This window comes from Pleurodeles waltl, chromosome 2_1, assembly GCF_031143425.1.
Source record: "Pleurodeles waltl isolate 20211129_DDA chromosome 2_1, aPleWal1.hap1.20221129, whole genome shotgun sequence".
Lineage (NCBI taxonomy): Eukaryota > Metazoa > Chordata > Amphibia > Caudata > Salamandridae > Pleurodeles > Pleurodeles waltl.
Window position 1 is genome coordinate 88,195,337 of NC_090438.1, and position 288,358 is coordinate 88,483,694.

A 288,358-nucleotide genomic window follows, 5' to 3' on the forward strand; every position below is an offset into this window, starting at 1 on the left:
CCAGGATGTCTGAAGTCACAAAAGGCTAGTGTGAAATTCTTTGTCTGTGTCCTGAGGCAGGTCCTTTCAAGTGCAAGTGTGGAAGGTGATATCTCCACCCTCTTATCTGGTCATGGTGGCCCATCCTGTTAAAACTCAGTCCCTCTTTTTGATACTATATAGAAGAAATACATAAATGCCAACTGCCAACTAGGCCTCGTTATGTGACCCAGAATACAGGCTGCAGGCACGAAATAGTTAGGACAAGAAAATGCCAACTTTCTAGAAGTGTCATTTCCAGAATTGTGACTTAAAATATGACTTTATCATTAAATATGGTTTTAAATTACAATTCTTTTGAGATCAAACATGACATTTTAACGTGTTCCCAAACAAACGTTATCACGTATTAAATGTAATACACTAACACAAAGTTATCCTGTGGGAGAGGTAGTCCTTTAAAAAAAAAAAAAAAAATCTTATTATTTACAGAACAACAACAATAGTTGCAGTACTCGAGGGAGGAGGAACTAGGGGAGAAAAGGAGATGGGGAGAGGGTAGGAGCATCTTAGGAGCAGCTTGGGGTAATGAGCAGTGATCTCAACACATTTGCATACTACAGGTAGACATTATTGAACCAATTACACTAGTAATATACGCACAATCAAGAATGGAGGGTGTTAGAAATGCGGTCTCTAGTTGGCAGTCAGTTTACACCCTGTCCAAGTAGGGACCCTCGCTCTAGTCAGGGTAATGGGGATACCCATGATCCCCCTTTTGGTAGCTTGGCACGAGCAGTCAGACTTATCTTAGAAACAATGTGTAAAGCATGTGCACATAACACACATTAATACAGTGAAAACACTACAAAAGGACACCACACCAGTGTTAGAAAAATAGCCAATATTTGTCTGTGTAAAACAAGACCAAAATGAGAAAAATCCAACATACAGTAATGAAGATATGAATTTTACAAGAATTAACTTAAAAATACAATTCCTTGAAGTCGATAGCTCCGTCTGGGGCTATCACGGCATCGTGAACAACAAATCCAACAGTAAAGGCCGATAGCAGGGTCGTTGGCCAGCTACGGTTTCTGGAAGACCTGCAAACAGTACCTTGGAAATGTAGGGCATTGTGGTCCTCGCAATGAGATCCGGAGTACAGCGCTGCATTGCGTAGTTGGTGGGTGTCGGTTCTGGAGGTCAGAGCAGAGGTCGTCGGGCCCTTGAAGTCACACGCATTGCAGATCGAATTCCGGGCTGATGACGAAGTCAGGTGTGCTGGCGTTGATGGCGTTGGGGCTGTGGTGTGAAGCAGGACGGTGCGATGTGCGGTGCCCACAGGTCATGGTGCAGGCAGCGGCTCAAGAATGGCGTCTGGCGGCGGCGGTGAGATCAGGGCTGCGGGATGAAGCAGGGAGGTGCGACATGTGGTGTCTCCAGGTCATGGGGCAGGCAGTGGTATCATTGTTGCTGTAGCGCAGTCGTCAGGAGGCCCAAGGTGGTGGTACAACACACAGAGGGCTCTGTGCAGCTCCCACGGGTTGTGGTGCAGGCACAGGCGTCTGTTGACGAGGCTGGAGTCGATGGCGCTGGCATTGGTGGACCGGGGCAGTGGTGCTGGACGGGATGGGACGATGCTCTGTGTAACTCACGAGCGGTGTCCTCAGGCCATGGTGCAGGCAGCAGCACCGGTGGCAGCATAGAGCATCATTGTCAGGGATTCCAAGGCTGCAGTGTGAGCAAGGCGATGCGGAGTGCGGGGCCCACAGGTCACGGTGTAACCAGAGCCTTGGTGATGGCATAAGGGGCGGTGTCAATGAGACCAGGGTTGCAATACAAAGTGGGGCACAGCTCTGTGCAGCGGCGTCAGGTCACGGTGCAGGCAGGAGCTTCGTTGATAGCGTTGTGGTGGTTTTCCTTCTGCTGCAGCACAAAACACACAGTACCCAGCGCTGTAGGCAGATGAAGCTGAAGTCTTTGATATCCCTGAGACTTCCAACAGGAGGCAAGCTCTACTTCAAGCCCTTGGAGAAACTTCACAAGCAGGATACAAAGTCCAGTCGTTTTCCTCTCTAAGGCAGAAGCAGCAGCTACAAGTCAACCCAGCAAAGCACACACAGCAAAGATGCAGTACTGCTCCTCCAGCTCTTCAGCTCTTCTCCTTGGAAGAGGTTCCTCTTGATCCAGAAGTGTTTCAAAAGTCTGGGGTTTTGGGTCCACTACTTATTATAATTTCTGCCTTTGAAGTAGGCAAACCTCTAAGGTAAGTCTCTGATCCTGCCTTGTCCAGGCCTGGCCCCAGACACACTCAAGGGGGTTGGACTCTGCATTGAATGAGGACAGACACAGCCCTTTCAGGTGCAAGGGTTAGCTCCTCCCTCCTCATTCTAGCCCAGGAATACTCATCAGGATATGCAGGACTCACCTCAGCTCCCTTTGTGTCATTGTCTAGAGGGAATTCAGAAACAGTCCAACTATCAGTCTTACCCAGACATAGATTCCATAGGCAGGCAGAGGCACAGAATGGTTAAGCAAGAAAATGCCCACTTTCTAAAAGTGGTATTTTGAAAGAGACAATCTAAAAGCCAACTCTACCAAAAGATGTATTTTTAAATTGTGAGTTCAGAGACGCCAAACTCCACTTCTCTCTCCGCTCCCAATGAGAAATTGCACTTAAAATATAGTTAAAGATAGTCTCCTGGTTAACCTATGGGAGAGACAGGCCTTGCGATAGTTAAAATTGAATTTGACAGTATTTCACTGTCAGGACATGCACAACACACCAGTACATGTCCTACCTTTTAAATACACTGCACCCCTTCCCCTGGGGCTATCTATGGCCTACTTTAGAGGTGAGTTCCATGTAGTAAAAGGGTAGGTTTTGGGCAACATAGCAGTTCAAAACTACTCACACAGACACTGCAGTGGCAGGGTTTCCAAAACATGTTTAAAAGCTACTCGTGTGGGTGGCACAATCAGTGCTGCAGGCCCACTAGTAGCTTTTGATTTACAGGCCCTGGGCACACATGGTGCACTTTACTAGGGACTTACTAGTAAATCAAATATACCAATCATGGTTAAACTACAATCACAATACAGTTTACACAGGGAGCACTTCCACTTTAGAACTTATCAGCAGTGGTAAGGTGTGCATAAATAATAAACCAGCAAAAACAAATCTGAAAAAAATAGGAGGAAGAAGGCAACAAGTTTGGGGATAACCTGCAAAAAGGGCCATTTCCAACAGTGGGGGTGAGAAGGATAAAGTGGTAAGTATCCTATATAGTGTATCGGAGTGGAGGGGTGGGAGCCACATACAAATTATGTGTAATGGAAGGAGGAAGGGAGGGCATAGTGCGCAGTGGCATCTTGTTGCAGTGTGTGGGAAAATACAACCTTGGGGAAGTCATGCTGAATGTGCACTGATGTAGTGTGTGCAGTAATAGCCATGGATTCCTGGGGCTGCACGCTATGTGAGAGTATGGTATGAGTACTTTGGAAATGCACCGTTCCTCTCATGGCGGGCTGGGTGTTGTTTTTGGCTTCTATATTAATGACAAATGCATCCCATGTCTCACAGCCGCCACGGGCCAGGTCTTTGTTTCTCTTTGTACGTAGCTCGCTTGCTTCAGCTTGAGCCAACTGTAGCAGGGCTTGTAGCCATTTATTAATGTCCGGGGTAGTGGGTGCCTTCTACTGCATCACTATAAGGCATTTGAACAGTATAAATGTCAGGTCAATAAGATGTGGAGTTGTCTGTCTCCTTTGGCTTTAGAATGAAATCCTAGGAGGCAAGATTCAGGGGTGGCAGATAGTCTATGACATGGCAGGTCCACTGTTATCATAGTTATCTGTTGCCAGGTGCGCAGCAAGGGAGAGCAGTCCCACAGCATGTGATGAAAACTCGCCTGCGATAACTTACAGTGCGAGCATCCTGGAGCTGTTGTTGGAAACGTGTGTTTGACGTGATGGGGGAATAAGTAGGTTTGATGTAGGTAGTTAAACTGGGTGAAGTAGTACTTGGGGTTGCGAAATACTTCCTTGACGTGTTGGACAGCCCTTGACCATGACTCTGTCAGGGGGCTGAGGAGGATTATAGTCCAGTGGATGAGTGCATCTTCAATACCAGCGCTAACGCTGGCATTCAGGGCTTCGTATAGCATGGAGATAGCTTTTTTGGGGCCTATTCCCGATAATAGCATTAAGAGCTGTCGTAAAACGCAATATGTTAAGAACTGTCCTGGACCTATGTCATAAGTTCCTGTTGTTTCGTCAAAAGATAATACGGATCCATTCTCTGTTATTAAGTTCTCTGCTGTCCATGGAGTATAATCGTGCTGTATGACCAGGGCACAGGCACTCAGCATGTGGGCTATAGGGATTAGTGGTAAGTAGGGTGGGATAGGGGATTTTCTATGTATGAATCTGCGCAAACAGGCATGGGCCGTGTCCATCAAGTTAGATCCCTGCAATGGGGGTCATGTTGAGTCTGTCAGACAGAGGTATGTAGGAGTCCGGCCTAATATTTCATATATAGATGTTTTATCTGCATGTGGAGAATCCTTCAGCCAGCATAGGGGTCATTGTAACTGTGCGGCTGCATAATATAATTCGAAGTTAGGCATGCCTAATCTGCCCTTTTCCTGTTGATGTTGCTTCGTGGATAAGACAACTCAGCGTCGGTCTTTCCCTCATAGTAGTTCCAGCATCAGGCTATGTAATGTGTTGAAAAAGGATCTAGGAAGTACTACAGGCAGTGCCACAAAAAAATAGTAGCCTCGGGTGTATGGGCATCTTAGCTATTGGCACACGACCCAGGGGTGAAAGCTGCAGTGAGCACCAAAAGGGAAGTAAGCCTCGGATAGAGCGAACAGCCCTATCTAGGTTGTCCTCCTTGAGATCACTTGTGGAGTGATATATTTATATTCCAAGGTATTTGTAGGTAATATGGCACTGTTGCTAGCAATAAGTTAGAAGGATAGTTCTTGCTTGCACTGGGATTTGGGTTAAGAGGAATAAGGAGGATTTCGACCAGTTTACTCAGAGTCCAGAAATCTCCCCGAAGATGTACACTAAGGTCAATTACCTCCGGAATAGAGACTGCGCGGTTGCACCAGTATATTAATGCATCATTGGCATATAGAGATATGATGTGATACATGTTTATGTCTGAGATCCCCCACTGTAGAGGCGTAAATGAGAAGCCAAGGGTTCAATTGCGAATAATAGAGGTGATAGTGACCACCCCTGTCTGGTGCCTCTGTAGTTGGGAAAGCTATCAGAGATTATGTGCCCCGTTTTCTCTCAGGCTACTGGACTGGAATACAGGGTAAGTATCCAACTTAAGAATCCCGGGCAAAGCCCACGCAATGCAGGGTCTCTGTGAGAAACCCCCAACTGAGGGTGTTGAAGGCTTTTTCTATATCAAGAGAAGCTGCTATCCTTTCCTGGTCTTTGTGTGGATTGTGAGGGAGCAGTCGTAGGAGGCGTCTGATGTTTAGGAATGTGCTACAACCGGTGATACATTTGTTACATTTGTGGATTGATCTTCGTGGATCAGTTGGCCTATCAAGAGGAGGAGTCTATTTGCTAATATTTTACCCAACACTTTGTAAACTAAATTCAGTAAGAATAATGGCGTATAAGAGCGCACATCAAGTGGGTCGCAACCAGGTTGGGGCAAGTCTGCTATGATCGCCTTGCACTGGGAATCTGGGAATTGGCTGCATGTCCTTGGTTCGTCAAACACCTCTAGCAATGGCTGGGTAAGGTGTGTAGAGTAGGTGTGTAGAGTAGATAGAGTATTATTCCGCCGGAAGGCCGTCAATGCTTGGGGTCTTGTAATGGGCCAACTGTCCAATTGCTGTACGAACCTCTATGAGCTAAATTGGCTCACCCAGTTTACTTCTCTGTAATAAGGTAAGTTGAGTCATGGGGAGGGCTTCCATGACAGCAGATAGTTGCTCAGGACCTGCTGTATACAGTGTTTGGTGGTGGTCTTTGTAGGCAGTGTTGATGGCTACTTGTGTGTTAACCACTTTGCCGCTGTCTAGCCTGATGGCCCTGATTGGGGTATGGCATGGGCCGTGGTGAACCAACCACACCAGTAGCCTACCCAACAGTCACCCTTGGCACATTGTCGGGTCACGTAGTGCCTATAGTTATGTCTGCACAGACATATGTCAGTGTCTCTGTATTTTTTCTGACATTCACTAAGGCTATCAGCATTGGCCATCCGTGCCGCACCTCCTTTTCTAAGGTGCGTAGCTCAGTCTCTAATGTAGTCAGCTTGCAAAAGAGTGTGTGCCTAACTCCCCATGTTGCTGACAGGCAGTGACCTCTTACTACTGCCTTATGAGCAACCCAATCTATGGCACAAAGGGGAGGGTGAGGGGGGGGGGTTTCTTTATAGTGTTCAAAGTATTGAGTTACACTCTCAGCCAGTTCCTGTCGCAAAGGGAGGGTCCTAGAGTGCTTCAGTTTGTAGGCTCCATGTTGGTACACTTGTGTGCGGTCTGCCCCACTGCAGTACTAGCTGTAATGGGAAGTGGTCAGACAGGGTGCGGGCTAGATATTCCGACCTCACCACTCCCTGTGCTAGCCATGCCGGTCCTAAGAACAAATCTATTCTAGTGTGTAAGTCATGTACTGGGGAGTAAAAGGAGTATTCATGCTCAGATGGGTGACCAATGCGACAAAGGTCATGGAGTCCTCTCTTTTCCCTCCAGGAGTCAAACCCTGGGATTTTTTTTTCTGCTTAATGCTCCTGGTATTGCTGGGTGGGATATATCCAGATCTATGTCTGGTGTGCAGTTGAAGTCGCCCCCCCATTGACTTTCAGCAGTTAGGTCATAGAAGAGACCAGGTGTGAACGTATTTAAGAAGTCCCCATGTTCTGTGTGAGGTGCATCTATACCTACTAGCATTAATGATGCCCCATCTAACTGACCCTCCAGAATCACATATCACCCTCTGTCATCTGCTCGAGATCGCTACATTGTGTATGAAAAACTCCTGGAGCCACCCAGATTAGTACCCCTTGGGCATACGCCGATACTGCTGTGCTGTATATTTGACCCCTCATCTAGCTCTGAGTTTCTGAAGTTCTGTGCCTGTGAGATGGGTTTCTTGTAGCATAGCTATGTGTGTGTAGTGGTGTTTAAGATAAGCATGTACCTGATGACATTTGGTGTATGTCGCCATGCCCCTCACATTCCATGTTAGGACATTATAATGTGTAGTGAATGTGGTAAGCTGGGCACACATGATGTCTTGTGTTTCGGTAGTATGTGGATAAAAGAAATCACGCCCCCCTTGAGCTCTCCTTCAGCTCCCTCATATGCATAGTAGGCTTGGAGATATTGCGTCTTCTTTCTCGCTCTGCCCCCTCCCACAAACCAACCCAAGTCAGCAACAAAAACATGTAACATAACAGAAAACAATTCTGAGTGGCAATATTCCAGGATGATGGCTAACCGGCCTACCACCAGTCACCCCAAAGTATTAGGTTTTTTAACTATAACCATGAGCCGGGTTGAACTTGTCCATTCAGAAGTCTATTGGTGGGGCAGAGGTGTTCCAACATGTGACGTGGTTTTGGCCCATAGGATATATGATCTTACAATATCCAGCTCCCTCCAGGTTATTAGCTCCCTCTTGTTGGTGGGAAATCTGACCTTGGTTGCAGATGCAGGTGATTTTGGTTTCTGTCCATAAGCTCTGCAGTAGCCCGTGTTGATGCGTGGGCAGTAGGACAACTGCTCCCCTAGTTGCCCACACTCTTGTGTGCTCAACTTGTAGCGTTTAGTGGCTGCATCCCCAATGATCATCAGTGGTTCACCTGGGTTCCGATACTCATTATGCCGGGCTATGTAAGGGAGTCCGGTGGAAGCAGGCACATGTTCAGGTTCCTAGAGATCATCAGCTGCATGGGGTGTGACCACCGGACCCTTGGTGGAATCAATAGTTGAGTCATGGATTTCTCCACATCAGATCCAGTTACCGACGTGTGTTCCACTTGGAGCACTGTGAAAGAGTTTGACGTGTATTGAGTGGTTTTGAGCAAGGCTTTGATCTGCCCCTCTGCAGACTGGGCCCTGGTAGGTTTTGCTCTGGACCCTTTGCGGCACCTGTGCCTGGGACAGGGGAGGGGGGGAGTTAGCCACTCCTTTGCTGCGACCTCCTTGTGCGATGGTTGAGCCAAGCCTTTGGTGTGGCGCCACGTCCAGCCATCTCCTAGTGTTGCGAAAATGTGGGTTTTCGCACCATCTTCCACCTGGAGTTTTGCTGGGAAAAGTAGAGGGTACTTGATGTTGTGGTCACAAAGGCATTGTTTTAACTTAGTGTACGATTTCTGCATCATCTGTACTGCTGTGGTGAAATCAGGATTGGCCGTGATGGAAGCATCCTCAAATTTCCATGGCCCTTTGGTTCTGAAATGTTGGAGCACCAGGTCACGATCTCGATAATTGAGAAGATGGGCTATAAGTGGTCTGGGTGGGCGCCGGGTGGAGTTGGCCTGCCCGGGACTCTATGTGCAGTTCTGTCCCCAAGTACAATGTCGGTAAGCCATTACTCTAGAAAGAATTCTGCACTCAGGCCTTCTGCTCTTTTGGGGAATCCCATGAAACTGCCATTGTTGTGCCTTGAGCATCCCTACACGTCCTCTGCTCTATGATGCAGTGAGGCCACTTCAGGACTCAGACTTTTCATCTGCGTTTGCAGTTCATGGACTGTAGGGTGCATGGCTACAATAGAGGATTTAGGGGGTCATTCTGACCCTGGCGGTAGACTACCGCCAGGGCCAACGACCGCGGATGCACCGCCAACAGGCTGGCGGTGCATCCATGGGCATTCTGACCGCGGCGGTACAGCCGCGGTCAGAAACGGAAAACCGGCGGTGTCCCGCCGGTTTCCCGCTGCCCTGGGGAATCCTCCGCCATGGGGGTTCCGACCCCCTTACCGCCAGCCTGGTTCTGGCGGTTTTGACCGCCAGAACCTGGCTGGCGGTAACGGGTGTCGTGGGGCCCCCTAACAGGGCCCCACTAAGATTTTCAGTGTCTGCTATGCAGACACTGAAAATCGCGACGGGTGTCACTGCACCTGTCGCACGCCTTCAACTCCACCGGCTCCATTCGGAGCCGGCTTCCTCGTTGAAGGCGCTTTCTGGCGGTCGCCCGCCAGCCCAGCGGGAAAGCCAGAATGGCCGCCGTGGTCATTTGACCGCGGTGCGGTCATTCGGCGGCTCCCGCCGGCCCTGCGGTTACCGCGGCCGGCGGGAGTCAGAATGACCCCCTTAGTTTCTTCTATGCTCTCAGACAGCTTTCGGTGATCCACACATAGTAAATTGACGTCTTGAGCCATTGCGTCAATTTTCAGTTCCTGGGAGGATTTAGGCCCTCATTTTAACCCTGGCAGTCTTTTGACCGCCGGGGTTAATGTGGCGGTATCACAGCCAACAAGCTGGTGGTGTATACCGCCAAAATATGAGATTGGCGGGTTGGCTGTTGCCAACCCGCCACTTCTCCACTCATACCACCATGGCGGTCTAAGCCGCCGGGCCGGAGATATCTATCTCTGCCCGGCGGCCGACATAGTACTGCCCATGGCATTATGAGCCGGCCTACCACCATGGTTTCCGTGGCTTTAGCAATGCCACAAAAACCATGGTTGTAAGCCCTACCAGTGACAGGGAATTCCTTCCATGTCACCGGTAGGAGGCTCCCCCACACCCCCAACACTCACCGGACACCCCCTACCCCCCTCCATCCAGACTCAACCCCTATCCCCTCCGATCCACTCACTCACCCCCCCATGCACGCACACACCTGACCCCACCCCCCATTGCCACACATGCACACATCACACTCCACCCCCACTACAGTCACAGCACCCCTCACACCCCCTCCCTGCATACACACACAGACACCAACATGCACCACGCATACACCCATTCACTTACACTGGCATACACGCATTCATTCACATACTGACATACACACATTCATTCACGCATACTTCCAGACATCTCACACACATTCTTAGACACAATCACACTGACATGCAGACACGCACACACTTCACCATTCTTACACGCATTGACTCACACGCATACACCCACGCAAACAACACAACACACAAAGACACATTCACACACAGACATTCATTCACACACTCAGACACACACACACAACACACTCTGCCCTCCCACACCCAACCCTGTCAGAAGCCCGACTTATCTTGATCGAGGATGTCTTCCGGCAGGGAATGGTAAGGGGCACTGCCAACGCCAGCAGCGCCCCACCAGCAGAACACCGCCAGGCCGTATCACTGGACATAATACAGTTGGCTGCGTTCAACTGGTGTGGCGGTGCTGCTGGCAGCAGCACCAGCTTACCACTGTCCACCACCATGAGCACTGCTGGATTTCCGCCACAATAAGTTGTGGCAGACGTCAGGCAGTGCTCATAATATGGTGGACGGATGGTAGCCACGGTGGCGGTATGTTGGTGGCCGTCACCGCGGCTGTAGGCGGTAAGTACAGCCAATGTTAAAATGAGGGCCTTAGAGTCTAATATTGCCTGTAAGACCCTTTCAGAGTGGAGTGTGTATGAAGTGTGGCATCCAATTCTTGGAGGGCAGCTGTGCCAGGTGTCATTGTGGAGTATGAAGTGGGATAGTGAGGTCTCAGTTATAGCCATGGAGGGTTTTGTGGTTTTTGGCTTCACCATTTTGTCCTTCGATTTTAGATTGCTCTGAGCTGTAATGCACCCTCAGTGCTAGTAATGGGCATATCAGTGGCGCGAGTTGGACTTAACCGGAGTTTCCAGTGTAGGTTAGTGTAGTTTAGGTAGCCTTGAGAACTATTTGTTGGTAATGTCACACCACTGGTGGGTGTGTGACGACCTGGGTGGCAGGACTGCAGAGAGGAAAGTGTTGACAGTTCAGTTCCTCCTTTCGGACCCCTATGCGTGCGTGGGAGCCAGGGGAGTACCCCACAGGGGTTATGCGCTGCAGTTCCGGAGGGATCCCCATGCCATCTGTCTCGAGCATGGGGAGTCTTCACCTCCACTCGCAGGAAAACCCCAAGTGTTTATATTGGGGGCCACACTCAGATCAGTGGTTCAATCACTCCCCAAGACTGACCGCCTATGTTTACTGCTGTGCCCCATGTAAGGGCGGGCCTCTGGTCGTGGGCCAGTGCTCTGAGTGCAGTCTCAACAGTCCTGTTGATGTGCTGGTGTGGGGGTCATCAGTTAGGGTCTCCGGGCGACACAATTCCTGGAGAGTGTAACTGGCGCAGTCTGCATGCTGTGATAGTGACATCCACACGCCGTGGCTCGCTGGCAAAATTGACAATGATGGATGAGGTGGTCCAGGGACCCAAACAGGGCACAGGCCCATGTTGTAGGTCACAGGTTGGCATGCTCTGGCTAGTGGCAGTCGATAAATACTATGTTTTGCTGCTGGAACCCTCCTGGTCTCAGCCGTCTAGCAGTGTCAGCAGGTAGCTCGTGTATGCTGGGCCAGGTAATAAGGCAGCATGGCCCAGTTTCCACGGATCTTGCAGGAACCTAGTGCCCTCGCCGGGCGTGCAGTGGCTACCGGCCTGCCGCGATGCTGGACTGGCTAGGGGCAAGTACTTCCTTGCCTTTCCCACTGGTGGTGTTGAGTCTCAGCAGTGCCATGCGCCCAGGTCCCCATGATGCATGGTGCGCCACGGTCTCCATGAGCCCCTCAATCTGGCTCTGCTCACCTCATGGGCCCAGGCAATGCTGCTGGATCAGGCCACACCGCACTGGCCACTGCCCCGTTGCACCAAGCGCAGTGGTTTTCAAACTAGTTAATGCTGCGCCCCCCAGTGGGGAAAAAAAATCATCGAGATCCCCTCAGAATTTTTCATAACTATTCTATTAATTTGGCAATGTTTAAAAATGTCTAGACTTACTTAAACATTGCAGTTATTTTCTGTTACCTTTTTAAAAACTCAATGAATATTTTTGTGCTTAAAACAAAGCACTATTATCTGGATAATCCTTCTTTTGGCCAGAGCCTGGCACCCCCCCCTGGGTTCACTTGATGCCCCCCTAGTGAGGCTTGCCCCCAGTTTGAAGACCCTTACACTAAGGGCTCCTTATGTGGTGTGGGAGGCGGGGAGCACAGCCCTCTTCCGCGGAGGCCTCCTGGCCACATTGCAGTGGGATGGTGTGCCACTGCATGGCGCTCCTCATTCCCCGTCTAGGCACGGGGACACTGTCCGGTATTGGCACACTGCGGGTTCGGCATGGACATTGTCTGACTTCGCAGGAGAGCTGGATGGGTCGGATTCAGCAAAATAAACGCTGCGCTGAAAGCAGAGCTCCAAGTTAGGCGTCTGCTCTGGCCGCCATTTTGGCCACGCCCTGGAGAGGTAGTCCTTACCATAGTGAAAAACTAAGAGTTTTTCACTACCCAGACATGTAAACCATAAAAGTCAAACTTTTTTAAATACACTGTTCCCTGTCCTCTGAGCTGTTTAGGGCCTGGACTAAGGATATCTCATATGTATTAAAAAGGAAGTTTTCGAACTAGCAAAAGTTTTTTATTTTGCCAGGTCAAAACAGCAGTTTAAAACCACAGACAGGCTGAAACGGCAGACCTGAGGCATGTTTAAAAAGGCTACTTCAGTGCGTGGCACAGTAAGTGCTGCTGCAGGCCTACAAGTAGCATTTAAGTTAAAAGTCCAGGTACATGTAGCACCACTTTTCTAGGGACTTACAAGTAAATTGAATGAGCCAATTTGGTGTAGGAGAATTTTATTGTGTTTAAAGGAAAGAGCACAAGAACTTTGGCACTTATTAGCGTCGGTAAAGTGCACAAATTCTTATATTCCATCAAAAACATTTTCATAAAACAGGAGGTGTGAAGTTAAAACCTTTTGGGGGTGACCCTGTAGAGAGGGCCAAGTCCAACACTGGGGATCTCTTTATTTCTCCTGTTTTACATTAAAGGATACCCCTTTGCCTTTAATTCTTGGAGCATGAGGTTGGAGCATATGTGGCAGGCAGAAGCCACATGCAAGTCATTTGTCAGGTGTACCCTAAATAAGGCCTAGATTGGTGAAATATTATACCTGGAGGAGTGGCAGAGTTAATCTGTTCAATCCTTGGGTAAAGGAAATTGTACACTGACAAAAGGCAACATTGTTGACTTGTAACCTAAGAAGTATGTCTTCTGCTTATACCTGGGGTGTTGGCATAAATACTTCTTGTCCCTTCGCTTCATAATCCACGTCATAATGTCTGCAAGCATGCTGGATGGCTTCCACACAAGGCAACGATGGAGCTGTGGAAAAGAAATGGTGTGCCACCAAAATCTGGACACCCCAAAATTTACCTCAGTCAGATTTCCCACGTTTCACTAGATCGGACATGGTGTTAAAGCTTAATTTCATGAGACAATGTGTCCCGCATTAAGGCACTTCCCATACAACAACATTTAGAAAATACAATTTATTAGTACATGGTGTGAATTGAATGCACCAAGTAAACACCCATGTTCTAGATCAATGATAATTGAAAGTGTTTTATTACAGTATCCGAAAATATAGGGATAGAGCATCAATACATTTAAGGCTTTAAATGTAGTGCTATACAGAGTGTGAAAAATCCGAAATTATTTGACGTCCCAAATGGGCTGCAAAATCAAAAAAGTAACAGACAGCATCCATATAGGTATCCATGTTATCAGGAAAATCTTCTGGCTCAGCCCAAATTCAAGGTTTTTTTATGCATTATTCTTCCATATGAATTTACAGAAATCACACTAAGGCTGTAGTGTGGGCAAGTATCATTCATCACCAGATCAGACCACATGGAAAATAAACATCACATTGTAAAAACACTTAAGCACTAACCAATGACATGAATAATAATTTAACAGCCTCGATTCTAATGTCATATGGAGATGCTATAACCGAGTAAGATATGTTAACAGTAACATGTTTTGTGAATGAATAGAGCACAGTGATTCAGTGGAAGAAACCCTGGGATGTTATAAGTCATAGTGGAGCAGAGAAAAGTTCACCGAGAGCAGAATAATAACAGTGGAAATAAACAATTACACGTCTGCTTCACTGTGTGCTGCAGAGTTGGAAAGGAGAGAAAGTGACAGAGATGGCTGACATTTAAAGCAAAATGGAGTCTGCACTAAAATGTGGCCTATTTAACATTCTTTAGAAAAACACACATCTCCACATCATAGAAACATTGTTTCAAGGGCAATAGCACTGAATCAATGTATACATATATAAGAACGAGAGTCAAAATGCATTCTACTCATTGCTAAAAATGCACAAAACTATCAAAAATCTCCTAGAGTGTTCCCACTTTGTGTCCCATGGGTTGGACACTGATCTGCCTGACAAGTTTTAGCAATGTTTTCTGTAGTTAATATGGTCTCACTCCAGTCAATGTAACTACCTCATAACTTTAGATGTACCTAATTCACCTCTGTGATTTTAATTATATCAACCTCTTCATTGGTGGAAGGCTGAGGTGGCACCAGTGCTTAATTTGTAAATTACAACATGCCGGTGACCAAAGTTTTCTTCCGAAACACGTGGCTGCTGTAATGAAATGTGCGAGCACAGAATACGGAGGCTGCGTAATCCTAAAACCATGTTGGGCCTCTTTAATCCATTTACAGCCACTTCCTACCTCGTCAGCTCACTCTTGCAGCTTTCTACTTTCACCCTTTGTGGTGCTTTTCCAACTTTCTCTTCCTCCGTCTTTCCCATATGCGTCTTTTGCTCGCAGTAAATGCCTGATCCAGGAAAAAAAAGTGACAGCCCCCAAAAATAACTGCTGGTGTCCCCCTCTGGCAGCCACTGGCTCAAATTAAGCAGTGGGTAGTGCATCTATGATTCAAATGAGTCTACAAGCTACACAAGTCTCTGCAGTAGCAGACCTTTAGCTCAAATAGCTAAATGATCACTTCACCATTCTGTTCAATATTTTATATATTTAAGAGATTTAAATATCCCACCAAATTGTTATATATATTTTTCAATAATGTTGGCCACTTGTTTGCTGGATGCAGAAATGTTTTTCCTGGATTCTTTTGCCACTTTTTCTTAGGTCAGTGTCAGGTGTGGGTTAAGTCTGAAGGAGATGAGCCCACAAAGCATGAACAGCAAGTGCTGGCTGTCCATGTACGTGAGAACTCAGGCGACACTGATGGCTGCAGAAACACCTTCCTATCAGGCCCCTCAAACAGACGCAGAAATTTATTTATTTTATTTTTTATTTATTTAATGCGTTTTTATATAGCGCGGACTTTACCCGAAGGTGTCAGAGCGCTTCACAATAGGCAAAGTAAAGATACAAGAGGAGAAGAATTACAAGTGAGCCTGTTACAAAAACAAGCGTTACATTACAAGAGGCAATCGTGATAATTGTGCACGTATCAAGAGCAAAAAATAAACGAGGTAGCAAACGATACGTTATGAGAGGAAAAAGTGACGTGTGCAGGTTACAAGAGCAAATAAAGTTCGAATAGAGGTAAAAAAAGTTGCAATCAATGGTAGACACTCAAAACACTAAAACAATAGTTACGTTACATGAGGCAGTGGTGGCCGTTGTGCATGTATCAAAAGCAAACAAGATATAAGAGGTAGCAAATGATACGTTGAAAAGGAAAGGTGCCGTGTGCATGTTACAAACGAGTACAAGATACAGGTAGATGTAAAATACTGCACTAAATGGCAGACACTCAAAACACAAAAACACCCTGGGAAGGCACTTCTATAGGCATGGAGAACAGAATATCCTATAATGGAAGGACTTCCTTCTGAAAACAGAGGGCTTGAATTAACTTTGGAAGTGTCTTTGAAGGAGGAGAGCTTTGAGGTCAGTTTTGAAGGCCTGGGAAGAGGTGGTGGTCCGAAGCTGAGGCGGAAGTGAGTTCCAGATTCTCACCGCGTTGCCTGAAAAGGATTGGGCCATCAATCTTTCCTTCTTGAAAATGGGAGGTTCAAGCAATAACTTTTCTGCATTACGTGATGGTCTGGAGCCCCCAGAGAGTTTCAGTTTATTCACCAGGTAGCGAAGGGAGGAGGAGTGCAAGGCTTTGTGGGTGATACATGCAGTTTTGTAGATAGATCTTGCCTCTATGGGAAGCCAACGGAGGGTGGATAAAATGGGTGTGATGTGGTCGCTTCTTTTGGCCCCATATATGAAACGAGCTGCTGAATGGAGAATAGACTTCAGGGGGGAAAGGTGGGATTTGGGAAGGCCAGTAAGAAGAGAGTTGCAGTAGTCCAATCTGGAGAGAACCAGCACTTGGAACAGGGTTTTAAGGCCGTGCTCCGGGAAGAAGCGACGAATCCCCCAAAGAAGGCGCAGTTGGTGTCGAGCAGACTTTGCAGTGGAGTTAATGTGGGAGAGTAGATGAAGTTTTTTGTCGAGAATGACACCAAGGGATTTTGCGCTCTCGACAATGATGGGCTTATTGTTCATTAGATTTATCTGATCCATCCATGTTTGCACTGGGGGATGAGAAAGGGAGGAGGAAAGGAGGAGGAATTCTGTTTTGGAGGGATTCAGGATCAGTTGATGAGTTACCATCCAGTTTTGAATGGAGTCGAGAGTAGAGCTAAGGAAGGAGAGATCGTGATTGGAGGCCACCTTAAGGTAAATCTGAGTGTCATCCGCATATAGATGATAGTGGATCCCGGATTTACTCAGCAGATTTCCCAACGGTTCTAAATAGAGATTGAACAGTGTGGGTGCAAGTATGGAGCCTTGAGGAACACCTTGACTGACTGCTACAGGAGCTGAAAGACTGTTCGCTATTTTGATCATTTGGGATCTATCAGAGAGGAAGGAGGCAAACCATTTGAGCACAGTGCCCTCCATGCCCATTCTCTGTTGAAGAGTGTTAAGGAGAGTGTTGTGATTGACAGTGTCAAAGGCTGCAGAAAGGTCAAGAAGAATTAGAAGACAAGACTCCCCTGAATCGAGTATCCGCAGCGCGTCATCAATCACTAGCAGCAGGGCTGTTTCAGTGCTGCAGTTTTGAATGAAGCCAGACTGGAAATTGTCAAGAAGATCATTTTCCTTGATATGGCGAGAGAGTTGTTTCGCTACACATTTTTCTGTGATTTTCGCAAGAAAGGGTAGGTTAGTGATGGGACGGTAGTTGTTGAGGTCGTTCGCATCAGCAGTGGGTTTTTTTAGCAGAGGGGTGACCTGCCCAGTTTTGAAGGACACAGGAAGGGAGCCTTGACTGAGGGAGAGGTTGACCAGAGTGGTCCAGTAGGAAAGAGAATTAGTATAGAAGTCAATGGCAATGGCACTAGGGATGGGGTCAAGAGAATGGTTAGAGGGCTTTGTATCGAGTATGCATTTAAGGAGAGCATCGTCAGAGATGGGGTCAAAGTTTTGCCAAATGGTTAAGGATTTGCACTCCTCTGTGGGGGTAGGATGAATGACCTGATCTACAAGTGATTTTACCTTTTCGTCAAAGAATATAGCGAATTCCGCTGCTTTCTTTGTGGAATCTTCCAATTTGGAGGTTGGGGGAGAGCTGTTAGGGTTCTTGATGAGGTCGAATAGTTTTTTGGGTCTATTTTTGGCTGAGTCAAGGAGGGATTTGTAGTGCGACGCTTTTCCAAGGAAGATGAGATTGTGGTACTTGGATCTTGCTGAACGAAGCGTGGCCAAATTTTCAGTGGAGGGTGCTTGTCTCCATTGTTTCTCAAGGGCTCTTATGAACTTCCTTTCTTCATAGAGGGATTTGTTGAACCAAGGTGCTGAGGGAGTGGGCCTTTTCTTTTTGCTTTGGAGAGGAGCGACATTATTGATTTCGACTGCAAGGACTGTGAGGCATTGGGAGGTGAGTTTGTTGACATCTAGGTCCGGGTCTAGCCTTGGAAGTGATAGCAAGGCAGAATTACAGAGGGTACTGAGGTCAATATTTTTAGTGTCACGGAACCAGGAAGTAGCCCTCTTAGGCTGGCCCAGAGTTATAGAGTGTGATAGGTGAAGAGAGAATGGGATGAGGAGGTGGTCCGACCAGTCTACATGAATAGGGGTAGCGATAGTCAGCAAGCCTGCTTTAGAAATGACAAGGTCTAGGATTGAGCCTTTAGAGTGTGTTGTTTCTGTGCAGTGTTGGATAAGATCGTTTGCAGAGAGGAAGGTGGCCAGCAAATTCGCATTTGTGTCTTGAGGCGAGCCCCAGTGGACATTGAAGTCACCCACGAAGATGTGATTGTCACTTTGCGTGAATTGGTCGCTGATGCAGTCCGTGAGTTCCTCCATAAACGAAGGGCTGCGACCAGGCGGGTGGTAAATAGCATGGAATCTGAGAGGTGAGCGGTGGTGCAATTGAAGCTCAAGTGATAGGCATTCAAAAGTGTGGAAGGAGCTGTTAGGAAGAGCCTTAAGTTGAAGGGAGTTTCTAAAGATGACCGCAACACCTCCCCCCACTTTGTCAATTCTGTCATTTCTAAGTATAGAATAGCCTGTGGGTACAAGGAGATCAAACATAGAGTGAGAGGTATCGTTGAACCAGGTCTCTGTGAGGAAGAGCATGTCAATATTGTGCAGGTTGATGGTATCGGAGATTTCAAGTTTGTGTTTTATTGCAGATCTGCAGTTGTGGAGCAGACAGCGCAGCTCTGACGCAACTGTTTTGGTGACGGGGGCACTTGGGCTATGAGGGGTGATAGGGATATTGTGCTTATATGAGGGCGCTCGGGAGGATTTAGGTGGGCGAGTGGTTCTGACAGAGGAGATGGTCGGAATAGTGTAGATTACAGGGTTACTGGGAAGTGGAAGTGAAGGAAGGGTGGCGTTCGAGTGCTTGTGTGGATTTGCAGACGACTGGCTATGTTTAGCTATAGTGGGGTGTGGTGGTGAGGTGCATCTCGTGGAAGGGTGAGTGTTAGCCAAAGGAATTGAGGTGTGTGGAAAAGTCGAGATCTTGGAGCTTAAAACTAAAATGGTAGCTTCAAGTTGGGAGATGGCGGTGATTAGAGAGCCTAGCTTTTTTTCCAGAGAGAGTAAGGAAGAGCACGGCGTAATGGGTGGCTCGATGGAAACAGGAGGGGGTGCACTAGGCAGTGTACGGCAGGAAGAGGTGGGGGAACGGGAGGGGAGTAGGGGTATAGGGTTCAGAGGTGGGGAAAGGTTTAGGATGAGAGCAGGAGTTGGTGCACCAGGGGTGAGAGGAGAGTTGTCGTTGTTGGCGTTGCAAGAAGGATAGGAATTAAGGGCAGAACTAGGGGGCGATAGTAGAGGAGTGGGGCGGTGGGGCGATAGGAGAGGGGAGGAGGGTGAGGAGTCATAGGGATTAGGGAGGTATGAAAGGAAGGGGGGGGAGGGGGTTGGATAGGTCCTGGCAGCTAAGTGAGGTAGCTGTGATGGAGCGGGTATCGGGCAGAATGGGGGGGATTGGGAGAAAGGGAAGTTGAAGAAAGGAAGTGATTCTGCTCGGTCCGAGGGAGGGAAGGGGTTACCAGGGGAGGAAAGGGGGTAGCACAGCAGTGCTGGAGGAGAGTGGGGAGGGAGAGAGATGGAATGTATTTGCGGGGAAATCGGGGTACATAGTGAGGGGAGGAGTGGGCGGAAAAGCAGAGCGGAGGAGGGAACAAGGGGAGCGTAGGGAACATAGACAGGGGGAGAGGGCTGGAGGAGAGGTGGTCTAAGGAGGGGGGTGGCCGGAAGGGATAGGGGGGAGGAGATGAGAATGGAATGGACGAGGAGCGTGTTAGCTAGAGGTAAGGCTGAAGTGAAGAGGGGAGGGGCAAACTGTGAGGGGGGAAGAATGCGAGGGGAGGTCCGAGGGGAGAGAAGAGGGTCGACCTGTGCCTCCCCAGGGTGCAACCTGTTGGAAAGTGGGGGGGTCAGGGGAGGAGAAAGGGAGTAATTGGTGGAGCTAGATGGAGAGTCAAGGGATAGCCCGGTAGCAGGGGAGGGGAGTAGGGAAGGGAAGAGGCGGTCAAAGAGAGAGAGACAGGTGTCTTTGGCTTGGATCATAACAGTACCGTTGTTATAGAGTGAGATAGTGAGGGAGCCGTTAAAACACGCAGAGGGGGACATTTTTAGCTGTTTCCCATGAGGGATAGAGGAGGAGGAGGTGACGTTAAAGGAATTGTAAAAGCTGGTAGACCAAGAGGGTATGTCGTGCGTGAAAAAAATTAGATCGTTTTTGAGCCCCCCATATCGACCATTGTAAAACTGATCGACAAAAAGGGAATCGGGGAAATATTCAATGGTGTTATGCTTGAAACGTTTTGTTGCAGCTTTAGACAGGTTAGAAGGGTAGATGATTTTGTAGCAATTAATTCCAGACTTAATTCGAGCGGTGGCCATGTTGGGAAATTGTGGAGGAGGAGGGTGGTGGGGAAAAGGGAAGGGTGTTACTAGGACGGTGGTGGTGAGGAGAAGTATGAGGGCAAGAAGGGGGCACGTAATCCAGACATCGGGTGAAGGAACCTGAGTTATTGTGGAGACAGGAAAGTGAGGCGATTAGGGATAGGTTGTTACTTCAGAACAGGGCTGATTCAACAAGGTAGGACTGAAGATGGAGTGGTGTAAGAGGAGAATCACTGTACTTATCATCCTGAGATATAAACCACATAAAGCACAGCATCACAATAGGTATCAAACGCATTGTACGCCCAGAATCTCAACAGTCTAATATTAGACACTTACCTCCTAAGTATCGCCAACATTATGGGCAAAAAGCACAGGGTGGAACATAATTTCACTAGCATAACCCAAAGTATGCCAGAACCTCAAAATCACAAAACACAATTTAGAGGTAGCCAGAACAGGGTCTGAAAATCAAACTACCAGAAATACATTTCCTAGCACCACAAATACACAATGGGGCCTGGCGCCCTACAAACCACCAGGAACCCCTAGTCAGCTGGCCAACCCAAAGGGGCTCAAATGCCCTGTGTCCAGAATGTTGGGGCTGCTGCCCATACAGCGAAAGACCAGCATGCGTACTTGCGCAAACCTAAACGTTGCAACTGGCACTAAGTGCTGCACAGCTGTGAAGAAATGGTGCAAGGAGTGCATCTCACTCCTACCTCAGACAGAACTACCTCCAAATGCCCTAAGAGTCTAGAGGACTGTACTGCACGGCGTTGGCCCGTTTTACCCATTTTGCGGTGATGTGCCTGTGCCAAATGTAGGTGGTTTCCCTACAGATCGTTGTAGTTTGCTCGAGTGATGGGGCAAGGTGTGGAGTTACTCTCAGAGCCCACAATCCATAGTTGGGGTCAGAAAGAAACTGGGTGGATCGCTTTTACTCTTGCTTTGGTCTTGATACCCCCCTCTTAGTGCAGAGTCTTGGAAATAGTCCCTGCTGGGATCTGGTTCAATTCAACTCCCCAGGTGATTCCCAGGACCAGGGGTGTTTCCATTATATTCCCAGAGGCTCTCACCTTAATGCTGCGTTTGTACAATCTTGTCTTCAGGTGCCCCCAGTGGTGCTCTGTCGGACCTCCGAGTAGGGGTCTCTAGAGTTAGTTTTCCAGGGGCCCCAAGTCAAGGGGCCTCGCCAGTTTTGTTCCTTGACCCCGATCAGGTCACCGGTGTTCCGCTTTCCTTCTCTCCGCAGGGTGTCAGAGGCAAGCACGGCTCAGCTCAGCGGAGTGGGGCCAGCCGCTTCGGGTCCTCCCTGGGGACTCGTCTATTTTACGGGCTCCGTAGTCCCCGGGTGACGGCTCCAGCGCAGGAGGCTGGAGATGTGCCGGGGATCCAGCACCGAGCGCGGTGCAGGCAGCCCTTTCACTTCGCTCTATGCTTGCAACAAGTTTGCATGCAAAATGGCGGCCGCCATCTTGCGCCCTTCCATAGAACCGCTTTTCACTGATTCGGGGCCCGCAAAAGAAATGAGTAATTGTGAGTGTGTGTGGTCTTTGTTAGCAGATAGACATGTGCAGGACATCCTCTCCTGATTATACATCCGTATTAGAAGGTTTCGGAGACTATAGTGACAATGTTGGGAATGAGGGGAATGAACACACTACCAGTGACTGCAAAAGCGTTTTTAGCACCATGAACTTGGCAATATCACCATTACGAAACTGCCTTGGTATCGCATACCATTCTCACTAATGTTTACAGGTCTCATGGGCCCTCCTCTTCCATTTTAGAATCTATTGCTATAGGTTAACTCATCTCCATGTGGACGGTACTCAGTAAACAACCCTACTATCCATCACAACAAAGATACCAGATGCGTGGTACTTTTTAGGTGATTTTGTTACTCATATGTTAGGGATTCATTGATGTAAAAGGTCTCACTAATTACTTGTTTGTTATGGTTAAACATCTTGTGGCAATATATCAAGGCCCATAATGCCTGAATTAATATATGTGCAGAATATTTAGCTATAACTGTGTCGTTCATAGACAAAATGGTTTGCCATGCTTGGAATATCAAATGCAGTGTCCTGTTTGCATGTTTAGATAATGGTCAAAGTGGGCTTCAATTGTCGGTGTATACACTGATGGTATGCTAGGTAGGTGAATACATTTTATAGTTTTGACATTCATAATGATAGTTTATAGCATTTTTATGCAGTGCACGAACTGTGCTTTGTTCTTGGTGCCACGTTTAGTACGCCAAGCTAACTTAGTGGCTTATCTACTGTAGGTAGTCACCAAACATCATCCACTTTTGAGCTTTTAATTCATTCAGACAGGGAATTCAAGTCACAGATTTAAATACCGATCAGCTTTTATTTGTGAAATACTGTTAGCACATGTGGGTGGTCTTAAGATCTGATGTCAGTTCCTGTGAGGTCATGGGCATGATGCCACTTTCTGTGATGACATATGTGGTCAAGCATCAGTGATGTCATTTGCATGCTGACTTTTTGTTCAGGACCTGTGCCCTGCCCATAACTAACACTAAAATCCAGTTTACATCAGCCATGAATATGAATATTTGAATATGTAAAAGGAAGAGGTTAGTTTGACAGGTTTAATTTGAAGTTTACAACTGCACCAGCCAGGCTACAGAGGGGAGGCCTGCAGTCATGTTTACACTGCCACTGTAGTGGATGGCACAATAGGTGCTGCAGTTCACGAATTGTTATTTAACTTATAGGCCCCGGGTACACTTTGTAGCATATAATAGTGACTGATAGGCACATTAGATATGCCAGTTATGAGCATCTTAATTTTACCATGCTGAAAGGAGGAGCACAAGTACTTTATCAATGGTTAGCAGGGTAAAGTGAGAAGAGTTCTATAGCCAGCAAAAATATAGGGTCCAACAAAAGGTGAAAAATCTGAGATAACCCTGCAGAAATGGTAAATTTCCAATGGGCAGGGGTATTTAAATACACGTCCTGCAATTCCAAGGGCACTGTCCAGTCTCTCGGCTCCAGAGAAGACCGGATCTGGGCCAACATGAGCATTATGAATCTGTCCTCCAGTCAGAAGAGATTCAGATGTCGAAAGTCTAGAACAGGCCTAAGCCCTCCCCCCGTCCTCGGGGGATAGCAGGAATCGGGCATCGGGGGAGGCGGTCCTCAGGGCCATATATGGCTCCAAGAAGGTGGCCGTGCAGCCATCATTCTTCGATGTTCACAGGCTGGCCAGAGGGAAGTGGTGGTTTCCGGGTCGTATATGGCCCAGGAGGAGGGCAACCTGGCCCCACTCTGTCTCTTTTTAAAAGTTAATTGGCCCCGGGGAATTGGTGGTCCCCTGGAGGGGAGTGTTGTAGGGGCCCCCTGATCATTTTCCATTACTACTGTGGAGAGGTTGTGGTCCCCGGGGCCTGGGGGGCCACGCCTCCCCCTGCATAGTTTTATTAGTGTAGCCCCAGGGAGCTGGTGTTCCCTGGGGCTGGAGGAGGGTCCGAGAGGCACCCCACATCACTTTGTGTTTATTGCCCCGGGGAGGTGGCAGTCCCTGGGGCTCAGGGGCCTGCGCAGCCCCCCTGCATCTATCCTCACTGAATCATTATTGGAATCCCGGTACCCCCCTCCCCATTACCAGAAGCCTAAGCATCTTCAATGATTTTAACTGCTTAACAATACAAAGAAAATTACAGAAAGAAGCATTCATCAAAAACACAAATATTTAAATATTTTATTTAATCTACAAACAAATAAAAAACAATAATGGAAAGGTAAAGTTTATCTATAAAACATTGAGGCAACTTATCATCCATACTATATTCTGTTTGATGCACTTGCTCTGCCCCCCACATTTACAGACCGATTGCAAATCTTCAATTTTAACACTTTCCTAATTTGTTATTATTTTTCTTAAATAGATGCCAGGCACCCCCTGAGTAGGGTTTGCGTACCCCCAGGTGTCCCCAGCCTACAGGTTAGGAAAAACATACTGTCGAAGTAGAACTTCACGGACAGATCTGAAATTAGCCACTAGATGGCAGGACAATGCAAAACATGAAAATCTGTGAAAAAAATAATTCTGCACACTATTCAGTGACTTTAGAAGGAATATATGTTAGAAAATTGAGAAACAACAAAGAGACAAAAGTATATCTGAACTTCATGTTGGAAATTATTTGCAAACGGCTAAAGAATGATGATATAAAGACTTCATTGTACATTTGCCCATCAATTACCATTGGCCTGCTATCTCAGCATAAATATTGCCCCTTTCTCCTCTTAATAGAGGGTTAACTGAAATCAAATGCCAGTGATCACACAGTGACCACCACACCCCCCTCACGCAATCTCATACAGGACAAAAGAGCCTGTTGTTAACCAGCCGGCCGCTGACGCAATGAGGGGGTCTCACATCCCATATCCTGCGGCCGGGGGCGGACCATCACAGGGGTCTCCAACCTTTTTTGCAGTAAAAGCTACTTATGTTGGTGAAAAACATCCAGAACTACTTATTTCATTAGAACTTTAATACTGACCACATCAGACAAGTTTACATGCTTGTTTTAAATATAAACTTTTCAGTTTTTTTTAGGTTGGGCCACAAACTGGAAAGCTACTTTTGGGTAGCTCGAGAACTACTAATAGCTCACAAGCTACTCGTTGGAGACCCCTGAAATAGAAGATGGGACTGCTCGTGGGCTATTCCAGATACTACTGTATTCGTCTCAATGTGTAGTGCTGCTTCTATATTTCACATGGTGAAGAAGTATACAAACTCTTCGAGATCTTTCCCAACAACAGTGAGGATGATGACTACAATGCCAATGTCACAGCCCTCAATGCTCACTTTGACCCACAGATGAATCCAGACTATAAATGATTTAAATTGCAAAACCACAGATACAAGGAACGTCCACCTAAGAGATATGCATGGAAAAAATCCAGCCAAAGAAATACATGCAGAAAGAATCCAGAGGTGCTGATCCTCACTGATTTGAAAATTGATCTCCAGAGAACTAGGCATGAAGCTAGAAAGGTGCTGACCTGGCCCCATGAGCCCTCCAATAGTTGGGCCAAGCAATTAATGGTAGTCCTGGTAAAGATAAAATAGGATCTCAACACACCACCAAATGTCAACAAGTGGTGAACATCACAAAAAAGAAAATTATAACCCAGCACTGCCGCCACACAAACATCCAGGAGCCAATGTGGAAACTACAGACTTAAGTCATATGCTCCAGCTCGGTGCCAAGCCAAAGGGAACGTATGAACCAAGTTTGCATGGCAATTACTTCACTGGGGTAAACAATTGGAGGACCCAGAGCTTTCATGCCCCTACAAAATCGCACATTGGAAGATGATTGGCTCCTGAGCACCTATCCTACCACTGACCCGAGTAGCATTGATAGTGACACAGAAGGTCTGCTGCTCATTTCATTCAAAGGCAATGGAAAAAACAGCTAAAACATGCAGTAACCTCAAATGATATGTGAAGTGAAGCTACTAGGAACAACCATAAAGGCATTCATAAATGAGTAAGTCAATGTCACAAACCTCTAATAATTCAGGGGGCTACAAACCAGTGCCACATTAAACCCCCCCCACACAAAAATATAACTCTTTGAGGGACAACCTGGCCGGAACCTTCAAAGCCCAAGTATGGGACAAAGTTTGACAAACTAACATGACATCTCAAGTGATTAAGGTAAGGGAGGAGGTGATCTTGGTGTTCTTCGCTAGGCAGGTATGTGCTTGCCACACAGAATATTCAAAGACCTTACACACCTGATTCAAGGTATTAAAAAATCACTAACATCAAACTACACTTTGCAAAGCAATACACCTGATAGACCTTCAGCACCAGTGAGTAACTTCCCACTTATACCCATTAGTGAAAAAAGAAACAGAAACATTGAAGGCAAGGGATGTGATCAAAAATGTGTCCAACCCATCATGTAAGAAACTGGGCTATTGGTTGAGGGGGATGGATTGGCACAAAGAAGTCAGACTTAAGTTAGAGGCAATGTGTAAAGAATTTATGCAGCACACAAACATTAAAAAAGTGAAAACACAACAAACATAAATCACAAATAGAAAAAAAAATAGAGTGTTAGAAATGGGGTCTCTAGTTGTACCCTGTCCAAGTATGGACCGTCACTCTAGTCAGGGTAAGGGAGCCACACAGCTAAGATAATCCCTGCTCACCCCCTTGGTAGCTTGGCACAAGCAGTCGGGCTTATCTCAGAAGCAATGTGTAATGTATTTGTACACACACAGTAAAACAGTGAAAACACAAAAAAAGTATTCCACAACAGTTTAGAAAAATAGCCAATATTTATCTGAGTAAAACGAAGACCAAAACGACACAAATCCATCATATACAAGTAAAGATATCACTTTATAAAGGTTGAAATGAGTCTTAATACATAGGAATCAATGATTGTATCTTTTTAGCACAAAGTAACTGGGATGCATCAAAAACAAAGACGATGCAGGTCATAGGGGAGATAATGCGTGAAAAGTAAATCGATGCGTTGGTTCCTTACTGCGCAAGTGAAGTGATGCATCGATTCTTTCTTCGCAGAAAAGATGATGCGTTGAGTTCCTGACAAGCAGCTTTGATTCCTTACTGCGGTGCGGGGTTGATGAGAAATTTACATCCCGGGGATGATGCATGGAAAATTCAGATACACTGTGGTGATGGAGCCGTGGTGAAAAAGGCGCTGCATCAATTCTCCAGCCACAGGACAGAAGCTGCGTAAATGTTTCTGCTGCGATGCGTCAGGGCATGGATTTTCTCCTTCAGGTCACCAGCTTACACTTCCAAGGGGCCAGGGACTGTAGGTGGCACCACTTGGAAAGTCAGGACTCTCAGGAGAAGAGCCCAGGCCCTGGCAGATGAAATCTTTGTTGTCCCTGGGACTTCTTAACATGAGTCAAGCTCATTTCAAGCCCTTGGAAAACCTTGGAGAGCAGGATGCAGAAAGCAAAGTCCTGTCTTTTCGTTCCCAGGACAGAAGCAGCATGCCAGCACAACAAAGCAACAGGCAGAGTGGCAGTCCCTTCTCTGGTATCCATTTATTCTTCCTGCCAGAATGTCCTCTGTCCAGAATTGTTCCAACTTTGTGGGGTCAGAGGTCCAGTACTTATACCCATTTCTACCTTTGAAGTAGGCAAACTTCAAAGAAAAGTATTTATAGTGCAAAAGACCCTGCCTTTCCTGCCCTGACTCCAGATACAATCCAGGGGGTTGGAGACTACTTTGTGTAAGGGCAGGCACAACCCTATTCAGGTGCAAGTGTCAGCTGCTCCCTCCACTGTAGTCCAGTGAGACCCATCAGGATATGCAGAGCACACCTCAGCTCCCTTTGTGTGACTGTCTAGAATGAATTCACAAATAACTCAACTGTCATCCTGACCCAGACGTGTATTCCATATCCAGGCAGAGACATGCAATGGTAAAGAAAGAAACTGCCTACTTTCTAAAAGTGACATTTTCAAACTTACAATTTAAAAACCCACTTCACCAAAAGATGTATTTTTAAATTGTGAGTTCAGAGACCCCAAACTCCACATCTCTATCTGCTCCCAATGGGAATTTACACTTTAAAGATATTTCAAGGTGATCCCCATGTTACCCTATGTGAGAGATGGTCTTTGCAATAGCAAAAACCATATTCAGCAATATTTCACTATCAGGACATGTAAAACACACCAGTACATGTCCTATCTTTTAAATATGCTGTGCTCTGGCCATGAGGCACTGCAAACAATGCATAGGCAGGTCTGAGACATATTTACAGGGGTACCCCCGGGGGTGGCCCAATCGTGCTTAAGGCCCACTTGTAGCCTTTGATTTACAGGCCCTGGGCACACAAGGTGCACTATACTAGAGACTTACGAGCAAATCTAATATGCCAATCATGGAGAAACCAATCACTAATACCATTTTTGACAGAGAGCACTTGCACTTCAGCACTAGGCAGCAGCGGTAAAGTCCCCAGAGTCCTAAATCCAACAAAAACTAAATTCAGCACAGTATCAAAATAAGAGGTCAGAAGCCAAAAAGGTTGGGGAAACCAGACCAAAAGATGACAGGTCTAACATAAAATTTTAATTAATAAAATGATAACAAAACAACAAAAATCCAATCTATAGAACCGGAGGCGTGCAATTTAAAAGTAAATATAGTGCCTAAAAGCACAAAGCGACACTCCCAGTCATCTGCTCATGCTAGACGGGGGGAGGAGTCACAAGTTCAGGCCTACCGCAATAGAGTGCAGATCGGATACAGGGACCAGGTTAGTCCTGCTGAAAGATATACCTTTTCAAAGTCCAGCGCAAAGAGTTCTGTTCGCATGGAGAAAGCCAAGAGGAGGGGGGAGAGTGTTGCGGATGGTCGTCATTGTAGGACAAAGAGCTGGTTGGGCTTCCCGTTTAGTCATTGCTGGAGCTTCCCATTGCTGTCACTGTGATAGGTTATTGTAGCACGAAGTGCAGATGTTGCGTGCTGGTCGTTACTGCAGATCGCTGTGGTGCAAAGATCAATTATGCACCAAAGATTCGTGTTGCTGGTTTCGCAGGCTCTGTGCAAGGTGGTCTGTTCATAGTTGCAAAGAGCCAAAACTTCAGGATTTTACCTTTTCTTCTCGGGTAAGACTGATGCCAACAAGGGGTTCAGGACCTGGGAGTACCTTTTGGGGATCAGGAACTCACTCCAGCAGAGGCCAGCAGCTTTAAGTTAGGTCCAGCTGCATGAAATCAGCTGGGCAGTAGCAGGTAATCGTCTGAAGCTTGTTAAGTCCCTGTTGCTCAAACAGGTCCACCAACCAACTGACCCTTGTAGTTACTCAGGGATTAAGGTAAGCAGGTCCAGTCTTTATTCTCAGACAGCAAGGCAGTCCTCAGCAGTAATGCAGTTCTCTGGCAGCAGGGACAGTACTTCTTCTGTAATGTCCACAGGTCCAGGAGTGTTCTGAAGAGTGGCTCTGGATGTCCACTCTTAAAACCTGGTGTCAGCCTGTGTGTGTGTGGGATCACCCAATCCTGTCCCCATATCTGGTACTGAAAAGTTTGTCCCTTCACCTATCATGGCTCCAAGATGGCTGGCATGCCAAAAGGCAGGGCAGGCCTGGTCTCACGTACCTTTGTGTGTGCAGGGGCTGCAAAGTGCTTTGAAATGTAAGTGGGGCTGGTTTCAGCCTTCCCAGTCATCCTGCCCGGATGGCCCATCCTGTCCACACCTAAACCTCCTTGCTGTCTAGCAGCAATGTACAAATCTCAACAGCAGATCAATTCACAGTCACGTGACCCAGGACACTGGCAGAAGGCATAAATGTTTAGGAGAAGAAAATGGGAGATTTCTAAAAGTGGCATTTTCAGAATTGAGATTTAAAATCCCACTTTACCATTTAAGAGGATTATAAAATGCAAGCCATTTGTGTGTAAACAGTATATTTCAATCTTCTCCCTATCAACGTTATGACTTATTAAACATAATAAGGTAACCCCATGTTAGTAAATGGGAGAGGTAGGCCTTACAACAGTGAAAAACGGCTTTAGATGTTTCTCTGCCATGTCATGTAAAACATGGGCACACGTATCCTACTTTTTAAATACAATACACCCTGTCCCCCTAAGCATTTGGGGCCTATTTTAGGAATGCCATCTATTAGAAAGGAAGGTTTAGACTGGCAAAAGGCTTATTTAGCCAGGTCGAACAGCAGCTTAAAACCCCACTACAGACTGCAGTGGCATGCTTGAAATATAGTTTTAAAAGGCTCCTTTAGTGGGTGGCACAAATAATTCTGAAGGCCCACTAGTAGCATTTAATTTACAGGAAAAGTGTACATGTAGTACCATTTACTAGGGTCTTACAAGTAAATTAAATGTGCCAATTAGGTGTAGGTCAATTTTACCGTTTGACATAGTGAGCACAAACTCTTTAGCACCGGTTAACAGTGGTGAAAACTACATAGTCCCAAAGCCAACAAAAATGAATTCAGCAAAGAGGAGAGGTGAAGGCTTGTGGGAATACCACACCAACGATGTCCAGTCTAGCAGTCCCGTACAGTGATAATCACAAAACCCCAACACCCAAGGGCTATGCAGTTCTCAATATATTCAGCTCCCCAACCAAGCCATTAACAGGAAAGACACTGTGGAAGATAAACGAAAAACACAACAAGTCCCCAAGACAGGAGAAAAAAAGAATCTATGCAGGTGTGTAGATCTAAAATGTTATTCTATGGCCTCCTGACAAGTGGTCTTCTCAACAATAAGAATATCTGTGCAGGTCACTTTTCAATCTGTGTTGACCCTGGAAGAATGCAAGCTAGCAGTTTCTGCTTTGAGACATTTGCTCACACATTGCCTACCACATATAAAGTGTACAAGGCTGAACTGTTAAGTATTTTGCTTCCAGTCTTGTTTTTGGGAAGCTAGGATGGATTCTAATAGCAAGAAGCCTTCCTTAAATTATGTTGCACACTTCTTAAGCCATAAAACACTATGGGCCTGATTCTAACTTTGGAGGACAGTGTTAAACCGTTCCAAAAGTGGCGGATATACCACCTACCGTATTACGAGTCCATTATATCCTATGGAACTCGTAATACGGTAGGTGGTATATCCGCCACTTTTGGGACGGTTTAACACCGTCCTCCAAAGTTAGAATCAGGCCCTATATTTGTACAGGCCTCATATTACGGGGAACCAGATGATCATGGAGATTTGTATTCATACTGCATGTCTATTCATTCTTGGGAGGAATGGGTCACTGATGCTCTCCATAAGTAAATGCACTACCTCGGCACATCAAAATAAATGTGCATTCTGGTATTACCAGAATAAACTGGTTTTCTTCCATAGAAATTCTACCACATGGCTAACATCACTGCTGACCTCAAGGGGCGCAACAGTTTTCTAAGATGGAGTTTGATGCTGGATACCACCAGCTGCTACTAAATTTCAGAAACAGCTGGAAAGGAAGCTGAACTGCCTCATGAGGAAAGGAACTGCCTAAACCACTGAAGATGACCCATTTGACGGAGGCTCTGCATGGAACATGAGGCACCAAGACTACCCCGGAGTCAGAACATCATAGTTCAGCTGGCGCAGGTGGAGCACCGCCACAGTAAAGAATTACCAGTGATATGGAAATGCAGAGGTGCTTCACTGGGCCTACATTGTGAGCTTCTTCCATCTTCTATTGACAATCTAGCCCTTAGTGTGTTTGTACTGACCAGCTCAAGGCCCTAATTGTCCCAGATGGTTTAAGAATTGACATAAGGTCCTAGCAATCAATCTCATTAGCTGGGGGCAGCTGCCAAGATTCCACAGGTGTTTAAATCATCTTTGTAACCCTTACATCTCCAGACAGGGCATTTTAGTTGTTTAGTGGGAAGAGATGAAGCCCTGGTTTCCAGTAAATGCATCATGTACTGGAAAACTTCAACTGGAACAAGAAGTCTTTGAGACATGGGCCCCTAAATATGGGCTGTATCACTGAGAAAAACAGAAAAGGTTGTGGTGGAATATTTGAACTAATCTCAACCATTGGTATTTACCTCTGGGTTACACCGAGTCCATTTTTTTTTTACTATGCTACTACAAACAGGAACGTACCCATTGCAAATTGGAGTGATAGATTGCAGATTTGAAAATGTTTCACAACTTTGACTAGAGAGGTTGCACCGGTCCTCTGCACTAATTGGCTGGAAATAAAGTGGTACAAGGCTGCTACAGTGAGAGCACCTGTCATTCCCTCATGCAGTGCACAGGGGTGATGCAACCAGAAAAAACATGTTTTGAACATCAGTAGCTGCAGTGAGCAGATGTGCATCAGCTCAAAGGCTACATACATAAGAAATGTCCACACTAAGTTCAAATCCCACTGTAGCATGATGGACGGTTTTGATGGAAACATACAAGTGAGACCTTTGAACAAACGCATTACAAAAAGTGATTTAAATAAAGAGGATGATCAGGTAAACATAAAAAGGGCAGAATGATAACTCTTAAACGTGGCCACTGCAAGGCCCAGATAGAACGAACAAAACATTCAAACGTTTCACCTGCAGAGGACTGGTATGACGAGCGCCACACCAGGTAACTAATTTATCACAGCACCGATGGATACTAGGCTGCAGGATGACATCCGCTACTGCAGCTGGAAGGTCAAATGCAGTTAACTGGCAATGCTCAATTTCCATGCAAGGAGCTGTAGGTTGTGGAGACTTGGATACAAGACCCTCAGTTGTTGCTGAGGCAGGAGGTGCTCCAGAAGTGGTAGCGGGATCAGAGGGCAATGCTTTGTGGAGTAGACTTCCACAAGTAAAGCAAATCCAAATGCTCTACCTTTGAACTTCCCAACTAGTAGTGAGTTGAAATGTATAGATGGCTTTGAGAAGAAAATGTTTTTCTCAGCTAGCTTGTCTTTATACTGTTTCAATGTGTTGTGCCTTCTGGGCAGGTACGCTCATGCCTTATGGGACATGGGCAACAAGCCAGTCATTTCAGAGGACCTAAGGAACTCGCTGGCCCAAATGATCTAAGATGGAAAAGACGCAGCAATGTATGTGTTGTGTGTGGATCTGGACACCACTCTCTGCACAGGGTATGCTATTGGCACCAGTGAAGTGCTTAGAAGGCATGCCTGAATGTGATCAACTGGGTTTTCAGTAGATGTCCAAATTTTCCTTATGGACATGCCCTTCAAAAACAAGAAGTTGGGCTCCCCACTCCAGTGATTCAAATATTGTTGTGCCAAAGCTCAGTCCTTTGGGTGAATGTCCCCAGCAAGACAAATCCACCAGCAGTAGAGAAGGTTTAGTGGTTTAGTGACTATTCCAGAGGCCTAGTTTATGGGCAGCTACAACCTTCCCAGTGGTGCAGCAACCATGAAGCTCCTACTGAGCAGAGGACTCAATGGCACTTAAGTAACCCAACAGAAATCATTTTCCTTCAACTCTTTCTCCACTGCTGCAGTGACTCCCAAGCTGCTTTGATGGGCCCTCCCAGGCCCACAGACAGGCAGTAGGGGGCAGTTTATATTAATGCCTGAAGCTGGAGACCCTTTACATCAGACTGATGGTCTTAATATAGTCCAAAACGGCTACGCCCTACCTTTCATTTCTTCCTCAACGCATTCACATCACACCACAGCGATTATAGCCAGACCACACTGCTATCTTGGCGCAATAAGTCAATCTCCCCCTGGCCAAATGCATTACTAAGTGGATGCCAGACTGCAAGAGAGGAAGGGGTACTATTTCCTCATCCCAAAGAAAGGCAGAAGCTTCAGCCCTGTACTGGACCTTCGGCCATTGAATGCCTTTATGAAGAAGGGTGATAAGAATGCTCCCTTTGGCACGGATTTGGCTGCTCTGGGGATGGGACAGTGGGATGGTACACTCCCTACTGTCCCATGAACATCACCTGCAGTTCATGGTAGGGTTGGAACATTTCAATTCACCATGCAGCCCTTTGACCTTATGTCATCTCCTCCAGTGCTTAAAGTGATAGCTGGGTCACAATTCACTTTCAGAGGTCAGGGGTACATGTATTGCTGTACCTCAATTACTGGCTGCTCAAGGCATGCTCGCCAGTCACAAACCACCGTGGACAACATCTGGGATATTGATGATCTTGTAGTTTTCAATCAAGAAGCCAAACTCCCACCTGAGCCCTACACAGAGGATTTGGTTTGCAGGGGCCATCCATTAGTGTAATGTTTAAGGCCTTTCCAATGCAGCAGCAAGCCTGGGATATTCAGGATATGATCCAGACATTTCTGCCTCAGTCCAAGGTTTTTGTGAAGATGGTTCTGAGGCTTTGTGCATCCTCCTTGGCCTGTATGCTAGATGCCCATATGGACCATGCAATGAAATCTATGGTTTCAATGGTATCAGTGTTTGAGTTGTCTCTCAGACATTGTCCAGCTCTCACAAGAGATAGCTCAGTAGATCATGGAGTAGTTCATCAGGAGAAGGTGAAGATGTCTCCAACACAGACCCAGGTCCATATCAACCCTTTGAAACTTCAGGCAATCAATTTGCACCTGAAAGCCTCCCTACTGACGATCAAGAAAAGGCTCTCTTTAGCACAAAAGGATATTTATTATTTCTGTTGTTCTGTGATTCTGTGAGGTGTCTCCTTACACTTAAAAACAATTTTGGGTGAGAGATCGCTCATCAGGAACTTTTGTTATTATTTCTGGATATGGTTCTTTATTCTCTACCTATTGGTTTAAACTGTGCTTGATTTTCTGTCCCTTTGTATGATCTATGCTGGTCTACATTCACTGTGTACTGCATTTACTGACTGTGATAGTTTTATTTAGCTGTGGTCTGAGCTTAACCTTTTTACTTGGCAACGCTGTACTTTAAGGCGTAAAACACTGTGGCCCGTATTTATACTCCGTTTGCGCCGAATTAGCGTCGTTTTTTTTGACGCAAATTCGGCGCAAAACTAACGCCATATTTATACTTTGGCGTTAGACGCGTCTAGCGCCAAAGTATGGGCAAATAGCGTCATTTTTTTGCGTGAACGCCTTCCTTGCGTTAATGAGATGCAAGGAAGGCGTTCCCGTCTAAAAAAATGACGGCGACGCAAATGCGTCGTATTTATACTCCCGGGCAAAAATCACGCCCGGGAGTGGGCGGGTCAAAAAACCCCGCATTTGCGCCACTATTTAACGCCTGGGTCAGGGTAGGCGTTAAGGGGCCTGTGGGCTCAAAATGAGCCCACAGGTGCCCTCCCATGCCCCCAGGGACCCCCCCGCCACCCTTGCCCACCCCAGGAGGACACCCAAGGATGGAGGGACCCATCCCAGGGACATTCAGGTAAGTTCAGGTAAGTATAATTTTTTATTTTTTTTAATTTTTTTGGGTGGCATAGGGGGGCCTTATTTGTGCCCCCCTACATGCCACTATGCCCAATGACCATGCCCAGGGGACATAAGTCCCCTGGGCATGGCCATTGGGCAAGGGGGCATGACTCCTGTCTTTACTAAGGCAGGAGTCATTTAAATGGCGTCTGGGCGTCGGAAAAAATGGCGCAAATCGGGTTGAGGCGATTTTTTTGCCTCAACCTGACTTGCCCCATTTTAAGACGCCCTAACGCCATTTTCCCCCTACGCCGGCGCTGCCTGGTCTACGTGGTTTTTTTCCACGCACACCAGGCAGCGCCGGTCTGCTAGCGCCGGCTAACGCCATTCCATAAATACGGCGCCCGCATGGCGCTTCAGAATGGCGTTAGACGGCGCAACATTTTTTGACGCTAAACTGCGTTACCGCAGTTTAGCGTCAAAAAGTATAAATATGGGCCTGTGTGCTGTTTGTGTGGTAGGCAGTATACGGTGTGAGTGTTGCACTTTATGCCAATGTTACTTATACTGGGGGTTGTGTTTTTTGCACATATGTTTCTTACTTTTACTTGATCTTACAGTTTCTGGTGATGGGGCTGGGATCCTGCAACCCAACCCGTACTTACATTCATGTTGCTGGTGATGGGCATTTGCATTGTGCCCAAACCATACTTGTTTTTACTTGTACTGGATTATACCAGACATTACTGTTACTGGTGATGTGGCACCTGTGTTGCACCCAAACCACACTAATTGTTACATGTCTTGGAGCGTAGTAAATGGACCCAGATTTTGCTTACTGTTGGTGGCAATGGGGCACGTGCGTTGCGCCCATAACATATTTTCTGTTGCGTGTGTTGGGGCATAGTATATGCATCCAGACATTGCTTTATGATGAGCTTGTTAGTTGCAACCCAAACAAAACTTACATTTCTTACGACTGCTGGTGATAGGGGCATTTTTTTTTTGTGCTCAAACCTTCTCTTTGGGGCCTATGTGTTGCACCCACAGGGGCATATGTCTTTGCACTTTATCGTATTTACCTATGTGGTTGGGTGATGGGGCATGTGAATTGCACCCTTGTGCTATATTATAGTGTCTTTGTGTCTAGTTTTGGGTGGCACTAATTTTGCACCTCAATATTTTATTTTCGGCTGAGGAGGGGGGGATAAGCGTGTGGGTTTGATTTGGTCCCCTGTCCTTAGTATTTCCGTTTAGGACCATTAGTCTATGTGATTGTTATTTCTGATCTTGCACTATAATTTCCTTCGCTGGGCCATTTATTTTATGTATTGTGTGATTGAACTTGCATTTCCATCATCGGTCTTCTTTTTATGAGGTTTTAGTATTCCTCCTTATCTGCATTGCTATTCTATATTGTTTCCGTAAAGAAGGGAAGCGTGTGGTATCCTCATTTCTATACCATGCATTTCTCCCTAGTTATATGTCCCCTGCTGCTCAGCCAGGGTGACTGTGGGGAAACAGAATGCTGCTGTGTGCATGGTGTGAGTGTCAGCTTGAAAGCTTGGGCTGAGCAGCAAGAATGCTGCTCCCTGTGTGGCCTTTCTGCTACCTCCATAACATCGGCTACCTGTAACCCGAGAGTCCTACCTTGTGAATAAATCTTTTCCTGTTTCACCTATACTACTGTTTATCATGCATCATCATTTACTACATCACGTAATGCAGGAAGTCACGACAGGCAGGGCTCAACTCATATTAATAGTCTGGATTGGAGGATTGGAGGATTGGAGTGAGTCTGAGCATTTACTCTCCGATTTGGCTACCACTTTGGGAAACATCCACTCTCAGCACAGGGGAAGGCCTGCACCAGAAACTTCCCAACCCACACCTTCATGCCTGGAGATTGGGTGGCAACAGCTAAATTCTTTTGACTTCCTGTCTGAAGTGGTAATGCCATTTTTGTAGCCAGATGCCCATCCACGAAGGTCCATCTATGCTAGATGGTGGGAAAAGTTTGTGGCCTGGTGTGACGCAAGTCATCCACAACCTCTGTAACCCAAACTCTGATGTGTTGCTGTCTGTTTGGTGGTTGGCCCAGCAGTGTTACAGTAGGCTACTTGTCAGCATTTTCCCTCCAAAACCATTTGTCATGCCTTAGTGTGCTGTTTTAGCCTGTGCACAATTGCCCACTAAAGTTTCTGATGATCAATACTGTCTTTATAACTATCACGTCTGTGTGTCACACGACTGAACTACACTCTGTGCAACCTCCCTACACACCTTTTTCCCCAAATTGGTGCTGCAAACGCAAGCTGCCTTTGTGCCACTGTGATGCTACCCTTCTCAGTCAGTCAATTGAACACCCTGCTTTTTCCCCTCTGTCACATCTCTCAAACGAGAAGGGGGGGGGGCTCTATTGGCTTGACCAGAAGACAGATTAGATTTTCTACATTGACCTTATGAGAGACTATTATGCTAGATAATCAGATCTTTGTGAGGCTCACTGGGACTAAGAAAGGCAATACAGAGCAAACAGGACTCCATGCGGCTAGATAGTCCTCTCTAATACAATCTGCTGTAGGCTAGCACAGAAGCAACTCCAAGAGGGCTTGCAGGAGCATTCCATAGTGCTAAGGCTGCCAGAATGGTATGGGCAAAGAAGGGTGTTGGTTCTGAATATCTGCCAGGCTGCAATATAAATGGACATGATGACAGAACACTGCTGGTGATGGGAGGGTGTCTTTGGCAGCTCGTTCCTGCAAGATTTCTTAATCTGAATCCACTTCTCAGGCTCACTACCTTTAGAAGGTACTGCTGATGTATCTATACTAGAGGTGAACCTGAGGCTTATTCACCAAAAGAATAAGTTATTCACTTTCGGTAACACTCTTTCTTGGTGGATACTTTACCCGTAGATAACTTACTAAACTACAGCAAACCCTGCTGTCTCCACACCCGTACACCCTAGCTCTGTGGAGCAGCTCTTACACATCATTAGAAAGTCCCAAGTTAGATTTTGGCACATGGACACAAGCAATTTGTTCTGAATACTCCACATGTGCGAACAAAGAATGATAAAGATTAAGAAACTGATGTCAACATGTAGGGATTGTGCTTTTATGCAGCTCTGCTTGGTCACCTCCAAGGTGTTATGAAGTAACAGCAAAACCACACAGAGCCACTCACTGCTGGGACCCAGGAAGGACCAGGATGTCGCCCCTTGGAGGAGGAGACGGGGGGTGCTCAGCAACTCAGAGCCCCCACAGGAGCAGGCAGCACCCGCAGAAGTACCGGAACAGGCACTTAGAAGATCTGAGGACAGCGGTCGACTCAGAGTCACAAAGGAGGGCCCCACGACGTCGGAGTCCAACTCAGCGAGTTGGGCAAAGCAGGACGGAGTGCTGGGGACCCAGGCTAGGCTGTGCACAAAGGAATCCCTGGAAAAGTGCACAGAAGCCGGAGCAGCTGCAGATCACGCAGTACACAGGATTACTGTCTGGCGTGGGGAGGCAAGGACTTACCTCCACCAAATTTGGACAGAAGGGCCACTGGACTGTGGGAGACACTTGGACCCAGCTCATGTGTTCCAGGGACCACGCTCGTCAGGATGAGGGGGGACCCAGAGGACCGGTGATGCAGAAGTTTGGTGCCTGCGTTGGCAGGGGGAAGATTCCGTCAACCCAAAGGAGATTTCTTCTTGGCTTCCAGTGCAGGGTGAAGGCAGACAGCCCTCAGAGCATACACCACCAGGAAACAGTCGAGAAAGCCGGCAGGATGAGGCGCTACAATGTTGCTGGTTTTGCAGGCGTCCTGGAGCAATCAGCGGTCGATCCTTGGCAGAAGTCAAAGAGGGAAGTGCAGAGGAACTCTGGTGAGCTCTTGCATTCGTTATCTGTGGAACAGCCCAGACGAGAGACCCTAAATAGCCAGAAAAGGAGGTTTGGCTACTGAGAAACGAGGCTTGGCTACTGAAAGAGGTAAGCACCTATCAGGAGGGGTCTCTGACGTCACCTGCTGGCACTGGCCACTCAGAGCTGTCCATTGTGCCCCAGCACCTCTGAATCCAAGATGGCAGAGGTCTGGGACACACTGGAGGAGATCTGGGCACCTCCCCTGGGAGGTGCTGGTCAGGGGAGTGGTCACTCCCCTTTCCTTTGTCCAGTTTCACGCCAGAGCAGGGTTGGGGGATCCCTGAACCGGTGTAGACTGGCTTATGCAGAGATGGGCACCATCTGTGCCCATCAAAGCATTTCCAGAGGCTGGGGGAGGCTACTCCTCCCCAGCCCTTCACACCTATTTCCAAAGGGAGAGGGTGTAACACCCTCTCTCAGAGGAAATCCTTTGTTCTGCCTTCCTAGGACTGGGCTGCCCAAGCCCCAGGGGGGGAGAAACCTCTCTGAGGGGTTGGCAGCAGCTGCAGTGGAGACCCCGGAAAGGCAGTTTGGCAGTACCCGGGTTCTGTGCTAGAGACCCGGGGATGCATGGAATTGTCACCCCAATACCAGAATGGTATTGGGGTGACAATTCCATGATCCTAGACATGTTGTAGTGTAGCCATTTTTTAATATAGCTTCATGAGTGTTAGCTTAACATATTAGGCCTCTGTGCACTTTGCCCTAGATACATTTTATTTAACCTTGCACTGTCATTTTACAATAACCAGTTTCACGGTCTTGTTTTTATTTCATTCTATCACACTGTTTAGCTTACTTCAGCACTGTGTTCTCAAACAATGCATTCTTGCTCGCTCTGTGCTTCAGTCAAGGCTACAGTCTGGTATATTGCTGGTAAACGTGGTAGAAGTTTAGTCTCTAGGGTTTGTAGAAAATACACATCCTTACGTAGGGACATTTTCTTAGATCTGCGTGTTAGTTATAAAAACACTTTCTAGTCCTAGTACACGTCAGAGGGAGATTCCGACCAGGAACCTACAACTAGATGCTGACTGCCCCGTTGAAGAAGCTGATGCAGATTACAGGCCTTTGCTCAGGTATGAGGGTTGATGTCCTCCCGGGGGAACCTGAATGGCAGGCTTAGAGCTTTACATGCTGTGCTCAGAATATAACTTAGAGAGAACCTAATCTAGTTGCATTATGATAGCCTTATTCTTGTGCTTCACTCTCATCGTTACTATTTTAATCCTACTGTGTTGTGTAGTTCTGGTTATTGCAGCTCACGCTTTGCTATCTAAAATGCAGTCGTTTTATTAAACCAATCTTTAAAACTCAAACTGCCTTTGTCATTTATATATGAGACCGCACTGTGTATGAGAGAACCGGTTGTGACCTGAGTGACCATGACTTCTCTGGGAAGTACTAAGATGTCATGCGCTCGGCTGCCCAATTGTCTCTTCCCATTGGGAGAGATGAGGCACTGCTAGTTAGCCGGATCAAAACCCGGATTTAGAGTGACAAGGGTCCTTCACCGTGGGTCAGACTTAGTCCCCCACACTGTGAACGATCTTGCCTCCCAAAATCCAGTAGTCTCATTAGGATAATGAGAGCCTACGCGACAATGTTACATGGCCATGTTCGGAGTTACCATTGTGACGCTACATATAGGTAGTGACCTATATGTAGTGCATGTGTGTAATGGTGTCCCCGCACTCACAAAGTCCGGGGAATTTGCCCTCAACAATGTGGGGGCACCTTGGCTAGTGCCAGGGTGCCCACACACTAAGTAACTTGGCACCTAACCTTCACCAAGTGAGGGTTAGGCATATAGGTGACTTATAAGTTACTTATGTGCAGGGAAAATGGCTGTGAAATAACGTGGACATTATTTCACTCAGGCTGCAGTGGCAGTCCTGTGTCAGAATTGTCTGAGCTCCCTATGGGTGGCACAAGAAATGCTGCAGCCCATAGGGATCTCCTGGAACCCCAATACCCTGGGTACCTAGGTACCATATACAAGGGAATTATAAGGGTGTTCCAGTGTGCCAATGAGAATTGGTAAAATTAGTCACTAGACTGCAGTGACACATTTAAAGCAAAGAGAGAGCATAAACACTGAGGTTCTGGTTAGCAGAGCCTCCGTGAGACAGTTAGGCACCACACAGGGAACACATACAGGCCACAAACTTATGAGCACTGGGGTCCTGACTAGCAGGGTCCCAGTGACACATATCAAACACACTGACAACATAGGGATTTCACTATGAGCACTGGGCCCTGGCTAGCAGGATCCCAGTGAGACAGTGAAAACACCCTGACATATACTCACAAACAGGCCAAAAGTGGGGGTAACAAGGCTAGAAAGAGGCTACCCTCCTACACCTGTAACTATCAGTTTGCAGTCTGTAGTGCTATAGATTCATAAATGTTGCTGCTACTAAATTTTTGTTACTACCAGTGTTAGGTGTGGATGGTCAAGTTGTTTTCTTTGAGATAAAAGGTTTCAGTTTCTAGGTGAGTATTCCTTGACGGAATGCTCAAATAACCAGGACACAGACTCCCCCATAGAATGCACCCCCCCAAAAGGGCATTAGAGGGAGTAAAGCGAAGCAGGACCGCTTCTATGTACTGGTGCATTGTGAATGTGGTATTAATGTGTATTAGGCTATAAACACATCTGGCGATGAAGGACGGCGTGTGTGGATCTAGAGGGCTAAAAGTTGCAAACTCAGTTACAGGTAAGTAATGTTTTCTGTTTGCAGCATGTGTCGCTGTAGATCACATGCCTTGCATCCTCACTAAAGAGGAGGCTTCAAGCAGGTGAAGTTGTAATTTCGATTATGGTTTCAAGGCTTAGTTGACTTCAGCTTCTTGGTGGCCAATAATGACTACACAGTAAGTCTTTGTGAAGATCTGCGGGGTAGACCAGGTCACAGCTTTACCGATGTCTGCGAAGATGTTCCTAGGAAATTCATAGCGCCTCCTTTATTTGCAAGCTGAATGTGCCTTAGGTACAGTATTTAGTGTACGTTTTGCTTTGGCGCAACATACTTTAATGTAGTTAACTATCCATCGTTCAAGGCCCAACTTAGAGGTAGAATTCTCTAGGTGGCGCTTGGCAAAAGCCACAATACTGCTTTGTGTTCTATATGTATTTTTAAAGATCAATATATACGTAAGAGATCTTTTCACATTTATTGTAACGCTGCTTCTGAAATGGACCGAGGCTGTGGAAAGAAACTTAGCAAAACAATTTTTGTATTAACATGGAAGTAGGAGACAGAAATCAAGGGCTTGTCCTTCGAACAACCCAATCTTTGTGGATCTAAAAAAAAAAAGGTTCTTGCAAACCAGGGCTTGAAATTCACTGACTCTTTGCAATGGCTCAAGGGGGGCAATGAGCCATGTGAGAACGGCATTAACGTGTTACGAAGGGACTTGTGCTGTTCTTCATGGGATAACACTCGTTAGACCCTACATGAGGGCTTTGACTACTGGGATCTTAAAGATAGATTGTTGTTGTTTATTGTGCATGTACGCTGCAACCGCTGCCAAGTTATGCCTAATAAAGTTGTACGCTAGTCCTAATTTCTACAAATGCAGTTAATAACAATTCTATTGTATGGAAACCTGAATAAGTGGTTTGTTCTCGATACGATAGTAGTGCATTTATCTTTTCTATTTGATAGAGTAACAAGCTCTTGTAGAATGAACCACAAAGCTAGAGGTAGCCAAATCCTAAAAACTCAGGTGCCAAAATCACAAGATTGGGTGTCTTGAGATTTTGCTTCCCCTGGAGCTGGGTTATAAGGTCTGCATGTTCACCCAACTTCTAAACTGAGTAAATGGACATGTCCAGTAGCATGGAATGCCATGGCGGTCCTACGCAAGTGGGAGCAACAAGCATGGACCTTAAGATGGTTTTCCCTTTTTCCTCACTGCATATGGAATCAGTGGAAGGGAAAACAAACATCCACAATCAATTCACCCAGACAGCATTGCCCACGGACTGTGGAAGTGGATCCTGGAGGCAAAGCTTGGATGGTTTACGTTTTCTGGACTGGTAAACAGATCGACTGGGAGTGTTGCTCATCTTTGAAAACATGGGTGCAGACTTGGGGATTCATTTCCCATTTGTGTGTTTGTTGAGGAGTCCTGCTTAGCTGGTTCGCGAAGTTGTTGGCCACTCCTGGGAGGTTTCTGGTAGGTGGGAGATGAAATGGCCCAATGCCATGCTGTCCGTGCTAGGATTAGCAGCTGGGGTGTAGTGCCTCCCTGTTTTTGGATGTGGTACATTACAGTCATGTTGTTGATCCAGATGAGCACTGTCGCAAATTACTAGCTAAAACAATCTGTTGCACTGCCATAAACTCCAGCAAACGGTGAGGAGCTACTGCATTTTTTGCGCCCAGGAGCCCTCAATGGCCCTGCAGCAACGCCACAGCATGCTCGGCGTGGGGTTGCTTGCAGCAAGGGTTTCCTGCAAGGCCCAACTTAGAGGTAGAATACCAGCCAACCCTTTGCTGGTAATAAAATTGGTTTTCGTAAAAAAAAGCCTCGAAATTAAGTGAAAAAACCCACAAAGGTTTAAGTGACATTATAGTTAGGTGAAATATTCAAACAACTGAAATTTCAGTAACATTTTAAACTTTAAAAAAACACTGAAATTCACCAGTTATAGTTGTCGCTAGTAAATCTAACTCAAGCCCTTGCCATGCGCAGCTAATTATCCCACATATTACATATCACTCATGACGTTCTAGAATATCATTAATAACATCCTTCAACATTCGAAATGACATAATTGAAGGCAAGACTGCGCATGGCAGGGGCACAATCTACAGTCACTAGACATAATTAAAACTGTGAATTCCAGTGCTTTTAAAGTTTAACACATTACTTCTGAAATTTTCACCTAATTAGAAGATCACTTTCCTGTAAATATACATTATATATATATGTGTATATATGCACGCATACACGTGTGTGTTGAAGTACAGTGACTGTATAAATATCCATGTGTCACACATGAGAGAATGTTGCTAATTTCGATAAGTGTCCATTAAAGATTTGGAAGTTAAATTCCTGAAGAAAGCACAGAATATACTTGTCCACTTACCACAAACCTCACATAGTAATAGTGCACGGGGTATTGAAGGAGGTATCTTTGAAACTGAGGTTTGCCTTATGATCTCCTGTGTAGAGCAGTGGAGTAATCGCTTGCAGAGTTTTCATCTTGAAGGGCTCCGACACTATGTAACGTACTGGCCTTAGGGTGCCATCCTTTTTGGGGATTTGGAAGTATAGAGAAGAAACGTTTTATCCTCTCTGGTTCTCTAGCATTAGTTGTTCTGCCCCCTTTTGGAGCAATGCCTTCACCTCCTGCAGCAGTCTGATGTTCCTGGGTGATTGTGTGACAAGGTATATTAGGTGGTGTATGAAATTTAGAGCGGTATCCACAAGAAAATGATAGATAAGTCCCATTTGTCTGAGGTTATCTTTTCTCAATGGAGAAGAAAGGACCCCATTCTTCCCCTGCCACGTGTTGAGTGATCAGTGGGAATGGAGGATAAGTCATCGTTTTGAAATGGAGAAACCTTTGCTTGGGCTCACTTGCCTTTCGGTAAGGCCTGGAACTTCGCCTCCAGTGAAAAGGCTGCTGATGATGAAAAGCAGCGAGCTATGGTGTAGACGCAGTGTTGGTTGCTCCTTATGCCACTGAAAACCAAGGCAGTCAGTTTAGATTTGGAGGGCCCCATAGTCTTGGTTGGTTGCTCCTTATGCCACTGAAAACCAAGGCATCTAGTGTTGAGCTCAGAGTGTTGCAAGTTATTTTTGTTCTAAGAATCTTTTCGAGTCATGAGATCGAGTGATTCCTCCTCTTGGTGATATTGCGCATGGGCATCGAGTCCTTTGTTAGATTGTTTTGTCGCAGACAGGTGAGGTAAGGAGTATGGAAAATGTCACTTACCCAGTGTACATCTGTTCGTGGCATGAGATGCTGCAGATTCACATGCTGTGCATATCCGGCCATCTAGTGTTGGGCTCGGAGTGTTACAAGTTGTTTTTCTTCGAAGAAGTCTTTTCGAGTCACGAGATCGAGGGACTCCTCCCCTTTCGGCTCCATTGCGCATGGGCGTCGACTCCATCTTAGATTGTTTTCCCCGCAGAGGGTGAGGTAGGAGTTGTGTATATAGTAATAGTGCCCATGCAATGGAGTAAGTATGTATGTACATAATGTGACTAAAAGTGATATATTTACAAATTTACAAATGTATAAGTTTTATTTTTATCAACTTATAACGGCTACAGGCTCCCGGGGAGGCGGGTGGGCGCATGTGAATCTGCAGCGACTAATGCCACAAACAGATGTACACTGGGTAAGTGACATTTTCCGTTCGGTGGCATGTGTGGCTGCAGATACACATGCTGTGCATAGACTAGTAAGCAGTTATCTCCCCAAAAGCGGCGGTTTAGCCTGTAGGAGTTGAAGTTGTTTGAAATAATGTTCTTAATACTGCCTGTCCTACTGTGGCTTGTTGTGTTGTTAACACATCCACACAGTAATGTTTAGTGAATGTATGAGGCGTAGACCATGTGGCTGCTTACAGATTTCTGTCATTGGTATATTTCCTAGAAAGGCCATTGTGACGCCTTTCTTTCTAGTTGAGTGTGCCTTCGGTGTAATAGGCAGGTCTCTCTTTGCTTTTACATAGCAGGTTTGAATACACTTAACTATCCATCTGGCAATGCCTTGTTTGGATATTGGATTCCCTGCATGTGGTTTTTGAAAAGCTACAAACAATTGTTTTGTTTTGAGAATTTGTTTGGTTCTATCAATGTAATACATTAGTGCTCTTTTTATGTCTAATGTATGTAATGCTCTTTCAGCTAGAGAGTCTGGTTCTGGAAAGAACACTGGGAGTTCCACTGTTTGATTTAAGTGGAACGGTGATATGACTTTTGGCAAAAATTTGGGATTTGTGCGTAGAACCACTTTATGTTTGTGTATTTGTACAAAGGGTTCTTGTATGGTAAAGGCTTGTATTTCACTTACTCTTCTGAGAGACGTGACAGCTATTAGGAAGGCTACTTTCCAGGTTAAGTATTGTATCTCACAAGAGTGCATGGGTTCAAATGGTGGGCCCATGAGTTGTGTTTATACAATATTGAGGTTCCACGAAGGAACTGGTGATATTCTTGGTGGAATGATCCTTTTTAGACCCTCCATAAATGCTTTTATGACTGGGATTCTGAATAGTGAAGTTGAATGTGTAATTTGCAGATAGGCCGAAATTGCTGTGAGATGTATTTTAATGGATGAAAAAGCTAACTTAGACTTTTGTAAGTGTAGTAAGTAGCTTACAATGTTTTTCGCGGATCCGTGTAATGGTTCAATTTGATTATTATGACAGTAATAAACAAATCTTTTCCATTTATTTGCGTAGCAATGTCTTGTAGTAGGTTTTCTAGCCTGTTTGATGACCTTCATACATTCGTGTGTAAGCTCTAGATGTCCGAACTCTAAGACTTCAGGAGCCAGATTGCTAGATTGAGCGATGCTGGATTCGGGTGTCTGATCTGTTGTTTGTGTGGAGTTAACAGATCTGGTCTGTTTGGTAGTTTGATATGAGGCACTACTGACAGGTCTAGTAGTGTTGTGTACCAAGGTTGTTGTGCCCAAGTTAGTGTTGTTAGTATTAGTTTGAATTTGTTTTGACTCAATTTGTTTACGACATACTGAAGGAGTGGGAGAGGGGGAAAAGCGTAAGCAAATATCCCTGACCAACTCATCCATAACGCATTGCCCTTGGAGTGAGGCTGTGGGTACCTGGATGCGAAGTTTTGGCATTTTGCATTTTCTTTTGTTGCGAATAGGTCTATTTGCGGTGTTCCCCAGGTTTGGAAGTAGGTTTGTAGTATCTGGGGATGAATTTCCCATTTGTGGATCTGTTGGTGATCCTGACTGAGATTGTCGGCTAACTGGTTTTGAATTCCTGGTATGTATTGCGCTATCAGGCGAATGTGATTGTGAATCGCCCAATGCCAAATCTTTTCTGCTAAGAGACAACTGTGTTGAGTGTGTCCCTCCCTGTTTGTTTAGATAATACATTGTTGTCATGTTGTCTGTTTTGACAAGAATGTGTTTGTGGGCTATTAGTGGTTGAAATGCTTTCAACGCTAGAAACACTGCTAGTAGTTCTAACTGATTTATATGAAGTTGTTTCTGCTGAGTGTCCCATTGTCCCTGGATGCTGTGTTGGTTGAGGTGTGCTCCCCACCCTACCATGGAAGCATCTGTTGTGATCACGTATTGAGGCACTGGGTCTTGGAAAGGCCGCCCTTGGTTTAAATTTATAGGATTCCACCATTGAAGCGAGGTGTATGTTTGGCGGTCTATCAACACTAGAACTTGAAGTTGACCCTGTGCTTGTGACCATTGTGTTGCTAGGCACTGTTGTAAGGGCCGCATGTGTAATCTTGCGTTTGGGACAATGGCTATGCATGAGGACATCATGCCTAATAGTTTCATCACTAATTTTACCTGAAATTTTTGGTTTGGGTGCATACATTTTATTATGTTTTGGAATGCTTGTACCCTTTGTGGACTTGGAGTGGCAATCCCTTTTTTTGTGTTGATTGTTGCTCCTAAGTATTGTTGTATTTGACACGGCTGTAAGTGTGATTTTTGGTAGTTTAGTGAGAACCCGTTTGTGAAGGGTTTCTATGACGTATTTTGTGTGTTGAAGACACTGTTCCTGCGTGTTGGTTTTGATTAACCAATCGTCTAGATACGGGAATACGTGTATGTGCTGCCTTCTGATATGGGCTGCTACTACTGCAAGGCATTTTGTAAATACCCTTGGTGCTGTTGTTATCCCGAATGGTAACACTTTGAATTGGTAATGTACTCCTTGGATTACAAACCTTATGTATTTCCTGTGTGAAGGATGTATGGGTATATGGAAGTACGCATCCTTGAGATCTAATGTTGACATGTAGTCTTGTTGTTTGAGCAAGGGGATTACGTCTTGGGGTGTCACCATGTGAAAATGATCTGATTTGCTGTAAAGATTTAGCGTTCTGAGATCTAAGATGGGTCTCAGAGTTTTGTCCTTTTTGGGTATTAGAAAATACAGGGAATAAACACCTGTTCCTTTCTGATGATTGGGTACCAGTTCTATTGCGTCTTTTTGCAACAACGCTTGGACTTCTAGTTGTAATAGATCCAAGTGCTGTTTGGACAAGTTGTGTGTTCTTGGAGGCACATTTGGTGGTAATTGTAGGCATTCTATGCAATAACCATGTTGGATAATGGCTAGGACCCACGAGTCTGTTATTTCTTCCCAGTTTTGGTAAAAATCTGTGAGTCTCCCCCCCACTGGTGTTATGTGTTGGGGATTTGTGACACTGAAGTCACTGTTTATTTTGAGGGGTCTTTGGAACTTTCCTCTAGTTTTAGGGAACTGTCCGCCTCTGTATTGTCCCCGAAAGGCACCTCTCTGATACTGGCCCTGGTATGTGGGTCTGGATTGTGAGGTTGAGGGTTCTGTTCTTTGGGCCCGAAACCCCCCTCTAAATTGTGTCTTCCTAAATGTGCCTCTGCTCTGTGGGGAGTAGAGCGCGCCCATGGCCTTGGCCGTATCCGTGTCTTTTTTCAGCTTCTCTATAGCTGTGTCCACCTCCGGCCCAAACAACTGCTGTCCATTAAAAGGCATATTAAGCACAGCCTGTTGGATTTCGGGCTTAAATCCGGAGGTGCGTAGCCATGCGTGTCTCCGAATGGTGACTGCTGTATTCACAGTTCTTGCGGCTGTGTCTGCTGCATCCATTGCCGATCGTATCTGGTTGTTCGAGATACTTTGGCCCTCTTCCACCACTTGTTGTGCACGCTTTTGGAACTCTTTGGGCAGATGTTCTATAAAGTGCTGCATTTCATCCCAATGAGCCCTGTCATATCTTGACAAAGCCTGGGAATTGGCAATGCGCCATTGATTGGCCGCTTGTGCTGCAACTCTTTTCCCCGCTGCATCAAACTTTCGACTTTGTCGGGTGGTGGTGCATCTCCAGAGGTGTGTGAATTAGCCCTTTTACGTGCTGCGCCTACTACTACTGAGTCAGGTGTCAGTTGTTGTGTGATGTATACAGGGTCTGTAGTGGAAGGCTTGTACTTTTTCTCCACCCTAGGTGTGATGGCTCTGCCTTTGACAGGTTCTTGTAATACTTGTTTTGCGTGTTTCAACATCCCTGGTAGCATCGGGAGACTTTGGTACTGACTGTGTGTCGACGACAAAGTATTAAATAAAAAGTCAATCTCAATGGGTTCTGCGTGCAGTGCCACATTGTGAAAAGCCGCTGCTCTGGATACCACTTGCATGTAGGAAGTACTGTCTTCAGGTGGTGATGGTCTCGCTGGGTAGCAGTCTGGACTATTATCTGATACTGGCGCATCATATAGATCCCATGCATCTGGGTCATCCTGGCTGATCCCTGTGTGCGTTGGTGATAGCATCATGGGGGGGGGGGGGAGGAGGGGGTGCAATTGGTGACAGTTGCGGAGAGTGGTGTGGTGATGGTTGTGGCGAAGAGTGAGGTGGAGTTACTGCTTTTGCCACTTTTGCTTGTGGTTGTTTTTCTTTGTCTTGGAAAGCAAGTTTCCTTTTCATCCTTATAGGAGGGAGAGTTCTTATTTTCCCTGTTTCCTTTTGAATATGGAGCCTTCTTTGTGTATAATCTAGCTCCCCTGCTTCTAGCTCTTGTCCAAATTTGTGGCCTTGTAGTTGTTCTGAAAGGCCTTGTTCTTCGGAGTAGGAGCTTGTTTTCGGCTCCGAAGATGGGTGTTTCGGTACCGAAACTCTTTCTAGTGTCTTTTTCGGCTCCGAAGCCACTTTTTTTGGTTTCGGTGTGCCGATCTCTCGGTGCCGACTTATCTCAGAGCCGGTCTCTCCATGTCGAGTCTGGTCTGAGCCATGTTCTCGGTGTCGAGTATGCTCTGTGCCGGGATCTCGACCGGAGTCGGATGACTTCGACACATGTGTGCCCTTTTTCGGTGCCGATGGATGGTCACCGATTTTACAGGTTAAGCCATGGCCTGCCTTAATGATTTTTGCGTGAGTTTTGGCCGGGCTGGTTTACTCACGGTTTTCGGCGCCTGCTCTGTTTCGGGCTCGTCTGAATCAGCGATGGACAAAGTCTCCTCTTCCTTGATGTCGTGGTGTCCTGACGGCGCAGACGCCATTTGAAGCCTTCGTGCTCTCCGGTCCTGTAGCGTTTTCTTCGACCGAAACGCCTGACAGGCCTCACAGGTATCCTCTTTGTGTTTGGGGGACAAACACAAATTACAGACCAGATGTTGATCTGTGTAAGGATACTTGTTGTGGCATTTGGGGCAGAAGCGGAATGGGGTCCGTTCCATTAGCCTTGAATGTGCACGCGGTCGGGCCGACCAGGCCCCGCCGGGGAATAGAAGCCCCGAAGGGCTACCGGAGCTCTACTTGATTCGGTGTCGATCTGCGTTAACTAACCTCAATACCGAACGCCAAAAATACCGTAGAATTTTCCGCGATTTAACTAACTTTCCGAACCGAAACACGGAGCGAAGAGGAACACGTCCGAACCCGATGGCGGAAAGAAAACAATCTAAGATGGAGTCGACGCCCATGCGCAATGGAGCCGAAAGGGGAGGAGTCCCTCGATCTCGTGACTCGAAAAGACTTCTTCGAAGAAAAACAACTTGTAACACTCTGAGCCCAACACTAGATGGCGGGATATGCACAGCATGTTTATCTGCAGCTACACATGCCATCGAATGTATACATATAGATACAAATAATGTATAAAAAAGGATGCCCATGAAGTCTATATACAGATGTATAATATTTGTGAAATAATTCTACTACAACAACTACAGGCTTCCGGGGAGGTGGGAGGGCGCATGCGAATCTACAGCACTACATGCCACGAACAGATGTCTACTGGGTAAGTAACGTTTTCTGCTTGATGGCATGTGTGGCTGTAGATACACATGCTTTGCATAGACTGTAAAGCAGTCCTCTCCCAGTTAATAGTGGCTAGTCTGTAGGAGTTGGAGCAGTTTGAAAAAGTGTCCTGTGCACTGCCTGGCCAACATTTGCTTGTTGACGAGCTAAAACATCTGCACAATAATGCCTAGTGAACGTGTGTGGTGTAGACCAAGTAGCAGCTTTACAAACATCTGCTATTAGAATGTTTCCGACAAAAACCATAGAAGCAACTTTTTTCCTGGTGGGATGTGCTCTATGAACTGCAGGCAATGGTCTTTTAGCTTTAAGGTAACAAGTTTGAATAAACTGGACTATCCATCTAGCTATTCCATTTTTGGAGATTGGATTACCTTTATGAGGCATTGAAAAGCTACAAAAGTTGTTTGGTTTTTCTAAAACTGTTAGTCCTATCAATATAATACATAAGAGCTCTTTTAACATCTGGCGTGTGCAGAGCTCTTTCAGCAACTGAGTATGGCTGTGGGAAGAAGACAGATAACTCAACTGATTGGTTAATGTGAAATGGTGAAACTACTTTTGGTAGAAACTTTGGTTTTGTCCTAAGGACTACTCTATCTTTATGTACTTGGAAACAAGGTTGTTGTAAAGTGAAAGGTTGTATTTCACTTACACATCTTAGGGAAGTGATAGCCACTAAAAAGGCAACTTTCCATGAAAAAAATTGCAAACAGCAGGAATGCATGGGTTCAAACGGTAGACCATGAGTCTAGTAACACTGAGGTTCCATACTGGAGCTGGAGGAACCCTGGGTGGAATAACCCTCTTAAGCCCTTCCATAAATGCTTTAATTACAGGAATTCTGAACAAAGAAATGTGTTGTCGGTTTTGGAGGTAGCAGCTTTAGCTGCTAAATGAAGTCTAATAGACGAGTATGCTAAATTTGCTTTCTATACATGTAGCAGATAACAAACAATGTCTTGTACTGATGCCCTGAGTGGATCAATGTGTTTAGGGTGACAGTAGCATACAAAACGTTTCCATTTTGAGCATAACTGTCTAGTTGTAGGTTTACGGGCCACTCTAAGAATGGCCATTCATTCAGAGGGGGGTTGTAAATATTCAAATTCTATGACTTCAGGAGCCATATCGCAAGATTGAGTGTTGTGGGGTCTGGATGTCTGATGTGATCTTGCTTTTGAGTCAGACAGACAGATCCAAAAGTGTTGTGTACCAAGGCGGAAGTGCACATGTTGGAGCTACAAGGATCATGTTGAGCAATGTTTGTCTCAGTTTGAGAACCAGAAATGGAATGAGTGGGAGAGGTGGAAAAGCGTAAGGAAATATCCCTGACCAACTCGCCCATAGAGTATTGCCCTTGGACGGAGGGTGTGGGTATCTGGACATGAAGTTTTGGCATTTTGAGTTTTCTGCGGTGGCGAAGAGATCTATTCCTGGCGTTCCCCACAGGTGAAAGTATTTAAGTACTTGTGGGTGAAGTTCCCATTTGTTGACTTGTTGCTGCATCCTGCTAAGAGGTCTGCAAACTGATTGTCCATCCCTGGGAGATACTCTGGCAGTAAGTGAATGTGATGGTGAATTGCCCATTTCCAAAATGTCTTTGTAATTAAGGACAGCTGAGAAGACTGTGCCCCCCCCCCCCCCCCCCCTTGTTTCTGCAGATAATACATGGCTTTCATGTTGTCTATACGGACTAGAACCACTTTGTGGGAGAGTTGAGGTAGAAACATTTTGAGTGCTAGAAAGATTGCCTGTAACTCCAAATAGTTGAAGTGAAAAGTTTGTTGAACTGGATTCCATAACCCCTGTATTGTGAGGTTGTCGAGATGTGCTCCCCAACCTGTCTGTGATGCATCCATAGTCAGAGTGATCCGAGGTATAGGGTCTTGAAAGGGCCGTCCCTTGGAAAGATTGGTGGGATTCCACCATTGCAGAGAGCGGAGAGTCTGGCAGGTCCAACAACACTAGATCCTGAAGATGACCCTGTGACTGAGGCCACTGACGAGATAGGCACTGCTGTAAGGGGCGCATGTGTAGTCTGGCATGAGAAACGATGGCAATACATGACACCATCATCCCTAATAACTGCATCACTGTTCTTACTGTGCAAGATTGGTTTTGGTCTATCTGTGAAAGGAAAGTCTGAAAAGCTTGAATTTGTGCAGGGTTTGCAAGAGCCAAAACAGACCGAGTACGCTCCTAAATAGGGCTGTATCTGTAAAGGTTGATGGTGGGATTTGAGAAAGTTGATTGTGAACCCTATGGTGTGGAGAAGGTCTTCTGTGGCTTGAGTATGCCTGACACTGCTGGATGGTACTGGCTTTGATAAGTCAATCATCCAAGTAAGGGAATACATGTATGTGTTGCCTTCTGAGAAATGCCGCAACCACTGCAAGGCATTTTGTGAACCCAAATGGTAAGATTTTGAATTGATAAAGTTTCCCCGCAACAAGAGATCTTAGATATTTGCGGTGAGCTGGGTGAATGGGAATGTTAGAGTATGCGTCCTTTAAATCTAGAGCTGTCATGAAGTTGCCCTGTTGTACTAGGGGAACTACATCTTGGGGAGTGACCATGTGTAAATGCTCTGAGAGAATGGGTAGAGTGAGTGGTCTGAGATCTAGAATTACTTTTAGAAGAGCAAGATGGTCTTGTGAGAGCCTGTGAATGCGAGGGGGGGATATGTGGAGGGGTAGACATGAGTTCTAGGCAGTAACCATGATGGTTAATTGAAGAACCCACTGGTCTGTGGTGATATCGGACCAAACTGCATTAATCTTCCCCCTACTGGAGAGGTGTAATTTTGTGGAAGTTGTAGTTAATCACTGGAATGAATTAGAGGAAGATCCTCTGGAGGTGGATGCCTTACCTCTGCCTTTAGTGCTTGCACCTCTATATGAACCTCTAAAGGAACCTCTATGGTAGAAATGGGTGCCTTCTTTAGGTTGTGAGATGGAGGGTTCATTAGATGAGGATTTGAAACGTCCCCAAAATTGCTGGCGACGAAAAATACCCCTTTGTAGCATTGTGAGTAGGGCCCCCATAGCCGTAGCTGTTTATGAATCCTTTTTTAGGTTTTTCAATAGTGGTATCCACCTCCTGACCAAACAGATGTTTTCTGTCAAGAGGCTATTTAGAACTGCCTGTTGGATTTCAGGTTTAAAACCTTAACATCTGAGCCAAGCATGCCTTCTAATGATGATGCTGGTATTAATACCACATGCAGCAGTATCCGCTGTATCAGTGACACACGTAATGGAATTATTTGATAAAGTTTGGCCCACAGAAACTATTTCTTGGCCCCTTTTGCGATGCTTCTCTGGGAAATACTGGAGGAGGTCTTACATTTCATCCCAGCGAACCCTATCATAGCGTGTTAGGAGTGCCTGTGAATTAACAATACACAGTGATTGGCTGCTTGTGCAGCTACTTTTTTTCGTGCAGCATCTCTTAGAGTAATGACCTTAGATATTTGAAAATGTCCGAGCATGCCTGGTAGCATGGGAAGAAACCGGTTCTTTATGGGTGGTAGTCAGTGTGTCAAAAAGAAAATCTTACTCAATTGGGTCAGAATGCATTTGTACATCATGATATGCAGCTGCTCGTGCTATGACCTGCTAATATGACGTTGCGTCTTCGAGAGGTGAAGGGAGTGCAGGATATAAATCTGGGTCTTTTGGAAGTATGGGATCTGGATCATATAAATCTCATGGGTCTATATCCTGTGGACTATCCCCCAACCCATATCCCTGAGGAGATGGTGAATCATGCCATGAGTCATCTACATCATAGGTAGAGGTCAGGCAGGTCTGCGACATGCTCAGTGTCTAAATTATAGTGAGCCACACATGATAGCAAGTAAGAGCGTGTCAGTAGTTGTGATAGTGGACTAGAATCATTAGACCTGTGCTTCTTTAGTATGGGGAATGCCCTAAGAACCACAGATATGGCATGCTTCATTTGCTGTGTGTGTGTGTGTGTGGGGGGGGGTGGGTTCCCTCAGATATCTGCTGCGGGAGAGCACGTGTATGTCTAGATATAGGATGGGCTTCAAGACATGCTTGTGCCCTAGTGCCTGAAAATGCTGCTGGGGTGGGAGGACTGTTGAATGGCACAGATGGCTTACATGCAGTCAGTGTCCAGGGAGTGGGCTTTACTTGGGGCACTAGGAACTGCAGGTCTCTGAATTCAAGTCCTCTGAAGACGCATACCTAGAACTCCAATCACCATGGCTTCCCGGGATATTGATTGGGCCTTCCATCTCTCCGGATGTTCCCTCAATGGCACCAGGCTCGGTTGATGGCTCAGGAGAGCTTCAGCGCTCCATTTTGTAGTGCTCCCACTGACTCCTGAACGGATAGCTCCTTGTTTTTGAAGTCCCAGCATTGGGATTCCTCATGGTCACTGGGTAAACTGATGTTCCAGAACATATGCCAACCACAGGAACTTGCGGTTGTATTTAAGGCCAAACTGGAAGGGTGTGTTCTTCCTAACAAGCAATTCTCATGCAACTCAACCTAAAAAAAAAAACATTTCCCCAACTAATTCCAAATCTGCTGTAGTATGGTTATATCTCGTTGGAGGCTAGTCAGGTAACTGTAGCTCCAAAAAGCATGTCCAAACCCAGTGGCAGTAAAAACAATCTTGGCGTTCTTGTGCTGGTGCAATGTGGGTTTCAAAAAGGGATCGCGAGTCACCTAGAAACCAAAACCTTTCAACTTGAACTAGTTGCAAAGTCCATGCCCACGAGTAGGTGGTAACAGAACGCAAATCTACACATACTGAAAATCACTTAGGACAACAACAGGTCTTTTATAGTGTCAAAGGTATTAACTACATGGAACACCCTGGGAATATCTTTAATTTCATGCTCGGATATCACAGAAAGCATTTCATTCTAAACACACAAAAGACACATGAATGTTTTAATTTCTCAAATATTTATTGGCACTGGAAGAGCAAGACGACCTGCAACTGACCTCACGGACTTCAAACTGGGGTCTTGTGGTCGTGTTCTATGCAATGGCCTGGTCCAGGCGAAACAAAAACTGTGCCCTGTTTATTGTCTTAACTTAACCAGTAAAAAGGTTGATTAAATGTGAGTCAACATAATTTACATCAATGAACAAACCAACTGAGAAGGAAAAACATGTTTGGGATGTTCCTCTTGCAAACTTTGCACATATTCAAATTCTGAAAAATAAGGTTTTAAGGCGCAACAAAAACCTGCAAAACATTGAATTAAAAATTAAATGAAATAGAATTTTAATACTGAAAGCTCTTTTACATTAATTTGTTGCAAAATATCTGTCCTTTTTTATAATACAGTATATATTGTTCCAAGAAGGGTTTATTAAACACCTTCCCTCTTGTACAACTAGTACATTGTGCATAGCTAGAAAAGACGTACAAATCGATATCATATTAGATACCACTGGAATATATATAATACTGGTAGAAAAGGGAAGGGCTGGAACAACCACGCAAGGAGTGCTGGTGGGCCGACACTGCCATCAACCCCAAGAAAAGCAGATTTCTTCTAAACAATGAATGTACAAATTGAAGGAAATAAAATAGGTCAAAATATTAAGGTTGTGTAAGTGGGAAGGAAGATTTCCATCGCTAAAGAAAAATATATTTTGGGGTGTAATAGTGCTTGGAATGACGCCAGAACAACAGTGCTGAAAGGCTAAGTGCTTATTGTGTGGTAAGAAATTATTTGGCACAGCAAAAGTAGCAGGTCTCCATGACACCATACTCATCGACTGGGCCCCCAGCTGCTTAGATGCAAAAACTACTTCCGGATGCCGGAGCAGCGGTTCAGGCCTTCGGCAGCTATTCTTCAATGGCCAGCTGATGCTAGAACTACCAAATACCCCAAGGTGGAAGAACCCAATGGATTGGTCAATTACAACAAATTGACAACAGATCACCACATAAGAAGCCTCAAGCAAGTAAACAGTTTTCCAAGAAATAAGTTCAACGTTTGACACATTGGCCGCTAAAATACTGCAACGGCTTCCTTTTGCAAAGAATTGGCACACTCTACTGAATAAGAAACACATTCAGTTGTATTCTGTGAATTTGTTCCATTTTCTACTCGTGGCTTGCTCGCTGTGTTTCTTCGTGAACAGCCCCCCAAAATCTTCTGAACCCTAATTCAACAAAAAATAGGCGATTGGTACAAATATTGACTTTGGGCTGTGGGAAGCAGACAAACTGTGCAAGTTGGTTTTGGGAGTACAATTAATTTGCTCGTTTGCGTTATTATATGTACTTTTCCACAGATTTAGAGCTATTTAATACATGTTTTATAGAAACTAGCATCAACTAACGTGTGGAAAAAAAACCATAAGGATTGAGTTGTGACACTCAACAAGCCATGAAAAAAAAAAAAAAACGTCCCAGCGGCCACTTCCACAGGTTTCATAAACCAACATCAGGGTAGGAGTGTAGGCGCGCCCATTTGTCAACTTGCAGTCAATGCTACGGTGTACTTGTTACATTTCTCAGGTCAACCTGAGTTTTGTGCCAACAATTGCAACATTATTTCTATTTTCCCCAAACACAACGAACTTAAGGTCACCTAAAACCCAACCAAACATTATCAGCAAAGGGCTCCTGTATATATTGCCCAGTTACTTCCAAGCACCTACTTTCATTAATTTACAGAGGTGATTTGTGTCTTCACAAAGACCCATGAAATGCTACTGTTGGCACACCCTCTGATTCTGTGCAAACTAGGTCTCGGCCTGCCAAGAAAAATCCTGCTTCTAAGGCGCTCCACCGCCGGCAACATCTCCAGACTGGTGAGACACCTGTGAAAGGTGAATGGAAATCTCCTGTGTTTATACAGTGAACTAGTGAAGTGGTACAGTAATTTGAATGAAGTGGTGGGATTCCCAAGTACACAGTTAGAAGGATTTCCAGAGACGTTGCTCTTTGGAACGATGGTTGACGAGCAGTAAGAAGAAAAGTCCTTTGTTGGTTGAGGCGCTGCGTTTGCACAGACTTCATAAATAAGACCATGGTCACTCCTCTGTAGTGGTTCCAGCGCAGCATATCTAGCGCGTAGACGGGATGGGGACGGGAAACAGCCCTTGGGATGGATTGGGTGGGAACGAACGATGGAAGGATTACATGGACTCAAATTCGTCTATGCGTTGTTTGGTGTTGCCTTGACGAATCTGACGGAGGGTTTTGTACTTGTCTCGGCCTGCCTTGACATTCTCTGCATGAAGAAGGTCATTTGTCGTCTTCTTGGTCTCATCGCGGGCATTCTCCAGTTCCTTGCTAAGAGTCTGAGGACAGAGAGCAAGAGAAAATAAGTGAACAAAGAAAGAGGGATGAGCTTTGTGTCAGTGCGATTTGTGGTAGAGCATTGATCTGTGATGTCACACTTTAGTGTCGAAGAGGGAGGCATTACATTTTACGACAATTCTGCTCAGAGTACGCTCAATGCAGCAATGGTATGGGATATAGACTACAAGTCTAAATCATTCCTGCTCCCCATTCTTTGTGCTTTGGTTTCAGCCCCCTTTTTCCATACTCATGGAAAATCCATCACAGAAAGCACTGAAAATTATGGATTTGAACAACAATTGTTTGTACAAACGGCGTCTTTACAGGATAGCCTCTTAAAAGGGTTTATTAACAGGTCCCTTGTTTGCTTTGATGAGATGAAATACAGTGCTGCAGGGGAGCAAACCCCAAAACACCAACCCATCAATGCATCCTTATTTGGCACCCCAACTGCATAATAAGCACTGGGGTACCTGAAGGAAAGGCATGAACATATGACTACGATAACTTATGTTCTGTCTCTTTACACCGAGTACAAGGGCTAGGTAAGGCATCTCAGAGCCTCAGGACCCAAGTGTGCCCGGGCTCTTGTTTTAAGCTCCCTTTATGCAGCAGAGGAAGCAAGTTGAGTACCTTGTTTTTGCACAAAAACCCATGAGTAAAAGGGACTGTCCATAAAACCAAGTCTTCATGAAATACAAAGAGTGTATCTTGCAAACACAACAATACTTTAGCGTCTAAAAGAGTCCGCTGGTATGGATATTGATGGGACGTTCTGCAATGTACTTAAAAGGGTACCCACTTAAATCTGTTGGCCAACATAGTGCCGTAGAACTCCTAAAGTGAACAAAATATCTAAGCAGCAAAGAGTAAGAAAGTAAAATATAAACACTGGGTGTGAATGAAGACACTCCCTCAATTAATTTGAGCCATGATAATGACAGAAGGAAAAACACAGGCTAAACCAGTAGCTAATAGTATTTTCCTTACTCTAGTCATACTCATACCATAGTTTCCTTAATGCTTCTTTCATAATCTAGACAGTCGTGAGCTGCAATTTTGTATATATAATAAATCATGAAGAGACAACTACTCAAAATGAAAAATAGGTCAACTCATTTATCGAAACTGGGATCAAAGATGGAGAATTTACGCGCTTCTTAAAACCGCAGAACTAAATGCATAACTTTAATCGTTTTCAGGGGTCTCTCGCTCACTCCTCTGAATGTTTACTATCCTCCTACTCTGATCCAGATTTTATAGCCCACTAAGGAGACTGGTGTAACACTAGGACCATGCACCTCTCACAGTTCACATGCTTGGGCCCCAGTACCTTTAAGTGCTGCTGGACCCGCAGGTTCTTCTCGGCCTCCGTGGTGCGGTCCTCCTCACTGCGGTCTTTGATGGAAACGTCTGCTGTTAGCTCAGCGCTTGCTTCTGCGTTATTTTCATCCTGCTCGTCGTCGTGCTCGTTCTCCGCGTGTATGGGTTCCTGCACGTGCGGAGCACTCACTGCCAGCTTGAGCTCCTCTTTGGTCTTCTCAAGGTCTTCCTGAACCATGGCAGCCTATAGGGAAAAGTTAGTGCCAGAGGGTTAAGTGCCTCTCATTTACAAACATGCACTCACAACACTAGTTAACGGAATCAACTCGAACAACACAGCATTTGTGAGACCAAGATGAACAAAACCAAGGCGCAAACTCACCTACAGTGTTTGCATGTAATGTGAAGACAAGGTGTTGGCGAGTGAGGTCTGATGACAATTAGGCAGGGGTTTGGGATGCGGGGTCAGTGTGTTTTGGTGAGCTGTGCTTGAGCAGGTAGTACGCAATGACAAGTGATGCGATTCAGACCACCCAACCACAAAATCACATCCAACTAGTAGCCTCCAAATGCAACAAAAATTACTCACGCACTAATCCCTCAAAGCAGGTCTTCTTGAAAAACTACTTCACTGCTTAGGCATACATTCTATCCTCACCCCCTCAGAACAATTACATCAGTGACATCACTGACTATATCACTATGTTAACACTGAGATAGATTCACAGTTCTCAGATACAAACCGCACCAAGAATAAGACTACAAAAAGCACCATTTATGACGTAGGACAACACGTGGTCGGTATATTAACAAAATGATGGATCATGTCCTCTCTGATGCACATTTTCACTACAAATACTTGGGTGGCAAAAACGGAGATATAATCAGAAACTGCAAAATGTTACAGGCTCATCAGCACACGTTTCCATATGCTTTTGATCTTTCCAGGGGAGTGCTTAATTTGTAAATAAAAACGTGCCGGTGCTCAAAGCTCTCCTCTGAAACAGGCGGCTGCTGCAATTAAGTGTGCGAGCACTGAATACTGAGAAAGTGTAATCCTGAAGCAATCTCGGGCCTCTTCAATCTATTTACAGCCACTCCCTGCCATTTAGCTCACTCTTACAGGTTTCTGTTTTCAGTCTTTGTGAAGCTTTTTAGTGTTTCTCTTCTTCCGTCTTTCCCGTATGTGTCTTTTGCTCGCAGTAAATGCCTAATGCAGAAAACTAACTACTGCCCCTCCCCCAAAAAGGGACAGTGCCTCGCTCCAGCAAACATCGCCTCAAAATAAGCACTGGTCCCGGGTGAATTTCAGCTTTTTAAGGACTACTTGTTGAACTCCCCACCTTGGAGCACAGCTTGCAGCTGGGCTGATGGCACAACTGCAACTGTCAAATAGGTTCCCCGGGGCAGCTGACGGCTGCACTTGTGATTCCCTCCCCCCAACTTTTTTTTTTAAAGGAATTTCATTAACTTGCGCTTTTATGTGGCTCATCATATCCTCTTCTACCACTGGTAAGTACTGTAAATAGAGATGTTACTATTACTCGATTGAATAGTACTCAGTTAATTGACTTTGGAAGGATGGAAGGCTGGCTGTCCTGCCAGGGTTTGAACATGTGATATTCAGATAACTACAGATATCAAAAATTAAAAACAAAACATTCACTGGGGTTTTCTCTCCCCCATAGAGTATTCACAACACCAAAAAGATAAAAGCTGTTGATTTATTTTTCAGGATATCATACCAAGGCTGGTGAGCCAGCACTGTCCCACCCTGCCTAAGGATGCAGTGGGGTTGTTTTGCCCTGCAACCTAAATTAATTCCACCCAGTCTTGCTCAAAAGATGGGGCGAGTCCTCTGTGCTCTTTAACCACAAACCATCTTACAAACAGCCCCTGGCTTGCTCAAAAGCTGGGCAGCTGGGAGCATCTCACAGCCCGCCCTGTGTCCTGTTCAGAGCATCATCCAAAAGGAGTGCAGGGCACAACTGTGGCTCACACCTCCCAGGTAGCATCGCCTTTCTTCTGCTGGCTTTCAGGGAACATAGTTTTTAGCATGGTTCAGAACAAGCATTGGCATGTGCAGCATGGGAATGGATATGTGTTGGTGTGGAAGCAAAGAACTGTAGGTTACAATTGGTGTAGATTATAAGGTCTAGTGACAGTTGCAGTCGAGAAAGACCTAAAAAAGTTGGTTAATTACTGCCCCTCTCCCATCTTTGTTGCTGCTTGAGAAAAACAGCATAAAACGACCTGGTCACCTATGACACCTTAATGGCATTACAATGTCAAGTGTGTGCCCTGAAAGTTCAAGCACCTGGAAAAATCTACTAAATTATCACAGCTATGTGGACAGCAAGATTATTTTGTGGAAGCACGCGTCTGCCCAATCCAAAATTACTCGTGCCACCCAACGTGTGGGCGGAGCCAAAGCCCCTCTCCAGTGTTGCTCACATATTTGACTGGCGACGGCGGCGCTCTCAAGCCAGACCAAAAAAACAGGAGGTAGAGAGACCAAGGACAATGCTGAGGCTGGAGTGTGAACAAGAATGTCAGGACTGGCCCGTCAACTTTGTTGTGTTCTGGAGGAGGGAGGGTGGGGAAGCTCTGTAGGTTGAGGAAGGAAAATCTTGTATTTTCTTTTGGGTGGGAGAAGTTGTGGGAGGGTGTTGGGGACAGTCATCCATTGTTTGGAGGAATTGGGGGTGGGGGGGCAGGGGCAAAAGCTGAAAAAAAAAAAGAAGAGGAGTCATGTACTTTCTCTGTGGGAAGGGATGCAAGGAAATGCAAAGGGGGCAGAGCACTGGAGAGAGATAGTACAGAGGCCTCTGAATACCTCATTTATCCCTCATCTTCAAGGCATACACCAGGTTCTCCAACCCAGAGACACAGCAACACAATTTGGGGAGATGGCTGGTCCTTATATAACATGAGCGGTGATCCATCAACCACTCGTTGTCCTAATCGGTGACACCAGTATTGCGACTGCACTGTTCTCATTCACCACTGAGCACGCCGATTCCACCAAAGCAGCTCCTCCCACCCCCAGTGCCATCGGATAGGGATCCCCATTTCTAGATAATCCTTATGCACAGGATTGAACTTGCACCCTTTATTCATTCATTTTGCTTCAAGTATCTACTACAGCACTTTCCAGAGAGGACTAAAGTGGTACCTTGCATCCCTTCTGGGCCCTGAAAAGAATTTACACTCTCCATACTAGGTCATGCACAAGACATTTTCAGCATCCCCTTTGTACCTTCTGCTGCCATTCTTCAGCCTCATTTTCCTTCTTCCGTCTGGCCAGCTCCAGTTCACTGATCGTGGATGTGAGCTCTGCCAGTTCAGCAGCCTTTGGAAGAAGAAAAGAACATCTTAGTGAACGATGCTAGCTTCAAAGCTACTAGGCTCCTAGGGTCCTTTTACCTGCAACAATAACAACCCCTTGAACTAACGGAGACGCAAACAGGGGCACAAGTAACATTCCCAAGCAGCAATCAACCCTGTAAGGAAGTATATGCACGGATGCTTCTTGTTCTCCTAGTAAGTAGACTAGCATGGTCATGTTGAGGTGATTTCAAGTTATCACAGCATTGGATCATACATGGATTGGTGCTGGACTTAAGATAATTAAACTGCAGACTGGGGCATATTTACAAGCAGTGTTTGTAAGGAAATGCCTCCTTGGCATGGTTGCCCCTGACTTTTTGCCTTTGCTGATGCTATGTTTACAATTGAAAGTGTGCTGAGGCCTGCTAACCAGGCCCCAGCACCAGTGTTCTTTCCCTAACCTGTACTTTTGTATCCACAATTGGCAGACCCTGGCATCCAGATAAGTCCCTTGTAACTGGTACTTCTAGTACCAAGGGCCCTGATGCCAAGGAAGGTCTCTAAGGGATGCAGCATGTCTTATGCCACCCTGGAGACCTCTCACTCAGCACAGACACACTGCTTGCCAGCTTGTGTGTGCTAGTGAGGACAAAACGAGTAAGTCGACATGGCACTCCCCTCAGGGTGCCATGCCAGCCTCTCACTGCCTATGCAGTATAGGTAAGACACCCCTCTAGCAGGCCTTACAGCCCTAAGGCAGGGTGCACTATACCATAGGTGAGGGTACCAGTGCATGAGCATGGTACCCCTACAGTGTCTAAACAAAACCTTAGACATTGTAAGTGCAGGGTAGCCATAAGAGTATATGGTCTGGGAGTCTGTCAAACACGAACTCCACAGCACCATAATGGCTACACTGAAAACTGGGAAGTTTGGTATCAAACTTCTCAGCACAATAAATGCACACTGATGCCAGTGTACATTTTATTGTAAAATACACCACAGAGGGCACCTTAGAGGTGCCCCCTGAAACTTAACCGACTGTCTGTGTAGGCTGACTAGTTCCAGCAGCCTGCCACACCAGAGACATGTTGCTGGCCCCATGGGGAGAGTGCCTTTGTCACTCTGAGGCCAGTAAACAAAGCCTGCACTGGGTGGAGATGCTAACACCTCCCCCAGGCAGGAGCTGTGACACCTGGCGGTGAGCCTCAAAGGCTCACCCCTTTGTCACAGCCCAGCAGGGCACTCCAGCTTAGTGGAGTTGCCCGCCCCCTCCGGCCACGGCCCCCACTTTTGGCGGCAAGGCTGGAGGGAACAAAGAAAGCAACAAGGAGGAGTCACTGGCCAGTCAGGACAGCCCCTAAGGTGTCCTGAGCTGAGGTGACTCTGACTTTTAGAAATCCTCCATCTTGCAGATGGAGGATTCCCCCAATAGGGTTAGGATTGTGACCCCCTCCCCTTGGGAGGAGGCACAAAGAGGGTGTACCCACCCTCAGGGCTAGTAGCCATTGGCTACTAACCCCCCAGACCTAAACACGCCCTTAAATTTAGTATTTAAGGGCTACCCTGAACCCTAGAAAATTAGATTCCTGCAACTACAAGAAGAAGGACTGCCTAGCTGAAAAACCCCTGCAGAGGAAGACCAGAAGACGACAACTGCCTTGGCTCCAGAAACTCACCGGCCTGTCTCCTGCCTTCCAAAGATCCTGCTCCAGCGACGCCTTCCGAAGGGACCAGCGACCTCGACATCCTCTGAGGACTGCCCCTGCTTCGAAAAGACAAGAAACTCCCGAGGACAGCGGACCTGCTCCAAGAAAAGCTGCAACTTTGTTTCCAGCAGCTTTAAAGAACCCTGCAAGCTCCCCGCAAGAAGCGTGAGACTTGCAACACTGCACCCGGCGACCCCGACTCGGCTGGTGGCGATCCAACACCTCAGGAGGGACCCCAGGACTACTCTAAGACTGTGAGTACAAAAACCTGTCCCCCCTGAGCCCCCACAGCGCCGCCTGCAGAGGGAATCCCGAGGCTTCCCCTGACCGCGACTCTTTGAATCCTAAGTCCCGACACCTGGGAGAGACCCTGCACCCGCAGCCCCCAGGACCTGAAGGACCGGACTTTCACTGGAGGAGTGACCCCCAGGAGTCCCTCTCCCTTGCCCAAGTGGAGGTTTCCCCGAGGAACCCCCCCCTTGCCTGCCTGCAGCGCTGAAGAGATCCCTAGATCTCCCATTGACTTCCATTACAAACCCGACGCTTGTTTCTACACTGCACCCGGCCGCCCCCGCGCTGCTGAGGGTGAAATTTCTGTGTGGACTTGTGTCCCCCCCGGTGCCCTACAAAACCCCCCTGGTCTGCCCTCCGAAGACGCGGGTACTTACCTGCAAGCAGACCGGAACCGGGGCACCCCCTTCTCTCCATTCTAGCCTATGTGTTTTGGGCACCACTTTGAACTCTGCACCTGACCGGCCCTGAGCTGCTGGTGTGGTGACTTTGGGGTTGCTCTGAACCCCCAACGGTGGGCTACCTTGGACCAAGAACTGAACCCTGTAAGTGTCTTACTTACCTGGTAAAACTAACAAATACTTACCTCCCCTAGGAACTGTGAAAATTGCACTAAGTGTCCACTTTTAAAACAGCTATTTGTGAATAACTTGAAAAGTATACATGCAATTTTGATGATTTGAAGTTCCTAAAGTACTTACCTGCAATACCTTTCGAATGAGCTATTACATGTAGAATTTGAACCTGTGGTTCTTAAAATAAACTAAGAAAATATATTTTTCTATATAAAAACCTATTGGCTGGATTTGTCTCTGAGTGTGTGTACCTCATTTATTGTCTATGTGTATGTACAACAAATGCTTAACACTACTCCTTGGATAAGCCTACTGCTCGACCACACTACCACAAAATAGAGCATTAGTATTATCTCTTTTTACCACTATTTTACCTCTAAGGGGAACCCTTGGACTCTGTGCATGCTATTCCTTACTTTGAAATAGCACATACAGAGCCAACTTCCTACATTGGTGGATCAGCGGTGGGGTACAAGACTTTGCATTTGCTGGACTACTCAGCCAATACCTGATCACACGACAAATTCCAAAATTGTCATTAGAAATTGATTTTTGCAATTTGAAAAGTTTTCTAAATTCTTAAAAGACCTGCTAGGGCCTTGTGTTAGATCCTGTTTAGCATTTCTTTTAGAGTTTAAAAGTTTGTAAAAGTTTGAATTAGATTCTAGAACCAGTTTTAGTTTCTTAAAAAGTATTCCAACTTTTAGAAGCATAATGTCTAGCACAGATGTGAATGTGGTGGAACTCGACACCACACCTTACCTCCATCTACAGATGAGAGAGCTAAGGTCACTCTGTAAACTAAAGAAAATAGCAATGGGCCCCAAACCTACCAAAGTACAGCTCCAGGAGCTTTTGGCAGAGTTTGAAAAAGCCAACCCCTCTGAGGATGGCAACTCAGAGGATGAAGATAGTGACTTGGAGGGAAATTCCCCCCCTCCAGTCCTACTTAGGGAGAGCAGGGCTTCTCAAGCCCTGACTCCACAAATAATAGTCAGAGATGCTGGTTCCCTCACAGGAGGGACCAACAACTCTGAAATCACTGAGGATAACTCCAGTGAAGAGGACATCCAGTTAGCCAGGATGGCCAAAAGATTGGCTTTGGAAAGACAGATCCTAGCCATAGAGAGGGAAAGACAAGAGATGGGCCTAGGACCCATCAATGGTGGCAGCAACATAAATAGGGTCAGAGATTCTCCTGACATGTTGAAAATCCCCAAAGGGATTGTAACTAAATATGAAGATGGTGATGACATCACCAAATGGTTCACAGCTTTTGAGAGGGCTTGTGTAACCAGAAAAGTGAACAGATCTCACTGGGGTGCTCTCCTTTGGGAAATGTTCACAGGAAAGTGTAGGGATAGACTCCTCACACTCTCTGGACAAGATGCAGAATCTTATGACCTCATGAAGGGTACCCTGATTGAGGGCTTTGGATTCTCCACTGAGGAGTACAGGATTAGGTTCAGGGGGGCTCAAAAATCCTCGAGCCAGACCTGGGTTGACTTTGTTGACTACTCAGTGAAAACACTAGATGGTTGGATTCAAGGCAGTGGTGTAAGTAATTATGATGGGCTGTACAATTTATTTGTGAAGGAACACCTGTTAAGTAATTGTTTCAATGATAAACTGCATCAGCATCTGGTAGACCTAGGACCAATTTCTCCCCAAGAATTGGGAAAGAAGGCGGACCATTGGGTCAAGACAAGGGTGTCCAAGACTTCAACAGGGGGTGACCAAAAGAAAGGGGTCACAAAGACTCCCCAGCAGAAGGGTGATGAGACAACCAAAACTAAAAATAGTAAAGAGTCTTCTACAGGCCCCCAAAAACCTGCACAGGAGGGTGGGCCCAGAGCCTCTTCACAAAACAATGGGTACAAGGGTAAAAACTTTGATCCCAAAAAGGCCTGGTGTCATAGCTGTAAACAGCATGGACACCAAACTGGAGACAAGGCCTGTCCCAAGAAAGGTTCCACTCCAAACTCCCATCCAGGTAACACTGGTATGGCTAGTCTCCAAGTGGGATCAACAGTGTGCCCAGAGCAAATCAGGGTCCACACTGAAGCTACTCTAGTTTCTGAGGGTGGGGTGGATTTAGCCACACTAGCTGTCTGGCCACCTAACATGCAAAAATACAGACAGCAACTCTTAATTAATGGGACTAGAATAGAGGGCCTGAGGGATACAGGTGCCAGTGTCACCATGGTGACAGAGAAACTGGTTTCCCCTGGCCAATACCTGACTGGAAAAACTTACACAGTCACCAACGCTGACAATCAGAGAAAAGTACATCCCATGGCAATGGTTACTTTAGAATGGGGAGGGGTCAATGGCCTGAAACAGGTGGTGGTCTCCTCAAATATCCCAGTGGACTGTCTGCTTGGAAATGACCTGGAGTCCTCAGCATGGGCTGAGGTAGAACTAAAAACCCATGCAGCAATGCTGGGTATCCCTGAACTGGTGTGTGTGAAAACCAGAGCGCAGTGCAAGGCACAGGGTGAAAAAGTAGAGCTGGAGTCTGGAAAAATGGCCCAGCCTACCAAGAGAACAGGAAAGTCAGTTGGGAAACCAACTGCAACACAGCAAAAGAAAGGGAACCTCTCTTCTCAGGAAGAAGTTCTGCCCTCTGAGGGAACTGAGCCTTTGGAGCTTGAACCTTATCAGGTTGAGCTCTTAGGCCCAGGGGGACCCTCAAGGGAGGAGCTGTGTAAGGGACAAGAAACCTGTCCCTCTCTTGAAGGCCTTAGGCAGCAAGCTGCTGAAGAGTCCAAAGGCAAGAGAAATGGAACACATAGGGTCTATTGGGAAGATGGGCTCCTGTACACTGAGGCCAGAGACCCCAAACCTGGTGCCACTAGGAGAGTGGTAGTGCCTCAGCTGTTCAGAGAGTTCATCCTAACATTGGCCCATGACATTCCCCTTGCTGGACATTTGGGACAAACCAAGACGTGGGAGAGGTTAGTCAACCACTTCTACTGGCCCAATATGTCCAACATGGTTAAGGAGTTTTGCCTCTCCTGCCCCACCTGTCAAGCCAGTGGTAAGACAGGTGGACATCCAAAGGCCCCCCTCATTCCACTTCCTGTGGTGGGGGTGCCCTTTGAAAGAGTGGGTGTGGACATAGTTGGTCCACTAGAACCTCCCACAGCCTCAGGAAATATGTATATCCTGGTAGTAGTGGATCATGCTACCAGGTATCCTGAAGCTATTCCCCTTAGGTCGACTACTGCCCCTGCAGTAGCCAAGGCCCTCATTGGTATCTTTACCAGAGTGGGTTTCCCTAAGGAGGTGGTGTCTGACAGAGGTACCAACTTCATGTCAGCATACCTAAAGCACATGTGGAATGAGTGTGGAGTGACTTATAAATTCACTACACCATACCATCCACAAACTAATGGCTTGGTTGAGAGATTCAACAAGACATTAAAGGGCATGATCATGGGGCTCCCAGAAAAACTCAAAAGGAGATGGGATGTCCTCCTGCCATGTCTGCTTTTCGCTTACAGGGAGGTACCACAGAAGGGAGTAGGGTTCTCACCCTTTGAACTTCTGTTTGGTCATCCTGTAAGGGGACCACTTGCCCTGGTTAAAGAAGGCTGGGAGAGACCTCTCCATGAGCCTAAACAGGACATAGTGGACTATGTACTTGGCCTTCGCTCTAGAATGGCAGAGTACATGGAAAAGGCAACCAAAAACCTTGAGGCCAGCCAACAACTCCAGAAGTTTTGGTATGACCAAAAGGCTGCACTGGTTGAGTTCCAACCAGGGCAGAAAGTCTGGGTTCTGGAGCCTGTGGCTCCCAGGGCACTCCAGGACAAATGGAGTGGCCCTTACCCAGTGCTAGAGAGGAAGAGTCAGGTCACCTACCTGGTGGACCTGGGCACAAGCAGGAGCCCCAAGAGGGTGATCCATGTGAACCGCCTTAAGCTCTTCCATGACAGGGCTGATGTGAATCTGTTAATGGTAACAGATGAGGATCAGGAGGCAGAGAGTGAACCTCTCCCTGATCTTCTGTCATCAGACCCAAAAGATGGCACAGTAGATGGAGTGATCTACTCAGACACCCTCTCTGGCCAACAGCAGGCTGATTGTAGGAGAGTCCTACAACAGTTTCCTGAGCTTTTCTCCCTAACCCCTGGTCAGACACACCTGTGTACCCATGATGTGGACACAGGAGACAGCATGCCTGTCAAGAACAAAATCTTCAGACAGTCTGACCATGTTAAGGAAAGCATCAAGATGGAAGTCCACAAGATGCTGGAATTGGGAGTGATTGAGCGCTCTGACAGCCCCTGGGCTAGCCCAGTGGTCTTAGTCCCCAAACCTCACACCAAAGATGGAAAGAAAGAGATGAGGTTTTGTGTGGACTACAGAGGGCTCAACTCTGTCACCAAGACAGATGCCCATCCAATTCCAAGAGCTGATGAGCTCATTGATAAGTTAGGTGCTGCCAAATTTCTAAGTACCTTTGACTTGACAGCAGGGTACTGGCAAATAAAAATGGCACCTGGAGCAAAAGAAAAGACAGCATTCTCCACACCTGATGGGCATTATCAGTTTACTGTTATGCCCTTTGGTTTAAAGAATGCCCCTGCCACCTTCCAAAGGTTGGTGAATCAAGTCCTTGCTGGCTTGGAGTCCTTTAGCACAGCTTATCTTGATGATATTGCTGTCTTTAGCTCCACCTGGCAGGATCACCTGGTCCACCTGAAGAAGGTTTTGAAGGCTCTGCAATCTGCAGGCCTCTCTATCAAGGCATCCAAATGCCAGATAGGGCAGGGAACTGTGGTTTACTTGGGCCACCTTGTAGGTGGAGGCCAAGTTCAGCCACTCCAACCCAAGATCCAGACCATTCTGGACTGGGTAGCTCCAAAAACCCAGACTCAAGTCAGGGCATTCCTTGGCTTGACTGGGTACTACAGGAGGTTTGTGAAGGGATATGGATCCATTGTGACAGCCCTCACTGAGCTCACCTCCAAGAAAATGCCCAAGAAAGTGAACTGGACTGTGGACTGCCAACAGGCCTTTGACACCCTGAAACAAGCAATGTGCTCAGCACCAGTTCTCAAAGCTCCAGATTATTCTAAGCAGTTCATTGTGCAGACTGATGCCTCTGAACATGGGATAGGGGCAGTTTTGTCCCAAACAAATGATGATGGCCTTGACCAGCCTGTTGCTTTCATTAGCAGGAGGTTACTCCCCAGGGAGCAGCGTTGGAGTGCCATTGAGAGGGAGGCCTTTGCTGTGGTTTGGTCCCTGAAGAAGCTGAGACCATACCTCTTTGGGACTCACTTCCTAGTTCAAACTGACCACAGACCTCTCAAATGGCTGATGCAAATGAAAGGTGAAAATCCTAAACTGTTGAGGTGGTCCATCTCCCTACAGGGAATGGACTTTATAGTGGAACACAGACCTGGGACTGCCCATGCCAATGCAGATGGCCTTTCCAGGTTCTTCCACTTAGAAAATGAAGACTCTCTTGGGAAAGGTTAGTCTCATCCTCTTTCGTTTGGGGGGGGGTTGTGTAAGGAAATGCCTCCTTGGCATGGTTGCCCCTGACTTTTTGCCTTTGCTGATGCTATGTTTACAATTGAAAGTGTGCTGAGGCCTGCTAACCAGGCCCCAGCACCAGTGTTCTTTCCCTAACCTGTACTTTTGTATCCACAATTGGCAGACCCTGGCATCCAGATAAGTCCCTTGTAACTGGTACTTCTAGTACCAAGGGCCCTGATGCCAAGGAAGGTCTCTAAGGGATGCAGCATGTCTTATGCCACCCTGGAGACCTCTCACTCAGCACAGACACACTGCTTGCCAGCTTGTGTGTGCTAGTGAGGACAAAACGAGTAAGTCGACATGGCACTCCCCTCAGGGTGCCATGCCAGCCTCTCACTGCCTATGCAGTATAGGTAAGACACCCCTCTAGCAGGCCTTACAGCCCTAAGGCAGGGTGCACTATACCATAGGTGAGGGTACCAGTGCATGAGCATGGTACCCCTACAGTGTCTAAACAAAACCTTAGACATTGTAAGTGCAGGGTAGCCATAAGAGTATATGGTCTGGGAGTCTGTCAAACACGAACTCCACAGCACCATAATGGCTACACTGAAAACTGGGAAGTTTGGTATCAAACTTCTCAGCACAATAAATGCACACTGATGCCAGTGTACATTTTATTGTAAAATACACCACAGAGGGCACCTTAGAGGTGCCCCCTGAAACTTAACCGACTGTCTGTGTAGGCTGACTAGTTCCAGCAGCCTGCCACACCAGAGACATGTTGCTGGCCCCATGGGGAGAGTGCCTTTGTCACTCTGAGGCCAGTAAACAAAGCCTGCACTGGGTGGAGATGCTAACACCTCCCCCAGGCAGGAGCTGTGACACCTGGCGGTGAGCCTCAAAGGCTCACCCCTTTGTCACAGCCCAGCAGGGCACTCCAGCTTAGTGGAGTTGCCCGCCCCCTCCGGCCACGGCCCCCACTTTTGGCGGCAAGGCTGGAGGGAACAAAGAAAGCAACAAGGAGGAGTCACTGGCCAGTCAGGACAGCCCCTAAGGTGTCCTGAGCTGAGGTGACTCTGACTTTTAGAAATCCTCCATCTTGCAGATGGAGGATTCCCCCAATAGGGTTAGGATTGTGACCCCCTCCCCTTGGGAGGAGGCACAAAGAGGGTGTACCCACCCTCAGGGCTAGTAGCCATTGGCTACTAACCCCCCAGACCTAAACACGCCCTTAAATTTAGTATTTAAGGGCTACCCTGAACCCTAGAAAATTAGATTCCTGCAACTACAAGAAGAAGGACTGCCTAGCTGAAAAACCCCTGCAGAGGAAGACCAGAAGACGACAACTGCCTTGGCTCCAGAAACTCACCGGCCTGTCTCCTGCCTTCCAAAGATCCTGCTCCAGCGACGCCTTCCGAAGGGACCAGCGACCTCGACATCCTCTGAGGACTGCCCCTGCTTCGAAAAGACAAGAAACTCCCGAGGACAGCGGACCTGCTCCAAGAAAAGCTGCAACTTTGTTTCCAGCAGCTTTAAAGAACCCTGCAAGCTCCCCGCAAGAAGCGTGAGACTTGCAACACTGCACCCGGCGACCCCGACTCGGCTGGTGGCGATCCAACACCTCAGGAGGGACCCCAGGACTACTCTAAGACTGTGAGTACAAAAACCTGTCCCCCCTGAGCCCCCACAGCGCCGCCTGCAGAGGGAATCCCGAGGCTTCCCCTGACCGCGACTCTTTGAATCCTAAGTCCCGACACCTGGGAGAGACCCTGCACCCGCAGCCCCCAGGACCTGAAGGACCGGACTTTCACTGGAGGAGTGACCCCCAGGAGTCCCTCTCCCTTGCCCAAGTGGAGGTTTCCCCGAGGAACCCCCCCCTTGCCTGCCTGCAGCGCTGAAGAGATCCCTAGATCTCCCATTGACTTCCATTACAAACCCGACGCTTGTTTCTACACTGCACCCGGCCGCCCCCGCGCTGCTGAGGGTGAAATTTCTGTGTGGACTTGTGTCCCCCCCGGTGCCCTACAAAACCCCCCTGGTCTGCCCTCCGAAGACGCGGGTACTTACCTGCAAGCAGACCGGAACCGGGGCACCCCCTTCTCTCCATTCTAGCCTATGTGTTTTGGGCACCACTTTGAACTCTGCACCTGACCGGCCCTGAGCTGCTGGTGTGGTGACTTTGGGGTTGCTCTGAACCCCCAACGGTGGGCTACCTTGGACCAAGAACTGAACCCTGTAAGTGTCTTACTTACCTGGTAAAACTAACAAATACTTACCTCCCCTAGGAACTGTGAAAATTGCACTAAGTGTCCACTTTTAAAACAGCTATTTGTGAATAACTTGAAAAGTATACATGCAATTTTGATGATTTGAAGTTCCTAAAGTACTTACCTGCAATACCTTTCGAATGAGCTATTACATGTAGAATTTGAACCTGTGGTTCTTAAAATAAACTAAGAAAAGATATTTTTCTATATAAAAACCTATTGGCTGGATTTGTCTCTGAGTGTGTGTACCTCATTTATTGTCTATGTGTATGTACAACAAATGCTTAACACTACTCCTTGGATAAGCCTACTGCTCGACCACACTACCACAAAATAGAGCATTAGTATTATCTCTTTTTACCACTATTTTACCTCTAAGGGGAACCCTTGGACTCTGTGCATGCTATTCCTTACTTTGAAATAGCACATACAGAGCCAACTTCCTACAGTGTTGCTTCGCTCTTGCACCACACAACATGGTGCAAGAGCAACGCGAGCCCAAAATTCGATTTATGAAGCCATGCAAGGCCATCTTGCACGGCCCTGAGTGGATTCGTAAATCTCTAGTAACGAAACGCAGCGCAAATCACTGCGTTACATTGCTCTGCGTCAGGGAGATGTTTCCATGGGTGTTGCGTGGGTGTTCCCATGCAACATTCGTGGATTTTGATGCATTCTCAGAAGTGGCAGACCAGGGAATGTGGCAAAAACCTACACCTCAGCAGGTGAGACATAATGAAAATGTCACTTACCCAGTGTACATCTGTTCGTGGCATCAGTCGCAGTAGATTCGCATGTTTTGCAATAGCTCGCCATCTGGTGTTGGGCCGGAGTGTTACAAGTTGTTTTTCTTCGAAGAAGTCTTTCGAGTCACGGGACCGAGTGACTCCTCCTTTCGTCTCCATTGCGCATGGGCGTCGACTCCATCTTCGATTGTTTTTCCCCCGCAGAGGGTGAGGTAGGAGTTGAATTGTAGTAATAGTGCCCATGCAATGGAGTGACTAAGTATGCACCTATTTAAGGTTGAGATGATACATATATAAATAATTGAAGGTAACTTCCAAACTGCTACAGGCTCCCGGGGAGGCGGGTGGGCACATGCGAATCTACTGCGACTGATGCCACGAACAGATGTACACTGGGTAAGTGACATTTTCAGTTCGATGGCATCTGTCGCTGTAGATACGCATGTTTTGCATAGACTAGTAAGCAGTTATCTCCCCAAAAGCGGTGGATCAGCCTGTAGGAGTGGAAGTAGTCTGAAATAATGTTCTTAATACGGCTTGACCTACTGTGGCTTGTTGTGCGGATAACACGTCTACACAGTAGTGCTTGGTGAATGTGTGAGGCGTAGACCATGTGGCTGCCTTACATATTTCTTGCATTGGGATGTTTCCTAGAAAGGCCATGGTAGCACCTTTCTTTCTGGTTGAGTGTGCCCTTGGTGTAATGGGCAGCTGTCGTTTAGCTTTAAGGTAGCAGATTTGGATGCATTTAACTATCCATCTGGCTATACCTTGTTTTGATATTGGGTTTCCTGCATGAGGTTTTTGAAATGCAATAAATAGTTGTTTAGTCTTTCTGATGTTTTTTGTTCTGTCAATGTAATACATCAATGCTCTTTTGACATCTAATGTATGTAGTGCCCTTTCAGCTACGGTATCTGGCTGTGGAAAGAACACTGGAAGTTCCACTGTTTGATTTAGATGGAACGGTGAAATAACCTTTGGCAAAAATTTAGGATTGGTCCTTAGGACGACCTTAAAGGTTCCTGTATTGTAAACGCCTGAATCTCGCTTATTCTTCTTAGGGAAGTAATGGCGATGAGAAATGCCACCTTCCAGGTTAGGAACTGTATGTCGCAGGAGTGCATGGGTTCAAAAGGTGGACCCATAAGTCTAGTTAGGACAACATTTAGGTTCCATGAAGGAACAGGTGGTGTTCTTGGTGGTATAATTCTCCTAAGGCCCTCCATGAATGCTTTAATGACTGGTATCTTATATAGGGAAGTTGAATAGGTAGTCTGCAGGTATGCAGATATTGCTGCAAGGTGTATTTTAATGGAAGAGAAAGCCAGGTTAGATTTTTGTAAGTGAAGCAAGTAACCCACTACATGTTCTGGAGTTGTGTGTAATGGTTGTATTTGATTAATATGGCAGTAGCAAACAAACCTCTTCCATTTACTTGCATAGCAGTGCCTGGTGGATGGCCTTCTGGCTTGTTTTATGACTTCCATACATTCTTGGGTAAGTTGTAAGTGCCCGAATTCTAGGATTTCAGGAGCCAGATTGCTAGATTCAGCGATGCTGGATCTGGGTGTCTGATCTTTTGGTTGTGCTGTGTCAACAGATCTGGCCTGTTGGGCAATTTGATGCAGGGTACTACTGATAGGTCTAGCAGCGTTGTGTACCAGGGTTGCCTTGCCCAAGTTGGTGCTATTAATATGAGTTTGAGTTTGTTTTGACTGAGTTTGTTTACCAGGTAAGGAAGGAGAGGGAGAGGAGGAAAAGCGTAAGCAAATATCCCTGACCAGTTCATCCATAGGGCATTGCCTTGGGACTGTTTGTGTGGGTATCTGGATGCGAAGTTTTGGCATTTTGCGTTCTCCCTTGTCGCAAACAAGTCTATCTGAGGTGTTCCCCAGAGTTTGAAATAAGTGTTCAGAATTTGGGGGTGAATTTCCCATTCGTGGACCTGTTGGTGATCTCGAGAGAGATTGTCTGCGAGTTGATTTTGGATCCCTGGTATAAATTGTGCTATTAGGCGAATTTGGTTGTGAATTGCCCAACGCCAAATCTTTTGTGCTAGCAGGCTTAACTGCGTCCCCCCTTGCTTGTTTAGATAATACATTGTTGTCATGTTGTCTGTTTTGACGAGAATGTATTTGTGAACTATTATTGGTTGGAAAGCTTTTAGTGCTTGAAAAACTGCTAGAAGTTCTAGGTGATTTATATGCAGTGTTGTTTGATGTACGTTCCATTGTCCTTGTATGCTGTGTTGATCGAGGTGTGCTCCCCACCCTGTCATGGAAGCATCTGTTATTACGTATTGTGGCACTGGGTCTTGGAAAGGCCGCCCTTTGTTTAAATTTATGTTGTTCCACCACAGAAGCGAGAGGTAAGTTTGGCGGTCTATTAACACCAGATCTAGAAGGTGACCCTGTGCTTGTGACCATTGTGATGCTAGGCACTGTTGTAAGGGCCTCATGTGCAGTCTTGCGTTTGGGACAATGGCTATGCATGAAGACATCATGCCTAGGAGTTGTAGTACCATCTTTGCGTGTATCCTTTGTGTTGGATACATGCGTTGTATGATGGTGTTGAAATTTCGAATTCTTTGTGGACTTGGAGTGGCTACTCCTTTTGATGTGTCTATTATGGCTCCCAGGTATTGTTGTACCTTGCGCGGCAGAATTTTGGATTTTGTGAAATTGACGGTGAACCCTAGTTTGAAGAGGGTTTGTATGATATGATTTGTGTGATTTGAGCACTGTATTAACGAATGGGCCTTGATTAGCCAGTCGTCTAGATATGGGAACACATGTATTTGCTGCCTTCTTATGTGTGCAGCGACTACCGCTAGACATTTGGTAAAGACTCTTGGTGCGGTTGTTAATCCGAAAGGCAGTACCTTGAATTGGTAATGTATTCCCTTGAATACAAACCTTAGGTATTTCCTGTGCGATGGGTGTATTGGTATATGGAAATAAGCATCCTTGAGGTCTAAAGTTGCCATGTAGTCGTGTAGTTTTAGCAATGGCAATACTTCTTGTAGTGTGACCATGTGAAAGTGGTCTGATTTGATGAAAGTGTTCACTACTCTCAGGTCTAGGATTGGTCTCAGCGTTTTGTCCTTCTTTGGTATCAGAAAGTACAGTGAGTAAACTCCTGTGTTTATTTGTGTGTTTGGCACTAATTCGATTGCATTCTTTTGCAATAGTGCCTGCACTTCTATCTCCAGGAGATTGGAATGGTGTGTTGTCAAATTTTGTGCTTTTGGTGGTATGTTTGGAGGGAATTGTAGAAATTCTATGCAATAACCATGTTGGATAATTGCTAGAACCCAAGTGTCTGTAGTGATTTCCTCCCATGCTTTGTAATAATGACTTATTCTTCCCCCCACTGGTGTTGTGTGGAGGGGGTGAGTGACATGTGAGTCACTGTTTAGTAGTAGGGGTTTTGGGGCTCTGAAATCTTCCTCTATTTCTAGGGAACTGCCCTCCTCTATATTGTCCCCGAAAACCTCCTCTATACTGTCCCTGGTAACTGGACGGTGTTGCTTGTGAGGTGCTGGCTTGTGTGCTCTGACCCCGAAACCCCCCTCGAAAGGGTGTTTTACGGAATGTGCTGTAATTCCCTCTGCTCTGCGGGGAGTAGAGTGCGCCCATGGCTTTGGCAGTGTCTGTATCTTTTTCGAGTTTCTCAATCGCTGTGTCCACTTCTGGACCGAACAGTTCTTTTTTATTAAAAGGCATATTGAGAACTGCTTGTTGAATCTCTGGTTTAAATCCAGACGTTCGGAGCCATGCATGCCTTCTGATAGTTACAGATGTATTAATTGTCCGTGCAGCTGTATCTGCAGCGTCCATGGAGGAGCGGATCTGGTTGTTGGAAATGGTCTGTCCCTCCTCAACCACTTGTTTTGCCCTATTTTGTAAGTCCTTGGGCAGATGTTCAATGAGATGTTGCATCTCGTCCCAGTGGGCTCTGTCATAGCGCGCAAGTAGTGCCTGGGAGTTCGCGATGCGCCACTGGTTTGCAGCTTGTGCTGCGACTCTTTTACCAGCTGCATCGAACTTGCGGCTTTCTTTATCTGGGGGTGGTGCATCTCCAGATGTGTGAGTTGGCCCTTTTCCTAGCTGCTCCTACAACGACCGAGTCTGGTGGCAGCTGTGTAGTGATGAAAACCGGGTCTGTAGGAGGCGCCTTATACTTTTTTTCCACCCTTGGTGTGATTGCCCTACTTTTGACCGGCTCCTTAAAAGATTTTTCGCGTGCCGGAGCATACCAGGGAGCATAGGCAGGCTTTGGTATGAGCTGTGGGTGGAGGAGAGTGTGTTGAATAAAAAATCATCCTCGACCTGTTCTGAGTGGAGGCTTACGTTGTGAAATTGTGCTGCTCTAGCCACCACTTGAGAATACGCGGTGCTGTTTTCTGGTGGAGATGGCTTCGTAGGGTATGCCTCCGGACTGTTATCTGACACTGGGGCGTCGTATAGGTCCCATGCGTCTTGATCTTGGTCCCCCTGGCTTATGGTGGTGTGAGCTGGGGAGTGTGATGGAGTTCGTGCTGGTGAGACGTTAAGCACGGGCAGAGGAGAGGGTGGTGGGGTAACTCTTTTCACCACTTTTGGTTGTGGTGTCTGTTCAGTTTGGAACTCCAACCTTCTCTTTCTTCTAATGGGGGGAAGGGTGCTTATTTTTCCTGTCCCCTGCTGTATGAAGATACGCTTTTGCGTATGGTCCACATCAGTTGATTGTAGCTCTTCCTCAAACCTATGCTTTTGCATTTGGGAGGTTAGCGAGTGCTCTTCTGTATAAGAGCCTGAAGCTGGGTCGCTTGCAGTTTGTTTCGGCACCGAAACCCTGTCTGCGTGTTTTTTCGGCTCCGAGGTGACTTTTTTCTTTTTCGGGGCCGAAACCTCTCGGCGTCGATCTTCTTCGGTGCCGCTGTCTCGGCGTCGAGCCGTGTCCACACCGGCATCTCTGTGTCGAGGCTTGTCTCCAGCACTTTCTCGGTCCTGAGAAGGCTGCGTGCCGGTGTCTCGACCGGAGTCGGACGATCTCGGCACTGTTTGGGCCTTTTTCGTTGCCGACGGTCGGTCACCGAATTTATGGGTGGAGCCATGGCCTGATGGCAGTGGCGTCCCCTGGGCCTTGTAAATCTTCCTTTGTGTGGTTTTCGACGTCTTACTCACGGTTTGTGTATCGTCGAATCCTTCGGAGTCCGATTCTTGGATCGAGAAGGTACCTTCCTCTTCCTGCTCCTCGAACTCTCGGTGGGCTGTCGGCGCGGACGCCTTCTGGCTCGACGGTCTCGGAGTGTCTTTCGGGACCGGAACGCACAACAGGCCTCACAGGTGTCTTCACTGTGCTCAGGTGACAGGCACAGGTTACAGACCAAGTGTTGGTCTGTATAGGGGTATTTATTGTGGCATTTGGGGCAGAAACGGAACGGGGTCCGTTCCATCGGCGTTCTTCAGCACGCGGTCGGGCCGACCAGGCCCAGACGGGGGATCGAAAAACTAGCCCGAAGGGCACCGGAGCTCTTCGATCTTCGATGCGGTGTTGAATCTAAGTACGCCGATCCCGAACGCAACAATACCGACGAAAATCTTCAGAAATTAGCTAATTCTCCGTTCCGAAACTCGGAGCGACAGGAACACGTCCGAACCCGATGGCGGAAAAAAAACAATCGAAGATGGAGTCGACGCCCATGCGCAATGGAGACGAAAGGAGGAGTCACTCGGTCCCGTGACTCGAAAGACTTCTTCGAAGAAAAACAACTTGTAACACTCCGGCCCAACACCAGATGGCGAGCTATTGCAAAACATGCGTATCTACAGCGACAGATGCCATCGAACGAAGAAATATATTTTTTTCCCCTCGTTTTTAGGTCGAGAATAACAGCGTGCAAGCGCTGCTTTTCCAGACCTTTTGGCATGTATCTGGGCTTTTAACCACACCCACCGCACGCCCATCACTATCATTCGGTCATAGGCTTTCCCCTTCAAAAATCCTTTATTTTCATTGGTAAATGTTTTAAGGTTGTCCCTCCTTGGGGTGGTTTAGTTACCGCCTTGGACATCGCCCATGTTACATGGCTAATTTCACTTTTGTGGATATGTTTGACTGTAAGCAAACTTTTTTCTTTTTTGTGTGCCGCTTCATACTGATACTGTGGGGCTTTTAATCGGCTCGCTTATGTGAAACTGTATTACTTTTTATTTTCAATTTATGTGGCAGGAAAAGTCAGGTTAGGAGTTTACAACACCAATAACTAACTTGAGTAAATATGAAACCAATTGCATTGCAAATGCTTGTTTTTGTTTTTTTCTTCAACGCTGGTCTAGTTATGCCATAATTTGTGCACAACCACAAGGTTCTCCTCATTACTGCTTTGAGCTTTACTTACTATCAATGAGCAAATGCTGGAACATTACAGGGGGCTAATCTTCACTAGTCAACACTAACCCTCATTGTTTCTTAAACTCAAGCGCGTAGGAGATTGTTGAGGAAACAACCATTGGACAACCTCTGGCTCCATCAACAGGTGATCTGCCGAGCTGTCTGCAAGACATTAAGAGCCGGGCTTACTCCAGCTGGTTTGCTCTGGATAAAGTTTTCCCGCAAACAACCTGCCAAGTATCTGGGTGTGACTTCTTTATCACTGTTTAAGGCGCAACATCAAGGTTCGTGTGACACCACAATGGGTCCTCTGAGCATCAGGTGACAAATTATTGTGAAACCAGCAATGAATATAAAGGCGGTCTTAGCCCCAGAACATCTGAGGGGAGGGTGAAAGACACTAGGACACAGATACTGGACAAGGAGCCATGTACCCTAAGGCAAGCACACATCTACCTGCCCCCAACCGGCCCGTTCGTTGGGTCAGCGCTACTGCTTCTGCCAGCATAGGCCATTTTAGAATCTGGAGCAGTTGACAGTAATTGTGTTTGCTCCCTACTGCTCCTGGACTGTGGCTCACCACAGTAAGTGGTGGACCAGCCAGCAAAATAGAGCATCGCACACCACAAAAAATTGTTTTTAGCAATGCGCTTCCCTGAAACTGTGTTCTTTGATCCCCATATCACGAGTCAATAACCAATGTGAGCAGAAGACACAAAGCACGTGTACTCACCAGCTGCTCTTGCGTCTTCTGCTGGTCCTGAGCCTGCCTGAGGAGGGTCTCTTTGGCCTCTTCTGCAGCTTGGCGTTCCTTCGCCAGCTTCTCGGCTTCTTCCTCGGCCCTTTTCCTCTCTTGCTCCAACTCCAACGCCCTGAGGGTCTGCTCCTCTAGTTCTAAAACGAGAAAAAGTTAAACAAACATGACAAAGGAGTCCCCAACCCACCACATTTCTACAGTCTAATGTCCTGATGTACAAAGCCATTCAGCAGTCGCAAAGCCTATGATCTGCAAAATTACAGGGATTGCGACTGCAAAATGGCTTTTTGTTATGTACTAAATGTATTTTGTGATTTTGTAACAGGTTACCGAATTGCAAAATGGATTTTAAAACTCATAAAGAATCACTATTTGGAATGGAGGTGCAGCTTGCAAAAAAAAAAAAAAAAAAAAAAACTTTATGGATATCTCGAAGGAGGTGCTGACCCACTGGCAAAAAATAATAATAATAATAATAATAATAATTTAAATGCAACTTCATTTCCTTTATTGAAAACTGGATACATAAAAAAAAAAAAGGTTTCCTCTATTTAAAATGTGATCACTGACATGGTGGTCTGCTGACACCAGCTGAACAACATCACTGTGGCAATATCCGATCATAGCAAATCACAGTGTGCAATCTATTGCATGAACAATGGAGAGGCTAGTTGGATAGCAACACCCTACAATTCGGGGTTTTGAGAACTGACCTCTTAATACACAGGTTCACAATATACCTTTCCATTCATAAAAAGTCGGTGCGCAAATTGCAACCAGTTTTGGGAAATGGAAAATATCTTTATTTGTAGGCCAGGTGGAATTTATGTGGGACGTACAAAGCAACCCTAGTTTGCTGTATTTAATTTTTGCATTCCACGAAACAGAGGGGTAAATGCACCAAAGTCGGACTACAAACTTAACATTTTGAGTTGGTGCATTAACTACCACAAAACACCAATGCGTTCATGATACTTTCCCAAAATGCTAAGGCCACTAAATTCTGATGGATTACAGAATTCAAAATATTCTTTCAGAACATGTGGCAGCTGCATTCCGCGTCAGAAATTCCTCTGCAGGCATGTTTTCCATGTTTTGGCAAAATGTTTTGTACACAATTCATCTGCTTTAAAACTTAGATGAATACATATAATTGCAATGGAAGCGGGTTTTTTTGGTCTTTGAATGGGATTTAGGTGAAAACGCCTTGTTTTAGGCAACAGATGTTTATTCAAGACGTCATTGTCTTGGTAACTCCACAAGAAAACCAGAAAGTCCCAGGAAACTAGCCCTTGAATAGATCATAACACAACATTTCAGGCGGTCTTCAGTCCTGGGTTAGGCAGTATTCCAAAAGGTTTTGATGAATAGTTTGCTGCACCACCCTAGATGGAGACACCCGGTACCTGGGAGTTTTATTCTTGAAGGATGCAAACCTCTGGGGACCACAAAAGGTGGAACTGTGCACAGTATAAGAACTCCTACCAGATTAATGATGCAAAGCAGTCTTCCTTTGATAGATATACCACGTCACTGCAGTGTTTTGCAGGCATCTTGAGTAGGATTCAAGAGTAGCAGTAGTCCTTTCAACATCTGATTGCAATTACTGACAGGGTCCCACTATAATTCTGCAGCATGGCCAATACACTGTATGCATTTTGTATGGGCTAAGCTGATAACATGTCAGACTTTGGGCCTTTAATTAGGTGTTGCTCACCAATCCTTGTCATCCTTCCAAGAACAAGATGCAACAAAACCTTTATCTTAAAGATGCCCACACCCATGGACCAGGAGACTAGTTTTCTCACTGTGACTCCCTGCAAAGCTTCCATCTAAGCCCCTTCGGACCTTTTCATTGCGTTGGCATGTCTCTTCTTTGTCCCAAAACTGGTGATGTGTGTTGATATCTGCTACAACTGCAAACATGTTCAACCTCTCAAGTTGCAAATTGCAAGTGCACCTGGCTGGGCGTGCCCTCCTTCCGGCTGGGTGTGCCCACTTTCCGGCTGAGCATGCCCACGGCCTGGCTGAAGATGTGAAGACTAACAGCGAATGGCAATTAGGTAGTGAATGGGTGTAGATGGAGTGGGTGCAGCACATGGGCAAAGATGTTGAGAGGACAGACAGGTATTGAGAGGGGAAATGGGGAGGGCAGAAGTGCAGAGTCAGTGTCATGAATGGTAACCAGCTCAGAGTCAGCTGATCCGCAGCACACTAACACAAGCTGCTTAAATTTGAAGCAGGGCCCTAAAAGTACAGACACACTGAGCTAAGCATCTATAAACATTAGCACCTTATTCTACCACTGTTTACAAATTATGTCATCTGTCACCAAATGAACATTTCTTGAACAGTGCTCCTTAAAGCGTGCAGGCTGCGGAAGCAAACATCTGCCTCATTGTAAGCCTTGAAAGTCTTGGATATCCTCTACAGGTGGCCCTTGGAGTGGTCTGGTGCATGTTGGGACCCCCTAAGGAGTAGAAGACCCTAAATAGTCTATCAAGGGCCCCTGAAAAGCTCATCTAAGATTAATCAGTGAAATAGATTAGAAACAGAGTGGTGGGGTGTCTCTACTGTGGGAGCGACGCCCAAGGAGTGTGATATTTGATATTCATATACATTCCCTTGATTATATAATTCAGAAACAGCATAGTTTTCGGCATGCCTGTGAGCAAAGTGCGATCACGTGGTGGTGTGAAAAAGGGGCCCAAGATAGGCCCTAAGGCATAGGAGTCTCCGGGGGAGCGTCAGTCTCTAAGGCTAGCGGAGGAAAAATCAAGAAGAAAAAGAAGGAAGTGGCAGAGGAAAAGCACCTCAGCCGTCGGGACAGGAGGACACTCAGAGTCACTGGAGACACCGGAGTCAATAGGGACAACTGCGAGGGACCTTCAGGGACCCCACTTGGAGCATCAATTAGAGAGTTTGTGGGGAAATATTTCAAGAAAGCCCACCACACGTCACAGATGCTAGAGGGGGACAATATGTTTGATGCTAACCAGAGCGGAACCGATCATTCTACATGGATTGAGTCCCTGGTTTCAGACTCAGGCTCACGACAGTTGGAAGACTTGCTCCTGGGAGGGGAGGCAGAGGGGGTTACGGGGCCTAAGGGTTTGCCGCAGCCTAGACAATCTCCAACCCCCTGCCCCCCGCCTCAAAAATGGGAGAGTATAAGATATGAGGAAAGAAGCCAGTCGGTCCCAGAAAGGAGGGATTTTGTTGGGGGGCTGGAAGGGAGTGTCGCAGAGGGTGCAGATCCGGACACACTCCTGCCGTCCTCCCTTTTGGGTAGACAATCCGCATTTGCCTTGGATACTACTGCTGTACCTGCCGAGTCACTACTTGATGTAATGTTCCTAATGCAAAAAACTCTGCAGGCAATTTTAGAAGTGCTGACCGCAAATAATAGTTTAGGGAAGGTACATAAAAACCAATTACAAGGGATAACCGAGGAGTTGAAATAAATTAATTGTAGTATGCCAGCGCTAGTACGCCCGGTATTGGAAAAAAAAGGATAAAGAAACAGATACCATCGAACAAAATAGGGGAGGTGGGGAGCCAGCTTTAATAAAGACAACAAGCCAACCCTCAGTATATGTCTCCAAACAACCAATGCTAGTGATAAAGAGGAATCGCAGATAGGGGAGGAGGGGTATGGATTCCATAGACCCCACAACAAACCCCAATGTAGGAAGCGAAGTAAGTTAGGAAACGCTGGGAGCGGATCATCAGTAGTGAGTGGAGAGATTGCACAGGCAGCCCTGGCCAACAACTCAAGGGCGGACCAAGACCATTGGGTGGGAAGTAGTAGCCCTAGGGCGAGGGGCCAAGTCACAAAAAATTCCTAGCATATCATATGGAGAAGAGTCAGCAAGGAGAAAGAAAGAAGGGTAGAAAGAAGGGCAGCCATGGAGTGGTAACGGGAGAAAGGGAAGATAGAAGGGTAAGTAGTGGGCTAGAGGGAGAGGACTACACTAAGAGATCAGTCAGAAGTAGGGGAAGCAGAGAATTAGATAAACCGTTTGCCCAGTGAAGAGTGGGATTCTGTCTTCACCTAATAGCCCAGGGAAAAAGGAGGGAGTGGGATAATCCCAGTGGAAGTAAATGTAGGTGGTTATATTTGGAGCCTGGGAGAAGTGAGATTGGTAGGAAACGGCAAAGGAAGCTAAAACCCTTGAATCCTACACGCCTTTTGGAAGTTATGGCTGTGTGTCCACGTTTATGCGAGATCGAGTCAGAAGATTTAAAGCAAATAGGATTTATACAAAATAAGGAAGGGGAAGGTGACCAAAGTACTCTTCTATTCTGAATGTATCAGACGATTGGTACTGCATGCAGAGACGGAGTTATGAAAGGAGGGAATAAGTTTAGTGCAACAAAGTGAGTTAGAGGGTGAGGAACGAAACAGTAGAGCCCTTAGGTGCCATGCAGGCCTGCGCCCAAATCAAGTACAGTGTAATTTGTTATGTAATGAAAATCAAAGAAGGTGTGGATAAAAAAATAAATAAGGCAGTTTAAGCATAACGGTAGTTACTGAGTGTAATTAACCACAGTGGAGGAATTGTTCTGAGCCCCTCGACAATTACAGTGGGGAGGAACTGAACGATATGGACTAGGAATTAAGCCCTGCGCACAGCCATTTGATTTTTTCATGGAACTGGGGGGCGGGGTTATAAAGAACATTTTAAACATGACCTATTTAAAGGAGAGTTAGAAAAGTTTGATATATTGTGTCTCCAGGAAACTTGGCTGTGTAAGGAACCAGAACCAGTAGACGGTTTTATGAGGCTTTTTAGGGGAGCAGTACAGCAAGGGTTAGGCCACCCGTCCGGGGGCTTAATAACCTTAGCCTCAACTAGAATAGCGAATAAGCTCACAGTAATAAAAACCAAATGCCGCTGGTTATTAGCAGGCCATGTAGATCTTTACAATACAATAGGAGGTTCGAAACAGCTTATGATAATTAATGTGTATATACAGCCGGGGTATATGCATGATTATGAGACCCAGCGGGGCTGTTAGTGGAAGATTTGGAATTACTATGCATTGGTAAAGTAGAATATATGACACTGATGCTGGGTGATTTTAATCACAAACTTGACCCCAAAAGTAGTGATAAGCTGTACAAGGAGCTACTGGTAGCTGCACAAATCCCAAATAGCATCTTTCCTAATGTAAAATGTTCTGCCCGCGATTTGTCCTTAATAAGAATTTTAGGTTCACTAGGTTTGTTCTGTCTAAACGGTCGTATGAATACGGATTGCCCTGCAAAACAGACCTTTCGTATAGGCAATAAGGCATGCCCTATTGGTTATGCTTTCATAAATACCATTTTTTTTTTTTTTAAAGAAGTGTTGGATTTCGGAGTTGAATATATAGAGGGTAGCGACCATTGGCCACTCCGCTTAACAATTCGATCAGCTGATAAAAACCAAAAAGAAAGGGAAAAGGCGCTGATAGTGCAGGTGGAGTATCCTCACAGGATAACAAACCGACTTACAGAAAGTAATTTGAAAGCACTTAATGAAGTGATAGTAAACTATCCAAATTTTAGCATGGAAGAAGATCTAAATGATATATTCAAATGTTACAACAGGTGCATTGCGCGATTCGTGGACTGCTCGAAAACTAAATAAAAAATGTTGCAAGAGAGACAAAGGGAAAAGCACATAAGATTAATAACAGCAATAGTTGGTTTAAACGGGAGAGTAGGTGCAAAAAGCGAAGATGCGAAAATTAAGAAGGGAATATAAGAAAAGACCTACTGTGGCTATAGAAGAAAAGCTTTGTCAGGCAAAACAAAGTTATAAACTAATTATAAGACAGAGGAAACGGGCACTTAAAGAATTGGGATACAATGATTGAGGTGATAAGCACACGGGATATCAGGGGCTTCTGGCAGTTAGTAAGGGAGGGGAAAAGGTTAGGAACTTTGCGGTGTTTGGAGAAGAGGACTGGTATACATATTTGTCTACCGTATATAAAGGTTCAGACGCTGAGGAAGAATATGAAGCTACTAGGAAGATTTGTAAGGATATGAGATTAGCGTTTGTCCCACAAAAATAAAATAAACTATTGTAGCACTTGAATTAACTAAAGCGGCTGGCCCAGACAATCTCCCAGCAATAATAATTTAAAAAAACATTGATTGGTGGGTCAAATGTTTTCACACTACATTTTGAAAAATTCTTGATCACAGGTGTTTCCTAGAGAATTGGAAGGGGGCTATGATAAGACCGATTCATAAAAAGGAGGACCCTACACAACCAATAAATTACCGTCTGATAAGCCTATTAGATGTAGGAGAAAAGGTATTTACAAAAATATTGCTGGGATTGATCAAGGAATGGGCTGAGGAAAATGATTTGATACCAGTAGAACAAGGGGAGTTTAAAGAAGGGCACTCGCCAATTGACCACTGTTTTAGCCTGTGGTCATTAGCAAAAAAAATCAATTGAAATGCGAGGAAGCCTGTTTTGCTGTTTTGTTGATTTTCGTGCCAGATTCGATTTGGTTAATAGGAAACTATTGTGGGATATGCTAAAACAGCTAGGGATTAGTTCAGACTTATTATTTCTCCTGCAGGGTCTGCATTCTCAAAACTGGGCCCAAGTAATTTTAGATATGAGTGGTTCACTCTCAAAAAAGATCCCTATAAAAAATGGACTTCGCCATGGTTGTGTGCTGGCCCCAATACTATTTAAAAAAAAAAAATTCCAGACTTGCCAGAGCTGCTGAAGGAGGTTACACAAATGGATGGAATACATGTTTGTCTATTATACGCTGATGATCTAGTGATAATGGATATGGCGCAGCTAGGGCTACAAAGGAAACTGGATGTGTTTTATTCCTATTGCCAAAGGAAAAAAATTGTAGTAAATATGGATAAAACGAAAATAATGTCAATAGGGAAAGAAAAGAGCCTTTACTTACCTTCTAGGAGAAGGAAAAATAGAGAAGGTAAAAAAATATATAATATTTAGGCATGTGGTTCGACTCTGATTTGAAATGGAAAGATCATATTGAAGCCCTAAAAAAATAAAGCACTATCATTGGTCTGGGCTTTGAGACAATTCAGTAGTAAATATGGGGGACCCTCCCTCCAGCTGGTTATATCTGCTTTTAATGCTATGGTACGTCCCCAGTTTCAATGTGAGGCAGAAGTTTTAACATTCTCTGGGAAATTAAATTGTGAGACAGAAGAAGGAATTTGCATGAAGCAAATGTTATCGCTGCCTCCTTCAAGTATGATACAAGCTATAAGAGCAGAATGTCAAATAATGACATGGACTTATCATGGATTGCAAGCAGCACTGAAGTTGTGGTTACTTTGAGGCGCTTTGTAAGATTGCAAGATTGTGTAAAAAAGAAATAATAACAAGCCAGTTATACTAGGCAAAACAAGTGCGAGGACGGTTAGAAACAATCTGCGCCCTCTTAGGCTTACCTAGTAACCAGTGGTGTGGCGAACAAATTCCGAAACAGAACCTAAGATTAATGGTGAAGGAAAGGGCAAGAGAAATAGATCTGAAGTACTTGGAAGGTAAAATTTCAACTCAGGCTATGGTGGGTGGATGGAGGCACCCACAAAATGTCCCCTGTATAGAGGCTCGTTCGGACCAAAGATTAAGGGACGCAGTGCTACAGTTCAGAATTGGGTTAAACCCAGGTTATAGGGATTCCAAAGTAAAAGTATTTCTCAAGAACGCCCAGGGCCTTCGTACGTGCAGTTTACTTCACAAATGTAGCACGCAACATCTACTTTTGGATTGTTATTGGCTTTTAGAAGTGCGTAAAAAGTTTTTAAGACCAATTTTTAGGGGGTATAATAATATTAATTGGGATCAAGTGCTCGAGCTGCTAGTCGATTTGAAGTTTTTGAATATAACTTGCGCGCTAGGTCGATTTTTTATTGGATTAAGAGGGATTTTAATGGGTCTTACAGGGCACGGTGTAACGTAGGTAATAATGGTGAATGAAGAGATTCAATGGATGTAAATTGATTATTTAAAATTCTATGAGCTGCTGGTAACTTAGAAAACTTGCTAAGTTGTAGCAAGGCAAGAAGTAAATTACAGAGCACTTTATATTGAAAAAGCACTTTATGAAATTGTAAGGATTTAAACCTTATTAGAATCATATGTGGGTCAATTTGATAGGTATGTTGTACCCTGAAGATTTAGTAGGCAAATTAAGTTTAAGGTTGAACAACTTAATGAATTAAGTAAATAGAGTTTGTTGATAAGGACTAGAATGCATTTGGAACCGTGTATATGACTGCATAATGCAATAAGTAACTTTTAATGAATTTTGAACAGCCTGTTTTTATACTTTTAAGGTTGATGCCAAATAAAGAATTTGTGACTGATCTGCCTCACTGGGAGAGAGGTTTACTCAAACAGGCGTTTCTCAATTCCTGGAGGGAGCACATGCAGACCCCAATGGCCTGCACCTACTAGGTCACTCTAAACAAAGCAACAACCCACAAAGCCTCCACAATAGCAATGAAATGGATTTGACAACAAAATGCTCTAAAGGATCTGGTTCCAAAGTGGAAGGCATGTTAAGTGCAATCACAAGGTCCATCAATGTTTACAATAAAGCAAGGGGGTACGGAATGGACAGAATTTGTAAAGTTGGAGTCCACAACAAAGACAGGCAACAGAGGTGAAATAAGCTTTATGTGCTAGACCAGTGGTTCCTAACCTGTGGTCCGTGGCCACCTAGGGGTCCATCATACCCAATCATGGGTCCTCAACTGCTTAGAAAATTAAATATTTGCAGATTAATAAAACACATACATCATGAAGCAACACTGAAAATGTAAAGTTTTAAAACACTCAGTAAAGGAGAATGAATTTGAAATTGGAAGCTAAAATTAAGTTGGTGTTCTTATCCTGATTTGGAAAGGAAATAAAAGTATAGTAAACGGAATATAGAATGCAAGACTGGTATTCTCAATTGAAGTAACACCATTATGTGCCAACAAAGAGATTCGTTATGAACAAAAACAAAAAAGACAAAATAAGCTAGAGTCTAGCAAATCACTTAGTCTTTTAGAAATAGAACTACGTTTCGAAAAGCTCCAACCATTCCATTGAAATTGTAATATCCGCATTTTTTGTTAGTGAGCTAAATAAACAATTTCATTTTTTTGTGTTTGTTTGTTGTAAACCTTTTCTGTATGTTTATGTTTTGTTATGAGGGCTGAAATCATAGAACATGCTTAGCGAGGTTCCCCAGCTTCTAGTAACAAGTCACTGGGGGCCCACAGAAGACAGAAGGATAAGAACTGCTGCACTAGCCCACCCCGCCTGAAGACCCAGCCCAGTGTGGCCTGGTCCAGCCGCAGGAGGAAGCAAATGCCAAAGGGTTCCTGCAACAGATTTCACACCTTGCTGGGCTTTCTTCGTCTGGTCCTCGATCTGTCGAAGCCTCTCCATCAGTTCCTCTTTCTCGCGCTCGATCTTCTCCTTCTCCTTCTCGGCCATTTCCCGCTTCTTCTTCTCATTCTCCAACAGAGCCCTGTGGGTGAAAAAGATCTGTCATATGCAGGCCAAAGCTTATATGCACATATATTTTATATACTATGAGGCAAGAAGGAGATATCAAATGCACATCTAAAACCAACACTGATCTAACAAACAAGGAATAACAATATGTCAGCCTGTAAACAAATTGGAAATCCATAGGTTAATTCACCATCAGAGATCCAGTCCATGCATGTCTGGAGAAAAAAAATGGGCCATGATGTGATAAGTCAAATCTTCCCATGTCCACATTATGGAATCTGGAGCTTAACTTTTTGTTTTAGGTGTTCCTTTACCTCTTTTGTCTTGCTGAGTTCTGTGTTTAAATCCATGTTGGTGTGGTTATTATGACAGCATGCCCTGTATACCACTAGGCAATGGACACACTCCCAACACCTGCAGAGCGAAGTATGGACCCGAAAGATACACAAAATGTAAGAAAGCTTTTCTTTCTGTTTCTCTCTTTTTCATTTAGAACATTCTACCCCCAATGGATGAATGGTTTAATAGTCTTATAGCCCTTCTGACTTGGGAACTGTAACAGATGTTAAAGGCCCTCTCCCTCGGTATAGGCCCTCTCCTTCGTTATAGGCCCTCACTTGCAGCCTGGGTCTATAACTAGTTGGGGGCCTTTTCCATGGGTAGAGCCCTCGGAAGAGGCAATAGTCAGCCAGGCAGCAGCATGTGCCCACCTGCGAGGACTGTGCTAACAGGGACCATGCAGGACTCACCGCTCCATGTGCTTCTGATGCTTCTCCTCTCTGGCCTGGGCCTTCATCTGCTGCACCTCGATGGTGTCAGGCTTGCGTCGGCGCATGTACAGCTCGTGGTTTCCCATGCAGAGGGCTAGGATCCGCTTGTTAATTCGTAACCTTGGTGCATAGAAGACGAAGTCCTAAAGGCGACAAACACAAGAAACAGAAATCAAGAAACGCTCCAGCAAAACAAAGAAATGTCATCCTTCAGGTAGGGGCTGAGCATCGCCCTGGACCAACCCAAGGAAACACTTTCCAACCCAAAGGGCTGGTCGATGTAGGTACCCATGAGAGATGGGCGGAAGCAACATACGAACCAATTTACGCAAGCAATGGCACTGTTATATGAATATTTGCACACCAGTCAAGTGTGAAGCAGTCACACCACTTAGTACTGACATTATGTGCACATTACATTTCTTGCACACACCAGGGCATGTTCGCCTGTCCTATGTCTGCTATAGAATGAACGAAGGGTACTGAAAAATGCCTTTTCCACGCTGCTGCGTTTAATGCTGTGGTGCTTATTTATAAGGGGGAAGACAACTTATATATAAGATATACACAGAATGTGAGAGGTCATGCCAAACCAGTGCCTCGCGTTCTTCTGCTAAAATCTGCTTTTCTTTATATTTACAGACAGGGCTGTGAGGGGCAGAGCCTGCTAGGACCTCGCTCCAGCTGAGATCAGTGGTGTGGGTTTACTCTGCGTAGTTAACATTCTCCATGCTGTACCGATGGGTCTCGCGCAAGGCCTAAGGCACACGCCAACTCAACGATGAGGACCCCTGTCGTGGCTAACAAAGCAAAGAGTGACTGGCCCCTGTACTCAGCAAGGCAGGCAGTCCACTCCTGCGCCTTTTCGTCTGTAAGAAAATAGCGCCACTCGTAAAGCACATGGCTACTTCTAACGGGGTGTCCCAGCGCTAGGAGGCTGATTAAGAAAGAAGAGCTGCACTCAAACTGGAAAAGTTTAATTGGATCCAAAAAGCCCAAAGCTCGTCCATATGCATCCCAGCAATGCGTCCATTCTGGCAACAGCCATCCAGAGATGCCCAGCCAACATCTGCAGGTATCCCACTAACGTGGACATGCACAGCGCTCACCACCCCGACTCACCCCTCGTCAACAGTTCTTCACCAATGGCTTTAATGGGCAAATTGGACATTGGACAAATACTGGCACATTCTAGAAGCAAAGCCAACTGTTCTACCAGTTTGTGAGGGTTTTACAGAACACAGCAGCATGCCACTGGTTGGGCAATTCGCCAGCCCAACTGCACCCCTCTAGTGCTTTGGTACCCAGCACTCCATTAAATAAACTAAAAATCCAAAGGTCTTACTGGTGCTTTCTTGTCGATGGGTTTAATCACGAACTTCTTGTCGTTGAACGAAATGTTTCGGATCTCACTCCAAGGGAATCCAATTTTTGGTGTTAACCTAAAAGAGACAGAAAGGACCACACAGGATAACTAAATTATAAAATATTAAACGAGCATCAACACAGTTATCCTAAAATATCCTTTGCTACTTTCTTGCAACAAGTTTTGCAAAATTATATCTCCAATTTAATAACACATTTTTGATCAAATGTTTACAAACGATAAGAAGAAATACGAGGGAGGGAAGTTATATCTGGGTGAAGAAAGGGCAAAAAGTAAGACGTATAAGGCACGTAATGGACAGGCAATGTATCACCCACGTGCGAAATCACGTAGCATTCGCCATCTTGGAATGCTGCTTGCCAGAGCACGCGACGCCCGCAATCATGGCGGGGTGCTACACAGCCCCGTTGCAGGCTATGGGCAGGGTAGAATCACCCATCAAATATCTAGGTGATTTGACAGGTGTTTATTTAAAGTACTTTCATTAGTGAAATAACAATAAAAGCAACTGCCATGGGCAGGTAGGGCTGCCAGGGCCACTCATCCTTGCGGCTTCTAACTGGATATGCAGAGCCCCTACTTCACCTCTATTTACTTGGCACTTGCGGGTCCAGTGTTGTGCCAACTGCGCCACAATAATAGCAAATTATTCAGGCTGGTGGAGGGTATTTTTTTGTGCTTGCATTAGAATTCATGACATGTCTGTTATGTTACTGATCAGACTCCACTCTCCCACGAGAGGACCGATTTACTGCAGTATGGCAGAACAAGCAATTTATACATGGAGGGGCTGCACCCCTAAACATCGTAAAGTTTGAGGCCCGTAGATTTCGGAATCAGCACTCGATGGATTTCCTTTTTTTTTTTTTTTTCCACTTTCATGGGTACGTGATGTGTTGTAAACCAGTGCTTTAAATGGGCCGGTACTCTCCGGTACTGAGTACCGGCACTTTTTTATTTTGAGAGGGAGAGTACCGTCACACCTCAAGAAAAACCTAATACTTTCAATTGCAGAGTACCGGCACTTCTCAGAAACAAGCAGGTACTCTGGCACAGAGTACCTGCACTTTAGTTTCTCCATTTCAAGCACTGTTGTAAACTATAATCATTCAAAGTCCTATGCTTTTTTGTTGTACCTTAAACAAAAAGTAATCAACAGATATGTACAAAAAAATACCTTGAAATAGGTACTCCGCCCTAGTAACTCAAAAGATAAAACCGAGGTAAGAAAGGGGAGTCAGATGACGATGAAGACTCGGTTTTTCCACTTGCAGCTTGGTACGTCTACAGTGGTAGCATCCACAAGGTGGCGCTCTTCTCACATGGAAGAGCATAGGGGTTGGCAGAAAACTAACTCCACACTATAAATTACTCAGAAACACGAGACTGCTAAGTTTCAAACAGCCTGCACACATTTGCGTGTCCAGGATTAGGTTGGGTGAGTTTTTGTTTTGTCCCCACACTCCGTGAGGTACCCGGCTGGAGCCGTGAACCGTGGGGCCGGTAAGGAGCAAACCTTGGTTGTCGCTGGCACTGCAACCCCCAGCCCTTGGAGGTCAAGCAGACAACTCAGAACTTCTAATACCATGCATACGACATAACAAAGGGCACTGACAACTCGTTTCTGGATAAACTCAGTTACAAGTTTATTTATTACACAGGCTGGGTTAGCTTATGGGCGATCTGTGTCAGCGGCGAGTTCATCGAACAGTTGACACCCATCCTGAGAAAGCTAGAGCTGTCCTGTGGCTGGTATCAACAGCAATGTGTTTAGATTCTTTGGGGTTGCCACCCTACTCTACGGTTTTGTCTCATGCTCCTGACAAGTCAGAGTGAGACCCCGGCCAGCCTCCGCAGTTGCTCAGGATTTCAACTGTCACTTGAGGGATTAAGGCGAGCCATCACGCCAACCCTGGCCCGCCGTAGTGACGCCCTGACCCGAGGAATTCGGTTTTGGCTCCCAGATCCACCATCTGGCGGCTCTTGTGGTTTGAAGCTTTCAGATCGCCCTGTAACTCCGCCAAGCCTCGGGATGGCATCTCACGATGACCAATTACAACCCACCCCACACAGACCAACTTCTTAAACTGTGGCGGTTTTATAGAGCAACACAGCAGACACACGTGATGTAGTGAGCCACACCTACGGTCTTACACTCACATACCAAAGTAGTTCATGTCACACGCACCACAGCGGCGGGCTCAGCCTCAAGGGGAAATAAAGGAAGCAGGGACAGAGTGGGTCTCCGGAGAGCGGCCTCGTGCATGCCTCTCATTCATGAACCTCCAGGCCTTGCTCCCACCCCGGACCTCAACAACAGACTAGATCATTCGATGACCCTGCTGGCGTCGTGAACCGGGTGGTTCGCAGGATGTAGACCACTGGCACTGCAACCTCATCTCCAGGATAGTGTGAGAGGTGAGATCAGGTGCACAGATGGAAGAGAATGTGGCGTAAAGGCTACAGCTGCCGATTCTGGAACTGGGGAAATGAGTGAGTCTCGGCGTAAGCTCAATATCCTGTAATGCTAGGGTGACCAGACGTCCCGGATTTCCCCAGACAGTCCTGTTTTTTTTTTGTTTTTTTTTTAGGACTGTCCCGATGTCCTGACTGTTCTCTTAATTTTAGTTTAGTTTAGTTTATAGATTTGTAGAGCGCATGGCTACCCGGGGGCATCCCAGCGCTAAAGTACACCATGAATGTCGGAAGAGCCAGGGGAAGCAGATTAACTGGGAAAGAGAATGGTTTTCAACTTCCTCCTAAAGAGAAGTTCAGAGGATTCCTGACGGCATTCAAAGGGCAGGGCATTCCAGAGCCGAGCAGCCCTGATGGAGAACGAATTACCTCCCCATGAGCTCTTGACCGAAGGGATGTAAACCTGTCAAGAAGAACGAGATCTAAGAGGTCTAAGGGGCGAGTAAAGAAAGATACGTTTTCTAAGGGAAAGGGGACCCTTATTGTGTAAGGCTCTGTGAACAAGACACAGAGCTTTAAACTGAATGCGCTGCTTAATCAGGAGCCAATGAAGAGCTGCAAGTGCTGGTTTAGCGGAAAGATGCCTTGGGGTATTCATGAGAAGTCTAGCTACCGCGTTCTGCGTAACCTGCAGCCTCTTTATTACATAATCTGGAGAACTAAGATATAGGGAGTTCCCGTAGTCCAGGTGGGAGAGAACTAGGGCTTGTACAAGAATTCTTCAGGCAGCGAATGGCAGAAGTCCAAGAATCTTCTTGACGCTTCTAATTAAGCCGAAGCAGATCGAGGAGATTCTTTTAGCTTGTGGCTCCATAGTTAAGCGTGGGTCAAGCAGAAAGCCGAGGCTTTTTACTTGCGTTATTGGAGGAGGCAGGCTGTTAAAAGCCTCAGAGTACATAGCCAGAGGGGCGGTAGGGGCGCCATTACCTATAATCATTACCTCTGATTTGCTGTCATTAAATTTCAGTTTCGACAGGGTCATCCAGTCCCCAATATCTTTCATGCAGTCGGCCAGGTTGGCAGAGGGGGAGTCCCTACTACTAAAGAGGGAAACCACCAATTGCGTGTCATCAGCATAAGTGACCATAGAGAGGTTATAAGGAGCGACTACTGTGGCCAATTTTAGATAAATGTATTGGTTTTTGGGACAAAATGTCAGGTCATTACATAAATGTCCTGGTCATTCACAAAGCTACGCACAAAAAGGGTGCAAGCCAGATGTAAAAGTGAGAGTAAAGTCTTTAGTCCTTTTATGTCTGACCTGTCCCGGTGTTTGCTCCTCAAAATCTGGTCACCCTATGTAATGCTGGGTAAATCACTTACTCTCCCTGTGCTTAAAAAAATGTGGCATTGTGTAATGGAACTGTTGTTCGTGTAAAGCGCTCCAATACCTTCGCCACAAAGTCACTCTCTACAAAACTTTTTAAAATGTTTTTTTTTTAAAACACCACTAAGATGCCGTCCTTACCCATGAGTCACATGTGATAATGTAAAGTAGACGCGGAAGTACATAGCCGGCATCAGATCTGTGCCCACTGCAGGGCCCGGGGCCCAAAAATCGGTGCCCGTGTGTTGAGCGACTGCTAGGGCACTGGCTGATGCCACATGGACAAGGCAGCTTGGGGCGGAAGAAGACTCTGAAAATATAACTCATTAATAGTTGTCAACATTTGGCTGCCCTTCTGAGCCCTATCCCAAGACTTGGGGCACAGTAAGGATGCTAAGAGGAACCCAAAGGCAATAAATTGCAAGCCATACAACACAAATGGCTGATCAACAGCAGTTCCCGATGGTGGACGCAGCTGACAAAACACTAGACTTGCAGGCACCAGCACCACCATCAATGACCGCCACCGTCCACCCATCCATGACACCTTCGATCAGTGGGCCCAGCCCCTTCTGCTCCCAAGATAACAGGGTAGGAGGCTTAACAACAATTTCATGTCCAGATGAGAAACAGACAGCACTCAAGAGGGTGCTCTTTCTACACTACGCAGGGGAAGACGTTCACAAACTAAATGAGAACCTGCCAAGCACCATGAAGCAGCAGTGACTGCGCTCAATCCTGACCGAGTTTGAGCAACTACAGGTGACGCTACTGGAAAGGGATTCCATAGACTGTTCCAACGCTTGGCTACGCACGGCAGTCAGCACATGCAGGGCTGATGGTCCAGTAAAGGAAGCTTGTGCCCAAATGGTGCAAGCTGTCGCGTTGAGGAGGCGCAACCTGAGGAACCCAGGAACGAAGCTGGAAGCAATACGAGTGCTAGCACGATCGCATTACATTTTCACTACCAGGGCAAAGCTGATGGTAAATGGCCATAAAGTCTGAACCTGGCTGGTCTCCTTGAATCAAGGAGGAAACCATCAACATGCTACGACCGGAGTGCCAGGCCAGACAAGATAAGGTGCGAAAAAGCGTGAGCCACAGTAACCACTGTAGCACGGACCCCTATTGCCCAACAACATGCCTGGCACAAGGGAAAGCATACTAGACGTGTAGCAAGTTCAACCACATTGCCTGCGTATGTAGCAGCAGCGGAAGGGGAGAGGGTCACAGTATGTGGGAAGCTTTTCAAGAAAAGCTGAGAATCGTCATGAACAAATGTCAACATCACAACACGGAGCAATTTTGAGGATGAGGTCTTCCTTCTCGAACACCACTGACGACCTGAGGGCAAGGCAGCCAATGTGCGATATGAGAATACAAGGTCAGATCAAAAAGACCTTAAGTGATTGAAGGGCACCGGGCAATGTGATTAACAGACAATCTGAAACACACGATGGCAATGTCCAAGTCATTCAGGACTACACTCTATGCCTACAAGAAGAACACCCACTTCCCCCTACCTGGCATCTTTCAATCCCAAGCATGGCACCAGAGTCAGTTAGTATGCAGCAACTTATGTCACATAGAAAGTCACAAGAAAATTTATCAGCTGCCACACAGTGGAAGACTTGGCCCCGATACACCTAGCATTACAGGTAAGAGACTGCCAACTTAAAGATATCTTGCAAAACTTTGGCCTTCTCTTTCGGGGATTAGGATATCCTAAAAACACCGTAGTCAACCTACACAGACACGACTATCAAACCCATCACTGAGGCATTGTAGGGTTTCTTTTCACCTCAGACTTTGGGTAGAATTGGTGGACCACCACCAGGGTCTCTTCTATGGTGCTAGCCATCAACCCCAAGCAACCAGAAGCCACAAGAATTTGCACTGACATGCGACTGTCAAATGGTATCATCTAATGATAAATACACATTACTCCAACACTAGATCATCTCTCTATGTATAAATGTATGCATATGTATTCAAATTGGTGACATGCAAAATTAGTTAGGTAGCAACGGAGTACTACACAACAAGAGTGTAAATTAAAAATTGTGGAATTCACAATAGTCTTGTTTATAATCATTGTAAAACTAGTCACCATTTGAGCCAAGACAGATTACAGGATCTGCCAAGAATCTTGGTGACATTTTGAAGCCACAAACGGAGATCTCCTCATTTCAATGATATCCACTTAGTCACTGTAATACATCCTATGCTTTTGGGATACAGAAATATGCATTTCTGCATGTTAACACGGACTACTACAGCTGCATTACCTGTCATTCTGTTCATAGATGTTCAGTCCCAGAGCGTCCACACCCAACCACAGCTCAGAGCCCTTCTTGTTCTTGATGCTGAAGTAGTTCACACCATACATTTCCAGATCCTGTGCTATTTTCAAATATTCCAAAATGGCATCTTCCCTGTAAGAGACAAAAGTGGACATGCTTTGAAATATCAATTATTGAAGAAGCACCGACAGGGGTCAGTGTTGGTTGGTAGAGTGCCAGTGAATCACAAAGTGACCCAAAACGTGCCACGGGGGCTACGGGTACCATAACTACAGTAAACAAGATGGCTGAAGTGTGTCAAATCCTACCAGACAGATGGGGTATTATTTCAGTGCTTCACGCACAGATTTCATAGTCCTCTGGATTTAGAGATGGCTAGTTAAGTGATGGTTGCAGAAAGCCCAGAAATCGACCAGGATAATATTCAAGGCACGATTTTAGGACTTGACCCATAATTAATCTTTAAAAAACTTAAGGTGTCTGGCACCTTTATGAGCTGCTTTCAGGTATTGGACAGAGGATTGTGTGGCGTGAGCAAAGAGCCACAGAATGATTGTAAAGAAAGATCGCAGCACAGATTCCAAATGGCTAATGGCTACATTGGAAACAATCATTTGCAATGCAACAGGTCTTGTATTTGCTTAAGCTTAGAGCTTCTGGCGCTGTAACCACATAAATTGACTTTTCTTCCCACATAAACTGGTCAACCCTGCCGCAAAATTTGGTCCTCTCCCCCACATAATTCCAGTGGCCCTGCATATAACTAAAACATGTCCATTTACCTTCTTCCTCTATCTGCAGCAAAAAATGAAAATATTGCCATTATTTTTTTTTTAATATATTATTATTTTATAGGGACCCAGAGCCAGACAGACCCAGAGCTGACCTTGACAGAAAGAGTAGGTCATGCGGTGAGTTATGGCCAAAAATGTTTTGTAAAAGGAATGCCCAGCAAAGCAATACGGGCAAGTTTCCGAGTGCAGCAAATATTGCAGTCTCTTGACTGTAATGCTTAGAACAGCCCCTAGGTGGGGGACCACTACAAAAATAACATTTGTAAGAAACATGGTCACGTGACAACATAGTCAGCCCCTAAAGAGGATAACAATATGAAAAGAGAATGGCAGAACTTAATGCAGTGTAACAATATATTTAGCCTTACACATTTTCAGGCCTAGCAGACCTACTGCAATACTATTACAAACAAGGCCCTTAAAACACAAACTACTCCCAGCTGTAAAATAAAAGTTCCAGCCATTAGACAGCATAGAAAGACTTTGAATGGTGGGAGAGGTTTTGCACCCCCCCACCCCCTTATATGATCCTTTAAAAAAAAATAAACAATAATACTTAAATAAACAATAACCCTCCGCTCCATCTTGCCTTTGTACGCAGACACCAAAGAAACAGCAGCATGCCCAAAAACAAGGAAGAGGAAGAAACATACAGCCATGCAGCACAAAGCAGTGAGGAAAAGGAAAAAAGTGGTGCACCCACACTAAAGTATATGGCCGATCATGCAATAATATATTTAACAAGATCAATAACAAAGAAGCCTCAAGTGTAATGTAAAGCATTTGCCTTATAAAATTAAGGAAATTTTGAAAGGCAGGCCAAGGAATGAATGAAAGTGATGGGCGTGGTTAAAGCCCACAGAGTAGATTACAGCATGTCAAAGAGCAGCACTTGTGTGTTGCTAAGCTCGACCTAACAAACAAGCATTTGCTAAAGTTAGAGCTATTAGCGTTGTAAATTCCTAACTGGACTTTTCTTGCCACATAAATTGAGACTGAAAAGTAAAACAGTTGACATAAGTGAGCCAATGCAAAGCACCATGGCCGCGATGAGCATGAATGAGAGAGACCGAAAGAAAAAAAAAAGTTTGCTAGTCAAACCTATCGCAATCATGCAATTATCCATGTAACAGGGGCAGTCCACAAGGTGGTAACAAAACCTACCAAAGGAGGGACAAACGTAAAGCATTTACCAATGATAAAGGATTTGTAAAAGGCAAGCCTATGAATGAGTGAAAGTGATGGGCGTGCGGTGGGCGTAGTTAAAAGCCCACAATACTTAAAACAGGTCAAGGTGCTTGCACGCCCTTACCTAAAAAGAAACACTGCAACTTGCAGACATACGTAACAGAAGCTAAGTGAATATTTCAAAGGTGGTGTTCGGACATATGTAAAGTGTAAAATGAATACTGGTGGGTTCCCATCCACAGTGCAGACATGTATTACATATAAAGAGCTCAGTTCATAGAGACCTGTTTGGGCACAGGCATGGTCAACTGCAAAAAAGAGCAAGAAATATTTTTTAAAAACTAAAACGCTACAACACAGTAAGGATAAACAACACAAATGTCATGTGTTTTTTCAGAGTTGGCTCATCTCCATAAGGAAATATGTGTATCTCTTTCCCATCCAGGGCTTTTGTACTTCAGTGCAGGAAACAGTGAAGCCAGGAAGAAGTGTCAGAGAAGGCAAAGAACATTGTAGAAGGGACTATAGGAAAGCTTAGGTTTAAGCCAATAGATGCTTTTCCTTGGGCTTCCGAGTAGCTTGCCACTATCGTCGGAAGGGTCCAAGCTATGAATCTGAAAGTCTGTTTGAGGATGAAGTCTACAAGGGACCAAAGATGAATGGACTTCAGAAAACCAGCAGTGAATAGACGTCCCCAAAACCACTGTCCTTACACAGGACACCAACGTTTCCAATCACCATTAAATATGAATATGTTGGAACCATTTGAATAGCATAAGATCACTATGTGCACTGCACATCTCCTAGAAAAGGAGAACAGAAGTGAGGGTATGACTAGGCAGTGACTGGATAGTATAATCGAACACCTGGAAGGGATAACCCAAAATGTAGATAACAGAGATCATGCGGGTGGTTTTTCCCTTTAGCAGCTCTGGAAGACCAGATTGGAGTATACACGCATATGTAAGAGTAACCATTTAGGTCTATGGACAGGTGGGCCGTACAAAGTGTAGCACAATGGACCAGCCCGGGTGGTTTGAATGACAGCGTAAGGCAATGTAGACAAGCTGCCTTACCGGCACAGGACAGAGCGGGTGGGCTGGGTTGTAGACACAGGTACAAGACAGCATGTGTAGGTTTCCAGGCTCTTGATAAGCCAAGTGGAAAGGCAGGCTTGCAGGCATGTGTAAGGAGAGCCCACAAGCTTACAACTTGCTCTGGCAGGCCCGCCAGCAAGGACAGACCACGCAGAAAAGCTGGTAAACAAGCACCAAGAGCGTGCAGGAGAGGCCAGCAAGCACCGAGAAAGCAGGCAGGTGGACCAGCAGGCACAGAGGAAGCAGGCAGGCGGACCAGCAGGCACAGAGGAAGCAGACAGGCAGACCAGCAGGCACAGAGAAAGCAGGCAGGCAGACCAGCAGGCACAGAGAAAGCAGGCAGGCGGACCAGCAGGCACAGCGAAACCAGGCAGGCGGACCAACAGACAGGGAGAAAGCTTACAGGCAGATCAGCAGGCACCGAGAAAGCAGGCAGGGGAGGCCAGCAACTACAGGAAAAGCAGACAAGCAGGCCAGCAGGCACCGAGAAAGCAGGCATATAGGTGGGTCAGCAGGCAATGAGAAAGCAGGCAGATAGGCCAGCAGGCATCAAGAAAGGAGGCAGGTGGGCCAGCAAGCACTGAGAAAGAAAGCGGGCAGGTGGGCCAGCAAGCACCGAGAAAGAAAGCAGGCAGGTGGGCCAGCAAGCACCGCCAAAGAGAGCGGGCAGGCGGGCCAGCAAGCACCGCCAAAGAGAGCGGGCAGGCGGGCCAGCAAGCACCGCCAAAGAGAGCAGGCAGGCGGGCCAGCAAGCACCGCCAAAGAGAGCGGGCAGGCGGGCCAGCAAGCGCCAAAAAAGCGCATGGATACACCAGCACGCACCAAGAGCAATTGAATCGTGAGCCATTTTTCAACCATTAATGTTCTACAAGAGCCACATTGCTCTCCTAAGCCTACCATGCCATTCATTCGTTTACATGCTGTACTTTCACCAAATGTTCCCCCTTCCTGAGCTCCCTACTCCCATGTATAGTTCACAGACAGCTGTTTACCTGAGCATGCCACGGTGCTCTTCGTGCCACACCTGGATCCTCTCTTCCCACTGCTCCTTGTTCAGCTTGTGCTGCTCCAACACTCTGTAAAAGAAAACAAATAATTAAGATCGCAGCTGGCATCACATGCTAAGCGGACAGACATGAAGCTAGAAGGTGGAGGAGTAAACGCCACTCGAGCAGCCATCTCCAGTGCTTCCCAGGTTAGAAGCCCCAGGTGTAGTTTTCACAGTGCAGATCAGTCCATGGGCACCTAATTATCAACATAGATGGATATGTAAAGCGCACGTTCGCCTGAAGAGGTATATTAGCAAAATAATGATGCCTATTTTTACCCAATTCAATGGTGCTCCTTCTATTGACCTCATGAGGCCGGACTCGCCAGGATTTGAACCTGCGACCATGGGATCAGACAGATTCCTGCAGTAGATGCATTGGTCTGTTGGGCCAGCAGAACGGGCCCGCACTACAGAACAGCCCTGCTCACAGGAGCCCGTTTTAGCTAAATTGAGAACACGGATTCCTTTGTCCAGTCCCGCGCCAGAACGGTTTGTTGCTGCTCCCATGTCAGGGCACACTGAACCAACATTAAACAGCCTCCTGAACAATCAGCCTACCTGGTTCACAGGTATTTCAGGTCACTGTGCCCCAGTGGTCTTCGGCACAGTGCACCTGGAAGCCCCTATGGATGTAACTATACTTTCAATATTACATCATGCTGTTCTCCAACACATCAGGTGCTGGGGCACCGTGGAGCTGAAATACTGTTTTATTCACTGAAAGAATGATCCAGCTTCGTGCCAGGAACTTGAGGCAAGCACAGACCTGGGAGTGACCAGGGGGATGGATATGGAGGAAGCAAGCCGGTATTGGGGGCATTTTCCAGGATCAGCATCTTCTGACCAGGGCTTTTGAAACATCTAATGATACACCATGGTCTTCAGCAAGGGGGACGCGCAGTGCAGGCCTTCGCTACAGTCCCTTCAAATGCATGTATATTATGCTAAGTTACAAGCTGTGGAGCAGGTGAACTTTTAAACTGAGGTTGGATGAATTTAGCAATCTATTGAGAAAAGTGCGGGCTACCAGGAAAACCCAGTTTTGGGTAAAGGAGACATCTTCCACATAAAAAACCACAAATAGCATACATGCAGATGGGTAATATGCTATTACTGATATAGCTGGGTGTGGGGAGGTGTCATGACTCATGAGAGGCGCAGTCCATGCAAGTCATGATCTCCGTCCACTCCCTCAACAATGGTAACACACAGCATATTACACTCCGGCCAGCCGCATATATGACTTATGTCATGCCATTTATTCATGCATGTGTTTTAACGAACATATTTACCCAAAAGCAGTAAGCAAGGGGTTACATATGTGCAGCAAGGTAAAATCACACTCAAGATACACCTGACACTTAGAAGAGTTGCTTTAACCTATAAAGTAATTATTACATGCAACCTGTGGGCCAGCAAAACGGGTTTCTCGTCTCACTTTTGCTGTAATGGTAATACATTTGACAATTGTATTTTTAGTAATAAATGTGTGAGTTTATTAGTACAATTGATCCAAATACTGTGTTATTGAACCACATTTATTTTCATTGCCATGTCATAAAAACTATCTTATGCGCGCACACGCACACACAAAACATGAAGCACGTTTTCCTATAAAAGCTGTTCTATCTCTGGCAAACCTACCTTTAGCAGACTCCTGACAGTTTTTCGTTTGAAGTTCTCGAGCATGAGGAAGGCAAATCTCCCCCACCTTACCACAGACCCCTAATATGTGGCCCAGCTGTTAATTATGGCTTGGATGGACGTTGCTCATTGTATATTGGGTTTACAGGTAAGTAGGCACCTTTGTGACATCTCTCAGACACAAAATCCAGCATGAAGCACTTTCTGCCACTACTATGCTAACTAAGCAGATTCAAAACTCTTTATACAGAATACTGCTGCTCAGCACATTTCCAATGACTGCCTGAGGACCAGTGATAAGTGAAATAAGTGATACATGAATGAAGTAAGAGATGAAGCTATTTACTCAAGAACATTTTGGCTAGGCAGGGAAGCAGGGATGGTAACGTGGGGCCAGATGTACCCAATGGTTTAAAACATTATGCATCTGTAGGCTACTGGGTTGATAAATATGGATCAAAGGGCCATATGTACGTACACATTTTCCCATAGACACAGAATGGGTAAAACCCTTTGCTACATCTGGCCCAAAGTTCTTTAGTTTCCAAACTTAGGAACTTACTGCTAGACCCTGGGCGTTCACCGTAGGTTTGGTATGGCAGGGCTCATGCTAAACTTTCAAGAAAGTTGAAAACTAAGTAAATGAGCTCCATTCCGATTCTTTGCCTATCTCTCGTATTGATGTATTGAAGATCTCACATGGATGGCCAACACTGCATATTATGCGTTTGACAATTTCCTCACCCATACTTACTAATGTCACCCGCCAACTCCATTTTGCCCGGAAGTACATGCGCATTTGTTACCTTTGTGGGAGGAGCTTGTCCCCGGACAGGAAACCAGCCTTCTGCTGGTCCTTGTTGAAGTCTCCGTATTTCGACTGGACGGCGTAAGAGGCCAGCAGCACAGCGGTTTCAGGTGGACAATAGATGTCGTCATTGAGGATCCCCTCCTTGACCTGCAGGAAGAAGAGGCGCTGAGTGATGTCCTGGATGAGCTCCTCTGACACGTCCTCTGGGTAGAATTTGGCGCGGAACTTGAAGAGCAGCGGGCTTTCTTTGCGCACGTCCTGAGCAGTCACCTGAAATGATACAAAAACTGTGACAACGACCAGATAACAAAATTCATTTCCAACCAGGACCTACTTGAACTGGGCCAGGAAGTACTGAAAATGTATAAAACACTGAAAAAGAGAAGAACTTTACTTTACAATAATTTGGATGCTGTATATTTCTGTTTCAAACCTTAATTGTCAAAATGCTTACACTTTTATTAGACCGAACTGTCCTTCTAAAACTGAGTTCTGCAAGGATCTTATTCTTACAAAAAACTACTTTTGCAGGTTTTCTCCTCCCCATGCAACCCTGCACACGTATACAGACCTTTGCAAAACTTCACAAAGATTGTGCAGTTTTGAACAACTCTCTATAAGAAATATTTCCAATCTGGCAAACCCCTATTGGCCCAGTGTTTGCAAAGTGAAATATTGTCTCTTAATAAAATACAGAGTGCATGAAGCTCACCAACCCTACAAGCTGTAGTGATTGGTACCTACACTGTCTTCAAGGGAAGAAGTCGAAAAAGACAACTTTGCATCAGCTCAAAGCGGGATGCCATGAAGAAAGTCAACACAAGATGCAAATGAGACTGATGAACAATGAATGGGAGAAAACGGGTAAAATGCACCACTACAGGCGACTTATGGCTGAACAGAGACCGAGGCAGACAAGGCGCCAGGTAACACTCGAATATAGCTACTGCCAGCGCGTGCTGTGCAATAGGCCGTGTCAAATGCAGGACATCAGACAGATGTTATTTAAAGGGATCCACATCTGCTGACGCGCGCCACTGCACAAATCTGTTCCAATCACCACAAAATGGATTTTGAAGCAGGATTTCTGGCAGCCAAGATGTAGCCTGCAACCTTGTCAAGTGAGCAGAAATACTCCAGCTAAACCCAGCTCAATCTGCATGCAGCAATAGCAGCAGGTGGGTAGGAATGGAACATCCTTCTGAAATCCAGTGTTTACCTTACAAGGAAGCGGCGGTAGAATGCAGAGTGCCAACAGAACCACCTTCCAGAGTCAAGGGCAACCGGAATCAGCTGTGCCCAATCATTCTGCACAGCCCACATGAGTTTAGGCATAAGCGGCATCGGTGGGAGATGTACATCAGGCTCCAAGACGGGCCCAGCCTGAACTGATCTTGCAGGGAACAACTCAGAGGAAAGTGTGACACTAAACTGATGATACTTCCTATACAGGATGTGGCGAAGAGGTCTACAGATGAACACCCCAACCAGGAGAAGATCACCACTGTCATTTTGGAGTCCAGTTTCTACTTGTGGTCTTCCAACGAGAGGCGATTGAGTGGCCACACAAATCCTAAGGGAACCTTCTCGATGGGCCACTATTGGGAACATCCTCCATGGCTGCGCCCTCTACCAGATGTGGACTGAGCCCCACCATTAGGTCCAGGATACCCTGTCCGTTTATCTAATAGACAGTGGTTGTCATGGTGTCAGACATGATCTGGATGGTGCTATATGACATGCAGCAGCTGCAGCACCAACACTTTAATGTGTGGATGTTTCTTGGATGTGGACCAACAACCCTATACCATCAGGCCACCCAGATGGGGACGCCGGCCCAACTAAACAAAGTCTGACTATGGGAGTGTGTGCCTGCAGAGGCCTGAATGGGCGTCCCACCTCCAGATTTGAGCGGTCCATCCAACAGTGCAGACCTGAATGGACAGACAAATATATGCACCTGAGCCAAAATGTTCTCTAGGTGTTGAAGCCGATATATCACAGGCAACACTGGAAGGCCCTCATCCACCACCTGGCATGCAGAATTGCATAGGTTAACCAGAGTCACAAATAAGAATCACTGTACTTTTAAGTTCCTCAACCAGAGCCATGGTCTCCACCTTCACCAGCCAGTCATCCAAGTATTGAAATACATGGACTTCCAGTTTAGTGAAGTTGCCCCAAATGCCAGCACCTTTGTGAAAACATGATACGCTCTTCCGTTATCTTTTGCCACATGGATTATTTCAGCCGACTTTGCTAGCAACACTGATATGAACTTCCAACATGGCACTCTGGTCAGCTTCGGGGAGGCCCTGGGAATGTTGCCCGCTGGACAGGTGATGATACAATTGTCCCTGACCTAATCCTCTGCAGAGACTGGATTCGGGAGGCATCCAAGTCAGAGCCGCCAGTCTCTCCATGCTAGACGGAGCAGGTCCACTCTTGACCCAGTGCCATCCTAAAGACGTCAAACATGGGTAGATGGAGGGATTCTACTTTCGGAGGGTCATCCGACTGACTCTCTCTTCACAAGTGCAGGTGACACATATCCTACATTTTTCATTCAATGTTCCTATTAGGGAGAAAATTAATGCCTAAAACGATATATTACACAGCATGTTTTTATTTGTACTAGTCCTCATTCCATATGAACTAATTATGCTCATTAAACAAACATAATAACAAGAACATTCCTCATATAAATGAACCACTATAACAAATACATTTAGAATAAATGTGCATAACTTTCACGAGAAAATGACAAATTATGTCCTATAACCAGTGGCAAAACATTTAGGAAGACTGTAAAAAGCCAATTAGACCGAAATGGCACTTGATGTTTTAAAAGTAAAAAAATAAAAAATAAAGCCACTCACCTTCTTGTTTAGTTTCAGCCATGTAGAAAAGTTCTTTGTGTCCTGGTATTGCAGGCCAAAAAACCAGATCTCTCGAAGCCCGATTGTCTTCACAACCTGGAAAAAAGGAATAACTGGTCAATTCAAAGTCCACTTGTAAGAGCCTCCATCTTGCCTAGCCTAAACCACGTTTCAGATCAGCTAAGCTGTTGTTGGGTTCCCAAATTGCAGATTTACTAGAGTTGGCTTTCCTGGCTGGTACTCCCAGCATTTCCCCGTCGCTCTCCTACTGAACAGAGGTTGATTCCAACTCCCTGTAACCAGCCATCTTACCCCCTTTAGAACCTGAAAATATCTAGTGTTGAATGATGTATTATTACTGGGAAAGGCGTGGAAACCAGTCAATCCTAATGTGCACAAAAAGATGGCATTCCTATCATTACCCTTCAATAGCCAATGGTTTCACTCTTCCTCTGTCCTGCTCCAACCAAAGTTTTCTCTGGGTTTCATAGTATCAAAGTATCCATCCATAGTATTTATAGTTTTGTATTATCCATCCATATCTAATAGAGTTTGCCGTTTCTCCCAACCACCCCAATTTCTGTCTTTCCTGCAGCCTTGCCAAAGGCACTTCCCAGAACCACATCTAAAACTAAAATGAGGACGCCAGCTTCACACTGGCGGAAATGTGACGGGTAACAAAGCGGCTAGTTTTTTCAGGTTACATTGGGGACCTATAAAGGATAACACCAGAAAATGCAGAAAAGCAAGGCTGCTCCAAAATGTATGGCTGTTTAATGAAACCTATTTAAAAAGCATAAGAGAAGATGTGCATGAGAGTTAGGAAAGGGGTGTGATAGCAAAAGGTTTGGAGTACAGGCACAGAGTCAGTGAGGTGGAACAAAGCTTGATATGAATGTAGAGCTGTAGGCATGACTACACAATCATACTCAAGAAACGAAACTGCAGGCAGGAAGCAAGACAGAGAAGTGAGGTCAAGGAAGATGAGTGATGAGAAGGGGAATTTGATGACAATTTAAGTAGTAAAGGCAGAAATAGCTAACAGAAGCAAAGGGTTTTACTGGCTATGAAGGTAATCAGAGTACAACATTTAAGAATATCAGATGGTGGCTGAATTCGCCTGAGGCTCTATAGTGGGAGACAAACAAACCAGTGGGACTCAGCAACAGGACAATACTCTTAACAGTACTTTGAAAGTGAAGGTGGCGTGGTAGGAAGCAGTCATGGGAGGAGATGCCAGCAATAACGAGGTTTTCTGCTTCAACGAGTGAAAGATGTGTGATGATGCCAGACTTAAGAGGAAAGAGTAGGACGTTGTACTGTGGAAAGCAGGAATAGAAAAAGAAAAATAGATAAAGACTTGAAAGTGGACCGGGTAGGTTAAATGCCACCCAGATTTATTTGTACACTTGCAATTTTATAATATTCATTTGCTCGCATCTGTACTTTTGAACCAGAGCCTGGATGAATGTTCCTTACACCCCCTGCTGTCTTTCGGTCAACGTACTTTGGTATATGTTTGACTCTGTTTGGTGAAGGTGACTCCTACCCCCCGCCCTCCACTCATTGCTTCTTTCCCAGTATTATGCTCTGAACCAGAGGAGATGAGTAGCTTAAGTGCTCCTTTTATTTAGCGTTCTATTTTCTATTTCTATTAAAAACGTGATCCAAGATGCAGCACCTAAAGAAGGCCATGCCACTGCCTCTGCTATTCAGCTATTAACTGGTGCCATAGCATGTCAATACAGTGGACGCGCCCAAGACAGTCGTCCTAAGACAGATGCAAACACTTCATGGATGCTCAACAGAAGTAGTTTGACAGTCTAGATGTGCATTCTCGTGGCCAGACTCAGCCATCAATTTAAATAATACTGGAGGGGGGGGGGGGGGCAAATAACCTCACCTACATTATAGGTTTAGCAACATAAAATCAATGGCAAAGCATTCTGAAGAAATAACTGTCATTTTTACTAACAATAAGGCAGCCTACAATGTTCTTGCATTGCCGGTAGGAACCAACACAATGTGTTGTGCGCATGTACAGTGGTCAAGCGATACCCATCTCACATGCCGCACACGTTCAGCCTGGATTTTTCAGCAAGAGCACTTTCCATCAGGGATCTTTTAGTCTAGACCTTCAATTTAAAAAGAGGAAGTTAATACCCCAACTCAATCTTCCAAAGGTAGGCAGGAAAAAAAATACATCTTAACTGACCCTGGCAGAAGGGAAAACACTAAATACAATGGGTACAATGACAACTTTTTTGGGGGTGGGGGGCATTCAATGAAAAGGGAAAGAAGAAATAGGTAATTAGCCTGGGACATAAGACTAGGAGTGTTTGAAACTGAATGATGAATATCAGAGGAGAGCACCAACCAGGGATTTGGGTGCTTCAACGTGTCAAAATCCGTAGATATGTTGACCGCGTGTACAGCAGAGGGTGCCACATGGCAGAAAGCTTGGGGTGGCGGATATCAGAAGTATATGGTACCAGGGCAAAATACAGACTGTTGGATTCTCCAGTTGCTTTCGACAACCAACTTTCCGCATGTTACCAGGTCCAACCCTACTCTGATGGATTCCAGTCAGCCTCCCATGGCCGGAACCTAATGGCTTTCTTTTGATTCCTGCCTCTATATGTATACCCGATTACAAATCACAAAATATCGACGATTTCAATCAACATCCCTCAAATGACTGTTTTCTAAGCTCCTCCTCCACTCCCACGATTACAAAGTTCATTGAATAACCTCACAGAAGGCTGTTTCACAAAATGTCCCTCACAACGGGGTGAATTGCTAATCTCGCTCTACAGCTTACAGCTGAACAGCGCAATTCCTCTTACCTCGGTGCATTATAACCCCAGTGCCAATGGGAATAAAGTATAGCGCCACTATCTGCCCAAGTCCTCGCTAGGACTGTGCCCTTGGTAATGGTCCAGAGGAGAGGAGGCCATAAAGCAAATCTGCGCTGCTGTAAAGTCTGAGCTAAGCATCTACACCGCGGCACTCAGGGGTCAGTTCCCCAAAGCACCCATGTGGCTGAGGAGAGCATGTCTGTCTGAAAGGGAGTCCACTGTATCATTCCCATGGCCATGCCCTCTGGACACATCCGCCACATGAAAGTAACCAGTAAACGTAGAAGGCGCAGAGCAGGCTGATAAGTCTTACACATACAGACTGCGCGGTTCATGCAGTCCAGAACTTCTTCCCATCGGGCACCCCCCCCAAACGGGCTGGAGTACCCAAGTGTGGACGACTGCAGGAAGCAAGCAAACAAGGCCCCATTATTGAAAGACCAAGGCAGATTGACCCCTTTTTATTTTGAGCATAGCAGCGCAAAAGCGCTGCTTTTCCGACGCGTTGGTATGCATCTGGGCTTTTAACCACACCCACCGCACGCCCATCACTATCACTCGTTCGTGGACTTGCCTTTCAAAAATCCTTTGTTTTCATTGGTAACTGCTTTAGGTTTGTCCCTCCTTAGGATGGTTTTGTTATCGCCTTGGCCATCACCCTGTTACATGGATAATTGCACTTTTGTCGATAACTTTGACTGCGAGCGAACTTTTTTTTCCTTTTGTCTCTCTCTTCACGTTCACAGTGGCGCTTTGAATCGGCTCGCTTATGTCAACTGTTTTTATTTTCAGTTTGTGTGGCAAGAAAAGCCCAGTTAGGAATTTACAACGCTAATAGCGAACTCGATCAAACGCAAGACCCTGGCACTGCAAATGCTTGTTTGGGAGGTCGAGACTGGTTGCTAGGTAAGCAGGCTACATGCGTTTTAGGTCTCCCTAAGGTGAGTTTATGGACCGACCTCGTGTTACGAGCAAAATAATACGCCTAGTTATAATTACTGTGAAATATGAGTACTTTTTAATGTCCTAGTAAGCCATAAGGTTTATACGCTGACTATGTAGTCCACATTTCTAAGACAATAGGCTCTTCTTAGATATTATAAATATCTTGACAAAGCCAGCAGGCATAATTTTGGGTAGCAAAAGTCCATGTTTACTATACGCCTATATTGGGCTATTGCTGTTATTTGTGTTGGGGCTTACTATCACATAGTTCCGGCAGATAATGCTAACGGGCTAGATTCCTGGGGTATGTTGCCCCGTTTGACTTGTCTTCAAGGTACGCAACTTTCACTCTGGTTATTCTTCAGGGCTCCTTAAGAAGAGGGTCATTTTTAATTCCACCTACAATATTTTTAATATTTATGTTTGGTGGGTATTACATTGTGTGTGAATTAGATTACTCATCCTTTTTTTCCTGAACAAGCACTTGTTGAGCTAAAATTGAGTTTTATTTGTATATCGCTGAATTTTAATTTCCTAGCCCAGAGCACCTCCAAAAGTCGGCCCTTAACTTCCTAGAGTCCCTGACAATCCAGAGTTATAGGAGTTACTCGGTCTCTAGTGCGAGGACCTGCAGTACAGACTCCCAAGAACACGAGAGGTGAAAGACCCCCTCTGAGGGTTGTATGACAGAACCACACATGGTAGAACAACGCATGCCTTAACGCAGTCAGAACCACGACGTGTCATTTCCACGCATGCCTTTACCACACATGCCTTTACAACAAATTTTGTTGTAAAAGCATGCCTAGTAAAGGCATATGTTGTAATGGCATGCGTGGTTCTGCCATAAACCCCCCCCCGCCCCCCAGCCCTCAGCCCCTAATAGCTAAACTACCCCGACCCGCCTGAGCCCTAAAAAAAAAAAAAAACTAACCCAACCCCCATAACAAATATCCCGACCACCCGCACTGAACCCAAAAAAAAAAAAAAAAACCCTGACACACCTAACTGCCCTGCCCCATAAAATTAAACTACCCCAACACCAGCCATCCGCCCTGAGCCCTAAATCCACCCCCACCGCTACAAACTACCCAACCAACCCTGCCCCAACCCCACTTACTTCACAGCATCCTCTCCGGGACCTTTCTCTTCTTTCCTCTCGCCCTTCCTTAAACATTCTCCCACCCCTTTAAAAATAAACTACCCAGCACCCCCACCGTAAGCCGTAATTATTATTATTTTTTTTAATAATAATAAACCCCCACACCTAAAAAAAAAAATTGTAAAAAGACACAAAAATTGCTCCCCACCCACTCAGGACCTTAATCCATCCCCCACCCCTTCCCCAGCCACACCTACCTCGCTGCGACCTCTCTCTATCTACTCTGGCATTTTCTGTGCTTTAACCACGCATGTGCATAGTTTGACACGGTTAAGGCACAGAAAAAGCCATGCATTGCTCCGGAAAACGTGGTTACACTTGTGTGCTAAACGTAAGCGTTGTTTAGGCCTCCCCCCCCCCCCCCCCCCCGCCATTTGAGCCCAGTAACTTCTGGTTGTCTCTTGGTTTTCTTAGACCAGATATCTCACACTTGATCATTCCGTTTGACTGCAATATTATGGGCAGGGGACAGCAGTGGTAACAGATAATGCCAGGTAACATCCGACTGCCCTGGGACCCCAAGAAAAGGCTCCTACTACCAAAATACACGGACTGGTAAGGTAGCGTCTCACAAAAACTGCATACAAATGACATCCGCAGGGTAATACCAAGTATGCTCAACCAGACGCCATTGTCTGAAACTGCTCAACATTCTGTACCACACGCAAAGATGTAAATTCTACGCCCTCTGCTCTGGAGACTTCTACTTCAACAAATACGACTGGACGCCTCATTCAACAGGTTAGATTAATTTTTAGCTTTAAGGTCACACAGAAGGAGAAAAAAAATAAACAGTTTATAGATTGCCCAAAAGATTAACCAAACATCTGTAAGGATTTGTTTTCAGTATGACCGGATGTTGGCATTCTATATGAATGGTCTGGTTGTCTGTACAGTACAGGAGTCCTTACGCCGGGCATCTCAGAAGAACAATTAAATGTAAATTCTTGGAATAGTGCATTCCCTGGCCGGATGGGATCTCATTAGAACATCCTAGGTCATCTTTCAAGACAAAATGGTACCCAACTGAGGAATGGGTTTCCCAACCTTATGTGCAACGTACTGCTGAAAACCCACCAGCGGGCCACTCTTTGCCACCTTGGCTACAAGTTTAATGGTTTAACTTGTCTTTAAAGCAAAACTAGAACAAAATCAGACCACTCAACAGCCTTCAGACGTAACAAAGCAACTATCAGTTTATCATCCAAGAGTCCTCCTCCAGAACTCATCAGTGAGTGGACGCAGCACCAACGAAGGCGGAGGGTAGCAGCAGGCATGTAAGAGACTCTTGTGGAACATGCCGGGGACTTGCTGAGCGAAATGTATATTCATAAAGCTCTTTCCTCCAGCTGGCATAATTCCCATGCTAATGCCATGGCGTACACCCCCACTGCTGCGGCATGTGTCTACTTGCCTCAGCCCCTGGTCCGGAGCAGCTTAAATCCCTTTGGTCGCAGGACGCGTCAGAGTGCCAATGGTGGGACTTCACGCGAGCGGTCTCTAACGGAGGACAATGGAACTTCTATATTCCCAAACGCGTCTCCCTAGTAACAGCAAAGAAAACTTCTAAGACGCCTCAAGGGGAGTGGGTTGAGACCAGTCAGGGGAAGCGGGCTGCATACGCCAAACAGCCTGAAACATGTCGCGAGCAGATCCAGACCCTTGGTCAAAAAGAAAATGAGAAAATAATAATAATAATAATAATGATGATGATAATTTAGAAAACAAGAACATTAGCCTAAGTTCTTAAAGGGGGAAGCTAACTACAAATGTTGGAATGGTCTGGGGAAAGGGTCGTGAAAGTCAGACCATTGACAAAAAAGGATTAGCAGGGTCCAAACATGAGAACAAAATTCTGCATCTGTGATGGAACTGCGAAGGCTACAAAAACACTGAGAAAGAAGCCTTGGCCATTCAGCAGAACCACTAGGGCGAGGAAAGGAGGGGGCTTACAACGAGTCTATTCCAAAGCAAAAAATGAATTATTCAGTTATTCAGTAGGGAAAGCCGTGCAACAGGGCACAGGTTTTCATTTTTAAAAAAAGTTAGAAAATGAAAATAAATGCATAAATCTCAACTGCTGCCTACACGGACGCTCGCACTGAGAGTAAGAATTGCTCCAAAGCGAGAAGTGGCTGGACCCTGAGAGCAGAAACACAAGGCGCACTGCAGGGGTGGGGTGCCAGAGAATTTAGGCGGTGTAAGCAGGGTGACCATGGATGAACTCTACAGAAGTACATTTCTGCCAGGTTTAAGCTTCTTTGCATCCTCCAGTGTGCCCTAGTGGACTGAGGCTGCTCCAACTGTAAACTGAGTGTTGACAAAAGGTGTGAACGGGTCTGAAATCAGGACGTCTGTGACCTCACATGGAGCTCCCAGAATGGCGGGAGAAGCAATGCATCCCTCACCCACAGGACCAGGCCGCTGGCAGGGAGATGGTCTGCATGGGCGTGGACCTCCGCCCAGAGGGGCTGAGCTGTATTTTGAAGCGGACTTAGAAAGATGACGTCAGTGGAACAATAGTCTGTAAATCTTCTGGTGGAACCAAAGCAGCCACCTGCTCTGATGGGAGGCGGGAATCCGCATTCCCAGATGTGAAAACTGCGCAGTCAGACCACGCGCAGCCACATGGCTGTCTGCGTCCGGAGGAGTCGGGCTTTTATACCGAACCTTGAATGAATGACTGACTGAATGAATATGGAGCTCAGCGGTGACCAGATCTCGAAAACCAAAAACCTGGACATGCAATGGACACAGCAACAGTCCAACAATTCTGCAGGGGCCGTGAGACACCAACTGGACCATTAACAGTGCCTCCTGGTACCGAGGAGAGCGGACGGCAGGCCGAGGCCTCTAAGGTTCCACACGTTGTATTTTTGTGATGCGAGAAATGTACAATTGTGCACAGTAAATTGCTTCTGTTAACCAACGCTGCTCCTCAGACGAGCGGAACTTGCCTCCCTCTGGCTGCACTAAAACATATTTAAAACCCGTAACATGTAATCTATTTACTGAAGGTCGCAGGGACCGATATTTAGAAACCAGGAATGTCCCGCGGCGACCCCACTCTCTGGGCTACCAAAGCGGGGTGTCCCAGACTGGCCGGAAGGCACCTCGCGGCAGAGCGTGTGTTCGGATAGTTAGGCCGCGGGGACCTGGTAAACCCCGAAACCGAAGGTACCCGGACACTGCCAAGGGGCACCGCAAAGCCTTCTGGGCACTGCGCAAACTCTTGAACTGAACAGTTTGGGCCAAACCATAACCGAACCACAGCACCAAGCACCTACGGATAACTGAGCAGTGCCATAAATGACGTCACGACCACCCCCAGCATGGCATCACCTGAGCGGACCCCCAGGGCAACAGAGCAACAGGACTACAGCAGGGAAGTCGAGCGCACCGACCCCCGCACTACACAAGCTCTGCACAACCTACACTGCGCCCTGGGACACATCACCGACCTCACCTCCACCGGAGCAGAGCAGGGGCCCCAAGCGCGGCAGCCCTGAGAAAACGGGGGGTTCATTTGTCCGATCACAGCCATCGGTATCCAGTCACAGCTGGGATAGAGTTTGAGAATAAATCCATGCTGCAGAATATACTTAAGGTGATAGGTCACCGTGTTTCTTGAACAGCCACACAAACTCTGAAGAAGAATAAATATGGAGTTCATGAACGTGTCCATCCTCGCTCCTGAAGGGAAGGATGCGTGGTAGAGTCGGTGGAGTGACAAGCAAGCAGTTGTACCAAAGGGAGGGCGCGGGATTACTCTGCAGAAACGTATTTGTAATCTGCAGTCCCAGAGTACTCGGGGAGGAGGCAGGCAGCCTGCACCCACCAAAGAGCACCGGGTATCATCAGGTGCGCCTCGAGGCCAGCAGAGAACCATCGCATCCTCCAACGGGCTCTAGTGTTTACAGTCCCAGGGTTCCTTCGGTCCCTGAACCCCAGCTGATGACCCATCTCCCTCCGCCCACACCTTAACCTCTATAGATCCACCTGGTCTGAAGTGGTCGGTAGGCAATATGACTGACCCCATAGAAAACACATATCACTAATTTCCCAAAGATAGGCCTTCTGCCAATCAACAAGGCATGCCAACCGTTCTATGAGGATATGCATAAGCAATCTAGAATAGACTCGCCACCAATGGTCATTAGTAGCCACAGGCAACTCCTTGAGGTGGATACATCCAACCTACATATGAACTAAGCCATTGATACCACGGAAGGTGCATCTTAACAAGACGAATCAGACTGGATAGAAGCCTCCAACCCGCTTGAAAAGCCACCATCGCACTTAAAGCATGGCAGACTGTACTCCATAAAATGCCAACGCCACAACATTTCATCACCACCAAACATAACCATTAGGATTGTTTACAAATAGTAAGGCCATCTTCCAGAACATGGAACAATTAATGGTTTTGAACTGTTAAAGTGACCGCTCAGAAACTGAACATTGCCAAGATCATTGCCTTGGTTTATCCAAGGAAGGCCACCCAAACGCTGCAACGGAGGAATGTTGTAGCCTCAGATGTAGAGCATCAGGTGCACGCTCACATGCATTGCCCAACCCGATTACTGGTTCGAAAAACTGGCAGTGGGTTGACTTCCACGAGCTATGGTTCAGTATCAGACGCCACCATCTTTGTGGCAATGATGCGCATATTCCAAGTCTGCCTGCTTTTGACCCACAGAGCGGCCAATGAGCCGACAGTGGGCACCAGTGGGTTGCCCGCTGTGGGCACACGCCCTCAGCCCAGACTCTTTAATCTTTGGGGCAACATTGACAGCTAAGCAATCAGTCTCCCTTTGAAGAACTCTGAGGATCAACCCTTCACTTCAAAGCCTAACAAAGTGCACTGGATTCCTTTTTTGAAGCTCACAGAGCTCAGATTAGGTGAACAGGGGTCACAACACTGGGAGGGACGGAGAGGTTTCGAGCCGCTATAAGGCCGCATGGCTTCCAACGCCAGCTTCTTCCATCAGAAAGTGTGTTTTTAGGGTTTTGGCAAAGGTAGTTTTAAGGGGTTGTATGGATGTTTTAGGGTTCAGGGATGGGTAGGTATAAGGGATAATACGAGTTATTAAACATTAAAGGGAGGGTTAAAGTTTTTATTTAATTATTTAAGAGTTCAGGCATGGGAAGTCTTAAGGGGTAGTAATGAGTTTTAGGGTTCAGGCGAGGGTAGCATCAAGGGATAGTAAGAGGTTTTTAGGGTTCATGGAAAGGTAGCATTCAGTTGCAATAAAGAGTTTTTACGCTTCAGGGAATGTAGCATTAAGCAGTAGCTAGGGTTTTTAGGGTTCACATAAGAGGAGTCCCAATAGACAGCAGGGTTCAGGGAAAGGTTGCATTAAGGAGCGGCAACACGTTTTTAGGATTCAGGGAAGGGTAAGCAAGTTTTGAAGGTTCAAGAAATAGTACCATCAATGGACTATGATGGGTTTTTAGGTTTAAGGGAAGGGTAATTTAAAATGACAATATTTTAAATAAGTAAATTAATTTAATACATACAAATACTACATTTGAAGCAATTTAAATATATTACTAGTAATGTCTTTTTTAGAAATTAAATAGATTAACTTTAACTAAAATAACTTTCGGGGGAACAGGGAATTTGTAAAGAGTCTCTCCAGACCATAAATCTTAAAACTAGGAACGTGAAGGAAAAAACACTGATCTCTCAAGGAGTGCCATATTTTAAAGTATCTCTGAAGTTGATGATGGAGGGCAAGGGGGATGTGGGTGGGCCTGCATTACAACAATATATACGCCAGTTTGCCCTCCTGCTGCCAGAGAAGAACAAACTCCTTCATTACTAGATTATGCAGGAAACCACTAGCACTGGAGTGGAATGTGTTTGACCTAAACGTCAAGCTGTGTTGTAACACAATAGCTAGACTTGATAAAGAGGTCCGTCTCACACAACCTGATAAACAAATGAATACAGCTCGTGGACGGTAAGCACTGTTTCCGCAGAAGCACACAACTTTTGCCCAAAGCACACATCTTTCTATCAACATGTGGGCAAAGTCAAAGGTCTTTTCTGTAGTACTCCTGGAATCTCTTTTTAGGTTGATCACTTAAAGTCTGGTGACAGCTGTCAAGTCAGGCTTAAAGAGGCAGCCAGAGCAAAGGTCCGTGTGCATGGGGACGTGCATTGCATCTTAAATCGACCAGGGCGTAGATCTTCCTGTACACAATGAACAAAAGTGAGAGAGGCACATGAGAAAAAGAATGCCCCACACCCAGATCAAGGCTTTTATTAAGCCCCTAGCATCATAGATCACTACTTGTAGCTGATCGATATCCTACAGATACAACTACAACCGATCGGCTATATCCTTTACCAACATCATGGCTGGGTGAGCCACATTTGAGATGGGGACTGGAATTCCCAGCATTTAGAGGGCGCTAAGAGTTTGGTTTTGGTTATTTCAGCACTTGGACACCCTTTGGTTTTGGTGCCTTACAAATTGGTACTTAGAAATGGCCTTTGACTTAACAAAGACGGTTCCTCTAGTCTAACACACTGCCCTAATGGTGTATCTAGCCATTATACAAGAAGAACCCCATGCAAGCCGATTGTCTTGCGTTTTAGAGAATATAACATTCTCCGGCCATATTTATTACAAATCCCAAACACAACAAATGTTTTGTTTTTCCATATAAATACAACAATAAGTAAAAGTACCGCATAGTGGCCACATGGCCATATCTAATACATAAATTCTCCTATCAAATATCCCATAACTAATACATGAATACATTAATTTACATCAAATTAAGGAGTCCTGCTTAACCACTCTCAGGCCCCTTGTGGTGTTTGACTGATTGAATTGACTTGGACCCAGGGCAAGACCCTGCCGGTCTCTGCATACGTTGTCTTCTACAAGGCAAACTCACTTCCCCCCTCAAGACATAGGGAGCTTGTGCCAGCATAACAGCTGTACCCCCAAACAACCATGCCAGAGCAACCCACTACAGGGATTCCCCCTGGCACCCATTGGGAGGTGGGCCTTGGCCATCTGGGGCCATATACTAGCGATGAGTACCCCTGCTGGCTATGGACAATCGCGGTAGCGGGTGTAGGAGGCTGGCCTGGCTTGTAGTGGGTACCAGGGGTACTTACACCATGTGCCAGTTCCGGTTTTCCCTTATTAGTGTAGAAGAGGTGTTTCTAGCAGCTTAGGCTGATAGAAGGTAGCTATAGCAGAGCAGCTTAGGCTGAACTAGGAGACATATAAAGCTCCTACTATACCACTGGTGTCACATGCACAATATCATAAGAAAACACAATACACAGATATACTAAAAATAAAGGTACTTTATTTTTATGACAATATGCCAAAAGTATCTCAGTGAGTACCCTCAGTATGAGGATAGCAAATATACACAAGATATATGTACACAATACCAAAAATATGCAGTAATAGCAAAAGGAAGTAATGCAAGCAGTGTAAAGTTACAGTAGATTGCAATAGGAGCACATAGGTATAGGGGCAACACAAACCATATACTCCAAAAGTGGAATGCGAACCACGAATGGACCCCAAACCTATGTGAGCTTGTAGAGGGTCGCTGGGACTGTGAGAAAACAGTGAGGGTTAGAAAAATAGCCCACCCCAAGACCCTGAAAGGTAGGTGTAAAGTGCACCTACTACCCCCAGAGAGCACAGAAGTCGTGATAGGGGGTTTCTGCAGGAGGAACAACACCAGCAATGCAACAACAGTGGATTTCCGGACCTGAGTACCTGTAAGAGAAGGGGACTAAGTCCAATAGTCGCAACAGTGTCGAGAGTGGGCAGGAGCCCAGGAAATGCCAGCTGAGGGTGCAAGGAAGCTGCCACCTGTTGGAAGAAGCTTGGTGTTGTGCAAGAACGAAGAGGACTAGGAACTTCACATTTGGAGGATGGATGTCCCACGTCGCGATGAAGCTTGCAGAGGTGTTCCTACGCAGAAAGACCGCAAACAAGCCTTGCTAGCTGCAAGGGTCGCGGTTAGGGTTTTTGGGTGCTGCTGTGGCCCAGGAGGAACCAGGATGTCACCACTTGGAAGAGGAGACAGAGGGGGCGCCCAGCAACGTAGGGAGCCCTCACAGAAGCAGGCAGCACCCGCAGAAGTACCTGAACAAGCACTTAGAGGAAAAGTGAACCGGAGTCCACCCGAAGTCACAAAAGGGAGTCCCACAACGTCAGAGGTCAACTCAGAGGGTTGTGCACTGCAGGAAGGAGTGTCGGGGACCCAGGCTTGGCTGTGCACGAAGGAAATCCTGGAAGAGTGCACAGGAGCTGCAGCAGCTGGAAATCACGCAGTACCCAGCAATGCAGTCTAGCATGGGGAGGCAAGGACTTACCTCCACCAAACTTGGACTGAAGGATCACTGGACTGTGGGAGTCACTTGGACAGAGTTGCTGAGTTCCAGGGACCATGCTCGTCGTGCTGAGAGGGGACCAAGAGGACCAGTGATGCAGTCTTTTGGTGCCTGCGGTTGCAGGGGGAAGATTCCGTCGACCCACAGGAGATTTCTCCTGGTGCAGAGAGGCGGCAGGCTACCCCCAGAGCATGCACCACCTGGAAACAGTCGAGTAAGCCGGCAGGATGAAGCGATACAAGGTTGCTAGAAGACGTTTTGCTACTTTGTTACGGTTTTGCAGGCGTCCTGAGCAGTCAGAGGTCGATCCTTTGGCAGAAGGTGAAGAGGGAGATGCAGAGGAACTCTGGTGAGCTCTTGCATTCCTTATCTGGTGAGATCCCCAAAGACCCTAAATAGCCAGAAAAGGAGGTTTGGCTACCTAGGAAGGAGGATTGGCTACTAAGAGAGGTAAGAGCCTATCAGAAGGAGTCTCTGACGTCACCTGCTGGCACTGGCCACTCAGAGCAGTCCAGTGTGCCAGCAACACATCTGAATCCAAGATGGCAGAGGTCTGGGGCACACTGGAGGAGCTCTGGGCAACTCTCCTGGGAGGTGCAGGTCAGGGGAGTGGTCACTCCCCTTTCCTTTGTCCAGTTTCGCGCCAGAGCAGGGCTGGGGGATCCCTGAACCGGTGTAGACTGGCTTATGCAGAGATGGGCACCATCTGTGCCCATCAAAGCATTTCCAGAGGCTGGGGGAGGCTACTCCTCCCCAGCCTTTCTCACCTTTTCCAAAGCGAGAGGGTGTAACACCCTTTCTCTGAGGAAGTCCTTTGTTCTGCCTTCCTGGGCCAGGGCGGCCTGGGCCCCAGGGGGGCAGAAACCTGTCTGAGGGGTTGGCAGCAGCAGCAGCTGCAGTGAAACCCCAGAAAGGCAGTTTGGCAGTACCCGGGTTCTGTGCTAGAGACCCGGGGGGGATCATGGAATTGTCTCCCCAATACCAGAATGGTAATGGGGTGACAATTCCGGGATCTTAGTCATGTTACATAGCCATGTTCGGAGTTACCATTGTGACGTTATACATAGGTAGTGACCTATGTATAGTGCACGCGTGTAATGGTGTCCCTGCACTCACAAAGTCTGGGGAATTTGCCCTGAACGATGTGGGGGCACCTTGGCTAGTGCCAGGGTGCCCACACACTAAGTAACTGTGCACCCAACCTTCACCAGGTGATGGTTAGACATATAGGTGACTTACAAGTTACTTAAGTGCAGTGGTAAATGGCTGTGAAATAACGTGGACGTTATTTCACTCAGGCTGCACTGGCAGGCCTGTGTAAGAATTGTCAGAGCTCCCTATGGGTGGCAAAAGAAATGCTGCAGCCCATAAGCATCTCCTGGAACCCCAATACCCTGGGTACCTCAGTACCATATACTAGGGAATTATATGGGTGTACCAGTATGCCAATGTGAATTGGTAAATTAAGTCACTAGCCTGTTAGTGACAAATTTGTAAGTAAAGAGAGAGCATAACAACTGAAGTTCTGGTTAGCAGAGCCTCAGTGAGACAGTTAGGCATCACACAGGGAACACATACAGGGCACATACTTATGAGCACTGGGGCCCTGCCTGGCAAAATGCTAAAAAAAGGAACCAGGCCTCATTCTCCAAATGAGGAGAGAAACCTTGCAAGATGGAAATGTGGAAAGGGGTTCCTGAAAGGAGGAACAGTGGTCTGGGCCAAAGAAACCAGAGGCCTTTCGCTACTTAGCAACCAGTTATTAGCTCGTATGAGATATGGTCAAAGCCCAAAAGCTTTGTCTGTACCTCCGTTTTTGACTTTCACTGTGCACCGAGGTCTGTTATATGTCTCAGTCCTTATGCGCATCTTTTAAAAGCACATACACTATTTCTCCCTCCCAAACACATTAGTAATGCAGGCTGGGATCAGAAACGCCCAGCTAGTCTGGCAATCAGGACGAGGTCATTGCTAAAGTTTGGTAAAGACAACTCGCCTTGCCTTTCGGCCTTGTCAGTTCAGACTTATTACCTTTGTCAATCCTTCAGAAAATAAATCTTATTGTCAATGGTGAACAGCAACAGGTAAAATAAAAGTGAAAAAAATGAGTAAGTGCACATGTATGATGCATGGGGACATAAGTGGCATGAATTAAGTAGACTGCCCCACAATGCTTAATTTGAAAAACAAGGTGTCATTGCCCAAAGTTCCGCTCACATGCCCACAGCCAGGGGTACTGAATGCTGACGCAACTGAATATCAGCAAGCTGAATACTCAGACTGACAGTCTTCATTGCACCTCAGGCCTCTTTATTCCACCACCAGATTGTGCCTCAGCGTTTACCTCATCTTGCAGGTTTCTGCTTTCGCTTCTTATCATGGGTTTTCAGTCTTTGTATCTTCCCTTATGAGCTTCTCCTTCTGTCTCTTGCTCTGGATCAGTCTGATGAGGAAAGATAAGTGTCGGTCCCTAAAACTCAAAGTAAGCACTGCTGCCGCGAAGGACCAACACATGCTTGTCCTACTGCTTCTGCAAATGCTGGGAAAAAGTTGCAAAAATATTGCTTTCTTGTAGAATGCATGTAGGAGAAAAAGAACTGAATATGAGGAAAAATAAGCGCCGTACCCTAAAACTGACTGCTGGTGCGTCCCATCGGAGACCCAGCCTCAAATTAAGCACTGCTGCCGTGCGAGAACTTACTGTGTGCATCACCAAGCATGCATGCACATAAGGAAGTGCATTTTAGGATTTTTTTTTTAATTTTTTTATTTAACGAGAGGATACCCTTGGAGCAGTACATGAAAAACAAATAGAAGGCATGCAAAAGCATTTTTTTACAAAGTGGCCAGACATCAAAAAAAGTACCAGGCCTGTCTAAACAGTAAACAATAAATAAATGGATGGTGGGAAAACAACAGGGATCTGGGTGGAGTAGCGCTGGTGGTGGCATGCAGACTGACATGAAGCAGTGAAGGGGCATGTTGTGTATTAAAAAAAAAAACGCAGGAATAGGAGAGGGAAGGGAAGGGAAGGGAAGCAATGGGCAAGGTGTGGGGAGAGAACAACAGAGCACAGGCGCGAAGGGGTTAGCAAAACAGGAGATGTGAAACAAGCATTTGCAAGGCAACGGGTCTCACATTACGGACTTTTCTTGACACATTAAATGAAATAAAGAGAAAAAATAGTCCAGAAACGGAAAACATGGAGCCTCGTATGTTTCCAGTAGTTTACCGGTGCTCTCCAGGAGGGCTAAACACGGAAAAGGCAGGACGTACGCATGCCTTAAACAAATGAAAGCAAGCGGAGTTTAAAAGGCAAGCCCAGGAACCAATGAAAGTGACTGACGTAGCATGGGCGTGGTTAAAATTCCCCTAAAGAGAGATTAGAAGAGGGACAGAGTGGAGCGCTTTGCGCTCGCCCTTAAAAAGCACGACAACACATACACTCCCATACAATGCTCAAACCAACAGAAAAATGCTCTCCGAATGTAAGCAGTGGAAGGACTGAAGTCACCTAATGAAAACAGGTTAAAGAACAAATGTTGCAGAGGTGAGAAACAATAGAGAGCAAAGACACTGAATAAGAACCAAGGAAACCAGACACGAAACCCGACCAAGCAAGAGAAAAGGGCAGACTCAAACCCCACCAGAGGAATGCATTTTAACGTAATGCAAACAGGTCTTCGGCAGCAGGCAGATGGCACCTAAAATGTGCTCTGTGCAGGCACGTACAATGACCCGGATGAGCACTGAGCTACTTTTACAATTGTCATTTATATGCATATAAGTTGTGTCTTTGTGCTGATGCCTACTAGCCGAGGTGACATGAAAGTCTCCCACCCAAGAAGTTATCTGCATCAAAATCAAACAAGGGCAATATTCTTTAGAAATAGATACTGCAAATGCTTGGCTTAATTTTGAGATTCCTTCACTGGGCGCTCAATCTATTCATCCAAAGGTGCCTTGATGAACCTTAGCTTCTTGCTTACAGGAACATCACTACTTAACCACTGATGTAACTTCCCATAGGAGGTATGTCTGACATAGGTTGAAGAGAGTTTGATTTGTGCCAGAGTTCCATTCACATTCAATGTATGTATGTATGCATATCCTGTGTGCATATCAGATGTGGGCACACATGTCCTAGATCATGCTGAAAGATATATCTTGGAAACTGGGAAAAGGCACAGATTTTGCTTGTAGGGTTGAGCTAAGAGCTCATCATTCCAGAGTCGAACTGGTGACTTCATTACTTTTCTCTCACGATGCTCCCGTTTTATTAGAAACTGTACTTTAGTTCACAGAAAGGAAGCTAGAAACGCAGCAAGGGAAGACGGAAGGTAGCTCACAGCAGATGGATATTCAGATGCACCGAGCCTAAACCCAATTCATTTTCAGTGGCGCAGATAACGAGCCTGGAAAACAATCTCAGGGGAAGGAGTAATCTCATTTTCTGCTCTCAGAAAGAGATTAGTGGCCAGGCTTCCTGCTGGGAAAACCATTTCTCTCTCGCTCACCCACCAGCGAGAAGAGCCAGAATTCTGAAGCCAAGTCCGCTCAGAGGGCAGCATGCAGCCACGGACGCGTTACTGCAACGTGGAGTAGCCTGGTAGGAGGGTCCTTCAAGGTGGCTGCCGAGGGTCTCTTCGGAAGAAAGCTGCAGTTCATGCAAGATCCAACAGAGGCGCTGTTCTGCCAGTCCGTGCTCCATGGCGGTCAATGCCAATCAGTCGTATGCACATGCAAAAGTAGTTCATACATGCTCACTGGCATGTTGGTATTTTTACTCTCCCCGTTAAACTCACAAGCAAGCACTTATCAAGTAGTCAAGAACTGGAATTAGATCAGTAAGTGGTCCACTCCTTGAACATCTGGAGATAGCTGCATCTCCTTTGAGTTTGTGGCAGCACAGAACCAGCACTTGAAATGGAAAAATAGAAGTGCAGGTACTCTCCAATTTAAAGTATTACGTTTTTCTTGAGAAGTGCACGTACTCTGCCTCTAAAAATAAAAAAAAAGTGCCGGTACTCCGTACTCTTGGGATCCCAACTGAGTGTTTGCAAGACACCCCGAGTTGAAGTAAGACAGACCTGCCAATGTGAGACTATTTTTCGTCGCGGGAGTGTACGAAGGGGCGGGCGTGGCTATGGCGAGTGTGGTTCTTGACATCCTGCTGTAAACCAAACAGCTAACCTCCCCCACATCAAACCAGAACTGGCACAGCGAACCAGTCTCGCCTTTGGAACCTAAAAGCTTGGCAATTGTTTTTTTTTTTTGTGGGACCGTACAGCATCGGGACAGAGTGCAGCATTTTTTTAACATAACAAAAAACTTTGAAGGTAATATAAAAAGCATAACCGAAGCACAATAATAAAAAACAATTCACATCCACCTATTGACTGATGATAAATACATGGCAAGAACTAAAGAAAGCAACAAATACCCACGCCAAAAGGACTGCTGATCTTTAAAGTGAGGCAGGCAAATGGTCTTAAAATACACACACTGCTGTGAAATCACAGCGCAGGGATTGGCACGCGGAGAGCAATAACAACAGCATAAACACCATAAACGTCATTGACACCGTCTGTCACCACACCCTAAAATCCCGCCTCCACGCAGCAGGAATCCAGGACCAGGCCCTCGAACGGACCGCAACCTTCCTCGCCGGCAGAACACAAAGAGTCCGCCTCCCCGTACCAATCCAAAGCCTTCAACATCATCTGCGGCGTACCCCAGGGCTCATCCCTCAACCCAACGCTGTTCAACATCTACATGGCCACCCTCGCACAAGTGGCCCGTCAGCACAACCTCAACATCATCTCCAACGCCGACGACACCCAACTCATACTCTCCCTCACCAAGAACCCGCACACCGCCAAAACCAACCTCCACGAGGGACTAAAAGTAATCGCCGACTGGATGAGAGACAGCCGGCTAACACTTAACTCTGACAAAACAGAGGTCCTCATCCTTGGGCGCACCCCCCTCCACCTGGGACAACTCATGGTGGCCGTCCACGCTGGGTCCCCCACCGACACCGCACGAAACCTCTGCTTCACCCTAGACTCCTCACTCTCCATGTCAAAGCAGGTCAATGCCATCTCCTCCTCCTGCTACAACACCCTCTGCATGCTTCGCAGAGTTTACAAATGGATCCCAACAGAAACAAGAAAAACAGTAACCCAGGCCCTCGTCAGCAGCAGACTCGACTACGGCAACGCCCTCTACACCGGTATCCCATCCAAACTCCTCCAACGCTTCCAACGCATCCAAAACGCCTCCGCCCGACTCATCCTCATTATCACTTGCCACTGCCACATCACCCCCCACCTAAGAGACCTTCACTGGCTCCCAGTCAACAAGAGGATCACCTTCAAGCTCCTCACCCACAAGGCACTCCACAACACCGGACCAACATACCTGAATAACAGACTCAGCTTCTACACCCCCACCCGGCATCTCCGCTCACCTCACCCTCGCCTCCATCCCCCGCATCAGATGCAAATCTTCCGGCGGCAGATCATTCTCGTACCTCGCCGCCAAAACCTGGAACACCCTCCCGCTGGATCTACGACAGACCCAGGACCTTCTTTCCTTCAGAAAACTCCTCAAGACTTGGCTCTTCGAGCAGTAGCAGCACCCTCCCCATCTCTCCCTCCCCTCCCTCCGCGCTTTGAAACCCTCACGGGTATGTAGCGCGCTTTACAAATTGATTGGAACAGCATGTGACAAATACTCATCCAAGATGACGGACAAGTCACCATCAGAGACCGTGGGCAAGATTGCATTGCCTTTATTTAGTTGCCATGTTATGAAAGAGGACAAGCTCCTTGTTTATATGTGCCTATGAGCAGAGGGTACGGCTTTGGGCCCGCACAGCCAGCGCTGAGACAACTGCAGTTTTGTGTGCATTAGCGCATGTACAGACAAGGGAGCAAGTGAAAACACGTCCGCTCGTGAAAAGCGCTGTTCAAGAAACAGAAAAGTAGTCCCGAAAATATTTCCTAAATGGGACAAGTGTAAGGCTACAAGTAATGGGGAAGGACTCTATAGGAGGGACCAACCCATGGAAAGGAGGGAAAAATTAGGGCCACTTGGGAGGAAGGCTTTGTAAAGGACACATGAATAAGCAAATTAAAAGCAGTTAACAGGGTGTAAGCCCACAAAGTACATACAAAATGTCTCGAAGAGACCGCACAAGCGCTCCCTACGTTTGACCTAAAATGGAACTCATTTGGTGCCACCTCCAATGTCCTTGGAGTTATTAAATTCACACCAGCTGTGTAGAGCGTGCACACCTGAGCTTGAACCCCCGCCCCCCCATTCTGTGCAAGAGTTTCCACGTCACCGTGCGATTGTGGCCCTTTACCACATAGCTATGTGACGACGATTGAAGCTGTGTCACGTGAAGCACCATGGGAGTTGGCGGACCTGATAGAGGGACAGGTCTGGTAGCTCAGTGGACAAATGCATCGACGCCAGTAATCTGTGTTTGACATAACAGTTATCGGTTCAGATCCCGGCAGGTCCTCAACGTTTCAATCCTCCAAGGTAGAAAAAAAACAAAAAAAAATGAATGTTACTGAGTTGATAAAAAAAAAAAATCTGTTGAGTATCACGATGCCTCAAGGGGTGCATATTGCAAATACACGTTGTGTTATGCCACAGGAAGTACTCTGCCACAACGGCAGATTGGGCACGCTCCCTATGCACGTTTTGGATAAGAAGAGGCAAAGTTACTCAATAACGTAGGAAACATTTATAGCACAGCAAAAAGTATCATCTGGGCAAGAGGGCATTCCATGTGAACACCACCTGCCACTGCACTTTGGCTAGACCAACTAACGCAACACAACATAAATGAGTAACTGGGTTTAGTATCTCGACTTAAAAGAAGGTAACAATTATTTTAACATAAAACCCGGCAATAACAACATTAATAACCACGGTTTTGCATCAGTTCCATCTCCAGGGATGCAGTCCTTTCTTAGTCATTAGGTAGGTTGTGGTCCTTCCCTGTTGGATGGGTTGCACCAGTCTCCCAGTCGGAGAGGTTGAGCGTCCTCCTGGTGCATTTCTCTGAAGTATTTAAACATGCTTGTGCGGTGTGATACTTATGCCAAGTTCTCAGCTCTTTACTTCTGCGCACTCTTGCATGCAGGGTCGTTGAGAAGCCAGGACAGAGGGCAGATGCGTACATGACACTAGGCTGCAACACCCGGTCCGCCCCCTCTGGATCACTGACCGAGGACTGTGAAAGCCACTATAATAGGCCTGAGAAAAGAACGCTTCCATAGAATTTGCTGCATGGGATAATATAGTGCCTAGACACCCATGATACTTCAGCTCTGGCATCTTGCAGGGTAAGCACTAGGAAAAGGTCTGTGCCATTTCTCAGCCCAGAAGGTGTTAGTGTGGTCAGTTTTTTTTTTTTTTTTTTTTTACTTGTCCTTAGTTAATGGTACTGCACTTCTCATGTGGAACTATAAATACCCCTTTTTTTATATGTACAGTTCTGGCTGGATAGGTTTGTGTTATTAAAGTGCCATGCTGTTCTTGTGATAGAAGGAGGACCCTACTGTCATCACTTCAATAGGCCTCGGCTGCCAGACCGTGCTACTCAAGAGTCAAGTGTACACCCAGTATAACTACTGGTGGCAAACAGTACACACCACAGTAACCCCACACTAAACACCAAATGCACTAAAAACACAACAAACCTTAAGCAGGAGAACAACGCTGCTCCTCATTCAGCTAAAGCCAAAAAGTAGGTCTGGGCGGCACTCTAAAAATACTTTTCATTTAGGGGGAGGTGGGGGGAGGTTGTGGAAACTGTCTGACCTTCGGTTCAATGCTGGCTAAGCGTGAACTGATCGGTTCTAGTCTGGCATCCAGAGTGGCATACAAGGAATCCAACATGCTCTCCAACAAAACCTCTTGAGAAGACTCCGCGATTGTCCAGGTTATGTTACCATGGATTTGCTCCTTCTTCAAGGAGACAAAACATGATCATCTGATCACATCACATGATCATTCAACAAATAAAGAGAGATCCTCCCTCCCACCCCAATATGCCCTTCTTGGCACATATGCTAGAGCATCATCAGTACACTTCCAACCGTGTTCTGACAAAACCCAAATCCACATTCGACTGGGCAACTGAGTCAAGCATCATAGAATGCCTAATCAATAGTTCCATTGGATGAAAGAAAAGGTCCTTTGTCTGAACGGATCTAATATAGATGTTGGTGCTCTTTTGAATGGTCCAGGAGCCTGCGTCGCTGATCATCCACATCTCAAAGTAAAAAACCCGGGTATAATCTTCAACTCAGACTTATTGTTCATTCCACGAGATAGCTCTGCTTTAAGTGGTGCTATTCTGCAGTTGTTCTTGCTCAGGAAGCTCCGGCCTCCATCACAAACTAGGCAGAGATGAACTGACAAGTAATAGGACGGCCTGGATCAATATAACATGGACTGCACAGCGCCCTCACAAAAGTACATTGGCCAACTCCAAAAACGGAAGAACTGCCCAGACTCCGCCTCTACCTCTGGAAACAAGACCATGCAAAACCAGCAGAGGGAGCCCTCCACTCACTCATGGGGGAATCCAAGGCTAAATTAAAAAACATTAACCACCATCCACCACACTGAAAAAAGAACCGGCTGCCTCCACACCCTAGAGCCACACTATCCACTCCAGCCAGGAACCTGCAATTGACAAACTGGGACCTTCACCAAAAGGAAACCTGAAATGCCAAAGAACTGAGCAGGAACCTGGTGTTCAGATCCAAAGTTGTGAAATATATTGAGTAGTTTGGAACCTATCCACTCCCTGTTCAGAAAACTGGCCTCTTTCCACAGCCTTCACCTGGTGGTCGGTCTTGACAAGAGCAGCGTAGGAGTATTCCCTACCCCTGCACTATTCCTCAGTCAACAACCACCCTCGCTTTAAGACCTCTTCAGTGACCACAAGAAACCCTGTCCGGAGCGAAGGAACGCTACCATATAAAGACGTAGAACGATTATGAATGAATATTTATTGTAAAGCACAAGCAATGACTTCACGAAGGTGTCCCAGAGCTACAAGTGAAACTAAGAGAAGTCGGGCAAAGGTTTAATCACAAACCCACCTTTCAATGGCTTTGCTAAAAGCAAAATGGTGGACTGGCTCGGAAGGCTGATGGTAGACTGGTCCACGCTTTTGCTGCCAGGTAGGACAAACCTCTTCTCCCAGTGTAGAACTTCTAACGCGTGAAGTATCAACAGATTCCCTGAGAGGAGGGTCAAGAGGTGTCTTAAGAAGCATCATTAGGGAAAGGCAGAGATTGCCCTAGGTTGTATGCACTAGGCCAGGGTTCTGCAAAGCCGGTCCTGGAGAGCCGGGTCCATGCCAGATTTTTAGCATATCCACATTTAGAAAAGAGATGTTTCAGAAATCTACATTTTTCTAAATGTGGATATGCTAAAAATCTGGCATGGACCCGGCTCTCCAGTACCGACTTTGCAGAACCGTGCACTAGGCCAAACGCCTCTAAGTACACGCCTGTGCACTGGAAGCCAATGTACAACGAGTGCTCCCAAGATGAAATGTAATATGCATTGCATGGAAGGCAGCACAGGTCTAAACTTTCTGGAGGTATCAGCAAACAAAGCAAATCCTTCAGAGCGTTTGACTTAGAGTCAACCTAAAAGCTGTTTGAACAGTAGCTTATTATACCAAAGACTTGAATCCCCCTGGATGAAAGAGGCTTAAAAGAAGTGTTACTTGTTTAGACAATGAATGGCCTCGGGCTGTGCAGTCTTGTGTGGGACCACACCCTAGCTGGAATACATTAAAGGAATGAGCCCTGTGCACAAGAACACACCGCGAGGAGAGGGTGACGCCTGGTATCACCGCTGCTTCCAGGAGGCCTACAGAGCGCCGTCTCTGACGACTGATGGATGCTGCCAAAAGCGCTGCGCGGTAGCTGGACCGGCGCCTCTGGGAGCGCAGCTGTGCTCTTGTGCAGCCGGCGGAAGGACCTCAACAGCTGTAAATGATAATGCACTCCGGGGTCTTGGGATCTGGGTACAGGCTTCTGTGAGGTCCGAGGCAGTGGCAGGACATTACCAAACCACCAAGGCATAAAAACTGCAGTAAACTCCAATTTTACCATCAAAGTTGACGTGTGTGGATGAAGGCTGCTGGACTCTGCATGCACCACCACCAGGCATGAGTGGTGCTGTAGATGAGACTCGGTCACTTCCTTGCAATTCTTGGCTTCAGCGCCTAGACAGAGACCCACTGCCGGCCAACTCAGTACATTGGTTCCATATTCCATTATGTATTTTTAAAGGGCGCAGACATTACACAAAGGTGCTAGAGCACATTACAATAGAAAAGGGATATTACATATGGTGCAAGATTACCATTACATAGTCAGAGTTACATTACTACTACCACCATGCCTGTTGCCTACAGTATGAGTTACAGCGGTGATGGCTGTACGCATCAGGATTTCCACGGGTGCCAAGTGCACGGTGGGGTCTATTCAAAGTGACGTAGAGCAACAAGTCTTAATGGTTCAATTACTGATAAACTGGGGAGGAGGGGTTAGTCAAAATGTTCTCTAAAGAGAAGGGCTTTCCATTCAGCTTTAAAGCAGCGATGACAGTGGCGGTGCTTATGTCTGGAGCTAGGGAATTCCATATTCTGGTGACACTGCCACAGATGGACTTTACCAAATGTAGTTCCTTTTTAAATGTCAGGGGCTGTAGCATCAGTCCAGAGAGGGGCATCTGGCACTGACATCTCAGAGTTGTTACCATACAGGTCAGTTGTCTGGAACTGGGTTTTACCTGGTGACCAGTCACTGTAACCTCACTCCACCGCCCTCGCACTGTGGACCCCTTAGAACAGAGGAGTGTCTTCAGGGAAGTGTTTGGGGCGTTACACCCCACTAATATATGTATTTTCTGGTGGATAGTTGGGTACAGGTGCTTTCAGTTGGATATGGTGAGGTGTCAGTCGGATTTCACCAGGAATGTTTACATAAACAGACAAAAACGTAAACACACTCCATTCCCTGCTTTGAACGATTTTTAAAAAATGTTGGTTATTTTACAAAATATTGTGTTTTCTCTCACTTAATGCCCCTTGTGCATTCATCTTCTTTTCCACTGCCACTTTAAAAAACATTTTTTTTAGCATTATATGGCAGAGTGATGGTTGGAAATTCTGAAGATGTCCCACAGCACCACCCCCGTCTTGCTGAAACACCATAAAATACAAGGAACTCCTGCATCATCAGCCAGGATGCCAGCCTCCCGCTGGAGCAAACAGAGGGTCTTGGCCTTAAATTAGACCGAGGCCTTTGGGAAGCTGTGATCGCCGGGCACCTCTGCAACGTGATGGCCCAGTAGACGTTTTCTCTCAAACGGCTGGGAGAGTGAGCATTTCACCATAACCATGGTCTCAGAGCTAGGCCATCTGAACTGCCCAGGATCACACTGTTCTATAATGTTATTTTTTTTATTGGAGCGTGTGCTTATCACCCGGAAGGGTATCCTGGTGGGTGACAATGGTGGCTAGAGGGTGGAAGTGGTGGCCTTTCTGCCAGCCTACTGCAAGAGCCAGGTTTTCAGCTTCTTTCAGAATTCAAGGTCAGAGGTCACAACCCTGATGTGGTAGGCTTGTTCCTTTGAGGCTTTGTGGGTGATTCAGAAGAAAACTCATGGAAAGTCTCATGGAAAAACTAAATTATAAATTAGAAAATAACAGCCAAATCACAAGTAACGTGATGCTGTCACGTCATCAACGTAACCTTTGCGATGTGACATGACCCTGTACTATAATATCTAGGCCATTCGTGCATGCACACACTGCTAAAGCCCTCTGTAACCAGACAATAAAAAGAAAGGAACAAGGGAGTTCTGACACTGACCAAACCTTTTCCTCCACTCCCTCCTCCCCCAAATATAGTTATTCAAGGGAATAAGTTGCAACTGTGCCTGTTCTGAAAGGCCCTACAGTGTGAAATAATCTCCACAAACTATTAGGCACCCACTTCTACACTTGAATTTACAACAGACACATTTACTGGCTGCTATAAGGACCCAGAGTCTATACTCGCTTCAAACTGTATATTAAAAAAGGTACTAAAGCACGTCACAGGCTCACCGGAAAGAATTTAATCGAAGGTACCGACACAAAGCAGAGTGAGGGTCCAGGTATGACACGACCACCTAAGCAGGTCTAAGTTACTGTAGGATGAAACACCTAAGATCTTCAGTCAGCTGATACAAGGGCTCGGCCAACCTAGAGGAGATGCACCCCTCAGCTTACCCAGGGGGCTCCATCCTTCAGTAGCCAACCTGAGCTCACAAGAATGGTGGGCGTAAGGGGTTCCTCTAAATTAAAGTTTCAAGACGGATTTAAAAACACACCGTAGGCACGGGGCTCCAAGAAAAGTCTTGAAAATGTAGCCTTTTAAGCAAAGTATAGAACAATAACCTGCTAATGAGAGCACAGCACTCGACATGTGATGACTGGCCATTACGGATAGGGCTGCAGATGTTTTTAGTGACGGCCTGTCGCCGCTCTGACCTTCCTCACTGAGGTACCACATCAACTCTCCAAGCCCCATCAGAAGACAAACTTCCACAAAGGTCCCACCACCCTTTAACAGAAAGGAATGGAGAGTTCCTTCCTAGTAAGCGGCACAAACATCACCCAAGACAACTCAGGCTCACAGGTTAGATCAGTGAGTTTTGTGCATCTAGAGGAATAATTCAGCACTCCCTATGAAGGCAGCATAGAGTCATGCGGTACTGCAGAAGTTAAAGGACAGAGTAAATGAGGTGACCCCGGTGGTGAACGGTCACACTATGCAGATGTGTAGTGTTCCTTTGCTGTGATGGGTAGGTTTATGGTGGGTGTCACTGGTGCCAGGATGAACTACCCTACTGAAGAGTTCCTCTCATCTAAGCTGTTACGGTACATGGTAGTCTGCTTCGTGTTGGGAGTTACTTGCTCAAAGGCCAGAGTCAGGTTTTCCTTCAAGGTCAGCTTTTATGCCATCCTGTCCATGGCCCATTCCTTCTACTGGTTGACATCACAGAAAGCCTTTGCGTAAAACAGGAATGGAGCCACTCCACTCTCAGCTTTTGTGGTCAGAGAGCAGAAGCAAGTGCTAGTTAGCTTTAGGTCATAAATTAAAATTCCAGAAGGACCACTGCAGCCCTTTATTAGTTTGCAGGTAGATACATGTGACTATCATCGTTACGTTAGATAACATCACATATCAATTACAAACATTAGAAACGATTGCAAAGCAGTAGTAAGAAATGCATAAAAACACACTTAGAATGTGCACCACGCCTGGAGTTGGTGCAATTCACAGAAGAGCGTAGTATATTAACTGCAATTTGGATCACGACACATGCCCATCACAAAATCTTTCAAGCGACTTGAGGAGCACATAAGAAGCCTAGACTCGCTGCAACCTCCAAAGTCCGCTTCAAGTAGCAGATTCTAGCAGTGTTTCTTCCGGTGAGCCGTGCAGGGCTGCAGTGCTGGTTGGAAAGAGATGCACAGATAGCTCCTGTCTGAGCTTCAAGGGGCCACCAGGTGAATGATGTCACAGTACACCTCAAACCCCAAGCTGACCTCAAACAAAGCAACATTCTAGAATACTCATGCGCGACTGAAACAGACTCAGGACTGGGAGAACTGTTTTCCCGCTGCATGGAATGGGCCCTTCAAGCCTGCTCTTTCCCAGGGGCATGAGGCAGCTCATTTGCATGATCTCGTATGAGGAGGCGGCTGATTACGTTTTGAGGCCCAGGCGGCATGGCTAAAAAAAGGAGCTTAGGAAAAGCGATCTCCTGTCCCAGTGTTTAGTTACAAGGGTTCATGGGTTTTGTAAAGACAATTACTGGTTTATCTTTCATAAAGGACATAAAACCATTGCCAGAAGCATCTTCGCCTCATTTATTTTTGGAATGGTTTCAGGAAAATGTAGAATTTCTTGATTTAATAATAAGATGTCCTCCAAGCTCTGCATACAAGATATCACTGGGTGGCTGTAATATTCTGTTCGGCATGCAGGTTCTGGCAACTCCACATTACTCTTGTAACACAGAGTTCCAACCAAACTAAGCCCATCACTACGTGGCGGAAGTTTTTTCTTGCGTGAGGCTCCAGAGCGGTAAGTTGGCGAGCGAGATTTGGAATCCCCTAGTGGGATTTCCAGTCGGTAGGAGGACATCCAGTTTCTAAAGTGAGCAGTCACAAGCGTTCGTGGTCAGAAGGCTGTCGCTCAAGTAGAAATCTACTCATGCAGCAGCAAAGTCAACTAGAGGAGTTGGGCCCTATGAGCCGTCTGCCCCGACTTTTCAACACAGAACGAGCTGCCGGCGCTAAATCACAGAGCAAGATGCCTGTTTCAACCAGTTGGTGGAATCTCGCAAAGTTTTTATGTAACTCTGAGGAATTCCGGAGTGAAGTTCCGCCCACCCTATATATATCACACAGTGTACAACTCACTGTGAGATTTACCCGCGTCAGTCACTTCTGGCTACTGCTGTCCAATCACTGTTGACACTTCAAAATCCAACACAATAGATTCCAAATTACATACTGCACCTAATGTAGCAAATTTTTTTTTTTTTTTTTACTCTGACACAAACATCCATTTGAAGAGCATAATAAACCATTAATGACAAATCTCACAAGGGGCGGAAGAATGCTCATATGTTGAGCAAAGTTCTTCACCTTCTCAGGTGGAATAAAGTGCTCCCCAAACAGGGCTAGGGCGGAGCATTGGAGCGCTCTGCATCTGAGCTACTGAATTGAGGCCATCAAGGCACATCCACTGTACAGCATCTTCCAGAACTCTCTAGAGTTTGGAAGCAGACCTTCGAGGCGTCTAACCCGTACCGGACTATGATCAGCATACGCATCCATGGCCAAGGTCCGGGCTTTAAGGCTCCGATTATCCACCTTCTGTTGAAGTTAAAAACGGGGGAGGTGAAAGACCTGTATTGTTAGCATTTTGAGGGAGGCCACGTTGTGTAGATGTAAATAATGCAACTATCCATTGTAGCACTGGCTCAACAGTACTACTCCTTACAGATAGACTAACAATTTATGGATAAACAAACCAGAAAATGAATCAGACTCATCTGAAAAGCAGAGTAACCAATACATTTTGACAGTAAATACAGGCGAATCGTTTTCGTTCACCAAGTTTTAATGTTAGTGGACGAAGCCTCTCACTTTAGTTGAGAGATGGCCCAACCCTTCTGCTTTCTTTCATCCACTGTTCTCACCCCTTCAACAGATATGTTGATGACTGCCACATTTAGACAACATGAGGGTATCTTTGGACCCACATCAGCATCCCTCCAAATGCTGCGATCACTCCCAAAGTGATAAAAGGACATTGAAAAAATGTACTTATCAAAGAAGCCACCTTAGGTTCTAGGCTCTTCGATGACAAGGCGAGCTTTAGTGCGGAGAAAACCTCCCGCCCACGATCTGCTGTCCTTAGAGCAGTGTTCTGGCTCTGAAGACCCAGCAGGGGTTGCAGGAGGTGACATCTTTTTTGTTCGAAACTTGACTCTGGAAAGCAGGTGGAACCTCTAGTAGGCCTTGCACAGCAAGTTACAACTGAATGAAACCGAGTAGCTGGTTAACCACTCAAGGCTTCCTAGGATGCGGATTTATTGATATCCCTGTCTGGCGGCAAAATTGGTAGGAAGGGGGCAGAAGGTGTGCGTTGCTTACTAAATCAACCTCTTGCAGGGTTGCACAGTTCACTGGAGAAGCAATTAATCAGCATCAAGGGAGGAATCTTGAGTTTCATCACTAGAGTGATGAGCCGTTCACTCACTAATGACTAAATAAGATGAGCTCTCTAAGGACAAGGAGCAAACTTATTGGGGAACACTGTTTCCACCCCGGGGACAGAGGACAGTTTTGAAAAATGTTCAGGGCTCGCCATTGAGGGTCTATCCAGGGTCAGTCTGCGCAGAGAATCAGGACCAGGAAGGAACACGTAACTTGGTGGCCACTCAATAGATGCCAGCGGAGAGGAGCCTTTTGTGAAAAACAAAGCACCTTCTGTAGCTCCTCGATTATTTATTGGTCCTGGAAAGTGCAGTGCAATCAAGCTCTTGATGCCTCCGAAGGCTCCACCTTTACACAGCGGTGGCAATGGACCACACGTTGGAGAACGCGTACAAACACTTCCAGGTGGACAAGGCTTGCGAAGGGGCGAGCGGTGTATAGCTACAGGTACCTGCGAGCAAGCATATCAATATGACCGAGCAGCAGTGGCCTTCGTAGGACAATTGGTGAAGACGACTGTGGGAGTCTGCAGCACCTTTCGGACGACAAGCGAAACATTCATGAGAGTGTAATAGTGTCACTTATACAACAAAGGCTAGCAAAATTAGATCAAGAAGGCCAAAACCATGCTAGATTGTATGGATAACCGCGGTCTAGGACAATATTCTCCTCATTGAGATCCAATGCATGTAAATTTATTGCACAAGAGTCGCGTTAAAAGCTGGCATGGCTACAGCAGTTGTGAAGCAATGATGGGTGCACATGTTCTATGCGAACAAGTCAGTCTCTCAAAATACACCCCAATTCTAATAGCAAGACGTTATCAGCATCGGTAACGCACCCCTATAATTCACTGAACCATCTCAAGTAAAGTTTGTGGAAGCCAAGTTCGAGTTTTGCTCTCAAGGGCCGATCAAAGGCTTTGGACGTCAGGATTTTAGATGATACGCAAGAAAACAAAAACAAAAGATTGTGTCAAGGTTCATGTTGTAGCAAAGACTTGGATTCGAAGACCTGTGCGCTGACCCTGGAGCCTTTGGAGTAAAAGGCCATGGAGCTTTTTAGGACTTGAGAAATTGTTACTTTCTCATTCCGCCATCCCCCAACCAACAGAACGAGTCAGAAAACGGTTGAACATCATGGCACACAGTCCTAAAACAACCTGGTTCAACCATGCAAATGAAAACTACCTGATGACCAGGAAAGCACTGAAAATTGTACTTTTGTGATGAACCTACACCCCCAAAACAGATAAACTGGTCATTTTGCCCCTTTTACTTAATAAGGGCCAGGATCTCAGCAAAGACTAATGGGCCCCAGTCATAGAGAGCACCAGGCCAAGCCTCCTTCAAGTCGTGGGTCTCAACAGCTCAATATTGCAGGATTATCCCTGGTCTTTTCTTTATTACGAGACCGGACCATACTAAATGATCTAGGGGACAGGATAGTCGTAAGGATCCACCACACCAGGCCCGATCACTGTCCATGTCCTCCATATCCCTACCACCACACCAGACCCGATCACTATCCAAACCTTCCATATCCCTACCACCACACCAGACCCAATCACTATCCAAACCTTCCTTATCCCTACCACCACACCAGACCCAATCACTATCCAAACCTTCCTTATCCCTACCACCACACCAGACCTGATCACTATCCATGCATTCCATAACCCTGCCACCACACCAGACCTGGTCACTATCTAGGCATTCCATAACCCTACCGCCACACCAGGCCTGATCACTATCCATGTCCTCCATATCCCTACCGCCACACCAGGCCCGATCACTATCCATGCCTTCCATAATAACCCTACCACCACACCAGGCCCAATCCCTAGCCAAACCTTCCATAAACCTACCACCACACCAGACCCAATCCCTAGCCAAACCTTCCATAAACCTACCACCACACCAGACCCGTTCACTATCCAAACCTTCCATAGCCCTACCACCACACCAGACCTGATCACTATCCATGCATTCCATAACCCTACCACCACACCAGGCCCGATCTCTATCCATGTCCTCCATATCCCTACCGCCACACCAGGCCCGATCACTATCCATGCCTTCCATAATAACCCTACCACCACACCAGGCCCGATCACTATCCAAACCTTCCATATCCCTACCACCACACCAGGCCCGATCACTATCCATGTCCTCCATATCCCTACCACCACACTTCTAGACAGCACTGTCTTCGGTCAAAGGGAAGCTACAGCATAACCTATGGATGAATCTACTGGACACCCAAGTGAATCGCTCGACCAGAGACATTCCAAAGTTGCCGGCAGGCAGTGTGTTAGGCTCTATAAGAAACTCTTAAACATTTGGTAAAGTACCTGAAATGGGCCACCGTACCCCACATATGAAAGACCTCGGCTGGTGGAAGATCCTTTGCCTATCTCGCTGCAAAGAGCTGGTACTCCCTGCCCCTGAATCTCAGGCAGTCACCATCGCTACCTCAATTCAGGAAGGACCTTAAGACTTGGCTCTTCAAGTGAAGCTCAGAGGACAAGCCCCCCCCATCAACCCTCCAGCGCTTTAAGACCCTAACAGGTGAGTAGTAGCACTTTATAAACCCTAATTTGATCTGAGCATCACAGGATCTGATGTAGGGAGTCAACTAAGGAACAATTTGATGACTGTAGGAGTAATCACTCCACTGCTGACTTTCAAGCATGCGTGCCAATGGTAAGAAGCTGCTTCACGTGTACCCAGCTTACATCTTCCCCAGTGGGTACTTAATGGGCACACAATTTACAATATTCTAACTCATTCAGTTTACATCACCTTCAACCATTACTTTGCAATTCCCTTCATAGTCTTGTCAAAACACTGACCTGGTCGAAGAGTTGCTTCCCCGTGGTGTTGGGCTGGATGGCAAACTCCAGTTCCGCATCCATGGTGGTCACCCGCACGCTGATCTGCAGAAGAATAAAAAAACAAGGTTAAATCACTACTCTACAAATACCAGCTCCTACAGCTTTTCCCATCACCTTCGTTCATGTCTGACACTTGGGCAGGATAATAGGTAAATTATAGTTTTGAGGTACATTTCATCAATCGGTTGCGCAAGCATCGGACTAGTATTTTTTGCATGAATGTTTAGAGACCACATTTCCATTCTGAAGAAACGTAATGTAGATGTGGTGTCACCATGGGAATGTTTTCACCCAACAGAACAAACCATGAAAAACAAAGTGAGGAGCAAGATCAGATTTCTTGATGGTCTGTTATGGACATTAACAGAGCCAAAATTATTATCTAAAATATGGGGGCAGATGAAAGAACACTTAAGCACATGTGGGACTGGGAACATCCAACAGAGCATGCCCTCTCCTCCCTCTGCTGTAGGCTTCCTTGCTATGGGACGGACCATAGGTCACTGACACACATTTGCACTCATCTGTATTATTATTATTTTTTTTTTACTGCAAATGGCGCGTGCGCTGTACATTTTTACAGTGAACGGCATGTAATAATGCGAAGTGGCATAATTTTGGGAATTTCACCTAATAAAAATATGTACTACTCCCACTTCAACCTCAAACTAATCCAGCAGGTGTTTGTAGAGGAAGCAATGTCAAAAATAACACAGAATAGCTCCACCACCAACTTTATTTCGCGAACGAGCATCAAACTGAGGTTATCGTCTAACAACCTCTGATAAATTAGTGTAGCGTCATCTTTGGAGGAGAAGATAGAGGGCCGAGGGCAAGGACGGCTGACGTAGATCCCAGAGACCCACATCCATGACAGAATTTAGGGATAACCATTGCCTACATGAATGAGCTCCGTTTATGCTCAATGCATATCAATTCCTCTTGCGTGGAAATACAGAAAATCTGGCATGGACTGGGCTATTTAATGAACCGTGCTGTCCCGGGACATAGGGTATCAGACGAGATTTGCTTAGAATTACTGAAGCTGCAAGAGTGGGTGTTTTTCTGTGAAATGTAAATCAACCATTCTGCCTCAGTTTCATTTGGAGGGCAAAACCTGCTTTCTGAAAGGAGTGTTGTGGTTTAACTAAACTTCCCTCCACCCACCTTCAGCACACATGAACACAGCAGAACTAGCATCTCTCCCTCGAGGTCTCATCAATTCACGTAAACAGACTTACCCACAGGGTGCGACTGTGCATTATAAGTGTATTATTGTGTGCAGTTTGTAGGATGCACACAGTTCTAGCCTAACGTAAAACACACATCTCTGCACGATCAAGCCACGTATGGCGTTTTAGTCTTCTTTGAGTGGTAAAAACTGAAGAGAGGTTGGTACTGAAACAGGTGGCAAGTGCATGAGCAGCATTTCCTGTGCTAGGACAGTGGAGGCTGCCATCCAGACACATTGTACAGGGAGGGATTTTAGGTCAGGAGTTCAAATCTAATAGGTTAAAAAAAACTAAAATATGAAGTTTAAAAAAAGTTGATGGGGACACTTGCCCCGCCCGGATTTAGGTACAGCCTGGTGTGCATGCTCACATTGCAGCGTAACACTACGCCCACTGTAGCGTTACACTGCCTGCACTAGTATGGACGCGGCCCACGCCAAAAACAGTCCGGGACGCCGCAGACGGCTCACCGGTCCCAGATCGGTTCGACTCTGGAGTCTTGCACTGTCATTGGTAGCTGAGGCTAAGCACGCTGCTATCAATGACAGTGTGAGACAGCGCATGTGCCGCTACTAGTAACGGCGCGCGACTCCCAAGTCGGACCAATCTGCGTCCAACTCTGACATCTGACCTCCAAAGTTGGCCCGCCCACGCCCCCCAGAACCCAGCAGCAGCGTGCAGGCCCGCACCAGTCGGACGAGGCAGGCTGCAGCGTGTGTGTCGCACTGTGCCGCTTGTTACAGGGAGAAGTAAGATCGCAATAACTGGAGCCAATTATAATATCTATGTGGTGCATAATAGGTTAACCTAAAAACAGATTAGAAATGGCTGATCGGACAATGGCATCTTGATCCTGCTAAGTTTTTGCACCAGGTTTCTCAACTCTTTGCATGTCTGCGCTTTATGTGATAATGACCACGCCCCTGCACTTTTTGACATGTCAAATAGTGCCGGAAGACGTTAAAATGGTGCCCCCACCCCCTGAAAAAAATTCTGCAGACGCCCATGCATGGCCGAGTACATTTAAAAAACAAAGTTAATTACTTGAGAATTTGTTCATCTTCAGTCTTTCAAACTATAAGCCAGGCATTTAGCGCATGTGTATAATGTATTACACATTTCAATCTTCACTTTTCTAACTACGTCATTCAAACTTTTGGCTTCCTTGACACAGAATGTAAAAATGCCAAACTAGATTCAGGGTGATATGTAGTCTTGGGTGGGGGAATAAACACGGTGTTTACAGACGCCAGCAGGCCAGCCACCTGGTGCAAAGAAACTGGGATCCAAGCAAGAGCTGGAAAATGTACACATCAGGGCCGCCAGCACCTCATGACCATCACAGAATGAATACAAATTGAACCAAGAAGTCACCATGACGTCATGAAATGCCCATCAATATAAAACACGATGGAATGCCTCCTACACGTCTGCCCAAAACTGGCAATTTTGTCTGCAGCTCAGAGACTGGCATCTGGCCGAGTGACGACTCTTGAAACATTTAGGCCAGAGAGATAAATACGGACTGAAAAGTATCCGTTAGGGAGCGTGGGTGTTAGCCGACGGTGAAAACACAGCTGTATTCTGGAGAACAAAACTGTCCAATGTCCTATTCCACAAAGACACCTTCAGATAGTCATGGCTTTTAGCCAAGAGAGCGATGCTTTCTGGGACCTGTAGTTTCGCTTTCATCGTGGATGGGTTTTGGCTAAAAAATCCCAGCATGCAAAGCGCTATTGGCTGAACAGGCCAACGCTGGCTATGTGCTGCCCCCTAACATCGGACCACTTGTCAGCTACAATGCGCACTGCCATATTGAAGCTCTGGGAAATAAAATAAGAATTTTGAAGTGGCTTATTGTACATATAAAGTACCTTTTTAATTTACTAAACAAAATAGTTAAGACAATCTAACACTATATAGAGAATTTTCCTCAGTTTTTTTTTAAAGGCCACAAAATACTATGTATAAAGTTAATTAAATACAATTTGCTGCGACGTCACAATGAAAATGCTACATTTTTGCTGCTTGGGTTGATTTAACCATTTTGATGCAACATTTTTGATGTAACGTTGGGTCTTTTTTTTCCAAACAAATTTATTATCAGTTTAATGTCCTGCATTTCCGGTGCTGTGCGTAAAAGTCTGTACTTGTAAGTCAAGAGTTCTATTATTTAGGTTCATAAGTCGAACAGTCTTTTCATCACTTTATGTACAGGTATATTGCTAATAAAGGAGTTTGATGAGATTGCACTGTTGTGTCAACGTTTGAGTGTGATACCAGGCAACTCCAGTTGTAATCCTGGCTACCACGTCCTTCTTCACCAAGTCGTGTGCTCCTGGACAAAAACGAGCCTTTTTGGTTACACAACTGTCACCTCTAATTGATGAACTTGAACATCATACAATTCTCTTCAAACTGCAATTGACCCACAATGTAGTGGTCCACACATCGACCCTGTTAGTATTACTGCACATGTGGCTACTCTCGTTTTAGCCATATTTGTTCAGCACACATGGCGATCATGTATGACAATCACCAACTTTCATATATTTGTACATCTACTCGAGGAAGAAGTCAGAGGCAGAAACTGTCCAAGAGTGGATATGGGGGGTGGTACTGCCAAAGAAAAATTAAAATATGCTTACATTTTATCAACAGACCAAAAAGACAATGCATGGGGTTTATAGCAATTGTACCGTTTTGTGTTGAGCCATAAATGGACTGGTAGGCCACAGAATTCTGCACGGACCATGCACAAATGTTTCCCAAAGAAAGGCGCTCTAGTCATTCTATCTACATCCCCACGGTATGCAAATGAAATGGCCTAAATGCCACTTCAAGATGGCAGCCTAAATCTCCTTGCAGTACACACAAAAGTGATGGATGGAATTCTTGAATTAATCTCAGCCACTGCTAATTAGTCCGGATGCCTCCCAGGCCATTATTATTTTGTACACCATGCTCAGCTGGAACACAGTCGTATGCAAATCAGTCTTGTCCCAGCTCCAATAGGAACAGTCCAGCCCAAAATGCCAGGCCAGGCCCTCCCTAAACAGAACACAAACAATTCATGGCCGGTTTCACCCTTATCAGGCCAGCAGTCGGGTATAGCTTGGTTACAGCTGCACAGTGCGTACCCATCCCACTTAGGGTGTCGGACTGAAGTATACGAAAAAGTGATGGCTAGAAAACGTGAATTAATCTCAGCGACTTGTTATTCCTGGTAAAAATCTCCCTGCGTCACGGACAGTGTCTCGCATGCAGCAGTCCTGTACAAGGCCATTGATAGGGCAAGCCACCACTTAGGTACCCAAGTAAACAGAATTTCTATGAAGTCACCACAAGTGAGAGAGTCGCTGATCTGGCAAATGAAGGCAAAAGCTTCCCCTAATGCAACATCAATTACAAAAAAAAAATAGAGAACTTTGAGACAAATATAAAAAAGGAGAAGTAGTGAAAACCAATAATGCTCTTGGTTGCTAAAATCAACTGAGTGTGGAAGTTCCCACAGAAAAGCTGCCTGGATGCCTCGAATTCTGCAAGCTAAGAGTCCACCACCACTTGGGGCGGAGGGGGTCAAGTTTGGCAGAAAACAGCCTGTGCTGAACTCTGGTTACCACAAGTAAACCATTAGCTTAGGGAAAAACACAGGCAGCAACACAGCGCAACAGCGCAACATGAAAGCTGCTGCGGATGGCTGGACACACCTCCAGGAGGGAACAATCGGACAGTCTTGATTTGTTATACTCAATGCGAGCGGGGGCGGGGAGAAGGCTGTGATATATTTCAAGAAAATAATATGTATTGAGACCTGCTGGAAATGCCCAACTGTGTTTTGGTATACTAGGCCAACAGAATCTAGGTTGGTTAAATTTGGTACTTTCCAAGCAATTGGAGGCCATATTTTAGAATTTGTTTCTGGAAGTTTGTCTGGCCTTGTCCTGTACTGACAGCACCTATGGACCTGGAGGTCTACATGGAATGTGATGGGTCTGCACCTCTTCCACTACTCACTAGAAGGCCGCTGCCCACAGCTGTAGGACGGCGTATCATCTACCTCCCCGCGTATCCATCAACGAGAAGTAGGATCAAAATAATAAGCACTGGCAAAGCCAACAGGCCTGGCCTTAGCTGCTGCAATGGTTATTTTCTTTCCTAATGCAAGCACGTCACAAAAAAAAAAAAAAAAAAAAAAAAAAAAAATGCAGCCACCGAAAACTCAATATTTTTTTAATAAAAAAAAAAAAAAAGAAGATTGATGTGGCCACTTTTTACTGGTGATGATTTTTCAAATGACACGCCTTTCACTTGTGCCATGTATTTTATTACTATTTGTGAAGGAGACGGGAATAAATCAGTACAAAACCAAGCGCTCACATTGTAGGCGGCTGCAATGTTCGTGTCACTTAAACAATTTATTACAGCAGCTTTACAAGGAGAAGGAAAACTAAGCACTACCAAACTGAGCACCTACTGAGTAAGCAAAATAAATCACCAATATTTAAAGTTAATATAAAAATACCTGAAGTAAAGTGCACTTTGAACCAGTTTTGTCAATGAAGACAAGGATCTATTTTAGATGAATGTGAACAGTGTGCCCAAGCTTTGCGCAGTGAGTAAAACAGGTGGACCCGCTGCCACCGTGCACCATAGTGCAAGTGGGCGGAAGCAAACTGTAACTGTCACCTTAACAGGCCAATGAATGAGCCCCACTGACCAAAAGCCCCTCTCTGTTTCTTTTATAGAAGTTTACTTCTGTAAAAACAATAGTCTGGTCTCAAAGGCCAGACTTAAAAAGCCACAAAGAAAAAACGCAGAAGACATCAAAGTGGAAGGAAGATTGACTCTCAGACAAAAGGGGTAAAATAGGTCCCCCTGCTGATCCTCCTAGAAGGGTCAGTGTACGAAGAGGGTAAAATATAGAGCCCTGGTTCCCAACCTGTGGTCCGGGGACCCCTGGAGGTCCGCGAAGCCACCTCAGGGGGTACGCAGCGGTTTAGAAAATGTAATATTAACAGATTAGGTACCCAGCTTTCAGTGATGACTCATAGGGGTGAAGGGGTCCCCAGATTCCAATAATGATTCACTGGGGAGTCCCCGGGTTCCAGTACGATACCGTGCGGGTCCACAGAAGTCAAAGGTTGGGAACCACTGCTCTAGAGTGAAAGGGGGTGCAGGGTGACAGAGTGGTGGTGCCTCCTGGGAGGATGCGGATGAAACTCATACAGTACAAAAGATTACTACTCAAGCCACAGACCCAAAATAAGTGGGTCTGTTTTTTTTGTTTTTTAACTGTAAAACAGAGACGAAATCAGTCACACCTTTAAATTCTCAACATTCAGGGACTTTCCCAAATGAGGCACTTTATTTTTTACATTTCCTTCACTAAGTCACTTTGGGAACCAAAAAAAACATCTATTTAAAAAAAAATAAAAAAAAGAAGGAAACACAAAGAAACAAACTGAAAACGAACCCTTATAGGGAAAAACTGGAGACACCAATGTGAAAAGTGCGCACCAAGCGCTAATAAAGTTTGAGAACAGAAATGGGCCCGTCTCTGGCCAGGCCCGAGACAAAATGTCAGCTCGTTCCCTCTTAAACTTCGTGCAGTCGAGGTTTGTGTGCACAGCAGAGGTCCCTCCTTGAAGAGTGGAAAGGCTGGGGTGCTCGGGGTGTAATAGATCATAGAATTCCTTGAGCGCGCGGAAACAATTTTACGGAAAATATTTCAAACCCTTCGTAAGTAACCTGGAATCTCCCACGTTAAGGGCACGGCCCGCTTTCTCCAAGGGGGAGCGGGGGAGCGGGTCGGGCGGTGCCTGGCACTGTGATCCCCGCATTGCATTCTTCAAGCACGTACATGAAAAGGGGGGTTCGCGCCCCCTGCAGCGGCTCAAGGAGCCCGGTGCCAGATTACTGGAAGCACACCAGGGGTTTCCCCAGCCAGGGCCGAGCCTCTGAAAGCTGCAGCCTGGCTCCCCCTCAGCTCGAGGTCCTGTTGGAGCCCCGAGCCCATAACGAGCCGAGCTTTCATGTGGCTTCACCCTCGGTATGTAACCTAGTCCGAGATAGCGACTGGGTAACCGAGTTCGAGTGTCTGCGTGGGTTTAACATCCTGTGATCCTGGGCAGGTCACAATCGCCTCATTCCTATAAACAATGCGTGTGACCTTCAGTAGTGTAACTGGTGCTCGTGAAGCTCCAATAAAATAACCTTCGGGTCGAGTTTTCGTATACTTCGAAAAGTGCACAGAGATAAAAACTGAGCTTTAGCATAAGAAAAGCCACATAGATAACAAATTACTATTAAGTCACATCAGAAAACCTCGACGCATCAGTTCTGTTATCAGGCACATTATTTCACTAAAACCGTTTCTTTATTATCACGTATGGAAATACCTTCAAATATGTGAGTTCAGACTTCCAGTTCTACAAAAATAACACTTTAAATAAGTACTTCTCGGTCCAGTTCTAAGCCCTATTAGTCTCAAAGCTTCCACATAAAAAAAATAAAAAAATAAAATAAAAAAAACACACTTGTAATTTTAGAGACTATCACATTTTACGTCAAGTTTGCTGTATCAGTTACATAGCAAATAAGTTCCGGGCTCGACTCGTGAATGGGCTCTAAGATCCGAGACCGAGCTTTGGCTCGGCTCTCCCTGTTAATTTGTGGTCTCGCCCACTTCCGGCTGCGGTGAACAGAAGCTTAGAGCCACGGAAAATCGTGCACTGGTATCTGCACAAGACACTGTCCACAAACCTGTACACCCCCCTGTTACTGAATAACAACACACTGCCCTGTCCACGTCAGTGCCCCGAATAGTTCCAACTCCCCAAAGACCAACACCGCTCCGTTCTGTACTCTGTCCCACGCACTAGTGAACTATGTGGCAGCACATCCCAGTAGCACCTCCTGGCGTACAATCCATCCACCCATGAAGTCTAGTTCGGCACAGACGGGCCTCCCCATCCAGATGCCACCTTACAAGGGCACAGGCAGGGCTTGGCAACCCCTACAGCCTCTGTAGCCCACACTCCCTGACTGATCCACAGAAAGTTATTTGTGTCCCCGGGACTCCATGGTTACTGAAGTGGGGACTTCCTCCTTGGGGGAAGAGTGGTCAGACTGGCCTGGACGCCTCCCACAGGGATCAGTCACGGATGAGCATGACTGAAAATCGAAACCATTAGGAACCAGTCTGAGGAGCATTTCAGACTTTTTAGCTCGCTCGTGGCGCTGAAGAGGGGGGACTAACCACGAGCTGGTATCCGGGGTACTTTCTCGACGTCTCTTCCACTGCCTGCTACTAGAACCAGCCTCGTGGCGCTGCAGATTAACCAACCATTGTGCGTCTCACGCTGGCATGTGCAAGTTGCCACCTTGGCTAGGGTGTTAGGTTAGACCCGACTAGTTGCTTTCTAGGAGCTAGAGGGGGTTTGGAGAACACACCAAGTCACACACACTGGCCTTTCAGACAGCTGGAGAGGACGGAAAGGCCGAGATTGGGAACGCTCAAAGGATGCTCAGCTTCTGCTCATGTCCCCTGGTGGGACTGCTGTCCTCAGTACCTTGCGGACTGTACAGATGTCAGTATCGCCGCCTCTGAAAGGGCGCGTGGGTCCTTCTCATGTCCCCATCAGGATCACTGGACCGGAAGTGCTTACGCTCTACACAAGTAAACACGAACAGTGCAAAGCAGTCTAGCTGGGCAGGTCTGCAGCTTGGTCAGCAAGTTTAGGAGGGGTGTGAACTTGAGATTTCCCAACAATCACGTACATTATATGGAATGCAGGGCATAAGGGGAGCAGAACGTATTGTTAGGGGTACTTAAAATGCTAATTTTTCAAACTAACATTTTTCAAGACCTTCCAAACAGAGGAGTTGTGTGAGTGTGTGAAAATCCCAGGTGAAATCCAACACAGGCCTCACATACCCTACGTGAAAGCACGTGTACCCAACTATTTTTTTTAACAAAATAATTTTTTTAGGGGAAGGGTGTAACACCCCAAATCCCGCCCCTTTAGTTACACCACAGGGTCTACACTAATACAACACAAATGCAAAAACACAACAGGAGTTACAACCTCCGATACATCAACTTGACTCAATACAAAACTAACAGCAACAAAGGCCACAGAGCGGGTTGCTGGCCCAAAGGATGTGGAGGCAACAAGAGAAAGCCTTCTGCGGACCCCAAGCATCATAAATCAGAGCTCATTTACCAGGACGCAGCATCCCAACCTGAGATGGACCACACGACGTCTAAAAGCATCGTCGGAGCTTGACTCTAGTCTGGTCTGTGATGGAAACCCTTCCATTGAATGGTAAAGCACTCCAGGGGCCAACAGCCTTTACGAGGCCCTACACGTGACACAGATATGGCAATGGCAGGATGTCTTTTGCTGGCGAGATGGGGTCACCCCCAGCAAGGCTGTGCCTAGACATGCTTCCCACCAGGCTGATTCATCAGCTACATCCCAACAAGGAGGACCGAAGAGGCCCTCCAAGTCACTCAGGGTCTCCTGCAGGGAAGAGTTAGGGCCAATCTACTACGTCTGAGGCCGGATGGAAACAGATTTTCATGTGTTCAGTCTTTTTTTCCCCCAATACGAAATTTCTACTAATCTACAAATTGAATGCAAAGGCAACTCAAGCATATTTAAACTTACAACCAAGGTAAACAGTGGAATGGAAGTCAGAATTCAAACTATTGAAAAACTATAGGCTCGGAAATGCTTTAATTCTTCACTCTTTTTGCTTCATAAATGGAGCTCTTCTATGAATGACATCAACGGCGCCCATGTGTTTGGTATTTATGGAGTGTGTTTCTTGGATGCCAAACCAGGTGCACAAGGAAAGATCCTGCCAAGTTCCACCCAGTTAATCGGAAAAGCAACACCTCGGTATTCTTCGTAGAGGTGGCTCTCTGGATTATAGTTACCACTTAAATACGCGATTAGCATTACTTTCTATTGTGAATAGTAAATAAAAGTAGCTCTTTGTGATCTTGGGGACGCCCTCTCGGCTGCTCTTTTCCTTTCAGTTCCAACCCTTCATTTCGTTTTGTGACTCAAATTGCCCTGTATATTAATTTGCTTTCTTGACTTCCTTCCCCGTTTCTCTCTACCGCGGTCTGCCCTCCGCTGAGGATTTTGGCACCCCCGAAGTGCAGGTTTTGTTGCTATCCTGACATCGGTCACAGGTTCTGCTGGTCTTTGAATTGCCTGGCTTAAAGGTTTCCAAGTTTGAAGGAAATAGTCCTGTTTCACACATGCGCACTGTGCTCTCTCCAGCCTGGCACTCTGTTGCTGGGCTGGGGAGAAATGGCACAGGCTCCAGGTCTGCCTGGGAGCGCCCTGGCTGGGTGCTCCCAGCCAATCCTGACGCTGCTCTGAGCAAGGTGGGAGCCTGTGCCTGCTAAGGAGACAGAGGAGCAACAGCAAGTTTTTTGTTTTTTTTATGTTGCCCCAGCTAACACTGATCCTTGATTCAGATTTCTAAGAACGTGCACATACTCCTCGTACGTGTACTCTGGCAGGAGCCCACTTCCCCTTCATTACATATACTCAGGGCCACCGGAATTCCGGGATTGTGTGGCTGCAGCATTTTTCCGCATAATTATGGATTTGTTGCATGATCTGCAGATTAACAAAAAATGGCTTCAAGCTCATACGGTTCAAAAGTTACTAAAAACGCAGAGACGCGTGTTGCCGCCTAGTGAAAGTACCTTTGCAAAGGGTGACTATCACCTTTATCTTGCTTAGTGCTAAATTGGAGTATTAAACTGTTACTAATGAGGTGCAATCTATGTCCAGGAAGTGTTAACTAGTATAAAAAATAAAATACTGAAGTAATACCATCAACAATGTGTTGCATTATGCCGTATAATTTGCATTTTTGAGCCACATATTTTACTCAAATTTGCCACATAATTTGACCCTCCCTGGCCACATATTTCCAATGGCCCTGCATATATTGTGTGCGGCACCGCCAGTACCAGCACCTCAGACCCTCCACTGTGGAGCACTCATAGCGAGGCATATCTGTGGTCAGAAAAAACTAACTTTGCCCCTTTAGGTCTGGTTCAGAGACAGCTCTACCCTCACCTCCAGCTTGATGTATTAAAAAAGATACATAAAAATACTTAAATATATAAATCCGTAGAAGGGCTCTGTATCAGACCTCTTCATCTACTGCTCTGTCATTCACATCTAGCTTCCTCCAACCACAGCACCCCCCATCTAGAATGCAGCATGGGGTGGCAGGTCACCTCACTTCAGCCATTCACCGCACTAGTTCTGATCACAAGTGCACATCCTCCTAAAGAGCAGTGCAGGAGAGCAAGCAAGTAGGCCGGGTCGGCCAATGTCTCCTGTTTGTTTTTATTTTTTTAGGCTTTGGCAATGTTCTTAGTATTTTTGGCAGGTTCTACCACTTTCCTATGACTATTTTTGCTTTTACATGTTTTTTGACTGAGTACGCTTTTAAAGGGGGGGGGTGGGAAACAAGATTGCCAAATCTGGACCAATGGGCTTTGCCGGTGCTGGTTTTGAAACTCGCACACAGAAGATGAACCAGGTAACCACCACCATTTTTTTCAGCTTTTGGGAGGGTATAATCCACCCACACTGATGAGCTCTCGACATGTCCGACTGGGTGGAGGGGCGGTGGGTCAATATAACAGGGCTTAGTCAGTACTCTCCAAGAAATGCCATCCATGTCTGGGATATTAAAAACAAAAACAAAAAAAAATGAAGATACCCTAGTCCTGTGCACAGCACCAGCACTTAAACTCTACAACACTTCACCAGCACTTGTCAAGAGGGCCACAGTACTGCACCAGCTCAGCAGGACGACAGCGGGCTACCAGTAATTCTCCCCAGAAGAGTGAGTTACTCTGAACATGCTACAAATTTCAACTCCAAGGAAAACATTCCCCTGAAGGCAGCACAGGAACATTTTACAGCCTCAGAGATACAATTATATGACTGGCTTTACAACAGTGTGTTCCTGGTCTTGCAATTACTCAAACACCCCTCACTGCTCTGCTCTATGCACGGGCACACCTCCAAGTCCCTAACTGCCTAATACTAGGTGCAGTGCCTACTTTGAGCCGGTGGTTTCCGGTGTGGAGCACTGGCACTTATTTTTGAGGGCCGGCTCTTATTTTTCTGCCTCAAACATTTACTGCGAGCAAGCGACATATAGGAAAAACGGACGAAGAGAAAAAACTAAAAAGCGTCACAAAGGGAGTAAGTAGAAAGCGGCAAGAGTGAGCTGCAGGGGCAGGGAATGACTGTAAATGGATTAAAGAGGCTTGAGATGGCTTCAGGATTACAGGACCTCAGTATTCTGTGCTCAAACATTTAATTGCAGCAGCCGCGAGTTCGAGGAGAGCTTTGAGCACCGGCAGGATTTTATTTACAAATTAACCACTGACCGAGTGGCTGGACTAGGAGGGTAGCCACTAGGGGGGGGAGCAAGCAGTGGCACAGAAGTTATGAAGCAGGTACCTAGTCGCTAAAAGAAGCAAATACGCCCACAATGATGCCCCAACCTACCGCGTGAAAGGGGAGCATCACTTGCATCCTCCTCAGGACCACATCACTAAGCTTCAGAAGGTATTGAAAGCTTTGCCGTACACTTAATTCTCCGTTATAGCTGGAGTACAGGTATATCTGCCGTCTATGGAGTCCAGGTGTGGGTAGCCATGCACTTTAATGTGCCAAGAAGAGAACAGAATAGCTATCCAGACTGAGCACTGCTCTCTGAAAGCCCTGCTTCATGCCTTCCTGGACTGTCCGCAGCCTCTCTCATCCCCAAGCCAGGTTGGCGATACGAGTACCCGGGTTAGGGGAGCACCTCTGAATACACCATGTAATGGGACTCGAGAGTCAAAGCTTCAATTAGGCATTTAAATGCCCACAAGAGTTCATTTTATGAAATTATACTGTAGACCCATTTCATGTATGAAAAAGTTACTTGTCTGCTACAATAGTTCGGCAGCTTGAGTTTATTCTAGATTCACATGCTATGCATCATTCCATCATCTAGTGATGGGTCCAGTAAAGCATGCAGAAAAATCGAACTCTGCACTTCTGGGCGCCGACCTTCAGCAGAGTTTGTAAAACTCATCACAACACCAGCCGTAATGCCACCATTCCACATTGCATGACTGCTAGTTCCAGACTCTCTTTCACATAGAACTATTTCAATTTTTCTCATCAGTCGCTAATAACTTCTGTATTCTGGCTCCTAAAGCATCTGGGCTAGGAGCCAATGGCTAACCTGCCAGAATGTTAGAATTAAAAGCCCTGCTGAGATTACAGGTGCGAGACAAGGGGTACTTTAATTAAGTCGTTGAAATGAAGAATGTCAGTTAAATATTTTTTATGATAGAAGTGTCCCCTCGGGTGGTCTCCCTTGATCCCTTTAAAAGACACATGTTGGCCTTCGGGAGAGTGAACCACCTCAATCTAAAATCCATTTAGCAGTCACTTTGAAAGCCAGGACCTCCTCGAATGACGAGATAGTCGCCTGCCAGCCTACATGACCCACCCCACGCATTACACTGATAAAGGTGGCAGGCGATTTACCAGCAACAAGTGTTCTTCCCCTTAAAAGCAGAAGTCACACAGGAAGTCCCGCCTTGACAAGATGGCCACGCCTCCGGAAGCTCGATAGACTCCAGTCTACTGGATTATAGGATTCATGTAACAGGAAGTCTTTGAAAAGTGTAGAAATGGCACTTTATGGAAGAAACGAAACTGTCTGGAATTCCCCACAAGATCAAATTCTTTTTTTCTCAATGTGTGGTTGTATTAAGTGGTACGAATGTAAACAAGCATTTGCAATGCAACAGGTCTTGCATTTTGTCATTAGAGCTATTAGCGTTGTGAACTGCTAAGCAGACTTTTCTTGCCACATTAAATGGAGAAAAAAAAAAAAAAAAAACACGTGCGCAATCGTGCTGCGAAATAAAGAGAAAAAGTAGTCCAGAAACCATACAGAAAACATGGAGCCTCATATGTTTCAAGTAGTTGGTCGGTGTGCTCGAGGAAGGCTAAACACCGGAAAAGGCATGACCTGTGCATGCCTTCCACTAATGAAAGCAAGTGGATTTTAAAAGGCAAGCCCACGAACCAATGTAATGGACTGACTTGACAGTGGCATGGTTAGAAGCCCGAAGATATTACATCAGGGGACAGAGCGCTTTGCGCTCACCCCTAAAATGGATAGAAGCGTGACTGAAGTAACAGGGAAAGGTGTAAAAAGTGACAATTATAATATTTTATAGTTCTTTTCAGCCATGTTTCAGTTTTGAGTCTGTGTTTGCAAAACTTCATTTAAGCGGACACTTTGCAGGTTTTTTTGGGAGGTGGGAGAGGATAAATGGAGGAGCATTTAACAATCATCTCCTTCAGGGAACATTTGAGTCATTTGAAAGCTCTACAACTGTTCAAAGGGAGTTTTTACAAACTGCCCTGTGAAGTTTGGTTACGCCTGAATTAGCAGAGGTTGAACTGAGGTACTTTAGTTTAACAATAAAACCGTAACAGTTTAAGAAAACGCAAATTGTTCTTTATTTTCCACACCACCCTCTTTTAAAATTACCTGTTTATTTCTTGGTTAGACGTTTCCATTCGAGAAATGTGAGGGTGAAGAGTGGAGCACGCAGCTATCAACTCACCCGCTTTTTAGATCTAGCGTAGCAGCATGCAAGCTCTGCTTTTCCGACGTGTTGTTATCTATTTGGGCTTTTAACCACGCCCACCTCACGACCAGTCACTGTCGCTCATCCATGGGCTTGCCCTTCAAAAATCCCTCATCATCATTGGTAAATGCTTTAAGTTTGTCCCTCCTTTGGGCGGTTAGGTTACCGCCTTGGACATCAACTCTGTCATACGGCTAATTGCACTTTTGCTGATACGTTTTACTTTGAGCGAACTTCTGTTTCCTTTTGTGCGTCTCCTTCATGATCATAGCGTGGCGCTTTGAATCGGCTCTCTTATGTGAAATAGTATTACTTTCATTTTCAATTTATGTGGTAAGAAAAATCCGGTTAGGGGTTTACAACGCTAATAGCTCTAACTGGAGCAAATGCAAGACCCATTGCATTGCAAATGCTTGTTATATTCACCTGCCTAGCAAACAATGTGCCTCCGTAGACATTAATGCAACAACCTGCTTTTTACTTATATTCATCAGCCTGGCAAATAAGGCGCCTCCATAGACATATAGAATTATAGATGGGCAACAGTGAATTATGGGGATGTTTTTCAACAAGGGTTTCTTGGGAACCACAAAACAAGAGCAAAGCTAGAGTTGTCTACAATGTCACTCAGAACCCCCATGGTGAAAAACATCCCGTAACTCACTTTTTACCCATCTATAAGTATATGATATGTATGACCTCAAAGTCATCTGCGCCCCCATTCAACTGCTGCACAGGGGCAGAGGATAACCACAGAGCTAAAAACAGGCCCTCTCTTCTGACGCAAATACGAAAAATAAATCTCACCTGCTATCCTTAACCAATACCCATTACCCTCGCTGCCTTCCTCCCCCCTCCTGCAGCTGTGCTTTGAGTCAAAGCCGACAAGCAGAGCTGCGCTGACAGGCTCTTAGAGAACCCCACTACCTGGCCTGGAAGGCCTTTATGCCATCACAATAGTGGATAACCAGTTTTATTATCAACCTTTGTGACGTCACAGCAAGAAGTTATGACTTTCAGAAACAGAACTAAACATCAGAGGCTCTCTATGTGAGCCATACATAAAAATGGAAGCACCTGCTTTTCAAACCTCTCTCACCCTCCAAAAAAAGTGTTCAATTCCCCATTAATGGACCACCCTCTAGAACGCCCGACTTCACCTGCATTTTTGAGGCAAGAGGTTGGCAGGTTCAGAGACATTGCTTTAAAGTAATAGTGCGAACATGTGTTGTTTATGATATGCAAAGTATTATTGTCAATATATAAAGAGGCATTAATTCAACTTGATGAAAATACTTATAGATGTGGTTCAGGCTTGGGACCTGAACCTTATAGCCTAAACAAGGCTGACGGGAGTGGCTGTCCTAGCCCCTCCTTTCAGGGAGAGCTGACAAATGGTGCATTGGAGGAGCCTTTCCACCAGGAAGATGTTTCTAAGGAGCATGATTTGAAAGCGCAGAGGCATGATCAGCTGAAGATGTAGACTGCCGCATTAGAGAAGGACCTGCAACCGCTCTTCCAAGGAGGGGTCCAGGAATCTTGACATGATCCCACAACGAGAGCAGGTACGCGTACTCTCCATCAGTCCTGAGCATTAGAAAGTCATGCAGTGCTCCAGAGCAGGTCGGTCGTGGTCCCTGCAAAGAACCACATTGCTTGAGAGGCTTGCATCAAGATGACCAAGTGGGTGGACACCTTAACTTCACCGCAGCCTCCTGGATTGGAGGTTGTTCTGCTCACCTTGTATAGTTGCCAGGGCCACTGCTCACACTGCAATCCACTGGGCCAGGGCGGAATAACCACTCCCCGCGCTCCACGAGCTGTGCAGTGCATTAAGAGTCGCACAGTGCACACCACGTTTAGCAGTCTGCCGAGGCAGCAGAATTCAAGCACTGCCAATGGAGTGAGACACAACCCAGGAGGGGGAACACAGGATCTCCACCAACAGATGGAACACATATTTCACCATAGTAGCCCGAAACCTTCTCAGCACTCCAAGACCACTCCAGATAAACCCAGAGACTTGAACTAATGTCATAGAGTAACCCTGAAGGTTGTCCCCTAGGAACAGCAGGGGATACCTCCCCAGTAGTTACTGAAGGTTATCAGTTCTATCTGGTACAATTAGTTACTTTCTGAACACTGGGTACAGTATTTTGCTGTGTGAAATCTGAGTTTCTTTTTTTTTCTTTTTTAAAAATGCATTGGCTGGACTTTGAATTACTAACAGGTACTGGTTGTTTATGAAGCGCGGAGTCTCTAAAACGACATCACCCCTCCAGTAAGCCTTGGACTGCTCGACTTCGCCATCCTGAGGTTCAAGTACTGATGGGTCATACGTGGTGCTCGGGTTTGTGTTCAGTGTGGGTGGGGCACAGGACACCAGTGGTGGAAGCTTTGGATTGACACAATCTGGGCCTAGTGGTCCCCTCTGACTGCCGGTGCTCAATCTCTAAAGGAGTAAGCACTGGTGCTGAAAGTTGACCATAGGAGCTGGTCGCTCATGATGCCAAATGTCAGGGCTGCCAAACATCAAGGTTATCTAGTCTTTTTGTTTTTTAATGGCTGTGGTGCTGAAGTACAGGGGATTACTGGTAGCCATTTTGCTATGGTCCTCACAGATAGCACACCTGTCCATCAACAACGTTCAATCTCACAAGGCGACAAGGAGACAGAGGTACACAAGGTGAACAGATCCTGTAGGCCCAGGTTCCAGGGGAGCCATGTGCTGTTTGCTAGTGTCGACAGATAGGGAGGGATGACTTTCCTGGCACCATCACCCGGCTACCTACGAAGTGGTCGGCACCAAGGTAACAAGTTATCAATATTAGAGCTTTTCTCCTCTTTTTGGATCATCGTTCTACTAAGTTAGCCTGGGAAGGTATTTGACTCAAACCACTTTGTGACATATTTCATTGTACCTTTGAATGGGATATTTCAAATCTCTCAAGTTAATGTGTCCAAGTGATTCCTTGCTGGAAAAAAGGGAGGCTGCCCCGGTAAGGACAGTGTCCCCTCACCTCAAGAAGCACACTAGAAGCATGAATGGCCAAGCTAGCATTGTGCTCTACTCACGACCCAAGTGACTAAAAGAGCATAGCAGCAGTAGCGCAACCACAACTCCAAACCCTACCCCTCCCAAGCACCTCTTCAGTCATCACCTCACTTTCCACCCACTGCGGTGCGCTCGCCATATACCCCACACTCTACAACTGGATATAAAGTGATACCCGTCCACTCCCAACTCATCCACAGACTGAGCAGCGCAAGGCATAGGCAGGCACTTCACAAGGTTCTAACTGGGACCACTTTCTTACTTAGAACCTCCCGACCAACCCCGCCACACCGACTGCTTCACACAACAGCAAACCGCAAGTGGAGAATCCATTGCAGGAGCAGAAGAACTACCCCTGGGCAGCAAAATATGAAGTTCCAAAAGTCCAACCACATTCCCAAATCTTGAAACCCAACGTCATCCCTCAAAGATGGAGCGCGGGTATGATCCTGGGAATGGCGCTTGTACGTTTTCTTGCTCAAAGAACCCACATACCTTTCTGCCCCAAATTCGCATTGGGAACCTCCACGAGCCACCACGCGAGGACTTTATTTCACTGTTGCTACTGCAGGACATCTTTTTTTCATTGTTAACTTTCCCATGCAAATGCCATCAGGTAGGGGGACCAGATTTTGAAAACCAAAAGTCAGGGTTTTACCCAAACATAGAAGGACTATAATTTTCCACCGAGGGGAACAAAATTACTTAACACATCTCGGCAACATAAAAACACTGACAATAGGGAGTGATAAATGCAAGTTTTGCACACTACATCATTTGTGCTTACTAGATTGCTTTCTGCGAGGGAATGTTAAAATGCGTGACTGAGCATGCTTGCGACTGTCGTGCCTGTCCATCAGCCACGACAGCACGAGACAGACACTGAGTGACTGTGGGAGAAAACTGTGTGAGACTATGTATGAGGGGTCACCGCTCTGCGTCCAAGACCATGTCCAGTTAACAGGGAGGAAGTTAAGGGTAAAAGAATGAATATGTTTCTATTGTGATAACTCCAGTTAGATCTTCAATGAGTTGGATCTTTGTTTAGACATCACATAGATGACTGGTGCAAAAGTGAATAAAATATGCAACAGAACAGGGCCGTTACATAACTCAAACAAGGAACAGTACATCAACACATCCACTTTCTGGGACAGTAATGTCAGAATGCAGTGACCCGAGACAGATGTGCCATGGTCAGTGATGACGCAGAGCCTTCTGGCACACGATGAGGGGGATACGTTACTGTACATCCATGAATGCCGAACATATTACAAGGCCTATATGAGCAAAGCAGTCCGGGAACTCCACACACATGGAAATTGTCACCAAGAAAAAAAAAAAAAACACACAATAATCGTATAAGCTTGGGTTTGAAATTAAAAAGTGGGTTCCTGTTGAGATTCTAATTTGGTGAAAACGCAGGGCCGGCAAGGCGACCAATCAGAAGACAGGAATCCCAGGTAGAGATTCCATTCGGATTAAGTAGTGAATTCCAATTACTTTACCAGAGGGATTAGGGAGGTAGCCAAGCAACAGATTTTTTTTCCCAATTCGAAAGCAAAAAAAGAGACCCTGGAAATACAATGGACTATGAAGGCAAATACTCCTAAACCCAGCCGTGAACAGCGAAAACTGCCCCCTCCCGCAGCAGCGACGGCGAGGCCGATGGCAATGTCCAGGCAGGCCAACCAAACGCCCATAAAAGCAACCCCTGTGCTCCGCGCACGGTGCCCCTGCTCTTGGGTGGTGCTAGCTAACAAAGGCCCCGACAGCTCTTCCTGCACCCCGTCTCCCCTCGTCCAGAATACTCACAGACATCAGTCTCTTCTCTCAAGCGCCAACTCTTGCGTCTCACGAACTCCCCGGGTCCCCTTTGTGTCCAGGAGACGCCGAGCACGGGTCATATGAGAGCGCTTTCCATTTCTGAAGGGATTATAGATAATTAAAGCCAGCCCCTTGCAGCGTTCCTGAAAGGGCTCTTATGCCACCTCACTAATCGGGGAAGCACGCAGTTACCACCGAGGGGCACCGCGCGCCTCTGTTTCCAGGGGCAGTCGCCGCCCCACCTTACAAAGCGCCGTGACGCCCAAGCGAAGCCCCCGATAGTCCATAGCAGACACCTGAACTAGCAGCTCTGTGATAAAAAGTGCAGTTAAACATCTTTTTGTAATCAAAGCATATCTGAAAGAACAGCCTCCTAGAGAGAGCAGATAAAAATGCTGCCAACATCATGTAAGGTGCGACCAAACTTCACAGGACACCACCCTTAAACTGTGCCAAACCAGGCAGGGCAATGGGACAGGACTCTCTGTTCACAAGAGAAAGTAGTTTTAATCTCCTGGGAACATATGCAAGTGCACAACAGGACCAGAAAGAGCTCAGGCTGCGACCCCTTTCAGGTGAGCATCCCAACCACATCTTGGACAACAGGTGTGCCACCTAACTTCTGCCAAGAAGATGACGTGGTTTGCATATTTCCCTGGACAACTACGTCGAATAGACACCAAAAACAATAGCCTCTTCTCTCCAAACCACATTAATGCTTGTCCTCTAATCAAGCAATGATTTATCCAGACGACGTTTAAATGCTTACTGAGTGGATTTAACTTAATACATAAAAAATGCCAGTTGTAAAAGTATTTTAAAAAAAATAGTCGATATGTTAAAGTCAGACTGAACCAAAGTTCATCGAGATGGTTTGGTTGAACATCTGTAGACCAAGCTTGGCTATTTAGGGATGAGGGTCCCCAGGCCACTCAATATAGGGTCTCATCAATCCCAGGCTGCAGAAGTGGTCCTCAAAACCCTCTTGAAAAGGCAATCCCAGTAAAGTTGATGTAAGGTGCCTGGAGTCAGACAGGAAAAGAAACAGAAGGATATGAGTAGCCTGAACACCAGAAGGGGGGTTGCATCAGTAAATTAAGAGGGACAGAAATGAGAACACAGAACAATGTTATATGATTTCTTTAAAGTCCACCAAAGTGTGCAAGTCAGAAAATTGATCCTCACTGCACCTTCCTCCCCCCCCCCCCCCAACTTCACCTTTTTGAATTTTAGGAAACAATCACTGGAGCCTGGAAAAAATAAATGCATGGACATTTTAGAAATTGGAATACTGCTGTAGCAACATCGGTATTAAAAAAATAATAATATATATATATATTTTATTATTATAATATATAATCCAGCTGTGGTCAAGCGGATTCCCGCACTCTAATGTTGAAACGAAAAGACAGAATCTTGGTGGCAAGCGGCGCGGTCTCCATCCTGCGACACCAACGAGGCCTTTTTCAGTTACCTCACATATTCTGAGCCAGACCAAACCTACACATTTGACGCTAGTGGAGAGGTTCTTCTGAACAAAGAGATTACAGATCCTTTTGCAAAGACCCGACTCAAAAAGACTCTAAAACAGAATTATCTGGGAAATGGTTTGTAGAAAATTATGTTTAGTACAGTCCAGTTCAGAGCATGCGAGTTAGGATGTTTCCAGACTGAAGTAAGCGTATCTGAAGAGCGCCTTGAAAGCACGCGGCAGGAAGTAGCCCTGGGGGCGGCCATTTTGTGACCCACGGTATACCTCCATGAATGCCATTTCACGATTCTGCTTTAGGAACACCCCCCTGCTAGAAATATTTTTGGTTTCCTCTTTCGTGAAGGCAGCCTAACCGCGGGTAGGAAGTGTACAGCTGCTAGAGAGGTAGCATTGTTCCCACCCTCCCCTCCCTTCACCACAGAAAATTAACCTGCCCCCAACCACAGGAAATGAGCCACATCCTCTTACTCAAGGCTACCAGCACGCGCTTAGCAGAAGCTCAGTTTATCAAATAAGGATGTCGTGAGGACAAAGAAGACTGCAAGAATGGTAAAAAAAAAAAAAAAGAAAAAAAAAACTTAAATCATAAAAAAGGTTTTTTGCCAATAATGGGCGTAGCGCAATCTGTAACGATGCACATCACTAAGCCACTGAGACGGAAAGCCGGTATTTCACCACGTCCAGTACTAAGCAGCCCCCCCAAGGTGTCACATGACTTCCAGCACATTACGCATCCACCTGCAACGGCACGTGCCTAGCGGGCGTGAAGCGCAACTGACGCCAGAAAAGTTGCAACTGCGTGCAATGCAAAACCTGCTACAAAGCAGACAGTCCTTCGGGTACTGCAGCTGCCTCATTGCAGTTATCAAGACAAAAAGGAGAGCTCTATCGAAAGAGGAAACAATAAAAAATCCAGCAACCTCATTGGCTGTAAAAAATTGAGAATGTCTCAACTACACACACAATGAATATCTCAAAACTGCTAAGCTTCGCTGCCATAATCTAGGGGGAGGAAAGGCAATCACAGGAAGGCACCAATTCGGCCAAACCACACCATGCTACATTCAACCACATGAATTCCATGTATCCCACTCCCCAGTATGGAAAGACCAATACTTTTGGCAGAGAAACACGCACTACAGCTTGAATAATAGATGTGTGGTGCGGCAAAGGCTGGCAAGAAAAATACAGGGTGGGTGGAAATTTGCGTGAGCTTTGAAAGGCTACCACCCTGCTAACGGTGGAGGAAATTATTTTACTTGTGTGTTGGCGGCAGCCGGTATAAAAAAAAAAAAAATAATAAAAAAAAAAAATGTAAACAGAAAAATACAAAAAAAACATGCATAAATGCTAAAGACCAGATTAAAAAAAACGTGATAACACCTCTAACAGGACACCCAGATACTGGTGTAATAAATATATTCTACTTACTGAAGTCGATCTTTCTACTTTTTTCCCCCAAGTAAGGTGTGTTATTTTTTAAATGTACGGAGTAGCATTTTCACCACTGATGTGTGCTTTCCGGTTACCCTAATAGTGCTAAGTTTGTTTTCAATCTTTTGGTGCTACCCCAAGGACAGTACATTTTTTTTTAAAGTTTAAGCTCTACACTTTCTATGTATGAAATTTGATTTTAACAGTTATTTATGAGTGCTTTCTGCTTGGCAAACAAGAGTTTAATATAGTGTTTGTACATAGATTTATTGATGCATCTTTGTAGGTCATTGCAACCTGTTGCGAAAAATTGCTAATTTGGAAACTACTGAATAATGCAGTTTTTCTTCCAGTTGTGCATAAGGTATCATTCCCGATTGCTTTCAATGAGCTCCACCTGCTTGTGGGAACAGCCCCTGTGGTACTCCATCCTTGGAGGCTGGAGAAGAGACTCGAGGTCGGGTCCGATTCCTGATGGACTGCTCTGGTCAGTGTCACTGCACGGTGTCATAGCAATAACTCCCCTCCTGCTGCCCTCGTGCCAACCTTTACTGGACTCAAATGGACCAGATTTACTTTTATTGAATTAAATGTAGAGGAATTATGCAACCGATGAATTATGTTTGGATTATCTTGTTTAAAGCATCACTTTATATAAGCATAGAGCTTAAATTGACATAGGACTCAGAGTTTCACCCAGATGTTGGTGTTAAAAAAGCCTCTGGACTCACTAGAGTATGTGCCGCTAATGACTCTGCTGACATGTATTAAGGCAAGCGACAGGATGCCACCCGAGAGGACTTCACACTAGGAGTAGTCCATTATTTCATAATTAGCTCAAATCCAAGAACATTTTAAAAGGAAAAACACTAAACTGCAGAATACACTAGTTTATCCCAACCTTGGAAGCAGTCGTTAGGGGGGCAATAGACATCACAAGCAAACCATGTGATCTTTTTTTGTGTAGGATTCTAGAAATTGATCCAGGCAAGGAGTTGGTTCAAGAAATAGCACTGTAAAAAAGAAAAAAAAAAAAAAAAGGATTCCCAACAAGTCTATTCATAAACCATGAGGCGCGCTCTCCACCACAGTTGCCTTCGGATGCAACGGCCCTCTTTGTATGGCCTCCTAAGGTCCGATAGTATAAGGTTCTGCAAGTAAAGCCAGAAGACGCAATGCTGCCAATCACCCATGGGCCTCGAGTGATGACCAGCCATCAGCCGTTCTATGCCGTCACTTAAACCCACTTACTGACAATGCAGTGAAACTACGAGTCCCATAATACAACGTTTTAGCTCAAAAGATAAAACAAAAAAAACAAAAAGTAGGAATACAATATTAAAATAAAATAAAAAAAAGACACTGGTTGAAGGGGTCATAAATGACTAGATTTAAGGGAAGAGGCAAACAGAATGCTTTTGGAGGCAGCATGTCCAAATTCAGAGTCCAGGCGAGACCGGCCCTTAGACATCTGGATTTAAGTTCCCAAACACTCCCTAGATTCCATTCTTTGGGCACCGGTTATGGCGGTTCCTGGTAATCTGTGCCCTTGCTCAGAAGTTAGGATTACAGACTGTTTTCAGACTGCGTTTCCAGGGATTCTGCTCCATAGCAACAACTGGTGCATTAAGTAGACGGGTACTGTTACCTACTGATTACTTGCATGGGCATAGGGACGGTGTAGGACAGGGGGATTTATCCCCCAGATTTTGTTCTCCGGGGACAATTTCCCTCATATTATGAAGTGGAAACTGAAGATTAAACAGTGGCAGTGAGAACAGGATTATCTGAAGCCAGGCTGAACATCACCTCAGTCTCCTTGAAGTCTCCAAACCCTCAGTCACCAAGGGACTGAGCCTCTAAAACAGTCCTTCTGTTTGACCTGCCACGTGAGCCAGCCGAGCAAAGAAAGACAAGAGAAGTGATTTAAATTAATGGTGCTGCTGACCCCATGTCTTGAGAAACAGATTAAGGAGAGGTTCAAAACCTCAATGAGTGCAATTGTACTTAGCAAAAATAGGAAAGGAGATCCCTGCAAGGGGCAGCTTGGCTACAGACACACCTCTGTCACTGTGTTTGATCTTCACTGCCTGTGGAAACATTCTAGACAGAAAAATACACTTTTAATCGTATAACCATGCATGAGCATGTGTGTTTAGTGTCAGATTGATTTAATGTTTGAAAAGTGTATTTAGTGAACTCTATATACTAACACTAATTCATAAACCAGCTGAACACCAACTACTGACCTCTAGAGTTAAACAAAAGAGAAGGGTATAATCACACATTTCCCAAATTGCACAATGTGCAACCAATTCTCCGCTTCCTTACTTGACCAAATTGTGTGACCCACAATTCAATATTTATGATCTTCCTTTACCAACCAATTTGATAAAGACACTGAAGTTATTCATTTCAGGATCTGTGCTATATAAATTCATAAGATGACAAACTGACACTTTTTAGGTAACTGTTGGAAACGATGTGGAATTATTCTAGAATGCTTTGCGCTTAAACAACATTACTCTCAGTAAGGGTCATTCAATTCACTATTATAACCATATTAACTTAGCAGATAAAAGTTGAAAATACATTGCTTTTTATTTCAAGCAGTATGTATATTTTTTTCCACGTCATTTGGTGCCTGATTTTCATCTTGTGTGGCCCGGCCTGCAGGACTGCCCCTATCTCACTGCACACCAGGGTCACGGTCAAGGCCTCAGCCTCGATGCTATCACCGGCTGGGGTGAGCACATGGCCTCCTCCCCTTCAGCCGAGCTATATAAAGCAAGATTCCATTGCGAAGGCAAGGCCTGCAGGTCCTGCGTCCCGTTCTAGCATCCCAAGCGACACCCAGATGTCTGCCGTCGACCTCCCTCCCCATCACACAGATGTGGCCTCGCTACAGAGCTCAGAGTCCAAACTTAGAAGCACTTCAGTTGTCCTCACCCTAAAACAGGTCCGAAATAGAAGCTACCACGTCGCTCCTGGACGAAACCGCAGAATAATCTAGATAACACCATCATGACCTGCCAGCCACATTCTGCGCGTCGCCCCCGTGCAGACTCTGGGCGCCAGAGTTTATGCCCAACACCTTAGTTGCGCTACACTTAGCCACGCCCCCTCGTGTGTGGTACCCACGCGCCCTGGTGTGTGGTACCCACGCATCCTGACCTCCCATGTCCGCAATCCGCCAATAGCTGCTACTCCATGGAAAGTCCTACTCGGCTCACCTGCCCTTCAGTGGCATAAGCAACCCCAAGGCCTAGGCAGTACTCTAAACACTATTTTCCTAAACCTAGAGTGACCAGATTTTGAGAACCAAAAACGAACAAAAAAAAGATTACTACAATTTTACATCAACGTAGCGGCGCGGAATGACCCCTCCCATTTACACTGGAACATGGGAGAGACACTATGACAAGAAGCCTTTAAAAACAGCATCATATCTGTTAATTGAATTGCTTACGGATAGCGGCTGCTAATTAGCACAGCTTTAGAACACCTGAAAAAGTGCCTTTCACTGCCCCCCCCCCCCTTTTTTTTTTTTAAACCAGGACAAAAGCCAAATTTGCCCAAATCTGCCAGGACAGCTGGCGAAAAACCCGAGACCGTCCCTGCACATCCGGGACGCACGATCACCCCACTAAAGCCCTCTGCGCGGCGCTGTATCCATCCCGCCGCCACAGCGGGGCGCAAGTCCTCGCCCGTCTGTGGTCTCCGTGCAAATCATCCATCTCTGCATCCATGCCAACCAACCAACATAGGACGCCCCAGCGCGAGGCCGCACCAGCGCCAGTCAGGGTTATTGTACAAGTGATAACTGCATTATGACGTTCTACAAGCTGCTGATACATAAAAGGAGCAAAAATGGCTACAACTTGTCACCAAGGCATCCATTAACCTCGCGCTACAGCTCAATATTGATGAAACCCCGACATCGCACTATCCAGCCCGTATCCGCCCAAACCGGCTCCCTCCACGGGGCTTCACACCCCGCACCAAATAACTTATTTTGGCAGCCGCCATTAACAGGTTCTCGAACATGGATGGTGAAAAAAAAAAAAGCGAACAAAATGAACAAATCCATTTAAGTGAGGGACAGAAACACAAATAATGCGCCAAGAAAGGGAAATCTCGGGTGTGCCTCGAATGTGCTCATGGCTTCCCGAGTCATCTATAAATAAACCAACTGCTGAAATTGAACGGTTGTGTGAGTATTGTGTAACGCTACACTCCTTTTTTTCGTGCCCCGTTTCCTCTCTCGTTGGCTGGCTGACGCGCCCTCCTTCCTGAGCCGTGTCTGTACGTGGCTTCCAAAGGAGGGGCGCTCCCTTCCGCCTGCGAGCCCAAGCCTGAAGTTTTATGGGTTGTTCATGAAAAACTCATCACTGCGAGGCTTGTTTTCTGCCTGAGCCGCCCAGCTCAGACTGGCTACGTAGGTGCAACCGTGAAACCGTGGCCACGGAGAACAGTGCTCTCAATTGTGCCAAGAGGCACTCACTGACCTCACCGACCGAGCATTTGTGCACAGCAGGGTCCAACAGAGATCAGGGAGCCACAACCAGACAGACAGACCACTAGAGGGCTGACACACCGAGGCCGGGTGCCCTGCAGCGCAGAGCCACCACGCCCCGGTGCGCAAAGACGCAGTTGCCTTCGTAAAATAAAGCGCCTCGTTTGGGAATCCGGATTTGTAGTTTAACCCACGGAAATTACTTACCAAAGTTAAAGAACAGCTGCTGGGTGGACTCCACTGGCAAGTCTGTTCCCAAGGAGAGGACGAAGGCACATCAGAGGGGTACTGGTGGGTGGAATGCGTGGCCAGCCTATGCCCAAATTCACAAAAGGTTTCTATGGCAATTCACACACTGGCAGCAAACTAAAAACTAGTGCTGCAAAACGCAGGGTTAAGGGGGCTTCCTAGATTGGGAAAGCGAACTGAGCACCCCAGTATTTAATGAGGATAGTGGGATTATTTTTTTAAAGTCAGAAAAAGAGTTGCAAGCACAGACGTGGATTTTCCATCCAGGGTCAGTCAACAAGAGCATGTCTGTGATGAAGGAGCACATTTGTGACCCTGGTAGTCTTACAGAAGTATTTCAGGGGAATTTTATGAATCCAATAAAAGTCAGAAATTTCCCAAAAATGTAAAAGGAAACTAGTAGGAGGAGATATATTACTAGTAAAAAAAGATAGGTCTATGAATTTGACAAGAGCGAGTGAACCTAAAATGGAAGGTGCGGTATTCATGAAGTCGGCCTACAAGGTCATGGTCAAAGGTGATGGGGCAGGAGACTCCGATCAAAACTGTGTCCCACTAGGAGGCTGGCTCAGGAACTTTGAACCCAAGATTGAAAGTTGGATCTATGAGAACGGACCCACCAACAATCCTACTTTTGAGCAAAAAATGGAAACCTACAGCAAAACAGGACTTGAAAACCCCCTCTCTCAGAGGCACCGAAGGAATGCCATTTCAAAGCTAAACTTGTATCAAGTTTGAATGCTTACTGTTACATTATTAGAATATACACACTCACTATCCCGCACAATTAGGACAATTTCCACAGTGTGTGTTCCAATGCGTGTGCCACATTTAGCAATGATATTCAAACTGGTCAAAAAAATAAATCATTTAATTTAGGTCTCACCTACACGCATGCGCTGTGCTGCAAGACGTACTGTTTACAAATCAGCGCCCTTAGAGCCCGCCCACAGTATACCATTCGTTGATTTTGTTCCCACTCTAATTTCCGATATTTTGATTGCCTGTCTTGTGTTAGCCCCGCGTTTAAGCGTGGACCAAGTACACATGCTCTTCCTTGCCTTTGTTCTTCATCTTTGTGCAAGGAACTTTTTTTTTTTCTTCAATTTTATAAACATTTCAATATTATTCCTGGACACACAATGTGATGTCATATTTATAACACCGGCATGTGGCTTCTTATGTTGCTTTTGCCCTACCTACCATCTCTATTGATGCTTTAGATACTTAAACTCACCACTGTGCTACTTTACTCGACGTTATTCTTTGCCACTCCACGCTATGCCACTATACACCACGCCACACCTTCCTCAGAACGAGGTGGTGGAAATAATACAGGCAAAACAATCTCCTAGTTTGAGTGAAAATCAGGCATCTTTAGCTCACCAGGATTTGTAAATGATCTAAAGAAGCACGTTTTAAACAGTGATATCAACACATTATAACCCACTAGAATTCACAATCCCCCCCCCAAAAAAACGATTTATAAATTTACAAAACTACAGACAGTACAGTGTGACAACACAAAGGGTGACTGATATGGGGGACCTGTGTTTCTTATGGTCATTTAAAGGTGGGGGTAGCAGAGAAAAACAATTTAAGAAGGAAATACGGAGTATGTACTTAGTTATATGTTAGGGTGACCAGAATTTTTAAGCCAAAAACCGGGAAATTACACAAAAAGTAGAAGGACTACAATTTTACTTCAGAGCGCACAGAATGACAGCGCTCATCAGTACAGAATTACAGAAGAGCCACTAAGAATGTGAAAAAATGCAATTATTAAAGCCAGTAGCTTGCTTATTAATTAATTTGATTTCTAATAACAGCTCTAGACTATCCTTGCTTTGGAAAATGTAAAACGCACCTCCTGACGTTTTCTGTCGACCCGTGCTAAACTTCCCGAAATCTGCCGGGACAGCTGGTGAAAAACCGGGACTGTCCTGGCAAATCCGGGACGCCTAGTCACCTTATTATATGTACATGCAGAGCTGTGAGAAGAGAGACAGCAGTCTGCAGCTGGTCGCCCCAGGCCCTCCTTCTCAGGCCCCTCCCCACCTCAGCTAAATGGATTGTTGTATCAGAAAAGCGGGTATTGCCAGGCAAGTAAAGTCAGTCACCAGACCGATGGATCCCCGCCGAAACCAGAAAGACCGTGACCCATGCCCTCGTCACAAGCCGTCTAGACTACGGAAACACCCTATACGCAGGGACCACCGCAAAACTACAGAAACATCTCCAACGCATACAGAACGCCTCCGCACGCCTCATCCTTGACATCCCGCGCCACAGCCACATATCCGCCCACCTAACACCCCTGCACTGGGTTACCATCAACAAGAGGATCACCTTCAGGCTCCTCACCCACGCACACAAAGCTCTCCACAACATGGGCCCCGAATAGCTCAACAGCCGCCTCTCGTTCTACACGCCCACCCGTCAGCTTCGCTCAGCCAGCCTCGCCCTCACCGCCGTCCCACGCATCCGCAGAACCACCACCGGAGGAAAATCCTTCACCTACCTGGCAGCTAAAGCATGGAACTCCCTCCCCACTCACCTAAGAACTACCAAGGACCATCTCGCCTTCAGGAAGCGCCTCAAGACATGGCTTTTTGAGCAGCAGTAACCCACCTCCCCAGCGCCTTGAGACCCTCTCTGGTGAGTAGCGCGCTCTATAAATGCATTGATTGATTCAATGGCACCAGTGGCTTAACACAAAAAAGGTGCCCCCCCCACCGCACATGCACCCGTGGATTGTGTGGTGAGGGGCCCCTCATTCTCCCATATCTCAGTTATGTACAGGCTGTAGATTGAAATGGGGTGAGACGGTTCCTCAAGGGAAGGGGGCGAGCCTTGTCAGTAGGGCCCTGTGCCCCATTTTAAGGGGCACCTTACAACGTGTCCCATAAGATGTTTTTAGGTCTAGCACAGTAGCGCGCAAGAGCTGCCTTTCTGACATGTTGGCATGTGGTCTTTTAAGAAGCACGCACACCCATCAATAGGACTCGTTCGTGGACTTGACTTTCAAAAATACTTTGATGGCATTGGTAAATGCTTTATGTTTGTCCCGCAGTGGGGCAGTTTTGTTACCGCCTCGGGGACCGACCCTGTTACATGGATAATTGCACATTTGACAATATGTCTGACTGCAAGCCAACTTTTTTCCTTTTGTGCGTTTCCATCGCGCACATGCTCGTGGCGCTTTGACTTGCTTATGTCAACTGTTTTTACTTTACATTTTTAATATTTGTGGCAAGAAAAGTCCAGTTAGGAATTTACAACGCCAAAGCTATAACTCGAGCAAACGCGAGACCCGTTGCAAATTGCAATGCTTGTTTGTATTTCGAACTAAGGGCTCCTGCTACCACAGAGAGGGCCTGGAAGACGTGTGACCCGGCAGCACAAAGGCTTTCCCAGGCGCCTGCAGATCACAGATATAAAGAACAAACTATCACCATGGCTGACTTTTTTTATTCTAGACATTTAAAGTGGAAGAAAATGCTTTGGGCCTCAGGCTTCACTTTAAAAGACAGAATCACTAACACATTTTCAAGCTGTTTCTGACACACACAAAAAAAAATAAGAAGAAAAAAAAAAAACTTCTCCCTTCTTTAATTCGCGTGCGGGGAAGATCACACATGACAAAGGATGATACGACGAAACTAAGGCAGCTATGTCATCCTACGTGGCCGGTGGGTTCGGGTGATCTGTGGTCTCGCTCTGACGTGCTCCTCAGTTTAAGGGCCATCGGTCCACCACGCGCGAGGGTAGCTGTGCAAATGCAAAAAATGCCCATTTAAGACTGGCACAGTTAATGCCCCGGAGTGTGTGGCTTCCGCCTGGGGGCACCAGTCTTGCACGGTCATCGCAGACCACACCCTGCTGGTCTCCGGCAATACTCAGTGCAAATCTTCGGACTGGCCTTCATTTCCTGACCCACTCACTCCATACCAGCGCGACTGACATCCTGCAGGTCATTATGAACACTATCTAGTCCCGGGAGTTTGGGTGACAGAAAAATGCATTCTGGGAGTCGTAGTTTACTTTTGCTCCCTTTGAACTAATTAGACTTCACTACAGCACCTGAAATCAATGAGTTGCAGTTGAAAAGTTCAGGTGGTGCCTGAACAACCTGGAGTCTGGTGGCCCCCAGCACACCCTTACCAGCGCAGGGATATTCATGGCGTGGCGACGAGTCTGAAGCCAGCCAGATGTTGAAAGTTTCAACACACTCTGGTAAACAGCCACAACGCCCAATAGCCCACTTCTAAAGGCGCTTCTCGGAAAGGAAGCGAGTAAAGGCGGGGTGCGGGGGTCACCGGGCGGTCACGTCCACCCTGCTGCTGTGACCTCTCCATGCACCTCCTGCTGTGTCCTATTAATAGGCTGCACACAACATGGTATTGCCTTTTAATCCTCAGCACTCCCTCCTGATGAAGCAGCTCATGGTACGGTCCTGCATCAACCCAAAATGGACTCCTATCAAAACTAGCATCTTCCCAGCGACCGTCAAGTACCAAAAAAGCACAAAGTGAAGACAAAACATGGACTATTTTTGGAGTCCTCTGACCAGCTGCCAGAACAGGATTTCAATGGTCAATTTCCCACATCATCTTCTCATACACATAAAAAGCTTTGCATGTATCCGAGTAACAAAAATGTATTAATAGCTCCTATTTGATATTTCAGCCTCTAGTGAAATATGAGCATCATGTACATTCATTAACCTCCACACGGCCCATTTACACAAAAAACTAAACAAGAAACTGGTAATAAGCTTCGGAATACAGTTTATTAAACTGACAAAGCAAAAATAACTGATGCTATGTTTAGTTGCTTTGTAAAGCGCTGCATTCACCCCAAAGATATATCAAGGCGCTTGGAAACTAACCCAGACCTCGAAAGAGATTACAAGCAAGAAACCCCTTAAAAGCACCTAAAATGGCTTCGAAACAACCACGTCTTCAGCTTCTTCCTAAATTTACAGAGGTCCCAAATCTTAAAACGTAAAGGCCAGGAATTCCACTCAGCTGCCAAGACAGAAAAATCTGCAACACACCAAAAATGTGGAGGGACTTAGGAAAGCAGGAGAAGTTTGATCTGTGACCTTATGGACATTGCTGACTGGTAAAGAGAGTGGGTCCCTCAAAACCGATTCCGAAGAAGAGACGAGGGTTCTGTGCACCACGCGCATGGATTTATAGAGGATGCAATCTTCAAAAGGTAACCAATGCCGGCAGACCAGCCCTGGAGTGAAGTCTCATCTCCACCTCAAACACCAAATTAGGAGCATCATTTTGACAGAGTTGAAGTTTGTGATTGAAATACTCTGGGAGACCCAGGTAGCTAGAGGGACGTTAAGAGGGTTTCCTTCTCCAATGGCCTTTGATACCCCAATGGCCTTTGATACCCCAAAACTATCTTCATCTGTGTCCAAGTCCATCCTTCTAGTCTGCGTCTCTACATCTCCAAGTAGGTCAGCAAATTTGATGACATTTTCTATGTGGTATCTCACAGGAGAATATCCAGTGGTTTATCTGGCACAGCCAGTCTGCCCTCCCCACATCAGATCTCTCAAGCCCAAGATCATAGAGGGTCTCTTCTGCCTTCTCAGGTTCCTGATCTCCTCATATCCCTAGGAGATCCAGAGATGGATCCACCAGGATTCCACGTCACACTCATGGCATTATCCCCATATTTCCATACAGATTCCCCGTCTCTCCAAACAGTTCCATGTGTAAAAGTGCCCTCTGTGTGCTCACACAATAGACAGCTGCACATTTCTAAATTTCTCTTCTTAAACATTGTGTGTGGGGTGTACCGCTATGTGAATGTTTAAATTCTACAAACAATTCTTTACTGCTGTACATCAGATTCTCCTTCCAATGTGCACTCGAGCTCACCCGCGTCCATTTTCAATCGTCCCCTCCTCCCTTAGGTTGGAGTTCAGTCCACAAATCAAACCACTAAGAATTATTTCTTAAAATATTTTGCAGCAGAACTGCAATCACGAGCAGGTAGTAGAAACAAATATTTTTTTGTGACTTGATCTAGTCAGTTTGGTTATTTTACATGTCCCTTTCTGTCTACAGTAAGACTAGTGGCAATCTGCACCGAAAAAGTTGAACAAATTAATTATATCCTGATACGAATAAAGGACGTCACTATGACACTTCCAAGCCCAGTGGTTATCAATTAATCAGCCTCTGAAGGATGAAAGGCTTGGTAAATCCACCATGATCATAACCTATGACCATTTATCTGTGTAGAGTAAATAATAAACTGGTCTATGCAATGTAATCTTAAGAAAAAATTCCACTGACGTATGCGTCTCCATCCAAGTCGGAGGGCCTCAATAAAGACCAAGTAAACAGACTTTTGGATTAGTTGAAAGCTCTCCTTGGGACTCAGGCCCACCTCCAGATTTTGGGATTCTCTTCGCCATGAAAGCGATTACTTCAATTGACATTTGATGCCAAGCAGTTTACCTCTCCTGAAAGGTGATGCTGTTCCATTCACTCCATCCTAGCATCCCCTGCCTAAAGTGCACAGGGCGAGCCCCCCTGGCCCAGGTCACTCTCCTCCAAGAGCAGGTGTTGAAGACGAAGTTAGATTGAGAAAGATGGCCGAGTGATGCTCCAGCTGTCGCGGATCTTAAGAATTTCTAGAATTGGGAATCTGGGAATAAATACTGCGGCGACTCCTAAAAATCCTAAGGAAAGTGAAATTAACTTTACTGAAGTTCAACACATGCCTCCGGAGGTCACAAACCAGGAATCCATTTTAACAAGATGACAGGACGAAAGTGGATCATGGAACTATAGCACGATCTATGAATTAAATCTAGCAGATAAATGGGGAGAATTTATCAACAAGCATTGATCTTGAGGCAACCATGAAAGCAGCACTATTCAATGTATTGGAGTGACCACTATCACTACAAAACACACCGTCAAGGTTCCAGGTTACCTTAACAGAGGCCCTAGGCAGGCTTGCCCAAAAGAACTCTTAGTTAAACATTTCTTAGGGATAAGCTACAACTCACCTGCCTGTGTGGCTTCGGTGGTCAGAATATCACAGTGACTGGAGCTCAGAAGAACAGAACACATTGTACCAAAGGCTGCACCACGGTGCGTAAGGTCAGTAACAACCTGACATTGGTTTAAGTGCCAATTCAGCGCCTTGGTTTATGAAAGCCTCTGAGAATATATTCTTTCAGAGATTCTGCCCAGATCGAGTCGTAAGGCACAGATATCTAGTGCAAATAGCGACAGTATAAAGTCTGGACAAGTTCTTCAGCCCGGCAAAGTTAAAAAGATTCACAAAAATAACAAAGCTCATCATTCTTAGACCTTTTCAGTCTTCATATAAACTTCTCCCGAGGGTCTAAAGCATTCACCCAAGAATATTTCGGAGAAAGCTCTGACATTTTCAGGAGTTGTTTTCTACTCTTGCTACATCAGCAACAACTGACCTACCCCCCCAAATGTCATCCCACGCAGCCCACCTCCCATCTTTCTAGACATGTTCTCCCTCTCAAGTGGAACGGAAGCCCCAGACCAGGAGATGCAGGGTCATTCCACGGTTATGTTCATCAGAACACACGATGAGCATTGACTGGACATTGGTTGACTTTGGTTTCATATCTTCATGGTTTATTCTACTATTCGATACGCACAACTTAAAGTGACCGCAACTACCTAATAAGCCTCCATCTACAGATTTGTGAGCATCAGTTGACCACCGCTATGGTTCAGGATCTGTCAGTTACAATTATTCAGCATCACACCAATCTATTTCAAGTGTTTTGGGGAATCTTAGGGAGGCTACTGGCTCTGGTAAGCTGCTCAGCCCAAGTCAATGGACTCAGTCCGCTGTAACACACGGTCACCCCTTAAATCTCTGGTCTTTCCTCACCACTGTACTCTTTCGTTACAAGAATGCAGTGTGGCAAGATAAATGCAAACCAAAGAACTGAAATTGGGAGAAACTCAAAGGAAATAAAATTAATGCACGGGCACTGTCAAATAACTTCATAATTCTTATCGGAGGGCGGAATGTTTGGTATTCACCCAAATGTGTTCAAACGTAGTGATCAGGGACCCACCAAGTGCTGCAGCGGTATGTACTTTAAACCTTAAAGCAAACCAGTTATTTAGTCAATGCCTTCGAGTGACTGGCATCACTGCTTCGTGTGTGCGGAGCTTGCAGTTTCGGCCTGAAACAAACAAGGGCCTTCACCAGGCCGTGGACACACAGGAAGGCCTTGGAGTTAGTCAGGACTACACTGCTGTCTGGTAATCCTATGCTGGATTTTGATTTAATGCTACAAATCTTCTCGGGTAGGTTAGTGACAGCCCTCAAGGTTATATTTGGAACAACTTCAACAGGCTGGAGGTTTGTTTGACGAAGTAACAGAACTGGCGACCATGAGATCCCTCACAGAGCAGACAAAGCAAGCAGGTCATCTTGGGACACACTGGGTCTCCACACCGAGGGCGAGTGGGAATCCTAGACCCAGCGCCTAGAAGCCCATTGCATCACACTTCGACACTAGTGCCCGTGCACACTCTATAATTAAGACGCGGGGGCGTGGCCACCTGGATCTGAATATCCTCTGTATGCCACTAACACACACTGTAGAAAATCCAAACACTTATGGAGCAGGGTTCCACATAGGAGCATAAAAGGCACTGGTTCAACCTGCCTGTTAGACGAAGAGGCGAGTTGGCTAGGTTTATAAAGGTCTAGAAATTCTGAAATTTAAAGGAAGGGTCAGTCCTGTTCCGTGGCACAGCTGCTTTTCAGAAAATCAAAACTTTCTTAATTCCACACAAACTTTACATTTTGAAAATTTCCAGCCTCCGACTTCCTATGCACCTTTGTCTGAAGTTAAAAAAAAAAAAAAAAAAAAGAGAGTGTTCAAAGGCTTTTTTTTTTTTAAACGTGTGCAACGACAGTTCTGCGACCCTAAGCACTTAAATACCCGATGTTTAGATTACCCAGCATAACGGTATTTAACGACCTCAAAGCAAGTTTAAGACTTTCATTAATTCTAACAATTAACCTGGAAACTCCTAAATGCAGAGGCGAGTGTTTGACTCGCTGAGCCATCTTCATGATATGTCAGCGCAGGTAACTCGTAGGCCAGACCGCGTGACCAGTCGGCATGGACGAGAGGCTCAAGCAGGGTCACGTCCAGAGCTAGGGAGACACAAGCAACGGGTGGGGGGCGCTCTCCTTCCCTTTAAGCCTCCAAGCGCTAGAGGGGTGTGTGCGGTTAGAAGCTAGGCAGAGGCGGCGCGCGGGGTGGTACCCTGGCTTCAGTATAACAGACGACAAAGAAGCAGAAGGGAGCCCCGCAGAGATTGTATTGTAATAGTATTTATATAGCGCTTACTACCCCTGAAGAAGCGCTTTTCGATGAGTAGCACGCTACTCTGGAATCCAACAAGAATTAGTGATGGAGATGTGCGGGGTTGGGGGGCATCCCAGTTTCACCTAGGTTGCTTTCTAAACGAATTATGTTGACAATACAGTGAAGGCACTTTAAACGACTTATTTTTTGATAGTTTGAAAAGTAATTATATACATCGCGAGACTTCACAGCTTTATCATCTTAAAATGTGAAATCGTAGCAGGAAATTTCGGATTTTTTTTGGTTTCCCGCCTACCCTGGAGGAGGCTGACACTGCAAACTGCATCAATAAAGCCTTTCAATAACTCGAGCTTCGTCCGCGCTTCTCACCCACCAAAAAGACGCCAAGGAGGCTTTGCCAAGGTCAGCAAACGTCTCCTATCCGGACACACAACAGGTGCTGGGCACGGCTGCCCAGCTGCACTGGGCGCCGTGGGACCGCACAGACCACTGCCCACGCCGGATCCACTTACAAGAAGCGGTGCCGTTCTCTGGATGCCGACGGGGGCACCGCTGGTGAGTCCCAGGGGGTCTGCGCCGTTCCCACAGTGAGACCTGGGCCCAGGTCCAAAGTCTGTGAGCTCTGTCCGGGGCCGGCCCCTGCCTTTAGGGCTTCGTGTAGTGCAAGGGTTCCCAACCATCTGACGTCTGTGGACCCCACTGAATCATTACTGGAATTCGGGGACCCCACCGAGCTGGGAACCGCTGGGCCTAAACAATTTCTATAATTTGAACCCCTAAACAATACACAAAAATACAAAAACAGTTATACACCAAACAAAAGGCAAAAGTATTGAAATATTTTAACTCACAATACAATGTAGACAAAAATAATATTTGTAATTTTGCTTCTTTGCTTGCATATACTTTTAATTTGAATGTATTCATTCTAATATTTTTTTAATTTGGTAAAATAGTCGTGGACCCCATGAGTAGGCCTCACTAACCCCCTGGGGGACCTTGGACCACAGGTTAAGAACCACTGGTGTAGTGCACTCGCCTGCAGATGGCGACATACTGCCTTGGGTACAAATAGACCAAAATGGAATTACCGCTCATCACATGTTTCAGAGTTTGTCTACACTAGCCATCTCGACGCATCTCGACAACCGTCTTCGCAGGACTCTCTGCAAACTAGGACTTCTATGGTCGGCTCTAGTCCGAGCCTAGACCCTGCTCCCCCTGCTCAACTAACGTATGTCAAGGACACTGACCTCAAACAACCCCTTCACCCTGTGAACGTAACAATCATCTCATCTTGACCATGGGCTCCTCTTCTTATTCCTCACCATATCAGTCTCTCTCAATCAATCAATCAATCAATCCGTTTTTGTAAAGCACGGCTACTCACCAGTGAGGGTCTCAAGGCGCTTCATCCGAAGAGCCACGTCTTGAGGGTCTTCCTGAAGATGGTGATCTATGTCTCTCCTTTTGGCCTTCATGCGGACGATACCCCTATCTCCACTCATTCATCATCCCATCCAAGTCACACTCGTCTCTTCCTGGCCATGGGTCTCTCCCTCCCGTCCTGCGGCACAGCTCTCTCTCCTTTTATCCTTCATCCCGTCCAGATCCCTCCCTTCTCAGGATGTAATCTGATCTTCTTCTCAATTAAAGAAAGACAGCTCCCTCTCCATATAGACCCCTCTCCCTCTGTATAAAGATCCCTACGGTCCATAAGAGGTGCCGAGCGGAGGCGAGAAGTGAATCTGACGTCACTGTAGTGGCGAATTAAGCATCAGCAGGCCCGGTCCCTTCTCAAAGGAAAATGTACCTGGAATAAAAATGTCCCGGGGGCTCATCGGCAACTCTGCTGTGCTGCCTACATCAACAGACTTCACCCCGAAATCTAAGGCACAAAATAGTAGGTACTCGTTGATACTTTGGGTTTCAAGCTGTCAACTAAAATCACAATAATGCCACATCCTCCTAAGAAACTCCCGATGCCAGTAAGCGAGCACAGACCTACCGGCTTTGCCACTACTGGTTTGCTTTGGCCTAGTGTATGACCAAAAACATTCTGAGGTGGGTGGCTCTATGAGCAGACATGCTGGAATGGAATTTGCCAAAGTATACTCTCAAGATGGCTGCTCTGCATGAGCACACACGTGTATGCGACCACTGTGCATAAATTTTTTGTTGTAGCTTGACAAAACCGTTCCACGATGGCCACCCATGCATCCATACACGAGCACGCAAAGTCAGCTACCCTTTCGCTGTTTTTGTGAAGTTATAACAAAAATCACTGTGAGCTAGCCACTAGTGCGGGGCGTGTGCGCTCACGTATGGCAGCCATCATTTTTTGTTGCACGTTCTTATGATGGAGAATGGTCACTTCAGAAGAGTGAATAAAAAGTACATGTTGAATGCTGCACAAATTGCGCAGCAGGCAGCCTGGGTAGCAGTGTGCATCTGCCAGATCCTCTATGCAAAAAAGAGAAACAAATAAATCATGCTGGGAGCGTGTGCCTGGAAGAAAGGGTGCAAATCGTCTGAAGTAAAGCAGCACACTAACAGCGAGCGTGGAGCTGCTGCCCTGGTAAAATACAAAAATTAAATAAAATAACCCTTAGCAAAGCAAATAGGTTCCAACATTGGCAATCCTATGAAGTGTGAGTGGTTTAAAAAAATATGCAAAAGGCATTATGTCCAAAAAGAATAAAGATCAAAAAATGCTACCATCTAACAGTTGTGTTTGCACAAAAAAAAACGAAAAGATGAAAGATCACAAAAATAAATATTACAGGAAAGCAGGAATTGGTGCACTGAGGGGAACTACTTTTTAGGCAGATGCACACGTGCACAAGCACACTGCTGCCACTCGCAGTGAAAAGAGCCAATAGCTGAAGATGGCTGACCCATTCCCAAATACTGTAGCCTGTGATCAGCAGAAGCAAAATATGAACAACACTTGAAAAGCAATGGATGAAGAGAACAGACCAAAGTCACATAATGTATGTATGAATCTTCACTGTAAATTATATTAATTTGCACAAATTAACAAAAGCGGTCTTTATGCCGGACCTAAATATTTAAAAAAAACAGAGTGGGGGGGGGTTGGGAAAGAAAGAGAGGAAAGTAATACACTCTTGTGGAGTGCTTAAAGGCAAAGAAAATAGTCCTCTCGCATCAGCAGTGGGTAGATTCAAGAACCATGTCAAGAGGAACTGCTCCAGGGCGTGGACAATCAAAGAAATAGGGGTTAATCACGGCAATGATGGATAGATTGGATAGATAGATAGATTCACTGAAAAAAACAAAGGTAACACGGACGTTAGTCAGGTTCTGAATTTCCTCTCACAAAACCATAGAAACTGAGCAGTTAGTTAGAGTTCTTTCAAGTAACTAAACCTCATGCCCTGAGGTAACTATAACTCTCACCTTCGCCATGCACATCTTTTTCATCCGTAGTTTTATTGCAAATGTTGCAGTAATAAAATCAATGATGCCGTAGAAGTTGACATCAATGATGTACTTACTATGTTCAGTAATTAGCTGTGCATAGCGTGAGTTATAATTACTTGAGTTCAGAATTACTGTAACTGCTGAATTTCTATGTTTTTTTTTAGCACACACAAATGTAAATAAAAGCAGCGCCATGCAGGGGTTGGCCGCAGGGCTCTGCCTCTAGCCAGGCCCGTCAGCCAACCCTTCAGCATTCATCCAAACCAAAGCGTCAGATTGGATGCAGGGGGCATTTTTCAGTTTTTTTCTCTCTGGAATCACGGTTTCAGTGGTGGAACCGCAGGTCAAGATCAGCGGTTCTACAGATCAGACAAAAAAAAATAATAATTGGGCAATTTTTTGCCCACAAGGATTCCCTATGGGACCACTCCCCTATCTGTCATATGTGGTGAGGACACCAGTCTCCTGATGCCTGTGTTTTTACACTCTCCTTTACCCATCCCCGAGCTGATGCAACAAAGAAAATGGTGGCTACAACTTTTCTGTCAGGTTTCGACGAGCCAATCAAGGCCTTGTTTTCCCCCCGTATTCGCAAATCCAAACCTCAGTCCGGATCAGCAAAGGATCCACATAGCTATATATCCATATTATTTTAACTCTAATATCTCAGAAACTACTGGGCGGATTTGCACCAAACCACAAAAAGCGTGATCTCCGCAACAGGTTCTAGCTTCCTGTCAAATTTAGTGTAATTCCTTTCAGCAGTTTGGGCTGTAGGTGTGTCTAAAGGTCCTAAAATAAAATGAATGGGGAAAACATGTTTTGGGACCTCCATTTTTCTCAGCCCCCACTTGACGGATCATCCCGGAACTTTCAAGGCATAAGCTCACCTTAGCAAAGTATACGTTTTGAAAATGTTGTCAAGATTCGTCAAGCAGCGCCAAAGTTATAGGTAAAACAAGTAACGCTCTTCTTATGGAAGCCAGGTCCGAACTATAAGTGCGTAGTGGGCGACTGACACTAGGTAATATACACACATATATATATAAACATAAACAGACACACACACGAAGCTTCCTAATGCAACATACTCCTACAACCAGGCAATGGACAATGAACCCCAAAAACCCCAAAACATTGCCCATCGACCACATGAATCTACACGTAGTGCACTAAAGAGGACCTCCCCCCATGAGATTAGATCCATCCACTCGATGCAAAGCCCAGTACAAAGCATTATTAAGCCACACATGAAACGGACCGATCACTTCCAACCGAACATCACCACCAGACCCTGTTGACCGAAGTTAATGAGAATCCCAGACCCACAAAGTTTACCCAAACCAGCTTTGGGCTCGTGACAAGAAAGATTCCCCCGTACAATCGGATGCCAGCCTTGCAAAACCATTCAATAGGCGCAGCGTCTCGGAATTCAAAGACAGTGGTACCCATGTGTGTAACTTTCACAGGATGAGAACTGTCTACTGTCCAACCCCACTCCAGCTCATACACAGGAGAGGAGAGGACCACTGGCAAGCACGACCGTAGACAATGTCCTGATGGTGCCCCTCCTTCAAGGATCGTCCTAACAGAGGGGACCCCGCTGATGCATGTGGATACTACGGTGCACCTTATGCAGAAGTACCTTAGTCACGTATGCACCCGCTGTGTCATACACACACTGAGAGACTGGCGCACTCACGTCATAGTCCAGACTTCTAGGCAGCACAGAGTTGGGGGTGTTGTCTGTGTGGGGGGGCTGAATGATAGGGAATATTGGGGACCTTCGGGCCAGCAGGGAAAAGTCAACAGGCTGCTAAGCAGTTTAGACCTGGTCAGAAAGGCCTCGGGGAGTCTGGCTTTGAAACCTGGGGCAGCTGTTTACCGGGGCTCTGTGGCACGCTGGCACATGGGCGGGTAGGGGGTAAGTTGGTCTCTCACTCATGCACTGGAGGGTTAAAGCTGGTTGAAAGGTGTGGCACTGTCCTGTCTTGAAGAGAACATGCATCCCTCGGGCTACACCAGCCAGCGTCGGGCTTTTAAATAAATCTAGATTATTCAAGGATCTTCTGCTCACACAACAATTCTAGAGACTCGGGCACACGTCACTTTTGAGTTAATCAGGTTGTCTGAGAACTAACTACGCAGGGGTGCCACTTTCCTAATAAGGTCACCCTGCGCCTGTGGCCTCGCAGAGGCACCCTGCTGATCACATTCCGCCCCCCCCCCGCACTTGCCCACCCAGGTGCCCTGCTGAGCCAGTCCCTTCCATGGGCACCCACGTTAGGGTGACCAGAATTGTAATGCCAAAAACCGGGACGTTTCACACAAACAGAAGAAGGACTACAACTTTAGTTCAACCGAGCGCGCAGAATGGCAGCGCTCATCAGCATAGAATTACAGAAGAACATAAATAAAATGCGATTTTAAAGCCAGTGTAATACCGGTTAATTACACCGCTTTCTGATAACACCTGCTAAATCTCTCTGCTTTGGAAAACAAACAAAAATTACTTCCCACCATTTTCAGGCGACCCTCTTTAAAAATCGAGACATGAGCTAAATCTCCCGAAATCTGCCGGGACGGGTGGTGAAAATCCGGGACGCGCGGTCACCGTATTTCAAGTGTCCCTGGCACACAATGTCCCCCGCGCCCTGGGTGCCCAGTCCGCCGTGTGCAGTCAGGTTCGATGCCAACCTACCGCCCCCCCCCCCCCCGTTTATCCATCACGGAGCTCTTTCCATAAGTTTGTTTTAGTTCCCTCTTCCGGGATGGAAATGAAGTCACCGCTCAGCGGGAACATTCCTGGGCCTGACGCGCACAAACAACTCATTACATTTTTGGGAGATGAATGTGCGGCCTATTCAGGGAGATATTGCACACGCGGGGGTGGGTCAAGCACTGGCCCCGCAGGCCGGGAGGTCACGGAGGAAGGGGAGCCACAGGCCGGTGGGGGCATGAGACCCCGGGAAGCTCAGGGGTACAACCTCTCCCAGCAGGAGCCAGCGACTTGTAATTAGACATGGATCCGAGTCGTTATCCCGGCGCCCCCCGGGACCGCACCGTCTGACCCCGGGCGAATTATTCCTCGGTCCTAAACCTGCCGCGGCCGGGAGGACGGGGGGACCAAGCGCGACAGAAGCATCTGGGCAGTCCTTTATAGGAACAGCGCCCCCAGGAGGAAGGAGGGCACCAGCCCAGGGGTGTGCCTGCCGAGCCCACCAAGGCAATGCACCCAGCAAACTTTCAGCAGAGAGGCGGGCACAGTACCAGGGGTCACAGTCAGTTCTCTGCCATGTCTATGTAGTGCCATCGAGTGGGTGCCATAGACTGGGTGCAGTGCCGTGCCAGCAAGTGCGCGCGGTGCCGAGCCATAGAGCGGGTGTGCATCCTTGTCTGCTCCTTCCTTGAGAGTTTTCTGTGTGATCCATCAAGTGGAGGCCAGCGGTAAAGAGGGAGGGGGTGCAAAATGTGCTTTCCCAACGCTATTAACTTTACATAAAACTGCAGCAGAAATGGCAGAACAGAATTACACCTAATTTTACAGAAAGCTAGATCTCTACCCAGAAAGTATGCTTTTTGTGATCTGGCATAAATTGGTTTTGAAAAATTAAAGTAAAAAATAAAATAAATGTATAGATTTGTGTAAATGTATTAGTATAGCAGAACTGACAAATCAAAAGCTAAGATCTTTGCTGATGTTGACAGCAGTCAATCAGATGACTGGCAGCCATTTTAGGACCTGAGGACTCAGTCCTGTGCTGTGGAAAGAAAAAGCATAATAGGGGCAACTTGAGAATACTCTGGCCCCCAAGATTTGATTGGGGGGAGGGGGGGGAAGAGAAGAGGTGTTGTTGAGGGGAGTAGTTCCAGAGGGACAAATACAAAAAAAAAAAAAAAAAGGTGGGGGCCCCTTTACAATATTATGCACCCCGGGTGAGGGGTCTATGCCCCAGTTCTTGTGCTATGCGATGGCACGAGGGCCTCCGCAATTATGTCCCAGGCACCCCATTCCTACGAGACACAAAGATGCTCCTTGACAAGGAGTGCCCTATCTATGTGAGCCAATTTGCATATTTTTCCTGCACTGCTCCCATTGAACATGTCGGGAGTTATAGAATATGGAAGGTCATAAGCAGTGCATGGCGGGGGCACAAGTTATAGTAAGCTCAATAAACCATCACTGGTGAATTCAAATTATTAATTTATTTTAGTTTAAAACTGTATTTTTTTACTATCCATTTCACCTACCTAGAACGCCACTTTAACCATGATTTAATATATAATCACTGAAGAAAAAAAAAAAAGAAAAGTTACAGGGGTGTTATAGAAAGGTTCTGAATTTAATTGTATAAAACCACAGAAATTAAGCAGTTAGAGTTATTTCAAGTAACTATAACTTCCGCCGTAAGGTAACTGCAACTCGCGCCCCTGCCATGCAGTTTTTTCTTCATTGGACTGATAATGCTTCATTTATATTTTCAATAACGTTCTAGAAGTTGTCATGAGTGCTGCAATATCTGGGTTAATTAGCAGTGCATGGCAGGGCACGAGTTATAGTTACCTTAGGGTGAGAGTTATATTTACTTGAGTTAACTATAACGCTAACTGGTGAATTTCTATGGGTTTTTTTTTGGTGTTTTTTAAATTCTATTTCCCAACTATAACATTCCTGTAACCTTTGTTTTTTCCCCAGTGAATTTCTTTTTTTTTTTTTAAACATATAGGAATTTTAATTTCTATACGTTAATCCAACCACCACCGCACACAGCCTTCCGCCGTGTGTGCGGGGTTAGGCCGCAGGGCCTGGCCTGTGGCACGGCTCTGCAGTCAACCTCCTACACCACCCAAGCACCAGGGTCTGCCTCTCGGAGTGCGAGAGGGTGCCTGGATGTGAGAGTGGGTGTGAGTGTGTCTGGGTATGAGAGTCAAAGCGCAAGGATTTGACTGGGTCTGAGCGGATGTGTGAGTGAATGTTGACGGTCTGAGTGGGTGCATGCGTGTTTGACTGGGTCTGTGAGTGAGGGTCTGAATGGGTCTGTAAGTGGGTGCATCAGTGTTCGCGTGGGTCTGTGACTGGGTGTGTGAGGGTCTGAGTGGGCGAGGGTCTGTCTAGATGTGAGTGGGTGCATGAGGGTCTGATTGGGTGTGTGAGTGGGTCTGAAGGGGTGCACAAGTGTCTTAGCGGTTCTGAAAGTGTGTGTATGACTGAGCGGGCCTTTGAAAGGGTGCTTGAGTGTCTGACTGCTTCTATGAGAATGATTAAGTGTATGAATGTTTTTTTTTTTCTATTTGCAAATTCGTTGCGATGTTACACGGAAGGCCAAGCTGAGCGTTGGTACGTATTCATGCATATTGCGTGGCATGAAAAAAAATATATATACTTTTAAAAGGTCATAATTTTGCCCTCGAAGACCCCTCTATCACAGCCCTTGGGTCAGGGTACTGCCAACCTTACTCCCTATTCCACTTTATTTTATTTTTCAGCCCCAGGACCACGCCCAGTTAACTAAAATGGCAGCCACAACTTTCTGGTCAGGTTGCGGCCAGCCAATCACAGCATTCCTGCTGGTGCCACTGAAAGGATTTACACCAAATAAGCAAACGTACAATCTGCATACCAAACCTATCTTTCTGCCAAATGTGGGTAATTCCATTCAGAGGTTCAGGCTGTAGTCATGTTCAAAGCTCCTAAAAGAATTAACATGGTAAATGCATGTTTGCCCCCCCCTTTTTCTGGCCCTCACTTGATGGATTACCCCGAAACTTCCCGTGTACAACAATCACCGGCACACTGTTTTTGGAAAATTTAGTTAAGAATCGTCAAATGGTACCAAAGATATAGGCAAGTCAAAAAATACTCTATGGAAACATGGTCCTATCTGTAACTGCCTACTGGTGGTCACAACTAAATAGTTAGGACCTACTTTCTGTAGAAAAAGCGTTTTGTTTTGCTAATAACCTTGGGCGCCTTTTGATCAATCCTCAAAAAATTTTCCCCAAAAAATATGACGCTCGCTTCAGCGTCTGTCCGGAAAGTTTCAGGGAGATCCGTCAAGCGGAGGCAGAGAAAAAAGGGGGGTCCCAAAACGCTCTCCCCCCCACCACCCCCAATGCATTTTTTCATAGGGATTTTGAACAAGAATTGCACCCGAACCACTGGATGGAATTACACCTAATCTGACAGAAAGGGAGCTCTTGGTCCAGAAAGCTACCTTTTTCTTATCTGTTGTAAATCTAATCAGTAGTTTATGAGAAATGAAAAGCGGGGATCTGCCAAACCTCCCCACAAACCCGGGGTCAGCCAAATCCCCAGGGCAACATATTTAAATGCAGTGGGGCCGCCCGGCCCACGGAGACAACCACCCTCCCTGGGGCTGAACTTAAATAAGATAGGGGGTCCATTGCTGACCCCCAGCCCTGGGGATCACCTCCTCCCTGGGGTAAATTGTAATGTCGTTGGGGGGTGGTGCGGAGGGGGTGCTGTGCAGAATCCCTCGTAGAGCCAATAAAGGACCTGAAGATCACCACTGTAACTTTTGTTTTTTCAGTGAATATATATATATATATACATATACATATATATATATATATATATATATATACACACACACATACACAGACTCCTTACCATATCCACAACATGTCGAGTTATACCATCCTCAACAATGTGTTTTGTTCCTGCATCTTAGCCTTTCTTTTTAGTCTCTGCCACAGTCCGTGTGGTCCCCAACCCAAGGGGACCTTTCAAACTGCACTTGTGGTGCGCCTCAGAGCCATACTTTGGTGCACCCAGGGATGGGGAGGCCACCTATTGGTCTCCACACTATGTGGTCTCAAGGGATAGTCCCTCTTGCCCACGTCTGCACAAAACCTGGATGATGCCTTATTTGCAGGTTCTGGGGTGCCACTTGTAAACCTTAGTGATGCCTGCAAGAGTCCCAGTAAAAATTAACCCTTAGTTTGGGCGCATACAAGGTTAGAAGGTTCACAATGCACACGCACGAGCTTTAAAGGCCGAGTACAATAGGAGTTGAGTGGTGAGCAGACAGGGGCTGAGGCGCAGGTGTGGGCCTGCCAGAAGCTAGGGGTTGTACCTGCTCTTCATCCTGCAGGAATGCTAAAAGCTGGAAAAAGCACTGGCTCATCTCCACAACTATTCTGTGCACTTCTGTCCTCCCATGACCTCAGGACTGCCCAGTACTCCATCCGGCCTCCCTTATTTTGAAAAAACAAAAGGTTCTGGAGATTCAGATATAATGCCCACACCCGGAACATTCACATCCATCTCATTCCGCTAACAAAGTGCAAGACAGCCATGAAAGATGGATTATAAAAACTGGTCCATAACAGAGACTGGTGTCCAGCCAGAACCACGCTCATTACAATGACCTCGTCATTACAATGCAAGCACTGATAGGAAGTAGAATGACTGAAACTGACAACATGAGGTGCGAGAGAAGTAATCCAGTTACCATAAGTAAATCCAGCTGTATGTATATTTTAAAGATTTGGTAACAAAAGGTCAAGCTGACCTAATCAAACAAGCAAAACTCTTAACCAACTTGATGAAGTCTAACTTTTACCAACTTTGCATTCCACTATTTATGCGGAGAGCAAAAACCTAATAGTGGATATCCGCGATGTCGGGTTGTCCATCAGCGAGCCCAAAATTACGCTCAACTTGATGGCTCCTAAAGCTAGTGTTTGCCACCATGTACTGTTTACAAAATACAAAAGGCGAAGAGCAAAGTGGCCGAGAACTTGATTTATCACAAAAAGAAAAAAAAATGTAAACACATAATCCAATCGAGATTGCAGCGTGGACGAAGCATCGCTTCATACTATAGGTCACTTTTTCCAAAGCCGTGCATTATGAATGAATAAATGAATGTAGCACTTGTGAAGGGTGAACTGTGACCTTAGAGCAGTGGTTCTCAACCAGTGGTCTGTGGACCTCTCATGGTCCGTGAAGCCTCCTCAGGGGGTTCCCGACTGCTTAGAAAATTAAATAATAATCAGAGATTAGGTCCCAGCAGGCAGTGGAGGGGGTCCCTGGATTCCAATAAGGATCCAGTGGGGTCCCTGGGCTCCAGGAATGATAAAGTGGGGTCCACAGAAGTGAAAAGTTTGGGAACCACTCACTGCCCTAAAGGGTTTCCTGAACTTGAAGCTCACGCTCTGATGAAAGGGAGGGGAGAGCAATTAAAGAGAAGCAGAGCAAATTTAGGTTTTGTGGCGTTTCTGGAAGAGTTGAAAGTATGCAGCTAGGCCTACAAGGGGCGTCGCCGCATTCCAGTTGCAGGATTTTGAGGGCCCTATAGCAGAAGGCGCTTCTTCCAGCTAGAATTTATTAGAGGTGTGTGAAATTCATTTAAGTTGCTTTCACGTAATTACGTGAAATTACGCATAATTACACGAAATAGCATCTTTGATGAGGACGCATTTTAAGCTAAATAAGTAGAGCAAAAAAAAAAAGGCAGTAAAACAAGAAACTCTTGCGTTCTGTTCCCCTGCACTGACTAACGTTTTACCACAGCTGGTGCGTAATTATGCAAAGTAGTATAGCGGTAGAATTTCTCTAACAAGCATAACATGAACTTCTCAAAATTATGTGAAGTAAGCCAGTTTAATTTAAATTTCACCCAGGCCTAAAAGTAGTCTAATTTTAGAACCAACCCAAATAGTTGAATGCTGAGCTGAAGAAGGGGGCATTGTAAGCTCGGAGGCAGGGCAATAGAGAGACCGTGAAAATATATACATCCTTTCAAGCTCTCAGCTATAGGGGACAGCGGCTGCTGCATTAACACTCAGGTCCCACGTTTGAGTCCCAGAATAGTAAACTCAGACTTCCACAATTCCGGCGGTATTCACTTTTCTTACACACAGTTCAAATGTATCTATTTTCAGTTATTTTGTAACACATTGATGGCGTCACAATGTCAACAGTAGCGACACTGTAGTGTCCTGGTGCATGCAGTCGGGGCAGGAGATATTTAAGGAGAAACAAACAGGTAGAGTTCCCAAAATCCAGACGAGAAAGAAAGAAACAACGCGTGGATGAGTAAATTCTTGGTTTTCACAAAAGAGGAAGACAAACAACTGCGAGGGCTAGGCAGGGGGTGTTCGCGCGAGGCAGGGGGTGTCCGCTGATGCAGCCATCACCGGTACGCTGCACAGCTGCAGGGCGCAGGAGCACCCGAGTCCTGCACAACTCCCTGCAGCACTGGTTTACGCACCCGCGGCGCGAGCATGAACTGGGGCGCGCACTTTCCACGGAAGGGCGGTGCCTGAAATTGAAAAATAGAAGTGCCGGTACTCCCCCTCTCAAAACAAACAAGTGCCGGTACTGAGCACCGGCCCATTTAAAGCCCTGCGTGAGGGGGACGTGTAGGCGCTTGGGCGCCCTTTCTGTAACACCCATCGCACAGGTACCAGACTTCCACAGGCGCAATGCCAAGGCAGAAGTCCCCATTGTTCGGGGGAGGCGCGGCCCTGTGCAAACGGGGGTCACTTCTGCCCTTGAGCTATGTTACGGATGGAGACCCCAAGGTAAAGAGAGCCCCGGGCAGGAGTACCAACTGGCACACAGAGCTCCCTCGCAGGTGTCTTTTGGGACCGGGCTCAGGGGTGCTACAGAATGGGCACATCTGCTGATGGGCACAGTCACACAAAGAGCCCATCTGAGAGGGCGGCGAGCCTGGGTTGTGGCGCTCTCGCCGGGGCTGCTGCCCCGGGGCAGGGAAGCCGGGAGTCCAGGGCGCAGCTGAGAAGCGCCGGTGCTGGCACATTATATCTCCCTTTCTCCTTGGCCACGAGCACTGTTTGACCATACGCTGCCTTCCTAGTTTACTCCTAAAGAATTATATATAGTACACCTTTCAGAGTAAAGCTTCAAATTCATGTTTTTGTACGCGATATGTTCTGTTATATATCACATTGATTGTTCAATAAAATATCATAAAAAATAAATACACAACTTCAGTAAATTAGTTAAATTACCCAAAAAGTGAATTTACCGCTGTATTTTAGCGAGGATGCATTTCATGAAAAAGAAAACTGAAAAAGAAAACCCACAGTGCAAAAACCCAAAAGCAGTGCTAATGAGAGCCGCTCTTGATCGGCCCCTCGCACCGCCCCCATGCCCTCGCCGTTGATTTTCGCCGCGAGCGTGGAGTGGTTACATGATGTGGCGAAATTGCGAGATTTCATGCAACAAGGGTTCTAACAATTACGCTGCTTACAGCTGCGTAAAGTAAATTTCGCCTGGGCCTCAAATAGTACAGCGGCCCCGAGTCACAAAGGCAGCTGTTTCAAACCTCTGAAGCACCCAGGATCAAATGTGCACTTAAACCGACTTCTGCAAAGAGCATCTCGAACCAGGACTGCGCTGTGAAATAGAGGTCCCTCCTTCGCAGCATCACGGCCTGGGCCATCCTTCCCAGCACCCTATAGGGCTGACACTGGCTCACGGGGCCAATAGCGCTTGAGGACCAATACCACTATCGACCAGGAGCTATATTCCATGCCGCGACCAATCATGATCCAACGGAGCAGTTTTTTTTGCTACATTTGAACTGAAAAATTAGAGTTGGGGAGGGGGGGGGGGGGGGAGTTGGGGGCACTGGCTGCGACTGAACTGTGAGCCGTAGGCGTCAGGACCGGAAAGAGCAGCCTTGGCCACAGCCCCTCCACAATACTATGTGCGGAATGTGTCCCGGGTTGCACAGTCACCGGCTAAACTCAACTTCCCGCTATGGAAGGAAAAATCATTTACACAAGCTCGCAAAAATGTGACTAAGGAAAAGACGTCCCGTTCGTTCTCATGCCTGACTAAAAGGGGGGAGGGGATAGGAGCGGCATGTTCCGGGGGGGGCTCGGGCAGCTAGAGAGTGCAGGGCGCGGAATCGCCGCCGTGATTTGACTTTGGGCAGGACCACTGGAATTATGCGGCAAAGGAGGACCAATTTATGCAGCAGGTTGGAGTAGATTGTGCGGCAGGAAAAAGGCACATTGTGCGGCATAATGGAGGAATTTTTGTGACGGTATTCATTTTTACACGTGTTAACACTGACTGGGCATTGGATGCACCTCATTGGTACCAGCTTAACACCCACTCCCAGCAAGAGGCAATAGAAAGGAGACCAGCCAACCTTTGCCCAGGACCTCCCACTTCATGACAACTGCTACAGCTAGAAACATTTGTCTAAAAATCTGCAGATTATGCCGGAAATTATGGATTATGTGGCAAATGCGGCTAATCTATAAGTAAGCAAAAAACAGAGCGGTCGCACAATTGCATAACTCCAGTGGCCCCGATTTTGCGCCGATCCCCTTCAGAGAGTTGGCTTTGTCCGGACGCGCTCCCATCATGCACCGGCTCGAGGAATCCTTAATCACTGCAGTCAGCCTAAAGGAGCACTCAAGTCTCGCTGCCTGCTATCGGCTGGAGGTCTGTGAAGAGGTGCAGGAGAAGGGAGGGCTTTTCACCCCAGATCCCGCACCGCCACTGCTAAATGCATTTATACACCTCACAAGCCCACTTTATGACCTATTCCAGAAACCGCGGGATAATGGCAGAAACCTGGTCAGACCGCTCTTTCTTTAAAACCCTGCTTGCGGGCTTCACGTGATATTAGCGATCAAGGCCCCATAAAAGCTTCTGACAGGCCTGGGGATACCCTGTGACTTCCTACAAGAGGTCCAATTGGAATATACGAGCATTTTTCACCTGAAAAGTACACTATCATGCATGCACTTGCTCTCTTATACAAGGATCATATAAAAAAAAAGCTATTTCACTAAAGTACATATTCGTTCACTCCATGGTTAAAAAAAAAAAAAAAAAAAAATGCTAGCACTGCAAAAGGGTCATTGCTGTAATGGCTTCCACTACTACGGTGTCCCTGGCAGCTACATTCAGCCACTGTGCTATCATCTGTTCATTTTGCATTTGTCGCCCTAAGTGCTTCGTGTCACTGGGTTCAAGCTAGCCTGGCTGATGTGGGTGATACCCCAAAACCCATGCCAGGATGCTTGTGTCTGGGCCAGGGAGGACCCAGCCTGGCATTTCTGCTGGACTGTTCCCATGGGGAACCTAGGTAGGTCCAAACTGGGGTGGCGTGGAGGGCAAAACAATGATGGCTTAAACCCAGATCTCTGTGACTGGGTGAGTGATTGCATCATTCAGCAATCAATCCATCTGTTCTTTTTGCATTGATAAGATTTAGCTAGCTCAGCAGCTCTTCTAGGAAAGAAGCAACCAAAGGAGGGGTTCAAAGGAAGAAAATAAATAGCTTGCAATGCTGGGCATCTGTGCAGCACAAATCACAACCAGAGCTGCCCACTGGCGCTTTCATGCAGCCTTCCAGTGATCAGCTGAAAAAGGATGAAAGGCATAAGCAGCCCTGCTCATGTTCTCATATGGCACCTGAAGCTATACACCGACATCTCAAAGAGCCGACGGTTGCCTGTGAAGCTTATAAAATGATCACTGATCCATCTGCTATTCCTGAAAAGTTTTCCCAGCTCAAGTAAGTTTTTAGCGAGAACTTCTAATGAGGAAATAAAACGTCCAAGATTGGAAGCTTACACCTAGGTCTTTAAAATATCAATGCAAACGCATGCTGGTTTAATGCTGGTTAGTACTGTGCACGGCCGACTGCTTCGGGCCTATGACTTGTCCGAGTAACACGGACTGTTTCACACTCCGCCCTGCCTGCTCGGGGCCTCGTAAGTCTGCCACACACTGAACTAACTTCAACTAGGATTTTGTGTCGAGGCTGTTTTAAAAGGATACATCTGCACCTTGTTTTCACTATTTTTTGTAGGATTCGCTGGTGTCCTGCAAAGTGAGACCTATCATAACATTTTTACTCACCGTCTGCTCTAATACCATGTGACCTGTTGGGGGCATCATACCACAGCCCTGTTCCCATCGCTGCCCCCGTTAATTGCTGATTTCATGTTACACACCTCGTGCCACTGAAAGCTTCTACAGCGCCGCGAAACACAGCTTGCGCTATGATTGGTTGGAAAAAAATGGGGTTTTTCCACTGGTCCACGGTAAAAAAAAAAAGCACTGGTAGCACCTGTTTACGTAGTCCATGTATACTGCCCCCCGTGTCTGCAAACGCTGGGCGCCTACACTACGTTTCACGAGTAAAGCAGAACTCTGTGGGATGATGGGAGACTTCGTGCACATGAGGGATGCTAGGAGGCGGAAATCTAGCTGTCAATCAAGAGCCGCGGGGAGGTCCGTGCACCCACCCATTGCCACCAAGAGCTGCTGAGCTGCAGGTCACAAGTTCGAATCTTGGCAAGGCCAGCTGGGCCTCCATCCTTCCGTGGTCGGTAAACGGAGTAACTTTAACTAGGGTAATAGTAACACTTGTGTACAGTGCTTTGAAGCGGAAGACATGGGGTTTACTCCCCTTGCCATTAAATGGTATTTAGCAATCGTGCATAATTAGGAACTAGGTATCTGTTGAATATGAACAAACCTTTCATAAGCAGTCCCATAATGTTATATATAAAGTGGGCGCTATGTGAAGCATACCCAACATTTCTAAAGTGTTACCACTATTCGTCAGATTTTCAAGTCAGTATTTCGCTACGTAAATTATTTCAGCTTAGTTTCACTGTATGTAAACTTATGCCCCTGCCCTCCTGGACCAATTCTGGACACCTGTTCCTTCTTCCACGCATCTGTAAACGCTCCCACATCTGGCGGGTGTCGCACGCATTTTACTTGTATTTCTCCGCCTGATAAACAAAAGACTTTAATAAGGTCAACGTTTTTGTAAACTCTAACCACCCTGGAGACCCAACTCCACCTGCACACACCAGACCCCCCCAGTTCTCCGCGTCCCCTGGGGGTGTGTGTGGGGTGTGGACAAACGTGCGACCGTGCAAACTAACTGTCACGCAAAACGCCAAGGCTCCCTCCCTACAAATTTTGGTCCCCAAAATTTCACTTCCGATAGCTAACGGTGAGAGGCCAGCTTCACGTCCCTTATCAGTGTGGGTGGCGCCACCACATCAACACGTGTGATCCTGGGTAAATGGGTTCCTCTCTTACACGAAAACCATGGCAGGCGCTTACAAACAGCCTGGGCGCCAGTTTTACGCAATGCATCTGGGGGTGCATGATGTTTCACAGCAGTGAGACGGATGAGGCTGCAGTAACAGCAGCACCCCTCTTCACACCAGTAAGTGGGGGTGCCAGGCTCCGTTTCCTGCCCTGAAACAATAGCAGCGCCGACTTCCTCCCAGCGAGGAAGCTCACAGAAGATCTCTTCACGGAGGACGGAGAGGCTTGGGTATGAATACGGCCAGATAACTCAGTGGACTGAGCGCCCCCACAGGTCGCAGGAACGAATCCGGACACAGCCCACTCGGCCCGTCGTCGTTTCCAAGTCAATGAGTGGCACAGGATTAGTTAATCTTAAAACTCGTAATTAAAGCTCATAGACGCGCCCATTTCAGTCATTACACGGCATTTCTAACATTGGTGCTGTATGGCTAGTGATGGTTATTTTCACAATTGGGCTACACCGTGCAACGAGCGCCGGGTTAATACCCTGCAACCAACTTTAAACCGGAAGTTGCCTTGCTAGGTGATGAATGAACATTCTTCAGTTCGCCGCATCTCAAACACGTTTAATCGCATTTACTAAACCGATAATTGATAGAAACATAATTAAATGTTAATATCCTTCCCCCTTAGCCCAGGCATTCTACAGGGCTTCCAACTTGCTCACACAAGCAAACTTACAACACGTGTTTTGCAAAGAGCATTCAATAACATTTGTAATCTGAACAGCCCCTTGTTAAAACAGCACAACCACGAGGGTGGCAAACCATGTACCGGCAGCGTCAGGCTATTTACTGTACTCTAACACAGAAAATACACAATTCCGTGTGAAATTAAACACCACACAAACCTTGCAGCACTTTCCGAAGTGACGTCAACATAAAATCCACACAGAAGCGGTAGGCAAGCAATCCCTTCACTAGAAAGGCTACTTTTCTTAATTTCATACCACTGATATCTGCAAGCATCACGGTCATATACGCAGGAATGACTATCGTGACGGGGAGTGAGCCGGGTGAGATAATAGGAGGCTAGGATGAGACTTATGCACTACATATACATGTGCCCCCACCCCCCTCATAAATTCAACCCCCTTTACTTCAACGGAGACCACGTTAATACTTTGTGTCTCATTCGTACATGGTGATTATTAATAATTTCCTGTAATTTTACCTGCCATACTTCACACACGCACATAGTATTAAACAATGGTTCTGCATGTTCAAGAAAAAAAGGGCATGTATATACCGCAAATACATAGATTAAATAGTTACTCGTGCTGCTTTCTGGGGGTATCTTTAATTCAAACTCACCACAAATGAAATATACAAAATGGAACCATGCAATCCAAACTCAATAAACATCACATGCAAAAATCCAACACACATACTCAGTACAACAATACTGCATACTACAACATACTGACTAATCTGTACACATGCAAGTGTCCAACATATATATTCGCAGAGAACAGTGTCCAAAACAAAAAAAAAAGAAAGAAAATCACTAAATGACGGCAAATTCAGAAAGCTAAAGTGATCTTGTTTCCCTCAGCTTTGTGGTCCTTAATAGCCATATGGCCCTGACGGTCAGAGTAGAAATCTTTCAGTCTTAAGGGGTATTAATGTCCCCCCAGGACCTTTCCGTGTGTCTACTTGTCTTTGGGAATAATACTCCTGGCCACTTATCTATGTACGCCGACACGTGTCGACCTTCTTCTAAATAATTTTAATGAAGGTCTTCCTCAGTACAGGATATGTTAATTTGTGGGACACATACATTATCATCAAAACCACCAGATGAAAACTGCTGCATAATTTTCTGTTTGTCAGTGAGGGGGCCGCACCTTTGCCGAGCACTATGTAGCGCTTTGATACTTCTCGTGGCATGGTACAACGCTGTGGCCCAGGCAAGGGGACTACCTGTCCCAGACTGCTTTGCCCCAGGAGGAGGGGCCACCAACCACCGCACCTTCGCCGCACGCTATACAGCGCTTTGAAGCTTCCGCGGGATGCGCGCGGGCAAAGCCCTGGCCAAGGGCGGGGCTGTCGGCGACAGGAGGCAGGGCCACCCCATCAACCCCGGTCCTGCTTCAAACTAACAGTATTCTGTTGGAAAAGAACCACGATTTTCGTATTAAAATGTACTTTTTGCTATCCGCTTCCTTGTTCCTTTCACTTTTCTTTCACAGAAGGTCTGTTTCTAGCTCGTTTTGTTCTATGCTCCCCCCTTCCTGCTGCTATTGCTGGGGTTACATCCTTTTTTGTATGGACTCTATTTGGTAACATTGGGGATGTTAAAAAGCAATTTGTGCTGTGATGGGTAAAAGGGAGTAGGGGAGCTGGAGCGGCAAGGGGGTGCTCTTGGGGGAAATTGGTAGGAATGTGATGGATCGGACTGATCACTGGTAACTGATTGCCATAGTATTGTTAACCCCCTCCCATCCCCCACCACATCAAAGCCCCAAATGCTACAAATGTAATTACTTCGGCGGCTCCACTCACTATCCCCGCAAAAGAGAAACTTGCCAAATGTATCCCAAAGATGTCCCCCGACTCTGGCCGGGGTCCCCGCTGGGGTGCAGGCGCCAGGAGTTTACACGAGGGTGCGGAGCCCCCGGGCTGTTCTCCCGCGCAGCCTTTAGATACCCAAAGTACTGAACAACCGGAACGCCGCAACAGATGTGACATTTGATCAGTGGATGACAACTGTGCAGATGTGCAACATGTGGCTCGGGCAGATGACCCACATGGGGAAGTTTTATCCCTGTTCCAAAACCTGAGGGGCGTCATTGAAGGCCTTAGGACTGAGGGAAAAAATGGTGGCGGGTTCGGAGGATAGGGCTGGTAAACACCGTCAAGTGAGGCGTCAGTAAATAGATGTGAAGGGTCCCCCAGGTAGCCCCACTCCCTAGTTTAGGAGAACAAGTTCGCCAAACAACCACCCTCCTTGGATTTCCCCGGTCCCTCTTTTGCCCCCCCTCTTCCCGATCCCTCCCCCCCTTTCCAGCAAGGTCAAGATAGGGTCTTTAGGACTCCCAAAGGGCTTTCCGGTTGGAGGTCTGGGCAGGGGAATTGAGAAGTGGGGGTGCATTGACCGATGCCCCGAGTCCGGGCACTTCACGTCCAGGGGGTGGCTGCGAACGGGTTTTATATCCAGAACCTAGATCAGAGGAAGGAGGTAGCAGTTTTCCTAATGCAGGAGCCCAAGCTACCAATGCTGCATGGGAAGGCCAAGACTCGCTAAAGACAAGGTCACCCATGGAAGCCAGGCATGGTTACTCTACTGCCAGGGACCGCATGGCCTACGTTGGGAGGATACCCTTCCTGAGAAGAGATGTGATACGGTGAAGGTATGCTTTGCCCATAAATAAGTAGTGGATGGCCCGATGGCCATAGATTCCCATACAGTCCCTGTTGTTAATGCATCAATTACTGCCAAGTACTGTGTATCCTTAAACAAGACTTCTTTGAATAACACGCCTTGGGTTTGGGTGGAGAAGATATGGCAAATGGACCAACGGGTCCTACTGCGATCACGGAGTGAGGGTTGGGGGCGGGGAGGTTTGAATGACCGCTGTTATTGCCGTAAGGTAACCATCATCTAGAATCCCAGGTCAGTCACAGGTTGACTGTCTGGCAGGTGTGGAGTTGTACAAGAATCCCCTTATACCAGTAGCCACCCAAGTAAGCGAACAGGGGATTTGGGGGCAGGGGGGAATCAAGATGTAAGGGTTGTGCCAGCAATGATCTACTGTGGAGACCCACTGTAGTGTGACTGAGCTCCATTCTGCTCCAATGATCTAAACCCAACTTAAAATCTTGGTCTGGAACGTAGCTGGGGCCTCTAGGATGCTCCAAGAGCAGGACTGGGGCAAATGTATAGATGCACACGATGTGGGTTTGTTCCAGGAAACATGGAGTTTGGCCACTTTTCATAGAAGTGGGTTTACTTCTTCCTGTCTAAATGCGGTCAAGAAAAACAGTAGACCGTCAGGGGGCTTAGCAATATGGGTAAAAGTTGCACTACGGTGTACGAATAATAACCACAAGTCCCTTTGGAAGAAAGGAGGGACATGTTTGAATGGTCCGAAGGCTCCCCTTGAATTCCTTGTTCAGCCCCATGAGTGGGTGAAACATTTTGGTGGACTGTATGCCGGTGGAAGTGGTGAGAACGAGGAAGGTTGGAAATCATTGATAATGGCCAGCAGCAATGAGCAATATGCTCTTGAGATGACCCTCAAAGAAACCCTTGGAGCAATCAATGCAAGTATTGCAGCTGGAGCTCCGGGCCCAGATAGGATTCCTAATGATTGATGTATGGAAGATCCAGAAGTGTGGGGCGCCTACATCAACCTTCTGTCGGATGCTGTTCTTCTGGGAATGGAGATCCCGGCTTCTTGGAAGCTGGCGGAGACCATACCTTTTTTCAAGAAGGGGGGGACAGAGCCCTCCCTGGAAATTACAGGCCCATTAGTCTAATAGACTCTCTGCAAAACCAGAAACATTGTCAACAATATTGGCAGGTTTCCAGCAGTGGATACCTGAAGAAAACATCCTTTCTGATTTCCAGGCCAGGTTCTGTGCCAATATTAGACCTCTGGACCAGGTTTTTCGGACCATTTGCATCTATTGGAAAGAAGTGATGGTGAATAAGTGTATGTTTGTTGAAGCATTTCTGGATTTGCAAACCGCTTTTGATTTGATGCGCTCAGGGGTAAACTCTGGAAGGTGCTGGGTGAGATGGTGATATGGGAATCCCCCTTCCCCCAAACCTACTAGCCATCCTAAGGAGAATTCATGCAGATAACTGGGCTCAGGTCAGGTGGGAGAGGATGCTCAGCTCACTGAGCCCTTCAAGATCAGACGTGGAGTCAGAAGGGGGGGTTTTCCTAACCCTCACCTTGTTTTCCCCATTTATCAATGGGGTTGTGGATTACTTGGATAGAGATGTCATAAAAGGTTGGGAGGGAGGAGGGCACTGGCCCTACTTTTTGCCAAGGACACCTTAATATTATCCAAATCCCCCCAAGGGCTTTAACGAATGTTGAAGATTTTAAGTCTTTTGGAAATGGGCCTGGGTTGGAACTCAACAATACCAAGACAAAGTATATGGTCTTCTCTAAAGGTGTCCCTAAGCCTTTTACGAGATGCAAGTGTGTTGGGGAGAATCTATTGAATTGATTCCACCTTTTCATTACTTAGGTGTAACACTCACCCCAAATCTGTGCTGGACATCAGACCTCAAGAAAACCCATACTCTTCTTATCCAACAAACCTCTATTACTACAAAGATTCACAGAACGACAGTCTCCAGGAAAGTGGCCCCAGCACTCGAAATCTATATTACAAAGTGCTTGGGATTAGTCATGTATGGAGCAGAACTGTGGGAATGCGAGACACTCACAATTTATTAGTAAATGAGCATCACTTTATAAGAACCTTATTAAATCTGCCAACGAGTACCTCTTTAACCCCAGTTTTTCTAGACCTGGTCCACAGGAAGATCACACACAAAACTGAGTGTAGGCTCCTAATGTTTTGGCACTGACTGTGGTCTACAGATGCTCTAGTTCCCTATCGAGTGGGTCTCACTGAGCTTATTACGTCTATGTGTGTTAGTAAAATCCCCGGGTAGCACTCCCTTAGAGCCCTTCGGATGAGATTGGGGCTGGAAATATATTGGAAAGAAAGAAAAAAAAAAAAGCTGGCCAAGACATTCAGAGTACAAATCAGAGAGATCTGGAAATCGATCCTGGAGGAAAGTGACCAAATCCACAGGATTACTCAGTTCAGCGTTTATAGATTTTAAGCCCCTCCCCCAATCTGAATACAGAAATGAGATTGTTCCACCTCTTGCAAGGAAATGGTTTCTAAAATTAAGATACAGGACACTCGCCACAAAATTATACTACAGCAAATGGTGCACCCAAGTTCCCCTCGAAGACCAGTGCTCAGTTTGTAAGGGTGGACCTGTTATTTTTTTGTCCCCATTATAAAACACCTGAGGTGTAGATGGCTAGTACCCCTCTGTAGGAGTCCTTGCTCCAGACACATCTTGTGGCATTTGGAATTCTTAGTACGGACACAAAGCGAGTTGTTATGTTTGGAGTAACAACATTTTTGATGGCCCTTTGTATTAGATGTTCAAAGTGTATAGAGTGATTTTATTTATGTAATCATTTTGGGGTGCTCTTTTAGGGTTTTTATGGTTTTGCTACAAGCATTAGGTAAACAGCTTTGTGAGTTATTCACCCCTTTTATATTTATTGATGTTTTTATACCTGAATGTCTGTAAATTGCCCTTTTCAGGATCATTGTGACTGAAAAAGTTCTGACGATGATCATTGTACTGAATATACATGATGGATTTTTTCATGTGATGTTTATCGAGTTTGGATTGCGTTGTTCTATTTTGTATATTTTATCTGTGTTGAGTTTGAAGTAAAGAAAACCAAGAAAACAGCACGAGTAACTATTTAATTTGTTTATTTGGGGTATATACATGCCCTTTTTTTCTCTTGAACATGCAGAAATATTGTTTAATGTTTTAGGTGTGTGAGGTAAGGCAGGTAAAATTACACAAAAGTATAACTAATCATCATGTACGAATGAGAAAGTATTAATGTGGTATCCGAAGAAGTAAAGGAAGTTGAATTTATGGTGTGGTGGGGACATATATTTCTAGTACATAAACGCAGTAATGAGCAGTACAAATTGAGCAAAATTTGTCTGATTCTTTAACATCCTTGAGAGGTCTGTGTTTGGTTTCCAAAGGATTCTAGTTTTCTCATTTTTAGATTGAGCATAGCAGCACGCAAGCACTGCTTTTCCGACGTGTTGGTATATATCTGGGCTTTTAACCACACCCACCTCACGCCCATCACTCTTTCGTTCCTGGGCTTGCCTTTCAAAAATCCTTTGTTTTCATTGGTAACTGCTTTACGTTTGTCCCTCCTTAAGGCGGTTTTGTTACCACCTTGGCCATCGACCCTGTTACATGGATAACTGCACTTTTGCCGATAACTTTGACTGCAAGCGAACTTCTTTTTCCTTGTGTCTCTCCTTCATGCTCACGACGGCAATTTGAATCGGCTCACTCATGTCGGCAGTTTTACTTTTTGTTTTCTGTTCGTGTGGCAAGAAAAGTCGAGTTAAGAATTTACAACGCTAATAGCTCTAAAGCGAGCAAACTTGAGACCCGTTGCATTACAAATGCTTGTTTGCCTAGAGTTTGTGAAAGTGAAGTGGGCACCTGCTAGTGAAAATATACTGAGTCTGTATATACTGCACAAAGGATCCGCAAATTTTGCAAGTTGCCATTCCAACCCTGGAAACAGGTTTAGTACACCTACAAGCATAAAGAGGGTGCGTGAAGGGCATGCAAAATGTCTGCTAATACAAAACTTTGATTTTACGTGTAACGTGCCTTGTTGGGTGGCCAGGTCCCTCCGTTCCCCTCCTGCAACCCTAGGCTATGGCGATCACCATCCACGTTCACATTCTTGGTGTGCTGACCTAAAAACTTGTAGGTCCTGATTCCATAAATCAGGTCTGGGAAATGATGCCCAGAAATGTTCTTGGAGACATGAAAGGACAGACTGATGCACACAAAAGCTTAAGAATTGAACTCGAAATCCAGAAAAATATTTTCCAAGAGGCCAGTGGATCACAAAACGATGACAACGTTTGTGAAGAGTCAAAAAAGTACAGGTGTGTGCCAGGCTTCTAGGTATATGAAGACACACCCATGGGGAATACATCCAGAATCAATCCGGTGTATCCCATGATTCCAGTACCTGAGACACAGGTGGGGCACGAAGTGCTGAGAAGGCAAGAGATCACACTAGGCACATGTATCTAAGGTCAGTCTCATCAGAGGCTTCTCTTAAGGCACTATGTGCATAGCTCAGTGATGCATCGAGCATCCCTAGTCTCTCAAGGCACTATGTGCACAGGTCAGTGATGCATCTGTGCACAGCTCAGTGATGCATCGAGCATCCCTAGTCTCTCAATGCACTATGTGCACAGCTCAGTGATGCAGTGAGCATCCCTAGTCTCTCAAGGGACTATGTGCACAGCTCAGTGATGCATCTGTGCACAGCTCAGTGATGCATCGAGCATCCCTAGTCTCTCAATGCACTATGTGCACAGCTCAGTGATGCAGTGAGCGTCGGTAGTCTCTCAAGGGACTATGTGCACAGCTCAGTGATGCATCGAGCATCCCTAGTCTCTCAAGGCACTATGTGTGCACAGCTCAGTGATGCATCGAGCATCCCTAGTCCCTCAAGGCACTATGTGCACAGGTCAGTGATGCATCTGTGCACAGCTCAGTGATGCATCGAGCATCCCTAGTCTCTCAATGCACTATGTGCACAGCTCAGTGATGCATCTGTGCACAGCTCAGTGATGCATCGAGCATCCCTAGTCTCTCAAGGGACTATGTGCACAGCTCAGTGATGCATCGAGCATCCCTAGTCTCTCAAGGCACTATGTGCACAGCTCAGTGATGCATCGAGCATCCCTAGTCTCTCAATGCACTATGTGCACAGCTCAGTGATGCATCGAGCAGCCCTAGTCTCTCAATGCACTATGTGCACAGCTCAGTGATGCAGTGAGCGTCGGTAGTCTCTCAAGGGACTATGTACACAGGTCAGTGATGCAGTGAGCATCCTTAGTCTCTCAAGGCACTATGTGCACAGGTCAGTGATGCATCTGTGCACAGCTCAGTGATGCATCGAGCATCCCTAGTCCCTCAAGGCACTATGTGCACAGGTCAGTGATGCATCTGTGCACAGCTCAGTGATGCATCGAGCATCCCTAGTCTCTCAAGGCACTATGTGCACAGCTCAGTGATGCATCGAGCATCCCTAGTCTCTCAATGCACTATGTGCACAGCTCAGTGATGCATCGAGCAGCCCTAGTCTCTCAATGCACTATGTGCACAGCTCAGTGATGCAGTGAGCGTCGGTAGTCTCTCAAGGGACTATGTGCACAGGTCAGTGATGCAGTGAGCATCCTTAGTCTCTCAAGGCACTATGTGCACAGCTCAGTGATGCATCGAGCATCCCTAGTCTCTCAAGGGACTATGTGCACAGGTCAGTGATGCATCGAGCAGCCCTAGGCAGCGGCCCATTCAGATCTGGAAGTGCTACTCTGGGGAGACGGAAGATGGATGTAGTAGGGAATGGATGTGAAGAGAGAAGAATGGGCCTCGCGAAGGAGGGGGGTGATGAGACTTGATGATGTGTTAAGAGTAGGCGGATGTCTGCTCCATCCCCTTCCCTCCACCCCCAACAGCAGAACGAAATACAGAGCATCGCTCAATCACCACTGCAGGTCCCCGAGCGCTGTGGGCTCCAAGCATCCTCCAGCGAGAGGTCCTGGCCCCTCAGGCTCCCCATTAGCTCTGGTAGCTCGGGTAGGTCGAGCCATCGGTCATCACGCACTTGGCTCCCAACGTCCGGTACCTCACATTACCATGCAGTGCTTTCATTAATGGATTATTCAGGCCACGAGCTGCTTTGGGCACGATTTAGACATGGTGAGAGCATGTACTGTGTGAACGGGCTGAAGAGATAGCCGAGCCTGCAGAGCACGTTACCGGAAATAAATGGTCGGGGAAGGGGGAGAGCAACGGGCAGACCGGATATGGAGAATAAATCTAGCACGACCCGCTTGGCACCATGCAGAAGTGACCAGATGCAAGCAGGTGAGGCGTGCAGGGCCTTGGATGACACCAGCGCACTAGAACCCGGGCCCTGGTCACCGCCACCACACCCAGGTAAATCCACCCTGACTGCACCTGAGCCACCAGTCTGCTGATTGCAGGATCACCCAGTTCACCAAATGCAGCCTGGTAATACCAGCAGCCTGGTCATACCAGTATTCTGGTAATACCACACTGCAGCGTCTGTCTAGCAGCCTCGTGGATACAGTGTGTCTTCCAACAGAAGGACTCCGGCAATTTCAAGCTGGTCTCACACATCCAGAGGTTTGGAGATTACAAACACGCCACGCACAAAACCACATTCTGGGGAGTCCAAACCCTCTAAAGCGCCCACCCACGACATCCTGCAGGTGTAGCCCAGCATCGGTGGCCCATAACAGGTGGCAGCTATGTCAGACACTAGTGGGAGGGGTCATTTAGAGGTCGTAAGATGCAGAATGGCCACAAAAGTTGAGATCCTCATCACAGTTGGAAAAAAGGCAAACCACTGGTTTTCTGCTGGGGGGGGGGGGGAGGGGAGGGGTTCAGCCAGCCGCTCCAATGGGAGACCGTGACACAGGAGCCTGGATGCCACTGGACTGCTGGGTCACAGCGACAGTACTGAATATGCAGTGAAAAGGGCAGGTGAAATTTGGGGGGATTCGTATTCCCTTCCCTGAGACCCCAATGTTAGTAATTACGACTCTGGGCAAGGGGGCGGGGTTGCACAATGGTTTTATTTTCTGAAACAAATTTGGGCTTTGGGAGTTAGTTTCAGAAAATAAAGACTAAGGAGGACAACTAAATAAATAAAAATAAAGCAGGTCGGCTTTGTTCTTCCAGGTCACCACATGAACAGATGCACTGAAGGTACAAAGCATCATTCAGTGGACACGGAAGGAGTAAAACGGATGCACGTGGCTGAAAGATCTCAGCTAGACTGGCAGGGCTCTCTAGCCGTGGTGGGCGGTCCCCCACCAGGCGGGAGGCCAAGCCCTCTGCAAACGTAGATGACACATACACCTACGAACCATACATGAGCAGAAAGGTGGCATTTCGAGAATATATCGCTCTTTAACAGCCAACACCCCACCTCTCTGGCACAATTGCAAACCATATGGGCGGCAGACATTGGCACGACTGATGACGAGGCCAACTGGAGAGAGGCCAAGATGGCCTCACACACTGGCGGTCCCCTCGTCCCTCTGACTTATTCGGTTGCAATATCTGCATAGGAGATAATGAACTGTCCAGGATGCACTCGGGACCGCCCCCCTCACTGCACGAGATGCCACAGACAGAGAGACACCCCGTGTCACATGATTTGGGAACGTTACCTTGTTAGGCCCTACTAAGTGATGATCAAACAGTATTTCACCAAATTTACTGGGCAAACCATAGATGTAGCGCCTCGGGTGGCCGCCCTGGGATCTATGGTGAGATGGGAGGAGGCAGAGGCGCGCGTCCCATGGGTCTCGGCTTCCTGGTGACGAGAGACACAAGGCGAAACCAGTGCTTGAAATGGGCAGGTACCGTCCGGTACTGCGTAACTGCACTTCTTTAATTTGGAAGGGGGAGATCCTGCACTTCTCAGTGCTCCTGAAATACATTTAATGGGAGAGTGCCGGTACTTCTCAACAGCAAACAGGTACTCAAGTTAGCGAGTACCTGTACTTCTGTGTTTCCATCTAAACCACTGGGCGAAACGTGGCGGAACGGAAACGTCATGGGTAGGTGCTCAGCGCTTGGCTTACACTGCCCGGAGATGTCCGCGGAAATTCACTAAAACACTGGGGGAGCCTTTCCCGAAGGACCCGGACTGAGGTTCTTCCAGTCCCAACCTGGTTTGTGGTCTTGGTCGTCCTTATTGCAGATTGCTCCAATTGCAGCGCCTAGAGGCCCAGCTGGCGACAGAATGCCTAGGGATAGAAATCCTTGGGAGTGAGGGACTTTGGTAGTGTCTCCTGTATAACGTGTGAGTGAAAAGCTACTACTATTGTGTTTTACACAGCCTGCGTTGTAGGTCTGAGAAAAAAAAAAAAAAAAAACTTTGGGAAAAAATATTAATGAGGACAGCCCTTAAGCAGCTACCAATTGAGAATGGGGGAATATATTGCGTCAGACACGCAGATCCACTGGGAAGGGAAGAGGTTCGTGTGCATAGGCGTTATACAAACGTAACAGTAAAGTCGATCTTATCACAAATGGAAATTTGATGACATTTAAAAGAAGCGATGTTATCTATTGTGCATGCATTTTTTTCCAAACATAAAAAGCTGTCTGACCTTATAAAATGACTCAAAACATTTGAAAACTAGGGGGGGGGGGGGTACTCCTAGCTGGTATATGTATATACGTCCCGAATCTTCCGGCAGGTACGGCCAGTGAACGACGGGAAAGGTCCGGTCCTGCCTGACCCTCATCACCGGCGCATGCGCAGACGGCTCTGGGCACGGGAGCGTTGCACCCCCCCCCCCGGAAGGGCCACATGCCAGCTGCAGATACCCATCTCCGGCAGAGGGTGGCACACGGGCAATCTGCGCGGGGCAGAAGTAACGGCGCCGGAAGCAGCCCTGAGACGAGGTCACGGATGAGAGACCGAGCGCTTGTGGTCAGGCACTGCAGCCGCACCCCCACCCCAGCTAGAGGGGGCGAGCCAACAAGTTATCAGAAGGCCCGAGCCACGGGTCAAGTTCGGATCACAGAGCACGAGCCGAGCCCTGACAATAATAGAACAAACATCACTTAAAAGACAACGGTCTCGTAAAAAAATGTGGATTCCTTTAATTTGCGGAAGAGGTGAGATTATGAGGTCGAGGGTGGAGTTGCAGGAGCGCTTAGAAGCCTGCCAGGCCCGTGAGGCATTGTACACGCACTCAATCAATCAATCAATGTGGTGCGGATACCGTGCGACTTGAAGCCCGCCTCCAGGCTCATCTCCGTGCCGGTGTACTGTGCTGGCTCCAACCTTCAGTGGTTCGCCCACCTCCGCCCCCACCAACTGCATGTGCACCGGAGCCCCCCGCAAAGTCCCTTTCACATCAGCGGCATTCTTACTTCATCAATCTTACTTCGCACTGGGAGAGCCGAGGAGGTAAAGACCTTCACTAGCTATTGTCGGTAATGTGACGGTGAGACACACGCAGCGCTACGACAGCGTCGAAGTATACATTTCGATCTAACACTTCGCGTCACCATTGAAAGAAAGCCTTAAGGGGTCCTTGGGGGCCTCTGACGAGCCACTGAGTCTAGAAGTGCACAATTGCAGGCCACGGGACTATGCTTGCAAATAGCGTCACCGCTGGCAGTCACTATTCCTACCCACTGCTCTGCAACCACTAGTCCACTCCAACCCAAGGCCCGTGCCCGAGAAGACCCTCTGTCCGCGTTAGAAATGTGATTGTGATCAGTGCACAAGCAGCGAGACACCCTTTCCGTTCACAACTGGACCCGGGCCCAGCAAGTTCACCATCAGCCCCTGCACTTCAGAGACAGGAGCTGCCCCGCGAGTGCCCGAACCAGGGCAAGACACGTCTGCCAAGCGCGCGCGAGGAATGCAGCGCCTCGTGGCGATCACCACACCAAGTGCCGGGCATCACATGGCTTCTACCCACCTCATGCATAAGGCGGCCAGTTTTCAGCTGTTCATCCCGATGACAAATGACACCACTACCTAAAAAAAGGCTACAAGATCTGCACGTGGCAGGGACAGAGCAGCTTCAAAGCACTGTGCGGCGCTACGTCACAAGAAACTGTGCTTGGGTAAAGAGAATACGTCCCAGGAACAAATTAATAAGGGGCATATTTTGACCACGCCAACTGCAGCATCTAACTCAGGCTGCCAAGAGAGCACGGACCTACTATGCGTACTGGCTTGATCTCAAGACCACAGCCTGCCCAAGAACACACGGAGCGCCCAACGGCGAAGAGAGATGTGAAAGGAGGGCTTCAGTCACCAAGAGTTGGCTCCCGGACATGGCCTTTTTTGGGGGTGGAAGCAACCTGTTTAGTAAAGTGTTTTCTTTTTTTAAACACATATTAAATATTGAAACATGAATTTAAAGCGTCGCTGCTGTCTGAGACAGCTGGCAGCGCCCTCCTGCGTTGTTTTGTCAGGTGGGCAGTGTCCGTAACACGGGTACCGGCAGGCACCATGCTGAGGGACTCGGCATCAAGTAGGGCAGGAGGAAAGGTGATTCACCCAGAGGTAAGTTGTAGCGGTTGGGGGACAAAGTCTTCACAAAAGGACCTGGAGCCCCTGGTAAGTTCTTTATTTCATCTCCGGTCCCACGACACCAGTATTCCACGTGCCACCACGCCCTCACAGCGTCTGCACTTTTATAATTCTGCAGCAAGCCATGCACAGCCATCACGTGACTGCAGCACCCCCTTCCCTTACCCACAGCACAACCCAGAGATACACGTCACTACATTAATGCGACGTATATTTATTCTCGAGACAGGCCATGGCTCTCGCTCACTGTGCTTCGAAGAACACCTGGGCGCGCAGGCTGGTGTACCAGAGAGAGGGTCCTTCTGCCAGCCAGGGCCCACAGATGCCAAGAGACGGTTTCTGCCCCTTCCCCTCACTCTCAGAGGGCCAAAGTCTGCGCCAACCGAGAGTTAACAGAGCGAGACCTGCTGGTTTACCATTAACTGCCCGAGTCCCACAGCTCCAGTGGTCATGGGGTGGGAAGTGCAGGGGTGAAAGAGCTGTGTGGCCTTACTGCCACCAGCGCACCCCACTGCTCGTATGCCCTGGGCTCCCTTAGGGCGGACATACGCTTCATTCGGGGTACAGCACCATACACAGCTCATATAGTTCGGCCCCACAGGAAGGTCTCGCTCAGGTACCACAGCGTAGGACTGTGATAAAACGCCTCACTCAGGTAACACTGAGTATGACCATTCATGAGTGTCTCGCTCTGGTACCACAGCATAGGACCATAAAGGAAGGCCTCAGGTAGCACAGCACAGGACCGTACAAGAAGGCATCATTCAGGTACCACAGCATAGGACCATACTTGAAGGCTTCAGGTACCACTGCATATGACCATACAGGAAGGCATCAGTCAGGTGCCACAGCATAGGACCATACAGGAAGGCTTCAGGTGCCACAGGACCGTACAGGAAGGCATCACTCAGGTGCCACATCTTAGGATCATACAGGAAGGCATCATTCAGGTGCCACAGCATAGGACTTCATACGTGAAGGCTTCAGCTACCACTGTACAGGACTATACAGGAAAGCATCATGCAGGTACCACAGCTTAGGTCCGTACACGAAGGCTTCACTCAGGCACCACGGCATACGACCATACATGAAGGTTTCACTCAGGTACAACAGCATAGGACTGTACATGAAGGCCTCAGGTACCAAGGTATAAGACCATGCAGGAAAGCATCATTTAAGTACCACAGGACTCCAAATGAAGGCTTCACCCAGGTGCCACAGTATTTGACCCAACATGAAAGTCTCACTCTGGTACACCTGAGTAGGGAGGTACGGCAACGCCTCGCTCAAGTAATGTGACACCAAAATGTCTCACTCCGGTAGCAGCATAAGGTGGTCTCCCTCAGGTACCACAGCTTAGAACTGTGCCGTAAAGCTTTGCTCAGCTAACACTGCATAGTACTGCACAGGAAAGTCTCGCCCCACAGGATTGCGCAGGAAGACCCCACTCCAGTCCCACAGGACCGTACATTAAGGCCTCACTCGGGTTCCACAGCATAGGCCCATACATGAATGAATCACTCGTGCCACAGCACAGGACTGTATAGTAAGGCATCACTCAAGTACACAGCATAGGCCCGTAAGTAAAGGCTTCACTCAGGTACAACAGCATACGCTTGTCCAGTAAGGCCTCTCTCCGGTACCACAGCACAGGACCGTACACGAAGACCTCACCCGGGTGCCACAGCATAGGCCCATGTCTGAACCGGAGGGCTTCACTCAAGCAGTACAACAAAGGGACAGGAAGGCCACAGCGTCGGACCGCTCAGGAAAACCTCACCCTGGTACCACAGCGTAGAGTGAGTAAAGCATCACTCAGGGCGGATGAGATTCATTTTCCAGTTTAGCAGTAAAAGCGGAGTGAAAACACAGCCAAGGGCAGCTAATTCCTGTGGAAATTCCACAGAGAGGAGTTCATCGGCTTCCGGCAGAGGTTAGTCGAGCTTAACGTTTGTGCGAGACACCTCTGCTCTGAGCCTATGGAGGCACGGTCCAAAGGCTGCAGCTTAGGATCCGGAGGCCTCCAGTCAGCCCACACTCCCCCTCCAGCTAAACGCAGACCGACAATCTTACTTGTTGGAAGAAGTTTTTATTAACGCAACTTTTGTAATCTCATAGCATAAAGTCATAATTCATTTTCATAAAAACATTACACAAATATTTACAAGTCATGAGATACCAAATTAGTGACCATAAATCTTTTCTGACAGGATCCCTTCCTGTCCTGAACCACCATTGGACCACACAAGTGAACCATATCTCACCTGTATCCTTAGGAGGGGCGGTTACCCTGACTACACCGTTCCTTGTCCTCACGCTCAACACCTATCAGTCTCTGGGTGTAACGGGGCAGCCAAGAGCTGGAGCCCCATTGCCCCCCAGCGATCTGTGCTCCCTTAGCCCTTGATCTGGTGTGTACATCCGCAGGTTGGTTCTGAACTTCAGGATCCTATCCCTGGTGTCCTCCTGGGGCCCCAACCTTGGGGGACCCCCCTGTTTCTGGTCACTTTAATACCTCAATTTCAAGCTGAAAACCTTTCTTCGCAACCTAAATTAAGGAGAGGGTGGGTGGGACAACTGCGGGCCCCAGCAAGGTCCAGCCGCCGTGTCCGGAAAAGAAGGACGAGCCTTCTTGGGGGGGGGGGGGGGGGTCTTAAATAGCCCCCCACCGGCACGCAGCGGCTGGAACCGGTTAGCGGCCAATGCAGCCGCTACGTTTCCTCGTTTGTAATTCCGCCCTCACGCCTCGCAAGGCCCGAAGTCCTGGCCAGTCTCACGCACCACCGGTGCGTAAGGGGAGCGTCGGGCCTCAGAGGCCCCGTCCCCTAACGGGCCGCGCTCCCCCATGTTGGGGGGCGCTTTACCAGAGTGTACTGTCCGAGGACTGATACCCAGGTACCAAGCTGTTGTCCCAGCCAAGCAGGACAAACATGGGAGAACAGTTCAATGAAATATCCCCGGCGACTACCCTTCCCACCAGGGATATAAGCACCGCACCAATGCAAAATTTGAGGCATAATCAGGGCCACTGGAATTATGAAGCAGGGGAGGATAAAATTATGCGGCATGGGTGCTAAATGTTGTGGCAAGAAAAGCCAAATTATGCTGCGTAATGAGGTAGATTTTGTGATAGTACTACATTATTTTGTCATTTTTACACAGGTTAAGACTGTGCACATGTTTTACCTCTGTACCAGTTTAACACCAAAATACAGCAACAAACAACAGAAAGGGGACCAGTCGACCTTTACAAAGGGCATTCCACTGTTGTACATTTTTATTAACACTGGATCCCGTTTCAGCTACAAACGTTATTTTTACCTTAAAATCTGAAAATTATGGAGTGGATGGATTATGTGGCAAATTCAGTGGAAACCCTGCTACCAAAAAAACGCATAATTACAGCTGCCCTAGGCATATGCATAGAAGCACTGTTTTTGCATCCATGTAGCAGTGCCAAGAGAGAGAAACCTTATATATATATATATATATATATATATATATATATCCACCATAGCTTTCATTCCTAACAGAACCTATATATATATATATATATATATATATATATATATATATATATATTTTATATATATCCACCATAGTTTTCATTCCTAACAGAACTCTTCTTCTCATGCATGGGTCCCACTCCAAGGCCCTCAATAACAAACCGTCAAACTCAGGTTTTCATCTCTGAACCCACAGCAGTGACTACTGGCTGGTCACTGCTGTGGAGTCAGAATAATTTATTCATACAAAATAAAGACCCTCACGCCATGCTGCTTCCAAAAAGAAAAGAAGGTCCCATCACACAGACAAAAGGGTATAGCCACTTAAAATCCAAGTGCCTAACATAGATCCAGGAGAGCTGGAAATCTACCAGGACTTTGGCTATAAATGGAAAATTAATTAAAAAATAAAGAACTAAAATTAAACTCATCCGGGTCCCCCTGGACCTCCACTGGTCACACTGCCTTAAATGAGGAGACCTTTTCCAAGCAAGACACAATATCACAGACTACCTTACACTGCTAATTATAGACATTTGAAAAGGATCGAATACCATGAAAAATTCGAATTAATTAGGTGACATTTAGAACAAGCAGCAAACATTACATAAAAATATTTTTCTGGTCAATATATAGAAAGATGTGCTATTGATTATTACCGTGTGGGATACTTGTGCAACTCAACAATCTGGAGATAGGTAGCTGCCAACAAGCAGGATTTCTTGATGCTGTGATACAGAGGACATCACACATTCACTCCTGTTTCACTCTAGTCGTTTCTGAAATCCCTTGATGAAGAAAGACCCCCATTTGTGGACAGCCACCCTCGTAGACTAGCATTTGCAGCACGCTACACACAACAGAATTTTGTCTCTTGAGGGCTCCATATACAATAAAAACAAGCGTTTGCATTGCAATGGGTCTCACATTTGCTCAAGTTAGAGCTATTAGCATTGTAAACTCCTAACCGGACTTTTCTTGTCACATAAATTGAAAATTAAAAGTAAAACAATTGACAGAAGCAAGTCAATTCAAAGCGCCACGGCCGCCATGAGCGTGAACACAAGAGTTATTGGTTCCCTTCGTGTATGTCTAGAAAGGATCGTGGCTGGGATGAAAGGCAAACCGAAACTGGAGGAGGGGCCTTCACCCGCTGTAACAGGAGGAAGCATGACGTAGTGCGATGGCCAACAAAAATGCTCACTTAGTGAAATTGCCTGGGAGAGAACTCAGCACACAAAGGAGGGACATTTCACAAAATGCACCAATAAAATGAAGCATTTAAGACAAGCACAACAAAGAATGAATAGCAAGAGTGGGCGTGGTTAAGAGCCCACAGAATTTTACAACAGGCCAGAGCGCTTGCATTAATTTGGTGTCGCCACCAGGGCATGCTAGGTTTGCTGCCTTAACTCACCTTTAAGAAGCTGTCCATGCAAACGTGCATCTAGAATTCTGCTTGTATCCTTAACAGAGACATTTGCAAAACATCCTTCAATTCAACTCCACTGGCATTTATAGATACTATGCTCTGCTTCTAAACCACTCAATGCGTGGAAGACATCTTACAGGAGTGGGGTGTGTAAAGGTATTTCATGGGGAATTTGAGTTAAATAAACAACTTTTGCACTTTACAAAGAATTTAATTACTTTACCTCAGGAGAAAGAATTATTGTATAAAAAGTTTAAGCAGGAAAATACTTCAGCAAAACAAATGTTGGGAAAAAAAATTGAGTATGCCTTCCCCTACTTCTGTCAAAAAATATGGAGGCTTCTGTTTTCAAACCCCTAATTTAGTGGACTCTCTCCACATTCAATGTACATTAAAAATTGAAACACATAGTTGAATAGACAGAGTTCCCAACTGCACCCATTCCAACTCAGGAACCCTGAAGAGGTGAACATCGAAAGAGTGCAAGGGCTAGGTCAAATACAGAAAGTGTCAAAGTTTAACTTCGCTCTCTCTCAGTAGCTAATGCAAAACAGAAAACAATTTCGGCAAGTAAAAAAAACTTCAAAACACGTAAATGGACCTAAGAAGGTGAACTGTAATTCTCTGCTGATGTCACATAATAGAAGATCCAATATCTTCACCAGCAGAACCAGGTCACTCTCCATCACTTCCTGCATCTGGCTCCTCGACAAAAAATGTACTTCGGAGATAGAAAGATCAAGGTAACCTGGAATGAATCCTTGCCTCTGCTAATGGAGTTAGAAGAATAACAAGTTCTGGCAAAGGTAATGGGTCCATCTTTTTCTTAGCAGTTGGGCGACTGTGGTGGATTGTGCCCCCACCCGTCCACAAAATCCACAATTAAATATCTTGGGGATATGGAAGCTGGTAGAAAGACTACTTTACAAAAGGATCTAGAGATCAAGTTTGCCTTGTAAATGGCACATTAACGCATACCCAGCAAAGAACTGCATGGTGGATGCTCTTCACAAAAGGCTAATAATTTTGTTGAGGTCTACATGCCCATATTGACAAAAAATAAATAAAAATAAAAATACATCCTACAACTTGTTGCCATAACAGGAAAGTCAAAACAAATTGATGCACAACGGTGATTAGGCAATAGTACTTTCTTTATGACCGAAGTAATCCAAAGAACACACACTTTCTAAACAAAGAACAAAAGTCAGTCAAACAACTTTATTCAGCCTAGAAATTAGGCCACAAAATTACAAATCATTTATAACTATAAAATCTCTTCAAAACTTCAGACATTTAAAAAAAAAAAACATGAGGAACACCCATTTACCTACACTATCTAAAAACACAGCATATTTCTAAAACTTATGTTTTTTTCAAGACACAATAAAATCAGTTTTAAAAGGCATATAATTTCCTCATTGACACAGCAGCAATGATATAGCTAAGTACAGAAAAACAAATCTCTAAGGGTGGCAAACTCTGCAGGTAGAACAATTCCTCCTTAAGTGCTGATTTGCTAGCACAGGATGTAAAAAAACACAACCTGAGTGACATACAAGGTGCAAAAAAAGCATAAAGTGTAAAGGTGACTTGGCTGAATGCCCATCACACGGACAAGAAGCAAAGATGGGTGCCATGAGCGGGCAACAGGAAAAGCCACCAAAAAATGAACTGTACCCAACCTTAATCTGGCCAGATAGAATCTGTATACAGACTTTATGATCCACAGAAGGTATGGTTCTATCCTCTTGGGAGTACTAATTTGTATGCAATGTATAGCCATTGGCTTATCCCAAAAACAAAAAACAAAAAAAAAAAAACACATGAACCTGGATTTCTCTCTATGGAAGTCATACGTCTGTTTCAGCCTTAATCTAGAGTCTCGGTGATCTGGTCTGTCAAAATAATAAACACACCCAAGACTATCTATCTATCTATATATATATATTTTTTTTTATATAGGATAACTATAGATTTGACGCCTCATTGTCCTCAATCAAGCAATCGAGCACTACCCGTCTAGAACAATGTGCTTGGGGTACTCCATAACTTCACCCCCAGATGTAGAGGTGGCAGTTTAATATGATCTTCAATACAGGCGGCTCTTAGTTCTGTGTGCAAGATAAAACTCGCAGTTGTTCTAAATGTGGCGATAAGTCTACGCAGACATTTATTTTCCACAGTTTGGAGCTCCCTGTTGCAGCAAAACCCCACACTCCTTCACAGTAAGATCCTACTGCTACACACTTGCTGTTACACATCTGAAGAAGGCTCCTGCACTGGTGTCTGACCCCGCCTAGAGGACTTAAAAACAGCCCCTACCGCAGCCTCCATTTTTTGAGCTCTAATAGTTACTAACTTGTTACATTGTTTATGTTTATGAAAAATGAAACCCAGATAAAAGTGGGAGTTTTTCCAATCAGCCTACTTCGGACATAAAGATTTTGATTCAAGATTTTTAGGCCCATAAGACATCACAAACGACTTCTGCATATTAACTTTTAAGGTCCAGCATTAAGTCTTTAACCCATCTAGGAGTTTCTGGAGGCCATTTGCAGTAAGTGCTAAGATGGCATCATTGCAGTATAACAGGACTGGCACCAAAAAGGTGCCAATCTTTGGGACATCCTTGGTATACGTTGCTTAAGTAGGGCCTAGAGAATTTATATAAAACAAAAACAAAAAAGGGGGCCAAAATGCAGCCCTGCCGAACTCCTTTAACCACCCTAACAGGGCTGTACAATCGCCTCTCCCAGAGAAGCGCACTCTTGTAAAAGTGCCCTGATGCAGTTGTCTTACAAGGGTCAGCAATTGGTTATCTATACCATCCTGTTCCATCAGACCCCACAAAAGGTCCCCACCTACCATATCAAACGCGCAGGAGAGGTCCATAAAAGGGAAATGTAAGACCCCGCCGCTGCCAGTCACGTATTTATCTAAAATAAGCGTAAGGTTAAGAGCCTGTTCAGATGTCCCCAGGCCAGGTCGCAAACCATATTGCGAGAGGCTGAAAAACGTATTTTCCTCCACCCAAGACTAACTTCCCCAGAATAACTCGCCCCAAAATTTTAACCGTTGAGTCAATCAACGAAATTTATTACAATCAATAACAAGTATGTGAAAGTCGATCTCCCTTTTTAAAAACTGGTACTATTACGGATTCTTTCCAGGCGGAAACAAGGCCCCCTTTTAATGCAACCCTTAGGATGTTCTTAACCAGGGCAGCCCAAAGTCCTAAATTAGATGTATATAATCAACCTGCACCCTGTCAGGCCTCGAGACCTTACAGCTAGGGGCACTCCCAATAGCATTTGCTGCTAGAGCCACTAGCTCATTTTCCCACTCTTCTTCGAAACAAAATGCCCTTTCCAAATTCTCCAAGTTCACATATTATTCTGGGTTGAAAACTTTAGAAAAGTGGTCAACCCATTCACGTTCTGTTATACTGCACATAATCTGACCAGGGGAGCTCTCTCCCAAAAAAGTCATAACTCAGTAAGGAATACATCAAGGAACAAATACGGATCACAGGTCATGTCGCATCTGCAGCCGAACAAAAGTATTATTTGGTGTCCTATCACCAAACCCTAATGGGATGACAACTGCAACCATCCATGAAAAGCCATGACCGTGATGAGCAGTCCACCCAAGCAATGGCAAATCAAGAAAAACCGATGACAGAAAAAGGCTGAAGGAGCTGACCCAAAGCTCGGTTTGTCTCCATAATATGTTACATTGCAACGTTTCAAAGAACTGATTTACTTGGTCCTGCAACAACCAGAGTCATCTGTACAGCTAAACAAATGTATTCGTAATACTGGCTACGCCACGTCTACCCCTCTTTTTAGAGCTCTTAAATCTATACTGTGGCTAGCCAGTACTGCAGGGTTCTCCAGCTTTCTGCTAATGAAGGGTCTCTACGAGGACAAACCTCACGGCAAGGTATTTCAAGGTTGGGCACGACGCACATTCAAATGCCACCAAGAAGGTTACCGCCTAAATCACTTCCCATACCGCTTGCTGCCTGCGAGGTTAGAACCTGGAGACCAGGCTTCAGGTCCTCTCTGAGGGACCCTTAGTCTTCAGCACCATTGACAAAAACACCAGTCTAAAATATAATCCATTTGACAAATAACTCATGACCATTTCAAAAAACAAAAATCTCCAGTCAGCAAAATTCTGCCACAATCAATTGGTGCTTTGCCAACCTAGCATGTGCCACAGTGCAATTCACCCTTGTGAAAGAGCCATGTGCTACTTGTGAGCACCAAAACAGGTTCTCCTAGTTTTTGACCTCAGTCAATGGTCAGATCCCAGGTAAAATTTGCCAAACCATGAAGTATGTTAAAAGGGCATCCCAGATACATCTATAAACTATCTCTGTCACTGTAAAGTGACTGGGCCGACTTAACCATTTGACTTATGTGGGCCCCCTCCCACCGAAACACAACAGGAAGTCTGGGTCAGCAGCCAAAGCAGTTTATATGGGTTTAACCTTAAAACAATACACACAGATACCTAAAACAAATCAAAAAAGGAAAATTGTTTTATTTACTTCACAAAGAAGAAAAAAAATAAAAGTTTACATTTTAACGGGAAAGTGTGGTTTAATTTACAAAAGACAAATAAATGTTAAACTGCATAACAGCTGTCTTTTTTGCTCCTACGCTATGCGTCAGACTGCTTAATCCGTTTGTCAGTGCACAGCAGTGCTTCTTTTGAAGCCACTAATAGTCTGTACTAGGCGTTTTGAAAACGTACAGCGCTACACAACTCTATCTTTACAATGGCTGTCAGCCAAACCAACACCAGGGCTCCACGCTTACACACAACCATGCTGGGACAGCCTGTGGTGCCTGTAACATGGCCACCTGACTCCTCCTCAATTTTTCAAAGTCACAGGGAGATGGGTCACTTTGCAAGCCACACTCTATTGATCATACAGCACCTGTGAACACTGGGCGTAAAAATAAATAAATAAAAAAGTACCCCCCCCCCCCACACACACACACAACAGTCTGATTGGAAACTGTGCTGGAGTCTCAGAGATAGAGGAAGTAGGTGGTGACCATCCGTTTGTCAGCAGTAGCCAAGCAGACGGGACTCTTGAATAAGTGAAGACAGGCATTCTTTCTGATGGGGAGTGGTATCTGCATGTATGCATGGGTATTCGATTAAAAGTTTCTCCGTGCGTTTAGATGCATAAGTGCACTATTATTTGTGTTTTGTGTATACATCTGATGTGTCCCTCCTTGAAACACTCTCTCACCCAGGAAGCCATGGCTGGTGCCGGCGGGAGCCAAATTTATATATGTATGCTCTCATTGTAGGGGGTTCATCTCTGGCACAAGTAGGAATTCCTGACATGCTGGCCCTGGCATAATTGTAAATCATGGTATATGCTGAGCATACTTGGACTAAATATGAAGATCATGAAAGCTATTCTTGGCATATTATAGATATGCTTGGCTTTTTTGTGACCACAAAGATTTATAGTTCCAAGTATTTCCTTTGTGTCAGTATAGGCGTTGTGTGCCATGGCTGGTATTTCATTAGTTATATGGAGGCATTTCATACTGATAAAGATTTCCTGACATCACTGTAGTTAATCCAGTTTGACGTGTTGGGAATGTGGGGGCGTTTTTAACTACCAAAATATTGTATCTAGAATAATCGACTACCACACTATCATGAAAGTAAGGTTAATTACATCCTGAACGTCACATCTATTAATCTTGAAGATAGTGAATTTTGATAATGGAATTAGGAGTAGTAAATCTAGAGCGAGCCCTCATCCACATGTTCAAGGCTCTGCACGACTCCGGAGCAGCTTACATCAGCCACCGCCTGAGATTCTACAAACCGTCCAGACATCTCCGCTCTGCCTCCCTTGCGCACCTCCGCATACAACAGGAGGCACACTGGGAACCGCACCAACACCCACTGACCATGTACGCAACCTGGGGTTCATCCTGGACTCATCGCTATCAATGACCCAGCAAGTCAACACCGTCTCTTCCTCCTGCTTTAACACCCTCCACATGCTTCGGAAGATCTACAAATGGATCCCCACCAGAAGGACGGTCACCCAAGTTCTCGTAAGTAGCAGACTGGACTACGACAACGCCCTCTACGCAGGAACCAAGCTCCAGAAAAGACTGCAACGCATACAGAATGCCTCCGTGCACCTCATCCTGGACACCCCCGCCACTGCCACATCGCAGCCCACCTGAGAGACCTGCACTGACTACCCATCAACAAGAGAATCAGGTTCAAGCTCTTCACCCATGCTCACAAAGCACTGCACAACACCGGACCAGAATACCTCAACAGACGGCTCCCCTCCTACAACCAGACAGCTTCGCTCCACTGACCTTGCCCTCGCCACCATTCCACACATCTACAGAATGACTGCCGGTGGCAGATCATTCTCCCACCTCGCTGCCAAGACGTGGAACACTCTTCCTATCCACCTGCGACAGACACCGGACCTACGTACCTTCAGGAGACACCTCAAGACCTGGCTGTTCGAGCAGTAGCAGCACGACAACATCGACAAAGCGTTTAAAAAAAAAATATATATTTTACATTTTGCTTTTTATGTCCATAGGCTTTGTTATTCCGGTAATAATGTTTAATTATCCAGTCACCCTGATTAGATGTTGTGGACCCCTGGCTTGGGAACCGCTGGTCTAAAAATGTAAGTGAGGCTACAATGTAAAACTTTCAAGGCGCGCCCTTGTGCATCAGAAGCCAGCCACATTCCTGCTGTGCCAAATCGGGTCTGCTAGCTTTACTGCTGAAACCTCTAACTGCATTTGAGCTATTTTATACAGAGACCTTAAAGCAAGGCTGACGAGTTACACTTTCCACTTAAAGAACGTTTCCTTGGCTGAAAGTGTGGAAAACATGCCCACATGCAGATGCTCTTTTTGGAATATGTAGAAAAGTCCAGAAATTGTTCTACCAGCGGAAGCTTAAGGAGCTCCCTACAGAAACGAAGATGGCTGCAGCTTGTCTGGGAGCCAAGACCTACTACCCCAGACCATCCAAGGCGTGACGGCAAACCCTGCAGCCGACTACAATGGCTCAGACTCGACAGTAGTTGTCCCATCCAGACAGATCAGGGTTAGGTGAGAGTTTTCTGTAAAAGACCAAAGCCTTATTGTAGGTAATGTGGATCTGTGGCCCAGTTAAGGCCAGCGCCAACTGTGCAAAGATCTGATTAACAAGGTACATCAAGTGAGAAACCAGTTTTCCAAAACCGAGGGTTGCTTTGCTGAACAGTCCGAGGTCCAGAGCCCTGGTCAGCTTGAGAACGGGTATAAATGGGTCGCGCCCCTGCACAACGCACTGTAGAACTGCCAGGGATGACTGGATCATCAGGACTAAAGAAGTCCTTCCGCTTTGCAGATGGGAGTCTCACCACCTGTTACAAACCAGTGCCTTGAAGCTCAAAAAAAATGTTGGCAGCTGTAGTGGCCATCTCATTAGCACAGAAGGAAGCATACACTAATCGGAACGTTAACTAATGGGGCCATGAAAAACAACTTTCTAGGAGCCCTGACGCATGCCTGTGGGACTGGCACCTGAAACACAGACGTAAATGTTGACAGCCACCACACTGGTGGTAGAAAAAGCAGCATGCAGGGCTGCGTCACACGGAAATACAGAATAGGCTGACTTCTGCAGTTCCAAAAAAGAGGCCAAGATTTGAGAGGCCTTTCCGTAGTGGTTCCAAGACACTTTACTTGGCGATGCACAACTGATGAACATTCATGTGAACCTGATTTCTCACACATTCTCATTTGCGTGCAATATAGTTATCAGTAAACTGTAGGTGTATGTAAATTTAGTTTATATTTCAACTGAAAACGTGTGGTCTGTAATGATAATGTGAAACCACGAAAATGTAGGGGGAAAACACGAAACTTGACAAAAATTGCCCTCTGCCTGAACAGTGCAAGTGCTGTAAATGATAAAATGATGATCACAGCTGTCGAGAAGATGTGCAGGCGACTCGCTGCCGGACACCAAAGATGGCACAGGTTGCAGAACTATCTAACACAGGCAATTTGCTCCTTGCTGGAATAAAATCAGACATTCCCACAAAATCAAAAAGCCACTCAGAAGTAACATTTTGATCACACAGGAGACAAGTGGCCCATTTCAATAACATGGGCAGCACTGAGAGAAAGCCGTGAGGCCATGTGCGAGGGTGGCTACAACCGAGATGAAGCGTTAAATAACTTCTCCACATCCACTTATCCCTCGACAAATCACCCACTTCCTACCTCGGTACTCTTCTCTGCCAATCACTAGGGGCCTTTGTAAGCAATTCATAAAATAACTTTTCTGCTGAGCCTGGAACTAACTAAAGGCGACTGGTACTTGCAGGCAGGTGCCCTACACCGCACCCCGCCCTCGTGGCACGAGATGCCAGCTAGAGGAGCACGCGGCAGGATGTCAGTCAGAACCTGCCGGAAGCCCGGAAAGGGGAGGAGTCAAGCGCCAAGGGCCGCATGATTGATGGGGTCTGCGTGGGGGTCCTCGGAGATGAAAAGTAACTCACGCCCCTCGGCGACGCTGTACCCGAGGCACCGAAAGTGTCGTCTCAGTGACTAAAAGCCAAGTGTTTCCATATGACATCACTGGGCCAGCAGGCCCTGCTCCCCCGTGTGACCGTCAGCAGCGGCCCCCAGCACCCAAGACAACCCCTGAATGCGGAGGAACTGCAAGGGTCCCAGTCCCGGGCCGGCTGTAAGATGCCTCCCTGCACCAGCGCGCGCGGCGACCGCCATCAGCACGGCACGGGTTCAAGTTCTTGATACTAAAGGAACAAAGGTGTGCGAAAAATCTCTAAGGAGGTAAATATCAATGATGAGTCCAGGAAAACTAGATGCACTTTTGCCAGGCTGTGGAACAACCAAAAATAAAGCAAATTCCACAAAGGAAGGAAAGATGGGAGAAGATATTGCCAGGTATTAATCCAGGTCGACATCAATTCACCCTTATTAACCAGTTAGAAAACTGTATGATTTTATTGTTTTGATACCCACAATTGTTTTAAAAAGCGCAGTTATTAATGTGAAAGATACAACTACTAGCAATTCACTGTAGCGTGCAAGTTACCAAATCACATAAGGGACTGGGCAAAAATAGCATCTGGGATGATGTTATCTGCACAATCTAATCCCTAAAATGTTATTTCTGGAGGAACATTATTTCCAATGCTCACGTGTGGACTTTTCAGGACTGTTGGTCATGTTTTGTGTTCTTCATCAGGACATATAATCGTTAGCTAAGTAAATGATTTATGCAAGTCAAGCACCACTGAATAAAGCAAAGACAAATGTGGCCAGTAACCAGACATAAATCCATAAACAGGTTCAGATTCTGATGTTACTTTTATTAATTTAAGGTTATAATAAATACATGTCTTAGGGCCAGATGTACCAAAGGATTTTACCCATTCTGTGTCTATGGGAAAAAGCTTTCGTACATGTGGCCCATAGCTATTTAACTATGAACTTCCGTTCTCTAATGGGCAAGTCACTATTCAGTTTGTGTCTGGACTGAGTGTTCAGTGAATTATTAACTCCTCCTGTTTGAAAAAGAGAGGGCAAAGCCTTTCTGAAATTAATGTGTGGTTTTCCTGTGCCATATTTTAACAGAGGATCTGCTAATGAGAAATACTTTCCAAGAACGGTGACAAAGTTAAATCATGAGTTCCTTCATTAAATGCATGGAAACACAAACAGTTCTCTTTGCTCAACCCTCCTTCCCCAACTATCACCAAAAATAAGCATTCTAGAATGTTTTATTTGATGACAGCTGGGCCTTTGAAATGTATAAATGGATGGCCCTCTTAATAAATAAATAAAAAAATATCTAGTTTAGTTTAAAGACCATGCTTTACTTCCACGACCTAATCAAAACAACACGAAAGTCTCCTTTTGGAGATTCACAGATTTGTGGTGTAAGAACTTCACCACATCCCGAGTGTCATTAGCACCTCCCACCAAGCAGCAACAATATATTCTAAAACGGAGTGCAAACTTCTAGGCCATTTCAAGGCCAGAGTGAGCACCTAATGTGGTAGCTGATAGGAGCAGCACAGCCTTAGAACCGGAACAGAGAGGTACATCTTCAAAGATCAGTTTGGGATTATGGGACACTGGGCTATGACATAGGATCTGGGAGGAGGGAGTCTACCGGCCTGTCTCAGCTCTTTTAAAAGTCTGAATTAATTCTCATATTTGGAGATGTGAAACTCTAGACTTGGCCAAAAATCACACACACTGTACTCTAGATCAGTGGCTGACCTTTTGACTTCTGTGGACCCCCACTTTATCATTACTGGAACACAGAGACTTCCACTGAATCATTCTTGGAATCCAGGGACACCCCACCCACCCGAGTCATTAATAGAACTCTGGGACTCCAGCCTAAACACTGTCCATGATTTGACCTAGAGAACCCCGGCAAAAAATACAGAAACAAGTGTTCCACCAAACACAAGTGATAACACATTTTATTTAATTTAGAAACAAATATAAATTTTTTAAAAAATACGCATTTTAATAGGAAGGCTAGAAGTTTTCTAAATTCAGTTAGAGACACGCACCGTCCATACTATATGCACTTGCAGTGTTCCACAAATCAGTCTGAGGATACTAATTTCATTTTTAGCCTCCAATTTTAAATTCCTTGACATTTACCGTACCTTTTAAAATTTTCATTTGTATATTTAGCAACTTTATTTGCATAAACTTTATTAATATCTAAACAGGGTTTTGGAATCCAGGTCCAGAACATATTATTTGGGGTCAAGGACTACAAGTTTTCGTGCTTATTTTGTCATTAGGACAAGTAGGCCCAACCCCCTACAGCACAAAGCCCTTGGATGTCAGTTTATAGTGCCACATAACGGATCAGGGAAGGTCACTGTCTGCAGTTAGAGTAATATCTGTGTTCATATGTTAATGCTTTTGGAACTTGTTCTTATGGTAAAATAATGCAAAACCTTTATTATTAGGGTGAGCGCTTTAAAGAAATGTAAGCTGGGAATGCACTGATGGAATTGGTTCCATTGTAAATATGCATACGGACCTTTGCAAAGTTTAGCAATAAGTAACTACATATAATTCTCCCAGAATGCTCTCTGATCAGATGCAAATATTTGAAGAAGCTTGAAAGCAAGTTTGATTCTTGGATTTCAAAATAAAATGGTCACAAAAATGTTAGTAGGAAAAAAAGATTTTGCTAATCTACAGGGAAAGAGAGGCTAATTATTGCACCACTACTGAAAATATAACAGTGTGAATAACAAGAATAGGCATTGGGCATTGTCCTCATCTCAAGTCAGGGTTTCGTCTGCTCGCTTGCTGTAAACTTAGCAATGTGCAGGGTGTGCAGTGCACGCCAGTGTCTTAATCCAGAAAGTACCGATGCCTTACACTTGCAGATGTGGAGTCCGAGGACGGCGGGGCTGGAGCAGGGACTGCCACGTGACGAACTCTGCCCTGCCCGCGCTGAGGAACTATCTGGTTAGGAAATATTGGGAATTTCCATATAGACCAGCCCAATTCTGAAAACCATGTAGCCATGCATCAGCGGTTAATTCCTGTCTTTCAGTGTTGGGGGGCGGAGGGGGTCATCTGGCAACGCCTCACAGTTGTTAGTAACCTTAACTAATGAAAGATATAACATTCTGCCTGTCTCAGCCCCAAGGAGGCACTGCTTACAGATTTGAGGATTACAGTGCAACAAAGGTACCACAGGAAACACAAAATATTAATGCGCCGAGTTATTGATTCACAAAGCCTCATTTTATTTAATTTGAGCTGCGATCTTTTCATATTACAAATATTTTGGATGAATGAGTGAATGGCAGATGTGAGAGAACAGATGGCCGAGAGGAAGACACCAGACGAGGAATGCATGAATGAATGAATGATTGAATGAATACTATTGGTGTGTGGATTTGGGGGCATAGACGGGTCAAGAGTTGCTCTGCGGCAAATGGAGAAGGGGACAGTGCAGGGGAAACCAGCTGGGGGGTGTGCCCTGATCAAAGGGAGCATTACGCAGATAAAGTGCTGTTTTTTAGAAGGTGAGATAACAGCGGCACTGCCAACTTAATATAATAATTGTGAAAACTTCCGAGGGTGTGGCTTGATGTTTTTGTTCCTGAGGGGGCGGAATTAAACATTTTGAAACCCACTAGGAAGTGGTTAGGACATTTTGAAAATTCAAGAAAACGCACTGCAAATGATTGCAGCAAACAGAGTGTATACAGACTTACAGGTTTGAGACATATAGAATCTTGTTGCTTTTATCAGTGCAATTATGTGGTTTTTTTTGCTCCACCGATCTGAAAGTGTTGAGACTGTTGGGGAAATATTCCCCAGGGATCAAGTTACTTCAAACCAAAAGCAGTTACACACCGAGAGGGACCAACAACTCCTGTCGTGAGCTTGCAGAACAAGCCTACCTTCGGTCTGTGCAACATCTGTCAGGCAGTGAATGACACTCAGCCGACGAGCGACACAGCAACCCCATGGGTAGTTGCACCACTGGGTGATGCTAAACCGGGTGTAAATCCCGTATTTGGAGCACTAGGAGTACCCGTCCAAACTAGTACACAACAAATACAGGACAACCCTGGGGACCCAACACCACACACAGTGGCATAATGCACAATTATGCCACCTCACCCCCCCTGCACAACTTAGCCCCCCCCGCCACCCAGGTGACTCCCATACATCACAGAGAACTTGAGTTGAACTGAGGTCCCCTTAGGGGTGGGACCTCAAGGTCACAGATGCTTCAGGGGCGGGGGCCTGCGCAACCCCTCATTCGACAACACTTGGAAGCTAAAACAGTGCAGCCATGCTCGGCTCAGAACAGAAACGCCCACTGAGAAACAGCAAAGGCCGCGGTGCCTCAGTTCACATCCACCCCGATGGAAGCCAGGCCCGTGTCATTGCCCCTGTAGGCGGCGGGGAGAGGAAGGGCCCGTCCGTCTCCCGCTAACAAGTGTGGAGGCCATTTTCATCCCTGCAGGGTGCATGTGCTGTACCCTGCTAACAGTTCACAGCACGCTCTGCTGGGGCCCCCAGGAGGCCAACAATGCCCGTCTGCTGAGGGCACAATGTGCACATCCGGGGTGAGGGGCGGCAGGCAACAGGCTTTTTGTCTGCCTGTCATAGTAACGCCTATTAAATTGTGTACAGTGGGACCATCCTCGTGATCACAAATGCAACATTTGCTGCTACAGTTCCGAATGAAATTCTTAGGGCTCAACACCTGCAAGTCTGTCTATATATATAAATAAATAAATAAATAAATAAATAAATAAATAAATAAATGACTAGTGCTTTTATCTGCGTTTATCCATATGTATTTCAGGTTTTATGGTAACGGAGCTACAATTAGTATATTCCCACACTTATTAAACTGATAAACGTACAGTCGTACTTGGATGCTTGATCGGTTTCAATGCGAGGACACCCATACAACCATACGCTTGTAAGCAAACAAGCATCTTAGTATGAATATCTGCAGCTCTTTAAGTCTCTGCCCTAAAATTTATATATCTTTTAGCCCTGGTGGCTGTGACTGATTGCATTAATAATCACTCAGAAAACAACCTAATTTCCGTTTTTATCCACATTTAAGCTTAAATACAGATAAGAAAATCAACTCTTTTTAAACTGGTATTTATCTGTAAAATCTATGAAAATGGAAAACAAAGGCCCTTAATTTTTGACTAACGGGCATTTTACCAATGGGCTTAGAAGTGTTCAATTAGGCACTACAGTTTCCTGCCTTGTCCACGCCCATATGGCCTTTTCACATAGCTCTCCCGCTGCTTGTGACACCTCAGCCTCTTGGCACAGACGTCAGGGTCTGCACAGCGGAATATTAATTCACTGCACAACTTTCTCCTAGATAATTCTCACGTGGCCTTGTTTTGAGATTCTGGTTACCCCATACCTAGTACCTGAATCAAAAGTATGTAAACTCCCCTAACATGCCAATTCTGACTTGATTTCCGTTAGAATCCGGAGGCCACCAGAGAGCCCTCACCCGAACACCTGCCACACGCAGACCAACAAAACGTATTTGTTGGAAAGAATTTTATTTGTATATTTTACCAATTATCTCATGACCAGAAGCAGTAATAATTCAACTGAAAAACAATATTCAAAACATATTATAAAAACCATTTAAAGAATGATTATTCATCAAACCATAAATCAATGTGACAGGATCCCTTCTTGTCCTGAACCTCCTTTGGACCACACAGGTGAACCGTACCTCACCTTTATCCCTAGGGGGGTGGGGGCTCCCCCGACTTCACCGTTCCTTGTTCTCATGCTCTGGGTTCCACCCCCTCCCCAAACACCATTTGCCAAGGGGGTGTAACCTGTACATCCGCAGGTTGGTTCAGGAATTCAGGATCCTACCTCTGGTGTTATCCAGGGGCCCCAGCCTTGGGGACTCCTATGTTGGTTATAGTGACTTAAGTACTTCCTCTCCAACCTCAAAAAACAAGGGAGTGGGCGGGTGGGATAACGCTGATCCCGGGTGCTCCGACCACCACAACAATAAAGGCTGAGCCTTTCTGGGGGCAGGGGAGGGGCGCTTAAATAGCCCCCCCTCCAATGTGCGGCGGCCAGGCCCGGAAGTGACGCAGCCCCCGCGTGCCCCCAAGGGATTACTTCCGCCTCCACACCTCGTGAGGTGTAAGGGAGGAAGTGCCTACGGCCAGCCCGACGCACGACTAGTGCGCGAGGTTTCGGGCCACGGCGGCCCCGAGTCCTAAGGGGCCACGCTCCCCCCATTTTGGGGGTGGGGGGGCACTCTACCATTATCATCAGGTAGAACACCGTTAAAGAATTTGTCATTTCTTCTTGCATTCGCCACTTTAAATGTTTATTTCAAAGAGAAAAATACAGACTTTTACTTATATTCTAATTCGGGTTAAGTGGCTTTGGTACAAAAATACTAGCAACGACTTGAGAATACTTGCCAGGTAAGCGATAGTAATGAAAATGCTAAGCCCAGACTAGGACAGGTGCAAACGGGCTGGGACATAAATGTGTACATCCACTGAACTCAAAAGCCATGGGTAGATGTGATGCTCCAAGAGCACCCATAGCTAACACAGGGTGAGGCCCCAAGAAAAGCCATAGATAACACATGGTGATGCCACAGAAACCCCCCATAGCTACCCCAGGGTGATGCCACAGAAACCCCCATAGCTAACACAGGGTGATGCCATAGAAACCCTGCCACAGAAACCCCCATAGCTAACACAGGGTGATGCCACAGAAACCTGCATAGCTAACACAGGATGATGAAACAGAAACCCGCCACAGAAACCCCCATAGCTAACACAGGATGATGACACAGAAACCCGCCACAGAAACCCCCATAGCTAACACAGGATGATGCCACAGAAACCCGCATAGCTAACACAGGGTGATGCCACAGAAAACCGCATAGCTAACACAGGGTGATGCCACAAGAACACCCATAGTTAATACAGGGTGATGTCACAGAAACCCCCATAGCTAACACATGGTGATATCACAGAAACACAGATAGCTAACAGAGGGTGATGTGACAAGAGCACCCATAGCTAACATAGGGTGATGTCACAGAAACCCCCATAGCTAACACAGGGTGATGCCACAGAAACCCCCATAGCTAACACAGGGTGATGCCACAAGAACACCCTAAGTTAACACGTGGTGATGCCACACAGTAACATGCAAAGGCACCTGGTTGCATGTACACCTCCTGTGACGGTAAATTATGCCTGGTGTCAACCAGGCGGGCAGAGCAGAGTTGCCTTTAATACACGTTGTTTAATAGCAAAGGGGAAAGCCGGTGTTCCTCAGAACCTAGGTATGCAAACAATATACAACGGTTATGTTTGAAAGTTTTTAAAGCTTCAAATGTCTCATACAAGTCAGCAGATCATAACAATTCAATAAATGAATTGCACGACACAAATCTCATGATTAGTTTATTATTGTATATATACCAAGTTTCATCAAACCAAAAGTTCACACATGACCGTCAAAGATGTGAGTAACACAAGTGAAGTGATCACGCACAACACTCAAGTGATTAAACAAAAGACATAGGTTGAAATTGATACAAGTCCTCTGCAATGACGTATTCAATCCTTAAATGTTTCCGTAACAAGAGCTAGGTTTCTGCGGAACATTCTTTGCTGTGTACATGAGGAATCTTGGGCTATATCATAAGTATCGTCGACGTTTCGGCCTTAGAAGATTGTGTCCCTGGGTCTTCCTAAGGACAAACCATAAATGCAGCCAGGTGCATAAAAAGAATTGAAATCCAAGTCAACATGTGAATCTGTAAGTACTTGTTCCAACAGAACCACTGTACTTTTATACTGTTTATTAAAAGTTGGCTTTTTTCCATCTTTTGTCTCGCACTATTTTGTTCACCTAATTATGAAAATACTGCAAGGCTTACATTGAAGAACACACTTTGCACCTTGGATGTACACGGGCCCAGATTCCCGAATGCCCTCAATTCTAACTGGAGGTGGGTACCCACATCTCTGGTGGTCTAGGAAAAAATGAAAAACTACAATTTAGATTTGGTTTGAACTCAACTCGGCATAGAACAACCCGACCTACCAGAAGAATATTGTTTTTTTATTGTACTGATTTGCAACTGCATTTCTATAGCGCTTTATACCCATGACGAGCTTTTGAAGCGTTTCTGGTGGCCAGGCAGCACGCTCATCCCGATACACCTTGGACCAGGAGTGAGAGGGCTCAATGGGATGAAGCGGGCCGATTCTCTGCCCCAGCTCTTAAGAAATGCTACTTGAGGCACCACAAGCTGGACTTTTGTCTGTCAGCGCTATGAAGCAAGTATCGATTTACAAAACTTGCAAACAACTTGAAGATTGTGTGACTGTTTTAATCAGCCCTCCCCTGGCGTGCAGTGCCGCCCCACATTTGGGAGTTTCAACTTCAGATCTGGGTACAGAATCCCGGCCCCTCCCATGTGCAGGTACGAACTTGAGGCTCCAGGGAGCCAAGACAAGCCGGGGAGTCAGGCTGGGGCAGCGCGGTGCGGTAATTACAGTAAGCCAAGCTGCCAAAAACAGTAAGTCAAAGTTTCCCCAACAATCGCGGGCACTGTGAGCCCCCGCGTAGGGAGGATGTGGGAAGGGCGGGGCTCAGCGGAGAAGTGGGGGGCGCACTGGGGAGGGCAGGCCAAGGCCAGAATTACTCAGACACCCCCAGCCCGCTCGCAGCTTTCGCGCCTGCGTGACTCACCCAGATATTTCAAGAGAGGAAATCCTGCGTCTAAACTGTACTCGGGGCCCCGTGTTATGCGACTTCGCTGGGTAACACGGAGAATGCACCATGAAGACTGTGCCTGGTCCAAAGGTGCCTCCATTTCGGCGTCATGGCGGGCTCACAAACTACCCAAATAAAGGGCCGGTTTCATGCAGCAGGCATCCAAAAAGTCACCCCTGCCCCCATATATTTCAGTGGATGAAACGCACCATGTGACAAGTTTACAAATTTAACTGGAAATTAACCTTTTCATTTAAAAGTTTCAAACTACAAAGCGGAATGTCAACTTTGTAATGCTTTGATTATATGTGATTCAGCACGCTGGGCCATCCAAATTTAAGACCAAAAACCAAGCACACACCGATATTTCAGGAGGTCGCAAAGAGCCACGGAGATGCCAAGTGGCCCCACCACCGTTTAGACAGTCCTGCTTCTTAGCCTGTTGCATTCTGGGACTTGTAGTCTGGCATTTTATTACTGAAATAATGGGTTCAAAAACCATATTGTGCACAGTGTGGTCGACCACGAAGTCAGTGCAGGCTGAAAGTTAGACGCAGGACATGGGGCCAGTTAGCAAACCTGGCGCCAGTAATGCCCACAGTAGCTATCGCCAGTGGCTTCTATACAAAGCACATACCACGGCCCCGGGAAACGAGTACAGAGTACTCATGAGATAAAAATACATTTTAGGCCACGAGCAATGTACATGTTTGGAGGCAAATGGTCGTGCGCTCTCCTGGATATAACATTATTTCAAAGTATCTTTGAGGTTTGGTGTGCGAGACAATACAGCTGGGAGTTGCGGGGGGGGGGGGGGACTGCAAAGGGAAACAAGACATGATGGTTCCAGACAAGTGTGAGCCTTAAAAAATTAAATTAAAAAAAAGCTTTTCTTCCCGGGGGCGGCAGTCACACCCAGAAAACGGCCCATCAAGCGAGTACCTCACACATATTGTCTGCCCCACCGTTCAGACCCGGTTCCATTCGTAGTAAAAAAAAACGTAGACGTATGAAACAGTCGGTGCAAGAGGTCACTTTAGACATTCGCCATCCCTTTTATGGCTCAGCAGCCCTGCGCCTCGCCAAGGAGGCACTCAGGTGTCCCCATGACTCATAATTGTGCAGTACCAACTGCCCCTATACCGCAGCCGTTGGTGGCATATTACGTGCCCACCGCCCATTTACTTCAGCAGCCCTGGGGAGTCTCTGCTCCCCCAGAACATCACTCAGGGGTAGCATAAGTGGCCCAGTCCCTCATCCACGTGAAGGGTCAGTGCCCCGAGAGCCTCTCTGCCGTCAGCCTCGGTACCCCCAGAACCTCACCCCCTGCAACATTAAGTGAGCCAACGCCTCACACCTGGGGAAACACCCTCTGGGCCTTCAGCATCACCAGTCGCCGATGGCCCAAAGTCTTAGCCCCGGGCAATCAACAGTGGGCACCCTCCCACCTAGAGCCACATCCCTGGGCAACCAACAGTGCCCCCCCCAACCCCCCCCCTCATCTACAGCCATACCCTGGGCAACCAACAGTACCCCCCCCCTCATCTACAGCCATACCCTGGGCAACCAACAGTGCCCCCCCCCCCCCCTCATCTACAGCCATACCCTGGGCAACCAACAGTGCCCCCCCCCCCCTCATCTACAGCCGTACCCTGGGCAACCAACAGTGACCCCCCCTCATCTACAGCCATACCCTGGGCAAACAACAGTGCCCCCCCCCCCCCTCATCTACAGCCATACCCTGGGCAACCAACAGTGCCCCCCCCCCCTCATCTACAGCCATACCCTGGGCAACCAACAGTGCCCCCCCCCTCATCTACAGCCGTACCCTGGGCAACCAACAGTGACCCCCCCCTCATCTACAGCCATACCCTGGGCAAACAACAGTGCCTCCCCCCCTCATCTACAGCCATACCCTGGGCAACCAACAGTGACCCCCCCCCCTCATCTACAGCCATACCCTGGGCAACCAACAGTGCCCCCCCCCCCCTCATCTACAGCCATACCCTGGGCAACCAACAGTGCCCCCCCCCCTCATCTACAGCCATACCCTGGGCAACCAACAGTGCCCCCCCCCCTCATCTACAGCCATACCCTGGGCAACCAACAGTGCCCCCCCCTCATCTACAGCCATACCCTGGGCAACCAACAGTGATCGCCTCCCCCCGAGCAAAGTGGCACACCTGACCCAGCGCCTCACCCCGGGGCAGACTCACTGCCCCACAGCCTCACTCCTGGGCAGACTGGGGTCCCACAAACACTGACCCAGTGACCCCAGAGCATCCTTCCTCAGCCCCCCCCCCCCCTCCCCCCTCATCCCGGACTGACCTCCGGGCATCAGGCTTTCCCGAGCAGCGTTAATGTGCATTTGTTGCTCCCAAAATGCGTATGATTGGATCACAAATAGCCTCAAACACAAAGTACCATAACCCGATGCATAACTCCAGGTGCGTTTTGTGTGTGAAAGTGTAACACACGCTGCGGAGCTCAGACAGAAACCAGCAGCAAAAGACAACGGTTCACGCGCTGCCGGGCCCTGCAGCCAAAGTTGCATCTTGGCGTCTGTCCACGCTGCACAGCACGGCGGCAGCGCGCGGAGCCAGGCCCGGGGGGCGCTCCCGGCTCGGCCCCGACCTTCCCACGCACCCCGCGGGGCCAACTCACCGTCTTCGGCATCTCGGGGCCGGGTGTTGACAAACTTTCACCAACTTCTGCAGCTCGGCTCTCAGCCCCTCCAGGGACGGCCGGGGGGGGATCGCGCGCCGGGCCTGAGGTGGGGGTCGCGCGCCGGGCCTGGGGGGCTCTCTCCGGGGTCGTCTGCTGCTCCTCCTGCCCGGGGTCGCGCGCCTCTGCTCGGCCTCTCCGTCTCGCGCCGCGGCTTCCTGCTAACGGAACTCAAATGTCTGCAAACCACACCCAGGGGGCGATGAGCGGCGCGCTCACTCCCAGGCCGCCGGGGGAGGGGAGCCAGGCTCCGCCCGCTCTGGAGCCGCGCACCGAAGCACGCCCGAGCGCCTTGCAGCGAGATCTTTCATTGCACTGTCCCATTGCATGGGACCCACGGTGCCTTGTCATCTCCATTGCAAGTATATTGCACTGTCCCACTGCATGGGACCACCGTGCCTTGTCATCTCCATTGCAAGTAAGAAGCCTACTTTTCCGTTTTTTGCAGATTTTTGCAGATACAGACAGAATGCAGCGTTTCCTGTCTGTTTTTATCTTAAAAAGCGGATAAATGCAGAAAAGCGTGCTTCTCTTCAGCAACTCCACATTCTGTACTTTATGAATTCTGGACCAACAGCTGAGCAGAGGGACAGCATGGGGAGTTAAAAACAAGCTGCGGCTTCCTTAAGTACAGGCATTTGTTAACATATATATGTATATAAGGCTAATATTTACCCCTGGACCTAGTGTTTTGTATTATTTGGCTTCTTATTTTGCTAAACCGCGTCAGGCTTCAAAGTATGAGTGGATGTTAATCCGTTAAATAAAAGCAGAATTTTAAGATTTTTCGACTCCATTTATTCTCAAGACATAAAATAAACACGGATAAGTACCAATAAGATAGACAAAAAATAAATATGGATGAATACTTACAGAAATGTTAAAAAAAACAATACCATAAAACCAGGAGCCCTAATTACAATTACTAAACAATGTAGCTTACATTGCTAATTGTGCCGCCAGTCTGCTGCGGCACTTTTAACCATTTGTGATTTTTTAACCAGCAACACTTTGCACTGTGGGACTTGTAGTTTTTTTGTTGTTAGTAGCATTTGTGACTTTTTAACCAACATCACTTTGCATTGTGAGACTTGTAGTTTTGCTTTTGTTGTTAGCATATACGCTTGTAAGTTCTGACTGCATAGTGGTGTTGGCTAAAGTTCCAGGTATGGTTGAAGTTGTCAATACGAAGGAGACAAGGCAACACCAAAATTCATTTTTTGGGTATAACCTTTGCAGGATCGTCGTCACAGCTGGATAGCTGATCCTCATCTTTAAGCGAATATCCAAAAGACATGCAGAGTAAAAAAAATCCTTTATTTGTTGGATAATTATTTCTTCTTGGTACACATAATAGCCAACACGTTTTGTTCCGACTCACACAGAACTTCATCAGGGCTGTTAAACAGAAAGTAACAAAATTAACAAATGAATGCCCTTTACTAAATTTAAAATGCCTACTCCTGTCTATACACATCTCGGCTTAAAACAAGATCTCAGCAGCTCTCTTAAGCTGAGGCTTGAATAGGGTAGTATAAATATTGAAAATGAATACATTTGCACACGTGAAAGTGACATAAAAAACCAATCTAGTTTCAATGGTGTGTTCAGATTCTATTATATATATAGTATAGACAAAAGAAATTACAATAGTCAAAATAATACAAACCAAACATCAATCAAACTTCTATCCCAAATGTAGGTTCCACAGTAATCAGTCCAAAATATATTTATTTATGTCTTCTCCACAGTCGACAAATAGTTATCACCAGTTCCAATTGCGTATCCTCATATTGATCAATCCCAAATATACTTATGACAACTCCACAGTCCAAAATAGTTTTCATCAATTCAAATTACTACGGAGTTAGAGTAGGAAGCGCCTATTACTCATCATTCACCCTCTGTATTTGACGTATAGTATAAATATTGGACGAGGATACGTAAACAGCCGCATACAGTTCCACCCGCCTGCCAGACACCTACACTCTGCCTCACATTCACTCACACACACCCGCCGCATTCAGAAAACCAGAGTAGGAGGTCACTCATTCTCCTACATCACACCCAAAACATGGAACCACAGCCCTCAAAACATCAAAGCCTCCTCGTCACTTCTTGAGTTCCGAAAGAAGCTGAAGACCTGGCTCTTTGAATAGCTCCGTGGGGACCACAGGCCTACACACCTGCGCAAGCGCCTGGATATCGTCAGGGGTGTTTGCGACATGCAAATCACCATAACATAACAATACCAATTATACCAGCTGTAGTTGCTGCAGTAATGAACTTTAAAAGAGTTATGTGAATCTTACTGATGTAACCAGTCATGAATACAAAACAAAACAATGCATAGTTGGGAGCTTGTGTTTTATTAATTCCGGTGCCAGCTCCACTACCCGTATCAAAGATACATTTAGGACCCTCCTAGACAAGTGTCAGGAGGGTTACCTGCCGCCTATTCTGATTTTCGTTTAGCAGCACTGAGGCCCTCATGACAAGCGGCCCAGTAATTGGTATGTGTTGGAAATTAGATTATTGTTTGGGGTGGATTACCCACCTCAAGGAAAAATCACAACCCTTGTCAGGTTGAACCCTCAAAGTCACTAAATTAATCTGAGTTCAACCCTCTGACAGGACAGAGAGCAGACAGGCTCAGTTTAGGGCAACGTGTAAAGTATTTGTGCATACCAAAACTGTAATAAAGTCAAAATACAAAACAGTAAAAATCCCAAACCAAGCTAGAAAAACAGTTTAACATTTAGTAAACAAAATGACACCAACAGTGACAAAAATCCAATAAGGGGAACCATAGATATGCATTTTGAAAGTTTTAAGTACGAATATAACCAAGAAGCACAAAGTGTAAATGAAAATCAATAGTCATAGTAGAACAGGACCCGGGCTCAATTTGACACTGACCGCGATGGAGCGCAGGTCAGATACACCAATCAGGTTTGTCCTGTTCAAAGATTTTATCTGCTGAGATTAGTTTTATAAGTCCCAATCCACCACAGGAGCACACTTCTAATGCCCTCCCCTAAGGACCTCAGGGCAGGCACTTAGAGTCGCAGGGCATCAGGCAGATGCCATCAGCAGGCTCCGGTCCAGGTTTAGGTGCCACTGAGCTGCTGATCAGTTGCAAGAAAGGCCTGTTGTAGCTTGTTGTATCCCTGTAGCCTGAACAGGTGGTCAGCTTTATGGCATTTGGAATCCTCTTCTTTGTCTTGGGTACAAGAGGGAACCATTCTAGTTCTTGAGACCTCCTCTAAGACACAGGTCCAGTCCTCTTTTGTTCTTCCTCAGGTCCAGGAGTGTACTGAAGTGGGTGTCTGGAGATGACACATTTGTGCCTGACACAAGCTAGTGGGTGGGAATGAATCCTTGCCACACCCTAACCAATGGGGTATAAGTGCCCGGGCCAACCATATCCACTTTGGGCATTTTCACCATTTCACCCACACTAAACATGGGCTCGCAGGGCTGTGTGTGTGTTTGTGAGGGTGGGGGGATTGTACCACAGTAACCTCCCACACGTAACACTGAAATACAGTTTGAGGCAGCCACTGCACCCACCTTAAATCCAGAGACAGAAGTCTGGTAGAACAAAACAATGTTCATCAGAAACCAGACATTGGATACAGTAGAACTGTCTTGCCATCTTGTTTTTCTGTCTTTTAAGTCCACCCCAAAGTGTTAAATGTACACGCAGAAAACCTGTCACGCTGGATTTGACACTCAAGAAGGATTTCGCACTGTAATGTCAAAAAAGATGCTCACAGACCAAACCCTGCGTATTCTGTGAGGTTCAGAAGAGTCATGTCTGCACATTCAGGACAGCCTATTGTTTGCTCCTCAGGGGCCTTTCACATCTTTTTCAATCCTATTCCATTTCTAATCCCTGGTGCAGAAAAATTTGAGAATTTAGGCTCCAGGAACTCAAGGCAGAGAAAAGGTGACTTTAAAAAGTTCCCTTTCCTTAACATTTATGAAAAAACAGACTTCACCATTGAATTGAATTTGTAATAATTATTAAAAATAGCTGTTTAATTATTGTTCTAGCTGGTCCCATTCCTAAGAGACAGCATGAGGATTTTAATCTGTAAACTGGTTTACTACACAGGACAGCAAGGCCTATCACAGAGAAAACAAACATTTGGATGCTACTTACTGTAATGATATGTTAACATTACATTTCTACAGGTCCTGCTTTTGAATACCCTATGCCCTGCCTTGTTGACTACAAGACCTACATAGAGGTGACTTATTAATAATTTAAAGGGAGGTTTGAGCTGCTGTCAAAGAGTTTATTTCAACAGGTCGAATTGCAGTGTTTAAACTGCCACAGTTGGGCTACAATGGTAGGCCTGAAGCCATGTTGTACACTGTCTCTGTGGTGGATGTCCCTAGAGGTGCTGCAGTCCACTGGTGGCATTTACATTTTTAACAAATAAATGTCTATAGAACACAACTGAAAAACCATTGGCTTTTGTGGCATATGCACAGAAGAGACATCCCCTATAAATAGTAGCAATGAACGATGTAAGAGGTATTATGTAAGCCGAATTTTGCCCTTTAATTTCCTCGGCCTCCTCTGCACAAGCCTGTTTAGTGGATGTAAGGAAATGCCTCCTTGGCATGGTTGCCCCCTGACTTTTTGCCTTTGCTGATGCTATGTTTACAATTGAAAGTGTGCTGAGGCCTGCTAACCAGGCCCCAGCACCAGTGTTCTTTCCCTAACCTGTACTTTTGTATCCACAATTGGCAGACCCTGGCATCCAGATAAGTCCCTTGTAACTGGTACTTCTAGTACCAAGGGCCCTGATGCCAAGGAAGGTCTCTAAGGGCTGCAGCATGTCTTATGCCACCCTGGAGACCTCTCACTCAGCACAGACACACTGCTTACCAGCTTGTGTGTGCTAGTGAGAACAAAACGAGTAAGTCGACATGGCACTCCCCTCAGGGTGCCATGCCAGCCTCTCACTGCCTATGCAAGTATAGGTCAGTCACCCCTCTAGCAGGCCTTACAGCCCTAAGGCAGGGTGCACTATACCATAGGTGAGGGTACCAGTGCATGAGCATGGTACCCCTACAGTGTCTAAACAAAACCTTAGACATTGTAAGTGCAGGGTAGCCATAAGAGTATATGGTCTGGGAGTTTGTCAAACACGAACTCCACAGCACCATAATGGCTACACTGAAAACTGGGAAGTTTGGTATCAAACTTCTCAGCACAATAAATGCACACTGATGCCAGTGTACATTTTATTGCAAAATACACCCCAGAGGGCACCTTAGAGGTGCCCCCTGAAACTTAACCGACTGTCTGTGTAGGCTGACTAGTTCCAGCAGCCTGCCACACTAGAGACATGTTGCTGGCCCCATGGGGAGAGTGCCTTTGTCACTCTGAGGCCAGTAACAAAGCCTGCACTGGGTGGAGATGCTAACACCTCCCCCAGGCAGGAGCTGTAACACCTGGCGGTGAGCCTCAAAGGCTCACCCCTTTGTCACAGCACCGCAGGACACTCCAGCTAGTGGAGTTGCCCGCCCCCTCCGGCCCCGGCCCCCACTTTTGGCGGCAAGGCCGGAGAAAATAATGAGAATAACAAGGAGGAGTCACTGGCCAGTCAGGACAGCCCCTAAGGGGTCCTGAGCTGAGGTGACTCTAACTTTTAGAAATCCTCCATCTTGCAGATGGAGGATTCCCCCAATAGGGTTAGGATTGTGGCCCCCTCCCCTTGGGAGGAGGCACAAAAAGGGTGTACCCACCCTCAGGGCTAGTAGCCATTGGCTACTAACCCCCCAGACCTAAACACGCCCTTAAATTTAGTATTTAAGGGCTACCCTGAACCCTAGAAAATTAGATTCCTGCAACAACAAGAAGAAGGACTGCCCAGCTGAAAACCCCTGCAGAGGAAGACCAGAAGACAACAACTGCCTTGGCTCCAGAAACTCACCGGCCTGTCTCCTGCCTTCCAAAGAACTCTGCTCCAGCGACGCCTTCCAAAGGGACCAGCGACCTCTGAATCCTCTGAGGACTGCCCTGCTTCGACGACGACAAGAAACTCCCGAGGACAGCGGACCTGCTCCAAAAAGACTGCAACTTTATCCAAAGGAGCAGCTTTAAAGAACCCTGCAATCTCCCCGCAAGAAGCGTGAGACTTGCAACACTGCACCCGGCGACCCCGACTCGGCTGGTGGAGAACCAACACCTCAGGGAGGACCCCCGGACTACTCTACGACTGTGAGTACCAAAACCTGTCCCCCCTGAGCCCCCACAGCGCCGCCTGCAGAGGGAATCCCGAGGCTTCCCCTGACCGCGACTCTCTGAAACCTAAGTCCTGACGCCTGGAAAAGACCCTGCACCCGCAGCCCCCAGGACCTGAAGGACCGGACTTTCACTGCAGAAGTGACCCCCAGGAGTCCCTCTCCCTTGCCCAAGTGGAGGTTTCCCCGAGGAAGCCCCCCCTTGCCTGCCTGCAGCGCTGAAGAGATCCCTTGATCTCTCATTGACTTCCATTGCGAACCCGACGCTTGTTCTAACACTGCACCCGGCCGCCCCCGCGCCGCTGAGGGTGAAATTTCTGTGTGGGCTTGTGTCCCCCCCGGTGCGCTACAAAACCCCCCTGGTCTGCCCTCCGAAGACGCGGGTACTTACCTGCTGGCAGACTGGAACCGGGGCACCCCCTTCTCTCCATTGAAGCCTATGCGTTTTGGGCACCACTTTGAACTCTGCACCTGACCGGCCCTGAGCTGCTGGTGTGGTAACTTTGGGGTTGCTCTGAACCCCCAACGGTGGGCTACCTTGGACCAAGAACTGAAACCTGTAAGTGTCTTACTTACCTGGTAAAACTAACAAAAACTTACCTCCCCCAGGAACTGTGAAAATTGCACTGTGTCCACTTTTAAAATAGCTATTGGTGAATAACTTGAAAAGTATACATGCAATTGAAATGATTCAAAGTTCCTAATGTACTTACCTGCAATACCTTTCAAACAAGATATTACATGTTAAATTTGAACCTGTGGTTCTTAAAATAAACTAAGAAAAGATATTTTCCTATACAAAACCTATTGGCTGGATTTGTCTCTTGAGTGTGTGTACCTCATTTATTTTCTATGTGTATGTACAACAAATGCTTAACACTACTCCTTGGATAAGCCTACTGCTCGACCACACTACCACAAAATAGAGCATTAGTATTATCTCTTTTTACCACTATTTTACCTCTAAGGGGAACCCTTGGACTCTGTGCATGCTATTCCTTACTTTGAAATAGCACATACAGAGCCAACTTCCTACAGTGGATTATAGGTTTCGGGTGCAGTATCTCCATCAAAGGGCCAGACCTACTGGCACCCTCTTCTAAATTAAGTCTGGTGGCCTGGAAAAGATGGGTGCCCAATTAATGTGTATTTTTTAGTTGAGCCTGTCTGGTTGCTAAAGACATCTTGGGGATATTCTGAAACCTGACCTAGGAATGCGTTCCACCCGTTGCTTACCATTGACTTTGTCATTTGCAACTCACACTTACTGACTTTCTGTTTGCTGGCTTAATTTGTTTTAGGTTGTCCAGCATGTCTTTTACCCCTCCTGTGAAGCATAGCATGTTTACTGTATTCTTCCACAAGTGCCCTCTTTTTGTAAACAGGCATTTAAATCTTGTTATTATCTTGTCAGATTTTCTGTGCATTCAAAGACGGGGTCAAATATCAGGCTCTGTCTTCCGAGGGAGCTTGGTGTTTAAATTTTCTTTCTTGGACTTCAAAGTGAGAGGATCTTTCTGACAATCTGGGGTGTGAAAGGAAGCTTTTTTTCTATCACACAACAAAATGTAAATGTATGTAAATGAACTGTGCAAATATTTCAGAATTTATCAGAATTATGAAAGCACAAATGAAGCAAATTTTTTTGTAATTCTGTCATGTGCTAGAAGCAAATATTTGAATACAATCAGAATAAATAAGTACACTAGGTGATGCCATTTCCACACATTATCGTTTCTGCACTGTATAGTTTTATCCGTAAAACTGTTTGTCTGTACAAATCTAATGGTCATTTTGCTTGAAAATGTGTTGTCTGTAATGGCAGTGCACTACCACGGCATGCATACTCCACTCTATGCCACTCCACTCCACGACACTCTGCTCTACTCTATGTTGATCTACACCCCTCCACTCTATGACACTCCATGCCACTCTATTCTATGCTACTCAACACCACTCCAATCTAGGCAACTCCACTCTACACCACTATGCAACACTCTATCCCAGTCTACACAAGCCTACTACTCCTTTCTGCGCCACTTTATTATACTCCACACTATGCCACACAACTCTACGCGGCTGTACTCCACTCTACGCCGCTCTGCTCCACTCCACTCTATGCCACTCAAATCTGCGCTATTCCACTCTACGCTACTCCACTCTGTGCCAGTCCACTTTATGCCACTTCACTCTATGCCACTCTACTGGACTACAATTTACTCCACTCAATGCTACTCAATTTTACTCCATCCTACTCCACTCTATGTAACTCTGTGCCACTCCACTCTACAACACTTTACTTCACTATACACTAATCCACTCCACTCCATGTCATTCTACGCCCTCTACTAGACTCCACAATACTTCAAAACACTCTACACCACTCTACTTTACAACACTTTATTCCACTCTACGCCACTCCACTCTATGACACTCCACTCAATGACTCTACTTCACTTCACTCCACTCCACTCCATGACACTCTACTCCTCTCTATGCCACAAATCTTTATGCTTCTCCACTCTATGACATTCTACTCTGACACTCCACTCTACGACACTCCACTCTTAGATACTGTGTTCCACTCTACTCCACTCTACACCACTCCACTCCACTCTATGCCACTCTAATTTACCCCATTATACTCCGCTCTACTCCACTCTACGCTACTCTATTCTACACCACTCTATTCCATCCAAAACCACCCTACTCTACTCTATGCCACTCTATTCCACTTTACACCACTCCACTCTACGCTACTCTGCTCCACTCTATGACACTCTACGGCCCTCCACTCTATGACCCTACACTTTTTGACCTTTCACTTTACAACCCTTCACTTAATTCAATGCACTGTACGCTATGCCACTTCACTCTATGCCACTCCACTCTATGGCACTCCACTCCACTCATTTCCACTCCACTCCATTCTACTCCACTGTACAACAGTCCACTCCACTCTATGCCACTCTACTCTACGCTCCTCCATTCTATGCCCCTCCATGATACTCTCCACCACTCTACTCCACTCAACTCAGTTTACATCACTCCATGAAACTATACTCCATTCTACGTCAACCCACTGTACTCCACTCTACTTTGTGACACACTACTCAATTCCTTTCCACTACTACACTCTACACCACTCTACTCTATATCACTCTGTGCCACTCCACTCTACAACATACTACTCCACTCTATACCCCTCCACTCTATGCCATTCTACACTACTCCACTCTACAACACTTCACTCTACACCACTCCACTCTACTCCAAAACACTGTATGACACTCTACAACACTCTACTCTACTCCACAACCCTCCACTCTACTCCACAACCCTCCAATCTACTCCACAACCCTCCAATCCACTCTATGCCACTCCACTGTTTACCACGCTACGGCACTCTACTCCACTCTACACTATTCCTCTCCATTTAACTCCATTCCATTTCACTCCTCGCCACTTTCCTCTACGCACTTACTTTTAGCCATGTTGAACAACAGTCATGCTGGTATACAATATGGCTAAAACACATTGGCAAAGCCAGTAGTTTTTGCATAGACAAGGTCTATTGACTTTGCCAATGCTTGTTATGCTTGGAAAGGTTCATGAGCATAATGTACCTAGATTTTGCAATAATGATTGAGAACTTCAGAAGAGCTGATAGTGCTTGTTCGCTATTGGTGCACTTATAATTAGGGCCTACCCACAGCTGATTACCAACATCATGAGGTTTGCGAGAATGGCATTTGTAAATTTGAGAATGGTTGCTTCACGCAAACAACAAAAAGGACCCCTCTCTTGTTTTCTTTGTATCCAAAACCTCTCTTGGTTTCCTGACAGAGATGCCCCTGGATGATGTACATAACCACCACGGTGCATTCTGGGAAAAGGGCAAATAATACCCTTCCTGGAAGCTTGCGTGAAAAAGGCAAACTCTGCCCCAACCTGGCTAGTTGGATGCTACAAATGAAAATAACACACTCATTGCTATGGGCTCCTGCCTCCATGCCAGGACTTGGACAAATACTCTGGAGCTCCTCTCCACCTTGTTGAACAACAGCTCTGGACAGAGCCGTGGTGCTTTCAGAACACGGAAAGGAGCACTAGTTTCTCTTGGTTGGGGACAAGCCTGGACATGCTGCTGTATATCTGCTGCCCTGGCCCAGCGCAACCAGAGATAGAGACAAAGAAGGTCTTTCTACTCCTCATCAAAGATGGAAGGAGGGAATCAACAGCTACAAGGACAGGTGGGTGGGAGGTGACGGTCAGCTACTCTCGCCCTTCAGCCTCTTTTATTGTTCTTGTTTGTTCTTCTGACCTTGCGGTGTGTGCAGAGATCCAGCACAATGTTGGTATGCACGTTAGGGCCAGAGCACGTATAGAGTGCGACCCTTGCCTGCTGGGACCACTACGCTGTTGTGCTTGTGGATCAGACTGTGGTGGGTCTCCTTTCGACACCAAAGCTGGTACCCCTGAATTTTCAGAAGTGAACCCATGTCGTGAAACATTCACATGGAAGGTACCAGAGACCACCCAACCTTATGCCAGGATATACCTCCCAGGACACTTTGCTTTCCTGATTTCAGAAACCTATTGCAGAGTTACTGCTGTGCTGTTCTTTGTTGCCTTTGTGTGTCTCTTTCTTTCAGACAATTTTCAGTGCGCACGGTGATTGGAACTGAGATTTTATGTCTTGCAAACTTATAATGAAGTAACAAATAACAACAAAATGAATGCTCCTTAACAGTCAATGATTCTTTTCCTTAGTGTTATATGAGTGTAGCATTTAAGTGTGTTGTTTAGTTTATCCAATTGTTTATCAGTTTCAGTTAAGACAAGGGGTATGAAATCCTCATTCTTCTTCAGTTCATCACTTTATCATTCTAACATAAAAGTTCAATTGTTACTCCTAATGAAGGTTCAAATTTATCATTGATTCCAGGCGTATCCATTACTAATTGTCACAAATATACCAATATGTGTTTCGACAGCTGAGATAGTGCTTCCTCAGGGCAACCTGAAGAAGCAGTAATGGGCAATCCTAAGTATGTTTGGACAATTCTCCAAAAGGTTGTAATAAAAAAGGTGTTCAAATCTATTCCATGGTACTTTATGAAACTCTGAATGCGACCTTTGCCCCTCACGGATTTTGTTAAATCGGGTAAGACCGTAGGTGGCAGAGGTCACATTCGGAGTTTCACAAAGTTAGTTTTAAGAATAGCACTACAGTGTTAATGAAGAAGTAATACTGCGTTGGTTGTAGAATGGTCAGCTTGATGGACAGATGCCCTCCAAGAGTCCTTCCAGTGCTCTGTGTCCTGATGAGAGCCCGTTAATGGTGTGGGTTCAAAATACGTCAACCTTCCAGAGCATCCGGGGAGCGCATTGAGAAAGAGAGATGGCCTGACAAGGACATTAATTTTTGAGGGTTTTATTTTACATTATCACTGCATTGGCCTGATGCAAAATACAGACTGTGCACCTCTTGGTTCAGCTCTTACATTTGGAGCTGCAAAATATGTGTGAATAAATCCAGCTCTTGTGTTTTCCTATTTTGACAGAACCTGGATGTAATACATTTTATAAATGCACATTTATGTTTTTTGGTGTTTGGTGCTAGGTAGAATTATGCTCTGTAGTGCTAATTCTACAGAATTTTATTGCATGATTTATTGTTTCTTTTCTTTTGTTTGACAGTTTCCATTAAAGTTTTTGAAGTTGATTGTACAAAATTGGGAATTCAATATTGGGAGCGGTAATTCATTTCTGCTTCCCTGCACTTCTAAATGATGTGTCTTTAAATCCTTCCAGCCCTGGCTTTTGTTTGTGTATTTAATCTGTTCATACAGCATGACTTGAAGTCTGTTCATTTTCATCATGCATAATAATTATGGATACAATAATTCCTTGAAGTGCTTAGTCATTTTGACAAAGATTACTCAAGCAACAGCCACAATCCTTGTTAGGGCGAACCACAAGAAGTCACTAAATTACCCTGTGCTTAACCCTCTGGTAGCTTTGCACAAAAGTAGTCAGGATTAATTTAGAGGCAATGTGTAAAGTATTTATGCAGCACACAAATGGTAATAAAGTGGAAACATAACACAAGAAAAATCTCACACTAATTTAGAAGAATAGAGTAAAATGTAATGAATTATTGGACACCAAAAATCCAATCAGTAGAATCAGACATATGCAAATGCAAAGGTTTCAGTTAAGTATAATGCCTAAAAGTACAAAGCATCACTCATGGTTATCTGGTCGTGCGAGACAGAGTGAAAGTCACAAGTTCAGACCAATTTTGAAGGAGTGTGGGTTGGATACAGGAACCAAGTTAGTCCCATTGAAAAAGTTACCTTCCAAAGTCCAGTGTGAAGAGCTTAATTTGTGGTGGAGGAGGCCTCAGAGAGCAGGGAGAGTGTTGCGGATGGTCATCACTTTAGAGCATAGAGCAGGCCGAGCATCGCCTATGGGTGTCACTGTAGTGCAAAGATTCTGTCAGGTGTTGCGACGAGTCACTGCTGGAGGTTCACATGGGTGTTCACCATGGGCTGCCGAAGTGCAGATCTTGCATTGCCAGTCATCGCTGGTGGTCACTGTAACAGGAAGAGTTGGGTTAATCGGAGTTTTGAATTTGAAGTTGTCGCGGGTGGCAAGATCTAGGTGCGAAAGGCCCGTTCACAGTTGCCAAGAGCCCAAAACTTCAATATTTCTTCCTTTCTTCATGGGAGGAGCTCAACTGATGCAGCACCAATGGTCCAGGACCTGGGAGGCACCTCTTGGGGTCAGGAAATCACTCCAGCAGAGATCATGAGGGGTCTCTGGAGCTTGTGTCCCTGTAGCCAGGAGGTCAGTCAGCAGACCTTTGGAGTCACTTGAGCCTGGGATGGAGGGAGCAGGTCCAGTCTTCCTTCTCAGCAGGCAGGGCAGGCCTCAAAGAACAGGGGAGCAGGGCATCCTTCTTCTGTAGTTTCCACAGGTCCAGTAGTGTTCTGAAGAGTGGGTCTAAGAGCCCTCTTTTTATACATTACTTTGAAGTGGGAGAAGCTTCTGAAGTTTCCCCCTACATTGATGTCTGGAATTGCCTGCCTCCCTGTCCTGGTTCCAATTTATCTCAGGACACAACAGGCTAGTGTGATGTCATTTGTGTATGAACTGGTCTAATGCTTTTGAAGTGCAAGTGCGGTAGGTGACAGCTCTGCCCTTTCCCCCATTAAGCCAGAATGGTCCATTCTGCAAACACCCACATGCTCTATTGTGATGCTGAATGGGAGGAATACACAAATTCCAAACTGCCAATTACACCTAGTCATGTAGGCCAGAAACAAGGTTGTAGGCATCAAATGGCTCGTACAAGAAAATGGCAACTTCCTAAAAGTGGCATTTTCAGAATTGTGAATTAAAATTTGACTTTACCATAAAAGGTTGTTTACATTTACAATTCCTCAGGCATGATGTTCTTACTTGCTTCCACACACAAGTTATCACTTATTAAAGGCAATAAGATGGCCCAATGTTATCCTACACGAGAAGTAGGCCTTGCAGTAGTTATAAATGAATTTAGGAGTTTTTCAACACTAGGGCATGTAAAACACAAAGGTACACAAAGGTACATGCCCAACATTTTAAATGGAATGCACTCTGCCCAATTGAGGTGGCGTATATGTATTAAAATGGAAGGTTTAGGCCTGAAAAAAAGGTTTATTTTGCCAGAGTGAAACGGCAGTTTAAAACTCCGTACACAGGCTGCAGTGGCAGGCCTGGGACATGTTTTAAAAGGCTACTTAAGTGGGTGGCACAATCAGTGCTGCAGGTCCACTAGCAGCATTTATTTTACAGGCCCTGGGTACCTGCAGTACCACTTTACTAAGGACATGTGAGAAAATAAAATGTGCCAATTGGGTGTAAGCCAGTTTCACCACGTTTGAAGGAGAGAACGCAAGCACTTTAGCACTGGTCAGCAGTGGGAAGTGTGCAGAGACCTAAGGCCACAAAAACAAATTCAGCAAAACAGGAGGAAGGAAGGCACAAGGTTTGGGTGAAGACCAACCTAAGGCTGACAGGTCTAACGCACCTGTACTGTGAGCCAGAATGTTTACATGGTAGGCTATAAAATTATCATCTGAAATGGATTTAATTAAACATATTAAAATATTGAAATTAAAATATTGAAAAGCCGAAAGGTGTTTCCAACCCACGTTACAGGGATATTGGAGCCTGAAACTTTACATAATGCTAATATTGTAACTGTGTAACCAGCAGGGAGCGATAAATGGGCACCACTAAAAGGGAGTAACACCTACAGAGCGTCAACTATGAGAGGTCTGTTGCGTTATTAGGGTTTTATCACTGTCTTATATTTAGCCTATTATTTAAATTATTTTTATGCATTTGGCTTAGGCATCTTCATGAAAATATCTCAAATGAGTAACAGATGCAGAGGTCCTGCTTTCATTACTATATTGTACTGAATTCCTCAGTGTCCTTGTTAGCATTGAACACCAGCACTTTCCCTGTTGATAGTGCCTGGATGTCAATGTGATGTAAAGATAATGAGAGAAACTTGACACAGTCTGCCTGGCTATGATGGAGGTGGTCTTACCTGCATCAGTTCCATGATGTATAGCAAGCATTAGTAAAGCCAATAGGTCTGGTATTTGCTCCCAGCCATTGACTTTGTCAGCGCTTGCCATGTTCTGTCATGTTTTTTGTAAAACGTTATTGTTAGAGGAGCTGCCTATCCCAGGCCAATTTAAAAAAGAACATTGCTACAAACATAAATATAGGGGGTTATTACAACTTTGAAGGAGGTGTTAATCCGTCCCAAAAGTGACGGTAAAGTGACGGCTATACCACCAGCCGTATTACGAGTCCATTATATCCTATGGAACTCGTAATACGGCTGGTGGTACATCCGTCACTTTACCGTCACTTTTGGGACGGATTAACACCTCCTCCAAAGTTGTAATAACCCCCATAATCTCAAAAAGCATACATTGCCACAGTGGTCCCTGGCACTGAAAGGAACTACCTTGTGTGAGGATGTGTGAGGGAGCCAAATGCTGACACTCACAGTGAAGTTAGCTAGTGGCTGAAGCGTGCTGACCCACTGCCCTATGCTGTATGCTGTGGTGGGTAGAAGAATAATGTGAATGACACAAAAAACAGACTAATGGCCGAAGCAGGCTGACTTAAAGCAGGGGTTTAGGCACATTGTGCATATAATTTTAGCAAAATCAAGAGGTCCTAGCTAAGGCCAGACCTATAATCTTTATCAGAGAAACATATCTCTCTAGCACTGTCCAGAAAGCTCAAATGGCTTGAAATCAATGTTCTGTAAAACCCACTTGACAGATAAAATCTATAGGATTGAAATAGGATTTCAACAGAACCTTTCAGACACTGGATAGATGGGTTTTCAGTGCCACCTTTCCCTGATGAAAGATAGTTTACGGGTCAGCGCTGCACAGGTCCTACAGCTCATGAATGTGCAAAAGTTAAGCCAGCAAGCAATGCAGCCTTCTGCAAAAGCAGATAAGGTCAACCAAGTCCACTGATTTCAGTGGTGCCTGCATGAGGATCAAATCCTTTCTGACCATTGGGCAGAGGCAACAAGTGCAACAGAGTAATCGGGCTGTATTTGATAGTCTTGAAGGTAGTATTCCTTTCGGTGTAACTATGGGTTATAAGTGCCTTATTTAACACTTTGGCCTTCATTTTGAGTTTGGCAGTCAATTTCCCTGACCCCCAAACCTGCCACCAGACCGCCATACTACGAGTGCTGGCAGCCGTCTGCCATCTTTGTGGTGGAAAATCGCCAGCATTCATGCTGGCGGTCTGTGGTGCAGAGACGGGTGCATCGCCAGCACGGCCACGGCAGCAGGACTCCGCCCGCCGTATTACAAGCTGTAATACGGCTTGGCAGAGTCCTGCTGGCGTGGTGGTGCTGGTGATGCAAGACCACCAGTAGCCATCCCCTCCTGGATGTCCTTGACGGAGAAGGTGAGTGGGTGTCCAAAGGGGGGTGGGGGTCCATGTTTGCGGAGCAGGGTGATGAATGCGTGCATGTATGCGAGCGAATGTGAATGTGTGTGTGCGTGTATGTGCACGTGTATGGGGGTGTCTGTGTGGATGAATGTAGGTGAGTGGGGCTGTCTGAGTTCATGTATACGTATGCTTAATGGGTGTGTATGTGAATGCATGCATGCATGAAGAGGTGAGGGGGTTTGTGAGTGTGTGGATGGGTGGAGGGGGTCTGTGCAGGTCTGGGAACATGTTTGCATGTATCTGCCGATGACAGGAATGGAGATTCCTGTCGCCGGGTCCGTGACCACCAGGGTTTTTGTGGCAGGGTGACCACCTTGGAAAGCCTGGCGGTTTGCAGCCTTGTAATCCGGCCGGTATGCTGCGGCCTGCTGCCGGGTTGGAGGTGCTACCCGCCGCCCATGGCAGTGCGACCGCACTGCAGGCCTGGCGGCGCTGTGAAGGCTTGACGTCTACAAAGCCCCACAACTCTTAATGTGGCTGTCCTTACCACCGGCTCCGCGGCAGTAGGACCGCCACCACAAGACTGGTGGTCTCATGACCGCCAGCCTCGTAATGAGTCCCTTTATTCTTCTTTGAACCTAGATAATGACACAAAGTAGTCCACAGAGCAGATAAGGGACTGGTCCAGTTGGGAAAAAAGCAGTGGCAAAACCTAAACTGCTTGCTTTTACATTAGGCCCTGGTTGTGTATTTCCTGCACTGTTCAAAATATCTAGGTTATCAGAGGGAAGGCTCAGATGAGCAAAGGCTTCTTTCTCCAAAGACATATGCTCCAGCTCAGTGATTGTCAGGAAGTTTGGATGAAGTGTGGACGACCATCTCCATATCAAAGCACGGCTTCTCAAACAAGCAAAGGTAACTGCATTTATTTGACCATCATCCTTCTCCCAGCAACCCCACCCACCTTCAAGCACACACGCACCCATTTATTGTACACTTCATTCCTCCATCATTCATTCTGTCCCCAGCCATTCCTGCCCTCCACACTACACCATACCAACCACCTCTTGTACACTTTATAAAAAAAAACTCAAGACACTTAGAATAGCGCATAGAGTACTAACGTCTTTAATGCAAAAATAGCCAGCGAGCATTACAAATAAGCAAGGCATTTGCCCAATCAACAGACCAGAGCTTCGCCTCTGATTAGCTGGAGCATCTGATGCTAAAACCCAAATATCTGGGTTCGACATTTATAGACTTTTTCTCAAAGCAAGTAAATGAAAGCAAGAGCATGTGATAAGACCTATACCTAAAGAGAGGCCGTAATAAGAAGGCAACAGCCTCTTCTTGTGGGAAGAATGCAAGAACCCTTTCGAAGAAAGATATATGTATCACCAGCAAAGACTGATTCTACTACTTTCTGAAATCCTCGCTTCAGTGTGGCAACTTCAAAACAAGGCTATGCCTACTAGAAAGGTTCAGCTAAAATCTGCAGTGTACAACATATGATAACAGAACATAAACTCGTTTAAAATGCATGTTCACATGCAATAATGCTAAGACATTATATCAGCAAATATATCAGCACATGTTAAGACATATGTGGATTTGCATACTCATAATACGTAAGCAATCATTAAGGCATATAGGCAAGTGAACTCACATTCACTACTTTATCAGAAGATCATTCCTCAGGGGGAGTTTGACGGCTAATCCCCCAAAGATGTGCAGAGTGTCATAGAACTATACATAATAAAGCCGGAGATACCCTGGTCTGTTTGTATTATATAAAGGGCGGGGAGGACAACAAGAGTGAAATACAGGAGAAAAGGTCTACATGCTCTGCCTGCAATTGCCCCGCCTCCTCCCCACTTCCTATGGGGCTCTACGCCTCATTCCCCTTCCCAGACTGAGTAAGTCAGTGTACATATCACAAGGCTCCAGTGGGCATAGCCCCATCTGACACTAATGAGATCTGATATTTTGAGGTCTTGAAGAAAGTCAACAACCTTTCCAGGTGCAAGTAGACTGAAACATGTCGACCATTCTTGCAGATGTTAAGGACATATAACCCATCCTCAACTCATCTCACTTTTTAAGCTCACCCTGTCCCAGATTCAATAAAATAGCACCCCTCTGGGGTGTGAGGTAATTTATTATCACAGCACTTTCTCACAGATCCCACCATATCTCTACATCAAGGGACTCTTCCTCCTGGTGGAGGTAAGACCCAATGATGAAGCTACCTGCTATTAGTACATCAGCGGAAACTAACATACCACTGATAGAAACTAGCTGTTGAGGGTCACCACACAATGTTATAAGAGATTTTGGTTCCAAGAATGGTGTGGTTTCACTCTCTTTGATGTTTTCTGGTACTGTTTGGGAAACTGAGTAAACCTTTCCCTGTATGCTTCTCACTCCCCAATAATGATTCTTTCTGTTTGTATCATTACCATCCTGTAAGCACTGGACATTAAGCCTTTAAGACAGTAACACAGCATGCAGCTCCAATATTCTTGTGGGAGGAATTACCATTGCTGTCCTATAATGCAGAAATGGAAATGTCTCCAGAGAGAGCTTCCCATTCAATGGTGAAGGTGAGCAGCACAGGCAGAAGAGGTGCCCTAAGAACTAGGAAAAGGATGGAAGCCTGGGCTCTCTACCTCAGGGATGGGACTAGTCATGGACAGACTGGGATAACTGGGATTCAGTCCTACAACGGAGCTAAGTGCTTTCATAAATGAAGCTTCAAGGATTAGCACATTAAGGGGGTAAGATGTTAGTATTTCCACTGTGTCTTAACATCATATGGGAGGATGAAGGAAAGATTGGATAGGCTCATATGATGCTTCTGCTTAGTCTGCAACGCTGTTATGCTCAATGCACCTGTTAATGTCTTCTCAAGTATTCCAACATCTGTTGCATGCTAGCTTCCTCATCATGTGCATCAAGCATGTGTGCTTTGTGTCTCCACTTTGTGCATCCTGAAGCTATGTTCATTTTTCCTTGCCCTTCTGTGATTGTATTTATGATCTTTCATCAGGACATTGGCGTAATTGCTTGAGACAGTCCGTTGCCTAATCTACTTTGGGTGGTGCAGTACTTAGGCTCAGGAAGACTTAAATCCCCTTGTGTACTTTTACTGTCTTGGTGGGTGTCCCCCCCCAACCCCCAGATTTTCAGCAGCCATATAATGATCTATGGTTTGTTACTGAATATTATAGTTTTATGAGAGGCCTAATAACAATAGAAAGCAAAGGATTTATGAGCTTCGTGGTGAGTGGAGGTTGGCGACCTTTACAATGCCGATGCCCATTGGAAGGCAACAACCTCTTGATGGCTGAAATAATCTTCTTGACCTTCACTGACTGACCAGGCCTAAACTTTAGGAATGGTGTAAGCTATGCAGGATCAGTGGTGTCTTTGAAACCAGTGATACCAAGATAACCTTCTCTTTGACCAAGATGTGTAAGGTTTGTCAAAGAAGAAACATTTCAGATGTTCCGATAATTGTTGGTGGAAGGCTAGGGAGGATTGCTCTTTTCGAGTAGCTACAAGTGTGTTGTAGTTTTTGAATAACTCACCAGTGGAATTCTCCAATTCTGATATGAAGTACAGGAACTAGACTTGCTTTGCTCTGAAATGGCCCTCATGTATTTTAGGTCTTTTACCATTAGGATCCTCACTGTCTTTGTGTTTTGCATTTTTCACTTGCATATTTATGGATCAGTTCTTTGCTACTACATTTTACATTAAAGCTGTTTGTACTGTACTTAAATTCACAGCTGACTACTGTAAAGCGAGTCAAAAAGTGTTGGCTGGAAATGCTTTAATCAGTCTTACCTTCTTGTACTTAATCTGGCAGTGTTCTATTTAATCATTTCTGGCCTGTATGTGCAATTAAGAACAGTACCAACCATTATGAAATCTACCTTGGCCCTGGCTATAAGAAGTTGTTCTGGTCCTAGTGCTAGGACACATCTCCTGTTTACAGGAACGCACCAAGCCCCATGTACATTTTGACATTTTTGGGCCACATATGTATTTCAGTGAGGCTCCCTAAGCGGCATGGGTACAGGGTATGCCCTAATATGAATTCCGCAAAATATAAATGCAGATCCTACGCATAGACTTGGCAAAACCACCAGAAAGCATGAACATGTTAGCTAACTATCAGGTCCTGTCCCATCTGCCTAGGAACACAAACAGACCCAGATGCTTTACAACCTTACTGTGGTGCATCAATGTTTCTCAGTGAAGCACCCACATGGATATTCTCACGAGCGTTTTGTAGCTCGTTGTGCCCAGCACACACACTGCACCTCCATGCAGTGAACAACCATGTACGTATCAGTCTTGCCCTATCCAAAACAAGCATTTGCAATGCAACGTGTCTCGCATTACGTCGAGTTAGAGCTGTTAGCGTTGTAAACTCCTAATCGGACTTTTCTTGCCACATTAAATTAAAAACGAAAAAAACGAGCGTGATAGTGCTGTGTAAAACACATCGTGATCGCGCTGCGGAATAAAGAGAAAAAGTAGTCCAGAAACCATACGGAAAACATAGAGCATCATATGTTTCCTGAAGTTTACCGGTGCTCTCGAGGAGGGCTAAACACCAGAAAGGGCATGACCTATGCATGCCTTTCACGAATGAAAACAAGCGGATTTTAAAAGGCAAGCCCACAAACCGATGAAAGTGACTGACGTAACATGGGCGTGGTTAAAATCCCCCTAAAGAGAGATTAGAAGAGGGATGGAGCGCTTTGCACTCACCCCTAAAAAGCAGTCTAGCTTGACTGCTAGGTCAAATCTCTCTGTATGAAAATACAAGCAAATCACAGGGGCTCTCATGGGTGACGTGCAGCTTACGTTTGCTCGTCTTCTTGCTGCCCAAGCCTGCTTTTCATGTGGTTGGTCAGGAATGGCAGTAAAGGCATATATTAATTTTAAAATGGACTCAAGCATTTTTCATCCTTCAATTTTTGCCTTTCCTTTGTTAGACATTTTGAAGACTCTGGTCACTTATGGTCACATATTTTGTGGGGCATTGATGGTTGTCTTTGAACTAGTCTCTGTGAGAGATTTGATGACCCAACCAGCAAGTTCCCCATGGCTCCGCTGTATCACCCAACCATCCACTTCTCTTGAACCCTCATTTAGCGATTGATGGATGGAGTACTCAATGAAAAATGTGGCGGGTATCCTGTCCACCAAAACTTGCGGTTCTCCAGGTCTGATTAGAGTTTGGGGAACTGCCTTGTTTCGGATGGTAAAGCCTACACTTGTTCAATCAGTGGAAACCTTTGACTGATATGTGGCATTTCTATAATGTATTTCTTTTCTTAGTTGGAATTTTACAATATGAATGTGACTTGAATTGAAAACGGCCGAGGCCCTGGGAGGCATGGCCTGAGCTGTACCAACGCAGGGCGGGCATTTTAGCAGACTGCCCTTTGGAAGTATAAAATGAACTCTCCAAGGACGACTGCTACCCAAATCCATGAGGGAGGCGCTCATAGTCATGTTGCCTAAGCCAGACAAGGATGTTAAGGAGGTGACTTCATATTACCCCTCTCGGTGCTTACTGTGTATATAGAAATACTCAGCATGATATTGGCCTCTAGGTTGCTGGAACACCTGCCACGGCTGGTACATGAGGACCAGTGTGGGTGTATCCTATGTAGGAACAGTTTGTGCAACCTGAGGAGGCTATTGTTGGTCATGCACACCCCAATATTGGAGGAGGACCAATATGCTTTGGCGTTGCTTGACACAGAACAAGCTTTTGATTCCCTGTCGTGGGAATGCTTTGGCAGGTCCTGCGGAAGCTGGACATCAGGGAGAGGTACATAAAGTGGGTGCAGTTGTTATATAGTACCCCGGGGTGAGGGTGCGCATGGGTAGGATGGTGTCGCAGAGCTTTCCCTTGTTTCAGGGGACCAGGCAGGGCTGTCTGTTGTCAACTCTACTCTTCACTCTGGAGATGGAGCCATAAGCGTATAAGCTGCGCCTTGTGTTACTAAGGTGGGGAATTACAATTGGCGAGACCACACATGTGGTCTCCTTATACACAGATGATGCCTTGGTATACGTGTGCCATCCGATATACTCGGTTCCCATTATGCTGCGCCAGTTGACGTACTTGGTTCCCATTATGCTGGCTGTTTTGTCAGAATCTGGAGACACTTCAGGGTTGCATGTGAACAGAACCAAATCGAAATTGTTCCCATTGGGATAACTAGTGGGAAAGACTGGTGCAGGGCCTTCCTCGGTTAAGCCTTCCTTCGGAGGTGACTGGTGTTCAGTACCTCAGGATCAAGATTGCACGGGAGTTGGTGACATTTGAAGCCTTGAATACAGGAAGGGTGGTAGAGGGAATCATGCCCACAGTGAAGTTTTGAAACATGCTCCGGCTATCCCTGATGGGCAAACTAGCATTGGTGAAAATCATTATCATGCCCCACTGCCTGTATGTCTTTCAGGGAGCCATGTTTGACATCCTTAGAAGGTATTTTGTAGAACTGGACAAATCAGTTGTGGAATTGTTATGACCATCAGGGAGGAAGAGGGTTAGCCTGGCCACACTCAAGCGCCCCTGGAGGAAGGGTGGACAGGAACTGCAGTGCCTGGATCTATACTACATAGCCGCTCAACTACACGTGCGAAGCATTGGTTCAGTGATGGGGAGAATTGGGAGAAAAGGCTGCTGTGAGGTCCATGTGGAGGTGTCCCCTTGCTAGAGCTCTTGATGTTTGAGGCTGGGGTTCTGGGCTCTGTACCACTTGTGGTCAGACAGGTGTGTAGCCCCTGGGAGAGAGCTGTTAGACAGGCGTTGTGGCGGGCCCCCTATGCCTCAGACATGTGTATATGGACTCTGTGCCCGTTCGCCCCCATAGAGCGGATGATGTCTGTCAATTGGTGGTGTACTGGGGCATGTGACACATCGCTGGACCTGTGTCCTAATGATCAGTTTATTACTCTGGCAGATGCAATGGAAACATTTAATTTGGGGACAGGACCATTTTTATACTTTGCCAAAATAGTGTTGAGGGCCTGTGGGTATGGACTCCAGTTCCTGTGCTCCACAGGACTCTCAGACGTTGGGAACGGTGCTGGGTATGGCTGGGGATTGGAGACTGATCTCGCATATGTACAAGGCACTGCGGAAGGAGCTCCCATTGCGTGTCCTGCCGATGCAGAATAGGTGGCGTGAAATACTGGGCGCTCCCCTTTCACATAAGGAATGAAGGGCGTCCATAAAGGAGTGAAGGGGACCTCCACGAATGCGCGATTCAAACTTCTTCAGTACAAGATAATCCACAGCCATGCCATTTGTCGGGGCGTTCATCCTCCTGCCCACGCTGTTCCTGGGATGGGGCAGGTTTTATACATGCGTTCTGGGGGTGCCCCGAGCTAGACGCCTACTGGCAGGCAATCCTGGAGGCCTTGAACGCGGTTACAGGATGGTCCATTCCCAGGGAAGTTGGACAGTGTCTCTTGGGAATGATCCCGGCTCGAAAGAAATAAAAACTTAGTAGACAATTTCTCCTTTTGGGATTGGTGTTCGCTAAGCGCAGGGTGGCCAGTAGGTGACTGTCCCCTGCTGCCCTGACTGGCAGCGAGACGTGGCTGCATCAGCAGTGGCAGGGGAGAGCCACATATAACAGGCTGGAGGATGATCTTCAGGTGTGGGCAATGATGCTTGCTGAACGTCTGGAGCTCCCGGACGCCCCACCCGTGAGAAGTGAGGTACCTTGGAGGGTGTGTAGGCAGGGTGCTCGATGGGGCGTTTGTGCTTGATGGGCGCTGTAGTTGTGTGCAGAAGTCGGTGGCATTGGTATCATTTGTTCAAGTATAATTTCCTTTCCGAGTGTTGTAGAGCACAATGGGGAGGGAGGTTCTTGTGTTTTTTTAATAGTCTGTATTCTGCTGTGATAAGATTGTGTACAAATGCCAACAAATATTTATAGAAAAAAACTACTGCTCGGTGAGGGTAAATATGATACACCATTATTTTTGGCTGTTTTCTGTTGCTTCATTTATGGATGTATATACTTTGTGAACACTATTTCGGTTTTCTGCTTGCAAAGGAATAAAATATCTCCGGCAACTTGACTTATATGGACTTATTATTGACTTTTGGAGTGCCCTGGTTTTGCTTTTCCTCCGTACCATTATTTTTATGTTTGTAATCTTCCCGTGGGTAATGCCAAGTGGTTTTTATAAAACTGACCTTTGGACCTCCATCTATCTCCTGGGTGGCTTCATTTAAACTGTTGCCATCTGCAGCACCCCCTAACACCTTTGTGGAGGCTTGAGATGCTCATCTGTCAATTGCAGTTGGGCAGTAGCATGCATGAACAAGACTGGCTTCAAATGCATGTGTGGACACAACTGGTGTCAGGCGGATGTCAGTCAGCTATCTTGGATCTGGCAGTTATGAAGGTCACACAACTTTAACATGCTTGTGCATCTCTCATGGCACAGCATAAGCTTGCCAATTGATGCACGCTGGAACAGTTCCATAGAGAAAAGATGTTGTGAATGTGCATGTGCACACAGGTAAGACACACTAACGCTTTCCAAGTCTCCTAAGAAATCAACAGTAGAAACGGTAGAACAACTTGTAAACAACCATTATCAAAGGGCATCTGGAAGGAATGTTGTCTCACACCTCAGGAGGCCCATGAAAGAAACAAAACTGAGGCAAGTTGCTGCTTTGTTAAAGGGAATAGGGCTCATGGGCAAACCACTCAGGCATGGGCAAAAGGGTGCAAACCCAACAAGAGGAAGGGTTGAGATCCTGATGGTACCTTTGCAAGAGATTCAAATAGGTGCTTTTGCTGTGCATCAAGTGCCATTCTCTTGGGTGGGCACGGGAAGTTTGGTTTGTGGTACCCACCTCTCATTACAATATAGTGCCACCCTGTGGTCCAAACAACTGCAAACATGGCGGGCCACACCTACTGTGTGATCAGATGGAGGAAGCCTGCCAACTACCTCAGACGAAGCTATTAATGGTGAACAAGAGGAAGATCGCGTTGAGGTAATCGTGGCTGCACAGACACGAGCAGGAGATCCTCTCCCTACAGCCTTGGTATGTATCCTTTTGATGGAACTGAGCCAAGAACGGAGAGTAGAGCAACAGCATGACGCATCGAAGGTGCAGAAGGACTGGCGTCGGGTGGTCCTGTCGTCCTCTTGCAGTGGCTTCAGCGTATCCAGGATGGAATCCATAGCACATCATAGCAGTGCTTTAAGCCAGCAGGATCCGGTCGGGACCCTCCCACCAGGGCGGTGAGGTAGGTAGCTACAGGAAATTCATCAATACTCACAATATACGCATCAATTTCATGATCCAGAGGCAGTGCAGCTTTATTACCCATTTAATCGTCAAATGCCTTACTGCAGGACACTTCTCCCAGATAGAATTAATGAGGCGAGCATTTACCAATAGTATGTTTGCCAGCTAGCAGATGGGCAGGCAACAAAGTCTTAGTATCCAATCACCTTTTTATTGGTATTCCAGCTGACGGCAAAAAAACTATTTGTATTTAAATTAGCCCCAAATCATGGGCCACCAGAAATTCATATTTGGGAGAAGTTTGTGAGATGTCAAAATACAAGTGTGTGATGGCAACACAATCATCCACCTGGGCAGAGTGGATCTGAGTCAAACGTCGGCTTTCTGTGACCTCATACAATGCACATGTAGCATAATTAGCAACAAGGTTTCCAACATTATTTCTGAGTCAGGATCCATCATCATAGTGCACAGGGTTCACTATTAGTTACTGGGGCATCAGGACAATCAATCCTAGGTTTAGCTGAATGTACAAATGCAAGCAGCAACCCTGCGGAGATGCTGGTTCAGTGTTCGGCTACAGACTAACGTAATGTGAGCGGCAGAGAGTAACAGAATTTATAATTGGGACAATCAGGCAGTGGATAAATGTTGACTTTAGTTTTCATTGTGAACAGTAAGGCATCTACAGAATAGGGACATATACAACTCAGGGTTGGTAGGTATTACAATATTATTGATTGCCCACACATCCTGTATGAATCTGTAATAGTTTTTAAGCTGCCTTTTTTAATCTGGAGTATTGCTAGAGCTCACAGAGGATAGATACTAACATTCCTGGCTTGATTACAGAGGCGACAATAGGTTGGAATCCAGCATGGGCATCTTGGTAAAGAGGATATTGTGGGATACAAAGTAATTTCTTTACTGGATTAGCCTTAATTTTAACAGGGATAGCTGAGATCACAAAACCCACATCATTAGCATGTTAAAGCCATAAAGAAGAAAGTGAAGTGGTTCTTCCCTGCCCGCTGATTCACCCAACACAGCCAAAACCTAAGTTTTGTTTGCCTTAGGCACATCCAAGTATACTCCATCCATAGTAAAATAGACTGTACATTTCAATGTTATTACAAAACAGGATGCTCGGTTATACAGTCTCTCTTCTTGCTTTCATTTACGCAGCACATTTAAAGTACACTACAATTCCCACAATTGTGTTCCTCTGGGCAGGATGTAACAAACAGAAAAGAAGGACACCATCCGCTATAAATAGTCCACCTTGACGTCTTCTTTTCTTGCTGCTTTAGAACTTTGCGCATGTCGGAACGCTCTGCATTCTGCCATTTAAAAAGATTTAGGGCCTGATGTAGAGTTTGGAGGAGGGGATACTCTGCCACAAACCTGACAGATTCCCCGTCCGCCGTATTACAAGTTCCATAGGATATAATGGAATTGTAAAACGGCGGACGGGATATCCGTCACATTTTGTGACAGAGTAACTCCTCCACCAAACTCTAAATCAGGCCCTTAGTTTGTTTGTTTCATTAATGCTTTAGGTATTGAGAATGATGTCAGCTTTGACATCAACATTTCATGTTCTTTGGTGCAGTGTGCACCTAGGTTAAAACACTGACTCTTTTTGATTGAAGGCTTTACTGAGTGAAAGCTTCTTTACTCAGTTACACGCAGCTCTCTAGCAGAGCACCCTGGGTAAACTGATATATTGTTGTGGGTCGTCCACCAGTGGCTGGGAAGGCTGAACAACTCTTGTGATTGTTTCTCTTTATGATTACTTTGTTGCTGTCCACATTAAGTTGCGTGTTATTTGCCTAGGGTAACATGTTTCTGTTTCTTCAGGCTTTCTGGGTTGGAAGCTACTTATGTTGCTGAAAGGACTGCTCAGGGGAACATAAACGCTGCATGTACTATGGAGTGATGTTCCCTTCATAAAGAAAATGTATAATCGTCAGATTCACTTGTTGTGAGGGTTCAGTTCCCTGTTGAATCAGTTACTTGTTCTTGGGGAACACAATAACAATAGAAAAGAAACAGAGGAAGATGAGGTCTTTAAAAAGAACCTCGGCAAAGTTTTAAACATTTCTTTTTTTTGTATATGTTTCTTGAGAAATACATGTCAATATATAAACAATGTGTTAAAAAGAGAAATATTACGTCAAATTATGGTCAAATAGTAAAAATATTATGATATATTACTTCTTAGATTTCTAAACACAAAAAACATACATATAGATATAATAATAAATTCAATACATGAGATTATTCATAAGGCATCCATCTGTGAATTAACTCTTAGAAGTAGACCTATAAAAGAAAATCTGGAAAGAATGAATTATGCAATATGTATTTTACCATATATTACATGTAGTTTGAAGATAGTCGAGATAGTAATATCATACAAATCCACAAATATAGCATTTCAATTGGAGCTATTTCTGCCAATTCAACAATGTTGAATAGGTGAGCAGTAAGTCCTACTTAAAATAACAGTGTTAATGGGTGAAGTGTCAATTGTCTTAATAATAGCAGCATGACTCAAAACAGTAATAAAAATGTCTTACAGAAAGGAGACAAAGAAGGAGAAAACGTTTAAGTATGAATATTAATATTATATGTATTAGGTAGAAAGGGTTTCCAAATTTGGATGAAAATCCCAACATTATCTTGCAATTTATGAAAATCCCAACATTATCTGGCAATTTAAGCATTTCTGTGTCTAATAAATTCACAAAGCAGTCAAAATTTAGATGTGTAGCCACTGAGAAGGGTAACTCAGTGCAAATATCAAATACATTGTCAGTGCCTGTGGGTGGCAGAGCACATTCCCAGAAATGCTTATCCAAGGTGGCTAGAGAATGATGAGAAAGATCATATTTCCCTTCATGGATATGAGGCAGATGCCAATGGTGACCATTCAATCCACATATAGATAATGACTCATACAGGGGCGGCCTTCCATAAGGGCGGAGGAGCGCCAGTAGCAACCGCTGCAAATCCTTTCATAAGGAAAGGATAATAAACTGTGGCCCAGATTTATACTATGTTTGTGCCGAATTTGAGTCATTTTTTAACGCAAATTCATCACAAACCTAACTCCATATTTATACTTTAGCTCTAGACCCGTCTAGCGCCGAAGTTATAGAGTTAAAGTCATTTTTTGCCTGCAGGAAACTACCTTGCGTCAATGAGATGCAAGGTAGGCGTTCCCGTGCAAAAAATGACGATATGGCCGTAGCGGCATATTTATCCTCCCCCATGCTAAAATCAAGTACTGGGGGAAGGGGGCCTTAAATAATGGTGCTAAGCTTGCTTGCTTGCTTAGCGCCATTATTTAATGCCTGGTCAGGGCAGGTGGTAGGTGACCTCTGGGCCTATTTCCATGGTCAGAGACCATGGAATGGGCCCACAGGTGCCTTTCCCTAGCCCCAGGGACACCCCCACCCACACCAGAGGAACGCTAGTGAACAGGGGACCCTATCCCAGGTCAGACAGGTATGTTCAGGTGAGTATTTTAACATTTATCTTTGGCTGCAGGGAGCCTGTGCGTGCAGCAGAGGAGCGGCGTGGTGCGGGAGTGGAGGTAAGTTTTTTAAAAAAAAGTATTCTATTTTATGTTATTAATCCCCCACCCCCGCACGCTGCCCCACCCCCAGGAATCCCCACGAGCTGTGACTGGGCTCATGGTCAACATAGCAAGACCCAATGGTGAGTACGAAGGGAGGTTCAGGTAAAAGACCTTATGATAACATAATTGGACAAAAATTGGATGATCCTTAAAACAATTATAATAACTACAATAGTGATGAAGGTTGATGGTATTAAAATTGTAAGAAAACTGAAAGCAGGGGACAAACCCCCAAACTGTTATTTTGGACAAGCGAAGCATCACTATGTTTTAACCTAGACTGTTAGAACACCCACCTTTTGTTGATTAATATATTAAATCTAAAATCAGGACCCAGTAGATAAGGACACTAGGTCCAAGATCAGTGCAACATACCCAAGACTGGTTATTTCTAGTAAGTGGCTATGACACTAGTCTTCGATGCCAAGATAGTGACATTTTTGAGTAGAGGCGGTAAGGACCCTAAAAGGGGTGCGGACAGGGCATGGGCCTCATGGCAAGATAAATAATTGGATACTCTAAGTCAAGTTACTCAAATCCTATGCACAGCTGAAGAGGAAAAAAGACAGGGGATCAGATGAACTCGGAAATAATTTCTAGCTGGTGCAAGAAAGATTCCTTACCGTTGCTGCAGCAGTGGCATTCTGTCATCTTGGTGCTGCGGGGGTTGCCGCAGCAGCATTCTTTCTTTCCTGCCACCAGGAGGCATACCGCAAGGCGTTCTATCCTCTTGCAGCTGTGCCCCGGTTGCGGCCACATTGGGTGATCAGCAGGGCTCCTTCCTCACAACACGTTGGATTAAGAGTGTGCCAGCGTCCTCAGCCAGCACCATTATAAAAAAAGGATTAGTTCCTTGCATACTAGCTCCTGCCATACGCTGTATGCAGGGAAAATCATTATTTTAAACATCACAGATAAACTTGCATTTGCTATAATTCCTGATTTTTTTTGTTGGAATTTTCATTGTTTGGTTAAATATTAGTTTTATTCACTTTAGGTTTCCTAATTCAAGATGGCCGAACCTTTTTTACTATTACTTATTACCCGTTATGGACTAGAAAAGGAGCTGCAGCATAAGGTCCAGTTGTGTCGCAATTGTTTCCGCACTATTGAACACTCACTGGACTCTGTGGACTCTCCTCCATTCACCAGTTTCTGTGTTCTTCATGTTCTGCCTTTATTTTTATTTTTTTCTTGTTGTAATATCTTCTGGGGCACTGCCAGACAGCTTGTTTCCATTTTGTGACTGGTAGTGCCTCTGAAATAAGCAGCCATTTCCCAGAGCAAAGAAGCTGATCCAAGTGCCACCCACAAGACCAGCCCTTGACAGGTTGCGACAACGTGGCATTCTACCAATGGATCAAGCTCCTGAGGTGGCCCGAGTACACGATTTATTAACAGCTGTTAATAACCTGTCTCTGCATGTCCAGAACCTGACCTCAGAAAAGGCTTCACTTTATCAATCCTTAGCAAGGATCATTGGACCTCCCTTTGGCTGGGTTGGCAGGATTAAAATTTGATGGTAACCGAGGAGTTTGAAGGCATTTTACCCTTACCCCCACATTTATGCCACAGACGGATGAAAGGTGGGGTTGATCATCAGCAATACCACTGAAAGTGCATTATCCTAGGTTATGCCCCTGATCTTAAATTCCCGTCCTCTTCTGGATAACTTTACAGCCTTTCTTTTTTAATTAAAAAAATGTTCTGCTTCTCTGATGATACGTTTTCTGCCCAGGAAGACAGAACTCGGCAGATGGGTTACTCTGTCACAATGGTGATGGATATCCCGTCTGCCGAAATTGAAATCCCATAGAATATAATGAGATTTAGATTTCGGTGGACGGTATTTCCACTACAGTTGTGATGGAGTAACCCGTCCACTGAGTTCTCAATCAGGCCCATAGTCAAGGCTCAATGGGCCTTCAAACCTATAGTTGAGGATTTAAAGGTCTAGCAAGAGAGGCAGACTTGACTGATTAATCCCTCCTAACCCTCATTCAAAAAGGGCTAACAGATGAACTCAGGGGTGGACTTGCCGGCGTTTCCAGACCCCTTTCTCTCCAGGACCTCTCCATATGATGATTCAGATCAACAATCGTCTTCACGGGAGATGTTTAGAATACAAAAGACAATCAACAGCTAAGATTCTTTTAAACCAGCCTTTAAAACTTGCTCAAGACCAACTGAAACCGAGATCGAACCCATGCAAGAAGGTTTGACCAATGGTCTTTTGTCAGAAGAGGAAAAGGGCAGGACAAGAAAACTGGTATTATGTCTGTCTTGTGTTCATGAAGGCCATCGTCTGAGGACTTGTCCAATATAACCCGTAGAAACCTCCAAGAAGTCAGAACACTAAAAATCTCATCATAGGCAGGGATAGAAGCAAGTGAGAATCAGACAACGCTGCCCTCTTCATTACAGTCCTCCAATTTTTTTATTCTACGAGAAGAATTCTTAATGTACTCGATACATCTTTTGATACCAGTTCTCACAGGCTGCAGAGCATTGAGTATCAATATGAATATTTAATGGGTCTCACATCACCTCATTCCAACTAACAAAAAGAAAGTACAAGTGGCAGATAAAAAGTGGATGAAACCTTGGTGGCTTATAGCTTAATTGGAGAGTAAACCAAGCCATTATCTCTGAGAATAGCCAAACATTTTCAAGAACTATTTTTCGATCTGATATCTTCTCCCCGTTCTTGTTATCTTAGATATTACATTATTAATATAATCCATATATGAACTGGGCAGCAGAATCATTGGTCATGGGATCTTCATGGGATCTGAGTTTTGTGTCTCTCATTCCACCGCTAACTTAAGCACTCCAGAGATCCAGGAAAGTTCACCTGCTGGAACCAACCTATCATGAAGTTCTAGAAATCAACCAAGAATTCCTTGACATATGTTTCAAGAGTATATTATGAAAGAACTACCCTATCATTGACCCTTTGACTTTGTATTGGCATGTTTCCTGATGCTATGTTTCCCATATGGGCAAATCTTTTCTGTAACACCTTTGGAAAGACAAGCTTTAAGAGATTACCTAGAATGGTCTAATTTCTCCATCTAAGTCTCCTGATTGGGCTTCTCTATTCGTGGTAACAGAAAAAGGAACTTCTGAACTCTGACCTTGTATTTACAAAAGGGGGTTGAACAAGGTGACCATGAAGGATTGTTATCCCTTGCCACTTATTTCAGACATCCCGCAGGCTGTTCAGGGAGCAATTATCTTTACAAAACCTGATCTCAGAGGAGTTAATAATTTTCTTCGTATCAGGTCTAGGGATGAATGGACGCCATTTGGGCATTTGCAATATTGAGTGATACCGTTCAGCCTTTGTAATGTCCATGCTATGTTTCAATGATTCATGAATGCTATAGTTTCAGACCTGATTCTTCAGTCCATGGTAGTTTTGGATGATATTTTATTTTTTAACAAAGAGCAACCTCAACATATCTTTCATGTAAAGCAGGTTTTACAACGTCTCAGGGAAAACAAGCTGTTAGTCAAGCCTGAAAAATGTCTCTTCAGGAAAGATTCAGGTGATTACATTGGACTATATTATTTCTTCACAAGGAATTACCATTGATTCAATGAAAATTCAAGCTATCCTAGATTGGTCTAGTCCAGTGGTTCCCAACCTTTTGACTTCTGTGGACCCCCACTTTATCATTACTTGAGCCCGGGGACCCATACTGAATCTTTATTGGAATCCGGGGACCCACCACTGACTCATTACTGAAAGGTGGGGACCTAATCAGTTAATATTATTTAATTTTCTAAGCAGTCGTGGACCTCCTGAGGAGGCTTCACAGACTCTTAGGGGTCCCCGGACCACAGGTTGGGAACCACTGGCCTAGTCCATCCTCTGTAACAGATACACAGCAGTGGCGTAACTTAAGCCCCCACAGCCGCTGTAGTGCTGGGAGGCCCAGAGCTCCATGGGCCCCCACAGCACAGTTCACTCACTGGGTCTGGCCCCTGGTCTGAGAGTTACTGACTGGGTCTGCAGAGGCTCTCCATCTAGTTTGCAGGGATCCCTCTCCCCCTCAAGTTTTGTTTTGCCACTAAGACACTATAGCAAATTCATAGAAAACATCTTTAAACTTGTCTCCCCCATTATTGATCTGTTAAAGAACGACAAGGCTAGGCTAAAGAAGCTGCTTCTGTATTCAAGAAGCTAAAGTCTGAATTCATCAAAGCTCTCATACTGCAACACCCGAGTGTCTCTAACCCTCTTATTGTTGTAACCAATGCCTCTGATCAAGCTGCTGGGGCTGTGTTAATTCAACCTACTCAAGATGGAGAGGAACATCCAGTTCACTTCTCATCCAAGAAATATTCCCCAGCTGAAAAAAATAGTTCAGTTCTAGAAAAGGACCTCCTGGCCATCACACTACCTTTTTAGAACGGAGGCGTTCTCTACTGGGAGCTCAAAAAAGATATCTACTGATTTCATTGTTGACTTACTTCCCTCTTACAGTTGCTTTACAATCATGGTAACAATAGATGAATTCACCAAGATGGCCCATTGTTATGCCCTGCCTAAACTACCAACTGCATTAGGAATGGTTGAAATCATTTATTCTGATAAATTGTGACTCCATGGACTACCTTTGAAAATATTTTCTGATAGAGTTCCTCAATAGATCTCTAAGTTCTAGAAGTCCTTGTGCCAAAGGCTAGGCATTCAAAGGGCTTTGACCTCTGGCTTTCATCCACAGTCTAATGGGAAAACCTAAAGGCTTAATAAAACTCTTAAAGAGTTTCATAGATGTTATATATCAGCTACTCAAGACAATTGGAAAGCTCTGTCACCCACAGCTGTGTTTCCATATAACAATTTAATCCATACCTACATAGGATTTTCACCATTTTGTGCTTTGATTGGGTTTCACCCTCCAACCTTCCCCGATCTCCTTGAAGCCATACCAGCTGAAGAAGATTCATTACAAAAAGCCAAAAACAAACAGAGGGCACAGGCTAACACACATAGAGGAGCTGTTTCTATCTATAAGGTTGGTGACAAAGTTTGGCTATCATTCATCAATTCACCACATTCTATTTGCTGGTCCAAATTCTGTCCAAGACGTTACAGGCCTTTTTAAAATTCTAAGATTATAAAGCTATTTATAGTGTTACTGAGACTTTCTTCTTCACAGAAGATTCTTTCATCATTTCATGTGTCCCAAATTAAATCTTATCTCAGACAAAAACGGTTTTCTGTTAAAAAGAAAGGCAAATTCTATACTAGATGATGGACCACCAGAATATAAAGTCCAAGAAATTGATGATTCCTTTTTGCTTCAGATGAAAATGCCAATATCTTAGTGATTATAGGCCTTATGGCCGCTCATCTGAGCCAGCAGATCAGGTCTATGTGCCTTGTCTAATCAATCTATTCTATTCCAAGAATCCTTGTAAGTCAGGAGCTCATAAGGGGAGGCAGAACATAAGGGAGATTTCTTACTGTTGCTGCAGTGGGCCCTGCCACGTTCTGTCATCTTGCTGCAGTAGGGGCCTGCTATAGCAATGTCCTTTCATTCCTGCGGCTATCGGACATACCAGAGCAGTGCTCTGTCCTCTTGCAACTGTGCCCCTTCTGCGTGGACATTGGGTGTTCTATGGAGCTCCTTCCTCGCACCATATCAGACTGAGGATGCGTCTGTGTTCTCAGCCAGCACACCATTTTGAAAAAGGATTTGTTTCTTGATTACCAGCTTCTACCATACGCTGTATGAAGGTCAAATCATTATTTTAAACATTGTTGATAAACCTGCATAAGCTATCCATTATATTTTAGTTTTTTTCTTTGAAAGTTTTATTGTTTGTTTAAATATCAATCTTATTCCCTTTAGATTTCCCAAGCCAAGATGGGCAAACCTTTTTTCTATTGCTCATATAGAACACTGTTGCTTGCTCACTAGACTCCTTGGATTCTCCATTTCCTGTGTTCATCAAGTTCCCCCTAAAGGTTGTTCTGGTTTCCAGCTTTTTTCCTTCTTGCTGTGATATTTTCCGAAGCATTGCCAGACAGCTTGTTTCCATCCTGGCATCTGGTACTGCCCCTGAAGATAAGCAGCCATTTTTCTGAGCCAAGAAGCTGATCCAAGCAACACCTAGAAGACCAGCCCTTGACAGCTGGGCCCAGAGGACGATATATTTTCTTTGCAATGAGGATGCAGGGCTTTCCTTCAAAAGGCACAATGGGTTATTACTGCACATTGATCATAAGCTTGGAGAACTGGCAGGGTGTGATGTGGGTGTTAAAAGTCAAAGATCATCATATGAGAATGACTTTATCAAGAAAATTAGATAATATGTTATTGTTGCACATTGATCCTAAGCTTGGAGAACCGGTGGGGTTTGATGTGGGTGTTAAAGGACAGTGATCATTGTTTGGAGACAAATTTATCAAGGATATTGGATAATATGTTCAAGCTTTTGCCTCTGTCTGGACGAAGGGTATTCATCCCCAGCACAAGACTTTGATCGGGTCTCTCCCAAGGCCAGTGTATATGGAGGTTGATCTGCTGGCAGTGGAGGCTTCTACAGACCCTATTATTACCAGCGATATGGATATTCCAGATCAATTCTCCTCCCACAAAAAAGAAAGGGAAGACATTGTCATGTCAGCAGAAGGCAAGTAAGGGGGAGGAGGAGGACCTCAAAGTTAGCATTGTGTCATATGCCCTTGTAAATTTGGGGGCACATTAGCCCTCTTTGTTCAATACTTGGGGTCAAGATCAAGCAACCATTGGGTATTGCAAACAGTGAGCATTTTTCTGATAGATTTTTATGCAACCCCAGTTCAAAACAGATGGCCTAAACCAATCCAGTTGCTCAAGGGGATAGAAATGAGATACAAGTACAATAAGTGTTGCAGGGGATAGCAATAGAACCATGTCTCAGACACATGAGGGGATTTGTCAGCAATACATTTTTGGTTCAGAAAAAGAACAAAAAATATTGGCTGATGAGAAACATGAGAGATTTAAATCAATTTGTGCTTTACCAGCATTTCAAGATGAAGACAATCATATGTCTCATATATTCTTCTACAAGGAGATTAGATGATCTGGCGGAATTTAAAAGATGCTTACTTAACAGTACTAATACGTCAGCAGCACAGGAAATATCTGCAAGTCCTGTGGCAAAGACAGGCATTCAGGTTTTAGTTTATTCAAATCAGGTTATCCTGTGCTCCTTGGTGCTTCACCTAGTCATTAAAACCTTGGGTGGCAGTCCTCTGGGCTTAGGGGCTGTGGATGGGGGTGTAGCTGTGTAATTTGTTTATCGTAGGGCGGGAGAAGGAGAGGCTAGGGATGCATGTTCAGATAGTCATACGTTCATCTAATCACTGAGTTTCATTACCAAAATACAGAAATCTGAATTGGTTCCCTTAAGGATGTAATTTTGGAATTTCTAGTGGATTCAGAGAAAGTTATACTGTTATTACATGGAATTAAAGTTAAGGGTAATCAAGAGGGAATTGAGGTTGATGTTGGCTCAGGAGACCTGTGGGCCACGTCTTTTGTTCAGTTCAGGCGATATTTCTTTGACCCCTTAATGGCATCTGAGGAAAAGGCATCTGCAGAAGGGGTCAGCATCCTCTCAGGCAATTCCTTTAGATCAGGAATCAAGGGAGGAAATAAGTTGGTGGCCATATCGCACAGATGCCTAGAACAGTAGAAAAATCTTTCCTATGCCTACATTTTGACTGAGAATCAGATGCAAGTCTTTGCGGTTGGTGTGCCAGTTGTGGACTCGAGGAGTATGATCCAGGAGAGAGTTGCCAGGGCATATAAACTTTTCAGGGATTCTTGCAGGCTCCGCTGCAATTCAAAACCTGGTAAAAAGCAGAGTGAAGTCTGTGGTTTGCCTTCAGATGGACAACCTCAAGATAGGTATGTTAATCAGTTATAGTCTCTAAAATAATAGAAACAGGATTGAAAATGTGACAGGAAAACTGAGTATTACAAATGCCTACAGCATCAAAGGACAAGCCTGATAGAGGAAGGAGTGTAACTAAGAGGTCTTAAGGGCTGACTAGTTTTATCGGCATCTATAAGACATTAGGTGGGTTTACAATTTATTACACACTTCGGATGTGGGCCACTATGATTAATTGAAATCAAGGCCTTCAACATGCAGTTGGTGCCTCTCGGGCTGTCCTAGTAATTTGGGAACGGGGACTGTATTTGAGTGAATGCAGAAACCTCGAGTTGAGCGGGTGCTTTATAAGTTAAATTTGTACAATCATGTTTCTAGTGTCCTAAATGACCACAATAAAAACATGAACCTGCATGAGGCGCTGTGTTCCCTCTTACTTTACCTTGCATCTCCCTCCATCGAGAACCCCTATCTCCTGCTTGGAATGTGATTCCCCTTCCCCTCCCCTTGAGAATTTATTGAAACAATTGAATTTGTAGACATTAATTTAGATTTGTTAAATTCTATCTTCATTTCCTGTACAGACACAAAATAATTAGCAACAGTAGCCAATTTGGCAAAACCACTCATTCGCAACCCAATGCATGTTATTTACAATTGCTCTTGGACCTTCGGCAACAGTCCTTTCACCAAGGCAGACCCTACAGCTTCCTAACCATGTTCCATGGATTGAGCAGTACCTCAGTACCTCTCAAGCACATTTTGTAACCTGTGTAATTGATGTTCTAGGGACTCTCCCTTATTTTGCTTACAGTTTGGAACCTTTGTTTAGTCTGTATGGACCTGACACACTTCCGTCACAGCATTCAACAGTCAGTCTTTAGCCACCATCACGACAACATCATCAATAGGTGCCTGTCACGGCTACCTGCCTTTCTCTATCAATTGATCTGGCGCGTAACTCGGCACCACCATCTCAGCAACTGATTGACATCCATCCAATTAAACTAGCAACACTCAAACACAGTATGTAACTCCTTACAGAATCTCAAAGGATTTTCACACATATTGGGGAATAGGGAACTATGAGACATGAATGGTCATTCTTCCTCCTGGGCTTCTTAGGGGAAAGAGAGCTTGAGGGGGAGACTCATCGGGCTCATCTTCATAAATGTTCCCAGAAGGTGATGTGTGTGAAGTTCACATTGTAGCATTGAGAATCGAGGTAATCGACTCACAGCTCACCTGCAAGGTGCAAGCTCGATCAATTCAGGGTCTGACAGAGAGTGATATGACCCGAGGTCTAGATCAAGTGTCTGGAGTTGTCGAGCCAGCTTTCCATTTTGACACAGGCTATTCAGTTTTACATTTTGTTCTTCCCATTATTAATTTATTTTTCACCCATACTTAGGAGCATGCCTTGCACTGCAGATCATCCAAAGGAAGAAGATAGGTTAAAAGAAAAAGAGAAAATGGAGGACCTAACAGTTATCAGGAACTGGATGTATCTTGCACTCATGCTTACCGACTCTCTTGCTTTCCAGGTTTTCAACTGTGAGGCTTGCAGAAATTCCAGGGAGGCTGAATTAGTTATGCTCAAACATACGCAGATTGATCTACATAGAGTTTGGACTAGGGTCCTGTCATTCCTGCCTATCCTCCCCTGTCCCTACAATTTTCATAGCCCACTTGCACTAACACTTCTACTATATTCTAGACTACCCCAGAACTACTAAGCAAACCCAGCTTGACCTGTCATCTCCTTCCAAGAAGAGACCATTATTCTCCTATTTGTGCTCCTAAAGTACAAAAATAAACATGGCCATTCTTTATTCTTCTACATGTAACCAGGGTAGGGCTGTCTGACCTAACCAGAGGGTCTAGTGCTTGGCCACTCCCTGCCTCAGTTCCTTTGGAGAATCTGTCCTATACCTTTTAGGGTCAGTTGTGTAGAGTCTGATCCTGTGTTCTTCCTGCCTCAGTCAAGCATAGGCAGTGCCCTTTATCCACCAGACTGTTGGATACATTAGACATTATGGACCACTATTGTTCCATTTGAAAATCTGTGTAGGTTTATATATCAAAACAACCAAAGTGCAGTATTGCTATGCGAACCAGCAGCATGATCCCCCAGAGAGCAATGAGCATCTGATGCAAACTTCTCCCCAGTGTGCATAACTTTTTATAGGGTTTTTACAGACTATGCGTCAAATGAGAGTACATGTGACAGAAACCAAAACTCACATTACAATGCACCCTATATTCATGAGAAGAATGTGGAGGGCCTTGAAAAGAGATACAAAGTATATAAACTTCCAGACATTGAGCTGGCTATTTGCAAACACTCACATTGTAGCGCCAAGCAAAAAAGTGAGAATGAATATCAAAAGTGAGACTGCAGTACAGGCTCTATATAACATGGATGCAAATACAAAAATCTAAATAGTGAATTAATCAACATGGAAGCAGCTGTTATGGGTGCTTAAATATGAATGTTGGTCAGTCTCTCACTACTATCCCCAAACTAACGGGGCTGTCGAGAAGTTTAATAAAACTACTAAAGAAGGGATTCAGTTAGCCAGTTTTATTGGTTTTGTTTGGATATTAAAACTATAGAGGCCACATTATGATCCCAATTTCTGTGCAGTGCTGGTGCAGAAGAGGTCTGTCCATTTCCTTTCTTGTCTTCTGGGCATCCATTAATTCCACAAACTTCTGAGTTAGCGAATGTTTTACTGCCCTGTGTTTTCCAGCTCTGCTGTCTGCAGCAATATCTCAGGGATTGCTTGAGTTAATGTATGCACTGAAAATGCAAAAACAAATGCACAAAATTGTTCTGTGCTAATGCACTGCAGAAAACTGGATCATGATATGGCCCCAGGAATTGCTGCTGAGCTACAGGATATCACCTCATGCCACCATGGGGGAGGGGCAAGGGGATTGCACACTGTATAATGGAAGAAAGCCCAATACGAGGCTTTTCCGAGGATGGATGCATTCGATCAAAAGATGGGTGCATGTGTTGGTGGCAAAGGAGTCAACAGAAAGGAAGCAAAGGAGAAGCAAGGGATATTATGACAGGACACAAGCCACTATAGAGTGCAATATGAAGTTATGGGCCACGTGTGTGAGGTACTGGTAGGGTGTGCTAAACCTGTCAAAATCATCAATGTATTTTATAATGCATTAAAAACTAGCACTTGAAGAATCTGGAACATGAAGCAGCATGTGTGTTTTGAAATGGACAGTATAAAGACAAATCGAGAAGGATTACGGTGTGATAAAAGTTGTATGGCACCTGAGGAGCAGGGTGCAGCAAAGGGCCAGAGTGTATGATAAAATGGAGGAAGAAGTCAGAGAAAACCTGGTTAACATATAGACTATATTTGTTTTTAATGTTTCTTACCTGAACTGCCTTTGTGATTATCCACTGGGAGTCTTTTGTTATTTCTAGTGTTCCCTTCTACAGATATTTCTTTTCCCCCTAGCGTTTTCCCCATGTACTATTTTCATAAAATGTTAACTTTCAAGCTAAAGTTAAGATTTCTCCAAAACAATTATAAAATGTAAGATGTGCGGCATCTCTATGCTGTGTTTTTGCTCTAACATGGAATGTTACATAAGATTGTGACTACAGATTGTCGGTGGGGGCAGTTGAATTGAAGCAGATGTGGATAGAGTGTTCTTAATCAAGGCCACCTTTGGGCTTCCATTTATTATCCCAGGTGTCCATCAAACAAACTTGCAGTTCCTCACTCTATTTAGTGTAAGCGGGACTGACATGCTTCTGATGGTAGAGCTACGATGGCTTTGCCAGTGGAAGCATTTGACTGACGTTCCTCAGATATTGAACTGTCGATTTGGGAATTTCTTTTGAAGAAGAAAAAACTTTGCTGAGTGGCCACATTAAGCCTGCTGGCCACTCAGCAAAGTTTCATTGCTATTTAATAATACAAAATCTGATAACCCCTTACATGTAATCAAAGCTATCATCCAATTACCAATGATTTCTTATATTGAATTACCTCTAAGCTGAGGAAGTTGGTGTGAGTAATAATTCCCTAAAGGAAGAAAAAATAGTCTATAGCAACCTGCATCCTGTAATTGAAATTGTAGTGCCTTTCGTATAAAAACACTTTTCATTTAAAACAGAGGACATGTAGCTGAACAACACATTACATCTTCACAAGGGACCAAAGTGCTAGTTGCAGAGAGGACAAAAACGGGATGGGGAGAGCAAAAAGATGGACTTCCTATCCATAGTCCCACAAGAACAAAACATTCAAATGGAAGCTGCCTACCTCCCAAGGAAATGTCACCTTTGAGGTGACAGAACATGGACAGGCTATGACTTCTTTCAGATTTGTTGTGCTCTACTCCTACCACCAAACCTATAGATTGGGAACACCACTGCTTGTTTAGGTATCCTATCCATGTAGATATAACTCCTTCCTGTTCGCAGATTCACCCCTTAAGTGGCCACTCAGGTTCACCTCCTGCCTCAAGTTACTTGTCACGCGCAAGGGTGAGATCTAAAAACAGGATCAACATCCAGCAAAATCCAACTGCAACTGCTCTTTTGTTGTCAGAATTGACAGCGGTCAACTTGCAAGACAAGGTAACTGTCCATTTGCTTACAGGTGAAAGCTTAAATCCAGTAGCTGGGACAAGACTACCGTCCCACCTTTGGCCTGGAAAGGTGACATCTACAAGTTTTTAGGGACCTTCCTGGACCTAGTCTATGCCCTACAGTTCATGTAGTGTGAAGGAAACCACATGTTCCAATGCTGGGACATTCACTTCAGAGTCAAGAACAATGTTTAAGACCCCTCCTAGCCCTCTCGTCTTTGGATCGACACAAGTATCCTCAGAGAAGGCACATACAGGGCAGCATAGCTCCCAGGTGACAGATGCAAACCACTCTGTACCTTATGGGTGAGTGCCCTGCACCCTTAAGGTGCACTCTCTGGCTGGTGCTGGGTTCTTAAATTTCCACTCCCAGACCTCTGGCTTAGAAACCCCGTAAAACAATGTCTGTCCCCTCCGTTGAAAGTAGACACCCATTCACAGTCCAGAGAGCCCCTGCTCATGTGAATCTCTCCAATGGTCAGGGAACTCCTCAATCTGGAAAAACACTTTTATGTTTTAGCTGTCAGGAATGGTCACTTGCCCTGAGGACTCTCAGACATCCTGGTGCTGTTGGTATGGGGTCTACATCCTGATGCAGGACTCACTCTTCTTTCTCCCCATCTACACCATCTTAGGAGACATGCCTTGCGACCAGCACTTTTCCTTAGGGTCTATACCAGAGCCTGGGCAACACCTGGCAGTCCATCACAGGTCTTCCTGTTCTAGGCTTCCTGTGGCCTGTCATGTGAATTGCATAGGAAGAACCACTAGGTTAAAACTGATCATTCCAATAAACACCTGCCCTACCTTTATCACAGTGCCTCTCAGTAGCAAACTCACAGCTTGAACTGCTTTGACCAGATGAACACGTACATTCTCTTTTGAAAACAATAAAGATTTTTTTTGTTATGTTTCAGAAGTTTGAGTGGTAGAGGTGCTGTGTCCCTGACACCTAACTGCTCATTAATTTAAGTACAGATGTGTCTGCAAATATGCTAAGTTTTTCAGCTACTATCCCACAATGTACGCATCGGATTCATGAAGTTGTTACTAGTTTTGCCAGTTGATGCAACGATGTATTCTAGTGCAAAGGCTCGGCTCGTGAACCTATCAGTGTATCAGATTTATGATATAATCTGAGTGACCTCTGATCAACCTTATACAATACTGAACTTTGCAGTTTTTATTTTTCTGTATGTGGCCAACTTCAAACTACCGGCAACACACACAATGGGGGTCATTAAGAGTTTGGCGGACGGAAAAGGCCGCCCACCAAACTATCGCAGTCAGGTTGCCGCCAGTGCGGCTGCCTTTCTGTGGGACCCATTAGGAGTTCCCGGCTGGGTCAGTGGGCGGATACGGCGTTTCCGCCTGTGTTTCCACCCGCTGGGCCAGTAGGGAACAGCCCACAACACTGACGCTGGCTCATAATTGAGCCAGCTGCAATATTGCGGTGCGTAGGGTGCAACAGCACCCATTGTGCTTTTCACTGCCTGCAATGCAGGTCTGAATACCGCCAGGGTCATAATTAGGGAACATTTTCTCATAATGAGCAAGATGGAGCCTAACCCTACCCATGACGAACTCAGAACATCAAAAAATGAGTATGATCAAAACAAAGGACGTTATTCTTAGGTAGGTTCAAGATGGAAAGAGTACAAGATTTCAGATAATTAGTGCTTCAGATCCTAGATAAGCAGGGGGAATACCTCCCTCCAAGTCATTGGGTACACTCATGGGCTTCAATTCACCAACATGCCAGCGGAAGTGACTTCTCATGATATTTAACCTTTACTTTGATACACACACCCATTCACACACTCTCACATTCACACACTCTCACATTCATACACTCTCACATTCATACACTCTCACCCACAAGCATGCATATGAGAGCATGTTCACTTACCTTAGCTGCCAGATAGTGTCATATTCCAGCTAATTTTACTCCATCCATAGACGTTTTGTACGAAGCCAAGAGAATTATCAGCAAATGCAATGAAAGGAGCTCCAGTATGGAAAGATGCACAACTCCTCATCCCCAGCAGAGGCAGGTGAGCCCAGGATAGCAGCAAAAGAAATGTACTCTAAACATCTGGAAATACACTGCTGCTCAAAACCTCTTACAAAGGAGACATTAAAGAACAACATAAGAAAAAGCACAGTTAAGCAAATGGAAGAATTTGAAGACAGAACCAGAAGGCAAAGGGGCTTATTCGTAAACTGCATTTTGTAGTATATTTAGTAGTACTACAAAATGCTATTCACTAACCTATGTGCTGAGGTCTACTACTCCGCCTCTCCAGTCATTTATGTACAAAGACCTCTGACCAACTGTGGTCCACACAAGCAGGTATACCTTTTAGTAATACATTTGGAAGAGGCAGGAGCTGTGGCTGGAAATTGGCGAATACCTACTACTAAAGGAGTGGGTTCTGGCAAGGGTAAGGAAGTGGTAAGGGAGGCCTAGGGGGGGCGTTTGGGGAAGTACATGCACCCATCCACAAAAGAGTAAGCCCATTGCTATTCACAAACTGCATTTCTATAATTACTACATGCTAAAAAGACCCAAAACAGTTGTAACTATACTGCAACTGAAGCTGGAGTAATTCCAGCACTACTCACGGCCACTCAAGCATTCTGCAACACAATCCCATAGAAAATAATGGAGGTCAGAGCTTAAAATAAAATCCCCAAAGAAAATAATATTTAGCTAAACTAATTTATTTAAACTTTTATTTTTTGATATATCAATTTAGTTTAATGTTAAAATATAAAATGTAAATTAAAAATAAATATTGTCTTATTAAAAATACCATTATAACCTTTTTTTATTTAAAAATGACTGGAATTTTAAAAAAATCATTAACTTACATTCATTTAAATTAATTTTGTATAGAACTATAGTAACTTTTAATACATCAAAAAAAGTAAACATTTTGCTTTAGATAAGTGTTTTTAAAAATTAAACTTTAAAGAATAATTTAATTGTAATTTAATGTAGTTACATTAATTGCTTTTATTTCAAAATGTAGATAGTTCTTCTCTGGTATTTGTAAAAAAAAAAAACATGACGTGTAAAATACATACATAAAATGATTTACATTAATATTTACAAATATACATTTCAACTTGAATTAACTTTTCAAAATGTCCCTCTGCTTTACAAGAGGGAGATTCCTGCCTGATTGTGGAGGGCTCCACAAGAGTGTGGAACATCAAATCCAGTTGAAAAATCACGACTAGTAGTAACTTTACAGTTGTACATTATGTTTTACAAACTCCACCCTCTGTTACAGGGGTTTAAGAGTCTACACTTTTCAGTAACTTTACAGTTGTAAATGGAGAATAGATAACAGTAGTGAAGTTACTGAAAAGTAGGAGTAAACTTAAACATGTGTAAGTATACCTTTGTGAATAGTCCCCACAATCCATACGCTTGGCCTCCATTGTGCACCCACTCATTGCAAATCATATCACAGGCAGAAAACTAATGATATATTGGGAGACACAATAAGATTTTTACCTAAACTTGTGGCAACATCAGCGGTACTGGGAATCTTGTGGGTTTACCATAATGCACTGGTACATCTAGTATGATCTGGTTCTGGAATGTAATGGTGCATGCTGGTACAGTATGTCTACTTGGAGCTTGGACTCATCTTGGCTGTTGTACACTAATTCTGTTTTTAAACATACCTTTGCACATTAATGTTAGTCTTTGAAATCTGCAGGGCAAATTATTAAAAGACCTTCTCGAACAAGAAGGAGATTACCAGAAGACCCCAGAAAGGCTTGCCACAAACATACTGTGAGATTATCGAGTTTGTCCACTCAAAACATTAAAACCAAAGCCCTTACTAGGAATGTTCAGGACAGCAATAAACATGGGGAGGGGATCATGTGAGGTCTGCCTCAGTCTAGGCCCCTGATGATGGTCATCTGATGCAAGGTTTAACAATGCAATAATGCACTGCCTGAAAATGGGTCCCACTTGCTATCAGAAAGTCCTGCCACTAGGCAACACCATCTGAAGGCATTTGTAACCATTTCTGTGATCATGGGAACCAATTGAACAAGGGCTGCAGAGCGTGGAAGGAGATTACTGTTCAGAAGTTAGTGAAAGTTAATGTTACATTTGTGAGCTGCTGCCAAATAAAGCGGCTTCCTTCTAATTTAGTTGCCCTCTCCCTATTCTTTATTAGAGCTCTGTTCACTGATTGTCAGAGGTTGTTTGTTGTTTTCAGCAGTTTGTGTAGGTAAATATTAAACAGATGTGTGAGGAATGCATCAGTGCACATCTGTCAGTTCAGAGTGCAGATAGTTCTTTCAGGTGGTGTTTTGTTGCACATCAGATGTGTAAGCAGTTTTGGGTTGGTGGTTACAGGCTTTGGGTAGTTGCCTGTGCTGTCCACTTGAGACCTCCTGGCATAACTGAGGTCTCTGTGTTTTTTCTGTGTTAATATCAAAGGGACGGTATCGTAGTAGGAGGCTTTGGTGTGGATAAACTTTAATCCTGTGACTAACTCCTCACAATATAAATGGTTCTAGTGAACCCCTTTTTAAAGGTTTTATTTCAGAAGAGGTGTTTTGTAAGCCCTGACGTGTACAGGAGAATGTACTCTTGAAAATGCATCACAGCATTTTTTCATATATCTTCCTTTATTTTGTTAAATATTAATATGTTACTGCAGTTGAAGAGGTTTTCGTAGCTGTCTAGCAAAATATGACACTGCATCCTCCCTAGACAGTAACACTTGCCACTCACTGTGTATCAGCCATTGAGCACAGACTACAAGTGTAATTGCCTCTAAGGAGCATATTTATACTCTGTTTGCGCCGGACTTTAGTCATTTTGTTTACGCAAATCCAGCGCAAACTTAACTCCATATTTATATTTTGGTGCTAGACATGTCTAGCACCAAAATTATGGAGTTAAAGTCATTTTTTCCCTGCGGAAAACTACCTTGCGTCAATGAGATGCAAGGTAGGCGTTCCTGGGCAAAAAACGACTCTAAGGCCCTAGCGCCTTATTTATTCTCCTGTGCAAAAATCACGCACGGGGGAGGAGGGGTCAAAAAGTGGTGCAAAGCTTGCTTTGCACCATTTTTTAACGCCTGGGTCAGGGCTGGCGTTAGGGGGCCTGTGGGCCTATTTCCATGGAGTAGCACCATGGAATAAGCCCACAGGTGCCCTCCCCTAGGCCCATGGGACACCCCCATCCACACTAGAGGGACAGCAGAGGATGGGGGACCCCATCCCAGGTAAGTATAGGTTAGTACAGGTAAGTATTTTTTTTCAAGTGCCATTGGGGTCCCTGAAATGGGCCCCCCTACATGGCACTGGGTGCAATGGCCATGCCCAGGGGACCCTGGTCCCCTGTGCTGGCCATTGGGGGTGGTGGGCATGACTCTTGTCTTTTCTAAGACAGGAGTCATATGGTATGGATGATTTTGCATCAGAAAATGACTCTAAGCAGGTTAGTCATTTCCTTTACTCTAAGATGCCTAATGTCATTTTTTGGTGCAAAACTCCCTTCTTCCATACCACCAGCCACACCCGGCTAATGTCATTTTTTTACGCTAGTCTAACCTTTGCACCGGCTTGCACCATTCCATAAAGATGGTGCCTGGCTGGTGCTCAGAAATGGTGCAAGCCGGTGCTAAACTTTTTGGTGCAAAACTGCGTTGGTGCAGTTTTGCACCAAAAAGTATAAATCAGGGCCTAAGTGCCTCTAAGTGTCTCTAATTGCCGTCTGATCTTTACACAAAAATACACAGGCCCAATAAATAAAATCAGGTATCATTTATGACACTTGTAAATTGCACACACATCTGTTCTTAAGTTACACCTCTTTGGGTATTCACTAACCTTCCAGTCACAAACAGGGGTAACTTACCACTGTTGTAGGAAAAGTGTGAGGAATTCACAAATAAATTGTTCCCATTACTGTTTTGATAGCCCTCCATTTGAATATTTTATCAGGGCTAGCTTTGGCGCTGGTGGTGCCCTGTACAACAATCTTTTTTGCCCCCAACCCCCAATGACCTCCTTCTCCACTGATTCCCTCACTGTCACCCTCCAACATTGCCCCTCTTCTCTCCATGGCCTCCCTTGCAAATGCATGTATTTTGTTTTATAGCGCAACTCATACCAGCTTAGGGTGTTGGAGCACTTTACTTCACACACCTTTATACAGAGCCAAATAATAACACGTGTGCAAATTAGTCTACAGCAGCGTTTTTCAAACTTTTTAATGCCGCGCCCCCAGTGAAAAACTAAAAAATCATCGCCCCCCTCATGCTTTGTCACAATTATTCTATTAAGATGTCAATGTTTAAACATGTCAGACTTATTTAAACATTTCAGTTAAGTTATGTTACCTTTTTTTTTAAATGCATGAAGTTGTTTTCTGCTTAAAACAAAGCACATTTATCTGCATAATACTTCTTTTGGCCAGAGCCTGGAGCCCCCTCTGGCATCACCTGAGGCTCCGCTAGGGGGGCACGCTCCCCAGTTTGAAGACCCCTGGTCTACAGGAAACGTTACATACATGAGGATTACAAGGTGTAGGAATCAGATGTCATCCACACTGGCAGGTCGAATATTTTAAGAGTGGTTGGTCTGAAGAAGCACAAACACAGGATTTAAAACATAACACAGTGTTTGGTGTTGGCTTTACTAATAAGAATGTATTTCTCTCCAAACGAACCCCTTTTAAGCAACATTAGAATAATGAAAGACTAGGGAAAAACATAACGTCTTAACACATCACCTCCCGGACTCAGCGTCCCTCGGATTCACCCCTGGTGTTGCTGCACCAGTTGCACTGCCCTAAAGCTGGCTCTGTATTTTATGTTGGTGGAGAGATAAGAGGCCACGCGTACACCTATCGGAGGTCTGCACACATTTATTTAGCAAATCAAGTCAAATGTAAATTGCTACCTAACGCGACAGCATGTTTACCCAATAACAGTGATGGTGACCCCGCCCCATTTGATTGACATCTATAGGTTTTTTTACATATATTGCTTCTATAGAAGGTACACTTGACAGAAACCGAAACTTAGATTTGCAGGTGCACAGCTTTCTCATGAGAATAACAAAAAGAACCTTGAAAAAGATTCAGTAAATGTTAAGTGCCAGATACTGAGCCAGTCATGTTATAAATCCCTGCTTAGAAGTGCTCAGCATGAGAGGGAGGCTGAAAAAGCCAGAAGCAAGAAGACTGAGAAGGGCCGAGTATAACACGGGCACAATACCAAAACAAGACAGCAGCTAATACATCAGCATGGAAATAGCTATCATAGTGGTTTAAATGCACTTTTTTCAAGCTCACAGAGAATATGTGTGTTATATATGCCATTTTAAGATTTTAAATTAACTTTAAAAGGGTTTAAAATTAACTCTAAAGCCACTTAAAAATACATTTCTAGAACATCTGCTTTCTTCTTCCGCCAACTGTGTGAAAATGTGGTTGATTGGTGCTCTTTCCCCCAGTTTCTGTACAGTGGATGCCGGAACAATTTCCAGAGTGGGGGTGCTGCATCAATGTTACATCACTGAAGCCACAGATATTGTGAAAAACCGAGCATCGCACAAAAAACAAGTTTGGCAAATGTATCCAGCAGAAGAGTGGTAAAAGTGTAGCATTTTGGAGCACACTGTTGCAAATATATTCCTAAACTATTTTGTGGTAGCTCACTGTCATTTAGAGACAGCACGTTATCCATTGAGTCAACTAAATTTGCACAGACATACAGTTTTAGTGATAAAACTATATAGCGTACAAATGATAATGTGTGGAAATAGCGTTTCAGCGAATATTTACCCTAAGTAAATTATATTGATTTGTTTGATACTATTCAGATCTAGGTCTCCATCACTTTTCAGATTTAGAAAAAAAATTGCTTTATTTGTGCTTTCCTAACTGCTGATGTATTTTGAAACATTTCTAGGTTAATTTACAGGTGCTTAAACTGTGTTATGTGTTAGAACAAAATTACATCCTACAGTCATCCTTTCACACTCCCTGTACTCCAGCAAGATGGCCACATGGTTCACTTTACAAAATCTGCTCACTTTACAGTTAGAAAAAGAGAACTAAGCTTGAATGTTCATGATAAAAGAATAAGTTGCGATTTGTCAGAAGAAATAACCTACCATTGGACATGCCCCTACATCACAGCAAATGTTAGAAAATAAACACAAAATTTAAAGGTGTGTGTATTGCTCATTCACCTTCTGAACTCCACCATGGTTATTTTGGGGGTGCTGCAGCACCCTCTACCCCCGTAATTCCATTGCCTGTTCGCAGCATTGATGCCTAGACCTTCCAGTTGTATCTTAGGTGTGAAATTAAGTCTAAGAGGTGCACTTAAAAAATTTCTACAAACAAGAAAAAAGTTACACTTGAGTTGCCCCACCCCACTGGGGACCCACAACAGGAATCTTAAGAGTTTTTAAGTAAGTTAGGCATCCTTAATTTGCAGACCTACTCTAATTCTCTTAATTCATGGGCCTACTTCAGTGATTTAACTTGTGCAAATATATTGTAATTATTCCTGTTCATAGGTCTTTTTGTGAATCAGGCTGATACTTTCTTCTAAGCATACCCCAGCAAAGCATTCTGAAGTGAGACCAAATAAAAACATCTTAACCTGTTTTTCTGAAACTCAGCAACTGGGCAGAGATATTCATATCACTGGCTCCAGCTCTGTAAATCTATGGCCTCTCATCAACTGGAGCCTGTGTTGGGATTCTCAGGAGCATCTGCCTATGTAATCTTAGTAAGTGGCCTGGTCATTAACCTGTTAATGTGTCTTGCAGTCAGCTATAGGGGGACATTTTCTGTCAAGTGTTTACAGACCAGGCAGGCTAAGTTGAACATTATTTGTTGAAGAAGGAGGAGGACACTCAGTCCTCTCAGTTCGTATAGCAAGTCCTATGAATTGATTTGTTAGGGGCATGTGATGCTGTAGCTGGGGTTTAAAAATGCTCTGAGTGTCCCACAGATTTGCATCATTGCTAAAGGGAGACCTGTCCTGATCCATTGCAGGAATCTGTTAGTGATTTCTGGCCTTTGTTACAGCAGCGTGATGTCCCCTTTGCTTGTAGCACCAATGTACTCCATTCCTGATCAAAGAAATGCTTGGCAGATTGTGCATTATTTTAGACATTGGTTAAAGGAACTCCCAGAGCTCTGGTGTTCAGCTGAGGTGGTACAGATCATGCCCCTATGCAGTACTTTTTTCATATTTGTGTGCTACTGCTGCAAGAAACAGTGTTACCTCTATGTAATCTGTCCACCATCATAGAGTACCTACGTTGGTAACATACTTAGCTACTGTGGTGAGGCCAATCTCACCAAGCTATTTCATGGCCTTGGATACTCTTTCGGAGGAGCTAATTACTTTTTTTTAATAGGGAGGGGGCTTGCGGCGCCACTACCCAAGCCTTTTCAAGGCCCGGAGGGTCCCATTCCCCAGGACCGATTACTTTTTAAAGGGGAGGGGACGTGGGCCCCCCTCTTCCCTTCCCTTGGAGGGGTCCCAGGGTCCGCCATCCCCAGGGCTGAATTATTTTTTGTGGGGAAGGGAGTGGGCCCCCCCTCCTGTAGATATCATGTGGCACAGTGGATCCTATCCCCGGTACACTGCAGTTTCTTGCCCACAGGATCGTGGAGAGGGAGAACTTTCACCCAGGTAGCATAGGTTAGCTCCTGCCTGGCGGGACCAGAGAAAGCTGCGCCTACCGGCCAGAAGCAGACCAATGTAGTCGGCTACTGCTGTACCCAGGATGGGTGCTGGCTGGGGAGCAGGCAGAGGATGCACAGGCCCTGGGGTTGTCCCTTGGGCACCAAGAGCTGTCCCACGTGGGACTGGGGTATCCACAACAGTATTTATCGCGGCACCTGGGATGGGTTAGTAGCCCATAGAGGGGGACTGCATGCCCACTTCCTCTATAAATAAAGATGTGGCCCCAGGGTATGGGGTCACCAGGGGCCATGTAATGACTTGGGGAGGAGAGTCATGCCCTCCACTCCCTAAAACTATCATGCAACTCCAGGGCCCTAAAATGGCTGCCAAAACATCCTTGTTGATATGGTGACAGCCGGTCTGATCTTATCTTTAGATCTGTTAAATCCACAGAGGGTCCGTTTCCCTATAAATATATACATTTTGAACCTTAATTTCTCATAAACCACTGACTAGATTTATACCAAATCACAAACAAACACTCTTTCTGGACCAAGATCAAGCTTCTTGCCAAATGTGGTGTAATTCAGTCCAGCAGCTGTCCAATTTTCCTATAGAAAATTCCATTGAAAAATGTGTTTTGGAAGGGACCCTCTTCACTTTTTCTCGGCCCGCTTGTCAGACCAGCCCAAAACATTCCAGGAAGGAGCTGAGGTGGATGAGATTTTTTTGGAAGGTTTTGTGAAGCCAAAGCTATAATCTAACCAAAAAATACATTTCCTAACTATACAAACTCCACTGGGAAATCTCTCTGCTCCCATATAGCGCACGGGGTAATTAGCCAGGCCACTCACCCATTAACTACCTTCACTGTGGATGACACATTGCTCTTTCACAAACAGCACATCCACACACAAAGTAATTTCCTTGAGTGCTAGGGACTAGCATGACAATGTATGCATTTTTGAGACCAAAAATATATTTTTGCTTTTAACCAATGCTTTTATATTGTATTGGCTCGGGCCTGGGAGTTTCCTCAACAAAACAATTCTACAAACATTATGACAAAATAAGCATTGACATAACCTGCAACAGAAATACTGGCTTTAACAATTGGTATTGATCACTGATGTGTTCTCTTTTAACCTTCATACTTCTCTCACAATCCTCTGCTGTTCCTGATTGTTTAGCATTCTGTAACCCCAAACCTAAATTAATGTTAGCTCTACCAAGATTCTTTAATATTCTGTTACATTTGCCTCTTCATTTTCTTTTTCTCCCCTATATTGTATTAACTCTTTCCAGGGAATCTCCAAGTTCAACTTACAACTTTGGGTTGGTTGTTTACAGTTTCATTTATGGAGGGCCTATTCACCTGCCAAAGTACCACATAGTACTATGAGAGTAACTGTCCACCCCTAGCTCTCCGCACACATGTAAATTCACTACCTTGTAGCAAATGTGGGAAGGAAAGGGTAGTGGATGAAAAAAGGGGTATACCTACTACTAAATGGGAGAGATTTACGGAAGAGTAAGCAGGGGTTTATGAAAGTTAGGTTGGGCTTTAGGAAGACATGCACCAACACACAAAAGACTAAGCCCATTGCCATTCACAAACAGGGGCGTAGCTTCGGGGGAGTGGTGTTGCTTGAGGTGTTACACCCCCCTTAATAAATGTATAGTTGGGTATAGGTGCTTTCAGGTGGGTATGGCGAGGTGTTTGTCAGATTTCACCAGGGTTTATTGAATACACACAGACAAAAACAGACACACACTCCCCCCTTTCTGTTTTGAAAGTCTAAAAAATGTTGGTTATTTTACAAAATATTGTGTTTTCTCTGAATTCTACTCCTACCAATCTGCATTCCTCTCCCTTTCCACTGCCCCTTAAGCCCCTCTCATGCTTGTCGTATAATGTATTTTAAC

General features: G+C 45.8%; 1 protein-coding gene across 3 annotated transcripts; it reads right to left on the minus strand.

Annotated features, from left to right (window-relative positions):
* Positions 1-56,004: 56,004 nt before the first annotated feature.
* Positions 56,005-235,248, minus strand: MSN (moesin). Of its 3 annotated transcripts, none has more exons than XM_069210435.1 (13): positions 234,928-235,248; positions 141,533-141,616; positions 108,497-108,592; positions 105,613-105,887; positions 103,104-103,187; positions 99,018-99,164; positions 92,886-92,982; positions 91,520-91,683; positions 90,653-90,783; positions 81,235-81,395; positions 62,966-63,058; positions 59,717-59,950; positions 56,005-58,382 (listed from the first exon to the last, which is right to left on the minus strand). In XM_069210435.1, exons 1-13 carry the CDS (start codon positions 234,937-234,939, stop codon positions 58,218-58,220), a joined length of 1,743 nt encoding a protein of 580 aa, XP_069066536.1. In that variant the 5' UTR covers positions 234,940-235,248; the 3' UTR covers positions 56,005-58,217. The 3 variants fall into 3 exon arrangements, with proteins under 3 accessions (XP_069066536.1, XP_069066527.1, XP_069066544.1); XM_069210426.1 differs by lacking the exon at positions 234,928-235,248 and adding an exon at positions 192,242-192,391; XM_069210443.1 differs by lacking the exon at positions 234,928-235,248 and adding an exon at positions 161,397-161,570.
* Positions 235,249-288,358: the final 53,110 nt, after the last annotated feature.

What these genes read in the sequence shown, in the direction of transcription:
- MSN (XM_069210426.1), bottom strand. Translation starts at nt 192,358, where the DNA reads ATGGCCCAGGCCGTGATGCTGCGAAGGAGGGACCTCTATTTCACAGCG. An exon ending in ATCTATGAACAGAATGACAG is followed by an intron (nt 92,983 to 99,017) that starts GTAATGCAGCTG and finishes TGTCTCTTTTAG; the next exon opens with GTTAACACCAAAAATTGGAT. An exon ending in AGAAGACGCAAGAGCAGCTG is followed by an intron (nt 63,059 to 81,234) that starts GTGAGTACACGT and finishes CTTCTTCCAAAG; the next exon opens with GCTGCTGAACTGGCAGAGCT.